Raw genomic sequence first — 288,358 nt, 5'->3', positions numbered from 1 at the left:
GGAGCCAGGTTCCTCTGAATGCTAACAGAATGGATAAGGAAACTGTGGTACATTTACACAATGGACTACTGAGCTATTTAAAAAATTACATCGTGAAATTTGCAAATAGATAGAACTAGAAAAAAATCATCTAGAATGAGGTAACAGAGACCCAGAAAGACAGACATGGTATGTATTCACTTATAAATGGATATTAGTCATTAAGCAAATGATAACTATGATACAATCCACAGACCCAGAGAGGTTAGGTAAGAGGGCTGGGGTGTCTAGGAAGGAGGCAGGGATCTCCTTGGGAAAGGGAAATAGGTTAGATCTTATGGGTAGACTGGTTGGGCAGGGGTGGAGGGAAAGAGCATCGTGGTGGGGGGGGGCATGATCTCCAGAGTTCACTGACCCAGTTCAGTGAGAGACACTGTCTCAAAAATAAGGTGGAGAGAGACAGATGAATCTCTTTGAGTTTGACACCAGTCTGGTCTACAGAACAAGTTACAGAGCAAGCTCTAAAGTTCCAGAGAAACCCTGTCCCAAAAAAGAAGAAAAAAAAAAGGTGGAGAGTAATAGAAGAAGATACCCAGTATTGATATGTGGCTTACACATACGGAACACAGGTACATCACACACACACACACACACACACACACACACACACAAAAGCATGATATATGCATATATATATTGCAAATTGCTACTATGGTTTCTCATAAGATACACCTGCTGTTTCATTACTTGTTGCATATTCTATCAGTTACTGATAGACACAAAAACGGAGAAAACAGAGTTAATTACTATGTGTTGTAGGAGGCCACTTGTTCATTTCCTGGATGCCCAGACTCCCAAAATAACCACACAGAACCTATTAATTAAATCACTGCTTGGCCTATTAGCTCTGACTTCTTATTGGCTAGCTTTTGCATCTTAATTTAACCCATTTCCATTATTTTATATTTTACCACGAGTCTCGTGACCTACCGGCAATGTTCCAGCGTGTCTGTCTCCAGCAGCAGCCCCATGACTCCCCTCCACACACTCTGCCCTTTTTCTCCCAGCATTGAGTTTAGTTTTCCCTGGCTAGCTTTGTTCTACCCTATCAGATCAACCTTGATGTTAACCAACGGGATTCACAGCATATAGAGGGAATCCCATATCAACTATGTACTGAATCCTTCTAAATGACACACATTCAACTTTTTCAACACCGTTTCACTTCAGTTTGATTGTGCAAATATATAGATGCTATTCCTTCCTTTTCCACTAAGGAAAGAGTTGGCCACCACAGTGAATGACTCAAAAAATTAATAGTGGGTCAATCAAAATTTCAAAATAAAGAAAAGTAACTATGGTTTTTCAGTGAAGAGGGGAAAACTATCATTGCTCAACTCTTAGTACTTGACACTTGATCTAGCTTTCCTTTTACCTGTTCACATCAACAGTATGCTAAGTACGCAGTTGAAGCATTTCATATATGTAATAGACTCTTTCCAACAACCCATTAGTTAGATACTATGGTTATTTCCACCCCTATTGAATAAGTGGAGTATTGATTCTTGTTGGTCTCTGATAGAAAGCTCAACAAAGGCTCAAGTAACAATTCTCAAATACAAAAATATACCAATTACCTGCAACATTTAGAAATGTTACAAATTAATAAGAAACAGTTGTACTCTGGGTACACTGTTCAAGAAGAGTGGTAGCACTCTTCTTGAATCCCAGCACTCAGAGGCAGGCAGACCTTTGTGACTTCAAAACCAGCCTGTTCTACATAGTGAAAGTGCTTCAAAAAAAAAGATTTAAATATGTCAGTCAACACTGAATAAAGTAGGTGAAGTGGCACTAGTTTTTACTCCTAAAAATAAAAATTTTAAAGTATTTAATGTTGTCCAGGGATCAGTGCAAGTTAAAATTACAACATTTTAAATTTAAATTTGGAAAACTAATTTTTTTACAGGTTCATCTTTGGAAGTCTGGGGAATGAACAGTTTGAGTAGCTGTAATGACAATTCATGACAGAATCACAATATTTCTTGATAGCATTTGGTAGTATCCACGTAAAGCTTAAATTTTTATGTTCTTTGATCAGGAGGTTTCATTTCTAGGAATTCAGCCTAATAAAACATTTTAAGGTAGGCACAGTAGCATGTTACAATAATCCCAATATTCCAGAAGCTAAAGCAAAATTCTGAGTTTCAGGCCAGCCTGAGCTAAACAGCAAAACCCTGTTCAAAAACCAAATTACACAAAACAAGTATGAAGATGTTCTCTCTAACAGCAAAATCTTCAAGAAATTTCAAAGGTCTAACCATAGGCAATTGAATTACATAGATCACAGAATAGTCTTCATGTCATGGAATTCTAATCACATAAAATTCTCACAAACAACATTTTCTGACATGGAAAGATGTTTGTGTGACTAGCTACAATCAGCTCATCAAATGCTCATGTATTGCAGAAGAAATTGCTTTATTTACACACAAAAATACTGTTATCGACATACAAAATTTAAGAATGGCATGATTAAGTATATCACAATGATTTTATGTTATGATGTTATATTTTTTTTCTTTTTGTGTGTTTGTTTTTGTGTTTGAGATAGGATCTCACTATGCAGAGCTGGCTGTCCTGACATTCACTGTGTACATCAGACTGACTGACCTTGAACTCACACAGGTCTGTCTGCCTCTGTCTGCCAAGTGCTGGGATTAAAGGTGTGTGCCACTATGCCTGGGCTATTCATCTATTTTTCTTCTAAAATCTACTTAACAAATGTGTCTTACGCAAATAACAACAATGCCTTAGAGTTTCTATTGCTATGAAGAGACATCAAGACCATGGCAACTCTTCTAAAGAAAAACATTCAATTACACAATGAATGTTTACAGTTTGAAGGTTCAGTCCATTATCATCATGGTGGGACATGGCAGCATACAGCCAGAGTTAGCTGAGAGTTCTACATCTTGTGCAGGCAACAGGAAGTGAACTGAGACACTGAGAAAGGCTTGAGGATATATGAAACCTCAAGCCCACCCCACAGTGACACACTTCCTCCAGCAAGGCCATACCTACTCCAACAAAGCGCCACTCCCTTTGAGCTTATGGGGCGGGGATTACATTCTAACTATCACAAAAAAAACCATAATTTGAATGTAGAAACTGTCCCATGAGTTAAAGACACCTTTCCCTTAACTCATTTCCCATGATCATAACATTATCAACTCTCTGGTACTCATTATCCAAGTCCATTTTGACACTAGCTCCATAGTTGCCATCAAAATCTTTCAATATCAATTTCCATACTTAATACCTGCAGAAAAATATACTTCACTTTATTTGTATTTAAATTTCCTTGTCTAAACTGCAAAAGAAGCTTGCACAGCAGAGATTAACATTTGTTGAGCACCTACTATGTGCCAGGAGCTATTTAAAGCCAATTCACATATGTTCCTCGATTTGCATTTAAGTCTGCTTCCAATTACACACAACTTTCCTAACTTGACAGGCATCAATCATTCTGCATTTTGGCCTGCATATTGGCAGACAGATGAGAGGACATATTTTTAGACTGTCCTCAGATGGCAGCACTTGCATTCTCTCCATTCAGACCAGGTGCCCTTCCCTGGACAATCTCGAGCTGTTCCTGATTCCAAAATCCCACACATTGTTCTCTTGACTCCGCTACTCCATGATAATGCCAAGAAATGGCTGGCATTTTGTGAAGCAGGTTGCTTCCCTGTGGTAGAATCTACTTTTGGAAATCTCTCAAGTAACTTCTCGGTTTATGGAAATGAAACGATTAATACTACATTTGCTCAGTACGTTTCAAGTGTTAATTAAACCTCTTGCTACACATCCTAATGACATAATAACAAATGCTTCCAGAGCAACGCATCTCTCAGTTTCTTTTCTCAATGAAGTCTCTACCTTCTGAGAGATTCACTCCTTGTGCCATTCCTGAGCAACACAATAAAGGCAGTTTTATCCCTAAAAGATCTGGGAGCCCCAAACAATTTTGCTTAATGAAGCCAGGAGAACTCCCACAGATTGAAAATTGGCCATTGTTGGTTCCTTTAACGTAGCAAAGTAGTAAATCAGGATTAAAAGGTTCTGGCTAAAAACCCTTTGGACTGGAAATGTTGTTCTCAGTTGGCAGGCTGCTTGCCTACCACGCAGAAAGCCCTGAATCCAGTCTCCACCAGCACAAAGACCAGGCATAGTTGCACGTGACTAACACCCCAGTACTTGGGAGATGGAGACAGTAAGGTCATGCTCAGCTACATATCAAGTTAAAAGCCAACCTGAGCTCCAGGAGGTCCTGCCTCAAAAGTGATCTGAGATGTCACCGCATCCAAATCTCTCGCTCTCACTGTTTCTCCACCCAGTGTAATATATAGCAATTACCATAAATGCCTTTAAAAGTCCTTGAATATATGATTTTAACAAACTGGAAAGAATTCAGAGAGTGACCTTCGTTTAGTAACCTTACCAAAAAGACCCCTCCAAAAGACTATCCTAAAGTACTCCATTTTCTAATCTTTAGGAGCTAACGGGCTAGGGAAATTTGATAACTACTATATGGTTTTATACTCCAGCTTCAAAGCTTTATTGCTGCAATGAAAGCGAGTACTGGTCCATAGGGCCAAGCCAAAAAAGAACTCCAAATGAAGCTAATGAAAATTACAAGGCAGACGAAGAAGAAATCAAGGAGTCCTAAAAATAAATCAAATACTCTAAAAACCATTCATGAAGGCCAATGTCTGTGAACAGAATCGCTATAAGCCTTATAGACCAATTGTGTTATATGAGGCTTTTATTATAAGATTCAGAAGCAAATAGTTCTCGAGGCTTTAAAAGAATTAGAGTTGATCTAGCCAAAACGCCGTCACATTAATAAGATGAAAACCGTCAAGGCAACCCCAAGCTTCTAAGTGAATTTGTCAAGCGATAGGGAGCCTGCTAACTAATCAAGCGACCTAAGTCAGAGGGCCAGGCATGATGATGCATGCCTTTTTAATTCCATCATGCAGAAGACAAAGGCAAGTGGATCTCTGGGAGTTAAAGTCCAACCTAGAAAGCGCTAAGTGAGCCAAGGTTACATAGTGAGACTCTCTCAGAAAAGAAGAAGGAGGAGGGGAGGAGAAGAAGAAGGAGACAGAGATGGAAAAGAAGAAGACAAATGAGAAGACAAGAAGGAGAAAGGGGAAGAAGAAGGATGAGGAGGAAGACAAGGAGCAGGAGGAGGAAAAACCCCAGTCAGCCCCAGAAAGTGTAAGTCATTAGCAAGTTCTTTAAAACTGATTAAACTATGATCTGCTACCCTGGCGTTTCTATAAGCAACCTCCAGGAAGATGACAAAAGTCAAGTTTTCTAAAAATGGTTGCTTATTAACCCTGAAAGTTCCTAAATATGTGTGTGTGTATCTAGTGGGTCGAAAGCATTCATCAAATTCACAACTGTAAATTTGTAGGGTTTATAAATATCAACAATGTCTGCTGATATTTAAATAAATAAATTTTGTTCTGTCTGAGAGATGCTTGAGGGCAAAAACCATGCAGCTGAATCCTGTTCTTTCAGGATAACCAAATAAACTTCTTCACCTGTTTCTTCCTCTCCCTCTTGCCCACCCTCTCCTCTCCCAGGGAATTGAACCTAGATCCTTCATGCGTGCAATTACGACTGACTGAGCTAAGCCCTCGGGCCTCTTTTATTTGTACTTACTTTGAGAATTTCATACATGTATGCAATGTTTTCTAACTACATGTACCCCCCACTATCCTCCTAGACCTCTCACACGTGTTCCCCATCCCATCTCCATGGGGTCTTTCCATTGTTTTAATAACCAACTGAGTCCTATTAGTGCTTACTATATGTGTCTGAGTGTAGGCCAGTAAGCTACTGGAGCACAAGCAACCTACTCTCGGCCACACCCCAAGAATGACTCTCTCTTCCCCCAGAAGCCCTAAACTACCAATTCTCGGTTAGGGTTAGGGCCTCAGGGGTTCCCCCCCGACTCACGCTGGAATAGTAGTTGAGTTGATCCTGTGTGAGCATCTACAGCTGCAGTGAGTTCCTGAGAACAAGAACCATGTGGTGTCCAGAAGCCAATTCCACAGCGGTTCCCCTGGACCTTTAGTACTTATAATTTTCCCATTCCATCTTTTTTCTTTCCATTTCTTATTCTTATTATTATTATTATTATTGCATTTATTTATTCCTTTATTGTGTATATGTGGACATACACATTCCATGGTGTTTGTGTGGAGGTCAGAGGATCACTTGTGAGAATCGGTTCTCTCCTCCTGCCCTGTAGGTTCCAGAGGTTAAATTTAGGTTCTCAAGCTAGGCAACAAGGGCATTTTCCTTCGGATCCATCTTGCTGGCGGAACCCTAGGTTTCTACAACACAAATCAGCAAGCTTGTCTTTTACCCACATCTGTGTATTTTCTGCTTCTGCCAATTAGGCTTAGGAATTCAAATGTTTCTGTTAGTTGGGCTTTCTGGTTCTATGACCATGTATTACTCTTCCAGGGACACTAAGTACCAAAGAAAGGGGACAAATGTTCAACCAACAGAACTCTTTATCTTCCTGTCCGGGTGTACAACCAGCATCAAGAGTGATGAGAACAGAGAATTAAACCTTGGGGTGGCCCTGACTGAACTGAAGCAGGTTTTATCAACACCACAGTCCTTGAGACACAGCACTCTTGATCCTGTAGAGTATATATATATGTGTGTGTATGTATGTATGTGTATACACACACACACATATAAACTGTTGCCACAATACTTTGTTTAGGGAATAGTGGAGAGAAAAGTTTGTACACATTCATAGCAGGCCGTAATAACAGCTAAGGCAGTTCTTCTTTTTAACTAAGTAGAGTTTAAACCACAGCCTTTTACATGCGAGACACATCCTCTGCCACTGAACTACATCCCAGCTCTTTTTAAAAATGAAAATTACTGTTTTGGACAGAGTCTCACTAAGTTGCCTAGGCTGGCCTTGAACTTATAAGTCTCTTCCTGCAGTCTCCTGAGTAGCTGCGGTTATAATCAAGCACAGTCACTGACCTGCGGTTAGTAGAGACAGAACCTGTGTGTTCTGAGAGCTGCACTGGAAAATGCAGAAGTTGGACACACTACAAAGACATTACTCCTGGGGAAAGAAAGCAGTCCTCAAAGACTGTGTACGATTCTGTGTATATGACATTCCAGAAAGCAGAAACCAAGTGTTACAACACCAAATTCTAGTTACTAGGAGTTAGAGAGCACAGATAGAGAGTGCCCTTAGACAGGGAGCCTTTGCTGCACCCTGAATATGGTGTGTCTTACAGTTACCTATTTAATCTTACTGAGGTAAGAGGAGGACCTGTTTGTTAAATGTGTAGTTTAGTGTTCATACACATACATATGTGAGTATGTTCATGCCACTAAAACCATGTGTAGCCAAAGGACAATTTTCATGAGGAAGTCCTCTCCTTTTTAAAGTATGGGTCTCTGGTGACAAATCCAGGTCATTATGTTTGGTGGCAAATGTCTTTATCCACTGAGTCAGTTCAACAGCCTCCTCTTTTTAACTTCATGTTGATTCAGTTTTCCTCAGAGTATAAAACAAATGACAATACACCTTACCCTGAATATCTAAAATCAAAAAGGACTTGACAAAACTGTTACTCTTAAATCCTGTACAACTGGAATTCTTCCTTGGTTTTTATGATCCTTTCCCTTAATGAGCATGGAGATTTTGTTTTAGGTTTTTGGGAAATTTCTTTTTATATTTTTTTTTTGTTTGGGGGTTTTGTTTGTTTACATAAGGTGTCAGCTATATAGCCCTGGATGGCCTGGAGCTCATTACATAAACCAGGCTAACCTTGGACTCAGAGAGACACCTGCCTCTGCCTCTTCCTGTGCAACCTGAATGCTGGGATAAAAAGCATGGATCACCATGACCCACCAACTCGGGAATTTTTGTGGGGCTACTTTTAATCAGTGTAGAAGTATGTCTACTGTTTATATAGATGCTAAACTCAAATGTTAATACAACACTAATTTAAGACTAGGAAGTAATTTCATAACACAGGTCTTTCTCTAAAATCGGCTTATAATGACATAGCTTCTAATGACCAGAGATTGACTACTAGGGTGTGACAGTGCGGTCTCACAGACACTGCACTCATGTGCTCAGATTACAGTCACAGTATCTGGCCTCAGTACAGAGCCATCCACCAAAGAGTCTGGGCTCTTGCCCCAAAGCTGGCCCTGGCATTCACAGACTTTATTTTCTGCATGATATCACACGAGCCTGCAAAAACGCGAGCTGATGCATAAGTCCAGGGCAGGAAAATGCAAAGCCAGTGAGTCAAGAGAGAGCACAAGTCCTGGGCAAAAGGTAGCATTTTTATTAGTCGGTAAGCATGAAATTCGGCGGAGCAAACGTTACACTTAACAGGAAAGAAAAGAAGAGAGCGGAGTCAACATGGATGTTTGTGCAAGCAACTGTTCAGTCCAGGGAGACTCCGCCAGCTGTCTGGCTCCATGAGAAATCCAGAGCCGTAGCTGCTGATTGCGAGCTGGGAAACGAGTCAGAACCCAAGCTCATTGCCATAGGAACACGAACTTCTGCATTTTCCTTTTCCTCATAAAACTGTACATGAGAACTGCTAATAACTTTCACGTTTCTTGGCTTTTACAAGAGAAAAATCTTAAGATGTGCATAGCTTGGCAAGATTCCCTAAGCTTGGAGCTTGATAGAATTTTCAGAATATTTGGGCAGGATAGATCATTCTATTCATTAAAAAGAAGAAAAAAAAGGCTGATATCAGAAAAAAAATAGCAACTTAGATTTTTCACCTTCAGTGAAAAAAATCCTAAATGAATGATAAGAAAAAGAAAAGGAACTGGGGCTCCGCAGCCACATCAAGTACTCATCCTTCATATGTCTAATGTCGTCATCACGAGTGGTCCACCTTTCTTTATTGCATCTAGGTAGTCCAACAGTCTATTTTATGAAGTTGGTTGAGTACATTGATTTTATGCAAGAAATATGTGTTAACATATGCCAGTATCATGCCAGAACTTACACTAGGCCTTGAGGATAAAAGGAGAGTTCTCATCAAATTATTGTGTCTGGCAGAGGGGATAGTCTGCTCAGGGAAACATCCAATCTAGCACACCACAAGAGGAACACAGCTAGGAAAATACCAGTCACAGACAGACAAAGGGATCAGTTATCCTCACAGGGATGCAGGGGCTGAAGGGGAGGAAGAAAAGCATCACTGGTAATATAATTATTACTTACTGAACGTGTAGGTATATTCACCGCTCTCTGCTGCTGGTATTGTTATTGCTGAGACAGTATCTCTCTATGTAGACCTAGCTATCCTGGAATTCACTATGTAGACTCATAGAGACCTACATGAGAGCTGGGATTAAAGGCATGCTCCCTCATATCTGGCCTTATTTTCAGTTCTTTGACATTTGTATGTTTCTCATTTCTCCATTGAATATGATTGTCTTTTAAAAAGTGATAGCTAGGATCACTAATTATAAGCTCAATGTCCTTGGTTTATGGCTAGAAACCAAATATGAGTGAGTACATCCCATGTTCCTCTTTTTGGGTCTGGCTTACCTCACTCAGGATAGTGTTTTCTATTTCCATCCATATGTATGCAAAATTCAAGAAGTCCTTGTTTTTTATTGCTGAGTAGTACTCTAATATGTATAAATTCCATACTTTCTTCATCCATTCTTCCATTGAAGGGCATCTAGGTTGTTTCCAGGTTCTGGCTATCACAAACAATGCTGCTATGAACATTGTAGAGCATATACTTTTGTTGTATGATAAGGCCTCTCTTGGGTATATTCCCAAGAGTGGTATTGCTGGGTCCAGGGGTAAGTTGATCCCGAATTTCCTGAGAAACCGCCATACTGCCTTCCAAAGTGGTTGCACAAGTTTGCATTCCCACCAGCAATGGATGAGTGTACCCCTTTCTCCACAACCTCTCCAACAAAGCCATAAACCAAGGACATTGAGGTTATAATTAGTGATCCTAGAGAAGCTAAATAAGGAGAACCCAAAGAAAAACATATAGGCATCCTCCTGAATATTAACCTTCAGCAAGCGATGAAAGGAGACAGAGACAGAGACCCAAATTGGAGCACAGGACTGAAATCTCAAGGTCCAAATCAGGAGCAGAAGGAGAGAAAGCACGAGCATGGAACTCAGGACCGCGAGGGGTGCACCCACACACTGAGACAATGGGGATGTTCTATTGGGAACTCACCAAGGCCAGCTGGCCTGGGTCTGGAAAAGCCTGGGATAAAACCGGACTCTCTGAACATAGCGGACAGTGAGGACTACTGAGAACTCAAGAACAATGGCAATGGGTTTCTGATCCTACTGCACGCACTGGCTTTGTGGGAGCCTAGGCAGTTTGGATGCTCAACTTACTAGACCTGGATGGAGGTGGGGGTTCCTTGGACTTCCCACAGGACAGGGAACCCTGATTGCTTTTCGGGCTGGGGGGAGACTTAATTGGGGGAGGGGGGGAAATGGGAGGCGGTGGCGGGGAAGAGACAGAAATCTTTAATAAATAAATAAATTAATTTAAAAAAAGTGATAGCTACATTGCTTATTAAGATGCATTCTGTGTTATTTTTCAAAGTTCAAGGTTTTTTTTTAGCTAGAACTTTGTTTAGCCTGTCACTTTAAATGAATCATGTAGCCAATAAATAACAAAAGTACAAGAGACTTCGGATAAACCCACCTACAAATCATGACTATGGATTTGTCCAAGCTTCAGGGATGGTTAGATGATTGTCATTTGAGGACAATTGATAAAATAAATACCTTGGAAATAATAATTGTCACATAGAATAAAAATAGTAAAAACCAATGCCTGAACCATTTGTCTAAATTACAAGTTAATAAATGAAAATAGATTTGTCTCATATTACTAAGCATCATATAGGAAGTAGAGAAAACCGCTATGACAATTCTCACTAACTAATGACAGCAAGCTTATAATAAAGGCTTAACTGTGGTCAGGCTCCTTCCTAAGAAATGCCTCACCCTGGAGCTTCAGGGAAGCTTTGACTATCTGATGCCAAAGAGATGGGGAACGCTGTGGGTTGCGATTCAATTACCTAATTATTATTAAACTTGCTAGGAAGAATTAGTACCTCTCTCCCTTATAATGATGAAGCTAAAATGGCAGGTGCTGGAAGTAATTCCAAGATTTTCATTACGCCCTGTGTTCAACCATTGCTGGCACGCCTCTGCTCACAAATTAAAATATTGCTTACAAGAGACCCTCTCCTGCAGGGATGAAGGTTACTTAAGTGAATGCTGCATTGAAGTGATGGGAATTTGCAAAGTTAGAGTTCAAAGAATGTTTCTTATCTTACTCTTATTAAGTATCCTTGGTGTGCAATTACTTTTAATATTAAAAGTGTTTTGATACAATTGCACACACCTATGCACTTTATGTAGAAAAGTTTTATTTTTATAATGTTTTGTTCCTTGGTTCCAAAATAACTCCAGAGTGGTAGCTAATGTATTCACATCAGGGCTTCTTTGATGATTTGTCTAAGGCAATGTTGAAAATGAAGGATGTTTTTCTATTTGGCAACCATTTAATTGCTTCTCCTTTTGCACAGGGCTCACACAGGGGATGCAGCTGTTCACCCAGCACTTCAGCCCACCAAAAAGGATTAACAGAGTACCTTGATCATCCTTCCCTCTTTATGCTCAGATGGGAAAGATGTTCAGACTTCAGCTTTGCCACAGTGTTATGACCACACAATGGTACGCTTATGGGACTGACTTGTTTTCTTAAGAACTGCCAATTTCACCATTAGAAACATAAACCACTTTGGAAGAAAATAACCGTGATAACACTAATAAATAGGCTTTTTAAAGTTCTTATCATTTTGTTCAATTTGGGTGAAAGGAATCAGTAAAATATTAACTATTTGCTGCTAGTGAAACAAGTGGGACCTTGTCAAACAGTGTGAACAATACTTCTGTCTTTGAGTTGGCCACGTGGTGCAGCTCCCATGGTGCAGGACATATATGTTTATGCTGGTTGAAATCCATGAGTAGTAAATGTAATATCAATGGCAAATCTGTTTTCCATGTTTTAAAATAGCTTTCGGAGATGAAGGCTAAAAAGCTATGACCAAGTAACTGTTTCCCTCATTTAAATTCTTCCATTTTATCTAGACCAACTGGACAAATAAGAGTGTTCTGTTTGGTTTGGATTGGGTTTAGTTTCAGCTTTCTTGTAGGAAATTCAGTACAGGTTTTCATGTGACTTAGATGCATTCTCCTTGGGTTCTTGTACCGCTTTCTGCATGACTCTATCAGACCCCCTCCCTAGTCTGGTTTACTCTCTTCTATTTTCCCCCACACTCTGGACCTTCCTTGAGGACAGGAACAAGCAACTCTTTCTTGACTTTGCATCCCCAGGGTCTAGGACTGTGCCTGGAACATAGTATTTGCTCAATAAATATTTGGTAAGTGAATAAAATAACCCACTCAATGGCAGATAAAGTTCAAAGTAATGTGAATTAATATTAACAACTTGTCCTTTGCTTTTGTCTTAAGTCTTTTTCTCTACCTCTCTCATTGCCCTCTTTCCTTGCTCTTCTCTCTTCTTCTCCCTCCCAAATGCTATGTGTGATTAACTGTTACGTAGAGTTAGTAAAGAAAATCATAACTAGGGTCTAGTACACAGCCTGCAATAAACAATTTTTAATTTTTATTATATTCTATTTATTTATTTTGTGTGCATACACAAGTATATGTATGTAGAGGTCAAAGGACAAGTTGCAGGAGTTGGTTCTCCCCTTATATGTGGGTCCTGGAGATGAAACTTGGGTCATCAAGCTTGGCAGCAGATACCTTTGCCTGGCAATATGACTCATTGGCCCAATAGTGGCTTTTGAGCTAAGACAATGAAGAAGTCACAGGAAGAGAAAGGAAATGAAACAGTTAAAGGGAGCACTTTGGAGATGCTGTGCTGCCAGGCTTCTCTTTCACCCTTTGTCCTTGGTTCTCTATGGTCACAAAGCTATGGTGGCTATTCATTTAAGAGAGTGATGTACCATGCGAGTATTCAAGTATTCCTAGTAGCATAAAAAAAGATATGATTGAGAGCCAGGCATGGTACAGCAACAGCAGAAATCCAATACTCTGAAGGCAGAGGTTGGAAGGTCACAACAAACCTAAGGCCAGCTTGGTCTACACATCCAAACTCTATCTAAGAAAGAATATTATGTATATATCACGCTTTTCTCTGATGCACCAGTGTTTATAAGTTTTCTAAAAGTGATCAATAATTTAAATGATAAATTCATAAATTCACATTAGAAGACATAACCTTGGTGTTTCAGAGTGAAGCCCATTTCTCTGATGAGCTAAATAAATCTTTGACTCTCAGTCTGTAAGGGAATCATCTGTACCCAGTGATTCTCTCAGCCCTAGAGTATAGGAAGAGTCAAGCCCTCCCCTTCCCACCCACTTACTGAACAGCGTGTAGAATCCACATTATGGGTTCAGCTTAATTCAATCAATGTCTGAATAGTTCTTTAATTCAATCGATGTCTGGATGTTTGTTTCCTACATGTTTGTTAAATATTTGCACAGAAGAATCAAGTTAATTAATGCATAAAACTAGTCTGACTTCAGAGGGAATTTCAGTATAATTAGGAAATTGAAAAGGCTAGAATGTTGGTTTTTTATGGATGTCAATTTCACTCTTGTGCAAATCAAATAATCAGAAAAAGGCAGAAATTTTGCTGCAGAAAACATATGCAATTTGCTGTTTCTTATTATGATTCTCTAGGCTAAACTGGGTATTTAGCAACTTTGGTTGCTTTACACCCAACATATTGTTTGATTTTTTGAGGAAGTGTTTCTCTGTAGCTTTGGAGCCTGTCCTGTAACTAGCTCTTGTAGACTAGGCTGGCCTCAAACTCATAGAGATCCTCCTGCCTCTGTCTCCCGAGTGCTGGGATTAAAGGTATGCACCACCGTTTTCCAACTTACACTAAGTTTTTAAATCAGGTTTTGCTACTGTGTTATCATTGTTTTATTAAAGGAATTATTCTAAAAATACGTATGTAATTGTAATGAAATTTGAGTTATGATATTAAAGAATATGTTTTATATGTTATTTTAAGAAAATTTGGGCTATATATGGAAAAATATTTCTTTAGATAATTTTTGAATAATAATTTAACTTATTACTGCTAAAATTCACCAAATTCAGTAAGACATTTTAATTGGAAAATCCTATTAATCACTGTTTTGTCACCAAGAAGTAGTTTTGACTTTGTTGACACACCAGATAGCATGCTTGACTTTAAGAAAAAGTGCCTGTTCTTGGGAAGACCTTGAACAAGATATCTTAGAAGTTTGTGGATAATTTCATTTTTAAAAGAAGATAAAGAGCAAACTAGCATATCACAAAACCTTACTTTGTTTTCTCTTCAGTCATTAAAGCAAACCTTAGGTTTATTTTTCCCCCTTGTTTAAAATAAGGAACTACAACTGCAAAGATGAAAATCCTGGTTAGGTTAGACACCTAAGAAATACAAAGAGTTCAGAAGGTGGGGCTGGAGTAATGGCTCAGTGGTTAAGAGCACTGGCTGGCCTTCCAGTGGACTGTGGTTCAATTCCCAGCACACACCACAGCAGCTCACAACTGTCTGTTCCAGGAAATTTGACACCCGCACACAGACATGCATGCAGGCAAAAATGCAATGAACATAAAATGAAAATAAATAAATTATTTTAAAAAATAATTCAGAAAGTTTTCCAGATCCATATTGCCCACAGAGTGAGTGGGGTTCTGTAGAACCCAACCAAGGCCAAGGAAGTCATACATGTTCCGTTCACAGAAAAACTGTTCTGTCTTTAGGTCAGTACCCCTCATGATCTAGTCATTCCATGTGGATTAGGTAGAATGAAATATTAAGTGACAACTGTTGATCATGACTCACAAGAGTGAACACTGTCCTTGAAACCATCTATTCCCATCTCTGTTCTACACTCTCGGTCCAGCTTTGTCTGGGGTTCACGTGCTGAAAGTTGAGCATGGAAGGCAGAACTTATGACAGACAGTCAGTGGAGTTATCCATCCCATTTGGGCAATGCTGTCACTTGTCAATGGGGTACCAAAGACATTGATTTTGAACATAAACAGAATTACTTCTATCTTTTGATGGTATTACTTGGTAGACAAGATTTTTATTTTCACAGATCCTTTAATATTAGACGTGGAAAAAAATCAAATTAGCCTTTAGTGGTTGTTTTAAAGAAAAAAATAAGCAAATGTTTAATGGTAGTTAATTAATTCTTTCTATTTCTAATTCTTTCTAAATCTATTTCTATTCTAAATCTTTCTAATTATTTTCTTAGTAATAGGACCCTCAACTATGTAAAAATCTGAATATCAGCTGCTATTTCTAAAAGCAAGCCAAGCTGACCAGCAACCATATCAATGGCAACTCACAAAAAGACTTTCAAGGATTTTAAAACATAACAGTATTCTACCACCTTCAGTTTGCAAGAGAGGTAAATCACAACAAACTACAGGCATCTAGTCCCCATGAGAACTAAGTCTTGCATTTTGTTCATAATGGCCTAACCAGTGCCTAGAACACTGCCCATCACATCCCACAGGAAGGCAAGAATGATGAATGAAAATCATTTGATTATTCCAAAGGATGACGGGAGAACTTTACAGAAAAAGAAAATTGTAGAGTATCAGCCAATGTGTTTATTGTCATGCAAAAACTGTAAAAACTTGTATTAAGAAAGGAAGGAAAGAGGACCCAAAGAGAGAGCTCAGAGAATCAGGGCACATGCTGTCAAGCCTGGGTTCTAGAGGGCTCAGAGAATAAGAACTCATGCAGTCAAGCCTGGGTTTGATAACCAAAGCTACATAGTGGAAAGAGAGAACTGACCTCCACAGTTTGTCCTCTGACTTGCATTATATGCCCCATGGCACAAATAAATAAACATAAATAGCTTTTTTTTTAATTTAAAGAAAATTCAGCAGTCAATATTTGTTAGGTACCTACTGCTATCAAGTGCTTCACTGACCTTCTCTTTATTCCCACAACCCCGGGGATGGTTGTTTGACCTCCATCCTAAGCAAGATCACTGGGCCACACAGAGAAGAGTGGATTCCCTAAGAGAATCAAACCCCTGCTGTAACTAAAATTTAAACTGAGACTTAACTCACAATTCTGAAACTGTTTACTCCACCGTATCCTCTCAAACTTCCAAAATAGAAAAAAGTCTGGCGGGCCCAAACACAGAGGTAGAGTGTGAGAATGGAGTAGTCACCCAAAAAGAACAGGGAAGTCTTATAAACCAACGAATCTAGAAAAACCTTTCTAATGCAGTGGTGAGCCAGGCCTGGGCTGCATAGCAAGCTTCAGGCCTGCCTTGGCTCCACAATGAGACCCCTCTGAAAAGGCAAGAAAGAGGGGGAGGGAATGTAACAGTGACCATTCATGCAATGTTGAAATTTCACTGGTCTTTTCTTTTGTACCTTATTTTAATTACAATGCATCTAATAGCATTTTGCCACCGAGCCAAAACTTTTTCACGGTGGAATTTTCAGATGACCTGAAGTATGCATTTCCATGGTCCTAGTTCATGTCAGTAGGTTCTGCATAACCCAACGTCTGCAATTTCTGGAGCACCCCTGCTGGTTCAGTAAGTGGATGATCGCCTAAGATAAGAAGCTCCGCTAGAGGCTGCACACCCTGGCAGACTCCCGTGAACCTCGCGGCTGGGAGAGAAATGCTGAGTAAGTTCATGTCAGTAGCACTGAGTGGGAGATCAAAGTTTCACCTGAACAAGTTGGAGAAAGTCACATTGTGCCCCGGGGAGGGAAACGCTAAACGGAACTAAATTAAAGTTTATTAGATTGATCAGACAGTATGCTAATCAGGGATCTGCTTCTCAAGTCACACTAACTACTCCGATTGAAATGGGCTTGGCTGGCACCTGCAAATGAGTTGTAGACACTCGACGTACACACAGAGAACATGTTTGGGCAGATCCCAATCACGTCAAACTATGTTAAGCTGACGTTTAAGTCATATTAGTGTAAAGTAACCGAGATTTGAATGTGGCAACTGCAAGTCAATTGAAAACATCAAGTCTGGCGGAAAAGAAATCATTTCTTACATACAAAGGAGTCATCAAATAGTTGGTTTAATGATTATCAGCAGGTCAAGACTTAAGGGAGAGCAGGACCAGGAAAAGTTAAGCAGAATCAAAGAACATAGTAAATTGGAAATTAAGGGAAATTAAGACAGCACATTTAATTGGACACATCTAATCAAAGCCTGACATTCGTTTCTAATTTAAAAGGTAGTTCTTGTGGCTGGGGAGATAACTCGGTCAATAAAATACTTGTTGTGCAAGCATGAGGACCTGGGTTCAATTCCCTGGACCCACTTGAAAGTGAGGCAAAGCAGTGCATGCTTGTATTCCCAGCATGAAGGAGGCAGACACACGTTGATCTCTGATGCCTATTGGCCAGTCAATCTCGCAGACTCACTGGGCTCCAATGGGAGAGACTCCATCTCAAAAAATAATGCAGGCAGCTGATATGAGTTCACTACGCCAGGAACATAGATGAATATGTTTGCATCTTTCCACAGTGACAGAAGTCATTAAGTAGGAATAAATTCACATGGTTCAGCAGTTTCAATGACAGCAATTTTCCAAATAATACCTTCTATTATAATCTGGCCAAGTTGAGTGCAGATTTTTTTATTTCAATCTTAATTATTAATATAAAATATCAGATTGCACATAGCACAATACACAGTCAATGGGCCTAAGTATCTATATGTGTGTATGTGGTTTACAGAAATCGTATGCATTAAAGGGCTGTGGCAGAGCTCAGAAGGTTTCAGAAGTGGGCTGAGAAAGTCTGTATTGATTAAACAAACCAGATGAGTACCAGGAGGGAGCTGTTGCTCAGCTGCTGGGCTCGGGGTTTAAGAGCAAAGCTGGTCCAGCTGTGAGGTGAAAAACTGAACCAAGCCAAAGCAGAAAATAGCAGGTCAGGTCCAGATGGGGAAACAGCTGGATGGGCAAAAAGTCAAGGAGGCCACATCGACAGCAGAAGACTTAGCAGAACTCAAGTCCCAAGGAAATATGGTGTGTATGTGTGTGGGGGGGGGGGCTGTTGATCTTTGATGAACGCACCCAGCACAGGAGGACAGGTTGACATAGGCCTTTTACCATTGCACCGTTAGACTTGATAGATGTTCATGACTTTATGGTACCCAGGCAAGGAGGTTACAGTCTTTCCTCAGTCTGGTGCACCTAAGCTTTTGGGTTTGGTTTTCCCTGATATGATTTTAACTCACGCGTACCTCCCAGCATCCTTAGTTTACCCTGATAAATTTAAAGGGTGGCTCCTTTCTACTCACAGGAATAAGTTATTTATCAGTCTGTACTGAATGGTCGTGTTTGACAAGTAGTTCGGAAGACCTAGCGGAGCTGAAGTTCCAAGGAAAGTCAAGGAGTCCTCTTTGATGAAAACACCTAGGATGGGAGGACAGGTTGATGCAGTCTCAGGGAGAGAGTACTTGCCTACTGTGTAAGGCCACAGCTTCCATCCCCAGAACAGCAAAAATAAATCAAAGGGAAAAAATAAAACAACAAAGATTCCACTAGGGATTGTCAAATTGAGAAGAAACTACCTTCAGGTCCAAATAAGTAAGCTCGGAAGGGTTGTCACTCGAACCCATGTAGACCACAGAGCTTGTGCGTGTGAGTGGCTTTGATGGTTAAGCTGTATTCATTATATTAAGATGCCCTGCTAACTGTAGTCACTGTCAAATGTTGGTCAAGCAAAAAAGAAACCAGGGAAACGAGTAATCAACTGTCTTTGTTGCCAGAGGCCTCACATAGTCAAACCCAACCTAGAGTCAGGGGTAAGGGACATTTAATGACACTGTTAATGAGCTGGCCTTCTAGGTCATAGAACAGGACCAAGAATTAAAGAACATAATGAAAAATATAATTACAAACTAGACAGAGAAATGTCCATGAGACTGAAACCCTACACAAAGAACTACATGCAGATGCGGAAAGCTGGGAATGAGAGAAGTTTTCCCCAGGGAAGTACACACAATTGTTTGTACAGCCCCAAAAGGTCAGCCCTGAGAATATACGTGCAAACAGTATACAAACTGATCAGGTTTTATTTAGAAATATGTATATATATATATATATATGTATCTCTATATATTCATATATATACTTAGGAATATATGTATGCATGCAATAACAATTAGTAGAAAAGAAAAAGGAGATAAATTTGAAGGAGCATAGAGAGGGGTCTATAGGAAGATTTGGAGGGAGAAAACAGAAGGGCTAAATGCTGTGATTAATTTATAATCTCAAAAATATGAAAATCATATAATTTCTATTAGTTGGTCTGAATGACTATTATTCTTTAGAATTTTCATCCTTATGCCATTTATTTTGGGGCTGCTGTGCTTGTGTTCACAAAGGAGAAAATCTGAAAAAAAATACAGTATTATTAGTACTTGGTCATAAAGTACTTGGGGCCTTGCTTGTTTCTCTGAGCTCAGTCCAGTTCGGTCTCAGAGGCAACCATCCATAATTACCTCTGCCTATGACTATTACCCCTCCTCCAATGCTTATTGGCCACCGTGTGCAGCTCATAAGGTCCATCTGGTCCTGAAACTCACTGCGTGTGTCTGGCCCTTTGCGACTAAGGTGTTACTCACTTGTTCAGTGGTGGGGCGACCTCCACATTGGCTATGCGCGTTATATTTATGATTCCTCTAAACACAATTGGGTGCACAATAAAACCTTATCAGAGGCTCATGATAATGTTTCCCAAAATAAACAGAGACTTCCTGTTTAGGAGGAAGAGGAGGAGGAGAACAAAGAGATGGAGGAGGAAGAGGGAGTGGCGGCCGCAGGTCTAGCTAAAGTACTCCGTGTGAGTACCGCACAGTCTTGGTTCAGCAAAGCATATTTATCCTCTAATACCTTCACATATCATAATCATTTTGAAAGCTTCAACACATGTCTTCTAATGGTGTCACTCTATATAATGAGATATGCAAATTAGAGTGTTATAGAGTCTTAATTGCATTATATCATTCAGAGTTGTAAATGTTCAGCTAGTTACAGCTCAGATAGGGCAATCAGTAGAAGAAAAAGGGAAGAAGAAATATCCTTTTGGCTGTTTAGCCGAAAATGAAATAGACTCACATTGCTAATGGGAAAATTAATATGTTCCTCAGCTGTGTATTATAGCAGTGGGTTAACATGGATGGCCTCCAGTTATATCATCACTTCCTAATAAATGCTTTATGAACACCGGCTTCAGCATTTTGGGGTCTCAAGGCACTATTTCATACATTGTGTTAAAGCTTACAATAAACTTCCAAAGAACTAAAAAAAAAAAAAAACATAAAAGTTGAAACTAATATGGCTTACCAGGTAAAGAATGTAACAGAGCATAGCCTCAGTTAAAGAGAAAATATCTTTCATCTCATACACATCCTATGTCACTAAATAATTTCCATAATGTTACTTGCCAAGCTCCACATCCTGAATTGATTTGGCAAGAGGTGAGATTGGAATCCTGGAACCTTTCAAAAATAGGTAGCTTCATTCATATATTTTCAACTTCCCTACGAGCGGATACTCTGTAACAAGTGGCTGTATGCAGAGCCAGGAAAATACAAATCCATTCTCATCTTCTGTGGCTCCTGCGCTTCATTCTATGCCAGCAAGATCAGAGTCTCAAGAATGGCAAACTATTGAAATAAATAACATCCCTTCCTCCATTAAAAACCACAAAGAGAGGCTTGCTCTCCCAACAGTCACCCCTACTGCCTACTTCAACTCACGCACCCTTTCTTACCTCATTTAAAAATCAGTGCTTCTCCCACTCAGCCCAGTCACTTCTGGTATCATAACTCCATCATGACCTCCACTCACTTCTGCGATTACCCCCATGTCCAAGAGAACAGAGTTCTAGGACCACACTCTTTCAAGTTGTCCTTATGTGGTTCACTTACTGTAGTTTGTTGGATTCTCTAACAGGATCACACAGACATTTAATACTATCAGAAAAAAAAGAAATTTAAGGAGAGAAATTACGACAACCTCAAAGACAATCTAGTTCTATCATTTGATCCTAGAAAGCTGTGTTTTACTCACACACCTAAGAAGCAACAGCGCCAGGACTTCTCCATGCGGCTACACTGAATGGGTTCATAATGATCTCAGCATCTTTCCAAGACAAGGCGCTAGAATGACATCCCTACTTCTGGAGTCTCATTTTTTCCATGTGTATCGTCTCTTAATTTGCCGCTTTTTCTTTCATTCGTTGTCTATAAGGAAGTATCTCAGAAGTTACACTGATTTTTTTCACCCTGTTTCTCTCACATTCTAATCCTTTCCCTCATTCCTTACCCCCACCAATACTCTGACCACTTCATGCTTTCCATGATCAAGAGCTAGATTATTATCTTGGAGGATGTAGAGCATCCTCCAAGTGCTCCACCACCAAGCTACAGCTATAGTCAACCATCTCTGCTTATATGTCTGCTTTGTTAACTTTGGCACCTCTACAAGTGACTTCTCAGCCATAGTTCTACAGTATTACCATGCTGTCATTTAGGGGTTTTTCTCTGCCTTCCCATTTCTGAAGTACCATAATCACCAAATATATGTTTTATTGGCCCTTACAAATTTTAACCATTAAATTTCTAAGGTGAAAAGACTCTGGTGGTCATTAAATGTCACCCTTTCATTTGAGTTCACTGCCAAAAATGAGATATTGGGTAGATAATAAATGAGGCTCAATACTGCCTTCCTGGTTTCACCTTCTCAAGTAAGAGCTTTTCACTGGGGTTAAGTGATGTCTAACCTGGTAGCAATTGGTGTACATAGTGGAGGAGGGAGATGTTTTAGCCAAAGGGCCAGTGAAACAGATAACACTCAGATACTCCCTTCTTAAAATGCCAATTTCATCATCACTTCATATACTGTTATAAGTTTCTCTAAGTCCTAGGAGGGGGCACAGAATTATATTGAATGAAAAGAGATCATCTCAAAAGGTTGCAGGCTGCATTGTTATTGTTCCATTCACATAACTTTTTAGATGATAAAATTATAGATACAAAAAGATTCAACCCCCAACAGAAAGGAAAGAAGTGGATGGGAGGTGCTAATAAAAAATGCATAAATATATATATATTTATAAGTGGCTTTTAGACATAAAGCAAAGAAAAACCAGCCTACAATTCACAAGCCCAGAGAACCTAGACAACAAAGATCTACATGGAAAATAGAAAAAGACAAGATCTCCTGAGTAAATCGGGTGCATGGGGATTATGAGAGAGAACAGAAGGGGAGGAGAGAGGAAGGGAGAGGAGCAGAGAAAAATATATAGCTCAATAAAAACAATTAAAAGTAGTGGAATGTAAAAAAATTGCATAAACAATGTCAAAGTGATGGGACAGCCTACATTTGACCACAGTGGTGTTTCTGAACATCCATACTGTTGTGAGCCAGCATAGACAAACAAAATCATAAAAATAAGAACAGCTAAAATTGGTACAACCTGCATAAGCTCAGTGGATTCTACCGACATAGTTTCCCAGTTATCCTTGAGGAAGACTGGATGGGATGTCTTGGTACTGTTTCTAATAATAAATAGATCCTGAATATGATATCCCACTAAGAGAACAAAATCAAAATGAGAGTGAGACCATGAGAGAGCTAGAAGGAGCAACAGTAGAAATAAGGAGAGACAGAAATAGTCGGGGAAAAGAGAACAGAACAAAAAGAGAGAGGTGAGAGAATGGGAGGGAAGAGAGAGGGAGAACTATCAAAGCAATACGACAGAAAGTATTAAATTAGAGCCAGACTCAGGATACACCTGGAAAATGTGTTTTTTTTTCCTGTCCTATAGGATCTTGGTCCAAAAATGCCAACAAAGATGTTTGTTATTAAAGCTTAAATAACCATGAATGGTTTGCACTTTCAAAAGAAGCTCCTGAAGACAAATTATAAACAAAAACTTAAGCTTACTTGACACAGCAGTTTAGGTTGCTCTGGGTCATATGGAGGCTCACATTCAACCTATGCCTTCAACCTAATCTTGGTTATAGCAACGATATAAAGAGTGTGTGCTGGCAAGCTATTGCTCAGTAAGAAATGACTGAAGAACCACCTTACTGCGCTTATGAGTTTGTATGTCCGAAGGACTAGGCAGAGCAGAGCAGAGATGCTTGCTGTCTGTTCTGATCTGTGTGGTTGCAGGCTTTCATCTCCCTCTGTAAACTTTACTCATCATCAGCTGGATGTGTGGTCAGTATCTAGAATGCCCACACTCAGGGGGCTGAAGCAGTAGCTAGCTGGAAGCCAGCCTGGGTTGCATGTAGAGGTCAGTTCTTGAGGGGAGAAGAAGGGAGGAAGAAAGAAAAGAAAAGAAATCACTTGTCTTATAAGCCATGGCTTTAAACCTCCAAAGCTTTTTATTGAGAATGGGTCTCACTATGTACACCCTCAGCTGACCTATGTAGACAAGGCTGAATTCAAACTTATAGCTATCCATCTGCCTCTGCCTCTTGAGGACTAGAATTAAAGGTATGTGCCAAATCTCCAAACCTTTTAAAGAGACAACGAGATTATCTCACAAGGTCAGGCATGCTGAGGTGCCTAGTACCTGCCACAAGCTTACTGCTACCTTAGAAAGATAATCATATGCCTCCAAGGGACCCTCTGGAATACGGGTCTTACCTCCATGGCATCAACATGCCAGGCACCTCACTAGATCTGCTGGGATGATGTGAAATTGTGCCATGCTAGAGTTGGTACAGTACAATGGATGAAAGAAATGTCTCTGAGGTCCGGCTGTCAGGGCTTAACTTTGGGATCTAATATGTATTAGTTCCACAACTTTGGGCATGTTACCTAACCGCTCTGTGCTGTCTGTTTGCTTGTAGAGTGGAGAATAGAAAAGCAGCCTCCGCACCAGGTTGTTTTGCTGGTTAAATGGGTTAATCCTTATTAAGAATACACAGTAAGCACTCCATCGATGATAGTTGTAAATAATTATTCATTTACAGCTGGCTTCTTCCCAAAAGGTTTAAACAAGCCAACTGAATAAATAAGGCATTAAGTATGTAAATCAAATCCATATTTATGATGTTTTTAGAACTACTATACAAAGCATGTAGCTCCTAAACAAAAACCATTGTTTAATGACTCTTGTCCATAGTGCCTGTCAATTCACATCAGAACTGAAGGACTCAGCTCTGTGCAGTGACAGTCACCAGGCAGGAAGGAATAAGGGAAGAAGTTGCAAACATAAGAAACACAACAGTACTGCTTCCCTATTAGTCACCTGTATTTACCACATCTTACCTTTTTTGCTTAAATGTTCATCTCTAGGATGCTGACTGACATACGGGTTGCTCGATACAATTTTATCTTTTCATTATTTTTGATAATGTGTGTGTTTCCATATCCATGAAAGTATGAGTTCCCACAGTTGCTAGAAGCATCAGATCCTCTAGATCTAGATCTCTCTAAAACTAGAGTTGAGGGGATCTGGGAGTAAAGCTCTTGTCCTCTGAAAGAGTGGGAGGCACCTATTCCTGCTCAGCCACCTCTCCATCCCTCAATACAGTCTCCAAGGTTTGAGTTTCAGAGAGTTAAGTTCATAAAACTAAAATGTACATGTGCCTCCATAATTTCATTTATGGGCTGCTTTACAGTATGCTTGTTCTCTGCATCAAATTATATTGAGCTCTAAAATAAGTTTTAGGCCAACTCTCATCAGCAGTGATGATAAACCCAGCCAGCTCCATGTTTGCCATTCTGTTTACAACAATGAAAAGTGTTCGGGGCCTTGTAAAGATGTTATATAAGTACCAGAAGTCTTCTTTAATAACTTCAGTCACATTGACTTTCCCAGATGTGTGTTTTTTCATATCCTAACAGTGTTAAATGGAATGCCTCTCCTGAGGTTCTGACAACATGTTGAACATATGCTTTTCCTAGAACTCTACATGATGTAGCTTATCTGATGCTTTTGCTGAATGTTCCATTAGCCTAAGTGGCTGTCTGGGTGGGATCGTTTGTTAGTTTGGTGTGTGTGTGTGTGTGTGTGTGTGTGTGTGTGTGTGTGTAAGTGTGTAAGTGCACGTATATGTGTGTATGTGTGTATATGTGGTGTATATATATATATATACATATATATGTATATATATATATTATACAGGGTCACTTCATATAGCCCTTAAACTTGTGATCCTCCTGCATTCATTCTTCTAAAGGCTGGATCACAGTAGTACACCACCATGCCTTGTCTCTCTGTCTTGGTTGTTTTTTTTTAAATGAAAGGTTCTATACAATCCCAAATTTCTGACTTCCAACATATCCTCTTGCCTTAGACTCCTGAGTAGCCAAAAATATCAATACTCATCACTGCTTGTGGTCTGTAGTTTTTGTTTTTTCCATTTGTGATATTTGGTACATAGATGCTTCATAAATATTATTCAATTCATTCATTAATATCATTTTCTATATGAATTCCCTCTTTAGGCATATTTAGACAGGAATAAATTCATCTTTATCTAAATCTTTATCCTCCAATAAGAATTCAGTAGTCTTTGGGAGGCTGCATAGTTGGCTTCTTTTTGCCCTTGAAGTAAAGTTAACAATCTCCAGGGACCTGTGAGAGCCTGTTCCTACTTCTGCCTTTATATGTATTTCTTTCTGTTCTTTGGTTCTCAGTGTCTCTGAAACTAAGAATAAACTTTATTTTATGAACTGTTGTGCTGGTTAATTTTCTGTCAGCTTGGCACAAGCTCTAATTATCCACAAACAGGAAACTTCAACTAAGAAAACGCCTCTACCAGATTGGCCTACAGGCACACCGGGAGAGCATTTTTCCTTGATTGATGATTTATGTGGGAGGACCAAGCCTGTTGTGAGTGATGTGACCCCTCTACAGGGAGCCCTAGACAGTGTAAGAAAGCAGACTGAGCAAGCCATGGAGAGCAAGTCCATGAGTAGTGTTCCTCTCTGGCCTCTGCTTCAGTTCCTGCCTCTGGGTTCCTGCCTTGATTTCCTTCATGCTGAATTGTAAGTTATAAGATGAAAAAAAAAATCTCTTTTCCCCCAAGTTGCTTTCGGCCATAGTGACTTTATCACAGCAATCAAAAGCAAACTAGAATAACTACTTAGCATGAAAATCTTTGGAAGGGTCTGAAACTTCACATTTCTACCTAACCTGTTATTCAAACAAACAATGCCAGGTGATAAATAATTATCTGGTGGAAATTAGTGAAAATAAAAGCAGGTTATTCTATTAAGGCTTCAGTGGTGGTGCCTTTCTCTGATTTTTTTTTCTTTCTCTGATTTTTTGATTGTCGAGCTTTAAGCATGATATTATCTTGTCCTTGAATTGTAATTTATTTTGATTAAAGACTGATTCTTTCTTTAGTAAATATTTATAACCTTGAATTAGATAACTGGACTGATACAAACGCATGAATTTTTGACAATGGGCACTATGCTTATTTTTACCATAAACTTTCAAGAACACATAAATTGAATGATTTTCATAGAAATATTTGCATATTTACACAGCTCCATTTACACGCAAGTGATGTATGCAACACCATTGTCTTAAAGGGCAGGTCCTTGATTCTGCTGAATCCACTGTGTGGTCTAATTCTCTGGAAAAGACATGCTTATTATTTACTGTGAACTATGTTTTCATGTGTATCAACATTTGCATTCTTTTCTTCCTACATAAGAGATCATGGTTTTAATAGATGAATGTTTCTTTTCTTAGAACATGTATGGATTACTTTTTCTTTTAAAATGACTGGGCGTTTTTTAGATTTATTCATTTTCTGTGTGAGTGCCTTGCCTGCATGTGTGTACATGCACCATGGGTGTGTCCAGTGCTCATGAAGATCACAAGAGGGGACTGGATCCCTTGGGACAGAAGTTGTGATATGGTTCTCAATCATCCCATATGAGTGCTGGGTATCTCACCCAGTCCTCTACAAGAGCAACAAATGCTCTTAATTACTGAGCCATCTCACAAGCCCAACTGGGTATTTATATTACTCTATGTGGAAAATGATGGTATTGCACACATTTCTTAATGTAAAAATATATTGGCTAGAGAGTAACAGTGATATTTCTGCTCCAAAAGCTACCAGGATTAATATGTTTGCCTTTATAGAAATTTCAAGGAAAGAATCACAACATGTGAAATTTCAAAAGAAGTCACACGCCATTAAGACCTGTCCATAGAAAAATGTATAGCCTTCAACTGGACCATGCAATCGGCTTTGAAATGTCACCTAAGTGTGCAAAAGCTGTCTTAATAAATACAAGATGTCCTCATTTTACAGTTCTGAATTATCTTTTGCATAAGATTTATCACCAGCAAGATACATGACAAACTTGACTCTCAACTTAGAAGAAGTTGATGCAGAGAGGCAATACAAAGAACTGTGAGCGCAGATATATTGGGGAGGGAGCGAAGGAGAACAAGGGAAAGGGAAGAGACAACAGGACCACATTTTCAAAAACGAAATGTAATCAACAAGGAGCATGATGAAATCAGTACAGAGGTTTTCACTCCTGGGAATAAAACTGAAGGACCCTAAGTCAACTTAGTATAGAATCACTTGTACATCCATGTTCACTGCCACCCTGTTCACAGTGCAGCAAAGGAAATTAGACTAGATGTCCATGAGCAGATGAATGAATAATAAAAGGTTATCTGCAATAGCTAGAAAATAGAAACAACCTGTGAATGGATTCTTAAACTTATAAATTGATAATGAAAATTTGGTGTATATATACATCATGAAACACTATTCGACTGTAAAGAAAAAATGAAATCATGAATTTGCGGGGAAATCAAGGAAACTAGAAAAACATCAAATTAAGATCCAGATCCTGAAAGACAAATAACATATGTTCTTTCTCATCTGAGGCTCCTGGCTTCAAATCTTCAAATCTTCAGTTATGGGTTTACATCCTGGAGTACCTCCAGAAACCAAAATAGTAAAATAAGACTGATGTAGGGGTAGAGGGTTTAGTAAAAATGAGATTAGTAGGGTACATGCGATCCAAAGGGGGAAATGCAAACAAAATGAGAAAGAGGGCATAGTAGTTACTGTTTGCAAATCTACTGCCACTCCACCTAATGCTCACTCCTACGACTCAAAGCTCAAATTGCAACCTCTGTCCTTCACAGAGAGACAACATTTGAGGCATCTTTGTGCTTTCTCAATACCTCTTGAGAACCAAAAAGCTAACACGCTCTTGTAATATCAGCACATAGGGCTGAGGCAGGAAAATTACTATGAGTTTGAGAAGAACCTATGCTATGCAGTGAGTTGTAGGCCAGCCTGAGATTGTAGCAAAACCCTGTCTCAAAAACTAACTCTTGAGTCTGTCTTTCTTTCTTGTATATTATCATCCTTTAGCCATACTCAGGGTGAAACTATAATGACCTTGATAACTGTAGAATTAAATATTTTCATTCCTAAGTTATATTAACCACTTGCCACTGATCAAAACACAACAAATGTTTATGTATGGCTGGGAGAATTCAATCAGATAGCAGTCCAACCTCCTCTAACAGTAACCCTCCTTTGGGCCTTATGTACCAGTGTTTTCTAGAAACCCCAGGCAATCTCACATTTCCACGATTTGCCTATTATTTTACATCCTGGCTGAAGTCTCCCCTCTCCTCTCCTCCAAGGCCCTCCCCTCAAACCCTCCTCCTATACACACACCCTCCCCTACACACTCCTCCTCCATTTCTTTTTTTTCTTAGGTCAAATTATATTTAATTTCATTGGCAAAAGACAATTGTAAACCTACTACAAAAGGTAGAAGGTAATATATTCACAGTCAGAATATTAAATGCTATGAATCTTTTAATAGGATTTAATATCAGGATACATCTTGCATCATTTTTTCCCAAATTTGAGAGTATTTTAAAATTCCAATGTGACCATACTGATTTGACTAGAATTACTACACAAATATTTCTTTAAAAATGTTTATAAAATTAATGTAATGTCTTTATTTTCTTTTGGTTTAACATTTTAAGTTTCCATTCTAAAGCATACAAATATGTATAATGTCTGTTCAATCTTTTTATTTGTTTTTCTAAAAACTATCTTTTCTCATTTTTCAAACCAATCCCAGTTTCCACTCCCTCCCCTCCTCCTGTTCCCTCCATGCCTCCCCACCATACCCCTCCATCCACTCCACAGAGAGGGTAAGGCTACCCATGGAGAGTTAGCAAAGTCTAGCACATTGCTTTGAGGCAGGATCAAGGCCCTCCCCCACAATATCTAGACTGAACAAGGTATCCCTGCAAAGAGAATGTGTTCCAAAAAGCCAGTACATGCAGTAGCAATAAATCCTGGTCTCACTGCCAGTGGCCCCACAGTGTGCCCCAGCCATACAACATTCACCCACATTCAGAGGGGCAAGTTTGGTCCTATGCTGGTTCCTTCATTGTCATGCCCGAGTTGGTGGGCTCCCATTAGCTCAGATAAGCTGTTTCAGTGGGTATACCCATCATGGTCTTGACCTCTTTGCTCATATTATCATTCCTCCTACTATTTGACTAAACTTTGGGAGCTCAGCCCACTGCTCGATGCAGGTCTCTGCCTCTACTTCCACCAGTTGCTGGATGAAGGTTCTTGGATGACTTTTAAGATAGTCATCAATCTGATTACAGGAGAAGGCCAGTTAGGGCCACCCTCTCCTCTATTGCTTAGGGTCTTAGCTGGGGTCACCCTTGTGAATTCCTGGGAATTTCTCTAGTACCTGGTTTCTTGCTAGCCCCATCCTTGTTCTCTGTCTCTGTCCTTCCCCATCTCGACCATTCTGTTCCCTCAAGTTCTCTTCCCCCCTCACCTTCTCTCCCCCTCTTTCCCTTCTGTCCTCCCTTCTCCCTCCACCCCCATGCTCCCAATTTTCTTAGGAGATCTTGTCTATTTTTCCTTCCCAGGGAAATCTATATATGTTTCTCTTAGGGCTCTCCCTGTTTGCTTTACAGCTAGTATCCACTTATGAATAAGTACATAGCATGCTCATCTTTTGGGCTCTGGGTTACCTCACTCAGGATGGTTTTGTCTAGTTCCATCAATTTGCATGCAAATTTCAGGATAACGTTGTTTTTTTAACACTGAGTGGTACTTCTTATGTAAATGTAACACATTTTCTTTGTCCGTTTTTCAGTTGAGGGGCATCTAGGTTGTTTCCAGGTTCTGGCTAGTACAAATAATGCTGCTATAAACAAAGTTGAACAAATTTCCTTGTAATATGATTGAGCATCTTTGGGTATGTCTCTGTCCTTTGGGTATGTCTTCTACCAAGAGTGGTATTGCTGGGTCTTGAGGTGGGTTAATTCTTAATTTTCTGAGAAATCGCCATACTGATTTCCAAAGTGGTTGTACAAGTTTGCATTTCCACCAGCAGAAAGGGTAGGTCTCCCAAGAGTGTCAACAAAACATGACATATCAAGTTGCAGTAGGACTGCATGTATTAAGGCTGGGCAAGTTGACCCAGGATGAGAAAACCAGTAAAATCCATGACTTTGATTTTATGTTTCTTTCTTGTTTTAGGAGCAAACAACTTTCTCTACAAATAAAGAACTTCTCTAAACATTCATAAGTACTTTATCTCACAACATGGGTTGTTGGTCTCATTCGACCTCTTAGTATATAATGCTCAAAGTGTTTGCTTTTCAAAAATGAGTCTCCCCTTTACCTTACAAGCGATTTGAGAGAAAGACTTTTTGCTTAGCACATAGATAATTGACTTCTATTGGTCAAATATAAGAGAAGGAAGGCAAAGAGGGCCTTCACATTCAGTGCCATTATGAACTACCAAGTTGAAACATAAAATTAATAAAAGGAGAAAGTCTAATTAAAGCAAAAAGTAATTTTCAGAACCCAGCAAGAGATTAATGATAGTCAAAGCAGACAGTGAATTAGTTACGGAGTAGACACTTTATAAGCACTTAGGCTCATGACTAAGACTAGTAGAAGACACTGCTTTATCTCAGTTCCGGAAGAGAAACTGACATATAGATGGGGTAGTTAAGTTGTCTGTGGTGCCCCAGATAGCAGACGATACTGATAAGTAAATGCAGATTCACAGTCAGCTACAGGGTTTTTTTTTTCATGCCCAGGTGAAGGAACAAGCAGCCAAGTCTTCTGTATGCATTCCGTGAGGCATTGAATGTCTACATCATAGAACAGCTACTCCGTCGCCCTCACTCGACTCCTCATCAAAATCTTCAGAATTGTTTCCTACTGAGAGCTTAAATTATTCCTAAATCTGTCATTCCACTAGAGTCTGGTTCTTCCTCAGGTTTTTCTAAAACGTAGTTTCTGGGGCTGAGAGAATCACTCAGGGACAAATCACATATTTAACATGTGTGAAGCCCTGACGTCAGTCAAAGGTACCCTAGACAGTGTTTGCTTAGTGTGCACATAGTCCAAGGAGAGTCAGCACCACATAAGTCTTGGCATGGAGGTGTACAACTGTAGTCGTAGCACTTAGGAGGAGACAAGGCAACCCTTAGCTACTTAGTGAGTTTGAGGTTAGCCTGGGCTACATGAGACCTGTCACACACTGAAAAACAAAACAGAATAAAAGTAAAATAAAACAAGAATAATAATAGGCTATAATATCTATAGTTTGGTGGGGGTTTTGGTTTTTTTGTCTGTTGTTTGTTTGGTTGGTTTTTCGAGACAGGGTTTCTCTGTAGCTTTGGAGCCTGTCCTGGAATTAGCTCTTGTAGACCAGGCTGGCCTTGAACTCCCAAAGATCCCTGCCTCGGCATTCCAAGTGCTGGGATTAAAGGCATGTGCCACCACTGCCTGGCTAATATCTATAGTTTTCCAAAAAAAGTGATTAATTTAATCCTGACTTGCTACTGGACTGACAAAATTGGGTATGTCTTTCCCTTAAAAATTCTGTTGCAGTGTGGCCCCTTTGTTTCATTTGTTTTGATTGGTTTGCTTTTTGGTTTTTCTCATAAATTCTGTTTTGATTTGGGATGGAGGATGTCACAAGGGCAAAGGGTGGGTGTGAGGGGACAGGCAGATCAGTGGGAACTGATTGCACGATGAGAAAAGCCACAAGGAATCAATACAAATTTTTTAAAAAAAAAATCTGTCTTGACCAAAGGAGACAAGAAATAGAATTATTATCAGTCCAACACCTACAAGAAAAAAATGGAACTCTTCCATTCCATTCAGGTAATTCCTCCCATATGCTTCCAGCCACAAGACTCTCAAAAAAAGTTCAGGGAAATCTAATTGTCACAAAAGCAGACACTACACCATTGTATCTTCCTCTGTAGTCTGCCAGAGCGAGCAGGTTTCAAATAAATGAACTCTGAACCCACAAAGAGATAAGTTCCACTTTAATTACTGAACAAGTATGTTTGCTTGTCGTTGCCTAAGCGCCAATATTTTACCCTAATTAGTGTAGGGAAAATTTAATGTCTGTATAGGTAACAGTGTGTACAGGTTGCCTCCAGCATTTTTTCTATGTTGCATAAATCTAATTTTTCTTTATTTATAAACTGCCTTTATTCTTCGTCAGATTTATTTACTTCTTTTATAAGTATGTGTGTTCATCTGTATAAATTTATGTCCACCATATGCGTGCAGGAGTCTAAGTCAGAGGAGGAAATGGGATGCTCTGAGCCAGGGGCTGGAAGCTAAACTCTGATCTGCAAAATCAGTGAGTGCTTTTAACACGGAGCCAGTTTTCCAGCCCCTATTTGAAATGTTAGCTGGCATAGTAGTTGTACATATTTAAGGCGTAGCAGTGTGGCAATTTGAACTTTGTACATGAAAACTGATCAATAAGGACCCCTAGCACACCCCTCTTCCGTGAAATGGGTATACTTTCTTGTGAGTTTTCTTTCTGGTGTTTTGTTTTGTTGTTTTTTATTGTTTCTTTTTTAAATATATGGGTTCTCGAGGTTACAGTCATCCTTTTGTGTTGTAAAGCACTGACAATGGGTTTGTCGTATATATTTCAGTGTTAAATGTGACGTCCCCATATCTCCCTTCTTCTGTACCTTCCCTGGCCTCTAGTGTACACTTTGCTTTCCACCTTTATGAAACCAACCTTTTAAACATGTTTTTAAACATAAGTCATTATTTATAAATCCACAAAAAAAAGGTGTTAAGCAACAAAGCTCATCATTGTCAAAAATTCCCATGTTCATACCAACTTAAGGACTTATTTTTTTGGAAAAAATAAATGGAAGTTATTCACATATGTTAAAGATTCATCTTTAAAAAACACTACTTTTTCTATAAATAAATACATCTTGTATAATAAGCCAAATGTACATAATGTAATTTAGCTATGCTTGGCATCCTAAAAACACTGGGAGAGTAGTCACTAAATCATTCACTAAATGCTATAATATTCTGTCACTGTATCATAATATTTTATATGCAAAATATGCCCTTCCAAAAGTGGGCCTAAAAACAGTCATTTCTGCGACGTTTATCTGGAATATAAATGTGTTAATGCACTACAGGGTAAAAGCACTTGAATGCCTAAGGATTGCACTCAGCTGCAGAAATTTATCAAAAGACAAATCTCTTATTCATTGTAGGGGGCGATTCAAGGTCGTTAGCATATAAATATTAAAGAGTTCTGCCAAAATTCTGCAGATCCCCATGCCATGATGCCTTACCCTTCCTTTAACTGAGATGTTGTCTTGACTTGTAAGGTAAGCAAATCCTGGTTGGCCAAGAGAAACAGAGGGGGTTTTAGTCAACCTTCTGAGACCACTTTAATAATTATCATGTCACAATTTAACAAATATGCAATGTTTATCTCTCTAGAAAGACAGCAAATATTAACTGATTCTAGTTGATCATGAAATAGACATGATGAACATAAGCAAGTTATACTATAGCTACTGTTCTTGCTATACTAAAAAAAAGCAGCATTACACAATAATAGAGTGCATTTGAGAGGATCTAGACAGCTCCCTCGTGCAACCCAACCACAAGACCGGTAGCTTAGTTAATATGGTTCCTCAGCCCCCACAGAACTTGCCTTGTGCCTTCAAAGGGCAGGTGGATAGAAACACAAACAGCAAAGGAAGAAAAAACATTGTTTAATTATTCCAAGAAATGTTGTTCTCTAAAGCCTGAGCTCAGGGTAACATAGAGAATAAACCAAATAAAGTATCCAACCCCAAGACCCCACATAAAAGAGGAACCGACTCCACAAAGTTGTCTTCTGACCTCCACATGTGCATCCTGGCACATGGGATCATGTACACTCACACACGTGTGCACACACAATCATCAAAAAGAACTTTTAATGTTAACTGTTTGTACATCTAACACAAGCAGCAGCGCCTCCCCTGTCCACACTGATCCCTTGGAACTCTCACAAGCGAGTTCAAAACTACCACAGGAATGTTTTTGTAAGGATAGTTTCAGTCTTGCAATGAAGTCAATGAGAGCAGCTTTGCCCACTGTAGCTGATTCAAAAAAGAAAAATCATTAACACAGTAACAAAAACAAAACAGCTTAACAATGTCAAAGACTGAGCCGGGCGGTGGTGGCGCACACCTTTAATCCCAGCACTTAGGAGGCAGAAGCAGGCTGATCTCTGTAGGTTCCAGGCCAGCCTGGTCTATAAGAGCTAGTTCCAGGACAGGCTCCAAAACCACAGAGAAACCCTGTCTCGAAAAACAAACAAACAAACAAAAAAAAAGTCAAAGACTGGCTTACAGCAACAGTCTACCTGAAGCGTCTCTCCTCTACCACTTGTTACGGAGAGAATGACTGAATTAAGGCCCCAGGCTGAGAGGTTTGCCAAATTCCAAACAAATTATAACCATTTACAAAAGGAAACAAACTAACAAAACAATGAAAACCTACAAAATTTCGCTTGCTTAGTAAACTATCTAGTAAATTAAAATTGAGTTAGAAAATGAATTTTTGTCATTTTTAATAAACAATAATAATAAAGACCCTTAATATCTCCTGCAGCATATGAAGAAGCAACTGTGTGAACACTGTGTCACGGTGGGACTAAAATTATGTGGGAAGTTTTACTATGAAGCTTATCTGTCAGAGGTCTAAAGATGGAACCGATAGTACCAGTTGGTTATAATTGAAACAAGCTATGTCTACAGTTAAAAAAAAAACTGACAAAACCGTCAGGATGGTAAAGACAAATGATTAGGGATGTGTTTCCTTCCTTGCTTCTTCCGGTTGGAACAGTAAATTTACTGGATTTCAGACAAAACTTAAGAGAAACTATCTGTGTGTATCCCCACTATGATATCTCACTGCTAGTAGCCCAGCTGACACACACACAGGAAATATCAGAAAGCGTGATCATGGAATCATACGTAGGAAGTTATCCAGAAATGATTACACACAGCCTTCTGCAGCACAGCCCTGGAAGCCTGCATATGTTGGCTTCTCGGCAGCCTGACAGTAAGCAGGTTCCAATTGCATAGAGAAGGGCGAGTTGATGTTAATGCAATTCTCCTTCTCCGTTTCTCTACCTTACTGCATCTTCCAGGGCAGGGCAATCACTCGCGCGCGTGCTCTCTCTCTCTCTAAAGCAGAGGAAGCGGGAGGGAAAGTGGTCCTTTGGTTCACTCGTGTTTTTCCCTATCCTCCACCAATGTCTGAAAATCAATGTATATTCCTCATTGACACTTTGCTTTGCTCTACAACAGTGTGCGTTGCAACATCTCTTCCCTCACTTCCTTGCTTCTGTGCCTCTCCCTCGGTTTTTTAAGAGCAAGTCTTACTATGGGGCACAGACTAGCCTCATGATCTTCCTGGTTTACTGTCCCGAGAGTTTGAGGCATCGGCTGCTTCCAAGCTTACTGTACTTTAGCATGAATGCTTCATTTTGCTCATTCTTTTTCCCTCCAAGATAAGCCACAGTGTTTCAGAGGTGCATGAAAGAAAGTCAGACAGAAAAAAAAAATGAGAACACATCTTATTTTTCTTATTACTTTGATAATGAATGTTGTCCTATCAATATCGTTTTGTGAACAGTTCATCCTACACGAGGGGATGTTTTTCTAAATGAGAATACGATAATCCTCTTGCTGAGATTACTCTACAGGGTAGGCTGAGGGTATTCTGCTGCTAGGACCTGTGAAAGTGAGGTGGTCCTTCATTTAAGATCTACTCTGATGGTCACTGATGGCACAAACCTTTAATCCCAGCACTTGGGAGGCAGAGGCATGTGGATCTCTGTGTTTGAGATGATCCTGGTCTACAGAGTGAGCCCCAGGACAGTCAGGGATACACAGAGAAACCCTGTCTTAAAAAGAAAAAGAAGACTTTATCCCAGTGTGTCTTAGTTAATCTCAGCTGCATATAAAACTGATCACATTCTAAACTGAACTACTGAGCCTTTCCTCCTCCTTTTCTACCTTCTCCTCCACTTCCTCCTCATTTAAAAGTTTCCTAACAGTGGTGAATATGTAGTTCTTTTCTGTGTTTTCCAAAACAAAATTAAATTTTACTCAACCTTAAAAACTGCTTCCACTATTTTATACATAACAATACACAATAATTTTTTTCGAGACAGGGTTTCTCTGTAGCTTTGGAGCCTGTCCTGGAATTAGCTCTTGTATATCAGGCTGGCCTCAAACACACATAGATCTACTTGCCTCTGCCTCCCGAGTGCTGGGATTAAAGGCATGCACCACCACTGCCCAGCCCACAAATTATTTTTTAGACTCTATCAAACTTTGCCCATTGTTTTCACTCTTACCTTAGAGTTATTGCCATGTTGGGCCAACCTGATAATCCATCTCTCTCCTCTTTGTATGCGTACTCTCCAAGTATTCATACATAGCTGCTTGTCTCTTTCCCTGCTAGTCTTATTTGGGTAAGCAAGCTTTTTAAAATCTTTCTTCATAAATCAGTTGCTCGAGCCCTTAACCACTTTTCTTGCTTCTCTAAAGTCCATCCAGTTCATCAGCATCCCTCATATGCAAGGAAGTTCGGGATGACTTGCTGGATCCTGCAACACTTTCTTCAGAAAACGATTATCATCCTACTTCTTTTGATGGTGAGAAATCCTTAGGCACGATGCTTCAAAAATGTAAGGATTTTGGAATGGCTTGACAGAGACTATTTCCACCTAACTTTTCTTTCCTAACCTTCACTTCAAGCATGAGCACTTTGCAAATATTTCTTTCGCAGTTGTGCTCTGTATTTCAAATTTGTTATGCTAAGGCATGTATTAGATGAATTTGCTTTCATCTTCCTCCACTAAGGAAAGCTTTCTCTCCTCCGTGTGTGCCTGACCTTTCTTTGTGCTGTTGTGTGTCTCCAGCCTGGCCAATTTCTCCATCCAGTGCCATGTGTGGTGTAATGGATATGATCTTTACACATTAGAAGGGTTATTAATGATAAGGTTAAATTAAAACCCTCATAACAGGACCCCCCACTGAATCACCCTATATGGTCAGCCTATTGTTAGAAAACAGCTGCCTTTATTTAAGGTCTTCCCGCCCACATGTGACTGTGCTGTGTTAAGCTGAAAAAGACTCAAATAGGATTCTGTGAAACTGTAGCATGGGTATCAGGTTCCTTTTAGTCACCAGTTTTGTGATTGGATCAGAAGGTTGCTAAGTTTGACTGTTAGGGTTCAGTCTTCAATTTTGGAAGTTACTGCTATTAGCCAGAGGAAAAGAAATGATTAAGCTGTTCATAGCACCTGCAAGATCGATTTCTCTGAGGGAAAGCTATAGCATGCAGACTTTTAAAAATAATAAGCACTCGTTGTAAAATCATATAGCTTCAGTAATATGCCTAGTTTCCATATTTATAGTCTTCTTTCACTGTTATCATCAAAATTTATGAATATGTCTACATAATGCAAGTATTTGTATTCAAGTTACAGAACTGGAAAAGGTGCTCATTCACTGCTTCTTGTTTGTAGCGTCTGCCTTTTCCATCATCCTCTGCTACCTGTGATCTAGTGAATGGTACCGTCTCACCCACATGAACTTTCCTATGATCATGAAATTCCTTAACTGTTTTACATCATGCTATATTGGAGTGCTTATTTTGAATACATGTTAAGGGAAATTAACTCAGAAAAGATGAGCACTGGGTTTTCTTTTTGTTGCTTTTTTTTTCAGCTAAGTACAGACAAGAAACATAATGAATGAATCAACAGTACATATTTTGATGAAAGCAATGTTAAACATACAAAACACTGCACATTCAAGAGGAGCCTTGCATCTTTCCCAGCTCGGAACACTGAAAATGAGATTCACAATCTTGTTAGTGTCAAACTATGATCGTTCATGTTGCTCTACAATCAAAATAGTATTTTTGAAAGAACCGCACTGCACCTTTGATATTAAAGATCTTTGCTGTCTGTGTGTTATGAAGGAAATGTTGTTCAAGAAGAGCCTTAAGGAAAGCAGGAGACGTGATCAAGAGAGAAGAGAACCCAGGAGGATACTCTGCAGAGTGTACGGAAGCTGGTCTCTTGCTATCATTTGAATTGCAAGAAGCGGCATTAAATATGTGTGCACATTGAAAGTAAACTTACATTATTCTTGTCAAACCTGAACTGTAGCTGCTCTGCATGTCGTGGGGGTGATGAGTTCATCTCCAGGGACAGGGTGAAAGGAAAAAGCCCGGGAGACTTCCACTCCAGAGGAAAAGCTATGCTGGCACCCCAGACAGAGAAAGCTGCCCTCTGCCCTCCACCTGGGGGCCCTGTGCTGTTCTGGCATGGGCCAACAAGTGGAGATTAAAAACAAGAGAAATATCTGGGACAGAAAAAATGTCAAAACCTTAGAGTCAGTTACAGCCTTAAAGAAAATAGTGTCTGTTTGGAAGATACGTTATTAACAGTATGGACTTTAAAAGGGGGAAAGACAAAAATATTAACATAATACTCACAAACTACATAGCTTCCAGCCATATCAATCTTAAGATAGTCTGAATAGGACAAACTGAATGTGCAACAGAAACACTTATATGCTGCACAGGATCAAATTTGGTAGCAATACTTTTCAAACTCTTGTCTTTTTAATAGTCAAGGAAAGAAATACGACAAATGCTACTTCCCTTAGTAGCATGTTACACATAAATTTGAAAAATACTTTACCGCAGATGAGTTTGGAACTTATGGACTAAGTGAGTTCATCCTGAAGAAGAACTTGGAAATGAAGCAAAGCAAGGCGACCACAGCAGCAAGCCTACCTTGTGTTCAGTGGAGCTGTTGAAATCTCTGATTCTACACGGGCATAAGTGTGTATTTTCTTACAGCATGCTTATCTCAGGGACACCTGGGTATCTCAGTTCAAGAGGAAAGCCCTCCCACTAAGGAGCTTCGTGCCCTTTCCAAAAATAAATAAATAAATAATAAATGGATAAAGGACAATCTCAAATACTGCTCAGACTGATTTCAAAACCTCTATTCATTACATCAGCTTTGGGTGCACAGATTCCTTGGCTCCCATGCATATAATCATTCCACACAGTTTCTTTTTTGCCTTCTTCATGAATCCAGCGTGGCAGCAAGCTTTCCGATACAGAAGCATGCACACAGTCTTCTCCCCCACCGCTTCTCTAAGAACTCAGAATCTAGCTCCTCTTTATAAAGCCCTCTTTTCTCACTCGCATCATGAAAAGCTGTAATAACCTAATTCCTTAAAGCACCATTTGCATAAATAACAAACAGATCAGTCATCCGGTAGGCAGCCTTGTAGCCACCAAATCCAAACACCGAAAGCTGCATTTTAGTATGAAAAAAAAGCACTATTGGGGGGGAAAGATGTAAGACAGACAGAGCAGTACACCATATATAAAATGTCAAACATGTCAAAACACTCATGAATACCAACATCTCCCACCACACCACGGCCAATTTTAAAGGTTATTTAGGGCTAACACATCTGCAAGTGCAGATTTTACAGCAGCAGACTTTATTTTTCTCGGATATATTAAAAATAAGTCACTGGTGTGTCAAATGTTTGTGAGATTGTTTCCACACATGTAGCCCACACTGCAACTTCTGCCCAGCACTGCTCAGAGCAGGGCCCATTGCGCAAACCCCTGGTACTGGATGTGTTCATTATGAATCTCTGGAAGCATGTATTTATCTGAATCAATTCGGCATGCAGGAAGGAAAACTGAGCAGAAGGAACCAAATGTAGCCATCTTTATTTCTCAAAAATAAAAATGTCTCTTAGGGCCTCCGTTATTCAACGTTTCAGAATTATTTCAGAACATGTCACCAGGCTTCCTTGTCGCTAAGCCTCTGATCATGAATTATTTCTGAATAACAGCAGACAAGTGAGTTTTATAAAACAAAAAACCTAACACATGCAGAACATGCTTATCCTATCCCCAGCCCTCAGATAACTGAAGCTTAAATTAAATGTCAAAGCTGAACAAAATCTATTGTATAAGCAAACAGCTGACCTAAATCCACCATATTTTGTTTGCCAGTGTATATATTCTAATAAATTTTGAAATATAATAAGGCTATTTCGCTACCCTTTGACCACACCAAGCTAGATGCAGAGAGCCTCCTGAAGAAATATTACTTTCTGTTCAGCTCTCTCAACAACATCTATTTATACCATCTGGCAGACTGTGAGAGCGGCTTTGAAAAAAAAAAAAAGGACCACTTGAGCACCATAGATACAAGACACAGAAGTAGAGGGAAGAGTACAGGATGCATGCAGAGCCAGGTTTGGGGTTTTGCTAGAAACCAAACCAAACCAAATCTGCTCAGAACTGGACTGCCATGAACCAACGTTCTGCCATTCACTGCAGTCTTCCTGACCAAAAACAAACAAACAAATTTCGGAGGTTGGGTGGACATCGAATGATAGATACAGCAGAATTCAAACATGTTAAGGAAAGAAAACACTCTTTAGCTTTCCTACATGCAATGCCTTTCTTGGTGGCATAAAGGTGTGCAGCCATTACTCCACTATTTTCTTGGGTACCAAAGCAGACAACTATAAACTCCTTCACCGTGAAAAATCATGCCCCGTTTAAAATGTCTCAAGAAGCTGGGCGTGATGGCACATGATGTGATCCCAAGCACACTAAAGTGGGAAGACCATGAGCTCGAGGTCAGCCTGAGCTACGTAGTAAGCTCTAACCCCAACATGGAAGAACAAAAGCCTTGTGCATCGGCGGCTATCCCACTTGGACAGTAGTCTTTCAGGCCCGCAGATGAGAAATTCTTACGTGTTGTCTATAAAAACAGTGGGATGGGTCCAATCCTCCTGAGGCAGTGCTAAATCAAAGAGCTTAAAATGCATGCTTGACTCTGTTTATTACAAGTCTGATAATTCCAGGTATTTACACAATGAGTTATTTTGCAATATTCTAATCTTCCGTAAAATTAAAATAATGCTACCCTCACAGTTTAGAGTTCAGGGGATTATATCAAATAGGATCTAACTTTCACATGTGGTAGAAGTTACTGTAATGGACGAACTTCAAACCGTGGATTAAGACCCCTACCTGCTATCTCATTCTGCAGTGCCAATGGCCCCAGTCTTTAAAGGAGTCCACATCACCCCTGCTGAAGATCTCAGTCCTCAAGCTACCGTGTAACGTCATAGGATGTAACTTTCCATGCCAATGGACTTGTTCTTTTTTAATTCTCTTCTTACATAACTTGAAGCCCCTGAGTGGTTCCCATTAACTTCCTATCCTCAAAGTCACACGGTCTTCAGATACTGCTATTAAATCCCTCGCAACCACCCACCCCTACGTTGTCCTAATCCCTGTCTTACATGGCTTGCTCACCCACTCTCCTTTCTCCCTCTTTTTCTTAGCACTCATTCACATTGCTGCTGGTACCCAGCCACCCCCTGCATCTAAGACATTTTAGACTTCTCGCCTCTGCTTGCCTTCAACCCTACACTCTGATTAAATTGATCTTGTAACTTTCCTCTTCTGACTCCTCAGTTCTCCTTCAGTGTGGTTTGTCATCACGCATCTCTGTTGCTACTCATTTCCCACGAAGGTTTCTGCTTCCTTCCTTCTGATTGACCCTAGCTTGACTGGGCTGAGTAGACAGTGGACTGACCACTGTGTCTCCTTCTTTCTGGCTACCTCAATGGCTTCTCTGCTGGCCATTCTCTTCCTAGGGAGAAACTGCTGAAGAACACCTAGAGGGCCATTGTCTGCATGTGTTCCCCCTGTTTGATAACTAATCAAAGGGCTTCGAGCCAACAGTGGGTCAGAGGATGAGAAGATGCTGAGGTCTGTTGAGTGAGGAGTTGGTTGCTTCACACACAGCACCACCACACCACCCAGTCTCCTTCATAAACAGCAGCTGAAAAACTTTTGAACAGAGACCTGCTCTTAGAAATTATTTCATATTGTGTCCCGAGAAAAGTTTCAGCAATCAATACTTAGACTTCTCATAGTTCCTATCTTGTAAAAGCACTCTTAATTTCTATGCTTTCTTTTTCATTTCTCCCAGGAGAAAAATCCTAATAGCAAATTATAATAACTTTGCAAACCCCGGTCATTCAAGGGTCTTGTTTCAAAAACTCTATCTTACTTGCTGCTTCCTGACGAAGAGTCCTTTCACTCCTAATCTCATACTCTAATCAAAATTCCAATTTAATTTGAGGTTGTCGATACAATCCTCTCCTTTAAGCTTCCAGAGCCAGGAAGTCTCAACAGGCTCAAGTCCCTCTGGAAGTTCCTCGCTTTGTTGCAAAGTTCTCACCCACCACCCACCCTCTGCTTCCGGAAGTCTCAGACAGAAGCCTGTATTTGCATTATTTCTGCTAAAAACAAGTTGAACGTGGCTTGGAAATCCTACTCTCCCCAAACACAAGTCGAGATGGAAATATGGAAGAACAATGAAGGACCAGCGGAGGGAAGGTACGAGGACCTCCCGTGGATGCCAGCACTTGCAAAACACTGCCCGGTTTCAGCAAAGGCGGGTTCTAGCCACGCTAAGACAAGAGCAGAGTTGGGTCGCACCGCTACCGACCTCCTTTCCTCGAGGATGACCTTCCCAGCGGCCCCGAGGCCGCTCCAGGCACTGCCCGGATCCTGCCACCAGAATAGTCCTTCACTCTGGCACAATGGCCTTAGACTCCTTCCGCAAGTTGTAAGGGAACCCGAAAGGGGGTCGCGGACGCGCGCGCGTTGTTGCCTCGGGTTGTGGGCACCAGTATACAGCATGCGCTCCCGCGTGGGGATGCGGACAACTTTTCCAACTACGCCCCTATGTGAGTCTGGACCACTGGCAAAATGTCCTCTCCAGAGAGTTTTGAGGGGACCCTCTGAACTTGTGGGACACCGGAGACTGACCTCGGATGGGGGTACAAGGAGAAAGCGCCTAGTGTGTAAGGCCGCTCTTGCTCTAACGCACCCAACCTAGCCACGAGGTGATTCCAGAACCTATGGCGACCTCGACTTTGTGTGGTAGTAGCACAGTTGAGAAAGACCTGGGAACATCTGGGAAAGCAGAGAAGGACCGGGAGGAAACAGAAAATGTCCCGTATTGTCCAAGATTCTTGGCAGTATCTCCCGATGCAACCTTCAGAAAAACATACCAGTCACCAAAATGCACCAGGCAAAGCAAGAGTGTTTGCGAATTCACCTTCTCCCGGAGGGCTTGGGGGAGGGGAGCTGAGACACAGGTCCTGTCCAGTGGTACTAAAGCCTGGACGTCACTAGGTAAGAAGGAGGACCTACTAAACAGCGCGGCGTACTAAAAGGGTTTGAGTGGCCAGAGCACGGCTTCGCCTAGTTGGCTTGCGCGCATCTTAAGGGCCCAGAGCGCACGTTCCAGGTGGGCACCCAGGCGCTCCTATCCTCCTAGCGCAGGCGAGGGGTGCCGCGCCGCCCATCGCTTTCTGGAGGCCCCCCAAAAGAAGTTGAACTTTTCCTAAGGAAAGATTTGGTCTCTCACGAAAAACCTTGTGGCCCCCATTCTCGGGGAGCATTTCAAGGGGAAATTATTTTTACATCACCACCACTCACTCAACTTTGAATTCTAATTTAAAAGTTAAAAACGGATTTGCGTGTGTTGCTTTAGTATTAAAAAACGAATTAATTTTTTAAACGATGAATTATTTTGGAGTTCTTATACTGTTTTATCAATAAAGTCAATTTGTGTCGACTCAATTCACCACTGTGAAACGTGATTGCTCCTGCGACGGATCTGTCAAACGCAGACTCATTCCCCGTGTCTAGCAGCCAAATGCTTTTATTTGAGTCGTGGCTGAGACCGGAGACGGGGCGGGGGCTGATCAGCCGACTGCTGGAAGCCCCCACCGGAGAAGCTTCAAAATGAGATTACAAAACTGAGTCAACTGCTGGCCTGCGGGTGCCGGCAAAGTTTGGGTTGCTGAGAAACTCCCAGGCGCGCCAAGAAAGCAAGAGTTCACAGTCTCTCCCATACCAGGGACACGAGCCGGGAAGAAGGGGGATCAGTCCTTGAAGCCCCCTTCGCAAGAAACTATATTAGAAGACACTTGTCCCCAGACCTCTCTTCAACCGTTAAAAGGGCACTGGCCCAAAGTCTTGAACCTACGGACTAGGTGCCCTCCCATCCCCTTTCGCCTGGGGGAAACCCGTCTCCTTTCTTGCGGTGGACTAGGAATCAAGCAAGCAAACGCCTATCCCGCCAAAGAAGACGAGGCCGGCCGGAGAGACCCTCTGCCCTTGCCCTCCGCAGTCACCTCGGCTCCGCCGCACAGCGGATAAAAAAGGAAACGGGTGCGTGTGCTCAGCTGAGAGACACCCGGAGCTGGTGGCTGAATGATGCTGGCACGCTTCCTTGGGAGTGCTCTGGTATTACTACCCACGATAAGGTTCAGGGAGATGAAAATATGTCCATAACAAGAAAACTTTGTGGTCAAAATATTACAAAGAATTTGGAGGGCATTGGCCAATTCACAACTGTTTGTATCTCAAAGTATTTCATCACTGGGCATGTTCTAGCTTAAAAGATAATTAGATAACTGAATAGGAGGAATGCCACTCGCCAAACCAATAGATTGTTAACAGAACGTGAAATTAAATCTTCAAGTGGCTTTCTTAAATTGTCAGGAAAATCTGTGTCTTTGTTGGACCCACTGTACACAAATCAGCTGCGTAGACTTACAGCCGGTACTTTTAGGAGATAGGATCCCCAAGCCCCCTAGGGATGAAGTCCAGCCTGGTACTAGAAAGAAGTGCTCAAGACAAGGTCTGTGCCGTGGGTGTGGCTTGATGCTATTCCTTTGGCCCGTGCGTAATTCTGTATCAGATTCAGGACCAGTGATTCAATACACACATACACACACACACACACACACACACACACACACACACACACACGCCTCCTAAGCGCCCGCCCTCTGACCAGTTTCAGGAAGCCAAAAGTCCGTGCGAGGGAGGGTTCGGTACCTAGAGCCAGAGAACACCAGGCAGTAGAACCGCTGGTCTGTTCCTGTTTTAAATTAAGGCCATTTCTCCAACAAAAAAAAAAAAAGCCAGAGTGCTCTGGGCAGTCTCTCAACATGGGACGAGACTGCGAAGATTTTAAAACAGACCCTTTTCTCAGACCTGAGAAGTGTATGGATGGCCATGACATTGGAACAAAGACCATGTATTTTTTGCATTGCTAAAGTGGCATTCCACAAATGAAACTCAAGGACCACTGAGGAGCGGAGATGACTAGGAAGTCCTCTTCATAAAGCTCGACCTCTTCCTGAAGAAGTTCGTACACTTCTCTTTGATAATGAAGGGAGGCTGTGGGTCTTCCTGAGCTTTAGTCCTAGAAAGAAAAACTAAGATGGAAAGAGTTTTAGGCGGCGAGAACCTTTGAAGCCGCTGGAGAAGTAGGCTAGTGTTAGCCCGGAGCTGTAATAATACTACGAAAGCAGAAAGGATACTGGAGGCGAACTGGGACTCATAACCCAGCGCGGTAGAGTGCGAGAACACGGTCCCCCTTTCGCTCTAAATTCTCCAGAGGCTCGCTATCCCGACGCCCCCATTGGCCTCCGGTGATGCCCAGCGGCTTTCTTACGGGAGAAGCAGCCTTGGGGGTCTTTCTGGGATTACCTCTCAGGGATTCTTCGACGGAATGTAATTGTCTAGGGGCCCCAAAGACACCTGGGAGAAGAGCGCTAATGGAAAGCCCATTCTGTCCACTTAGGAGTTTGGGGCTTTGACTCAAAATGATGTGAATATATATAAAGGTCAGATCCATTTTTCTGATGTATTCTTTATATATATTATGAAATTGGATATTTCCTTATTGTTTCATAACCTATGTAACCGTCCTCCTTTACCCTTCCGTTGCTCAAAGAGAAACTCACCAAGTAAAAACAACTTTAATCTACCACAAGGGACTAATGTCCTTGTCTCTTTTTGCCAAACCACAAAACATTGTTTTGGGTTTTTTTTTGGGGGGGGGGGTGCTGACAGCTCTGTTGTCAGTATACTGTTATGACAATCCATTCCTAAAACAATAACTTTATTGTAAATTTTAGTGACCTAGAGGTCACCTGTAATTAGCCAGGGTCAGCGAACGTGATCATCCCTCCTAGGGCACAACTAGACTATCATCTGCCCAAGCATAGGTGGCTGAGACCCAACTCAGGATGGAAGGTTAGAGCCCCATCTTAAAACTTGACTTAAACCAAATCGGAGCCATGACAAAGGTTTGTTTGTTGGTTGGTTGGTTTGTTTAAAATCCATAATACTTAAAAGGTGGGAACCTTGTTCTAAAAGTGCAGATCACACCTCGTACTACCCACCAAAGCAGGGAAATAGTGTAAGAAATGTCTGCAGAGCCTGCCTGAGAAGGCTGACTCAGGACTCCGAGGGCAGGGACCCTGAGCTCTCCCTCCCATGTTCACACTACTGTGCACAGGAATTGCAAAAGCAAAGATAAAGTACACGTCTTTTCAAATCTGCGAGGCCTTTCTGAGTTTCAAGCACACACTTCCTTAAGACTGTCCACAGAACTCTGAAAGATTCTCAACCTTGGAAAAGTTTAGAAGCCTTTTGGCTTCTAAAGCCGGCCTTTTGAAAGCTCTGCTTTCTCAAAACATATGTATGTTTGAGTATGATGTTCTACATTCATTCTGATAAATGTAGGTCACCAGACTGGAAAAGTCGGGCTAAAGAAAAATATTACATTGAGTTCTCTAGGTAATTAGTTCAATTACACCCTTCCTTTAGTCACAATGGATCCAGGCTCTCACCCTGAAATTCAGATGTCATGTAAGTGACCTACCCCGAATCAATCTCCACTTTTCCTCTTTCTTATATGTGATGTTCAGTCACTGTGTTTTTCCTGAACCAGAAATAAGACAAAGTTCTGTTCATTTACGTGGTTTATTGTTGTAAACATTAAAATTGCCTTTCTCAAAGAAAGAATTTATCAGAAAAAAAAATCAGCGTCTCTAACTGTCATACACCATAGAAAAAAAGGCAGTGACTCATCTCATGTGCCGTACTAGAAATATACAAAGAAAAATACTACAGAATATGGCAATATTAAAATTCTTACTCAAACATAAAATAATATATTAACTGACAATTTTAGACGTAAAAAAACAAAAGAATTCAAAGTGCTCAGTAATTTCCAGGGAGTTATGTATATTATAAGCACTCTGGAAACAGTCAAAAGCTGCTGCATGCAAGTTCTGTTTAGCTTTAGACAACAAAATAATCAAGATATAAACTTTCTTTTATCAACATCAACGGTACATACAACACTTACAAACAAGGAATGTCGGACGGTGTTACAAACACTATGTGTCCCTTTTGTCAGGATTTGCCAATGTATTGATACTTGTGCCCACCTATTATACAATTGAGAAAATGTTTAAGCTCAGATAACTACCAATCTTTATAAAATCTAACAGACTACATAGTGTCTGAAATACTATTTATATAATATAGACATTACTGAAGTAGCAAGTGCCTATAACATCTTCAACCTAGAATCACATGCTTGTCCCTTTTTTATGTAGTTATTTTCTTTTTTTTGCAAACACACTTACTTTTTAGAATTTCCGATATTTATTCATAAATAGGCACAAAATAATTTAAAAAGCCAAACTGCATTGGATAAATTTACAAGCCTCTGCCTTCTTCAACTCATGCCACCCACGCAACATTTAGTTTTACTATATATTACAGCTTTCTTTACAGCAGAAAACTTTGAAGTCTTGGTAAAGGGCAAAATATGTGGGTACCCTTAAGGGCTGTGTGTGTGTGTGTGTGTGTGTGTGTAAAACATGTGTCTTAACTGCAACAAGCAAGCATGGCCAAACATGTCTCATACATTAGCAATCTTTCTTCTGAACAATAAACTGATTTTGAACTGATAATAAAAAGTTTATACCACTGTATTGTGTGGCGTCCGTTTTCTAAATCCAGGATGCCCCGGAGCCAAAATGCCCTTTCAGGTTCTGCCTGCAAGTTAGGAAATAGCGACAGTGTTTGTTTGTTTATTTGTTTGTTTGTTGTTCTTTACTGTAGGGATGGGGGCTAGGGGTCTACAGGAGGGAGATGACATACACTGGACTTTTTAGCCAGCTCTCTGCCCATGTGACCAGCCCCCTCTGGATGGTTTTTCTTTCCAGGTCTTTTGAAGTGCATGGGAGTAGATCTTAGAAAGGTAAGGTGTCCAGGAAAAGTTTGTCAATTATTGCTGGTGGTGGTACCAAGTCTTCCAGTTTTAGGTAGAAAATGCGCTGGAGGCCCTGTGTGCAAAGGGTGCGGAGTTCTGGGAGCTTCCCCAACAGTTTGGACAGATAGTTGGGTCGGTTCAAGCCCCCATTATTGAAAGTCACGTGGTCTTTAAGACAATTTACAATTTTGTTCTGCAGTTCTTCCACTCTCTTAGGTTCCTTGAGCCCGTGTCTCTCTGCAGAAAATGCAATCAGAAACAAAAGAAGAAGGCATAGGGAGTTAGTCAGCTAGCAGAATCAGAGAAAATCTGTGATTAGGAGGGAATGCCATGACCGGTCCCACCAGAGAAAATTCTGAAGGGGAAGTGCCCTGCAGCAGCAGTACTGACCTGTGACCATAGCCAGGGCAGCAATGCAGGAGAAGGCAGAAATGTCGATGTTCATATTCTGCAAGTTGGAGGAGAATTCAACAATGGAATCAATCCATTCCCCAAAGCCACGCACGCATTGCAACCTGTGCAAGACCACCCCATTGCAAAAGATGAGTTTACCCTCCACTGGGTTGGACCTGCAATTAATACCAAAGAGAGAGGGGAGAAAAAAGAGAGAGAGAGAAGCTAAACAACTAATTACTTGAAGAGCAATAAATGAGGGATTTAAGAGGCACCTAATTACTGAAGAGTTAATAAAATGTAGACCAGTGGACCTTGAAAGGGTTTAATTTCATAACAATCAAGAACTCCTCTAGCCCACCTCCACTCCATTCACCCAAGGCTTCTGGGCTCACACTTTCCCTTCCCCACCTTTTTTTTTTTAAATCTCCCTCCCCCTCCCCCCAGCCCTTTTTTCTCCCTTTCCTGTACTTCCTCATTCCTCTCCAGGCCTCCCTCATTACCTGTAAGCTAATCGCAGAACAAATAATTCTAAGAAAGCTGATTCAAAAAGCAGGTCTTGATCAGCTTTGGGCAGGTCAGCAAAGCCAGGGATCTTCTCGGCCCAACCTCTGATGATCTCCATAGAGCCAGTCAAGAGATCGTAGAATTGCTGGATATGTTGGGTGTCATCTCCACTCATCTGATAGTCAGGGTTTGCCTGAAACTGGAATTTCATTTTAAAAAGCACTTAATGAGGTTCTCTAAAATATATAACCCGTGAAATTGCTAACCCCGTTTCTAGTAGGGGAGCCAGGTTTTTATAACAATTAAACCTCTCTCTGACCAGTAAGGAAATTAGATGTTCCAGGGCAATTAATTCAATTAGGGACGGTGCTCTGAGGTCGCCGCTTTAAATATGTAAATTACCATTTCCATACAGACTAAATACAGTGCCATCCAGCCCTGGGAAACGTTCAGTCTTATCTCCACAAAACAATTGACACGGTAGTATTCATGCTAATCCCAGAGTGGGTCTTGAGCGGAGGCGCCCTTTGCAACGCTTAATAATACTGCAGTCGCTACTAGGTTTGCCCACGCTCCCTCCAACCAAAGCCTGCACATTTTCACAACTGGAGTAAAAAGAGGAATAGTCCCACTTGATTCCTGACCCCGAGACCGCCCCCCTTTCCCGTGTCATTCCTTCCACCCTCTCTTCATTCCTGGTCTCAAGCAAATCCCAGTCTTCACTGGGGGCGGGGGAGGGGGCATCCCTGTAACTTCGCGTAAAGTAGATCTGGGAAGGAAGGTTAGAGTCTCCTCTGGGCCTTTCAGAGCTTAGGATTGTGGGGCAATGAAGGTTCGAAAGATTCAAGCCCTCTGGCCTGTTCTCAGATCTACACTTGAGCTTCTGCACCTCAGTGTCTCGCTCCCGGAACCCTGCCAAGAGCTGTGAAGCAGATACTCTGGTCTGCCTCCTTTACCCTTGAGTCTGGGGCTTTAAGTTGAGTATAGGGAGAGGGTCCTGCCCATCTGTTGGTTTGTACACATGATAACCCCCATTAGCTTCTTACCCTGGAATAGTCCAGGCTGGTCATAGCCGGATTGGAGTCGACATGGGCTCTGACGAGGGCACTGATCAAGCTCACCGGAGGTGAGGGGGGAGAGGGATCCTGGGGGCTCTTCGGCTTCGAGGGTAAACGACCTCTCCGGCCTTTTAAACTGTCCGTACGAACCACTGTAAAGGAATAGCCCGGTTAACGCCGGTTCTTCGAGCCCAGACTCAGCCGTCTCACAGGGCTCTCCTCGGAGGCCGCAGTGGGGGCCAGACCTGGTGGTCCAGGGCTCCTCTCGCTTGTAAAGACTTTGGTGATGAGAAGCATTAAATTTATATATTTTAAAAAGGAGGGGAAGTATTTTCTACCTTCTTCTAACTGGGACGAAGACCAGGAGGGCCCTGTGGCTTTCTTTAGAGAAGGCTAGGCCATTAGGCAGTGGGACCCTGGGGTGTGTGTGGGCGGGGAGACCGCAGGGACTAGGGTCCACAAGCAGCTGGTGGTCTTTCAAGGGCACCGAACATAGGAGAGATCAGCAGCTTGCCTCGACCTACCTTCTTTAACCATCCCAACAGCCAGGCACTTCTGAAATCGACAGTACTGACAACGATTTCGGCGGCGCTTGTCCACTGGGCAGTTCTTATTTGCTAAACACACGTATTTTGCGTTTTTTTGCACCGTGCGCTGCAGAGGGAGAGAATGTAGGCCACAAATTATTATTTTTTAATTAAAAGTCCACTAAACTGGAGACATTTTTTAATGGCTTGGATCTGCATTCCTTCCCGACAAACACAAACACTACTCCTTTAAAAAAATTTTTTTCTTGTTCTTTTCTTCCTATTTCCTTTCCTTTTCCTCCCCCAGGGCATTTACCAGAAGAAAATTGATAGCGTTAACATTTGAGCTAACCTTGCCGCTCCTTGCTGTGTTTTATATGCCAGGAGAAGGAGCAGGAGACGCTCAGTAAATACAAATCCGTGCGCATTCATATTATTTACATCCCTTGGAGACCTTCTCTATTTAAAATGATAAGATTATTCAATCAGGATGGCGAAATAAAGAGATCACTTAATTTGACCATAGGGAATTCTGTTCCACTTGGTTAGCTCAGACACGGTTCTCTGTCCTAACCAATTTCAATCTGAACGAGGAAGACAGAGCCTAACACATGCAAATAGCCTTGTTCCAACTCTGGCTCCAGCAATTTCGGGCGGGAGCCCGCCGGGGCGGCAGGTTGCTGAGGGGCGAGGGGGGCGGGGTGAAACCTTGACTCTTCCAGTCTTGCTTATTTCTTTCCTTAGACCACCCGAAGCCCCTTCCGCAGCCCGTGGGGTAGCTTCAAGGAACTAGGGCTGGGCTGCCTACCGGAAGGGGAGAGCACACTCCTGGGTCTCAGCTACTAGGTCAGTGCTACCTGCCACCTCCGCCCAGTCTTGCTCACCTTAAAGAAACCTTTGCAGCCCTCACAAGTGCGAACACCGTAGTGCTGACAGGCTGCGTTGTCGCCGCAGACGGCGCACAGACCCTCGTTGGAGGGAGAGCCCCGGGACGGCGGCGAGGGCACCTGCGAGTCAAGCAACTGCGACGCGTGGCCGATCTGCAGGCCCGGGAAGCCCATGGATGCCGGCTTGCGAATGGGGTTGGGCACGGCGAAGGTCTGCCCATCCACTACGTGGTGGCTGCCCGCGGGCTCCGGGTTCATGGGGACATGCAGAGGCCCGTCGAAGCGCATCTGGCAGCTAGACACAGGAGTGCCCGGGGGCGACTGCTTAAAGGAGAAGAGTGAAAGGCGGGAGACAGGTGTCTTCCTCTGCTCGATCATGTGCGTGGTGGCCACGTAGTTCTGATGGAAGTTGTGAAGAGACCCCGGGTCGTCCCACATCGTGCTATGCTGCACCTGGAAGCCCGGGGTGCTGGGTGTCGGGGGCGAGGAGGGCTTGTAGTAAACCGACCCGGAGTGTGGCATCATCTCCTCGGACTGAGGGGGCAGGTGGCTGTGCTGCTGGTAGTTGTGCATCTGAATGTCTTCCACCTTAATGGAGGACTGCTGTCCGGACAGGGGCATTTGGTACAAGCAAGGTGGCTTGACGTCGTAGCCTGTGCTGTAGTTGTCCATAAAGGTACTGAAGCTGGGGAGAGAAGTGGTGGCAGTGATTTCAGTGTTGGTGAGGTCCATGCTAAACTTGACAAACTCTGGAGTTAAGAAATCGGAGCTGTATTCTCCCGAAGAGTGGTAACTGTAGCTCTGAGAAGCGGGGCTGGCTCCTTGAGGCGAGGACCCATACTGCGCCTGAACACAAGGCATGGCTGGAAATGAAACAGGGTGATACACACTCAGCCTGGTCAACGGAACACTTTCTTCCGGGCTCAGGTACACCTGGAGCTACACCGGCAGCCCGCGGTGTCAGAGGGAGGGTAGGGGTGCGAGGGGAAGGGCAGGAAAGGTCAGAGCGGCAATGAAGAAAGGAAAGCATTGATCCCCAAACGACCCAGAGCTGGAAAGCTGTCGAGGGTCTACACTCCCGGCTAGTTCCAAATGCCCCCCCCACTCCAACCCCTTCCCCCAGCCAATCTGAGGAGCCTCTGAGTAGACAGGATTTCTAGAACCCACAGTCTAGAAATGAAGTTGAATTGCACAATGAGAAGGCTGTTCTTCTCTGTGACCAGAAGGCATAGAGCTGGCCTGAGAAGATCCCGTTGTCCTGTCTAGATATGGGGGAACTCAGGAAAGGTGATGAAAGAAAAAACTCACTAACCTTCAGCCGAGTTATTGGAGTTTTCGAGGAAATTAAAGGTGGACAGTGTCGTAATTCAACGAAGGACAAAGTTTCCAAGATTTTTAAAAAAGCAATTGGGAATCCAGCCCGTCAGATCTCCCTGAAATACAGACACAGGAAGTTTGAGGATGTTTCCCCACTGAGATTTGGCTGGGCAGAGGCGACTCACAGGCAGGCCCTTCAGTGCCTCCTTAGGAATGAGTGTGAAGACCTTTACCAAACAGCAGCTTAAAGGAACATGCAAAGATGTGGCTAAACAACAGATAATGCCACTCATCTCCCAGTGAAAATCCCTGCAGAGAAAGCATCCTAGAGACAAGTCATCCCATGAGCCTACTTGATACTTAACAATATAATGAATTGGTCCCTTTACCATAGACGAGAGCATCATTTTCATCCTACTTGACTAGAAGACTAAGCTACAGAGGAAGCACAGCATCAAAGCCTTATCTTAAATAATTTTTCTTGTAGTCCAACGGACTTTTCTCTTAGAAGGGAAAAGAAAGTTAGTAGAATTCAAGAAAATACAATTTAAAAAAACAATAGAAACCCTCCCCTTAGACAATGTTAACAAGGCCTGGACAACCGAGAAGCCAATCTGAGAGCAAGTGTATGCTTTTGTAATTGCTTTTGACCCAGCACTGGGGTTTGGGGGTACAAGTGAATTGGTGTTCCTCCAGAGAACTGGATTTCCAACACCTTTAATAGCCCAGAGGTGATGAGAGAGACCTCTACTTTAACCAGAAGTATCTTGGGTCAACTGCAGAGGGAAGGGGATATTGCGTATATAATACTGGCACCAAAGTTAGAAGCACAGCAAGCTAAACATCTTCTCCACAATGTTTTCCATGGGCTGCCTACTTGCTGGGACAAGGCATTCTTGTGTCCTAGCAATTTTCAGACGTTCCCACTTGGCAAGGCACTCTAGAGCATAGACAGACTTGTTAATAACGATAAAGAAACCCAACAGCAGCTCCTTCTGCTCCCTCTCTCCCTTCTTCCATAATCTTGCTTCAAGGAGTGGAGAAGGTTAGCCAGAAAAAAATAGAAAGAAGACTCTTGCTCCCCCCCCCCCCATCATCCGCCGCCGCCGCCCTTGGAAATATGTCTGTGTTGGATATTAACCCTAGACGCGTCACGGTTTCATGGCTGCACTCTTTACCTCACGCACACACTCTGCCACATTACCCAAGGACAGCATTTATCAAAACCAGAAATTTCAGGCAACTTAGCAACAGGACACTCTACAGACACCACCCTTACACGACGGTACCGGGAAAACATCCGCACGCGGGCGAGCTGAGCGACACTGTTCCCAAGCAACGCAGAAACTTTCTATCCCGGACTGTTTCCCACATGTTCACGAGATCTGTAATCTCCAGCAAGCCACACTCAATTTCACAGCCAGAGCAAACTTTGCGCACATCTCCGCAGGCAAGTACGCATCTCCTAAAACTATGGGAGTCCCCCCCACTTCCACATCCACCAATGAGAAGCCTGGAAGGCTCTGCTGGCAGCCAACTCCCCCCATAACGCTACACAGACCAAGTTCCAGCAAAGGCTCGGCGGAGCCGCGCGCGCCCACTCGCCATTCCCCAGCCCTTTGGCACTTCAAGGCTCTGGCGCCCACTTGCAGAGAACCTGTCCCCGGTCCGCGGAGACCCGGAGAACGCGAGACCACCGGCGGCATCGCCGCACCTACTCACTTCTCTGCTCTCTTCATTCATTCAACTCCGCCGAAGTGCAGTTCCCTCCGGAAGCCGGGGCTCCGGGGTCCGCGGGAGCGGTGCGGGAGCCGGGCGCGGGGAGTCACACGCCGCCAGCCCGGCGGGAGAAGAGGCAGGCAGCCGGCGGGGCAGGCGAGAGGGACGCGGAGCTGTGCAGAGCCGCGGGGCGGACTGGCCCTGGCCGCCAATGTGCCTTTGTTTATGTGGCTCGGTCTGCCGCTGCCAACATGCACCTAAAGTCTGCGCGCGTCAGCGCGCGTCAGCGGCCCACGGTCCAATCGCCGAGCCGCCGCGCTCCCCGGACTCCTGGCCCGCGCTCGCTTTGGTATATTTCCGACCTGACGTCACGACTGGGGCTGATTTTAAGGTGGGAACGGTTCTGCGTTCACCTTGGTAGCCCACTTGGGTGGTTTCTTAATTTTTTTTTTTCCGAAAGAAGTGTGACTTCTGCAACCCAGGTCCGTGAAACCCGCGGTGATGCTATGCTTCACCTGCCCCCAGGCCCTGAGTCCTCACACGTGGGGAGGGTGCAACAAAAGCTTGAATGGAAAAGAACGCTGGCGTGGGCCAGGTAGCTGGCACCTGGGCCGCACGGGCAGACGTGTGCTTTGCTGCTTCCCAACATCACCCCCACACAGTCCTTAGCGGAAGTGCAAATGTCCCGTGACTCGTAGCTCTCCAGGGGCTTGGGCGATAGATGGGACTCTCACTAGTCCGTGCATTCGCTTCTCCCTTTTCCTATCTCAGTCTTCCATCCTCCTTCTAGTAGATCTAAGGGGGATAGCGCCCACTTTTCTTTCCCCCCTCTTTCCTGAAACTAAAAGGCTTGAATACTTAAAGGAGTGTGGAAGAGGAGAGAGTAGACATTGAGCCAGGCCTTCGAGGACCCCACAAGTAGGAGCGAACTGCTGCCTGCTTTTCTTTTGCAGACAATGCACCAGAGTCGGGCAACAGGTGCGCCTCCAGCAGAAAGGTGATCTTGATCTATCCCTTCGGTCAGCTCTGAACAGCATTGACTTTGCGCTGTGCCCACCAAGCCTGTCCTGTCCCGCTCACGGGTTTCTAAAACACAAGGGCTGTGGTACCCGAAATCAAGAAGAAAGCATGGTGGGAAAAGCTGGGTAAAGGGAGTGGAGCCCGAGGAGATGGTGGGCCGTGCGGCGTCTCGGGAAAACGGAAAGTGTGTGCCCATTGCCTCAGCCCAGGGTCCGTGGGCTGTGGGAGCGTGTCCTACCACCGCGGTCCTCGGAGTCGCCTCCCGTTGTGCTCTGCAAGACCATCCACCCGCCAAGCGAGTGGATCTTTCTAGCAAAGGAATCGCCGCTCCTCCCGAGGGCGAGCCTTACTCGGCAGACTTCCTAGGGTTTTTCCCAAGACCAAGAAGGGACTGGGGCCAAGGGAGGGCGACTTTGGAGGGTCCCCTTCTCCGCCCAGGACAGCGCTCCTCCTCCCTTCCTCCTGAGCGTTGGCTCGCTCCCAAGCTATCGGGGGAGGGGGTCTGTGCGAAGAGCAACTCGGCCCCCTCTCCGTGATCCTGGCACTGGCGGAGAGCACCGCGGAACTCTCAGGGTTATGGGGTTGCTCATTCCTAGCCTGCACCTCCGCCTCTGCCGGCTCCGTGCGGAGCGAGCCTGCGGCTGCAGAGGCGTTGCCATCGGGTGCCCTGCGGCTGCCCAGACAAGCCGCGGGCTCCGCTGTGCAGCAGCCTCGGGGAAACCTACGTGACCACCTTAAGTTTCCCCCAGATGTTGTGGCTGCCTCTCCCTCCAGCTGCTGCCGCTACGGCTCAGCGGTGCCCTAGTGGGCGCGAGAAAAAGAAATAGAATAAAATAAAACCAGGAAGTGGGGGGGGGCGAAAGAGGGGGCAGGGTGAAGAACAGCTTATTAGTGTGAGCTCGGCAGCGTCAGCGCCCCGTGGGCAGAAGCGATTCCACGCGAACGAAAGGGAAAAAGTGAGAGTTTGGAGAGCAATGGAGAAGGAAGGGGGTGGGGGTGGCGGTGACGCAGGGGCGCAGGCATTGACGCACCGGCCAGGCTGGGCCCAAAATAGCAGCAACTCCAGCTCACAGGCGCCCTCCCGGGTTCCCTTCCCCTTCCGCGAGGGAGCAGGGTGCGGTCAGGGGGAGCTTTCCTTGATCCACGCGGTGGGCCAGGTTCCCGGCAGCTATTTTCAGACAGTCGGAAACCCAAGCTTAGCTACACTGGGGTGGAAGTTATTATTTTTTAATACAGTTCCAGGAGAGCGAGTACCAAGAGAAGTTTAAGATCGCAACCACAGCCCTCCCTACACAAATGTGGCTAAGTAAACGTGTTGCTATCCACACGCTCCTCTCTCTCAGTCATTAAAAACATTCAGTTTGGGTTGAGTTGAGTCTGGGGATATTTTGAAAAATGCCCTCCCAGAGAGAAAAGGGGGGGCTGGAGTTTTTTGTGTTGAGCACTTACGGAACAAGCACAGCAACATGCGACTCGTGGTTCTCTGATAAGAGCCTTTTCTCAAGTCTTGAGATACCCAAGATGGAAAGGCAGCGGTCACAGCAATTTCATAAAGTAATACGTGAGAATAGAGTAGTGATAACACGTAAATGAGAAAAAGTGAAGACTTCTTTTCCATCCGTGTGAGTTGTCCCTCTCTTCAAATTCATGTTCGGCTTCCTGATTTCTTACCCCTACTTAGGAAAGACTCATAAACTCGCTTATACTAATTTTTGACTGAGACTAGACTATTCTAGGCTTGGAGTCTGGGGCCGGACTCGCACATGCTCCAGGTAGTAAGGATCCAGCGCACAGATCAGAAAGTATAAAAGGGCCGTGCTCAAAACCTCAGACCGCTGTTTTTTTTCCCCCACTTGATTCTGAAGGGGCAAAACTGCAGGAGCCAGGACGAGGTCTGCAATTGACTGATCTTGTCAGTAGGGGGCCTGACTCCACAATGTTCGAGAGACTCTCTCACAGAAGCACACGCACGCGCGCTCACACACACACACACACACACACACACACACACACACACACACACACAGAGCTATTTACTACTTAGGCTAACTAAGCCCCAGGAGAAAATTCTGCAGGCCCAAATGTTCATATCGTTTGGAATTCATAAACAACAACTCTTTTATTTATTTTTTTTCTATTTTGTCCAAAACGGAAACAGTTCAACACATGGAATTTGGTTCACAATGGATTTTCTTTATTTCCTCCTGCCCATGTTTAACTCACTGTTAGGTCACAGAGGAAAAAAACCAAAATGGCAATAAAAATCTCTCATTTTATCTCAAAGCAGTTCAAATTGGCATATAGTTTGGAAAAATGAAAGCATGTTTTAAAATCCTATGATTACATGTTTAAATAAATTACAGTTTAGAAGAGAATTCCTGTGGGTATATTTGCTAGTACATAAGAGAATGCTTTTGTGCACAGAGGTTTAATTACACATATAATGGAATCAAAATGTAGAATTGAACAACCTTTCAGAAAATGTTAAAACGATGCTTTAGGCTAAAAGGAACTGAAATTCTGCATTTATATGGCTGCAACCCTTCTGCATTCTCACGCATAAATATTTCAAATAAAGTATTTTATAACTCAATTAAAATGACAATAAGGTTTCTTCTAGATCCAGAGTCTGAAGTAACTTTAAATTATTGCCATGTCTAAATGTGTAAAGTTTCCCCACAATAAAGGTCTATTTTATTAATAATTTAAAATAATGGAACCAAGAAATTGGTGCTATCCATAGTAGCTCCACCTTATATAAACTATAAGCTGTTATTAATAAATATAATGATGTGACCTCAGAAAGCATTGATGAAAGTGTTATTATATTACCTTTTATGATATTAACACATACCAAGCAGAATATATTTGCCTGTGTGTAGAAAAAAATATTTTCATTGAAAATCAGTATAAATGCATATAAATTCACATCTAAACCTAAGTATTTTATTTTATGCATGGCTAAGCAGATTATACTTAATAAAACTGAGCTTTTGGTATAATTTAGAGAGCAAACATAAATGTAATCCCATAGGATTTTCTATTTTAATGCATGGGAAGAGGCCTCTGGGGATTGATTTCTGTATTCTCCCCAAATGAATTCAAAGACCTCACAAGGCAGATACAATGAAACAGACATATCTGCTATGCTGTCAGAGTGGAGGCAACTTTAAGGTATTTCTTTAAAATATTGTAGGCATTGAAACTTATAAGCATTAAAATGAGATGTATTTTACATTATGTTTGACCAAACTTTCATTCCCAGCCTTTATTATTATTTGGTAGGCAGTCTTACAGCAGGGACAGAAGAAAGAAAATTTCACCTTAAACCGTCTGTTTCTCAGAAAAAAAATTAGTATTGAAGGTATTTTATTGTTTTGCTTTTGCCATTTCATTTGCATTCACGGGCTATTAATCAGCCACACTGCGCCTTTCCTGTGGAATACTTAGAGGAGTCCATCGCTTCTTTGATATTCACATTCTGGATAGAGGCAGCTTTTATTCAGTTTTACTCAGTCTGTTTTTCAGCAAAGACCATTGATTTTTAAAATGTCTTACTTTAATTCAGAACTCAATTCTAGAAAATGTGTAAAGATGCGCAGAAGTAAACAGCATTTTTTCTAGAAGCTTCTACTTATAAATTAAAATCATAAAACTGAACATATGGTAAAACCTCATGCCACTCAAGAACTATTTTACATAATAAAAATCTTTGGGTTTTTTTCCTTAATACTTGGCTTGCAGTGGTCTTCTAATACTTGCTTTCATAGTAACGACTTAACATTTCTTTATGAAAAAATTATCTTCTACTAGAAAAAAAAATGATTGTTTTGTTTTAGAATTTATTTGCTTATTTCAGTATGCATGAAAGACATAAAAAAATGTACAATGCCCTAAAACACACTTAAAGATCCTAAGAATAAAGGTATATGCTAATATAAAAGACACCTGAAATTCTAACAAGAGCCAATGACATTAGTTATTCTAACAGAACTAGACAACATTTCTTTAAACAGGTAATATATATACACACACACACACACACACACTTTGCAAAAGTTATAAGTTAAGTCACAGGTGACACTTTTTAGTTTTGTTCTACACTTAGTGATAAAATAACCATATTTTACTTTTTACTTCAAGCTAATTGGTAGAGAACTTCTTAATTTAATAAAAAGGAAAATAAAGTATTGATATATTCAGACAAAGACATATATGCCCTTTTCCTCATCATAATTCTCAATTATAAAGCTTACAATTTGAATACTACAAAAGTAACTTATCGCAAGGACCCTTATAGCGATAAGTAATAAATCTAATTACCATATCCTTTGAATAGATGTAATATAAATTTCATTGCTCACTTAAAAGTTCCAAAGTTAACAGCATAAACTTGAAGTTGAGTAATTAAGTAATCCTTATATAGACACTTATTAAAGTATTTATACATATTATCTTAAATCTACATCTATCATTTTGCCAATTAAAATTAGGACTTTAATTGCAATTAAGTAATTTAATTGCCAATTGAACAGCAAAATTGCTAAGTGACTAATTTTAATGCCTATTTTAATTACCAATCATGACTGGGGAGGGAGCTAATCAAGTTACATCAAGCAGTACCAGAGTAATGATGTGGAAAAAAAAATGGAGAACAAACATTCAAGGCTACATGCTTTAAAAAAAGAAACATAAATTAAATAAATGCAAACACAATCTTATAAATGTATAAAAATACTGTGTTTCAATATCTGAATACAGAACATGAAAGAGAACAAGATTAATGAAAGAGCTCCTGTCAATCTTCAGTCAAAGTAAGGGCAACCCCAAGTCAGCTTTTTATGTGGTCTTTGCATGGCCCTCTTGCCAACCCATACAAAAACAAAGCTGCATGTCGGTCAGAATAAGAGACTGCCCTGCTTGGCTGGGGGAATAGTCCAGACTGACACTTTAGTATTTTTTTAATGAAATGCTCATAAAAGAGAGAAACAAGTTGCTGATGCAACACCATGAGTTTTGAATTTGAAAAGGGAATTCAGGTGCAATGGGTTCACACTCCTTCCTGGTGACTCACACCCCCACTTAGCTGAATAAAGAGCTTCTACACTAGAGAAGTCTAATGCCTATTCATAGCTGGTTCCATGCCACCCTGAGGAAACCATAAACATTGGGTACTTAAAGATCACAAATTTATTTGTGAGCAAAAAGGGGAAGGGAAGCAGGTAGAACCATGTCATAATTAAAAATCAGTTGGTATGGGGAAATACACCTAGTTGTAAGTCCTTTTCTGTTGTTGTTGTTCAACTAGAATAACATATCAGCTTCAGATAAAGGCCCTATGCCTACGGACAACAGAAACACAGAAATATCTTCTTGGCCAACACAAGCATGTTTTCAAAAGTTTTCCTGTCTAAACAAATTCTCATATTAACAACATGGAAGGGCAACACTGAAAAAGAAAAAGCAATTTAAGATTGAGGACAAAAAATAGACAGTGATTTCTTGGTACAATAGCAATTCTGGTACTTTCTAGTTCTGGTGTTCTCCTTGGCAGCCAGCCACATTAGTTAGAGTAACAGGGCACACCTATCAGCTGTTCACTCAAAACGAAATGATGCTGTTAGGTTTGCTGCCATGTCAACCTACAAAAAAGATGCATGGTTTGTACCTGCAAAGGTGCCTGAAAGGATTCATGATGTGCACACAGGAAGATACAACTGGAAGGAGAGGGAGCAAAGAGCGCTGCTTGAGATTTTGCTTGAACTCTGAAAGGAAGCGCAGCAGGCCTTCTGGCCTGGATTTGAAGGAGGAACACTTTAATAATCACAGGGCTTGACAAATGATCGCCGTATCTGCCCATGACAATAACAGCTTTATAAGGCAGGTTCTGTGAGACTGATTAAAGGACAGTCACTGTCAATTCACAGGTCATGAAGACAGAGTCGTTATTGACAAGCGTGCTACTGATCTGGGTTTAAAGCTGGTGCCACAGAGCACACGAAAATCTCAGCTATTAAATGGTTACAAAAACAGCACAGGCAAAGAAACTTGCCATAAGCTGGCCATATCCTATTTTGTTCTGCGTAACATATTCTGCTCTATAGCTATGCAAGACGTTGGGTATAATAATTAGAATGTCTGAATTAACTCAAGCACTAGTTAACAAACCATCAGCCTTTACAAGGGGTGGGAGAGAGAGGGGGGGGGTGTCATCTTGTCCTTTCAAAAATGATCCTAAAAGGACATGATGTATAAACTTTTAAAATGTGACACTTTCTGAAAAAGCACAAAATTAACAGTAAGCACATATTTAGACCATTCATGACCATTTGTGTGTTTTGCTGGTCTATAAGCTCACATGAACTGCCTTTTACATCTTGTGGAATGAAAAAAGAAACCTAGACATATTATGGAGCTAGCTTTGAGATAGACTTTCATACATAAAAGTAAACCTGAAATTAAATTATGAATGATACTTTCATTTGTACCCTTAGGTCTTTGCTTATCTGTCACCATGATCTGTATTTGTGAATCAACGATACGGACTGTGGTAAAAAAAAAAAAAAAAAAAACACAGCCCTGCTTATAAACCAAGCATAAAGGCAGTTACCATATTTTGTTAGCCACCTGGAGATTTAAAAATCTAATATGAAATATAACCAAGCCATTCCAGTAGGATCTAAGGGATGACTTCAGTATGTAGATACTAACAGCTTGGAAGAAGAAAAAAAAAAGTCCTTATCCCCAAGGATTAAGACACAGAGAAAGGGAACCGGGTGCAGGAACTGGTTTGCAGAAAAAGTTCTACTTAGGATTCTGATAGTTCATTATTTCTCAGAACTTTTTTTCTTAAGAGTTGAAGTAGGACTGTTTTAGGTGGAGAATTTCAAATAAGTACTTAGATTTAGGAGTTATACTGAAACCGTATTTCTCGGAGTCGTTTGATTTTCTTCTGACTTTAGAGTGTGATGCTCTTGAAGAATGCTAACTGTAACTAACTCCGGAAGTTGTATTTTCCACCCCTCCACATCTCACCTATTAGGTAGAGTGTCAATTTCCAATAACAGTTTGGTTAAACCATATCAGTTTTGCATGTCTAGAGGTGGGAAGAGAAAAAGGAAAAGCAGAAACAGATTTTACAGAATGATGTGACGGGGCTCCTCAAACTACCAATAGTTGATATAGAATTTGAAATGTAGCTCTGTAACTCAATTTATACTACAGCAGTTGGGCGATGCTATCTTCCTGTTGTTATCATCAGGTCAAGGGATATAAATTGTACCAGGTAATTCATTTTGCTGTTCAGAGAGTCATTAGGTTCCTCCCAGAATATATATGATTGATATCCCTGGAGGTGAAAGGCTAAAGGAACCATATGGCAACATGTTGCATTCCGTATGCTATCTGCCCATCCGTGCTTAAGCCGCCATTAGCAACATCTGTACCTTACAGAAATCCAGCTGCGCCGAGGAAGGCTGGCAGAATTGTACTTGGGGGTTGGAAATCTAGTTTAGCGCCATTAACTTGAGACTTAAGAGTCTATCTACTAGGACGAATGGAAGCTTTCACAATTAGACGAGACGACACAAATGCTTTATTAAAGTTTAATCTTGAACTCCCAATTAGCCAAAGTGCATTACAAATAGATTGCAATTTCCTAGAAGGCACAGCAAGTTCTCAGCCAGCCTGCCTGCCTGCCACGTGCGAGGGGGGCTGCAGAGCAGCCGGAAGAGCAGGGCTCACGATTGGCCTCCGCGGCCCACGAGTCCCTAAAAGTCCCTGGCAGCGCGACAGTGAGGGCTTGAGCGGGCCAGGATGGGATCCCGCGGGTGGGGGTCCGGGGAGTAGGTAAAGGGGAGATGGGGGGAAGGAGTGGCTGGGGAGGGGCTAGAGAGGCGGGCGACGTGGTGGCCGTGTGGCGCCTGTTGTGGCCGTGAGGAGCCTGTTGTGACTGGTCACACCGAAGTTTCTCACCCGCTCCGGCGCTCCACACCCACCTCGGATTCCTGCACCGGCGCGGGACAGGCGGGGACAGGAGTCCGGGCAGGGCTGCCCCCGGCCCTCCCCGAGCCCCCAGCCCGGTCCAGGAAACGTTACCTGCCCGGCGCTCCCGGCCCCAGGTCGCCGCGTCCCCGGGAGCAGAGAGTGATCGCGCAGGCGGCTCCAGCTCCTCGTGCAGTCCGGGCGCGCAGCGAGGAGCGCCGACCGCCGAGCGGAGGGAGTCCCGGGGCCGAGGTCCGCCACCCCCGCGGGGACGCGGAGCCGGGAGGGCGGGGGCCGGAGAGCGGCCAGGAAGGCGCGCGCTCCGGTCCATTGTCGCCGCCCGCCCGCCCGCCCGCGCGCACCCCGCGCCCTCGGTGCCGCGGCCAAGCGCGTCAGCGGCCCCCGTCAGCCGGGCCGGGCTCCGTGACGCGCGCAGCCAGCGCTATAAATAACCCGCAGCCCGCCCCGGGCGCCCCGCCAGTGACGCCGGACCCGCGGGGAGGAGCGGCCGGGGAAACAATGACCCACTGCACCCGGCGGCCAAGCTGCTAGCCCGGCCCTCCGCGCTCCCCCGCCTGGCCGAGGGGCTGTCCCAGCCTCCGGCGACCGCGCGCCATCCTGGATGCCCTGTGCTCAAAACTCCTCACCAAGTTCCTCTCAAGTTGCTTTAAAATCGTCTGGACGCTTCTCTACCCCAACTTCCCCCCTCCACTACAGGTCCCTGGTGGTTTGGGGGTAGTAAATTGTCAATGAAAACCCAAAATAAAGAATTTGACTTCTTAATTGTCTGTGAGCCAGGTAGGGGGCATGGTACAATTAAGCGATTGTACCCAGGGCTCAGAAGAAGCAGCGAGGCCTGCCTCCCAGGACTCACCATCTCAGCCACGGTGTCCTTTGCATCTTTGTGGCCTTCCTGGTGGCACAGGCTGTTGTGATCTTCCAAGTCTGTAGTCTTATGGCAGTTGGGAGTTCAGTCAAGACTGATATTTAAAGGGGCTTTCTCTGTAGGTAAAAATCTCTGCAGAGACTTCCATTACCATCTTCTTCAGGCGTTTCTGTCACAACACTGCCTGACGCATGTCTTGTTCATTAAGGTTCTCATACACAAATGAAGATCAGCTTCTCTGCTGGAATCATCAATTATCAGTCAATGGAGACTGTACTCTTTATTATTACACTAATATCGATTGTGTGTATGTGTGTGTGTGTGTGTGTGCAAATACACGCCTTGGCACCGGTGTGAAGGTCAGAAGGTAACTTCCTGGTGTCATTCTCTTCTACCTTGTTGATCCCGTGTATCCAATCTTTGTGGCCAACCTTTGCTGGCTGAGTCATCTGTTGGCCTCAAAGACATTATTTCTTCTGAACCAAATGCCTCAGACATTTGAACTCTGTTTTCCGGGGTGCTGCTATATAGAAGATTGGCAGATCTAAGCAGGGTTGTGAAGTGACGAGGCATGCACAATGCCTTACAAGGGCTGAAGACATGATTCTTAGTCCAAAACCAAGGCGCTGGGCTGGAAGTTGGAAGATCAGAAAATTTGAGTATTGTGTCTTCACTGTACCTTTCTGCACCATTTTTTTCTTTGTATGTTTTTCCAAAAAGAATATATTAGCACTACTTGAACAAAGGAATGGAGTGTATACCATTGCTACTATTTAAGAGGACAAAGTGGTGGCCACTGTTGCTTCGTTTGCCTTCTAGCAGACCTGTTTACTTTCTAACACCGCTTTCCCATAAGAGAAATAATCTGATTTTGCATTACAAAGTACACTAGGACCGTTTTCTCCTAGTGTACTTTGTCCCCCATCTCTGACTTTTTTTCACCTGAAAGATAAAACATTCTCTAGCAAACAGCTAACACCCCAGCAGCGTTCTCACTGACCTTCATAGACAGTCAGAAAGAATGTGCCTTATCCTCCTGTTTTCAGGTTGGTGGGGGAAAAAAAAAACTAAGAAAACATAAAAGGGGAAGAAACAAGTTTGGAGCCAAAACATTTGCTTCACATAGACACCACCAAAGTGTGATCACAGCTAAAAGTTAACCACTATTTCTTCCAGTTAAGCACATCTGCCTCTCTTTCCTATCAAACGGCTTCCTCTTCCTTAACTCTGCTGTAAGGTTCTGCTGCTGCTCCTGAGAGGTGTTTTTTCTTTGGCCACCATTTTCCAGAAACATCCAGCTACCCCTGTAGTTTTTAGCAAACCACTAGTACTTCTTTCCACTTTTAGTGTGATCTTTTCTGATCGTTATCATTGTCCTTGTACTTTTTTTTTAATGTTTACAGGTTTTGATTTCATTGGCTTGTGTGTTCAGGTGTGAGGGGAGGGACACACAAGACGATTAAAAGGCTGAGTTTCCTTTTCAGAAAGCGTGGAGGTTAAAGGGAATCAGTTCTCTCCTCCCACCAGCCGGATGTGGGGGATCCAAGTCTAGTCTGCAGGCTTGACAATAAGGGCCTTCACCCTCTGAGCCATCTCACTGACCCTGCCCTTCAACTTCTAATAAAATGAAAATTAGCACAACCTGACTAAATATTAAATGTGCCCAAACTTATTAGTGGTTGGGGATGTGTTATGATTTGTACCTGAAATGTCCCACGGTGGTTCATTTGTTGAAGACTTGATCTCTGACACATGTATGTTCAGAGATGGTGTCTTTGGGATCTGATTGGATCATGATTGCACTGACTTATGGGTTTACAATTTGATGGGCTACTGAAAGGTGGTGGAAACAGAAAGTAGGACCTTGAGGAAGAAAGTAGGTCCTTGGGTGTGTGCCCTGGGGACCATATCGTACATGAAGACTGTTATTAGAGAAGTTACTGTGCACATTTGCCTTATCAGTTGGTTAATCCTGACCCCTCTCCTACTCTGTCTTTGCTCTCTAGGTACCACAGGACAAGCATCTTCTACCACACACTTTCCATGCCAGGAGATTCTGTCTCCTCTCAAGCCTAAAGAAATGGCAGTATTTCACCTTGGACTGAGCTCTTTAAAATCTTGAGCTAAGATAAAAGTTTTCTCTTCCACCATGTTTAGGAAGTTTGTTACACCAATGGACTAACACAAATCACTTGATTCTTGAACCAGTAGGAACACCCTATTATTTCCTGAAAATAAAATCAGTGATACCAAAATCTTTGAAACAGAAGCATAGAAAATATTTTATAAATATTTGGATCTCTTTGATAGCTTAAAGCTTGTCACAGTCTCCATAACACTGTGGTTTAGAATGTGGACATTTCTCTGTATTTTCAAAGTTTCTGTCTACCGGAGATTAAATCCTTCAATGAGTTCTTCTACAATAGCAACGTTGAAGGATTCATAAAAGGAGCCACTGTGCACTCTTGCCTCATAGCTCAGTTAATCCTGGTCTGTATTTAGAGAGTGGTGCCTGTCAGCTTGAGCTTTCAAAGCAGTGAGCACAAATATTTGCCATATCCTATGCAGCACAGTTCTTGTGTTTGACGTGAAAAGTCACTGACATTACAGTATAAGCAAATCTCGGCAACCATCAAACGAATAAACAGAAAGTTAGCTACATAAATCACAAAGACTTTGAGTATTCCAAAGAAAGAAAGAAAAAGACAACCCAAGTAACAAAGCTACAGACTTCCTTCATTGAGAAAAGGACAAGTCAACCAGGGGTGGTTGCATATGCCTGCAATCCCAGCATCTGGGAGGTGGAGACAGCAGAGTCAACTTCCTGTTCAAAATCCTTGATTACGGGGGCTGGAGAGATGGCTCAGTGGTTAAGAGCATTGCCTGCTCTTCCAAAGGTCCTGAGTTCAATTCCCAGCAACCACATGATGGCTCACAACCATCTGGAATGAGGTCTGGTGCCCTCTTCTGGCCTGCAAACATACACACAGACAGAATATTGTATACATAATAAATAAATATAAAAAAAATCCTTGATTACATTTTGAATTTGAAGTCAGCCTAAGTTACCTGTCTCAAAAAGTCCAATCAGTTGATTGATCAATCAACAAATGGACAAGCAATATTTGTAAAAATAAATAAGTAAGTAGGTAAATAAGTAAAAATAACTTAATTCAGAAAAATTACAGAACTCCTAACATCAGTGCAAGATACGGGCAGAGATGCATAGTTAACTCTTCTCATAAGAGTGACTATATTTTAACAGTTGATCCACCAAGTTTCCCTTTGACAGAAGGTACTGCAAGCGACTGTGTTAATGGTATAAATAAATAATCAACATCAGACCATGCAAACAATATTTTGAAATCCTTTATGAGGCTGAACCAGAAACACTGGCTATGCTAGAAGGAGGCTTTGGGGGTGTCTACAAGCTGTTCTGTGGTCAGTAACCCCCTCATCTCCTCACTTCCTTATCAAAAGCAATCTTTAGTGGAGAAAATGAACATGTACAAAACAAGGGAGAGCGTGGTTAAGTAAAATCAATAATCATGCCGCTGTGTTGACATAACCACCGTTACTCTTTTGATAAACATCGTTTGTCCTTTCACTTCGCTAAATACATTACCGACATTTTTATCCAAATGGACCCACAGGGTGCACAACGCCTTTCATTAACAATAGATTGTAGACATCTGCCTCCTGCCTCCCCCCAAAACAATCATTCGTGAGGATTCAGTGTCCTAGGCCATACACACCTCCTTGGTCTTCCCTCTGGTTTGGAGAGCCAAAGCCACGTTTCCATAGCTTCCTTATGCACGGGTTTCCAGTTGCTTCGGACCAAGCATAATCCTGAACTAAAAGTTAGAGAACTGGAATAGGAGAAAGGCCTTCATATTCTCCACCCTTTCCAGGGCCACAGCCTCCTCCCTTAGGCCTTTAGGGACTTCACCTTGATTCTCACTACAAAAGGATCCTTGCTGGCTTCCCTCTTCTGCTCCTTGTTTTACAGAGGACTGGAGTTTGGGAGTTCAGTTCCTGCACTGAATACAACAGCAGTTTGTGTTTTCCTGGTGGGAGCCGAAATCCTCACTTATGGAAGCATTGTAAATGGCATGAAGCACAAAGCCAATTGTTCAGTGAATTTCTTCTGCTGGAAATTTCTTCTTAAAAATGTGCTATTTCAATTAAGTGGCTCAGTCTTAAGAGAGGCAGAAAGAAAACTCACACCCTTTTAAAGATCAATTTTTCCAGTAGTGTAATTAAAAATTAGAAACACAAAATATTGTGTAACTTTGCTGAACATTAGTCAGAACCTGGCAATCTCTTAGCTGAGACGCAGACATAAATTTTATGCTAATGAGAAGGGTGGCATATAATACCTGTCAGGGCTTAATTTACATTACACATCTTCCACGAGGCCCACTCCATCAGCCGCTTATTTGTCAGTGGTCTCTGCCTCCTTGGATCCTAAAACACAGGGGAAAAGACAAGAATTCTGGAGTGTTAATTTGAAATATCACATATCTGTAGGGAAGTATTTTAAATCTATAGAGTACCTGTGGTCTTTTCTTCTCCCTGTAATTTCTGCTATTGTTTCTTTGCTCTCTCCCAGCTCCTGAAAGAAAATCGGAGAGCATTGTCTCCTGACAAGATCAAGGTAAACAGGAAGGGGCTGTGCTGATTTCTAACTCTGCTTTATAAAACTGTAAATTGTAAGAGGAAAGGGCTCCTTTTTTTTTTCAGCTTTCTACTTTTGAGACAGGGTCTCACTAAGTCCCTTGCTAATTTTGAACTCACGCTGTAGCTTAGCAGGTTCTCTCTGTGGACTCCTGCCTCAGCCAACCTCCTGAGTAGCTATGGCATCGCTACTGAGATCTGTACCCCACACCTTTTTAGGGCTAATGAAAATAAAACACAAGTTATATACATCCATACATAGGCATCCCTTCCTGATACCATACATACATATGCACAACGCACCCCCTAATACCACCCCACACCACACACACATTACACACGCCATAAACTCACGCATCATACACACACATCACATACACTACCTACACATCACACAAATACCACACACATCATAGGCACACACGCACATCACACAAAAACCCATTCATCCCCTCTGACATCATATGTTACACACAAAGAGACATACAAATCACACACTTATGTCACATATACACACCCACACATTACACACATGCACACACATATGACACACATCATGGGCACACACGTACATCACACACACACACACACACATTCATCCCCTCTGACATTATATATCACACACGGAGAGGCATATATATCACCAACTCATATCACATATCCACATATATCATCACACAAATACCTTCACACATACCACCATCCAGAAGATGCTTCCAGGGGAAAAGGATTCCTCTGCACCTAAAAAAGGACCCTGGCGAACAGAAACAGACAATGAAATGGGCAAGGATCCAGGTTACCTAAAGAACAAGCCATTCACTCAGAGCTGATACTCAAAGGAGTAATTCAAGGAAGAGGAGTCCCAGAGTAGACTTGGCAAAGATGTCCCATGATCTCACGGTGTTAGCATCCAGGTGCGTCACGAGAGACATCCTCAGAAGAGTTCTACACAGACAACATTCATTTATGTCAAAGGCAATACTTACCTGTTTCCTCACTGCCAAGACCACAGCCTGGTGGCCAAAATGACAAGCCAGAACTTGCAGGAGTTACCATCAGAAAGCGATTGCTTTCTGTCCTCTACACTTCAACACAGAAAAGGAAAACTGACATCATATCCCAAACACAGGGACAGCTGACCTGAGTAAGAGAGAGGGAAGAAAGGACAGAGAGAGTACTAAAGACATTTAAAGTTAGATCAAACTGTTCCTGGAGCTACAGATTCAATGGTCAAGTTATGAGTTCATTTGTTATCTTTTCTAACCTATTTTTGTTTATTGTTTTGTGTTTGATGGTTTGTTTTGGTTTGGCTTTTGGTTTTTTGAGTCAAGGTTTCTCAATGTAGTCCTGGCTATCCTGGAACTTGCTCTGTAGACCAGGCTGGCCTTGAACTCACAGAGATTCACCTGCCTCTGTCTCCTCTTAGAGGAATGCACTACTACCATCTGGTTCAATTTGTTGTCTTTTAACTGAAGTAAGTTTGAACTGAACTTTCTGTCATTTAATATAAAGAATCCTACCTCTACTTACTGCAGAGATAGTAAGTATAGAACTTATCTGTTGACCAATATTAATCAATGTATCATTTACTTATGTTGACCAACATCAGCACATACATTTAATGTTTCCTTATGTTAGTTACTTCTGGGTGGGGAAAGGGAAATTTAAGATGATCACATGTGCTAGCTCTAAATCCAATGCAAGCTCCTATTTTGGGTTAAGATTTTAGTGTGGACAGCAATGTTCTTGCCACACAGATATTAAACCCTTTTAGTAACAACACACAAATGAACAGCCAAAGCTGGACGCATGGCATACCACAACTTGGTTCCTGATCACCGACATCTCTGTTGCTTCAGTGCCGTCACCTGCTTCCTTCTTTCACCAATCAACAGTAGTCGAACCTGCCCGTGGTGTGGGCACTGACTTCCCATGCTCTCTCCTCCTCAGGCTACAGTGAACGTCCCTGCTTTCACCACTTACCTGCCAAGGCCTAGCTCAAGCACACAACCTTTGTTAACTTAGCTGCCGCTAGGACCACACTGCTCCCTGGGGTTCCCACCCATACAATCAGAAGTGGGGTACTCCTATTGCTTTCGTTGTTTGTTTCCTTGTACAGCTCTCCTACCGTCCTCAGTTCTGTGAGGAAGGGGGTTCTTTCCGTCATCTTGCAGTTTTAAGCATCTCTTCACTGAGCCATCATCAATGGATTTTTTAAAAGGAGGAATACTTGATTCATTAATTAATGGATATAGAAGCAGGGAGGTGCACATTTAGCCCGGTGTGGTGGTACATACCTTTAATCCCAGGGCTTGGAGGCAGAAGCAGCAGATGTCTGTGAATTTGAGAACAGTCTGGTTTATATACTGAGGTCCAGGTCAGCCAGGGATACATAGTAAGACCCTGTCTCAAAAAAAAAAAAAAAGGAAGGAATCAAGTAAGAATGAAAGAAAGATGCACATTTGTTTATAACTGGGAAATTGGAATTTAGCCAATCATTATGAATTAAAAAATATAGTAGAAGGAATAGAAAAATTATAAATTCTAAGAGAAAATATATTTATTATAACGCATCATACTGCAGCATTCTATAGTTTGCAAGCACAATAGTGTATCATAAAGCATAAAAATTTCTTATTTAAACTGGCTTATCTTGCTTCACTACCTCAAACAGATCACCTCCTTTCTATTCCTTGTATTTTATTTTCTATGCAACGCTGATTATTCCCCAGATAGGTACAGTACCTGTGACTGCATAATATTTTGTAATAACCTGAAACAAAAAATTGGGTCAAGCATTCAATAAATTCAGATCCTTAAAGAACCAGGCTAAGTCCATATGGGGAAATGAAGTAAACAGGAAAATAAAAATGAAGCTCTACGCACTCTGTAAAGCACATACATGTACACACACACATTCACACGCCTTAATAGTCCTGTGGTTTCCGTATCATGTGTAGGAAGAAAGTGCTGTCACTTGAAAAGGTTAGCGTAATGGATGCTGTTCCTTACAGACCTGTATGGATCTGGGAAGGCTCAGAAACAGAAGGATGAGCAGAGTGGGAGGCAGCAAACGTCTGCACAAAAATCTATCCAGTTATCCCCATTTAGTATAGGCTCGTGCAGATTGTGTTATATGTGGAGAAATCTCTCTTCCTTCTCTCTTTCTCTCCCTCTTCTCTCTCTCTCTCTCTCTCTCTCTCTCTCTCTCTCTCTCTCTCTCTCTCTCTCACCCTCTCCCCCACCCCATATAACCCTAGATAGCCTTGAATTTAACTATGTAGAACAGGCTGGTCTCAAACTCAGAGATCCTTTGGGCTCTGCCTCCCTAGATCTGGGATTAAATGGAATTAAAGACCTGCATCACCAAGTCCAGCTTCTCTTCATTAATGCAAATTATTTATGAAAATGCAGCCATTTGCCCTTGAAGCTGAGTGTAATTGTGTGCGCCTCTAACCCTAGCACTGGGACAGCTGAGACAGGAGAATTGTTCTGAGTTCAAGGCTAAATTACAGTACATAGAAAATTCAGGACCGGGCTAGATTATACAGTGAGTTTGAGGGCAGCCTGGGCTACAGAGCAAGAACTTGTTTTTTTAAACTGTTATTTACCTCTATTGTGCATGTAGTGTGTCTGTGTATATGTGTATGTCTGTCTGCCTCTCCTTCTCTGTCTCTCTCTTTCTCTGTATATACATATACATCATATGTGTGTGTGCATGTGATTAAATGGATGCTAAAGAAAAATGAGGTAAAAGCAGATGTTGATACACAACTGGAATGTAAGCACTAGTGAGGCTGAAGTCCAAGGCTAGTGTGAGCTACGTATGCAAGACTCAAAAAAAAAAAAGAAAGAAAAAGAAAGAAACAATACAAAACCAAACCAAGCAAATTATGGATAAATATCTCTATGGCTTCTGCTCTTGAGGAGCTGCAGAAGCTGTCCCTGTATCTAGAGTTTTCGGTGTGCCGAGCTATTGGCTTGGGCTTCTTGTAGATCCATTTAAAATGCCATTTTTCCTCAGTGAAGAAAGGTCACTGAAGTCATTTGTCACGCTAAGAAGATTCCATTTAAAGACTTACCCATTTAACTATTACCCAAATTTTCCAAACAAAGACAGAAGGCCCCACAGTAGGAGCTGTGATGTCCCTGAAAAGCTGTGGGTTTTTGTTAGGAAATGTAACTCTTCATATAATGATCATTTAGGTTTGTGAGCTACACATCTTGGATAATTTTATAATTCCATCCCAACTTTCTGGTTCTCGATTAATCTAGATCAAGGGAAATGATAACAGGACGGCATGACAGAACAGGACAGCCTTCAGACAGACATGGACGGCTTGCCACACAGGACCTGGTTTCTCCCACGCCCACTCAACTGTCTGAAAGTTATCTTTTCTACGTGGATATTCATGTGTGTATGCAAGTATGGGGGTGGGGAGGCGAAGGTCAACCTCAGCTCACAATCCTCAGGACCAGCCCACCCTGTTTTTGAGGCAGTGTTAAGAACACACCCCCACCATCAATCCTGGCTGTTGTTTTTAATGTGGGGATTGAACTCAGATCCTTATGCTCGCACAGCAAGCAAGCATTTTCCAAACAAGCAATTTCCCCAGTCCTGAAAGTTACTTTGAAATTTTTCATAACTTTTTAAAGTCCATGCCCAGATGTTCTCTCTACACAATGAAAGTGGTTTCTAAGTACATAGACGAGAAATAGCCCATGATACATGCCCACTCTCTCCTTCCCATCCAGGCACACTTTGAATAGCCATACGATGGGCTCTTTCCTCTGTCTGTGCAGATCCTTGGTCTGTTGTTGGATGGCGCAAACTGGATTACAGAATCTTGTCCCCAAATCAGGATGGCAGAGTGGTCTAAGAGACTGTGTCCAGACCTTGCCCCCATTTCTATCATATGTTTTTATAATTGTGATTGACATAAAATGTCTCCTGTATCAACCATTACTTTATAATACAGTCGACTCCAGTATTCGGTTTACATTCCTTATATTTCAAAAGCCCTTCACCGTTGCTGCCCACACACGCTGACAACTGTTCCTGTCCCAGCGGGAATAACAGATTTCATTTCTTAAGCATTACGGAATTAAACCAGAATTCTAGCAATACAGAGAAGATCTCATACTGGTTTTACAATAGAGAGAAAAGTAAGACTTGAGATGAAAATAATGAAGGCTATTTTAAACTGCCCCACGTTTTCAAAATGGTAATTTAATTTTGTTTTTACAGGTGACATATTCAAACCCTCAAAATTCAAACAGTCCAAAGCCATAGACCGAGAGTAATTTTGCTGCATCTATGGTCCCCTGCTTGCTGAAGGGATTCAATGAAATCATTTAAGATGTGAATATACCTCAAGTGATAAAATCCAGGACTGGAGAACTGGCTCAGTATGGAGGAGCTCTTTCATACTGAAAACTCATACTGAGTTGAGTTCCTAGCACCTACATCAGGTAGCTTACAACTGTCTGTAACTCTGGCTCCAGGGACATTGTTTATAGCCTCCCTAAGCACTGCATTCATATGTACACACATACACACATGTATACACACATAATTAATAACTTTTAAAACAATGAAATCCTACAATATATATACTTTTGCAACTTTAATTCAGTTAGTATAATGGTTTCAGTTTTTATCCATATTATAGAACTTATCAGACTTTGCTTCCCTTTTAGAATGAACATTTCACTGTGTGTACACCAGGTTTTTTCACTCATCTGTTGGTGAACACAGGTTACTACTACATTTTGGTAGCTGTAATTAATGTTTCTAGAAATATTAGTGTTTCATATCGTTTTTTCACTTACATTGTTGTATATATTTTCAAAAATTCCTCTCATTCATTGTTATACTTTATGATATTTTTCTTTTTACAGGGCTATAATATCGTTTCATATATATTATTCATATATATTTCACATATGATTGTGTGTTTAATAAATATATTTGTATTTCTTTCTGTTTATCTAATATCTTTTTCTCCAAATTGTGTTTAGTGTTTTAAGTATATCCTGTTTCCATGATAGAACTGCCTTTCAAATTTCTTACAATGCTTGTTTTTTTAATTTTTTATTTATTTATTTTAGTGATTTTTTTATGGATAGAACTAAAGGCTATTTATTTATTCATTATTTATTTATTTATTTTAGTTTTTTGAGACAGGGTCTCTCTGCGTAGTCCTAGTGTTGAGGAGCTTGCTATGTTGACCAGGCTGGCCCCGAAATAGATCAGCCTGCCTCGCCTCCTAAGTGCTAGGATTAAAGGTGTGCACCACTATGCCTGTCTAATCTAGGGTCTCTCATATGGGAAGCGTATATTCTACCACAGAGATTACCACCCGAACTAACTTGTTGTTCTTGATGAAGAAAAGGAAAAAAAAAAGCTGATTAGGGACTAGGTATGTGGCCCAGATGCAGAGTACTTTCCTAATATATGTGAGGCCCTTAGGTTCAATCCACAGACTACCAATAATAAATAAATTAATAAGTAAATAAATAGTAAACCTTTCACCCATCTATTTTCTAGTTTTTAAAAGTATGCTAGGCCAGGCATAGTGGGACCCTCCTGAACCTCAACACTCAGGATGCAGAAGGAAAAGAATCTCTGTGAGTTCCAGGCCAACTGAGAGGACAAGCAGTGAGTCTCTGTCCAAAACAAAACAACAACAAAAAAATGTTCCTCTCCTTCCCTTCTCTATTTGTCTCTTTAAAACCTTGAGGAGGGTGGTTGTAGGAAGAGGCTCAGCTAGTGAAGTGTTTACTCTGCAAATATGAAGACCTGAGGTTCAGATATATCCTCAGCTATCACATACACAGCTGGGTGGAGTGGCATGGTCTGTAATGCCAGTGTTGGGGATGGTTAGGGACCGGAGGACCCTCCGGACTCTCTGGCCAGACAGGTGGTCAAATTAGAATAGCAAGCTCCAGGTTTAGGGAGACACCTTATCTCAAAAACTAGTGTGCACTCAACATTTCCCTGTGATTCCACACAGGCAAGTGTGGGCCAGTTCATCCCAGACATACGTGAATACAAGACACACACACACACACACACGGACACACACACACACAAGTGCATACACACATGAAGAAAAAAATTAGTCTTTATGATCACCTTAAAAAGATCCAGAGTGCTGGCAGTTACTGCATATATCCAACCCTCTCCTTAACCCTGAACTAGGCACAGTGTATTTAAGGCTTGCGAGAAGAAAAGAAAATTGATGTTTCTGGTTCACTATTAGATGTAAAAATTTAAAATGTAGCCACATGTCATTAAGTTGATGTTGCAGTATGTCAGTCTCTTGTTTCTTCATTTTAGGGGAATATTTGGAAGTAGGCGTATTTCTGTAAAGCGAAGGCTTTAAGCTTAGGTGCAAATCACATCAAGTGTTCATTCTGCAAAAGCAGTTTACATGTCAGCAAAAGAAGCTATTTTTAAAAACGTGAAATGTGACACCCCGTCAGAAGGAGTAGTCACTGAGGACATGGTATGGATTTATCCATGATGGAGGCTGAGTTACAAGTCAAGTAGTTTGTTCTCCACTTATCTATCGGAAACGGTGCCCTCCGGCTTGTCTGTGGCAGGACCTTCACCCATATTCTTTGAGGTCATTCGTTCCAACTGGTCATGCTAAAGTAGTGTCTCGGCTAATCAAGTGACGCTACAAGAAAAATGAATACATTTAAAAATAAAAATGGCACCTGGTTATTACCCAGATATATCTCTTCCCTCTGCTTCATTTTAGTCATAGCTATTTAATTTCCTGAAACAAAAAACAAACAGATTTTTCACGAATGTCAGTACTGCAGAGCTAGCATAGGAGAGAAGAGCCAGCTGTACCGGGTTTCGTCTTATGCATCATCAACAAAATTGGCAGCTAAGTTTCTGATTTCAGAGCCTCTGTGGTTTCTGACGATGAACAAGCTGCGCTTGATTTTCAGATAGAAGACTGATGCTTTGCTGACAGAGGAATCTATTTTTGATTTGAAAATTGGGCAAATTCGTTGCAAAAATTATTGATGTAGGATAAACGCAGATCTCATTTTTAGACTCCCATCTCTAACCCTTAGAACACTTGAGCTAATTATTATTACAGTCATCATCCTTCTAATTATTAGCATTACGAGGGTGGAAACTGAGTATTTAACTAACATCACAGTTAAATTCTGTAAGTGAGTCATATATCGACAAGTATTATGCTAGCATGGGGCATAATTGTGATGAAAAGGAGCAACAGAACTAATTAGCAATCGGTTGTATTAGCATCCCCGGTCTGGTTATAACACTCATTTAGAGCCGTGTTGCTGATGATCATGGGTAAAGCATAAACATTATGGAAAGACTGGTGTTGCAAACGGATGTAAAAGAAGAGGGAAGCGCTTCTTTGTTTTGGAACTTCTAGACAATGGAAATGGCACCTCAGCCATTGCTTAGAGCAAAGAGTGTATTTTATTTTTGTTATTTTTACTTGTTAATTTATACTTGATAATTTGCTCAGTTGCTAATGATATATGACTGAATTGTGTGAGGACAGTAATACTGGCCTTATACAAAATGACGTGGTTGTAAATTGTGCCTTGGATATTTTTCTTTTCCTGTGCCCATGTGGAAGTGCCCCCTGTGGGGGTCCCATTCTTTGGTGATGCCTGTTTCCTCAAAGTAAATTTTCTCCCTCTCTTCTACTCCGGGTTGCCTCTCTCTTCTCCCACACCTGCTCTTCCTTACCCATCACAACGCTTACCTGTCGCTCAACCCATTCCTTTAAGGTTTTACAAGGACATGTAAGTTAAGAGCCTGGAATGTTTATTTTTTAAAAAAATATGTTATCCTCCTGGGAGTACAGATTTGCATTTTGAAGAAGAACTCTTGAAGACCTATTGCCAGCAGTTGAAATGTCACATCTTCTGTCTGTCAAGAGTGGCAAAAATCCATATCCTACAATAACCGGCTTTTACTTATCGATTCTACCCAGTTAAAAATGTGTGCTTCTGAAGCATAATGAGATCGAGATTAAGACCAAGGGCTTTGCACTCAGACAGACCTAGTTTTAAAACTCAACTCTGCCACTTACAAGGTGTTGGGGAATTTATTTATCGAGGATAGCACAGTGTTAGCCACCTCGCCAGGCTGTTGTTGAGAGGTAATTTGGTCAGTACCTATTACTTTATCGTTATAAGGCTGAATGATGAAAAGTCTTCAGCCATCATGAAGTGGCATTATTTATACAATTTGTAATTACTTAATTAGAGCATTCTTTGGAAATTGTTGGTTTTTACTGATCTGAATGCAAGCCTTACATATTTACACATACGTGAATATTCGCATTCTATGCAAGGAAAACACAAACGTAAGAAAACCACAGCACAGCACAAAGACTTGTTTAGTTATCTTCTCCAGCAGTGGAATGCACAAATTCTGTTCACAGTAGTTGCTCAATGAATGTCGAGTTTTAGCCAGTCCACTGCAAAATGGCTCTCAGGACAATAGGCTTTTCCTGTAAGGCAAGAATAGGTTGCAGGAAGGAAAAGCCTTGGTTTGGACACTGGACTGTAAAGTTTTGTCACCTTGACAAAATCTAGAATCACTTGAGAAGAGGGGCTCCGCTGGACTGTCTAGATAAGCTTGGTCTGTGAGTAGAGCCGTAGGGATTTTCCTGATTACATTAATTGATATGGGAAGTCCCCGCCCACTTTGGGCAGTACTTTTCCCTGAGCTTGGGAGCTGGGCTGTGTAAGAGTGAAGAAAATGAGCTGAGAACAAACAGCAATACAGTTCTTTCTCCCTGCTCTTCATCTTTGAACTGTGTGAACGTGATTCGCCCAGCTGTGTTAAGTTACGACATCCTCCCTTCCCTGCTTTGCTGGACTGTAACCAGGAATAGTGAGTTCAAAATAAATCTCTTCTCTCCTAAGTTGCTTTTCGTCAGTCTTGCAATTGTTTCCTTTGTCTGTTTGTTTGACAGCATGTCACTATGCAGCTTGGGCTGGACTGACACTGGCTATGCAGACCAAGCTAGCCTTCAACTCACAAAGATCCACCTACTTCTGCCTCCCGAGTATGGGAATTAAAGGCAAGCACCACCCTCCCTGGTGTGTCAGAGTATTTTATCAGAGCAAAAGAAATGAACCAAACCGCATATTAATATGCTTCGATTAGATTAAATTACTCTTTTGTGTTTCTTTTAGTGGAGAGCAAAGGAAAGAATCTCTTTAGAGACACGCCTACCCTTTTGTCACCAGTGCAACAGGGATCTCATAAGTTATGAGCAATAAATTAGTATCCCAGGGCCCAATTTACCATCAAGCAACCTAGTAGTATCTTCCGATTGCTCAGAAAACATACCAAATTATACTCCAGAGGTCTGAAAGAGTTCATATCACTCTGTAAAGTACAGCCTGTTTTATTATCAGTAAAGAATTGAAGCACTTGGAGAATTTTTACGATAACATAAGTAAAAAAAGTAATAATAACAGTGCAGATGCTGTTTGTTCCAGTTTGGTGGGGGTACAATCAGTGGTGAGGAATAGGAAACAACATGAGAGGGGCATAATGATTTGTGCCTGTAATCCCAGCACTCAGGAGGCCGAGACAGGATTGCTGTGACTTAAAGGCTGGCTGCAACTATAGAGCAAAACCCTGCCTCAAAAAGAAGGCAGGGGGTGACGGGGATGAAAAGTTCAGTTGAGTTCTTACCTGAGTACCATGAATCTATATACAGACAGTATTTAGTCAACATTTACCATGGCTGCAGTGGCTTCAGCTCAGAGATCTTTTAAAGCTGATTCTGCGCACTGAGTTCCCTGTGCTTGTCTCAATGAATGACTTAACAGTGGCTCCAACTGTGTCGGACACAAAACACCTGTTGCTCAAATAGATAATTTTGTGGGGAGCACATGACCTTCTGTATGAATGAGCACTCATGGCATGGGGAGAGTCTTGTTAATGACCCAGTGCCTCAGACCCATAGAAAGAACAAGACTTTGCCTGATCAAGTGTGGATCTTGATGGGTGTTGACAATGTGTGCAGAGAGTACCAACCACAGCCTCCTCCTCCAGGATGACTGCAGTCAGAGACTGCTTCCCTACTGAGACCCTTACAGAGTTAACCAACCTGCCTCCTAATTCAGCTGTATCTAAAGGACAACCTGAGTCTACGGATTATCAGTGCGCCTCTACCAGAGCTCACCAGCCGCTTGATCCCAGCTTTTCTGTACACACTGTCCTTTTTTCATTCCCCGCCTCCCCAGTCAGGTCAATCCCCATACTACGCAGGTAGTGGCACAATTTGATTTGTAGCAGCCTGATTGGCTGGAAGCTATAGAGTCATTATTTTATTATACACTGGGAAACCTCAATGAGCCCATGATAGTGTTTTGGGATCGAGTCAGCAGCTGAGTGAGAAAGCCTTGCCTATTCCCATATTTAATGATGCTTGCATCTTCTTTCTCAAAAACCTAAAATATAGCCGGGCGGTGGTGGTGCACGCCTTTAATCCCAGCACTCGGGAGGCAGAGGCAGGCGGATCTCTGTGAGTTCGAGACCAGCCTGGTCTATAAGAGCTAGTTCCAAGACAAGCTCCAAAGCTACAGAGAAACCCTGTCTTGAAAATAAACAAAAAAACAAAAAAAAAAACTAAAATGTTGCTACATGGCCCTTCTCCACCAAGTGAATCCTGCCAATCACAATGCGGAGCAGCCTGGCATCAGGTGTTCCCAAGCGTGTATATCTGAACCTCCTATCTGATACTTGAGATACCATCACCCAAACTGCTCTCTTCCCCTTTCTGCAGGTTCATGCCAGGGCTCTTCTCATTCTGGGAGACTGCACCTAGGCAACACACTTGGCAGCTTCTCCCTTTCCATCGTGGGGAGTGGGCAGGGGGCATGTGTGTGTACACATGTGCACGTGTGTGCACAAGCCAGAGACTCACTTCTGGTACCTTCCTCTGTTGTTCCCCAACTTATTATTACTATCATCATCATCATCATCATCATCATCATCATCATCATCATCATTATTATTATTATTATTTTACTTTGGGTCTCTTCCTGAACTTAGAGCCTCGCTGATTGACTAGCCTGGCTGGCCAGTGAGGCCACTGTTCTGGAGTTACCAAGACAACGTGCCTGGCTCTTACAGCTTTTCTATGCTACTCAATAAATAGTCAGATCCTTGTACATCAGACAATACTTTGCCAACTAAGCCTTCTCTCTTGGCCCCAAACACTCATGTTGTTGGTGGTGGTGTGTGTGAGGGTGTCAGATCTTGGAGTTACAGACAGTTGTGAGCTGCCATGTGAGTGATAGGATTTGAACCCAGGTCCTCTGGAAGACAGTCACTGTTCCTAACCTCTGAGCCATCTCTCCAGCACAACACTCACATTTTAACCCAAAATTTCACTCCTTATCTCACCCATCACCAGAAGCACAAACTCTATAACAGGTTCAGTTTATTGCCCATATTCAGTATGTCCAGTACTTGCCTTTGTAAGTAAAACTTCATTGGAGTATAACCGTATCCATTCTTTTATATATTGCTTTCACACTAAACAGTAGGGTTGAATCTTTCAAAAAGAGAGCCCCAGGGCTGTCAAGCTTAACATCCCTATCTCTGGGTTATTATACAAATTTTCTGTCCTTTCACCTGGTCACTGGTTAGTCATCCTCCCTATTCTGTACCTCCCTGCTTCTGACCTGTACTTTTGCTTCTGCCATCTATGAGGAAAGTAGTCAACAGCAAACCTGTCTGCATCCTCGCCGCCATCTCAGAATGGCTCCATTGCTTTCTTACTCTAGGCTAAATCTAGCTGTGTCTGTTGAAACCATCCAGAATGCAGTCAGAGGCAAAGGAGGGTAGTGTGTGTCTGCGCCTGTATACCTGCAGGCCCAGCACGTTCTCTGGTTCCTGGACAAAACCTGCTCTTTGCATCCTTGCAAACCAGCTCCGTGGAGGTTTTTGAGAACAGAGTTTGCTGCTTCCTTGGTGTCTAGTGAACTCTGTTTCACATTCTCTGATGATTTCAGCACAGGCACACACCCTCCCGCTGTCCCCCTCCCCCATCATTTTCCCTTTGTTACTCTTCACTGGCTTCCTTGCTGACTTCAGTGCCCACAGGGATAACACACTGGATGCTATTCACTCTTATTTTCACATTAGAACAAAGCGGCCAGACTCCTATCATCATACTCTTGACCTACTGATCATCTCTAAAATCTCTAACTCAAGCATGTAGTTCTCTGCCTAGTGTCTCCTAACCCAATACACAAGTAGCGTCTTGACTTCATTAAAAACTTTTCAGAATGGAACCTGGGAGAGGGTTTTGTGGGCAAAAGCATTTGCTACACAATTCTGACAACCAGAGTTTGATGTCAGAAGCCACCTAAAAAGCTAAATGGACCAAATGGATCCAGTAGGTTGAAACAAGAAACAAATAACGAAAACAGTTTTAAATGAAGAACATGAGTTTGGAAGGGTGACTGATGGCAGTCCTGAGGAAAGCTGAAAGAGTAGAGTGAACAATAAGGAAACATTGTAGGCATGCATGAAAATTTCAAAGGATAAATAAAAATTAAAAGCCAGATGTGGTGGTATGCTTCTATAAACCCAGTACTACTACAAGGAGATGGGAGATAGAGACAGCACAATCTCCTGGAAGACCTCTAGTCAGCTACCAACAGAAGTAAGAGAGACCCTGCCTCAAAAGAAGGGTGAAGAGCCGGGTGGCAGGGAGCACACACCTTTAATTTCAACACTCAGAGGCAGAGGCAGGCAGCTCTCTGTGAGTTCAAGACCAGAGTGATTCCCAGGACAGGCAAGGCGACAAAGGGAAACCCCTTTCTCCAAAACCAAAAACAAAATGAACAAACAAACAGATAAAAATCCCAAATAAACAACAACAACAAAAAGACAAGGACAGAAAGAAACTACTCATAAAAGTTGTCCTATGACCTTCCACACTCGCAGTGTGGTATGCATGGATGCTCAGACACTTACCAGATCAGAGACACAGTGCAAAATAACAATAGTAGTAAACTTCAATGAAAAATTTCTGACTTTCTGAACTGTTGAGCTTATGGTTGCATTCTTATTATCTTGCCTGCCATGGGTCCTCCCTTCCTTCTCCTCTAAGCAGAGAGTCTTTGATATTTAAGCCTACCTATAACAACATCCTTTGCTCTGACATCTGGCACCTTCCTTCCCCTGATTAAACTGGTAGGTCCCAGGACAACCTCACAGTGAGGAGGATGTAAGGAGGCACTTCCTATTGCCATTTTCAATCCAGTCTGTGACTCTCAAAGGAGTCATCAAGAGCAGTGGCTCTTCCCCTAGCACTTTGGTGCCACACATCTCCAAAGCCATCACTTCCTATCCTGCCATTACTCCTTAAATCTCTGCAGCTCCTCTCCATGCTCTGTGTATCACCTTATTTCAAACTCTCTGTGTATCACCTTATTTCAGAAACATTGAGAAAATGGGTTTAACAAGAACTCCATCGCCTCCCAACTTAAAACCACCCACCCGCCTTACTCTGCGTCATCCCCTGCCTGCCTTATATTACAGAACAAGCGCTTCCACTGCTACCAACAGTTGAAAACTGACTTCCATTCACGGCGTCCTTTTCAACGGTTTGGCTTCTCACTTGTCTCTCTCTCTCTCAGTACTGAAGCACCATTTCTCTTCTCAATCATCCTCCACATTATAAACCACTTTTAATTCCTTCCTGAGTGCATTCACACGTACATAGAGCCATGCATGCGTTCATTATTAAAATAGTAATCTGTCCTCGATTTTATTTTCTATTTGGGGGCAGGGCTTTTTATATATAGCTTAGGCTGGCCTTGAACTCAAATCTTCCTTCCTTCTGTTTCCTGAGTTCTGGACATTAGGAATGCACCACCACGCCACCCATAAGCATAATTGTTAGTGATAGTAACAATTGTTGCAAAACGACACTTGAGCTGGGCAGTGGTGGCACACGCCTTTAATCTCAACCCAACACTTGGGAAGCAGAGGCAGGTGGATCTCTGTATGTTTAAGACCAGCTGGATCTACAAGTGATAGTTCCAGGACAGCTAAGGCTATTATACAGAAAAACTTTGTCTCGAAAAACCAGAAGGAGAGAGAGAGAGAGAGAGAGAGAGAGAGAGAGAGAGAGAGAGAGAGAGGAAAGAAAGATGTTTGATTCCACCTGATAATACTCTTCCTATAGTCTCTTTGGGCTCAGCTTAAATGTCTTCACAGAAGAATCTTCTCTGTCCACATAAATGTAGCCACCAGTGACGATCTTTGAATGATTACATAAATGGCAGATTCCATTCCCTGTATACTGCAGATCATAGGGCTCTTCAGGGCAAAGGTCTTGTGAATTGTGCGGCTTTTTAGCTGGTGTTTGATAAACACTTGTTGCATGAATGAATGAATCATTGCTAACTAAAAATGAGCAATAACCTAAAGATAAAAGCTATTAGCATGATAGTCTACTTTTAACTTTTACGCTGGCATTTTTACTTTTAAAGAATCAAAATGATAGTTTTTAGGTTTCTACTAATCCCTTCTAAAGCAGTGCTAATCTGTGGGGCTTATCCATATGCAAAATTAATTTTTCTAACTTTAACTTAGGCTTATAAATAAATAAGTATACATATATGTATGTAGATGGATGGCTATATATACACCTACCCACACATATATAAAACATATGTTAGTCCTGTTCTTAGGATCTGCCAAACTTTCTTGGTAAGACTTGCCAAATGCAGTCATGTGACAGGATGACAGCTCTCTTCTCTGGGATAAGTCCAGGCTTCCAGTGTCTGGGACAGAAATAATATAGACCAAGAAACATATATAGCTGATGATGGATGATTTTTGGCTCTCATAATGTGCGGTTTGGTTGTCTTATTGGGAGACTATGAAGATCATTAGACCAGAACTTATTTTTATTTCTACTGAGCTGAAAGAAGTTTTTCTTTTCTGTTTTCCAGGGAGACAGTATACTGCAAAGACAATTTGCCTGGTCAGTATGGGCTTCTTCTAATCTCTATCACTCAATGACAGCATCAGATCTTTGTGCCAGGGTAGCGGCCTTATTTTTATTGGCATAGCAAGCGTGTGTCCAAATATACTCAATTATAGATGCTTTCCTGCTACCAATAATGTGGCAGTGCTTAAAAGTGAAGATGTTTTTGCTCACTGGCAGCCCTGATCCCAAGCAGATGACAGGAGCTCTGTCATGGCTGAATTTGTTCACAGAAAAGAGGTAATGGTTAGGAATGGTTTCCACTGCAGTCAAGGGAAAAAAGCGGCCAATAGTGGCTTCCATGAACTGAGATTCAGGCAGAGATTCAATGACAGTGCTGACATGTGCAACCCAACCGGCTTCCGTATCAGACAAATGATAGTAGCAACATTGCAGTGATCTGCATCCCTTGTTCTTACAGAAAGGTAGTATCCAAGCACAGGAACCAGGGCTTGCCCTGCACTAAGGAATTTGTTTTTGTGTGATGTCGTCTGGTTAAGAAAAGAACCCTCCAACAGACAGACTTCTCTTTGTGTCCCACAGGCTACAATCTGCCAATGAGAGTTCCTAGACCAACTGCTATAAGTGGCTTCCCCAAGAGTCAGAGAGAATTTTCTAGTCCAAGTTCTAAGCAAATTGAGGGTCCATTTGGAAGGCTACAAAGGGAGATAATGTTGAACCAGGTACGGAGGGGCAGGCCCATAATCCCACTACTCACGGTGGGAAAGTGAAGAGGATCATCTAGTTTGCACTACATAGTTCAATCCCAGCCTGAGCTACAGAGCGAGACTCAGGCTAATATGTATGTGACGGACAGTAAAACCCTATCTTAAAAAGAGGAAGTACAAGAGGGAGAGAGAGAACTATTGAACAAGTCAAAAATAGAATACACTATAGTAGGTTAGTGTACTAGCTGGCATTGTGTGTCAACTTGACACAGCTAGTGTCATCAGAGAGGAAGGAGCCTCAGTTGAGGAAATGCCTCCATGAGATCCAGCTGTAAGGCATTTTCTCAACTAATGATCAATGGTGGAGGGCCCAAACCGTGGTGGGTGGTGCCATCCCCTGGACTGGTGATCCTGGGTTTTGTAAGAAAGCCAATTGAGCAAGTCAGTAAGCAGCACTCCTCCATGGTTTCTGCATCAGCTCCTGCCTCCAGGATACTGCCCTGCTTGAGTTCCTGTTCTGACTTCCTTTGGTGATGAACAGTAATGTGGAAGTGTTAGCCAAATAAACCCTTTCCATCCCAGCTTACTTTTTGGTCATGGTGTTTCATCACAGCAACAGAAATCCTAAGACAGTTATCGAACACATTCAAGAGCTTTTATGAAGGAAGGTTTCACGTTGAGTCTTAATTCAACTTGAAGATGGCTAATTAATATACCTTGGAAAGTGAACAGGCGGAGAGATGTTTCTGCAAGTGTAGGGAGCAACCAGAGAATGGTAAACAGTTAGAGCTCGGCATCATACACAGCCAGAGCAGTGAGAAGAAACTGTGGGGCTAACAACAATCATGCCATAAAAGCCGTGTGGAAATGGGGCGTCAAGTCCTGGTGGTCCTGTTTTTTTTTCTTTTTCTAATGTTTTTATTAAAGAAGCAATGGAATATCTTTCTGAGCTTTCATTGTAGAAGTAAGTGGGGAGAAAGGAAGAAAGAATAGAGGAAGAGAAGGAAGGAGGGAAGGAGAGAGAGAAGAAGGTAAAAAGGAAATCTAGGTATTTTAAGCCATCAACTGTATCAGAAAATGGAAAAAGTTGCTGCTTGTGAGACCTCCCCCCATCTCTTGTTCAGAGATTTTTGTCTTTAGCTCTTCACTAAACTTTATCTAACTCAATGACTTATGGAGTCTCCGAAGATTTAGGAGCTGTGCTTCTCCTGAGCTGAGTGCTTGCAGCCAAACCAGTCCATCCACATTGATGGTTGGTGACTAAGCCAAGGGACCAACATCCAAGCCAAGGCACTGGCACCTGAGCCAACACCTACCCAACATGAACGAGCCTTGTTTGGTAATGACAAACAACACAATCAGATCTGCTCTCCTTGAGAAGTTGAAGAACAGGTGCCAAGACAAAAATGTCAGTGGCAGACTGCCAAAGTACAAAGGAGGGGGAGAGGAGGCGAAAGAGAAAGAACCGGAGAGAAGAGCAAAAGCGACAGTGGGCAGCAGCCGAGCTCTAGAAATTAACACCAGAAGTGTTCATCTTGGAAGATGGGAGAAGTCACAGAAAACATCAGTTCTCAAAAGAATTTTTAGTGGCCCATCCCGGCCACATTGTCATCACTGTAAGAGTCCCATAGAAATGAGTGCATCTGTTTTTAGAATGTAGCCTATTTCTAGGCCCCAAATACGATGGGTTTGGAGATGAAGATCTACACCCCTCCCTTCTGGTCCTTGGTTGAAGTGACCAGCGGGTTCCCAGGGAATGCCTGCTGGGGTTGGGCACTGTGATAACTCATAAACAAATAAAAATAAAAGTCATATTTTATCCCAGTAATACATAAAAGCTCTGCAACTATTGTTTTTCAAAAGCACCCCAGGTAATTCTGATAAGCAATCACACTGGAGATGGTCTGTCCCGGGAGACACAGGGTTGGCTTCTGTGGCTGTAGGTCTTCTTTGCATTCTTTCACCAGAACGTTTTTATAGTCGTCTAATATTCTTCTCTGTGCACCACAGGCTCCACACCCACATGGATCAGTACGATGTGTCTTCTGGTTCTCTGTTCTGACAACTATCTAGTGATATTCATCCCTTCCCTTCTTTCCTTTTTAAAAATTGTTTTATATGTTGAGATTATAAAAATAATTTCATCTCTCTCTTCCCTTTCCTCTCTCTATGACCTTCCATATGTTCCTCCTTGCTTTTTTTGAATTCCTGATCTCTTTCTTCACTAATGATTGTCACTTACACACACACACACAGGATGGTCTTAGGGAGCAGTGGTAGGTCTTTTCTCTGCTGCCCACAGTTGTCCAGTTTTGCTGTGGTCTTGTTTTCAGAATGGCCCAGGGAACCTCGTACTTCAGAGGCTCTGAAAGCTAGGGTGAAAATCACTTATAATTCAAGTTACAAGAGTAAATTTGTGAGAATCTACCATCATATTTGGGGCCTAGAAATAGGCTACATTCTAAAAACAGATCCACTGATTTCTATGGGACTGCTCACAGTGATTACAATGCGGCCAGGTGGAGCACTGAAAATGCTTTTAAGAATTGACACTTTCTGTGACTTCTCCCTCCTTCCAAGATAAACACTTCTAGTGTGAATTTCTGGAGCTCAGCTGTTGCTGGGCACCAGCGGAGCTCTGGGAGCACAATTGAAGAGAGGGGGGAGGGATTATATGAGCAAGGAGGTCAAGATCATGAAGTGGAAACCCACAGAGACAGTTGATCTGAGCTCATGGGAGCTCAAGGACTCTGGACTCTAGACCAATAACTAGGGAGCCTGCATGAGACCGATCTAGGCCATTTGCATGTGGGTGACAATTGGGTAGCATGGTGCATGAACTGGCCTTTTAGAGTCCTTCCCTATGAAGGGATACCTTGCTCAGCCTTGCTGCAGGGAGGAGGAGCTTGGTCCTGACCCAACTTAATAAACCAGGCTTGGTTGAATCCCCATGGGAGCCCTACCCTTTCTGGGGGCAGGGAATAGGAAGTGGGTATAAAGAAGGTGCAGGGAGGGGAGGGAGGGAACGGGAGGAGAGAAGGGAGGGGAAACTGTGATTGGTATGTAAAATAAATTTAAACTTAAAAAGAAGAAACAAAAACCACTGTTTTGTGAAAAAAACTGTTCTCTCTTCCTTAGCAACAAACCTTAACTCCTCTTACCTAATCAGCAATAGCAACCCCCTATTTCAGCCAGGGAAACATCTACATCTTGTGATAGGTAACAGCACTGTTTGAGCTCAACTGTGGCTCTGTTTTCCTATGCTCAGGTTTTGTTTCAAGATGGCTTTCTGGACAGTTTTCAGGTCAAGCCTCTGTACAGTAAGCGCTGGGTTGGGCCATGGGTCTGTCTCTCAAAGGTTCACATTGGAAGAACAATCCTCAGTCTGAATTTGGAGGAATGATGTGAACACTGTACAAGGTAGGCCAAGTGGGGTGTCAGTAGGTCCCCGAGGGCATCGCCCTTTGGAAGAAACAGCAATAGTTTTCCTGGGACTGTAGTTAGTTGTGCAAGAGGATTGTTATCATAAAGACCAGATTCAGTCTTCTCTTCCTCTACCCTTAGTCTTGCCATGTGATCTTTCTCCAACTTACCACCCCATAACCCTGCCATCAACAACACTGTCTTTCACAAGGCTCTCCGTGCCAGAATCTAGTTTATGTGGGAGCTATGCTCTTGAACCTCCATGGTTGTGTGCTAAATCAGCATGTTTCACAGTTAATACTTCTACCCGCAAATGTTTCATTAAAGCAACAACAAATACCGTAAGAAAATACGATATTTTTTCAACCATGGAAGGAGTGAAATTTCAGCCCTAAGGAGACTGGCCAGCTTCTGAGCCAGTGAACACAGCCAGGAATGTATTGGGTGGTTTCCTGAAACAATACGGATGCCAAAGGATGATATGGCCTCATTGGACATATCAGAGCCCATCCCTGCCTGAAGCTGGAGATGCTAGACCACCAAATCCAAAAAACTACCATGAAATGGGAAGGAGGAAAGTTACCGTTCTGGAAATTATCTCAAGTCCTTCCATAGACTAAATTTTATATTCTTATTTTTTGTCTCCCCACATACCAGCCTTTTCATCGGCCTTGCTGCCTGTCATAAAGCAGCTTGTATTAAATTTAAATAAGCCAACGATGTTGCTTTTAATGGAAATGATGTTTGCTTAATATTTAGAAGTATAAAAATATGTCTATTGAAGCTTGAAGTATATAGAAAGCTAGAAGGGAATTAAAAGCTTCTTATTTTGCTACAGAGAATAACCAATGTTGAAAGTTAATGTATTTATTGAATCTATTGTATACATATTAATGTTATCCATAAAATTATATATGTTTATAATCTATTTTAAGATGAAGATCTCACCACTAAATGTTTTTGAGCATTATGGGAGAAATATTTGTTTAGGTTTTCTTTCTACTATTACAACAGTTTGTATAGATTGCTGTGTAGCTCAGGCTATGGGGGGGAATCACTTATTCCTGCTTTAGTCTTTGGGATCACGGGCATGTGCCACTTTGCCCAGACTTAGTCAAGTTTTAAGAATAGAAAAGTATAGAGCTAAATAAAGAAAAGGGAAGTGGGGAGGAGAAAGGAAAGGAATCAGGGGGAAGAGAACAAAGGAGAAAAAGTGAAATCATACCAAGACATCACCTCCGATTTTCAGCATGCTGTAGATACTTGCTTTACATACTTGTGGCAAAGTTATTTATACTTGTATCTTAAGCATAATTAGCACATAAACATTCATTTGTCTTAGCTGACAGATAATATCTACCACTAGATGCTTTATTAGTCTTTCCCAATTAAAAAAATGACTCAGGTAATCAATATGAGCTTTAAAGATGTGGAAACTCATAACTCACATTTCTTAGCAATAAAAATGACCATGTTGTTGCTGCATGCAACTTCTTGAAAGAGGAAAGAACAGGAGCTATAACGACTCTTCCAGGCAACTCACAACTTTGTAAATAGTTTAGCTAATGTTTGTATTTTTAGCATGGTTTTGCATCATTTATGAATATACTGGGTCCTGAATATTTGTGCTAATATCCTATGATATCCAATTCATATGCTGATATCCTACCTCTCAGTATGATGGCATAAGAAGGCAGTTGTTCTCAAACTGAGGGCCAAGACCCTTTTGGGGGGTCATATATCAGATATTTACATTACAATTCATAACGGTAGTAATATTACAGTTATGAAGTATCAACAAAATAATTTATGGTTGGGGTCATCACAACATGAGGAGCTGTATATTAAAAGGTCACAGCATTGGGAAGGATGAGAACCATGGGGACTGATTAAATCATAAAGACAGCACCCTCATGAACTGGATTAGTCACATGTAAAAAGTAAGACCTGGAAATAATTTCCTCTTCCATCTGAGGACACAGCAAGAAGCTGCCTTCTACATACCGTGAAAGAAAACTTCCTCAGATGATAAATTTGCTGGAGCTTTGGTATTGGACTTCTCAGCTCCAAACATATAAGAAACACATTTCTGCTATTTAAAAGCTGCAACCTAGCCAGGCAGTAGTGGCATATGCTTTTAATCCCGGCACTCAGGAGGCAGAGGCAGGCAGATCTACAAGAGCTAGTTCCAGGACAGGCTCCAAAGTTACAGAGAAACCCTGTCTCAGAAAAAAAAAATAGCTACAACCTATCTTATTTTGCTTGAACAGACTAAGAGAAAATACAATTTTCAAAGACACGTGTGGTACCAAAAAGCCTCGACTCTCTTCCCTTTTGAATCCTCTTAGTCTGTTTCATCCAGTATGTGAGTTTGCATGTGTGTGCATGTGTGCGTGCAAGTGTGTGTGTTAAGCCGAGTGTGGCAAACTGAGTTATATTGGTATCACATTTCAGAAAGGAATTACAATAACTGCATGTGTGTGTGCATGTGTCTCTGTGTGTGTGTGTGTTTTAAGCTGAGTGTGACGAACCAAGTTATACTGGGACCACATTTCAGAAAGGAGTTACAATAGCCTAACTCCTAGAATTGCATACTCTTGGGCCTCCCAGAGCAGAGAGCTGACCTTTGGCGAGGATTATAATTGAACACACACAGGATACCATCCTTAGGGAGATCTATTGCCATGCCATGCATGCAGATTAACGGCGAAATGGGCTTGTCGACAGTGTGTGCAATAACATGCTATGAGTTGGGAGTAAGCACGGAGATCCCTTTGTGAAGCGGTAGTAGGGTTCAATCCACAGCCCCTGCTGTGAAAACGCTAATGGAGACAAAAAAGCATGCCAGTCCCGATGCCTGCTTAGGACAGTGAGATTTACCTAGACAGAAGAGCTGGACAACAAAGTGACACAGCAAACCATCATTATATTTGGCTTAGAACATAAGGAATCCAGGGTTATATACAGCCCAAGGAAGTCTTGGTACTAAATAAGACAACGAAATTTTTAGATCATCATATTTTTCATATTATCTGGCTCATGTCTAGCAAAACTGAATTTTTTAGGTTTTGATACAGGATCTATGGATCTCAGATTAACGTTCTCCTTCATTAGCTACCAATCTGCTGGGATTATACGTGCGTGCCACCAGGCCCAGCCTGAATTGAGCTCAGGAACCTACCCACAGTGAAGTAGAGTTCTTGGGTATTTGTTTAAGCTTCAAGCCTTGCCAAAAGTCTGTAAAAGATCTGGCGGGAGTTTATGAAGGGCCCTCCGAGGAGACGGCACTGCACTCCTGCCCTCTCCAACACTTCATCCTAGAGGTGGCTCAGGAGTTTCTAGAACACTTCTTACAGCAGCATCCCAGCATCTCAAAGGCCCAGATTCATCAAAACCAATCAAAAAGATCTCATTTGATTCCTACACCTATCGCGAAATGGATGCCAAATCCATATAAAATCACAAGTAACAGCCACGGAAGGACCTTAACTACTTCCTACTGTAACCTCGTTTCTTTATGAGGCAATTGAAATTCAGGGCAAGAAATAAAAATTCTTACAATTCATAACAATTCTAATAAAATAAATAGTGAGATAAAACTTCAAGGCACTGAATAAAAATGTATGGGAACTTATCTCGAATTCCCCCCAAATAGCCTGTGTCCTGGAAAACCCTTGTTTGCAGTGTCCTATGGTAGCGTTATCCTTGGTATTTGCAGTTATATAGAAACTGCTTATACTTATTACTTCTGTGCACTAGGCATGTCCAAATAGATTTGCATATACTTGATATTTATCTTCACTTCTGTTTTGCCATTCCTCTTTAGAAACTGAGGCATGGAGAGACTAATGACCTTCTCAAGGTTGCCGAAGAAGGAAGGAAGTGGCAAAGCTCAGCTCCAAGCCAAAGCATTGTGGTTCCGGCATCAAAGTGCTTAATCACACACACATAACACCTCTCGAAAATCCTTAATTTGCTACACATATTTATCAAATCCTGTGATTTTAGAGTTTCCTGAGTGGGAGGGGGATGTAAAGGAGAACTGCTTTTAAAAAAAAATGTTAGAATCAAGTGATATATTGCTGTGTTCATTTCTTAAACATCTTTTTCTGTCCTCATGGGCACAATGTATAGTGTCCTTACCAAGAGAGACAGCAAACTGAGTGTTTCCGAAACGGATTTTACTCAGAATCTTTGATGACTCCTAGACAAGAGACATGGGAGAACCCAACCGAATCAAGATGGTCGGAACTGAACACAAAGCTCAAAGCAATTGTACAGCCTAGAAATGCTATCTGAAAGGCTAAATCTTTGGATTTTTATACTATTTGGAAGAGGATTTAGTTCTGTTAATAGGACAGACTTCGTGCAACATATGTTAAGAAAAAAATTTGGAAGCACTTTAAAAATACAAGCTTGGAAGCTTAATCTTGCAAAAAAAGGGGGGGGGATCCTTAAAATGTTTTGGAGCTTTTAGGAGAAAGTCAATATTAAAATTAGTACAGCGCATAGAGAAAAGGCTCTATGAGTTGAGTGACTGTTGTTTTTCTAAATGTCAGTATGGAAACCCAAACAGAAAGAGGTGAATCGGGTCCCTGGAAAGACTGACTGGGAAAACTGAGTGCTATTTGTGACGTGGCTGGTGGGCAACCAAAAATTGCCAAGAGTGTGATGACAAGGTATTTCCTGGCACTCAGGACGCCTCAGGTCATACCTAACGGTACGACTGAGGGGTCATGCATGAGCTTCAAAACAAGAGGCTACGAATAGGAGAAATGCTACCAATTCCTTGAGTGATGTCCCCAGATAGAGCTCTTTGGAGTCTGGAAAGCATCCATAGACAGTCTGAACTGAGCTTTAGACTAAAATGACAGTCGTGTGCACAGCAGAGGAAAACAACCAATCTTAAACATTACCTGTGGTCTGCTTTGATTTTAACAGCATGGAAAATAACCAATTTTTAAGACATAGCCCGCCCTCTGCTTTCACTTAACCTCATGATTTTTTAAAATATAATGTTTGGGCTATTAACAGAGGCTAAGGATTTCTTCACCATGCCTTTAGATTCTTACCCTGAACACAGTATTTAATTTAGCAGGAAATTTTATTAGAGACAACTTCCTTTATAGGTGTAACCACCTATACCGAGGAGGGGGAAAAAAAAGATCTAGTTAAATTCTACTAGCTTTGGCCTCTATTTTTTTTTCTTATCTGTAAAAAGAAAGGATTGATCTGATCCTCTTGAAGGGTTTAGAGGAAGTGGTGTGAGTATGCTAACACACAGCTACAATTCCAGCACTCAGAAAGCAGAAGCAATAGAATAGAACAGTCAAAGTTAACTTGGGTTCCATAAATATTAAAATTTAAAAATAAAAAATTTTTCTTTGAAGAAGAGAAGGAGGAATAGGAGAAGAAGAAGAAAGTGAAACACGATTGTCTGTCTATAGCAAACCATTACTCTACCCAGTCCTTGTCTTCTTCCATGTCTAATATATTGGTGCCATTATATTGGGTGATTGAAGACTCCTTTCTAATCTGTCTGTTGATTCATCCACATCCTGGTACAATGTGCCACATGAACTCACACAGTCAGCTTTCTTTTGACGTATGAGCACAGATATTAGCCCCTGACTCAAAGTTCACTTCTTGACCAACTAGTTCAAGATGAACAGGAAGAGGGTTGGACCCTTAACCCTAACAATGCCCCGATTTCAACAGACAGCATCCAGAATTGAAGTCAATGTTCACAAATTTCTTTAGCCCCTTCTCCCTCTAACTCTGGTTCCATAGTGTTGTAGGGTATGGATGTAAGTCAAGGGCTGTGTATTAGTTAATTTTCTGTTTCCAAGATAAATACCAAGGCAACTTAGAGAAAGAAGAGTGTATTTGGGGGTAAGGCCATAATGAGGAAGCTACCACTATTGTTTTGCTGGTTTGATATTTAAAAATAAAAAAGAAATATTTACTATACCGCAAAATCAGAAACCCACACAGTGAAAAGTGGAAAAGAGCATTGCCTAGATCCCCCAGTAAAGCTCTCTTTAGAACATTTCTCTCTCCCCACAGAGTAAGAAATGGATTTTTCAAAGCATCTAAGCTACCAGCCTAAACAGTTGTGATTCTCCAAAGCTTCCATTGTCCTGCCACACTTCCCTTTATGAGCACAATGAACTGTTTCTGTTTAACAGTCTTTCCCCTCTAGTTAAACAGAGATAGAACTGAGTCAACAGCGGAGTTCTGGAAGCTGACAATCTGAAATGTCAATCAGCTCTGTCCAAAGATATTAGGAAGCGGCATTGATCCTGCATTCTTAAAACAGAGGAAGACCTTTGAATTAGAAACAGTCTCATGGAGGAGCTGAGGACTCTCCCAACTAGCCAAATCATGATTCATTTCCCCTCCCGGACATCTTCTGATTCATAGAGTAGACAGTCAAGGCCAAGGCTTGTCCAGCTCGCAGGAAGCGAAAAATTCCATGCTGTGCCATCGGTGTTTTCTCTGTAGCATCCTAGCCTTGTCCTAAAGCAGAGGACATCGATGGAGCAGAAGGCTACCAGTGTTATGAAAGCAGAGGAGGTGGTGGATGCAATGATTTGTCGCTTCTAACTTCATTCTTGGGGAAGATGTAGGGGATTCCTTCCATTCCAGTCACAGAGCATCCTCAGCTCAGCAGGCTCAGGTATAAAGCCGATGGCTTCATGACTTTCTAAATACAGCTAAAACTATCACTGTGTATACTTTGAGGGGGTGGATTGTATGGCATGTAGATTTCTTTCAAATTAATATCTATTTATTTTAGTGTTTCTGGCTACCAAGCACCAGCTGAGGGTTCAATCATCTACACTGAAAAATAAATCTTGAAAAATCTTACAGAAACCCTACAAAATTCAAAAGTAACCAATAAGCAAATGCCCACGTATCAAAAGTCATAATACTAGAGGCTTGGGAGATGTCTCAGTGGTTAAGAGCACTGGTTGCTATTCCACTGGTGTGATTCCCAGCACCCACACGTTGGCTCACAACCATCTGTAATTCCAGTTCCAGGGGATTCACGACCTTCTTCTGGCTTCTGCATTCACCGGGCATGCACAGGTATGTATGCACACAAAACACCCATACATACATAAATAATAAAAATTTTAAAATCATGGTTCTATAATTTCATTCTTAATCCTAAAAGTGAATTTTATCAATACAATAGCAGTCATGATTTTTTTTTTAAAAAAGTGAAGTGTTTACTTAGCCAGGTGTGGTGATTTACAGTTTTAATCCCAGGACTCTGAAGGGTGAGGCAGGAGGATTGCAGCTAGTTCAAAGACAACCTGGGCCACAATGTAAAACCTTATGTCAAAACAAAAGTAAAACATCCTCACTGGAGGGAAGGCAAGAGCCCAGTCATATAGCAAACTCCGCGTGCATAGCACAGGCTCCAGATGACTTTCTGACAGGTTTTTCTACTGAATCTTCACAAAGACCTGTTTCATTTTATGAACTGTAAAAACCACCACCATTGTCTAACAACAGGAAGGTGGAAATTCAGCAAAGGGAAGCATCTTGTCTCCCAAACCACAAATGAAAACTATGCAATCTGATTGGAAACCAGGTCTTCCGACTCCTAACTCAGCAGTCTTCAGCATCAAAATCCACTACTAGCAATGCTGCTTCGGCTTGGGAATGGCTGCCTTTAACCTTTAGAGCTATTATTTTAGCACGCTTCTGAAGTTCCTTTGTTAATGGAATGCAAGACCATCTTTTCTCGATCTGCAACAAGGAAAGAAAACATAAAACTTGATAAAATTCTCCTAAATCATCAGAAATGTTTTTGTCTTAAAACCTGGACTCATGTTTGTTTGTAGGGAGATGTGTGTTTGTGTGTGTGTTGAGAGAAAGACAGACCCATTGCTATGTGTTTGTGGGGAGAAGAGTAGAATATGATTCTAATATGAAATCACTTATTGATTTCTATGTAAGCTGTTTAAAGAAACTAATATTTATTGAATGGCTAAAAATTTATAAATCAGCTTCCCTCATGATTAACACCTCTCCCATTCTGTCTCTCTGTATCTTTCTCTCTCTCTCCATCCCTTTCTCTCTCCTCCCTCCCTCTTTTGTTAAATAAAATCATTTTCATACAATTGTATTCCATTGTCTCTAACAATCTTTGCCCAGCACCTATCCTCCTCTTTTCTTATAAGGTATCTACTACATCTTCCTTCTCTGTGAAGAACATTTAGCACAGTCTGAGTTCCTCTGTCTGATACCTTTTACTTCCATTAAATATACTGACTCTTCTCTCATCTTACAAGCAGAACAAAGCCTTTCTTACCCCAAGGTTTCTGTAGTGTTCTCTACATTCATTGAGACACTCAAGTGAGAACTAAGAAAGTCTTTTTATTCCTTCTCTTGCTTCTCCCCATGGACCCAGTTGGTATGTGTGGTGGTTTGAATGTAATTGGCCCCCATAATCTCATAGGGAGTGGCACTCTTAGGAGTGTGGCTTTGTTGGAGTGGGTATGGCCTGGTTGAAGGAAGTGTGTCACTGTGGGTGTGGGCTCTGAGGTTTCCCATGCTCACGATACTGCTCAGTGTCAAGTCAACTTCCTGTTGCCTGCAAGATGCAGGACCCTTAGCTACTTCTCCAGCACCATATCTGCCTGCACATTGCTATGCTCTGTGCCACAACGATAATAGACTGAACCTCTGAAACTGTAAGCAAACCAACCTAATTAAATGCTTTCTTTACAAGAGTTGCCATGGTCGTGGTGTCTCTTCACAGCAATAGAAGCCCTCAGTAAAAGAGTGTGTGAGGTCTACAAACCCCCCTTCTGTCTCAGTATTCCTAGGCTTTTTTCCATTTCCACTGTGAAGTTTAGAACCTGTGCATCCAGCAAAAATAAAATGCGAACCACACATGCAGATTTATTTTAATTTTCTGAAAGCCACAATAGATATATTTAATAGCAGTACTATATTGTGCCACAAATATAGCAGACCTGTACATGGAGGTTTCTCTCGCACCCATCAGTTCCCCAATAATCACTCTGAGGCTTAAAATTAATTACAAATATTAATTACAAACTGTTAGACTTTTTACCTCAGGCTGGTTATTAACTAGCTCTTACAACTTAAATTAACCCATTTCTATTATTCTATATTTTACCATGAGGTTTGTGGCTTGTTATCTCACATCTTGCTTCTCCAGCAATTGCTGGCATCTTCTCCCTGACTCTGACTTCTTTCTCCCTCTATCTCTGCTTGGATTTACCACCTAGCTACGTTCTGCCCTGCAAAATGCTAAAGTAGTTTCTTTATTAAACAATGGTAATAAAACATATTCACAGCATATAGAGGAGCATCCCACATCACAGATTATTAGATAATAAATTTAATAAAATATTTCATTTAATGCAAATATTAACACATTGTCTTTTCCATAAATATTCACTATGAAGTTTTATGCATATCTTGCTAGCTGTCACCATAATGGACTGCGTAAGCTCTCTAGATTAATATTTTTCTGAAAATGGACTCTTTACTGGGCACTGAAAAGCTTCCAGTTGGGACTGGAGAGATGGCGCAGTGGTTTCATAGCACTGGTTGCTCTTCCTGAGAACACGGCAGCTCACAATCAGCTGTAACTCTGACTCCAGGGGATCTAAAGCCCTCTTCTGACCTCCATTGGCACACATGTGCTGAACTTACATACATGTAGGTAAAAAACCTCATATATATATTAAATTTAAAAGCAAATCCTTTTGTTATAAGCCTCCAGTAGTCTCCTTTCTATATTTTCAACACATTATATTGGGAGTCAGTTCTCTTCTCTGCCATGTGGGCTCCAGGAATCAACACAGGTAGTCAGGCTTGGTAGCAGGCACATAATGACATTACCAGCCCCCATTTTTGTAAAATAAACTTTAGGTTATTGCCTCTACAGAACTGTACATAGGGCTCTCTGGGTCCTGCGATATTTCCCAGGCCTTTCATGAGCTGGAACCTGCCTGTTTCTCAGTTCCAGCTCTTGCTTTTCATAGCCCACAATACAGTGCACACTTGTGTTCTCTCTCTCTCTCTCTCTCTCTCTCTCTCTCTCTCTCTCTCTCTCTCTCTCTCTCTCCCTTTCTCTCTCTCTCTCCCTTTCTCTCTCTCTCTCTCTCTCTCTCTCTCTCTCTCTCTCTCTCTCTCTCTCTCTCTCTTTCTCTCTCCCTCCCTCCTTCCTTAAACCCATCTTCATGGTTTTGCCTTCTTAGTCATTGTCTATTCTGATCCTTCTGTTTAGAATGCTCTTTTGTTCCCCCTGTGCGTCTTCTGCTCACATTTTGTCTCATCAGACTGTTCCAGGCGCCTTAAATATGGACCAAGTTTCCCACCCCATGTGCTCATGTACAACCCTCAGCAATTTCAACCATATCCTTTTGCACTGTTGATGATTTCTTTGTTATTTATATTTATTTTGGAGACAGGTCTCTCTATGTAGATCCAGATGGTCTCAGACTCATGGCCAACCTCCCGTTTCAGCCTTCTAAGTGCTTGGATTATATGTATGTATGGGCAAAGACTACCCGCGTTTGTCTGGCAAATAATTCTCTTGCATTTGGATGTTAATCCTTTGGCCTTAACTGAGGTCAGGATAGGAATGGCATTAGCTGTGTTGCTGTGAGATGTCCCATTCTACAATGGGGCTTAGTATGTGGTAGGTGCTCAATAGAGATCTGGTTACTGAGCAATGAATAAATTTGGGGGTAGGAACAAAAGTAAAATAGAAAGAAACTTTACTATTTGTGAAGGTCCTGGTGACCTAAAGATATCTGTGCCTCTTGTTCTTTCTTATATCCAGATGCACTTACTTCGAAGGAAATTTCTTGGAGGTAGGTACTAAAAGGTAAAGTACATGAAACATCTGCTTTAGTAAAAGAAAGGCAGGGACTTGTTCCAGAAAATAAAAAAACCACTGTAAATTGCAGAGCACTTCTTAAAAGAATTAGCACTCAGTCTTTTGATGAAATAGCTGTCACTGGAGATAACCAGATGTTGCTCATGGAAACATTAAGTCTGGAGTTTTCTACCTGACTCCTCAGGTCTTTTAAAGCTTATCCTTTCTTCCCTTTCTAGTTCACGAGTTTAAATTCAGGGCCTCTCATATGGTAGACCAACACTCTATCACTGATACCAATTCCCAGACCTTAACCACCCTTTCAAAGCCTTCTCTTCCTACAGGAATCTCTGAAATGATCCAGATTTCCTGTCTTTGAAGCCCCTCTTTTTCATTCTTTCTTGGTCTCTAGGTTCCCTATTCCTTCCTGTTCATTCTTGATGTTCCTCTTCAATGTTCTCTTTCATTTTAAGACCCTATTTTCTCAATAGCAGAGCCTCTCGGCTGCACTGTCCCTCCCTGCCTTGTCTGTCCTGGAATTCAGCATCCTCCTGTTTTAGCCTCTTTAGGCATTTATTACCCAGCCTGACAGATTCAAGAACATACACATATTTCAAAATCTCTTTTATTATGATGATGATGTTTTGTTTTTGTTTTTCAAGACAGGGTTTCTCTTTGGAACAGCACTAGATGTCCCGAAACTCTCTTTGTAGATCAGGCTGGCCCCAGACTCAGAGATCTGTATGTCTCTGCCTCCTGAGTGCTGGGATGAAAGGCATGTGCCACCATGCCCAGCTCAAATGTTACTTCTTGTCTCCAAAGACATGTTAGTATCTACCTAAGCTCTCCTAAGGGAGAAATGGATGAATTCCAAGCTGCACAGAGGAGAAATGGAGTTAATGACTACCACTAACACTCACCTGGATACAGCAGCACACACCTGTACCTAAACACTTGGCAACTGAGGCAGGGAGATCACCAGTTCAAGACCAGCCTGAACTACATAGTCAGGTCCTGCTTCAAAAATAAAACATATTTCTTTGAATGCTTTCTTTTTCATGAGCATTTTGTATATAATTTCTCAAGCCAGAAAACTAGATACCACTTCCTTCTTTCACAATTCCCATCCATTATATAGTCTTAATCAATTAATATTTAGTGGGCTGGTATTAGAAATGTCTTACATCAGCAAATTTGTATAGTCGTCTTAAAGCATATATATAGCTATGTAATCGTTGCATAATTATATTTTGTTATGTGGTTTAATTATACATGTATTGGGCTTATTTGCTATGGAACTTTTTCCTCGGGATTCTATACGACATTTGCAGTTTTATTTTTTGTTTTTGAGATGGAGTCTCATCTTTTAGTCCAGGCTGGCCTGGAATTCATGATGTAGATTAGGCTGGCCTCTCAACCTCAAACTTATGTTGTTCCTCCTCTTGCCTCAACTTCCCAAGCACTGTATTTACAGAGGTAAACCAATGTACTCACTACAACATTCATTTTTCTTTAGAGATCTTATTTCCATTTTGTTTATGTTGGTCTATATGCAGGTTCCCACAGAGGCCAGAGGCACTGGATCCCTTGGATCTCAGTTTCACAGAATAAGTAAATAAATATATGTTTTAAAAAATTCAAGAACTTAGTGTCTGGGAATATAGCATGTTGGTAGAGTGCTTATCTAGAATGCTCAAAGTCCCAAGTTCAATCTCCACCATGGAACAAAAAGAGAAGGGGAGGGGGGACTATAATACGGGGCAAGGAAGATGTATTTGATCCCAGCACCCATATGTGGGGTAGCTCACGACTACCTTAACTCCAGCTTCAGTGGATACACTTACACACACACAGAGATAAATAAACACACACACACACACATATATTATACAAGCGGAAGAGAATTGGGACATGGTGGCACATGCCTTTAATCCAAACACTCAAAAGACAGAGACAAGTAGATCTTTGTGAGTTTGAGGCCAGCATATTCCACATAGTAAGTTTCAGGACATCCAGGGCTACATAGAGTGACCCTGTCTCCAAAAACCAAAAAAAAATAAAAAATAAAAAGAAAGAAAAGAAGTAGAAGAAAGCAACCGGAAGCCTGTCTTTGGGAAGTTAAACTTCTGAACTCAGAGGACAGGCTGTGGTAACTTTCCCCTCTTGATTTGGCTATCGCCAGTGACAAATAAGTAGAAAGCAAGAGGAAGTGTCGAGGAAGATTATTTCTTTCCTGTGCACATTGCAAGCAAAAAAGTAGTATAGATGCTCTTTACCTAGAGTTAACAGAAAGAAAGGGGTAGGGGAGAGAGAGAGAGGAGAGGAGAGGTGAGGAGAGGAGAGGAGAGGAGAGGAGAGGAGAGGAGAGGAGAGGAGAGGAGAGGAGAGGAGAGGAGAGGAGAGGAGAGGAGAAGAGAAGAGAGGAGAGGAGAAGAGAGGAATAAATAAATTGCTGGCTGCTGGTAGGCTTCTCTGCACCAGCCTTGTTAGTAGTGACAAGAATCGCACCTCCCCCTTTGACCTATAAAGTTTGACTAACACTGCTTCAAGCACATATATCTGATGTCTGCTGGGTCACGTGGGCCACATTTTTCTGTGTGTTTACTTTGGCCCAGAGAGAATCATGACAAGCTTCCTTTTTATGAATTACAATTTAGGGGAGAGAGGGAAGAAATGAGGGAGGGGGAAAGAGAAGGAATGAGGGAGGGAGGAAAAGAATGAAGGGAGGAAGGGAAAAAAAGAGAGAGTTGCTTAACCTTCAATGAGTATTTATCAGCCACTGAAGTCCCAAAGCAGCCAACTCAGGGCTAGTGTGTTGAGCCCTCCTCTCCTTCCTCTTTCTCTTTCTGCACTTGTGTGAAGCTTGAATTAGATCAGGGTCTGGCTTGTAGAATATGAGGGGAGAGAGGATCACGTTTCTGAGTGTGTCTTTAGGAGAAGATACACCTTGGGATAATAAAGACCTTAACTGCTTTCTGTGGCCATGAGGCCAGCTATGGGTGAGAAGATCTCCTGCCGTAGAATGAGGAGCAGATATTAAGGGCAAGCAGTATTCTTGGAAGGTACAACTTTGGGGTACAGGCATGAGGTTGAGGTAAGTTGGGTTGATTTTTGTTTCCAGCTGCTCTCCTTCTGTAAACACAGGGGATTTCTAACGCTCGTGAATGTTTGTTTCTCTTGTACTGCAATGTACCCCTGGGCTCAATTCAGTAGCCAACACAGGTATCACTCACTATTGCAGTTCATGGGTAAGATGTCACCTGAATGGCAGTTTCCTATCTCTGCCGAAGATGCGTTCCTCTCCTTCTGCATCCATGGGAAATGGTTGCTGTGGTCATCCGCTCTCCATCTTCTGTGCTTCGGAGATTTATTTTCTGTTATCAACATAAAAACACAGTGTGTATGAGGAACCTCCCATAGGATTCCATCGCTTACATACTTCCCTCTTCTTACAATTTGCATGTTGCCGTCGATCCATTCCTCTTGCGATCATGTGACTTTTAGGACGTCTACTGCGTTGTGCAGCCATCGCATAACCCAGCTTCATAACACCTTTATCCTCCGGTAGAATCCCGTGTGCGCGTTTACCCTTAGGAGTTCTTTGTACCACTGTCCTCACTGAACTGTAAGGCAACACATGTCACAGACATGCAGATACCCAGTGGTGACAGGTCTCAATCAGAGACAACCATGAGAAACTACGCATTCCATTTCTAATGATGGGAGATAGGGACTACAGAAACTCCTAGGGTTGAAAAGATCGTTTAACTTCAGAAAAATGTTTCATTGTATACTAAGACAGTTATTATTTTACTCCTTCTAATCTTAAAATAATCCTCTGTAAAGCTGTGTTCATTGCCACTTTCCTGATGTATGAGACTTTTGTGAACGCCCTCTTAAATACATTACTCCTTCTGTTCTAAGTTACTTGTGATTAGAATCTAAATCTGCAGCTTTCCATGTAAGATCTAACTTCGTGTTTGATGAACACTTCTGACTCTACATGTAGACCATGATCACTATAATTTTTCACTTTGGGATACATATTGGAAAGAGTAATGTTTATTAACTTTCTCTGTAATAAATGTAATCAGCAGCTTTCTTGGCCCTCAGATTGGTATTATTGATAATTAACTGTGGTGGTGAAGAATTACCAATGGTTATGGCCCCAAGGAACAAAAAAAATGTATTGGAAAAGCTGCTTGAGTAAAGCAATCGGGATTTTAACTCAGGAAGTTACACGCACCAAGCATACCGCGTGCCAAGTGCAAATCGCACCCCTCCCACTCATTGCCCAGCCCCTTCTTGAGCCTCAGAGTTGGCAGCAAATCAGCAGGGTCGCCCCGCTTAAGGAATCCATTCATAAGAATGTGGGGTAGAGAACACAGAACCCGAGGATAAGAAATGCTCATTTTTAGCACTAAAACACCTGCCTCCACCAGTTTGATTTTACATTAAGGAAAATAAGGAAGAGAACTTGGAATGAGTCAGCTCCATCCTCCAGCAGCACTAATTCCTGTGTGTGGGGGAGCTCTGGGCAATGAGCCTTCCACTTGCAGAATTATGGCAGCCTTGGATGTTCACACACAAGTGGAGAACTTGAGAAAGTACGCGCTCGAATGCAATGATACTCTACTTTGGCTCCTATGAGACTTACCTGGAAGCCTTTCCAACATCCCATGCCCAGGCCACCCTAAACCGGTTAAATTAGAATATTTGGAGATGAGATGCAAGTACCAGTTTGGTTTCACAGCCTTCCTCGTGATCCTAATACGTGCTAAAGGTTGAGAACCACGGACTTAGTGATAGGGTTCTCCTGTTTACACGGAAGGCGTGCGGCTTTAAGTCCTTTGCTGCACATTGGAATCATCTGAAGAATTTTCAAAAGATACGGCTGTGAGGAAAATGGAGAAAGTCGAACACTGGGGACCAATTTTCAGTTATAAAATGAACAAGTCCTGGGATCTAAAGCATGATGTAAACTTTGAAGGATATGTTAATTAAAATGCAGTCTTCACATGATGTGCATATATTCCAAATCATCACATTATACATGGACTCTTTATCAAGTAGAGGCATGTGTTTATGAACACATTGCTGCTGGACTCACCCTCAGAGACACTAACTCAGTTGGTCCAGGTTTGGGCTCAAATAAACAACTGCATCTTTTTTCAAAAGCTGTGCCAGTGATTTCAAGGCACGGTCAGGAATAAGGAATAAGTCCACTTCCTGGACCGAGAACGGACACCTTAACTTGTGGCTGGCTCTAACGGAGGGCTGAGCAATACCTGCCAGATCATGTGTGCTCAGAGCTGAGACAAGATAAGCGAAGGTAGTACCAGAGACAAACACCACTTGCTTTAGAAAGAGATTTGAGTTGCGTCTAGTGGTGTAGGCTCGAGGTGAAAGGCTGAGGCAGGGGGATTGAAAATGTAAGGTCTGTTTGAGCTACAGTCCATGGCCCATCCTGGGCAAGTGAGACCCTGTCCCAGAAGAAGAAAGTGAAAAGGGGACTGGGAATGCATCTCAGCTCAGGAGCTGAATAGCTGCCCTATTATCTCTAAGTTCAGTATACATTATTGGGAGTGGGGGGAGCGCTCAGAGTAGCGTTGCACATGCGTGAACATGTGTACACATGTGTGTATACATCTCGGTATCAGGTTTTTGGTAGGAAAAAAAATCTGGGAATATAAGAAAATACTCTCCAACCGAATGTAATGTAAGGAATGTAAGGAGCATAGGAGACAGACTGGTCTGTTTGAGTGTGGTTGTTTGGATAGCTTGGTTGTTTTTAAATTCTATAGTTAGGGATATCTGATCAGCCTTTTCAAACCTTGAGCTTGCTGAGGCTCAAGGTTTATTTGCATACTAAATGGATGTGGTTCAAAGAGTTTTCTGAAACACGCCTCCTTTTTCATCTCTCCATTAACACAGTCGTGAAATGGTCCGGTAAGTTAAAGCTATCTTCCTGAGCTAAGCCAGACCTGTGATACCACGTCACAGTCCCTGTTGGTTTCAGAGCATCTGCCTTCTCAGGTGAATCTCCAGGCAGTGGTTCTCAACCTTCCTAACACTGCGACCCTTTAATACAGTTCCTCATGTTGTGGCCCCAACCATAAAATTATTTTTGTTGCTACTTCATAACTGTAATTTTGCTACTGTGTGGTGTCTCATTTCCTAAGACCAAACACGTATTTCGAGATCCATAGGTTGAGAACTGATGCTTTAGGGACTCGGGGTCTGTGGAATTGGAGGAGTAGCATTCAAGATGAGGTTTCCCTATACTTAGATCTGAAATCTTCAGAATTACCGAGAGCCCAGCCTAGCAGCATGTGCCTATTATCCAAACACCTAGGAGGTAGACAGAAGGATTGTCCAAAGTTCAAGACCAGCCTGGGCTACATTTAAGATTCTGCCTTAGAAACCACAAAAGCGGAATTACCTGAGAAAGAACTATGAGAAAGGAAAGGTTTCAGGTAGTGGGTAAAACAGACAGAAGATGAGGAAAGGCACCCCAAGGAATTCCAGAGCAAGTACCCAGCAATAGCAAGCACCCCCAGTTTCCCTGGTGAAAACCTTGGGATAGAGACCTGGATCTGCCTCCGATTTCTGATTCAGGATCAGCTTAAGAAATGTGTGTCTGATGCCTTGGGAAGGAACACCTGGGCATTCTTAGGTATATATTAGACCTCCTTGATAGCTGTCTAACTTGTTCCCCTGAACTCCGTTTTTCTACAGCTGAATTAGATCCAAGTGAGACTTGTTCTCATTAAAAAACCCGAATCGGAATTATCATTTGTTTAAATTGTTGTGAGCAAACATGGTCATTTACTTATTCTTAACGCAGGGTGTGATTATGAAGCTTGTGGTTTACCCAGTCACTTTGACATTTCTGCTTTCCGCTCTGCCTTTTGCAGAGCTGACCTCTGCACGAGCCAAGGGCGAGGCAACTCCAGGCCCAGGCTCTGCTGCAGCCTTTTGGCCTCAGCCTTACAGGTTGATGGAAATAAACTGACGCAGCCCCATCTACACCAGGTACTTACCCTGCGGCCATTAGCATCAGAAGCGGCTACCACAACGCCTCTCCTCCTGGAGTGGAATCTGTTTTAAATGCACCTGGAAGGAACACACACCTTACTTCACTCAAAGATAGCCGGCTCATCGGATCATCTAGCTTGCTCCCAGCCGACTGAAATTTTAGGGCGGAGGCACGATTAGGTCAGGGAATGTGGAGGGCATTAAAAGAGTTATATGCATATCAACTAGTTAAACGTGCATCAGCCAATCCAACTGGCCCAAGGTGTAAAAATCAAAGTACTGGAAAGACTATCTAGAGAAGGTTCTCTACCCTACCCCACTTATCCTTTATACACGCCTAAGCCACCAAGAGGGGGACAGCATGGTTTTGTTTCAGCCTGAGCCTCATGCAAAAGAAGAACAAATAGCAAAATCATTCTTCAGCTGTAAAAAGTGGCCATAACCTCCATCTAAAGAATCTCTGTGGATCTGGTCCTCCAAAAGGCAGAGCAGGAAGGTTAAAGTCACTGGGTAAAACGGAGTTTTGATGTGGTTTTCCTGAGACGTAGGGGGTTTCCAAAGGTGCAGGATGCCTAGATAAATCTATAAAACTCTTAAATGCAGAGACAGGCCTATGCAGCAATAGGTCTTTTGAGTCATTTGAATGGTGCCCGCAATTCCTCCTCCTCCACCACCACCACTACCACCACCACCGACCCTCCCCTAGCGGACTTGACCTCCTGGTAGAAGTCCGGGTCTGTAACCTAGCTCCGGGGAAAAAAAAAACTCAGCACCACTCAACAGGCCGCAGGGATCTCCGGCGCCTGCGCAGTAGGCTCACGGAGTTGGGTTCGGTAAGGAATTGGGCGGCGGGGCGGTCCAGGCCCTCTGGTTGTTCAAGGCTCCCGGCTCCCGCGGACCCCGGCGAAGCCGGCTCGCAGCCTTCGCTGCGACTCGCCTGGTGGCTAAATTTCAGCTGCTGGTTCGCTGCAAGAGGCCGGCTCAGGGGCAACAGGAGCGCAGCCTAAAACGAGAGCACAAAGAAAGAAATGCGCCGTAGAAACTTGTACTAGGATGAAGTCAGACCAAATCCTTGTTCTACGCGTTAGAGCGGCGCTCAGTTGCATGAATGAGTATGCTTGTTAAGACTGATCCTGCGGGCTGGGGGATGTAGCTCAGTGGTAGAGCGCGCGCTTCGCATGTGTGAGGTCCCGGGTTCAATCCCCGGCATCTCCAAGCAGCCGCAAGGGATTTAATTTTTTTTCTATCTTTACCAACGTTTTGCTCACAACTAGCACACCGAAAAATAAAAAACAAAACAAAAAGGCCAAGAAAAATCTACAAAATATGGAAAACAGATACGTGTTTGCTTGCTCGAAGAGAAAGTGAAACGAAAGATTCAGAAAGAAAACTCGTACTTCCGTTCCTCATTAATGCTGATAATTTCACAAAAACAAGATTTGTGCGCCAAGAAAAATCTCAAAATATCTCACATTGCATTGGCCGGGAATCGAACCCGGGCCTCCCGCGTGGCAGGCGAGAATTCTACCACTGAACCACCAATGCAAGCACACAAGAGCCACTTCTCTCATACTATACTAGGAGCCATTCAATTTGTTAATTGTGTGTTCATTCAAAACTCAGAAAAAAAATAGAATTTTCTTCTTACTCTTGTTCAATTTTTATCTCTTACATACATTGTATTTGGATTATTTTTTGTCAACCACAGGATTTAGAACATGGCACAGTAATTTTAATTCAATGATCTCTAAATACTGGCAAAACATTAACATTTTAAAATTCTCACTGTTCTAACTTTTGTTAAACTTTAAGTTTTCTTGTTCTTGACAAAGGACACAAGTGAAGATTTTGTATTCTGTAAAGGATTACATGATCACCGGCCTGTGTATCCCACCCCTTTTGGTTTTCATCAATTGTTTTAAATACTCAGACAAAATTACACAGTGGAAAATTTTCAGAATTGGGCATAGGAATCACGGATCAGAAACTTGGAGTTATGAGGAGAACGCCGAACTGTCACACCAACCCCCACAGAACTGGGAATCATTACTTACTCTAACCAAGTGACCTGGATTCTCTAAATTGTCCCTGTTTCGTTTGTGGAATGACAGTCCCAGGATCCCTTTCAACTCAGAATGAGTCTGAATCTGCGCTTGTTTTCTTGGAAAGGGGAATTGCAGAGGAACAACCAGTATAGATAAGAATCAGGTAACAGGAAAAAAAATGAGTTCAATGTAAATATGTGTTTGTAATTCATAGAAGACTGTGGGATTTGTGCATCCCTGGCTTGTTTGGTTTTTGAATGAAAATTTCAAAAATTGTGATGGGCTTTTGACTAGTTGAGGAAGATTCCAGGAGAAAATAAAATACGAGCTATACTAGCAGTGACTATATCTGAGGCTTGATGCCTATGTTGCAGGTAGACTTCATCCTAGAGAAGTAAATTGCTGCAACTTAAATGATGAGGCCGGGGCATTTAGGGGCATGATTGGCACCGATCATGTCTGATGTCTGAGGACTTGGCGACTGCCCAATCTGTTCCCCTGAAATATTGCGATGTAACTCGGGTTGCTATACATTCAGAATAGTTGAATGCTGATCACGAACGATCCTAAGCAGCCCCTGAAAGAATGTAAGGGTTTATACAATGAGATTGTTCCTAAGGAGCTTTGAGTGTGGGGGTAAACAGCAGAATTTGAAGGTAATGAATTACAGAATCACAACGAGTGAAAACTATAAGGTATTAGAGCGCTGGAAAAAAAATCTAAACTCCAATCCCAAGCACCTGTGAGAGAACAAGGTCAAAACCATTTTACTTTGAACACAGTTTGTTCTTTGAAATGAGAGAAATGGGGGCAGAAATGGGGTTTAAAATATCACTGTGGAAAGGACCTGACCTTCCAGTGTTGTTCCAGGCCAGTGAGGAAAGCCATTGTTTCCTTGTCCTGCACCTCAATTTATCAGATCATCTTAAGCCCCTCATTCACTAGCATCTGCTTATTAGTTTGTAAGCCAGAAACTTGAGAAAGAAAGAGAGGGAGAGAGAACTTTGAGACTACAGCTGAGAATCATAACATTAAGCAAAGTAAGCCATATGCAGAAAGACAAATATATATTTTAATACGTATAATCCAGATATACTGTGTGTGTGAAAAGTGTGTTATTCATATGTGAAAATGTCAAAATTGAAGCCCTTTTTTTTAATGAAAAAATGAGAAGCTGGGGGTGACGCCGCACACTTATAATCCCAGAGCTTGGACCGCTGAAGCAGAAGGATTGCCTCAAAGTCAAGGCCAACATAGTCTCCAGAGCAAAAGGGAAAAAGAAAGGAGTGACGACTGGAAGGGGTTTATGACCACAGGAGTGGCTGAGGAGGAAAGTGATGATTCAAGAGCCGATGGTTAGAAAATTGAGAACATAACCCTGAGACTGTGAGCAGCGGGCCCCAGAGAAGCAGCAGAAATGTTTCAGTGGGCAGTGACTTTGCCATCTGTGTGATCAAAATGCATGCAAAGTTCTCGAGGCTGGCCCACTGCGCCTGAGCATGGGCACACAGTCCCATTGTCTCTAGTCTGGTCTCCTCTCTGATTCACAGAGACTGTCCCCACTGAGAAAGAGAGGATGAGAAAGCACAGGAGTGGCATGGAATTGTAAAATGTCACATAATGTTTTGGGGCTTATATTAAGAGCGAAATATCTTTGGGTGATTGCTCAAGGTACCAAATCCAAGGATGGAGTTGGCTTGGCTTTGAGGGGCAGTTAGGATTAGGCCATCTGAAGGAGGCAAGAAGTAGTTGGTATAATACACTCAGCAAAAGAGTGCCCTTTTTTTTTCTTCCTTCCTTTTTTTTTTTAAAGCTGTGAGTGATTGTATTGATTTAATACACGTGGCTTATTTCTGTCCCAGGTTAAAAACTAGCCCTGGGGAAATGGAGGAGCCTGTCATTTGGACTGCCCTTTACTGGCTGGGAATTAAATCATTACTTATTCCATTTTAGAATCACAAGTAGTACCCTAAGGCCTACTTTCCTAAGGATGAAAATCAGGGCATGGAAATGAAGAACCCAGGTATAATTCTCACGTGCAGGCTTTGAGGATGCCCCGCTGTTTCCTGGAAGGCGTCATTGAGAGTCACCTGTTTGCATTTCCCAGATCCCAGGCATTCCCAGTCAGTCAGCAAGTCTGAGGTTTCTGTCCTAAAGGGAACTGAATTCTGCTCCTCCTCCTCCTCCTGCTCGTAGCAGTCTCTTCTATTTGGGGTAGAAAATTACCACCTTACTCCCTAGACTGAGAACATCTCTTTTGCCATGGTCCATGCAGCTACTAATTGAATTGTCTCTCTTCCCTCACCAATTCCTCTCTCTTCTCCCATTTCTTTCTCCCTTACTTTTTGAAAATTTCATTGTTCCTTTATTATTGATTCTAAAACCGAGTTTTCCAAGCCCTACAGAGTGTGGAACGGAGATGCGAGTATGAATTCATCACCCTTCTGATTCCTATTTTTTGGGGGGCAGCATTTATTCAAAGAGTCTCGGTGCCATGCGACCACGACCATCTTTTGGCAGAAGTCACTATTGCCTTCCTTACCGATGGCTCTCTTCTTCCCAAGTCATGTTGTGTCTAAAGTGTCTACACACACACACAAACACACACACACACACACACACATCTATGCATTAGGTACCTTATGCTTATGACTCAAAATTTAACTGAAAGCCTAGTCACTGAAAGTGGTCTTTGTCCCCCCTCATCTCAGGAGATACAAATATTTCATCTACTGGAAAGCGGAGAGGGTGCATGGTGTATGCACATGACATAATACATATGGTTGTAGCCACAAGCTTTGCTTTTTTTTTCCCCCAGAAAAAAAAATCATCTTAGAAAAAGTTACCTTAACATAGGCAGCTACATTTTACAGAGGCAGGAAAGGGAGCTCTGTACATCCTTTAACTGTATTTATAGGTTTGGAATTAAGATATTAACTTTTCCATTTCTCATTTGTAAGTAGTATCCTCAGGCCAGGATTCCTAAAGATTAGACTCAAGGCATGGGAGTAAAGACCAGGGCTGCAGTCCTAAGATGTGGAAGGACCGTAGGATAGTGCATGTCATAGAGGCTGAGTCTTCAGGTGGGTCTTCAGCAGAGGATGCTCACCCTGCTTTTATTGCTGTGTGGTAGGACCAATGCTACAGTCAGTGCTTTGAATTAGTAGCATTTTGCATGATTATAATAGCTTCAGAATAAATTCCTGCAAACAAGATTGCTGGGGGAGAGTTGAGTGTTCATTTCTTTTTAAGACAGAGTACCACTGTATAGCCCCGTCTGGCCTTGAACTCAGAGATCTGCTCGTCTCTGCCTCCTAGGTGCTGGGATTAAGGACGTGCCCCACCATGCTAGGAGTAATCTGGACACACATTGTAGAATTACATCTCAGAGAATTGGTTTTCCTCATTTGTAACATGTCATTGTATTAGCTGTCCTGGCTTGTGTTCTAATACTGTAGTGAACACCATGCCAAAAGCAGCTTGTGGAGGAAAGGGTTTATTTCAGCTTACAGTTTGTAGTCCATCATGAAGAGAAGGCAGAGTGGAACTCCAGACACAAACCTATAAGCAGGAACTGAGACAGGCCATGGAAGAAGGTTGCTCACTGGCTTGCATTAGCCTCATGTTTAGGTATTTTTCCTATACCTCACAGGACCACTAACCAAAGGGTGACATCATTCTCAGGGGGCTGTGTCCTCCGACATCAACCAACAATCAAGAAAATGCTATACCAACATATCTATAGGCTACCACGAAGAAGGCATCACCTCTATTGAGGTTCCTTCCTCCCAGGTGATTCTAGTTTGAGTCAAGCTGACCTAAACCAGCTTTTCATTCTCAAACTTCAGTGGTATTTAATTTCTACTATTTGTGTAAATTTTGCTAGATTCAAAGGGGGGGAATTTCATGAGTATATAACATATGAGGTCAAGCAAGGCTTCAAAATTATTTTCTTCTGTTGCCATGTTGAAGTTTCTTAATACTTAAACAGATCTCTCTGTTTTCATCTTGCTAAGAACCATGCAAATTAGATGAGCCCATCCTGGGTACATTCTTCACACTGATGTATCCCAGAGTAACATGAGAACTTTCAAAAATACTTCCCAGTGAACAATATGTGCTATGAAATGAGATATAACTCTATATTTGGCAGAAGTTTAAAGTTATTTACAAAAAAAAAACCAATAGTACATGCTTTTCTATATCTCATATAAACAATAAGATGTGTGTTGTTACCCACAAGGATGGCTTCTGGGAAGGCAAAGGAAATGTAATAAAGATATGAGAAAAATTAATAATTTTCAAGATTGGACCTGGTGGCGCTTTCCTTTAATCCCAGCACTCAGGAAGCAGAGTCAGATAGATCTCTGTGAGTGTGAGGTTTTACTATCTACAGAGTGAGTTCTAAGCCAGTTAGGGCTCCATAGTGAGATCTTAAGTAAATAGTATGCACAGCTTCCACACAATATAAGAGAGGCTTCGGCCTTAAGATAATAACCTATCATGAACAGGAGAGCCATTAAGTTACCTTCTGTGTGCAACAAATGAGAAAAAGGATGAAGATAAAAATAAAGTAAATGCATTGTGCTAACTAATCTTCAGTGTCAACCTGACTGGATATAGAATCTCCCAGAAGCCATACCTCTAGGAGTGTCTATGAGGTGTCTGTGAGGAGGTTTAGCTGAGCACGAGAGACAAACCCTGAATGTGTGTGGCACCACGAGGGGCTGGCACACCAGGCAGAGTAAACGGAGCAAAGGGAGAAAGCTGGCTGAGGGGCAGTTCCTCCTTTTCTGTGCTTCCTCACCGCACAGGATCTAGGAGACCCTGCCAGCATTCCTGCCGCAGTGCCTGCCCCATCACAGCTACCCACAAACTGTGAGATTAGAAACATTGCTTAGATTTCTGTCAACAGGCATTTTGTCACCGTTTATGAATAAAATCATGAATGCACAATAATATAGCACAATCCTCTATTGGTGGACCATGTGTTCTAGAATGGTTCTGGCTTTTTTCACTGATTTTTCTGGGGTTTTTGTTTATTCACTGATTTGTGTTGCTATTCCCTTTTCCTAAGCTTCAGTAATAGTTCGGGTTCCTTTCAAAATTTAGTTCCTAACTATTTACTGCTTGTATTTTTTTGCTGTTGCCTTAACCTTCCTAACACATTGTCCCTGTGGTCAAAGGTCCTTTGATTTGTCTTTTAAGACAAGGTCTAGGGGGCTGGAGAGATGGCTCAGCGGTTAAGAGCATTGCCTGCTCTTCCAAAGGTCCTGAGTTCAATTCCTAGCAACTACATGGTGGCTGACAACCATCTGTAATGAGGTCTGGTGCCCTCTTCAGACCTGCACACAGAATATTGTATACATAATAAATAAATATTAAAAAAAGACAAGGTCTTCCTATACAGCCACTCCCTGCTGACTTCACAATCAAGATTCTCCTGACTTCACAGCCCCCGGCTACCTGTGCACACAAACAGGCACAGCTGGAAAGCTTATCTGCATGTCCACTTGCTTGCCTCCCTCTCTATAATTGTTAATGCAATATTGATGTAATGTCTATCCGGGCAACACTGCCAACTGAATATATAAAGTCACCTATCGATATCCAATAGCAATCCATCTTTTGATAGAAAATCACAAAAGTAAAAGAAAAATACAAAACCAGATCCCCCTCAGAGCTTACAGGAGGAAGCACATATTCCGACACCACATTCTGGAATCTGGCCTCCAGAATTGGGGTGACGGATTCTGCACTTTAAGCGACACAATTACCAAGTATAAAGTGCCAGGTTGTAAGAGAAAGGAGACCAGACCACATAGGAGGACTCTGTAGGCTTGAACTTTTGACTAGGCAGAGACAGTAGTATTTTTTTATTAATAATATTACCTTTATTCTTACAATTATTGATTTAATCAGTTTTTCAAATTAAGCAGTATTCTGAAACCAAAAGTGGCAAAATATTTAACAGCAAAAGCCAAGACATAGGACTGAAGTGTGTGTGTGTGTGTGTGTGTGCCTGGATGTGTTTATGTGCCCGATGTGAGTGCAGGAGCCTGCAGAGGTCTGAAGAGAGCTTCTTTTGATCCTCTGGAAAGAGACTTACGCTAGTTCCTAGTTGTCATATGAGTACTGAGACCTGAACCCTCTACAAGTGCAATAAATACTCTCATCCGCTGTACTGTCTCTCCCAAGACCAAATGACTGGATTTATTTCCAATAATATCCTAGCTACTTCTTGTTCTGGGGAACACAGGCAATCACAGCTCTTGGGAATCTGAGACAGAGGAATTGAAATTTTGAGGCCAGGCTAGGCTGCATGAGACTGCATTTAAAAGAAAAAAAAATTAAATACAGAAGTTAGAGCATCTTTTATTGGAGAAAAATGACCCAGTCCAAACCATTCTGTCTCATTCAAAACTTTGTGCATTGAGACAGGTAAGAAACAAACAGTTCCAGTGTTCACGGTAGACTACTGACTTGTGTGCTTAGCACTTGACTTTATTTGTTCTACGCTACAATTCCTTCATTTATAGTTGCTTCTAGAATTTGTCAATTGTCGACTACTTCAGTTCTTTAAGATGAAAATACAATGAGTGGGTGGGAGAAGGAGACTGCCATGCCTACCCGGAGAAGCCTGCCCTGGGTGGTGAGGGGGAGAGAGAGAGAGAGAGAGAGAGAGAGAGAGAGAGAGAGAGAGAGAGAGAGAGAGAGAGAGGAAGGAGGTGAGGAGCAGGCTAAGATGGATGGCTTGCTTGACCCTCGGAGTCATGGTGATGTTTGGGCCTAGGCTGCTGCAGCTGTGGTGTTCATTTTTGTGGCTTCTGTTACCACAGAAGGCCAAGAGGATAGGTCTGCACAGAGTTGGGCCGTATGTCACCAGCTGCAACACTAGGGAAAACTGGCCCTGCCTCTCACCAGTTGCCATTCTAGGAAGAGTGGGCCCAACACCTTGCCTAGGCAACACTACAGAGCTGATTCTTTCGTGGGGGTGTCGGTAGGAGAGGGGGAGGTCCGGCCCCGCCTCTTATTTGTGGGTGAGGGAAAGATATATCACTTCCTCTACCCCTCACCAACTCTGGCAAGTGAAAGAGCTGGCCCTGATGTTACGGGAGCAGGAGAGCTGGCCCTGCCCCTCACCAGCTGCAGCAATCAGGTGAGTGACTCCTGCATCTCGCCTGGGCAGGGAAGCAGAACTGACCCTAGTGGTGTAGATGTGGGTGAGCCGACTGGGAGGCTGCCGAAGCAGTAGAACCTCCTTGCTCCTTGCTGCATAGGGAGAACTAGCCAGGGCAGCCATGGAGAGCTGGTTGTGAGGATGGGGGAGAGCTGGCAGGCTGACCAACCCACTAGGCCCAGAACCAGGGCTATGAGTTGGCCCAACCCAACATTTGTTCCCTCTAGGATCTGTTGGAGCATGGGAAGGGCCGGTCCCGCAGATCCAAAGCTACACGATCTCTGCGACACAAGGCAACAACAGGATAACCAAAGGAGTCCCAGTAAGGGCCCAGTATTGATAACAGAAGCCAGAGACCTGGAGCCAGCCCAATGACTCTGCAATGAACACTTATAAGTGAAGTTATATGGACTAGAGGGTCTACTGTGTGACTCACTGGGTCACACTGCAGCTTCCATGATGAGGTCTTCCTTCCTTCCTTCCTTCCTTTCTTTCTTTCTTTCTTTCTTTCTTTCTTTCTTTCTTTCTTTCTTTTCTCTTCATTTTATCTTATTTTGGGAGAGAGGTTGCAAGGGCAAAAGACAGATACAAAGGGACAGGGAAGTGAATGGGACCAAGAAGACACAAAGAATAAATAAAAAGTTTTAAAAAGAGAGAATAATAGAAAAAAATGAAAATGGAATTGAAAGATAATTGCTTTTCTGTGTAAATGTATAATTTATGAATTATTTTGTTTACTTGAATAAATGGAAATAAACTTATTTGTCTGACAGATTCATTTTCAGGCCTCCAAGGCACCTCAATTATAACTACAATATTGCACTGGTCAGTGTGTGGAAACACCCGCCCCCACCAGTCACAATTATTTGATAGCGAAAATAACACGGATGAAGAATTAATGGAAAAGACACTACTGCTTTTAATGTTGTCGATACACACAACACCAATCTGTAAAAACACTACCATGTCTAATAATAAAGATGAGAATAACATTTTGATTTTGGAGGGGAAAAAAAGGAAAAGAAAGAAAGGGGTGGATAATATCCCAGTTACTAGAGATGTAATTTAAGAAATCTTAGAAAATATTTTGAATTATTTCACAATGCTTTAGTACTCTAAACAGGTTAATAGTACAGCTGTTGCAGGAAGGCTCTCAAATAAAATAATTTTGACAAAAACTTTTAAAGAACAGTCTTTCTAATCCCTAGTACCACGAACTAAATGAACACAAAAATGGAAAAGTAAAACAGAAACCGCTTGCCCTGAATAGGCTTATCTAATAATTTCTAGTGTAAATTTCTAGCGTAAATGCTACAACTCTAGTTTCATGTCTAGCGAGAAGCAAGTGTGCTCAGTACTTCCAAAGGGTTTTTATCAGAGATCAACTACAAAGTGCAGACTGCATGGAGCTTTAGGAGGGCATGAAATAGTTTTCTTATTTGCACCATCAATCTTGTAGCTATTGTGCAAACTCTGTGTATGCTTTGTTTATTAATCATCTTTATTTTTAAATTCCCTGATTTGAATGTGCATGCACACACACACACACACACACACACACACACACACACACACGTATTAACTCTGACACACACCCCTGAAAAAAAAGAAATCATGGAGGAGAAATCCATAAGCGTTCTGTAGGACTGAAGTAGAGGAGAGGTAGACTTCCTTTAGTGCTCACTTTTATACAGCTTCTAATGTTGGACCATTTAAAAATAATACAATGCTAAAATTTAATAAAAATTGATGTAGAAAGCAAACTCTAAATTGTGAGTACAAACAGAAACCGGAGTGTGGTGGTATATTAAAATATTACTGTAAATACACAAAGGAATAAAGTCAAATAGCATGACAGTACTTTAAGTACCTAGAGGGCTTGCTGGAAGAAAAAGAAAGTTGCAAAGCAGGTGATGGCCTGTGCTAGGCAGTGGAGCTAGGAGAGTTTCCAGTCTGAGGCCAGCCTGGAGGACTCTGTCTTCAAAAGAACGAAGGGAGGTAGAAATTCAAAGAGGTCCCAGGCTTTCTGCGGTGCTTTGAATGAGATGCCCTTCACATTTGGGGGTCATTTGAATATTTGGTCCCCAGTTGGTGGCCAAAGGAAGGAGAGAAAGGAAGGAAAGAAGGAAGGAAGAAGAGAGAAAGATAGAGGGAGGGAGAGCAGGATGGAGAGAAGGAGGGAGGAAAAGAGGAAAACAGCCAGAAAGTAAAGCCTTACCTGTAATTCTGAAGAGGAAGAGACACAGGAGCACTAGCCTGCAGACCAGTCAATGAAGATTAATTGGTGAGCTCCAGGTTCAGTAAGAGACTCTGTTTCAAAAAATGATTGGGGCTGTAGAGAAAGCTCGGTGATTAAGACAGCTTGCTGTTCTTACATCAGTTCCCAGTGCCCACAGCAGGCAGCTTCAGGAGATCCAAAACCTGCGCACACATATGTGCGCAAACAGACACACACACACAGATGTTTTAGAGATGAGAATTTAGCTCAGTAGCTTTTGTGTAGCAAGCACAGAACCCTGTGTTCAAAGCCAACACTGCAAAAGGAAGTGGGGTGGGGAAATGCACCAATACCCTATAGGGCCAGCGAACTGTGCCAGCGTCTTCATCCTTTCAAAGATTAGTTGGTAATGGCAGCATATACCTTTAGTCCCAGCACTTGGGAAGTGATGTGGGAGTGTCATATAGTAATCTGTTGATTTCATTGGCTAAGTAATAAACAAACTGCTTGGGCTCATAGCTTAGAACATAGGTGGGTGGAGTAAACAGAACAGAATGCTGGGAGGAAGAGGAAGTGAGGTAAGATGCCTTAGGCAGAGACACCATCCTCTCCTCTCCTGGGCAGACACACACGATGAAGCTCCGACCCAGGATGGACGTAGGCTAGAATCTTCCCGGTAAGACCAGTGCTACAGTTTATTAGAAATGGGTTGATCGGGATATCAGAATTAGCCAGTAAGGGCTAGAGCTAATGGGCCAAGCAGTGTTTAAAAGAATACAGTTTCCGTGTAATTATTTCAGGTAAAGCTAGCCGTGCGGGCAGCCGGGTGCCGGAATGTAGCCCGCCGCTCCAATTACTACAGGGAAGGAAAGATAGGAGGATCCCTATGAATTTGAAGTCAGTCTGATCTATACAGTAAGTACCCAGATTGTAAAGACTACATGGTGAGATTCTGTCTCAAGCACACACAAACATACACACAGAAACACACACACACACACACACACAAATCTTCATGATATATTTGGGGGAGGGGCATGAGGAGAACAAAGGCTCATTATGAAATGGTACTTTATATTAACCTTTTTGCAAAGAAAATAATGTGTCTAATGATAAAAGGGAGACCGATGGGAAAGGCTGGCATTGGTGGAGTGGTAGATGGAGAAGTATACATGCCGCTGACCAGCTGTGGGGTTAGCAGGTCGTTCAGCCTTAGTTCTCCTCCTATCAAACAGAGGCGGCAGCTCCCCTTTACTAGGTTCCTCTTAATAACATTTTAGATTGGGGGATTCCTATTATTTATATGTTTCAAGTTCTACTGCATATCACCTGTTTGTTAAATATAGACAAATCAGTTATCTGTAGCACTTGGGCCTAAAAGAAGGAGCTCATGAGTCTGAGGCCAGGTTGGGCTGCATAATAAGACTGAAAAACAAGAACAAACCAGCAAAAACAGGGGCTAATGATATAGTTCAGTGGTTGTCTGCTTGCCTCACATGCCAAAGGCCTTTGGTTTGATCCCTATCACTAAAAACAAAATCCATCTGAATATGAAAATTCAGAGGGCCATTATTAGCTGTAAGCTTGGCATTTTATGAGGTACACCTCAATGTCAAAGTCAAGCTAGATGGTTTTTAAAAATATTTGCCTTCCAGCATTTACCTTGGTGACTCACACAGCTCATGGTCTAGTCCTCAATTTTTGGTGGGTTTTTGTGTGTGTGTGTGTGTGTGTGTGTGTGTGTGTGTGTGTGTGCTGGAGGGTGAAGTTTCATTTTGCTCACCATCTAAGGATACAGGCCTTCCTGACAAGGAAGGGGTGAACAGGCCTGTGAAGTGGTTGCTCATGCTGCCTCAATGCTTGGGGGAAAAAAGGATGACTGTTCTGTTCCTCGATTTTCCAAGTTCAGAAACTTCATCTGGTGAGTTATCAGAAGAAAGTCCCTTCCGACTGGAGAGGTGGCTCAGTAGTACAGCCTTTGCTTATCCCACAGGAAGCGTAGCAACAATAACAACAAGAAGCCGGGAATAAAAAACTGTATCTCTGAGTCCACATACATGGACCCAAACCCACAACCAGTTGCTTTACACATTGCTTTACACTATCCCCCAGGAATACTGTTTTTTGTCTCTATATGATGCTTTCCTTCTTATGCTCAAAGTATAGGGAAATCAGGCTAGACTCAGACAAGGAAACTGGGTTTTGAGCATGGTACATCATTGAAAATTAAATAGCATATGTTCATAACATATTTAATATTTCCACATTTGTGATAGATATACATTTTCACTATGGAAACTGGGAAGTCTAAGATGATAGTTGCCCTTGGATGGCTGCCCCTCTAACCCATAGTAAATATCTAACCCCTTCACATAGATTTTTTTTCATATCACACAATCACTGGTAAAAATAGAGTTAACTTTCTGCTACTTGCTTAGTATATTTTTTATCTATAATGCAATTAGTGATATTTTACATTAGTTGGAATTTGCCAGGTTAAATTTAGAATATATAATATATGAGGAAAATAGGAAACAAGTTCAGACCCCCTCTCTGAAGAAGAAGTCTCAGCCAAACATTTCATTCCTTCATCCGACACTGGAGAAAAGTCATGATAAGAATATTGAATTAATGCCAGCACTGCTACCACAACCTGCCAAGGGTTGCATGACTAATGAACTTGAATTTACTTCTCACAGTTCTGGAATGAGGAAGTCCAAGCCTGGAGCCACCATGGTCAGGTATTTGCACCAGGCCTCTTCTCAGCTCCAGACTGATGATTTCCTGTGTCACGGCAGAAAGAGTGGAGGAGGCACACAGGTTGCTCCTTTGGTAAGGGCACCTCTCCCATTCTTCAGGGTTTCATCCCATGACCTTATTGTTAGTTACTTTTTCTCATCGCTACGACAACGTATTTGACCAGAAGCAAATTAAGAGAGGAAGTATTCCTTCTGAGTCATGGTTCAAAAGACACAGGGAAGTAATGAAGGCTGGAGCAGCTATCACTATGGCAGCACAAGCATGAACTGGTCAGGCAAATCATATCATGTTAGCAGCCAAGAAACAGCTAGAACTTGAGCTGGAAACAGAGGGTATCTACAACCCTCAAGACTTACTACAGTGTATCTATATCTGCCAGCTAGACTCCATATCAAAAAGGCCCTAAACTTTCCCAGACAGAACCTACCATCAGCTGGTAACCAAGTATTCAATACAAGCCCTGCCTTCTAATACGATGACACTAAGAATTAGAATTTCAATGTGGGACTTAGGGGAGGTGTGCTATAAATAATCCGTACCTTGTTATTGTTAATATAATGAATCAGAAGGACCTGCTTGCACTACAGCAGAGCCCGCACAAAAGGAGCCTGCCTACAGATTCTGACACCTCCGAGGTCTCTGCTCCTAGTCTGGAGTCCTTTTGATGTATATTCTTTTGTCTCTTCTTTCCCACGGACCTTAGACTTGGACTTGACCTTCATTCTTGTGATTCTCAACTTCTTCGCATTCTACTTTCTCTTCATCTGGTCTGTTTATCTCTTTAACCCAATACTTCCTAGGCACACTTCAGCTGTGCTCCTAAGGCCCCAGACTAACCGCTGTTGGTCTACTATATGAGGTCAAGGTAATATTTCAAGCAATTTGATGTTCCTTCAGCAATTTTCCATTGAGCTTTCTCTGAGTGTATGATAACACGGATGGTGAATTCACCTTTGTGTATAAAAACCTTGATTCTTTTCTACCCAGAATGTGAATCATCTTTAGAAGTGTAGGTGTGAACTGTGAATAAGATACTGGGGTTGAAACTTCCAGGCTTACCTTTGCTTGAGTCATCGACACATTTATACATGCTTATGGTCACTCGTTCACTGTAAATGTGGCACTGCAGTCCTGTGCCATTTGACTGTGCCTTTCTTCTTAACACTCCTGACCACCGTATCTTGATTTCATGCTTACAAGGCCAACACTGTTATGACTTAGAGACCTCTTACTCTTTTCTATCTTTTCAAATATACAGTATCCACACAAAAAGGATTGGACTGGTGAAAAGAACAATCCATTTTGTCAATTGCTTCAATGATTAGTAGACAAGCTATTTCCAATTTAATGTGGTTTCTTTTCTTAACTTCTAAAGCTAATTAGCAGTAAAAGACTGGTTATATGAAATAAAACAGTGTTTATAAGAAACTAGACTTTGTTCAATGAAAACTAACAGAAAATATCATTACAATTAACCTTCGATTAATACCCAAGAAAATGTGTGTTCTTTAAACTTTATATACAGTCAGCAGAGGATTGAAATTATGACCCAATGCTAATACTTCTGACAACTATTCTGTGTTCCATAAAGTGCTTACTATTTGTACAGTTCCCTAGTCAGGTAAGTTTTTGGTAAAAAATGATGTACCAATAAAATTAGCTAGCATTTTTTCTTTTAAGACCAAGTACCTGAAAGACACCAACCTAATCAGATATCATCTACTGTGACATTATGGGTCATTAAATATCAAATTCTAGCTGAATACATTGACACAGACCTGTAATTCCAGCTATCAGGAGCTAGAATAAAGAGGGCCACTCCAAGTTTGAGACTAACAGGGTCTACTTAGCAAGCTCCAGGCTAGCCAAGGCTACATAGTAAGATGATGTCTCAAAGAGCAAATAAACAAGCACAAAGGAAAAGTCCTTAAGTTTTTCAGGGGCCGTGTGGAATTAGAAAATATTACTGTCATATCCCCACCTAAGAGCCTATATTATAGAACTAACAGACATAAAAATAAAAACCAGGTGATGGGGGAGTGTCATATATCAATCTGTTGATTTCCTTGGGGGGAGTGTCATATATCAATCTGTTGATTTCCTTGGTTAAGCAATAAAGAAACTGCTAGGCCCATTGGATAGGCCCACCCTTAGGTGGGTGGAGTAAACAGAACAGAATGCCGGGAGGAAGAGGAAGTGAGGTCAGACTCCGCAGCTCTCCTCTCCGGAGCAGACGCCTCAGGAGAGACGCCATGCTACCTGCTCCAGGGAAGACGCACACCATGCCCCAGCTCCGACCCAGGATGGACTTAGACTAGAATCTTCCCGGTAAGCGCACCTAGGGGCGCTACACAGATGATTAGAAATGGGCTAGTCCAGGTGTGAGAATTAGCCTAGAAGAGAATGGGCCAAGCAGTGTTTAAAAGAATACAGTATCCGTGTAATTATTTCGGGGCATAAGCTAGCCGGGCAGGGCAAGCGGCTGGGGTGTTTGGGGACGCAGCCCTGCCGCCGCCCCCTATTACTACAAATGACGCCCAGACGTGTGGCTAACTAAACCCACTTAAAAAACCTGAGAAGGCTTAAAAATAATGGAGAGAGAGTTTAACACAGATTTTTGCTGTTTGTTGGTGGCGTGCTGTAGAGAGATTTCCTGATTCGGCAACAGCAGCAGAAAAAACGCTGTGTCATTTCAAAGCGTGGCTTCCTGGGGCTGTGCCGCCAGTGCAAACTCTGGCTTTATGTTTGTGTTCCCGCTTGGGATCGGAAGGAGAGTGCTCTGAGACCGTGCGATGACTCAAAGCTCCCCGCCTGCTCCTGGGCAGAAGGCAGAATCAGGCTTAGGCAGGCGGAAGAGCATGGCGGATTCCTGCCGCCATACAGAGACGTGTTTTCAGACTGCACAGTGCTCTGCCTGTCAGATTTGGATGTTACTTGGATGAAAAGAATTTCTGTGCTGCACGCTCAGTCTCAGAATTAAAGTGCTGAGTGCCGCTCCTACCTGGTAGCCCCAAGAGGCTTCCTGACTCAGCTTCAGCTGCAAAACCCTGCAGCTCATTAAGAGGTCCTGCCACGAAACACTTAAACGGTGTTGACGAAAAGCTGAATGCATGCTTTTTGGTTTTCAGCCGTAGCAGGAAAAAAGCTGTGCCGTTTTAAAATGCCGGCTTTCTGGGCCATCCTGCCAGGGCAAACTCTGACTGTTTGAGGCAGGAGGGCCGACTACAGAGAGAGGACTTGAGTGTTGTCTGTTGTAGCTCACTGGCTGGCAGGGACCTTGAAATGCTATAAACATGGCTGCAGCCTGTATTTCCGCCATGAGGCTGGAAAGCTAAGGAATGGACTGGATCTAGCTGGCAAAGCCACGCCTTTAGTCCTACTGATATTGCTTGGTAAATTAAAGGCTCTTGTGGTCAGAAAAACAGAGAGAGATACAGTAAAGAGAGCGTCAAAGACAGAGAAAATTTCTGAATGGTTTAAAGTGTGTTAAAATATATGCAAGCTGAAAGTTGAAATTCTTAAAGCAAAAAACAAAAAAGGAAGAGAGTTGTTTTGTGTCCTAGTACACACCTTTAATCCCAACACTTGGGAGGCAGAGGGAGATAGACCTCTGTGACTTGAAGGTGTGGTAGCACACGCCTTTAATCCCAGTGCCTAGAAGGCAGAGAGGAACAGATCTCTGTGAGTTCAAGGTGTGGTAGCACACGCCTTTAATCCCAATGCCTGGGAGGCAGAGACAGGCGGATCTCTGAGAGTTCAAAGACAGCCTGGTCTACAGATATATGCTCAAAAAGCAAAAAGTTAACTTAGGAATGTCTCAGCTTAGATTCTTAAGCGCCTAATGATTTAAAGGCGCAAATCAAAAGTGCTCCTGGATAGTAAAAAATTGCAGATTCACAATAGAACAGATTCAGACCATTAACGAGTCACACTGTTGGATGAATGTATGTAGGCTTGGGAGAGAGAAGAAAAAGAATATAGAGAATAAAGTTAATGGTTTAAAAAGAAAAAAGTAAAAGTAAAGTCTTTAAAGACAGAGTACAGATAGTTATAGATATAAATAAAAATAAGCCGCGTAAAGATGGAAAATTCACAGAGAGTCTGGATTATGTACATTGTGTTTTCTTTAAAATTTTTGACTGTGAAGGAGCTAAGTACAGAGAGACATTTCATTACATGGGCTGCCAAGCTAAACCAGAATGGATATAAGGGTATTACGATTTCAGAATTTGGGTCTAAGGATATGATGCTTTGGAGAGAGTCTTCTTTTGTTTTCACAGAGGATGAGACTCTATGGATTTCTTCTATTCCGATTTGGTATGATGGACCACGTCCTCCTGAAGGGTTGCTGTGAACATCTTCAGAAAATTGCTTTGCTCAACTGCCAACTGAGATGAAACTAGCACACAGGTTATACCATGAAAGACCTAATTAACGACGCCCCCATTCAGCAGGAAGCAGTTTGGAGAGAAAAAACTGCGCCCATGTTCCCAAATATGGTTTATAAAACGTTCTTTTACATTTAAAGGGGGATATGATATAGGTATGAATAATTTGCATTTGTATAGATTTTGCTTTATTGATAGAGATTTACGGTCAATTTTGTTATATGTATAAATGTTTCTGATGTAACTTTTACTTGATAACTGTTTTGTTATATGTAATTTTGCTATGTTAAAGTTAAAGCCTTTCTTTTTTGTTTAAACAGAAAAAGGGGAAGTGATGGGGGAGTGTCATATATCAATCTGTTGATTTCCTTGGTTAAGCAATAAAGAAACTGCTAGGCCCATTGGATAGGCCCACCCTTAGGTGGGTGGAGTAAACAGAACAGAATGCCGGGAGGAAGAGGAAGTGAGGTCAGACTCCGCAGCTCTCCTCTCCGGAGCAGACGCCTCAGGAGAGACGCCATGCTACCTGCTCCAGGGAAGACGCACACCATGCCCCAGCTCCGACCCAGGATGGACTTAGACTAGAATCTTCCCGGTAAGCGCACCTAGGGGCGCTACACAGATGATTAGAAATGGGCTAGTCCAGGTGTGAGAATTAGCCTAGAAGAGAATGGGCCAAGCAGTGTTTAAAAGAATACAGTATCCGTGTAATTATTTCGGGGCATAAGCTAGCCGGGCAGGGCAAGCGGCTGGGGTGTTTGGGGACGCAGCCCTGCCGCCGCTCCGTATTACTACAACCAGGCATAATAGCGCACACCTGTAATCCCAGTACTTAGAAGGCTGGCAAGGGAATCACCACAAGTTCAAGTCTCCTTGAGTTTCACGTTAGCATGGGCCATATTTAAAAGCAAAATAAGCGGCCATCAAGATAGCTTAGGGACTGTTGTCTTGCTCACATCAGACATAACTTGAGTTCTAATTTTGGAACCTGTGTGGTAGAGAGAACTAACTGTGTTGGTCTCTGATAAGTTGGCCACGCACAAAATAAATAAATATTAAAAAGGTTAAGAAATACATATGTTCTATAAAATGTCGGAATGCTTTCTCCTTAGAACTCTTTATGGGTTTTAGGAATATCACAGATGTCCTGAATCATCTAGTTCAAGGTTTTTCTGACTCAGTTTACCTTCCTGAATGAAGGGCTTACTTAAATCAGTCAAGAAATAAAGTAACCTCATGAGGCCTAAACTAGCTGCTGAGTAACAAATGTAGACACTATCCATCAGACATAGAAAGTAGCAGAAAATGCCATGAGATCCCTGTATAATGACATAGTGATCAAGACTAATCTAGCTGGGTGTAGTGGCTTTTATCTATAATCCCAATACCAGAAGGATTAAGGCAGAAGGATTGCCATGGGTTAAAGGCCAGCATGTGTTGAAAGGTGAGTTCTGGGCCAGTAAGAGAGACCCTATATCAACAACAACAAAACAAACACACGACAGTACTGTTGGGCTGCCCAAGTTTAAATAATCCTGTCGCCATCTCTGACCGGTTCTGTAACCTTGGTCAAGGTAGTTAGCATCTCTGTCTCAGTTTCCTACTTAGTATAATGGCGTATAATTGTATTGCCTTCACAGACTGTGAGAAGTAAGTGAGCTAATGCATAGAAAACTCTCCCTCACGTTCTGGTATCTAATAAGCTCAGAGCAGTAAATGCTAATTGTTAAAACAGCAATTGAGAGGCAGTACAAGGACATTTGTTTATAACAAGTATAAGGTCAACTTAGTAGCCACAACAAAACTGATGCTTCTCTACCCATAGCTTCCTTGTGTTCTTTTGGGTGTGTCATTGTTAGGGTTTTGACTGCTGTGGTAAAACACCATAACCAAAAGCAACTCAACAAAGAAAGGGGTTATCTCACTTACACTTCCATATCACAATCTCTCATGGAAGGAAGTCTTTCAGAAACGCAAGGCAAGGGTCTGGAGGCAGGAATGGAAGAAGAGGCCATGGGGAGTGCTACTTACGGAGTTGGTCTTCATGGTTTGCTCAGCCTGCTTTCTTACAGCACCCGAGACCACCAAGTTCAAGGATGGCACCAGTCAAGGAGCTCTGTCCTCTTATGTCAATTATCAGTGAAGAACATGCAGCACAGGTTTGCCCACGGGCCATCATGTGGGGGCATTGTTGCAATGAAGGCTCTCTCTTTTCCGTCCATATAATGGTGGTGCACGCCTTTAATCCCAACACTCAGAAGGCAGAGGCAGGTGATCTCTGTATATTTGAGCCAGCCTGGCCTACAGATCAAGTTCCAGGACAGTCATGGCTGTTACACAGAGAAACACTGTCCCAAAAATCCCCAAGAAAGGTCCCTCTTTTAAACGACTGTAGCATGTGTCAAGTTCATACCCAGGGGTTATTTGAGAAGGGTGATAGCAGAAGTAATATTCGTGTTGGGCCTTCAGGATATTTGAATGATAATAGAATACTTTTATAAGCATTTTGCTTTGTAAAAACTTGATATGAGGGCTGGGAAGGTGGTTCCATAGTTGTGGTAACTAGTTGATTTTGTAAAAGACAGGGGTTCAGTTTCCAGAACCCACATGGGGCAGTCATGTGGCCTGAAACTCAGTTCTAGGGATCCACTGTTCTTTTTTGGGACTCTGTGGGTACCCACACACATGTGGTACACGGATACACATACAGACACTTTGATAAATAATAAATAAATGTTGGTGGGATAAGCAGCATTTTACTCATAAAGGATCTGAGACTGAATGGCGGAGGTGATGTTTTAAAAGAGGCCCGAGACAAAGGCCTTATAAATTCCAAATTTCTTAATCTTCTATAGAACAATATGTAATATGGGGAAAAGGACAAAGTAGCAATATAATTATTGAATCAGCAGATTATAAAACTTGACTTAGTTTGTTTCAAAATTCAGTCACTCTTACATATATTAGTTTAATACTAGATTTTAAAGAGGTACTGTAAATGTACTTAGGGACAAAGCTTGATTTTTCTTAATTAATTGATTAATTAATAAATATTCTGATTTTGCTTTTGTTTCTTTGTTTGTAGGCAGAGCTATCCTTGAATTGGTGACAATCTTTGCACCTTAGATACACACACACACACACACACACACACACACACACACACACACACCCAGGGCTGGAATCAAAGGCGTGTTCTATCACAATTTGAAAATTTTTCCTTAATAGTAAAGAATAGGTCTTAAAGTCATTTCTAATTTATACTACAAACACAGTGAGCATGTCACATTTGACTATTCCAAAGGAAATTGCTTTCGGATTTGGTATTTTAAAGTCGACTATCATTGTTAAGCATAAATAACATGCACGTGACTACCAACCTGTCTTCCTTATTCTTCAGATTTGTTATGAACTGCAAGTTAGGCCTAACCATTCTGTGATAATTGATGCTGAAGCCCATGGAGAAAGAATGGATGTGAGGTCAAACATTCACATTAAAATGTAAAGGATAGTCTATTATCTGAAAGTATTCATAATGATTCTCACAGATACATCTAAATGTATTTCTATCCTAAGAAATATATGGAGCCTGAATAGCTTTTCTATTCACATGTTTTATGGAAAAGGCATGAACCAAATGATCCCCAGTCACTTTCCAGCTCTCCAGGCCTGAGCTGTTCCAGTAGCTTTACCAGAGTCTTATCAGTACAGAACGCCATTAAAAAAAAAAGGAAGAGGAAGGCAACCTCTTACATTCAAATGAGTTCTAAGAATCATCAACGGTTATTCAGTACTGACCTTGCTTTGCGAGTAGTTGTATTTTAAAGGATTATATTCACTCCATTTTCACTTCAAAATGAGGGACATCATCAGTTGTTCCTTGTGTGTTCTAAGCAACGACAGACCAGAAGAGGCAAACAAGCCTTCAACACACGTTGTTAAGTAAGTGTATGAAGATGTTGCATACCATCCAACCAGATCCAGGAGTTGTGTTAGTGTTCTGCTGCTTCTTCTATCATCTAGATAATAAAATGTACTATCATCCAGCTGTGGACAAGTAGAACATGGAGGGCGTCTAAAACAAACTCTACTTTTCACTGACTACTACTGTCATCCATTAAATACTTTGTTAGGGGATTCCACATTTCTTTCTTTCATCACCAATGATACATCAAAGAACACAAACAATGCCCTCACAGCAGCACTAACATTCTAACATTGGAGATGGACAGTAACCATAATATAACCACATTTACAAAACGATAAACAGTGAAGGCATTTATTTAAAATAAACCAGATGAGCTTGGGAGATGACTCAGTGGTTAAGAGTACTTGTTGCTCTTGTAGAGTACCCAGGTTCAAGTCTCAGAACCCATATGGTGGCTCAAAACCATCCATAATCCAAGCTTCAGGGAACCCAACAGGCAAACATGTGGTACATATAAATGCATGCATGCAGGCAAAACATTCATACACATGCAGTAAAAGTAAATAAATCTAATAAACTAATTGATTAGTCTCAGATGGGCATTAGACAATGAGGAAAGAGACTTCAGATTGTGAATTAGGCCATGAAGAAAGCCCTCTCTGAGGAAGTAATATTTTAATGAAAACTGCCAAATAGACACAAATATGCATTCTAAGTAGAGACAATAAAAAGCAAAGTTATAAGCCCTGAGGGGTCCAAGTTGTGATGAAATGGAGAAGAAAGTGATGAGCCATGAATGTAGGGAAATGGCGAGGTCGGCCAGGGCAAGCACTTCTGCTTTTGCTCTAAATGGTGTGGGACACTATTGGAAGTTTGTGTGCAAAGAATTAAGCTGGTTCTTGCCTTACACATATAGTCTGGCTATGAGTTGGATATGGAATAAAAAGGGCACCAAAGGAACAATGATTCAAGGGCAAGAAACACACACGTCATGGTGGCTTCTGTCTTTAATTACAGCACTCTGGAGACCAAAACAGGATTTCTGCACATATGAGGTCAGCTTTGGTTACATAGAGAGTTCCAAGCCAGCCTGGGCTACAGAATGAGACCCTATCTCCAAACAAAACAAAGCAAAACAAAATACAGGAACCAACAGAAAAACTTGGGGGTACAAATGCTTACTATCCTGCATTTGGTTCCCAAAATCCACAGTAGGAGAGAACTGACCCCTGAAAGCCCTGACCTGAACAAATGCTTTGTGGTGAACGCACACATACAAACAATAAATGGATTTAAGAGTTTTTGTTTGTTTGCCTTGTTTTATTTTGTGGTTGGGCAGAGTTGTAGTAGTTGTGATGATTAGGAAGTAGTGAGTAGCTAAAGTCTGCACACATTCTGCAATGAAGCCTGGTGATGCACTGTCCCTAGCTGAGAACAATGCAGGCACAGAGAAGTTGTAGCTTGAACAAGGCAGCCTGTTATAGGCAGGGCTGGCATGGATCTCAGGTTTGTTTGTGGTTTTTTTTTCCCTGCTAAATCCTAGATTGTCCCCCATTGACCTCATCCTTATGTGAGCTAAAATAATAAATCCTTCGTATTAACCCTGGAAAATGAGGAATTTTACTTATGTGAATGTCAGGACATTCATTTCTGGTTTAGAATTAAATGGGAAGCAGAGGCAAGGTGATCCATGAATCCTAGCATTCAAGAAGTAGGGACAGACATTCAAGGCTTGTAGGCAGAGGCTTCTTGTTTGTTCCCGGCTGCCCAGACCACGAAATAATTACTCAGAAACTATATTATTTGTAATACTGTTTGACCAATAGCTTAAGCATATTTCTGGCTTACTCTTATATCTTAAATTAACCGATTTATATTAATCCTTGTATTGCCACGTGGTTGTGGCTTATTGGGTAAAGTTCCATCAGGCATCCATCTGTGGCAGGGCTACATAGCTTCTCTCTGACTCTACCTACTCTCTCCTCCTCTCTCTGCTTGGAACTCCCACCTTGCCCTATTCTGCTAAGCCACTGACTGGAACAGATTTATTCATTAATAAAAGCAACACATAGACAGAAGGACTTCCCATACCATTTCCTTTTTTATGTTTAAATAAAAAGAAAGGTTTTAACTTTAACATAGTAAAATTACATATAGCAAGACAAGTATCAAGCAAGAATTACAGCTACAATATTTATATTTTATCTTTTATCTTAAGTAAGTAAGAGAATAATTATAACTATCCTTCAACTCCATCAAAGACTCCAGAATGATATAATATTACCTAAGTAAACAGGAAGTGCATTGTAAGCAACTTCCAAAACTCTAGAATTGACAAAGACATCTTGCTGCATGGACAGTCACCCAGACTTTTTCTGTATCTCTGGGGCACCCATATTCAGCCTACAGGCCTATAGTATCTAGCAGACTTTTAAATGAAGCAGGAAATTTTCTAAGATACTTCTACCTATATTGGAAATCAGTCACTTTCTTCTGTGTTCTGCAGAATGTCTGGCAGACTCTTTCATGAAGCAGAAACCCCAAAGGACCATCTCACCTTTAGGCAAGTTCAGTAATCATTTCTCGGTGGGTCCTGAATACTCAGTTCACACAGCATAATATCAAACAGTACAGGCAACAGAAATTTCTTGCCCAAATGGCTAACAAACTCCATGAGAAGCCTTTTCAATGCCCATAATCCTCTTGAAGTAGATTGGTGCTGTGAGGAGCAGATGTGTCTCATTGTCTTAAACTCTTAAAACATTTTAATTGCCATATTCTGTAGTCTTTGAAAGATTTAAAGAATTCCTATCCATCTGAAATACATATCTGTACATCTAGAAAACCTGACTAACATGACTACAACTTCGACTATAATAGATAACTATTAACCTGTATTTCTTAATTATATATTACATTTTTAAATGAGCTGCACAAACACAATACCTTAATCAAGAGCAGAAATTCATATACACAGTATAAAAAAATTGAGCTTAAATTTGTATCAATAGACCAAGATTCATGCCAAAGCAAAATATTCATATCTATAGCATATCCCCATTTAAATGTAAACAAACATTTCTACACAATGTTTAGGAAATTTATCATAGTTCTCTCTAAACTCCTTTTTGCTTTTTGTGGGTAAAGTAATTTTGGGGGTATTCATGGCAAACTTTGGGGGGTCTTGATCCATCAAATCACTCTATTCTGGGAGAAATCTACAGGTTCTCGTCTTCTGTGGAAACAAAAGAACCTCTTTTCCAAAGTAACAAATCCTTAGACCCAAATTTTGAAGTCAAGATACCTTTAAAATATATATGTTTGAATCTTTAATAAATAAATAAATTTAAAAAAATTAAAAATATATATATATATATGTTTGTTTAGCTTATCAGCCCATACTATAAAATGTCTCTTTGTCCTTACCTCCTTCACAGTGAAATAATTGAAAGAAAACACAATAATATACATAATCTAGACTGTCTGTGTATATTCCATCTTTACATGACTTATTTTTATTTATTCCCTTAATCTAGACTGGCTGTACTCTGTCTCTTTAAAGACTTTACCATTTAAAAAAAAAACCATTTACTTCTTTTTAATAACTGTCTATATTCTTTATCATTTCTCTCCCAAGCCTACATACATTTATCCAACACTGTGACCCAGTTAGAGGTCTTTTTTTATCTGAATCTGCCTTTATTCTGTATCTGTAATTATTTTTCTGACCTGAAGTGCCTTTAAAAACATGTTAAGTGGAATGGCTAAAACCAATTCCATTGCACTGCTTGTTGGCTCCACCCCATTCAACATGACGTTTGCTGCTTTTGAGAGCCATTCTCTCTGTCCCAGACCCTGGGTTGGGTCACAGAAGGTCTGTGTTGTTATTAAGTAAGTTGTGGCACTCTGCTTACAAACCCCATTTAAATGCTCCATAGCAGGACCTCCTGAAAGAGTCAGAGCCATTTGTGTTGGTGAACCAGGAAGCTGCCATTTTTAAAGAAGTCATACAGTTTTTATTGTACCTCCCTTGCAAACAGAGCCTATCTGAAAAAAATGCTGTTACTAAGAAACTGTGCTTGGCTCCCATTTTTGTGGGTTTAGAATCCTTTTTTAAAGCATTCTTAGACTTTACATGAAAATTCTTGGCCCATGCTGGCAAGTCATTTTATTGTCGGAGGCTGCTCGTTCGTTCCCTGACCACCCTGACTCAAAATAACCACACAGAAACTGTATTAATTAAATCACTGCTTGACATATTAGCTCTAGCTTCTTACTGGCTAGCTCTTACATTCTAAACTAACCCATCTCCATTAATCTGTGCATCATCACGAGGTTGTGGCCTACCATCAAGGATTCAGTGGGCCCCAGTGAAGGTATCTTTCTCTGGCAGGGTACAGGGTTTCTGTCTGACTCTGCCTACTCTCTCCTCCCCTATCTGCTTGGAACCCTTGCCTTACTCTATTCTGCTAAGCCACTGGCTGAAACAGATTTATTCATTAACCAATAAAAGCAACACATAGACAGAAAGATTTCCCATACCAAAGGCTAGCCTGGACTTCCTAGTGATAATCAGTCTCAAAAATACAGCAACAATAAGAGGCAGAATAGGGGGAAATAACAATTAAATGGAACTGGGCCTGGGAACACAGGCCTAGAATAACAGCTGTGTAGGTGTCCTAAAGGTCATTCCCTGAACACGAAATGAGTTCAAGGGCAGCCTGAGCATGTTAGTGATACTCTGTCTTAAAAAAATAAAACAAATCAAAAGATATGAGAACATAGCACAGTGGTAGAGAACTTGATGCTATGTGTGAGGCCTGGGTTTCAGTATTTAGTAGCATATAGATAAAGAAAGGTGGGAAAGAGAGATGGGAAAAAGGGAGGGAAAAAGAGAAAGAAAAAAAGTAAGTGAGAATAGTTTAGTATTCACATAGTTTGTGTCATTTTATCCTAAAGTATATGTTGGCATTTTCGACACAGTGGTCAGAGCAAACATTGGTTGACTTTTCCCCTACTTATACAAGCCATTAATATCTTCTATTCTTTCACTTAGTCATCTGATTTAGAAAAGATTTTGAGGCTATGCATGGTGTACATGTGTATTCTCTGCACTTTTGAAATGGAGGCAGGAGAATCAGGATCTCAAGGTCAGGCTCATTCAGTTATTCAGTATAAGGCCAAGTTGGGCTACATGAGCCTGGTCTTAAAATAGAGAGAGGAAAAATACACTTTTTTTAAAAAAAATTGTATATCATGATTCAAGATGCTAGATCTTAACTGCTATGTAACTGAACTGAAATATGACCTTGGGTGTCCTGGGGCAGCATGGGTCTTGTCATTGGGGAATCAGTACTCTTTTTTGTGTTTTCTTCATCTTACTGATGGCAAGCTGTAAATTCTGACGTGGGGGCAGGGTGGGGAGATGATGGAGAAGAAAAGGACTTGCTCTTTGAGTCAGAATCTAAGCAAACAGGCGGATATTACAAAGTAGCTACACAGCTGCTAGTGGATGTGGGGGCTCCTTAGAGATGGTAACAGTGCAGGAATATCAGAGCAGAAATGCTTAGAGTTTTGGCTGATATCCAAAGAGAAGATAGAGAGGGAAGGAAAAGCTACACTTCGTGAGAACTCAGAACAGTGGTCAGATCTGAAAGTGAAGAGCTGTGAGCAATTGCATTGAGGCTTCTGGGAGTATAAATAGATTATCTCATTAAGGGAATGATTAGCATGTTTTTAATTGTATCAGTTTCCCAAGGGTGGCCTCCTGGACAGAAGATTGACAGGTCCAGTTGGATTAGAATTGCCAGTAGTCTTGTTTAAGAAAGAAACACATTCTGCATCAAAGAGCTCTAACCCTTGGCACACTAAGGACAGAAGGAAATGATCTGTACACAGACATTTCCACCTCAAGGAAGCTGGAATGTGCTATTTCTGGAAATGTAAAATTTATGTTCCTATATATTTTTCTATCCATACTTCCTACTCTTTATTCTCCATGGTGATCTAATAAACAAAATGTTCTATTTCTTGTAAACATAGAAAAATGACTGTTTAATATTTCTGCATGTAATTGCTCAAAAAATTTAAAAACATACCTCAGTTCAAGAGGCACTTTGGTTCCTTAGAGCTTCTCCTATGTCCTTTAGGTCTCCAGTCTCCCTGGCTAAAACTCACCCTGGCTGAAAACTCACATTCCAATCTTGGGAGTCATGTTTCATGAACTAAGCTCTGATATCCATATCAGAGTAACACTGTGAGTTTTTAGATGGCTTCGAATATCATGTTTCACAGTGCGTGGTGGCACATTCCTTTAATCTCAGCACTCAGGAGACAAAGGTAAGAGACTCTCCATGAGTTCAAGGCCAGCCAGACTGGCTTCCCTCACGTGACTATCTGCCTGACTCTGCTTCCTTATGTGCAGGCTTAAAAGACTGAACCACCATGCCTAGCTAAATTTATTATTTAATGTGTGTGTGTGTGTGTGTGTGTGTGTGTGTGTGTGTGTGTGTGTGCGTGCGTGTACCTGTGTGGGTGCCTGTGAAGGCCAGAAAAGGGCGTTGGATCCTTTGGACCTGGAGTTACAGCCATCTCTCTGGCCTGCTTCCCTTTCTTAAAACTGGTGTTGCCAAGGAAACAGAAGTTAGGGTCTAGGGCTGAATATGATGGGGGAGGGGGACAGTACATCTTCCATGACTTTCAGACCTGCTAACACCTGCCTGTCTCTTAACAGTGATCCACTCCTTTGCAGTCTGAGGCACTGACATGTATCTCTCATAACATTATCACCATAAATTGGTATTTGTTTCACCAAAACGCTTGGCTTCCTTCCTCAAGCAACTTCTAATCTATCTGAGATCATATTAAGGTCTACTTATCTTTGTACTTCTTAAACAAACACAAAGCTTCTCTCACCATTGATGTTCTTTGGAGGGAGCATTGATCAACTGCTCAGAAAAATCTGTTTCTGGACAGCTCAGTATTTTTCTTTTTAACTTATTATTGATGAAGTGAATGTCAATAAAAAAGGATCTCAAAAAAGTTACAAAATATTGTTTGATTAATACCAGTTGTTTAAGTAAACTTGGAGACTTTGATTGGGTAAAATGAAACCTTGAATAAGAGATTAAAATTGAAAAGACTGATGTTAGTGGAAAGATAACAGCCTCTGTCAGCAGATTTTACCCAACTTGAACGACATGTTCTGCCATGAAAAAGGCTACGTGACTTTCAAAGAGAGAGAACAAGAGCATCATTTGCCAAATGCATTGGTGGAGAAATTAAGTGGAGATCTCTTTTGTACAAATTTTAGATGCTGTATATAACATTCTTGGTTTTCAGGTAGAGGTGTTGGGGTATATTCTGAGAATTTTTTTTAATAGTCATAGGAATTAAGTTGAATGCAAAATTTGGAAGAAATGGCTACTAAATGGACTAAGCTAACAGAAGATAATTTTGGCTTTCAACCTGCAATCTTCATTCCTCCAATATTTGTGATTTACAAGGTCAAGCATTCTACAGCATGTTTTATTTCCTCAACACTCATGGTGCCCACAGTCGAGCATTCTGCAGAGTCTTCTTATCTTGAAGTAGGTTTGCACTTTGAAGCTTAGGTTTGCCGCAAACTACTCTACTCCCATATCAGCCACCCAAGCACTAAAATTAGAGGCATGTTCCACCATGCATGACCTTCAGGATCTTTTATGGAGATACGTCTTTTTCTTTAATTGCTTGTGGGCTAGGGATATAGCTCAGAGGAAGAGCGTATACTTGATATAAACAAGGCCAGCATCAGAAATATTTCCCCCATTCTGTAGGTTGTCTTTTCTGGTTTTCTGGCAGAACTATGAAAAGAAAAAGGTCTCATGCTTGCTAGACAAGTGTACCACTGAACCAACAGCCCAATGATTTTTTTAAAATGGAAAAAAATGTACATATCATAGGAAGCATTTAGAAATGTTTATAGCAAACTCTTAACACTGATAAATTGTGATGCAGTAGGGTTATAGATGATTTTTAAACTGAGTTGTTTGGGTTTTTTGTTTGTGTGCTTCTTTGTTTGCAATCTATATAATTTCATGTTTCCAAAATGAACACAAATTATTTCTATAATAAAATACATTACTAAGGTGCCACTGGAGCATGACGTAGCTTAGTGCTAAGAATTTGCCTAGGCCAAGTCTACCCAAACAGTCTTTTTGGTTGACGTTTTATCCATCACAGCCTCTACCAATTAAAGGCCATTTATGGCTCTTGCCTTTTAGAAGAAAAGATGAAAAGGTCTCTTTGGTCATCTCACAACCCTGCACCACAACTGCTCTCTCTTCTTTCTTAGCAGCTGTTGATTCTGTGCTTATCTTCCAAACTCACTAGCGGGAGGTGGGGATTCTGTTTTATTTCTCCCCTCATCTGGAAGTAGCACACGACCTAGAACATGAGACAATGCCCAAAGAGATCAATGAAACCCAAGAATCTTTGCAGTCTCCTACACCTTTCTTCTCAAGCAGTGAGTTTGCTCTCGGGCTCTGCCATGGCTGAGCCAGCCTCCGTTGCCCTTTATACCCTACCGCTAAGAGCAGTAGCCACTCAGTGTGAAAAATCAAAACAAAACACTTTACCATCTCCCCAATGGAGGGAAGGCAGTGAAGCCCAAACAATGCTTAGTTACCAAAAGCCACGCCAGGTGGCTAATCGAAAGGGTATTGATTTTAGCTAGTAAATAGCCCTTAATATAGTTGGAGCCTGGGTTGAATATGCAGTCTGGTAATTAGCTAATAAAGCGTACAGGGGCTGGAGAAGCCTGGCCCGGCAGGAAGAGCTGCAGCCTGTTACCCGGGAAGCTTGCCTTGGTCAGATACCTCCTCACACCTGACTACTCGGTTATCTTCAGGAAAAGCTGTAAACTTCTCGCAGGACATGAGATAGAACTAAAAGCAGTTGTAAATGTTCTGCAAATACGGTGGGTGCTAGGAATGCTTCCTGAAGACAGATGTTGCAGTTTAATAATCTTAAGTGGTGGGGTTTAATAACTATTTTAGATCGTTAGGATAACGTTTAGTGCTCTAGGGTAATTATTAAACAATTCTTAGTTTGCTAAATCACCCTATATTCAGGTAAATCCATAGCCTGATTAGTTCTAACATTATCCCCCAATAGCCCAACAACTGACAGGTGGGGGAATATATGAATTAGCTGGAAATCACTTAAGAGAAGGAAATGGGTTAAAGTTCGGAGGTTCTAAACCAAAACTACCAAATTGTAAGTCCGGGGAATAGCTCTTGGTGTGCTGGCAAAGACCTTAATCCTAGCTCTTGGGAGGAAAAGGCAGGCAAATTACTCAGAGTTCAAGTCTGAGACATTCTACACAGCCAATTTCAGGACATCCAGGACTACATAAAAAGATCCTGGACCCTGATTCATAAGAACTAACAAAAAGAACAGCTTTAGCACTTAAATGCATATATTGGGCCAACACAGAGGTATTACTGTTGACTTTCTTCCCTTTCATATTTGCTTGGTCATTTTTTTTTTTTTTGAGATAGGGCTTCTCTGTGTAGCCCTGGCTGCCCTAGATCTAGCTCTGTAGACCAGGCTGACCTCAAACTCACAGAGATAAGCCTGTCTCTGCCTGCTAGGATTTGCCACCATTTCTGGCTGGTAATATTTTCTTAAAGTGAAAAGGAGAAAAAAAAAAAGAAAGAGGAAACTAAATACCATTTGCTATATATTAGCAATATTGTTATTACACTGAACAATTCTAAATTTTAGGGTCAGGAGAGACTGCTTAGCAGTTTAGAGCATTTGCTGCTCTTCCAGAGAACTTGATTTCCTGTACCTACAGATGTCAGCTTCGAATCTCTTGCAACCCCAGCTCCAGGGGATGTGCTGTGTTCCTCTGGCCACCTTATACTTGCCCTCACATGCACAGCTCCCATACACACATATACTTAATAAGAAAAGATTAATTATAGTCCTCCAAATATTGTTTTATTCAGCCAATAGTCAAATTTCCTATATTAGTTCATTTTCCCATTATTATAACAAAACAACGGTGGCAGGCTACCTTTATAAAGGAAAGAGGTTTGTTAGGGTGTTTCAGACTCAAACTCATGGCACAGACTTTGGGGAGGGCCTTTCCTTTAACTATGTCACCTCTTGCAGATCTAGAGATGGGGCTGAAAGTAAAGGCAAGGGCCCCATATGGAAACAGAAAGTCAGAGAGACTAGGAGGCATGGGGTTAGTCTTTCATACAATCTCTTTCTGTAGATCTAACTAGAGCCCCACAGGAAGCACTGTAAGGCCAGAAGGTGTGTACCCAACTTGTTGGGACTAATGAGTCCTGGCCTTCAGCTGCTCTTCCCTGCTAGAACCTTCTAATTGAAGTTACTAGAAGCTGTGCCTAGCTTAGAGGATAAAAGGATGGGATTTTCACCTGTTGGCCATTGACTGCAGTTTATTTAAGCCTCCATGGTGCTATTAAAGGGAGGCTTTTGGTACCAGTGTTGGAAGGTCTGCATGTCAGTCTGTCTCTTCATGTGTATTCTCAACCTCCAGCCCCTTGCCCGAAGCTAACAAACTGGGTTCTAGTGCATAAGGCGCAGAAAGGGCAGCAGTGCCCAGCACCAACTGACCTAAGTAAGACACTCGCATGAGGTCCCCACATTATATGATTCTACTTCTTCCCAGTCCTACAACCCTGATGACCAAATCCCCATAGACCTTTAGAGCAAAACAGCACCCAAAAAAGTATCTCCTAAATACTTTTTGTAATAATCTGTCCTGTCCTTTTAAGAGACAAGCCACACCCACTCCCTCCCCCATCCACCGAGGCAAGCTGATCTTCAGCTTCCAGCCTGAGTCCTTTCCCTTTCTGTCTCTCTCTCTCTCTTGAAGAGGCAGCATCTGTCTCTCCCTTCTCCCCACTTCTCCCCTTCACCCCCTCTGTTTCTCTCTCTCTCTCTATTTCTCTGCATCTCTCTCTGCTCTTCCCCCTTCTCCCTTTCCCCTCCATAACCTACTAAATAAATATCCAACCTCACTCTGCATGGCATGCCTATCCATGTCTCTGTCTCCCACCTTCTCCCTGCCCAAGACCAGCTACCTTTGGAGATCTGAGTTGAGGTCTCATGGCCCGCTGCCACCACTTGAGGATCCGCAGCATTTTATTTAAACCATTACATCTTTTCCATCCATGGGGCTGGAATAAAGCCATTTTATCATGTCATGTAAATGTCTCTTATTTAGGCCAGCTCTCCACTACCCTTTGCTTTATCCCCTTTTGTACTGCTGTCTTGTCAAAGGGAAGGTGTCAGTTGTCTCAATGATTCAAATCTAAAGCCTTAATTAATTCATGTCAAATCTTAGAGGAAAAACAATTCCACTGTTTGCTCTTATGAAACAGAAACTCATACAGCTCAGCCTGGCTTCAAACTTTCTGTGTAGCCTTGAGTTCCTGATGCTCCTGACTCTGCTTCACCAGTGCTAAGGTGAGATCCTTGAGAAATCACACCTAGCTAAGGCAAAAACAATTTAGAGGTGATTTAGGGGACTTCAGATCTATTTAGGGAGGAGCGTAATATCTGGTTGCCTTAGCTGGTCACACCAAGTTTGATTGTAGGCAAAGGTAGTTTGAAACAGCTTTTTCCTGCTCTCCCCAATCTCTATCCCTTTTCATTTTCTTTATACTTGTCTGATATACTCCAATTACCTTGACTGGGAGACATATTTGGACCTTGACTTAAATGTTTCACGTGTTAAAGTGGCTGTGGAACAAAAGTATATATATACCCTGTGTGCCTGGGACATAGTGTGCCCAGTGATGGCCCACTGAATGATTAAAGTTAGAAATGCCTAAAAGGAAGTAGTGTGTGGAGTATTTCAGATGCTCCAGTTCCTGAACCACAGTGGCTTGGGGAAGCTTGTATCCTTATCAGAGTAGAGCAGACAACGTGGCTCTTGCAGTGGGGATCTTATTTGAAGTGAAGAGAAATGTATAGTTCAAGTGGGGAAATCAGAACAAGAGGGAAGAAGGTGTTTAAAATTCTGCAGAAGTCAGGGCTTTTGTTAGCTGACTTTTTATTATTTGAAGAACCCTGAAGCAGACTGGGATTTTCAGAAGCGGGTTTTGAAACAGGGCATGACTTTAATGTATGTGCGAGGAAGTGGAAGAAGAGGCAAGGAAGCAAATTAGAGGTGGAACCCCAGCAGAGCCTCAGCTAACCTCTGAGGGAAGTGGAGGCGGCAAACTCACTCAGGAGGAGTTATCTTTCTCAGATTTAACTTCCCCTCTATCCTGCTGTGTCACCCAGTCACAAGACCCAACCCAGCAAAGGAATGTGTTAGCTTTCTGACGTGGGCAGATTCGGAAGGGGTTGGCTGCCCAAGGCCATTAGGCGAAGAAGCAACTTTGGGTGGTGCAGTGTGATGGTTAGTCTTGATTGTCAGCTGAATCTGCATGGAGAAATACCTGGAGGAGAAAACACGCTGTTGGTTGGGCTTCTGAGGCTGCTTCCTCAGTGAGTTGACACACGGGAGAGCGATGAAGGTGGGAAAGAGCCTTTCTGAATATGGGCTGGTGGACTGCTTGGACTAAACATGGAGAAAAGAGAAGCAGTTGGTTCGCGCTGTTATAATTCTGCTGGCCTGGCCTGTCACCTGGGTACCGCGTCTAAGAGGTAAAGTAGGCCCACCTCCAATTGCCTCCTTCCTGTCAAAGCAATCTGATCTTGTGCCTTTTCTTTTCCTCTTTCTCTTTCTTGTTAAGAGGCAGCCTCTGCTTTTCCCTTTCCCCTCTTTCTCTTTCCTCTGTACCTCTCTTCCCTCCAACCGCTTACCCTTATACCCTTCCCAGTACCCACTAAATAAACTTTATACCCAAGCTCTCGCGACATGGTGTATCTGTCTCCCACCTGCTATGGACTTCTATCCTCAGTGGGACCTGCCAGGGTCACCACGCCATAAATCATAACACATGCAACCTCTGTTCTTGAGTCCGAGCATCCACGGTTGCTGTTACTGTCAGTGTTATGGTTTTGGTCCCTTTAAGAGACAAGCCACACCCATTCCCCTCCCCATCTGCTGAGGCAGGCTGATCTTCAGCTTCAGGCCTGAGCTCATTCTCTTTTCCATCTTCCTCTCGGAGAGGCAGCTTTGCTTCTGCCTCTCTCCCCACTTCTCTGCTTCCCCCTTCTCTCTCTCTCTCTCTCTCTCTCTCTCCCTCCCTCTCTCTCTCTCTCTCTCTCTCTCTCTCTCTCTCTCTTTCTCTCTCCCTCCCTCCCTCCCTCCCTCCCTCCCTCTCTCTCTCCCCCCCTCTGTCTCCCCCCTCTCTCTCTGTCCCCCCCCTTCACCCTTCCTCCTCCATAACCCCCTGAATAAACATTCAACCTCACCCTGCATGTCCTCTCTATCCATGTTTCTGTCTTCTGCCTGCCCGCCATGTGTCTCCCTGCCTGGAACCAGCCATTGCTCGGGGACCAGCAGCCGTCTCTGCCTGGGGCCCACTGCCTGCTGCCACATGGCCCGCCACCACTGCTCTGGGACCAGCAGCCGTCTCTGCCTGGGACTGGCTGCTCCCAGAGCCCGCTGCCTGCCACCACATGGCCCGCCGCCACCATTTGGGACCTACAGCATTTCTGCTGCCTACCGCCACAGGGATCTTGCAGCATTTTTTAAAAAAAGAATAACAGTCAGTATACATCAGACTGTAGCTTTATCAACTTTACAACATGATCCCCCAGCCCAAGTTATTCTAGCGACTCTCTAGTGTACCAGGCCTTTTCTTTTAGGTCACCAACCAGCTAAGTCTTTGCTTTCGCTTTTCGTTAATCTGAAGACGACATTTTTCACATGACAGAGTAGATACAGCCAGGCATTGGTGGCATAACCTGTAGTTTCATCATCCAAAAGACTGAAGAAGGAAGATGACTGTAAATTTAAGCATAGCCTAGGCTACAGAGGGAGCTTATATAAAATATTATGCCTATAGGGAACATAGTGATGGACAAAGACTGTCATGTGATGAATACATACATTACACACATAGATGGTTGTTATTCGGCCTCAAATACACATGACATTTGTGCTTTGCAGGACATTTGATGGAATGGAAGATCGTCATATGAAGCAAAATAAGCCAGACTCAAAAGACAAAAAAAATTCCATGTTTCCTCTCTCATGTAGTATCTAAATAAAACAAAAACACACAACAACAACAACAACAACAAAAAAGTAGAAAAGACTGGAATTCAGTCCCCAGTACAATATCTAAACAACCAAACCAAACAACCATCCATTAAACTGCAGCTTCTCCTTAAGGGTGTTACAGGGTGCTCTTCTGTCTTATGCTTCCTACAAAGTTCTATGAAACATTAGTGTCTGGAGGTGGGGGGGGACTCAGGAGGCACAGGCAGGTGGATCTCTAAGTTTGAGGTCAGCCTAGTCTAAAGAGAGTTCCCTGACAGCGAGGGCTGCACAGAGAAATCCTATCTCAAAACGCTATGGAAGAGTCAGAGAGAGAGAGACAGAGAGAATCTTATTACAAAGCATAGCCCCAGCCATTTTGAAATTCACTATGTAAATCATGCTGGCCTTGAACTAACAGAGAGCTCCCTACCTCTGCCTCTGTAACAGTCTAATCTTTAAGTTATTCATGTAAAGACATCATTCTTGCTTGTTTGTAATCTATTTTTGCTCTTCAGATCAGTTAATTAATCAAGTTGTTTTTGTGTGCAGTTCTAGGGACGAAGCCCAGGTCCTTACTCCTGCTATGCAAACAATCCACCATTGAGTGAATAATACTCCCAGTCCTCTTCATCTTCACAGTCTGTGATCAAGTTTATGTTAAGCTTTGATCTGCTGCGTTTTAAATGACGTTGGGTGACATAAAGTCTTCCTACACAGAACTGAGGGAATCTCCAATTCCCAGGGCAACTTGTCCTAGGCTCAGTTACCCACTTCATGGAGATGACAACGGACTGCCCTGAGCCCAGTTCTCCACTTCAGAAAATGCTTTCACCCTGCTCTCTGCATGAATTTCCTGAGATATTTCTGCTTACTCGCCAGCTTCCTGGAGCTACTGAAGTAGAAGGCTGTGTTCCAGAGAAAACAGGATTTGGGTTAGCTCATCAGCATTTGCAAAGGCTTGTTGTCAATGCTGTCCTGAGACCTAGAAACATGGCTTGAGCCTGCTCACGGAGGGAGAACACATTTCCCTTCCCTCCCAAGGCCTCCAAATCGAGGCAAGTTTTTTGCTGCCACGTTATATTGATGCTTTAAACTTTTATTTTAAGAACACTTTCCCAGATTCCTATAAAATGGGCATAAAACCACAAGTGCCCATCTTAAAATATATTTAGTATTTTATTTCATCTTTTCAAGGATCGTATATTTTCATTTGATTCCTGATCTTACCTCCTTATGAATTGACAGGGGGAGATTTGCTGTTGGATATTTTAGACATCTAAAACTCCGCTGTTAAGAATCCATGTGACAAGTAGGTGGGGACTTACTAGCTGAGTTCTTTGAATCTTAAGGTCTCAAAGAGATTGGCCCCATCCGCGGAAGGATGAAGCATTTCCCTGTATAGGGCTGTTAATCTTTCAGTGATGCTGTGTCTTTTTTTGTATTTGGATGCAGTAAGCCTGCCTTTGTTTAGTTTTTAGTTAGCTTCTTGGTGTTGTCAACTCCTACACATAATAGGTGAGATTATAAGGGCACATGGATTAAAATCCACTAAACAATGTGTGGAAGTGAGATGTGAATATACAGAGCCCTAGGATAGAGGGTCTCAACAGGATGCTCAACCTAGAGTCCGAATGAGGGTTAGGGAGATAGATCAGGCCAGATAGGTCCTTGCTACATAGCTGGACACTTGAGTTGGTCCCCCAGAACCCACAGAAAGGTGAAAGGACAAGGTGCTAATAAAGTTGTCCTCTGACATCAGATACATGATATGGTATACACACCCCATCACACACACACACACACACTACCACCACCACCACCACTACGAACAACAACAACAATAAAAAAAAGTATTAGAATGACTGTAGTTTAGTACTCTTCCCAAGTCCTCAAAGCACACATCCAATGGCTTTTCTGGTGTTTTACATACATTATCACATTCAGTCCTGTTTTTGGCTGTTTGGTCCTTGGGTTGGGGTGGCATGTTTACCTATAGTTTACTCATTTGTCACAAATGAACCAAACAAAACCAAAAAGAACCACAAAGTTAACCTAAGATTTAAAGAGTATTTGCTGGGCGTGGTGGTGCCCATTTTCATCCCAGGATTGAGGAGTCCGAAGTAGGCATATCTTTGTGAGTTCAAAAACCAGCTTGGCCTTCAGAGTAAACTCTAGACCAACCTGTCTCAGAAAACAAAACAAAAGAAAGGAAAAAATTACCTGCAAGGCTAGGGCTAGAGCTTACTGACAAAGCACTTGCTTCATAAGCATAATGGTCCAGGTTTTATCCTCAACACTCTCAATGATAATAATAATAACTATTATTATTATAATTATAGCAATGATAACAAATAAACAAAAATAAAGATTATGTATGTTTTACTAAAGAGTAGTGTCTGGTATAGAGTAAACAGCACATGACTGGTTCCTATTAACATCTGTCACTGATGAGGATACCATGTACAGAAGCAGACCATGGGTGAAGATGTACCGGAGGCTCACACGGTGTTCTAATACTACCCAGTTTCTCCCTTTCACTCTTATTTCTGTTCAGCTAATAATACGGTTTCAAGGAAGTTATTTAAGTTTACTGCTGCACCTTAGTAAAACAGAAGTTGGGAGGCCGATGCCATCTGTGGTTCTTTCTACTTCTAATATTTAATAAATTTTATTGTGGGCGTTGATGAACAGTGAACATGCTTGGTAAGGGGGAAAAAAACTGTTTCTCTGAAAATGAACAAGATCTAATGTAGCCATATACAGCCATGCTGTGGGTGTCCTAAATGCAGGTCCCCAAACTGTAACAAAGCAGCAAACAAACTTACAAGTGCATGAAAGAAACATCTGGAAAGCTGAGGGAAAACCCGAGTAAGTCCCAATGGGTTTGTTTACTTTTTAGTTAAATTAAAAAAAAATAATAACTGTTTCTGGAGGCCCACATGCTGGGCTCTGAAGGAAACCGTTGTCTGGGGTACGGAGCAGGAACTGCAAATAGGCTTTTGTGACATTCACTAGCTTTTCACTTGCCTGTGACAGGATCCGGTGGATGACTGGAAGTGTTAGTCACTGTTCTCCTTACTGTGGCGAAATATTTGACAACAGTAACTTTAGGAAGGAAGGGTGTTTTTGTGGCCCACAGGTTGAGGCGAGCCCATCATGGAGGGTAGTGGGGAGGCGTGGATGGGGGAGCAGCTCTAGCTGTGACTCCAGGAGCAGGGGCCACTGTCCAGGCAGGAAGCTCAGGGAGCGATGGCGGTGCTCAGCATGCTAAGCCCATAGGCAGATGCTGCTGCTGGACGATAGCCCTGGCTCTCTCTTATTTTGACTTTTTAAAATTGAGACAGAGTCTGGCTCAGCTTTTCAGATGAGCCTTTTATTCTCTTTGGAGTTCAGGCAGGTCTTGAACTAGTGTTCTTCCTGCTGCAGCCTTCCAAGTAGCTGGAACTACAGGCTTATGCCTGTTTTCTTAGGAGTACAAGCAAAGTTAGGTGGCACCAAAGTTGTTTGACACCGGCAATCTGTAAGTCAGAAAATGCAGCTGCTTTCCAAATGCTTAGTCATGCTTATGATGGCAAGTAGTCCTTCAGACTTTTATAGCCCCAAGATAATGTTCTTCAGGACTGCCTTTGCTCCAATAACAGCTTCACATTTTTCAATTTGGTAAGGATCCAGACCTCTTTCCCAACACCCACTTTGTTCCCCATCCCTAAACTCACTTTTTTGGTTTGAATTCCATGATCAAAAAGTAGCAGCAGCAAGCATCTGATGTTAAAAGAAAAGTACTCTTATTATTATTATTATTGCTTTTAGTTATGTATAATTGTGTGTGTCTGTATGTGGGTATATACACATGGATGTAGATCCTCAGAGGCCAGAGATGTTGAATTTCTTGGAGCTGGAGTCACAGAGGGTTGTGAGCTGCTATCTGGGTGCTGGAAATTGAGCGATGGTCCTCTGGAAAAAGTAAATTAATAGATTTTCTATACCTTGATGGTAGGTTTCTCTTGTGACACAGAAAGCCATTTCAGGCTGAATTGAAAAAAGTAAAAGAACAGGTTTAGTTTGAGCCAAACAACTCCCGAGTGAATTCTCCAGCCCCAGGGACTGAGGCATGAGAAGTCACTGCCTGAACTAAAGCAAGGAGCCTCAATACCCTGTAGGTGAGGGGTGATGACGTCATGTCCTCCACAAGCTGGGTTTGTGCCCAAGTATGACATGCTTTAGGCAAGGACTGGGCCATGGGCAACTTCAGGGGAGGAGCCACTGCAGCCTCTAAGAATACAGAACTGGGCTTTTTGGAAGCTTTGCTGGTACCCTCAGAGAGGGCGGGGCTTGAAGGGAGAAATGGGGCTTTCTGGGTCAAGAAGGAGTGAGTTGGAGATTTCCAGCCAAACACAAATATTCTTAACTACGGAGCCATCTCTTGAGCCACTTTTTAATTTTTTTAAAAAAACTTAAAATAAAAATGTTATTTGTAAGTTTATTGTAAAAATTAATTTCAAAGGGCAATTCCTAAACCAACGAGTGTCCTCTCATTCCCTATGCAATTTCTTTCTTTATGACAAGAACTTGCTGAGGCCTTTGGAAAGCTGTGCTCCTCTTAGATATTCCGATCCCCAAGCCAATTCTTCCCGTGGAGTTTTTTTTTTTTTTTTTTATCACAATAAAAGCAAGACATCTGGGCAGAGACAGGAATGTTGAACAAATGCCCAATCTGTCATTTACAAACAGCAGCCTTAAAATGGCTTTAAAGCATTACATGTTAGACGGAGAAGGGAAAGATGCCTTTATATTATATAAGGTATTCCTCCCAGAAATATTTGATGGAGCCGGGTGTGGTGGCATATGCCTTGAACCTCACACTCAGAGGCAGAGGCAGTAAGCTCTCTGTGAGTTGGAGGTCTACCTGGACCATGCAGTGAGTTCTAGGACAGCCAGAACTGTAGAGAGACCCAGTCTCAAAAATAAATAAACAAGAATACTCTTTGATTTTATGAGTTTCTGTGAGATTTTAAAGTTATCTTAAACCTGTACATTTAAAAATTATCTGGCATGGCATTTGCTTTAAAAATTATAGTGCCCCTCTCCCCTCCTCCGCACTCCTCCCCCCCCCAGCTATTCCTCACTGTAGCTCTGGCTGTCCAGGAACTTGCTATGCTGGTCTTGAACTCATAGCTTTCCTCTGTCTCTATCTGCAGACAGAACAAAGCTGTTCAGTTTTGTTTTTGATCATGCTCTAAGTTAGTTGGGGCCTGAACAATCATTTTCGTTCATGGAAATATCTGCCGCAGAACATTTTGCTCTTGGATTTTACTGGTTGAGACGAGATGTGATACACACACACAGACACACACACACACAGACACACACACACACAGACACACAGACAGACACACACACACACACACACACACACACACACACACGAAGAATGCTGAAATGCTTTGGTTTTGACAACAGAATGTGGGCTGTTCAGGATTGCTTCCTGGCTCGCGGCTCTCACCTACACACCTTTTCCCTTTGGGTTCTTGGAATCCTACTGGATACTTACTATGCTGATCTTTATCATTTTGAGGCCAGTGTTTGTCAAGTGCAATGCTACCCAGTGCTTCTGACTTTTTTCTACAGCCTCTCTCATCTGAGTCAGGCCCAGGGTCTGAAGGGAGCTCAGTTTGAGGTTTCCTGAGAGCAGAAGGCCGGGTTGGGGGGGGAAGGGGGGAGGGGGGCGTGGTAGTTAACAAGGAGACAAGGACTTAGTAGGGCCTGAAACAAACTGTTCACGCAAGCATTCATTTAAAATCAACAAACATTTAAATAGCTATTATAGGCCTCAGAGTACAAAAGTGAATGATGGGGCGTTTCCCATATCCAGGAACTGAACTCTTCTAGGTGAATTGGTGGGAAGAAAAGCCAGTATGGGAGGGACCTGATTTCAACCTAGTTCTTTGTGAGAAACCCATTGAACTTCTAAGTAACTGTTTGGGATCTGAAAAACAAAACAAACCCCCACCCCAAGCCAAAGTCATTGGTTTACTTAGAGGATTCTCAAACCAGAATAATCTAGGACTGAGCTACTGAACGCAGGCTCTCAACCACTAGGGTGAAGCTGGATCTGGGGGAGGGCTGGTTAGTGCTGGTGTTCAACCTCAGGTAAGTCTCCCGCGCAGACAATTTGCATTTCTGCCAAGTTCTCAGATGATGCTGTACCGAGGCACGAGAGCTGTACTGTGAAAAACATATTTTTAAATGCTAAAGATTTCCAGGCTCCAACTCCAAACTCATTCAGTGGCACAGGGATAGAAGCTTCACAATGAGAGTTGTTACCCTTAACATTTTATCATGTCCAAATTTTATCATGTCCAAGGTGGGGAATCATTGGATTGTCTCCAGAGACTGTGGTGGGCTCCCGGAAGTTACTAGGAATCTGTGGCCCCACACATTTCTACGAGGAATTCTTTAGTGTTTAAGAATACTAAATAAAGGTTGGCGTTGTTGGCCCAGGGCTTTAATCCCAGCACTTGGGAGGCAGAGGCAGGCGGATTTCTGTGAGTTCGAGATCAGCCTGGTCTACAAGAGCTAGTTCCAGGACAGGCTCCAAAACCACAGAGAAACCCTGTCTCGAAAAACAAAAACAACAACAACAACAAAAAAAAAAAACAAAAAAAAAAAAAGAAAGGATGGGCGTTGGTGGCCCAGGGCTTTAATCCTAGCACTTGGGAGGCAGAGGCAGGAAGGAGTTCCAGGCCCAACACGGTCTACAGACTGAGCTCCAAGAGAAACCCTGTCTCGAAAAACCATATATATACACATATATACAATTGATTACTAAACACTGTTACACTTTCCCTCAAACTAATTTGGCTGCTTTATTTGAGGAGCTTTTCAGATCAGTCCCTCTATATTTTTCTAACACCACGGTGGGTGGAAACACTTAAATCTCATGATTTAAAGCCTCAACAAAGTGGGGTCTTTCGGAACCCAACCTAACCCCTCTTTGGGTACCATTGGGTTTGCCTAACCCTTGTAGTAGCAACAAGTGAGCTGGGCATGCTCAGTGGGCAGGGTCGGGTTGGGAGGGGGTGCAAGTGGGAAGCCTGTGGCTCCGCAGCCAGGGCTCTCCGCCTCCCCCAACCTGTACGAGGGCTGGGCCCTGTTGGGCCAGTGCTCAGCATCCCACCCCTGCTGACCGGGCTTGGTCTTCTCCCAGGGTCACTGTGCTATAACATTCAGGCCTGGGGTCAAGAGGCCTGGAGCGGCCGCAGAACGCGCTGGGGTAGCCGGGCCGAGAGCTGCAGGCCCTGTCCCCAGGGTCCCCCGACTCCTAGACGCCTTTCTAGGCCCAGGGAAGCCTGGCGACTGAGAGGTGCGGTGGGGGAGGGGGGAGCGCCGGATCTGGGGACGCGCGACGCGTGATCAGGTAAGGCAACCCCGGCGGGCAGCAGGCGGGCGAACATCCTCCTCCCCGGGCAGATGGCGGGGGTGGGGGTGGGGGGGTGGCCAGCGTGGGGAGGGACAGGAACCCGACACCCCGCCGGCTTCCCGGGCCTAGCTCAGCCATCTCGTCTTCCCTCCAGCTGGCGTGGAGTGGCGGGGTGTGGAGTCCCTCTCCGCCCCGGCGCAGAGCAGGATCGATCACCCCGGGGCGGGGAGGGCAGGGCCAGCTCACGTCCCCGCGAGGCCCAGAGCGCGAGTCTGCAGCCGCCCTTCCCCGCCCGCGGCTCGCACACCCGCTTGCACTTCCGCGTTTCCCCGCCGGGCCGAGGAGCCCAGGCCCGCGGTGTCGCGGCGCACGCGGTGGCGGAGTCGCAGGGTCATCCCCCGGGGAGGCGGAGGCGCACGAGGTGGGAGGAGGAAGTGTCCGGGAGGGGCGTCGGCGGGCGGGTCGGGTTACCGTGGCCCCGCCTGACCCGGTGACATCCCGGCGCGCTCGCCGCGAGCCCAGGGCCACTCTGGTTCTCAGCGAGGCCGACTCCGCCCTGGCTGGAGGATCCTGGCGCCCCTGCCCACCCGCTGTCCCCTCGCGCGTGAGGACTGATCTCAGGTGTGTGCGTCCTGGCCACCCGCTTCTCCTCCGCCCTGGCTTCTAGGAGAAAGTGGTCCCTTTTTCTGAGCACCCTGACTCGGACTCTGTGGGGCTGAGGTGTGGCGGAGGTGGAGGTGGTGGTGGCGGGAAACTGGGGGAGGCTTGAGACTTTCTTCTCGGTCAGGGCTAGACGAGGCTGGAATACCTTTGTGATCCACTTTCCCTACGAAGAGGTAGGGAGTCTGCACATCAGTGAAACTTTATGCAAACTTTTCACTTGCGAACGCGGCTCCTCCGGTGAGGAGGATTGCTGTTTCCTTCTGTGGTGAGGGTCGGAGACCCTTCTGGAGGAGGGAGGAGGCTTTCTTTGAGAAACTCAATTGCCAGGGTGTGACTGGACTAGGAGGAAACGCACCGTGTACACCAGCAACAGCTTCCACTCTCCACAAGGCAACTGCTTCTAGTTAAAGAAAGTTTGCGGAGTGCGGTGGCTCAAAGGGTCTTAGCAGATAGTGGTCCCGAGACCTTCCTTCTCCCCTTGCGGAGATACAGGTACCCCTGAAACAGCTTTTCTCCACCGACACAAGTTCTTCCAAAATCTCATTGACAGGCTCATCCAAGTGACACAACCCGTAAATATCCCAGGAGGTTGCTACAGAAACAGCCAATAGTTAAATTTGTCAATTTGTACAAATGGGTGCGAGAAGGAAGTTGGTAAATTAATGTCCTCGTTGCTTAAAACAAAACTTTGTAATTTGCATATATTCCAAAGTTTAGCGCCTCAGAGTTTCCCTTTTGAAGGTGGAAAGTACTGGCGATGGCCACCCTGGGACCAGGGACGACTCAGTCACTATTGATCAGATCACGAAGCCTGGATGCCATTGCCCAATGGCATTGTGCTGTCTCGGGGGCCTTAATGATTAGTGTGTTGAAACCTCCCCATGTTTCTCATAGGGACATTAGTCAAATGACCATACTTCCCTTATTTTAGCAGTTTAACCCTTCACCCCAGTGAGTAATGGGTGAGAAGAGAGACAAAATCGTTAGAACTCTGTGTTCAGAGAGGTCACATAGTCAGTTTATAAAGTCATTCTAGACACCAGGGGAAGGCAATTGCGTGGTTCTGTTAATGAGCAAAACAGAGCTAGCAGTTCTCAATGGGTGTTGTGCCTTCTTGCTTAGGTCTTGTAATTAATATTTATAGGGCAATCACGATTTGATGACCACTCTGGATAAATCACGATGCCAAACTGATATAATTCTTACATAATCCTATGTGGTTATTTTATTTACGTCCGGTGCAGCTCCAGGATGTAAGCTTTGACTTGGGTATGGTGTGTCTTAGACATTTTGAGATCTCTAGGACCTGGAACGGCCACTGACTTCTACTAAGCTCTCACAAATGCTTTCTCAAGCACTGACTAACCTGGAACAATGTATCAGAATCTAAGAAACAGATTTTTTTTGGCCTGAGGGAACATATTGAAACTCATTAAGTGTCACAAGCAACCATGGGTAATAATGTAGAGCAGAACTACAATCCCTGGGAATATGCTCCAGAGGCAATCTGTTTCTGAAATGTTAGTTTCCTTCCTCCTTTTTTTTTTTTGTATTGAAAAAGCAGATTTTGGGGAAAGAATACAGCTAGGCAGGTAATTTAGTTCTCTCATGGTAAGCATGAATTATCCAGAATTTCCCCCTTTAGTTGGGGCAGTAGGAGGAGCGCTAGTGGCAGCTGTGGTTATTAACAATTCCCAGACCATCATCTAATTGCTTTTCTTTAGATTTGGAACATGTTGATGTTTTCTGAAGCTTGATTCTTTGTGTTCCCCAGCGCAAAAACAATTCTTCAGAAGGCACCAGAAATTGCATAGGTAGTACATTCGGCTTTTTTTCTTTTCGTTTTGGTTTTTTTTTGAGACAGGGTTTCTCTGTAGCTTTGGAGCCTGTTCTTGTAGATCAGGCTGTTCTCAAACTCACAGAGATCCGCCTACCTCTGCCTCCCAAGTGCTGGGATTAAAGGCCTGTGCCACCACCGCCTGGCTACATTTGGTTTCTTAAAGGAAGTTTTATGCAGTTTGTGTGTAGGATTATGTAGCAATAAATAGTAGATAAAGCAAAATTACTGTTAGCTGTTTTTTTTATTAATGTATGGAGTTTGTTTAGTGGGAGAAAACATGCATTCAGGTGCCCCCTGACATTTTAACCAGCTACCTATGTAACTATGGTCCCACGAAAGTCTTGCCGAGTGAGATGGAAACCACCTAAGTTTATGCAAATCCTGTGATGTTTCTCAGAATGATAGACCACCTAATGAGAAATTTCTCAGGAGTTATTCCTGATCCTACAGATGACTGTAGATGGCTCAACTCTTTAGAGACAAGTTGATATTGCAGAGAGTACCATTGATAACAGGCTTAAAACCGCCTAAAGACAAACAAGATGATCATTTTAGGAGGTAGGATTGGTCCAGACTTAAGTCTGGAAGTCATGGAAATCCTCCCTGCCTCAACCTCTGGAATACTAAGATTATAAGAAGGTGTTATCACTCATGGCTTTGAAACAGGTTTTAAATGCTCATGAAAACACTTGGCTAATTCGACTACATTGAGAAAAGAAGAACATATACAGGTAGTATTATAGGAAGAGGAAATGTTACTTCTGTGAATTGCAAAGGACATACTTTATTGTGTTTATGCGCCTTGTTTTTGAATTGTTGACAAGATGAATAAAACATATATAACGATTGGCTGGTGATCACATTGATCTTTTATGGAGAAAGAAAAGAGCCAAGATGGTTGCAAGCCAGGAAATGCCTGAAAGCTTTAGGATAGACCTCTTCCTTTATTACAGTGGTTCTCAGTGATGTTCCTTATATTGTGGTAACCCCCAACTATAAATTATTTTGTTGCTGTTTCATAGCTGTAATTTTGTTACTGTTATGTATAATAATGTAAATATTTGATATGCTACCCTGTGAAGGTTTTGATCCACACACAGCTTGAGAAACGCTGCTTTGTTATACAGCCAGAGAGATGTCTCAGAGTCACCGGAGAGAGAAAGCAAGAGATGCTGGTGGAGTGGAGTGGAGTGTTATATGCATGTAATTCCAGGACGTGGGAGGCAGAGGCAGGCAGACTTCTGTGAGTTTGAGGCCAGCCTGGGGAGGTTCAGGACAGCTAAAGCTGCATAGTAGTGAGACCCTTTCTTGAAAAAAACAAAGGAAAACAAAATACCCAGAGATGCTGACGGAAGGAAGCTAATGGTTTGAGGGAATACCTGAGGAGTGTAGCTAGTGATTGTGACCAGTTTGTTTTGAATTCTAACTGGAGTCTCTCAGTGAATGTGACTGTTATTATTTATTATCATTTGCTTGTTTTCTAGCCCTTTTGTCTTTTGTTAGTGACTTCTACTTTTCTGTTTCACTCATTGTATGTGATATCATGTATCATCTGTGTTATTTATTTATAGAGACAAGATCTCAGTTTATAACCCTGGATGGCCTGAAACTAGCTATGTAGACCAGGCTAGCCCAGTGCTCACAGCGATCCACCCCACTCTGCCTTATCTGTACGCTTACTTCCCATTTTTCAGTTAAGAGTTTTGTTCTGATTCTTGCAATATCAGATTTGCTATTTGTGCAGGAAAGCATGGTTTGTGATATTGATAGGTGAAGCCTTGGTTAGCTCATTAAAATTGATGTGAAGAAATAGCTAATAAGCAATTTTAATTCTTCTTAATTCTTATTTATTCTCAGATATTTTGAAATAATGAAAACAGGAGGTGGGTGTGGTGGTATACACATTTAATGCCACCACTCAAGAGACTGGCGTTCAAGGCCACCCGTCTTAACAAACAGAGCAGGAAAAGAAGAGGCACAGAGTCTCCCTGTTTCTGACCCAGGAAGTTCCAAGTTTGTTTTAAGTTCTAAGATTCTTGGAATCTCTGGGCTGAGTACACTTTTGTGAATTCATGAGATTGCTAATGAGTCCGTAGACAGCGCCAGGGATAGGAGCTGAGTGTCTCGTAGTTAATAGCTTCAGGGATGGGAGCGGAGTGCAGGAGGCTTTGAGGTCAGAGTTGAAACTTCCGTCTCACCTTGCCTGTGGAGGACCAAGAGGCTAGAGATAATCAGGAACAGCCTGTGGTCTGACCATCTTGCCTACATATAAAGCCTTCATAAAACGCTAAGTTACTTGATTTGGAAAAATCGGAGTTTCCGAATATTTGAAGGGTGAGAAGACCTGAGAGGGAGGGAAACTCCTTGGCCCTGTTCCCAAACTGCACTGTGCACTTTATTCCCTGTTCATATATCCGGAATGAATCTCACTATTGTAGCCTTGGCTGCCCTGGAACTTGCTCTGTAGGTCAGGCTGGTCTGGAATTTAAAGAGATCTCCCTGACTCTGCTGGGATCAAAGGCATGCAACACCACGCCCAGTTCATTTTCATTCTTTATGCTGTCTTTACAGTAGACTTATAAACGCCTTTCTCTGAATCTGAGTTATCATAGCCTGTTACTAAACCTGAGACGGGGTGGGGATCCTAGACTTGAAGGTAAATTGGCAGAAGTGTTGGTAACCTGGGAAACCGATTGTGTGACCACTGTCTAAAGTGCTTTTGTGTGTGTTTCGGGGAGGCGGTAGTTTGTGGATCTGAACCCCTAACTGATGAAGGCTGTGCTATCGGAATTGGAGTTAAATTATAGGACTTGTTGGTTGGTGTTCTTGCGGAACTGGAAGAACAATTCATGTAAACAAACAAACAAACAAAAACCCTATACACTTGGTGTCAGAAGTGCTTTGAGTAGAGGGGCAGTGTTCTTGTTCATCTGGAGTAACAATCTGACATTACTTGGAGAATCTCTTAGCTGTTCAGGAAGATGTAAACACTAATTTATTTCTGAACAGTGAGCTACTGTAATAGTGTGGGTACCTTTTGAGCAATGACTTTAGACTTCTCAAACTTTCTGTTCTTCAGATAGTGATGTCTTGTGGATACTCTTATCTTTGACTGACCACATATGCAATTTTATGACTGATTTTACTTGGCAGGGAAAGGAGACCTCAAACCTGTAACAGAGAGGCCAGTTTCTGAAAGATGAGATTTAAGGAAGCTGGTGGTGTTGGGCAAGATTGTCTCTGCCTAAGATTTGGTGAGAGTACTCACAGACTTAGAGAAACTTGAGTGTTACAACTGGAATTATTCCCTTGTTTTTGCTGGTGGTCACCAGGGCCTAGTGGAAATTATATACATGTGAAGAGGGAACATTATGTTCAATGAAAAGAGATTCGGAAACATCTGGCTAAGATTTTATGCTATTATATGCCAATATAACCCAATAATCTTCTAAATATATTTCAAAGTGACAAAAACAATAGTTTAGAGTACCAGGTTCTCAAGGTCCTTTTCCTTTGATTTAAACTGAATAAATAAAGGATGTTATGTTTCATTGTAGTACAGTCAGAAGTGCTTTTGATGTTCTCCTCTCTGTTCCACCCTTCCTGGCCTTCTCCTGTGCTGTGGGATCAGGTCTAAGCATTTGTCTTGGAGGTCAGGAAACATCCAGCTTTGCTCCTGGGTTCTGCCTCTCTCCTTGGGTCCTGTCAAAGTGGGTGTTAGCTAGAATTCTTTAAGCCTACGTATTTCTACAGCTGTGTCTTGCTGTGCTCTTCCATCTTCACCCGTTTTTGGTTTTTGTTTTTTCGAGACTAGGTTTCTCTTTGTAGCTCTGGCTGTCATGGAAATCACTTCGTAGACCAGGCTGGTCTTGAACTCAGAGATCCTCCTGCCTCTGCCGCCAAAGTGCTGGGATTAAAGATGTGTGCCACCAGTATGACAGATAACAGATTTATAGACCTCAGGTGTCTTACCCAAGTGCCTTGCAGGACACAGACCAAATACTGTTGGATATATGATCCTCTCATAGCTTACTTACTTGCAGGACACAGACCAAATACTGTTGGATATATGATCCTCTCATAGCTTACTCATTTAAGAGTAAACTTTACTTATTTAAGAAGTAAGCAGTTGGTTTGAGCTGGGTGTGATTGGGCAGCGGATGACACGTACTAGCTACATTTCAGATAATTAGCTCAATTGGATATTATAAGCGTTATCGTTAAACGCCTTCTCTTTTCCCCTACACATTTGGCAGTTTCTAGGATATTTGCAAAGAGGCAATTGCATCAGTCAAACTGATATTCTAAAAGCAATCCCTCAAAAAAATTACTGAAAGATTCTATAAACCAGGAGGACACATGATTCCTATCTCTGTCAGCGCTACTGAGGCTTGGAGGCTCCTTTACTTCACTGGTTTCCCTGTTCCTCACCTCCCTACCTAATCAAGTTTCTTAGGAAAACAAAATCCTAACTGAGTGGGTTGTGTCCATGTATAAGCACTTGGGACTTTGGGAAAGGGGTGTGGGAGATTTACATAGGTCAAAGCCTGAGCTACTTAGACCCTGTTTGAAAAAATAAAAACAAGGAGGACATGATAGCCCATCTTTTTTGTCTCAGCACTTTAGGTAAAGTGAGAACTCTTTGAGTTCTAGGCTAGCCTGGGCTACATAGTTACATAGTGAGTTTCAGGACAGCCAGGTGTGGAGAGACCTGGTCTCAAAACAAAAAACCAAGGCCAACAAAATGAAAACAGAAAAAAAGCCACAACAAAAACTAAAAGCCACTGAAGAATCTGGCAAATTCTAAGGAGGTAGTTGTTAAAAGCTTGTCACCATTATCAAATAAAGTTTCTGGTCCTTTCATTTTAAAAGCTAGTTATTTTTGTTTTTATTCATGTGTGTGAGGGTATGTCCTGCATGTTTGGGTGTCCATGGGAGCCAGAAAAGGGCATTGGATCCTCTGGAGCTGGAGTTACAACCATCCAACATGGGTGCTGGGAAACCCAAGTTGGGGTCTCTGCAAGAGCAAGGAAGGGCTCTTAATTACTGAGCCTTCTTTCCAGCCTCCAAGTTCTCTGGATTCTAAGGAACCAAAAACTCAAGGACCATTTATGTAGGAGGTCAAAGGTGACCCCGAGGGGAGGCTTTTGCTTCTGAGCACCACTGACATGGTTTTGCCCAGTCTCTGAACCTTGTGGTTTCCCTCTATTCAGGGAGGTAGCTTAGACTTCAGGAATTTGAAGCCCGCAGAAAACATAAAGTGGTATTACTCCTATCCTGTTTACTAGGAAGCCAGTCTTGCCAATGGTGCTGTTTACTGTTGACCCTCGCCTGACTTTCTTTATTGTGTGCACTTAAGAGATCCTGTCTCTAGCCTTTGGGGATGTGGCTTCCCTTCCACATGAAGCTATATGCCCTGCTGCTTCCTCTAGGCCTATGCTCACAGGGGTCATCTGTTTTTTTTTTTAATTAAAATTTTTCTTTTATGTGCATTGGTGTTTTGCCTGCATGTATATCTGTGTGAGGATGTTGGATCCCTGGAACTGGAGTTACAGTTGTGAGCTGCAATGTGGGTGCTGGGAATTGAATCCAGGTCCTCTGGAAGAACCACTGAGCCATTTCTCCAGCCCCCATATGGATAATCTTAAATATATTTCTATCTATTTTTTCACTTTTTAAAAGCATTCTTGTTAACATTAACCTGTACTTCCATTCCAACTCACCATTAAGTATCTGAGATACATGTGTACCACTCACGCTGCCAGATTCACAGCATATTAAAATAAAAGGGATGCAGAGATTTCACCCAATTGTAGCTTTTACTATTAATAAAAGTAATACAGCCTTTGGGAGGTTGAGATGCGAGGATCACAGTGAGTTCCAGGCAACCACTAACCACGGTACTCCTCCTTAGCCCTTGGCCCTGGTGAGACATTTTTATTGTTCACTCTGTATCTATTGTTTCTTCCAGCAGCAGGGAATCCTGTTGTACTGATGATTAAGGGAGATCAGAGAAATCCAGTTACTCATTCAAAGTCACACAGCTTCTTTCTGGTTCAGCAGAGACTCTGGAAATCTTCGTGAAGGAAGTTATGAAGAGATAATCCTATGCCCATTTATTTCCTTGCCCTTTTCCTGCCTTTTCTCTTGGAGATAGGAATGTGGTTTAGGTTGGCCCTTATCACTAGGTGGCCTAAGCTAGACTTGAACTCTTGGCTCTCCTGTTTCAGCTTTCGGAGTGCTGAGATTACAGGCATGCATATACCTAGCTCTCCTCTTCTTCTTCTTCTTCTTCTTCTTCTTCTTCTTCTTCTTCTTCTTCTTCTTCTTCTTCTTCTTCTTCTTCTTCTTCTTCTTCTTCCTCCTCCTCCTCCTCCTCCTCCTCCTCCTCCTCCTCCTCCTCCTTCTTCTTCTTCTTTTTTGGTAAGGTGTTTCCTGATTTTTGCTCCTTTGATTTCTGCTGCTCCTTCCATTGAACTTCACCTTTCAGCACTTAACGCTTGTTAACACTTCACCTGGTGACTCAGTAGCTGCCTCTGGACTTGACTTCAGGAACCTATGACTTGTGACAAAGTCCTTGAATCTGATGACTGTCTGAACAGCCTGCACCCTAGCATCCATCTGTTTTGTACTCTCACATCTGGGCTGCTGACTGCCTTGGGGACAGGGAACATAATCATGCAAGTCAGGGGCACATGCCAATTTGTTTCCCTACCTTACTTAGGAGCCACGTCTTTCACTTGACTGTTAGCCTCTTTCTCCATTTCTTCCCTGTATTTTCTGAAGACAAGGTCTCGACCTATAAATCGTGCTGGCCTTGAATTTACCCTTCTCTTGCCTCCAGATTCCTTTCTTGCTACAGCTCTCCCAAACTTTGAGCATCATCGAGCCTTTCATCCCACTCATGCATTTCTTTTGCAAAAGATGCTCGTTAGTGGTTAGAGCAAGACTAAACTGCAGTTACAGAGAGATCTGAAAATAGACCCAAGCTCACAGACACATTCATTTCTTTTTCACGTGTTGTTTTGGGCATGGCTTTCTGCCCTTTGTCCAGACACTTGGTCCTTCTGTTTATGATGTGGAACTTCCTTCTAGCTTCGTTTTTAACGCCATCTAGCTAGTGGAAACTGAAAGGGAAGAGACACTTCCACCCTCCCAGCGTGGTGTACTCAAGTGAATGTGTGAGCTCCGCTCAGGATGGCTTGGTTGGAAATCCGATACAGAATCTTATTTCCTCCAGCAGGGCAGTGGCGGCACGTGCCTTCAAGCACAGCCCTTGGGAGGCAGAGGCAGCCAGATCTCAGTGAGTTCAAGGCCAGCCTGATCTATAGAGCAAGTTCCAGGACAGTCAGGGCTACCCAGAAAAAAACCCATCTTGAAAAACCATAAAAAAAGAGATTGCCAGTATCTTCTATATAGGAGCCCAAGAAGATGGGAATAGAGGTCTTTAAATGATACCTTTTTCATACGATCTGCCATCTTATACCAGTAATACAGAGATAGCGTGAAAACTGTCAATATTTTCCTCTCCATCTCTTCTTGCACCTGAACCTAGGTTCTCTATCAGCATCCAGCTTTGAGCCACCCAAGGTCATACTTTTCCTGTTATTATCTGTATTATTTTTACTGTGGTATGGTCTGTCCTATGTAGACCAGGCTGGACTTGAGCTCAGAGATCCACTTGCCACTGCCTCTTGAATGCTTCGGTTAAAAACATGCATTCCCTTCAGTTACTTTGTGAAAATTCTCCCTGCTCACATTTAATTTTTATTACGAAGTGAAAGACTATTGGGAGTGGTGGCGCATGACCTCAGAAGGCAGAGGCAGGCGGGTCTCTGTGAGTTTGAGGCCAGCCTTGGTCTACATAATGAGTTTAAGGTCAGGCAGGCTACATAGTGAGACCCTGTCTCTAAAAAAACAACAGAAAATTACTTTTATTATTATCTTTCTGCAAGACAGGGATTTGCCGAGTAGCTCAGATCCACTCTAACACAATGGTCTTGCTTTAGCCTCTGGTGGCCGGGGTTATGGACAGATACAACCATACAGGCCAGCTCATGTGTATCATAAATATTTACAAGAAGGCCCAGCACAGACAAGACCAAACTATAACCATGCAGTCACCCACACAGCCAGCTACACGCTCACTTCCTGCCTTTAAGCTGAGCTTTGTAAAAGTATGCTTTGACCGTTTTGCTAACTTTCTTGCCTTCCACTCTATGCTTTTTGGAGACCTGGGTCCAATCACAGGTAAATCTATTTCCGTCAGGTTTATTGGGGTCCTGACTGGCAAGCCAGTGAGTTTTTATCTCTTACTTTTGAAACTTCTGTATTCTGCTCAGTCTCTCCCGGATGAAACTGAACTCACCAGGTTGCTGTGACAACTTGCTTCCCTTTGGAGTCTTCCTCTGGCTGTGTGCAGGTTGTCTCCCGGACTTATTCTTAGTTCCCTGGCTTTTCTCTGCGGTTACTCGTTTCACCTGATTTGTCGCTGTTCTCCATTTGGGTGATTTTCAGAGTAGCATCTCGGGCCACACCTCTGGGGAACCGGGAGCTGACATCAGTGGCTACTCCCACATTGATGTGTGTCCTGCAATCCGATGAAGACTACCCCTTCCTGCTTTGGGCTGTTTCACTGCTCACCACCTATGTGATCTATTCATTAAATTTATCAGTCTAATGCATGCTGGCCATTTCCCCACAAATTGGGACTATAGTGGTCTACAGATCACTATCTACTCCTGTAGAATTTAGATTTTAGTGGACGGGGAAGGGCTGATTGTTACTAAATGAAGAATGGGCATTTGAGATGGCAAGTGCTCTGTGATTATTGCAGGTTTGTCTGACTCCGGAGAGCATGTCTCAAAAGCTGACATTTTCCTTGAGTCCTGAAAGACCAGATCTCTGTGTGCAAAGATGAGTATCAAAGTCTTCCAGGCAGAGGGGACAGGTGGCATCAAAATTCTAAGTGTAACCAGATATGGTGGCCTCACGCCTTTAATCCCAGCACTAGGAAGGCAGAGGCAGTTCAATGTCATCCTGGCTAAAAAGCAAGTTCCAGGCCAGCCAGAGCTACATAATGAGATCCTGCCTCAAACAAACAAACAACAAACAAGTAAGTAAAAAAGCCAAAGTGTGTGCACCAACACGCCCTTCTCATAGAATTGGGCCAATGTTCCCTTCTCATAGATTTGGGGCTGAAGTGATATCTCAGGGTTAAGAGCTCTGATTGCTCTTGCAGAGGACTTGAGTACATGGTGGCCCACAGCCGTCTACAACTAGATTAGGATGTGAGCATCTATAGTGTGTCTGTATGAAAATTTTCATAACATTCAAGAGAAACTTCTTAAAGTCTTCGAGGCCAGATTAAGGCTTAATTCAAGTTACAATGCTTCAGTTGCATCTGAGAATGATTGCATGCAGACCATTAAAGTGACGCAGCGCAGAATAGTGTCTCTCAGATGAGCATGGTTGTTCGTGCTGGCAATCCCAGAACCTGGGAGCCGAGGCAGGATGACTGCCCTAAGTTTGAAGCCAGCTTGGGGGACATAGTGAGCTCCAGGCCAGGCTTGGGTACAGAAGGAAACCTTGTTTCACAACAACATGAACAAAAAGACAAAAGTCTTTTTTGTTTCTTAAAAGAGATAGTTCCAGGACAGGAACCAAAAGCTACGGAGAAACCCTGTCTCGAAAATAAAAAAAAAAAGACTAAATTAAAATTATTTAAAAGCTTAATCTTCTTTGACATGAGGTTATCTTCTACCCACGAAGTAGTTAACTATTGTCAGTTAGAGCTGGGCTGCTTGGAAAGGTCATGACCTTTATGATATAGACTGTCAGCTTGCCAAGAACCAATGGTGGGTGGTAGTGATTCCATTGAGACTGAGTACTATCAGAGTCTGCTCTGACTGTTCAAAGTAGACAGACTTTTGGAATAAGGGGAAGACACTGAGAGAGGATCTCAGTTAAAATTCTATTTTAGTTGTTCAACTGAGAAATTACCATGTGGACAAGCATTGTGTTAAAGGCGGGAAGAAATAGACAGATTTAGGAGATGTTTCTGAAATAGATTGGTGACTAAATACGATAGTAGATTGAAAAGAAGAATCAAAATAAAGGGTTCATTTTTTACTTGAACATCTACGCTAATTACTGAGAAAATGAGAATTTGGAGGGAAACAGGTTTGCTGGTAGGCAAAAAGCATTGATTGGTGTGTGAGGTGTGTATTAGACATTTCATACAGCTGGGCAAATAGAATTTGGAGAGATTGAAAGGCATTTGGTCTGAACAGACAAGTTTTTTTCCCCCTACAGAGGTTATACTTGATACTACATGGGGTTTCCTATAGACAATGTTCAGATAGAGAAGGGGTCAGTGATCAGTTGTTACATAGGAGACTTGCCATTGGCTAGGAGGGAAACCAGGAGAATGTGATCATGCTGAAGACAAGAGCAAAAAGATGGTTTTGCGTCAATTGTAGAGATTGCACTTGGTGAAATAGTTTGTTTTTGATTTTGACTGATGTGTGGAGAAGCTGGGTCAAAGCTTACTGGGTTGAGTTGTGGATGTGTAGACGGTGCTTTCAGGAAACTCAAGAAATGTGAGGAAAAACAAAGAGAATCAAATAGTTCTTGAAAGGAGATATTGTAGAGGGAAGTTCGTTAAAGCAGCGGACAGTGGGATGAGTGTCCGGTGATGACAGTTGGAGAGAGTGCTGGACAATAGTAGGAATAAAATTGCTAAAGAGTAAGAAAAGGAGGAGACTTGAGGTAAAATGGAGGGCTTGGTCCTTGTCAGAAACAGGATGCTTGGATACTTGGAAACAGGGTACTCTCACGGCAAGGGAGGACCATAGAGAGGATGGGTAAGGGATGATGGGGCAGATCTTGGGTGGGGTGGATGGAGTTGTCCTTCTTTACAGCCTACCCTTTCCCTGAGATGATGTTCCTGGAGTCTGGAGGGCTGAGCAGGGATTTGACATGGAGCTCTTTGGCCAATGAGCATTTCCCGTTCGATATTTAGGGTTCATGGTTTTAAGTTGAGAGCATCTGTGGTTGTGGTTTTGTCCAGGTTGTTTGTTCAGTTATTTGGGTGAAGGCCTTGAGAAGACAGATTGATGAGATTCATCAGTTGGAGGAGTTTAGGTAAAGAGGAAGAAGGGCGCGTGCATGAAAGAAGTTAAAACAATAAACTTTTGTCTTAAGCTAAACATTGTGAGAATTGACTGCGAATAAAACAAAAAGTGAATGGTTTTGGGAACCAGTCACAACTGCCATGTGGAAATTAAAACACTAAACCAAGGAGATGAGCTGAGAAGGGGGCGGTGATGCTCACACCCGCTGCTGTGAAGGAGAAGGCTCGGGAGCTGGCGCAAAGAACCCTCATGCTTAAAGCAGGGCTATGAGAATGAGACCGAATCAGAGAAAAGGTCATCAGAGGTCAGGGGCTCGAGGGTTGGAGCCTCCAGATAAATATACACAAAGCAAAGTCTAGAAAAGAAATAGGTGCTGATGAGGGGTAGACGGGTAGATGATGTCATCAGTGATGAGGGGTAGACGGGTAGATGATGTCATCAGTGATGAGGGGTAGACGGGTAGATGGCTGCAAGGAGAAATAGTAAGAGGGAAAGAGGAAGCAATGCTTTGTTTTTTATTTTTTTAATTGTGCAGCATGTCTGTTTTAAAGAATACTAGAACTTAAAAAATATAAGAGCAACCAAGTTTCATGTTTTGTATGATTGGCAAATGGTCGTTTTGTTTTTGAGACTGTGATATAATTACAACATTTCTTCCTCCCCTGTCATTCTTCCAAACCATCTCTTGCTCTCCTTAAAATTCATGGTCTTTCTTTCTTTTTTTCTTAATTGTTATTGCATGAATATATGCATACACATATATTCCTAAATATAAAGGAGGTAAAGTTTAATACTATAAACTTCATTTTTTTTTTTGAGACAGGGTTTCTCTGTAGCTTTGGAGTCTGTCCTGAAACTCGCTCTGTAGGTCATGCTGTCCATGAACTCAGAGATCTGTCTGTCTCTGCCTCCTGAGTGCTGAGATTAAAGGCAGTCGCCACCACCGCCTGACCTTTTTATGTGACCCAGTCTGGCCTGGAATATACAATCTCCTACTTCAGCCTTTGAGCACTGAGATTATAGGTATGTGCTAGGTAAGCATATCAAGGGCCAACTGCCACAACCTACACCTGCCAGTACCAAGGCCAGCCTGAGCTACATGCATAGTAAATAGCAGGCCAGCTAGGGTTCCAGGAAATGCTGTCTCAAAAACAACAACAAAGAAAAAAAGAGAAAAAAAAATATAGAGAAAACATTGGAAGGTGAGGTTGGGAGATTTGGGGGATATGAGCAGGGCTGTTAACTAAAAGTATTTAAAAACTCAAGTGCAATGGAAACAGACCAGCCTCTTGGGAAGTGAGATACTAACTCTATCACTTCATTACAGGAAAGACCAGGAAAGGGACTCACCAAAATTGGCTCAGACATTTTAGTACAGTCATTCCTGTTTTATTGGCTGAAATATTAGACCCCAGTGTGAGAATAAAGCAACACACCCTTATTTGGATGCTGCGAAGGGAGGGCATTGATTGATGCATCAACTTTCAAAATTAAGGATAAATCTCACTTCCTTAGTAATCTTAGCGTTTATGCTGGAAAAGGAGCATTGAGAGATGAGAACATGATAGAGTTTCGAGGGGTAGATTCTGAGGTCCAGAGGACAGAGTGAGCTTGGGAAAATGAGGCAGTAGGTAGGTGTCACCACACCCAGCTGTGCCCTTCTAGTTCATCTTCTGGTGATGCTTCAGAGAATGGGGCAGTTAGTAAAAGGGGCTGCCTTTTGCCTTGAGCCTTCCCAATCCTCCCGGGTGTGTGGTGAGACTTTGTATTGTGGAAACCGACTAGAATGACCTTCATAACACAGTATGGAGCTATATACTCCACTGCCTATAATTTGTCTTCTGTGCAAAGTTCAAATTCCATTGACTTCACCTGTATCCTATGAGATAAGTAATAGCTACCCCACCTGGCTTATTTCTTCTCATCTCCTTCTCAGCTGTGATTGCTCTATTACTCACGAGTCCTGCCTAGGTAACCATGCTGGACTTCTACCTCATTCTAATCTTGTTTACCTTTGAGGACAGGGTGCTTCCCAGCCAGAAGTCCTTCTTCAGGTAGGTTGGCCAGACTTGGCTAGAGCTAAGATGTCTGCCAGAGGCCACAACCTCTAGCTTTATTATAGTCCCACCTGCATGGTAAATGATGCATCCTTCAGTGCCTGACCTTGCCAGGTGTCATGTTGGCCACTGGATGTAACATAAAAAGAATAAAAATAGATGTCAGTGTTAGGACAGTTCTACCCATTCCTAAAGGAAAGAAATTAGGCCTTCTCTTTCCTAGCTGGCTCCCTCTCTCATGTCCTTTACATCATAGCTGTGAGCACTATCTTTACTTTTATAATTTCTCACACAGTATCTCATAGTCCAGGCTAGCTTTGAATTCACTCTGTAGTCAAGGTTGTCCTGGACTGCTGAGTTTATTGTCTCTCTTTCCTAAGTGCATACACTCTCCAGATTTTGCTTAGACTCCTGTTTTTTAGCTCTTTTTTTCTTCTCATGGGCTAAGGAGGATCTGTTGAAAGCAATGATGAGCGCAGGAAATACTTGGTACCTGAGTGTGACCAAGGTGGTTAAGATGGAAAGCTAACGATCCATGTTCTGCCTCACTCGCTGGTGTCTTTGCTTTGGGCTGAGTTGTAATCATTAACTTCTTCAGTTATATAGCCTAATGAACACAAATGTGACTTTCTGATGTGTGTAAGTATAATTGATTGGGCTGTTTCCACTGTCCACTTGATCTTGCTGATAGTGTGTAGAACTTTCTGGAGACTTGCTTCAACGTCCAGTTCCTTTAAGGTCTCTTTAAATGTCAGTTTCCTTGTCCCACACGAACAAATAATTACGTCTGTATTCCCAAGGTTTGAGATAATGTAAGGCAGATACCAGCAATGCGAATGCCCTGAGTCACCGTGAAGCACAAGAGCAGCCGTGAGTCACTGCTCAGCACAGGTGGACCAGGAGTGACAGTAAAGGGGAGGCGCACGGCTTGGGGCTGGCCCAGGGGTGCAGGCTGAATGGTAGGGAGGGGATGACAGGAAACTGGCCAGTGGGACTGCTGGCCCGAAGTTGGCATGCTCTGAATGAGTGAGCGAGAAAGACCCATTTTGACACTCGGGAACAGATTGTTCCCAGGTAATCCCTGTAAGAGTAATCAGTTGTGGTGCGTGTCTTCATATTCTGAGTGGTGTATGTCTTCAGCGTCTGAGGTCAGCGTATCACTTTTAAGGCAATGCGTTCCTAAGAAATACCCTGGTTTCTTTAAAAAGATGAACTTACAAAGCTAAGTGTTTTGGTGTAGCTTTTTGGTCTTATATTAGTGTTTCCCCCCCCGCCCCCCCGCAATAGAGATGGGGTCCAGAGCTATGACAAAGCCAAAAGCAACTCCACAGTTTCTCTGAACTGAATGAAAAATAAGTACCCAAAAAAACTGTTCTGAAGAAAGGACGAAAAAGCCACACTTGGGTACATTGTCCTGGTGGATTAACCCTGTTGGGTTAATTCAGGACACAAACCTTTGATCAGGGTTCTTACAGGAGAATGCTTTCAGTCCGTGCCTACTGACAGTGTTGGAGGTACGGCCACTGGACTTCACGTGATTGGAGCCTGACCTGAGGGAGAGTCAGCTCCCTCTCTGTGACTTCTGCAACCAGCAACCTGTGGCCCAGATCTGCGGTGGGTCCTGGGCTTTGTAGGGAGTTATGACAGGACACTCCACAAATAACAGCGTCTCTGCTCTATTTGAGTTTGCTTTGGACAGTGATGTTAGAGACAAGTGAGAGGAGGCCTACTGGCTGTTTTACCAGTGAAGCGGCAGGATTTATCTGAGAGTGTTAAGTGTACCTGGGCCAGGGCAGGTGCTGAGTAGGCCAACGCTAGGTTGTAGCTCAGAGAAGGCAGATTGCTGCTGTTGCTCCCATCTCTCCCTATAGACTTGCATAGTGGCCCCTGCACTGGGAAGGTACGGGAATGTGAGGGAGAGCTTCTTGTAAGTCTTCTATATCACGGGGCGAGTTTGGCAGGTATGCTTCACCCTGCTTACATAATCTCAAACTCTGTATCTTTGGATGCAGATGAGATTTTATAGACGAGGTAACTAAGCTCACTGTCACACAGCCTGTGTCTGAGTTGGGCTGAAGGACTGCTGGCGTCTCGTGTGTGGTAAATGTTTTCCTACAATGGATGTTACACCGAACTGGACAGTGGTGTCGGGTGAATATGCCGTACCGCCCTGAATGTGCCCAATCAGTGTGACTAGCAGGAACCTGGATGCACCCAGAGAAAAGACTATGTCTCGCAAACAAGTAGTAGATTGCTACTGGCAGGGTAGAAAGCAAGGCTGAGTTCATTCCAGGAGAGACTCTGACTTCTGCGAGCTTCCTTTGTGACTTAGTACAGTGGGGCCCCTGTGTGAGCAGTCCACCTATGAGATTCTAGACTCTGGTAGCCTGCAGTCTACACCACAGCGGCAGAAATGAGAGATCCTGCCTTAACAAGATAGAAGGTGAGAACCAACTCCTGAAAATTGTCCACTGACCCCTGAATACATCCTGTTGATATGTATATGTGTATATTCGCATACACACATCACACACATACACACATCACATACACACATACATAAGTTAAACGCAGGGGTGGTTTTAAATAAGTAGCTTTAAGTAACTAGTTTAAATAGTTTCTGTGCCCAATGCTTAAGGCCAATTCATCTTAGCTGGGGTGGATACTCTAGGATCCTGAGAAAAAGGCAGATACTTCTGTAATGTTCTCTAGTCCCTGTCCCCAGATTCCGAATAAATTGCAAAGGGGAAACATCTTTCTCCTTTCTCTGTGTGGTTCTTGACTCGTTTTTCTTAAAGACAAGAACCATTGTGTAATAGGAAAATTCCCCAAGTCAGATGACTTGGGACTGGGTCAGTTGTCAGCTGTCCATCTCAGGCTTCTCTTGGAGCACTTGGTTGCCATGTACACCAGTTTTCTTATTGCAAGAATAACACAATCATTATGAAGATATTAAAAATTACGTATACAAGGAAGAAAATTAAAAAAATGACTAAACGTTACTAGTCAAAGATGAGAATTTAAAATCTGGGGGATTTCCTTTTCGGGTAAGCATATGTACATCAGCTTCAACAGAAATTTGTAAGCACACACCCTTTTTAATTTTTTTTTTTTGAATCAAGGTCATGGTAAGTAATTGTGACTGTCCTGGAACTTGTTATATAGACTAGGCTCACCTAGAATTGGCAGTGATCCTCATGCCTCTGCCTTCTGAGTGCTGGGATTATAGGCATATATGTCATAACCATGTTGAGTCTGGTCACTGTTTTATGTACTGTTGTGCTTTTCATAACTAGTTTTCTACATTCTCATCACTGAATCTTCATCCTGAGAATCTCAACACTGAGCCTGGCGGTGGTCGTGCACGTCTTTGATCCCAGCACTTGGATGAGAGAGGCAGGCAGATAGATCTCTGTGAGTTCGAGGCCAGCCCTGTCTATAGAGTGAGTTCCAGGACAAGCTCTAAATCTATACAGAGAAATGCTGTCTTGAAAAATCAGAAAAAAAAAAATCTAAACACTTTCTCTAGATTACCTGGCTTGGCTAGGCAGGAAATCCACTTGTCTTCATCACCCACCAGCAACTAGAGTTACAGACACATCTTACTATGCCTAGTTTTATGTGCTAGGGATCCAAACTCCATTTGTGTGTGTGTGTGTGTGTGTGTGTGTGTGTGTGTGTGTGTCTGTGTGTCTGTGTATCTGTGTGTCTGAGGTGGGTTTCTCTATGTTGGAGCCCTAGTTGTCCTGGAACTCACTTTATAGTCCTGATTGGCCTTGATCTCAGGGACCTCCCTGCCTCTGCCTCCTAATCGCTGGGGCAAAAGACACTTGCCACCACACCTGGCCAAATGTTGGTTCTTCTGCTTGGGATGCAGGTACATCTCTCCATTCCCAGTCTTGTTTTTTTTCTTTTGTTTTTTGTTTTTTTGTTTTTTTGGTTTTTCGAGACAGTGTTTCTCTGTGGATTTGGAGCCTGTCCTGGAATTAGCTCTTGTAGACCAGGCTGGTCTCGAACTCACAGAGATCCGCCTGCCTCAACCTCCCAAGTGCTGGGATTAAAGGCGTGCGCCACCACCGCCCCCAGTCTTGATCTTCTATTCGAAGAAACTGAAGCCCAGAGAAATCAGGTGTCTTTGCTGAGGCTGAGCTTTAGGGTGGGGTGAACAACTCAGGCCACAGGCTCCGTGGAAGCACTCAGCTGCCTCAGAACATACTCTCATAACAAAGCATACTGTTGGCAACTGCCAAGGTAATGGCCCAGGGAGTAGGCAGAAGTGCACTGGGTGAGGTCAGGCCTGAAGGTCACCGCACTGATATTGGAACCTGGAGCTTTGACAAGAGTCCTATTAGAAATGCCATTTTACAAGTCACTTGCCTCCTGCCTGCCTCTTGGTTAAGAGCATGGGCTCAAGCTACGGGCTAAGTCTTTTGGATTAGTTTTGCGGTTCCTTCAGCGGTATCTCAGAGTTTCTGGCTGAGGAGAGGCTGTTGAGTCTAAATTGCTAATGTGCTCTGCTGATTTCCGTCCGCTGTGTGACTTGACTGACAACAGTGCTCGCCTCGCCCACTGGGGTCTGGCGAATTGAGCTGCTCAGTCAGAGTGTTTTCTGAGCTGGAATTGAAATGCTGGGCCCTTCAGTTGCCAGTGTGACGACAGCGCTCAGGCAATTGACTTCCGCTCTTCAGTCTCCAACTGGGGGGAAATTATGAAATGAAATGGGGGAGAGGCCGGGCATTTTCCTCGTCAAGATTCAAACCTATAGAAATAAGTAACTGTAATTAATCCTATGCCGGCTCTCCTTCCTATTAAATCTGCACTTAACTGGGTCCCTCTGTTTCACACGGCAGTGGCACTTCCTAGGCTGCAGGTGCTGTCCTGGGTCCCTTCCTCTGTTGTCATGTGACCTGAAACTCTTCTCCAATACATGTCCCAAATCAGTTCAAGTTATGAGTAGTGTGTGTGTCTATGGGAAACCTGCAAACAACCCAGGCCTAGGGGGACTAGATATGAAGACGGCTTCCTCTGTGGGTATTGGAGAGGCTCTCTCAGCCTACCTGTTCTCTGCACCAGCCTGCCACACGAGTGAGAGGGACAGCTTTTCACATATGTGAGTTCAGTAGGTGTTTGTACTCAAGACAATCCTGGAAGTGTGGGTTTTCCGTTTGTAGATACTGTTTTTGATTTTGGTTTGTGTGTTTTAATTTATTTCTCGGGGAGGCTCTTCATTTTTTGTTTCCCTTTCCTCTTGTGCCTCCTTTTCCATACATTTTCCGTGTTGATAAACATGGCTGTTTCCTACTGAAAACAACAAGAACGACAACTGCTTTTACATACACTCTTTCAGCTCTCTGCTCCCCCGGGTTCCTGGTACGCAAATGCTCTGCCACTGAGCCTTACCAGCCGATTCCTTCTTGAAACACACATTTCATCAGAGCACTGTGTGCTTAAAACCCTCCATTGACTTTCTGTCTCTGTATTGTCAGAAGGAAAACCTTGCCAGGAGGAGGTCATGTGTGGCTTGGCATCTGTCTGTCTTTCTGACCTTGGCTGGAACCCACTGCAGGCACCGCTTGTCACAGTCACGGTGGCCCTTTGGCATACCAGAGAGGTGGAGCCCGTACCGGCTGGGTATCTTTGCTTGCCTGTTGGCCTCTTGCAAAAGCCCTTCCCTCAGGATCTGTGGGCTGACCTCCCCTCAACTGTGTTTTCCCAGATCATGCTCGCAAGCACTTTATCCAGCAGTGATTCCTTCACCCTGCCACTTACTCTCCAAACCGTCACTCGTTTTACTTTTCAGAGCACTTGCCATGTAAAACATATCCAATTTCAAACGCTGCTCCTATGTTTATAAAACACTCCCAATCCGTGACAACACAGGGGCCCTCTGCCCCCAGAGCTGTTCTGGGGGTCTAGCAAGCGTTCCGATCTCCCAGCGGCCCTCCACCTGCTTTCCTCATTTGGCCAGATGGCTCAGGGATACTTTTCTGAATATTTGGTGGAATTCTTGCTTTGTTTATATTCTAAGAACTTAAGATTTTTGTTTCCCTTTGTGTGTGTGTGTGTGTGTGTGTGTGTGTGGTGTGTTTAAGTTCTAGAGTATAGCAAGAGCAAAAATTGCTCATATTATGAAAATTGGACTCACTTTATCCTGGAGGCACTTGAATATATTGAAAAAGACTTCAAGGGAAAATATATTGTTCTGACAGTAATTCAGTCATCAGTTATGTTGAACATGTACTCGTTACATATGTATGTATGGCACTTTTCTATAAAGAAGTGTTGGTTATACATAATCCTGTTTTGAATCTGTTTTGTATTTTAAAGATACAGAGTATAAATGTAGGTATAGTTGTGCCATTTGGCAAAAACGTTGCCTAGAATTAGGATGACCTCTTTACTTTGCCATACAAATGAATATGTTGATTCTGATGAGCTGATCTGATCTGTATATGTGTGGTTAGAAGACAGCTTTGCATTATCTACTCTAACAAGTGAAAAAAATAGACTTCTTTAAATTCGTGTGAGGATAGAAAAATGTTCTGATTGTTTCTGGAGCAGAAGCAGAGGTTTGCTGTCTTATTTTCAGGATAGTGTGGGTCTATGTAGCTGAGGATAAAAACTGAGTTGTGTGTATGTATATGCTTTGAGATAATCTTTTGTTGTGCCTCTCTCTCTCTCTCTCTCTCTCTCTCTCTCTCTCTCTCTCTCTCTCTCTCTGTGTGTGTGTGTGTGTGGTGTTCTAGTTAGGGATAGTGTTGCTGTGATGAAACACCATGACCAAAAGCAACTTGGGGAGGAAAGGATCTGTTTGGCTTACTCTTCTTTGTCATAGTCCATCGTTGAGGAAGTCAGGGCAAGAAGCTAGAGGCAGGAACTGATGCAGACAGAGGCCATGGAGAGGTGCTGCTTATGGACTTGCTCCTCCTGGCTTCCTCAACCTGCTTTCTTACAGAACCCAAGGCCTTGAGCCTAGAGTGGCACCACCCGCAATGGGATGATCTTCAGGATTTCGCCTACTTGCATTTTCCACTAAGCCTAACTTGGAATTCTTCATCTTTATAAGAGCTGTGGTTAGTTTGCTGTATATGTATTGTGTACAGCAAAATCCACACGTTATTTAACCTAGAGCAGGAGAAGGGACAGCGAGAAATGTTAAAGCCAGAGGTTGAATGGCTTGGTGGTGCAGGCCTTGAATCCCAGCACCCAGAGGCAGAGATAGGTGGATGTCTATGAGTTTGAGACCAGCCCGATTTACAAAGTGAGTTCCAGGACAGCCAGGGCTACACAGAGAAAAATCAAACCAAACTGGGAGAAAAAAAAAAAAGAAGAAGAACAAAAAGAAAAAAGGGCAGAAAGTGAAAGTCTAAAATGCTAAGATGCTGCTACGTAGCGTCTTTCATTGCTTGGAACTATTTGTTTATTTTTGGAACACAGTTTTAGCTAATTTGGCTCTTGGGTTTCTAACTATAGTGATGTTGGAAGTACTTAGAGGGCTTAAAATTTAAATTATCATCAGTCTGATAGTTTGGGTTTTTTTTTTTTTTTTCCGAGACAGGATTTCTCTGTGGTTTTTTTTTTTTTTTTGGAGCCTGTCCAGGAACTAGCTCTTGTAGACCAGGCTGGTCTCGAACTCACAGAGATCCACCTGCCTCTGCCTCCCGAGTGGGATGAAAGGAGTGCGCCACCTTCGCCCGGCCAGTCTGATAGTTTGGAAGAAACAGAAAAATCTTTACAATGCAGATAAAGGAAAAATTGAGATCGGACACTGGGCTGTCTAATGAAGATACTGATAGTGTTGTGTTTTCTACTGTTGCTGAGGCACCCCTGTATCATAGCTTGTGTATAGTGATCAAAGGGAGAGGGGGCGGGATTTATTGGGCCTGGGGAGATGGCATTCACATGGTAGTTCATAACTCCCTGTAACTCCAGTTACAAGCAGTTGTGATCTGCCTGATGTGAGATCCAGAAATCGAACTCAGGTCGGTCCTCTGCAAGAAGAGTATGTGCTCTTGAGCACTGAATCGTCTCTCCAGCTTCTTAAATGTTTTTTTTTATTAGATTAATTTGCGTGTGTGTGCACTTCTGTGTAGATCAGAGAACAGTTTGCAGAAGTTAGTTCTCTCCTTACACCTGAGGGTCCTGGGATTAAATTCACGTTCTCAGTCTTGGCGCCAAGTACTTTCACTCACCGAGCTATCTTATCAGGCTCCGCTTCCCCCTTTTAAATCAAAGACGGCCTTAGACTCTTGAAGAGAAGCCTTTATCCTCTGTGCTCTAGGATGTTAGTTTCTACTGCCCCTGTTGTTAGCTGTGTAATGTTCATACCATACCCATGCGTATCTCATCCTGGTGACCAGACTGCCTTATGTCTATTTTTATGCTCTCTTTTTAGGGTGTGTGCCAGACCTCATAAGGGAGAAAAGGAAAAAAATCTGAAAAGAGGATTAGGGGCGAAGCCACATGGGGATGGGGTGGGATGAATAAGATCTTATGACCTATTTTATTTTAGCCAACTTTTTTTAAAAATTTATTTATTTATTAAGGATTTCTGCTTCCTCTTGCTGTGCAGCTTAGGCTAGTCTTGAACGTATGGCATTCCTTTTGTTCAGCATGCTTAGTCCTAGGAGTACAGCCTTCTGTAGCTAAGATGACTGAGATGGAACGAACAACATTGTTCATAATTTTTGCTCAGGTGAAAGGAAACTGAGTGTTTTCTCGGGCAAGGGTGAAGGGGCTTGAACATTCAGACAATGTTGTACTGCTGCACATACTCTTGAATAGGCTTATTGTGAGCAACCATTTTTTGTCAGTCTCTCGTTTTCTGATAACTGTTTCCTTGAGGATCAGACATTTTTAGGAAGTCTGATCACTTTACCAAAAACGATACAGAACAAGATTCCTGTGACTAGTGCATTTTCTAAACACATCTATTGTGTGTGCAGCCTAAACATCCATATTTATACTTGTAGACCGTTGATGTGCAGAGCGAATCTGAATGTCGATTTTAGCAGGCTATAGGGTGCAAATAGGTACAATGTGGTAAGCTCTGTTCTCCGGGATCATCTCTATTGAAAGCAGCAGAGTGCCTGGATCCTCACTCCTGCAGATTTCCTGGCTGCAGAATTATTCTTTAATTCAGCTTTCATCCAGGGCTTAGGCTGAAGTATTTGTAATAGTGGTGTAGTAAATCGCTATTTAAACAGTTTAGCTTTTTACAGTGTAAAAAGTTGGCTGAAAATACTAATTATGATACGAACCCAAGTGTGGCCTTTTGGTTTGTTGTTTTGGTTTTGGAGACAGGTCCTCACATAGTCTAGGGTGACCTGAACCAAATACATAGCTACGGGTTGCCTTGACCTCCTGATTCTCCTGCCTGTACTTTTGTCAAGGGCTGGGATTACAGGTGTGTACCTCTTTTGAGACAGGGTCTCACCATGTAACTCTCTTGCCTAGAACTCACTGTGTAGTTCAGATTGGCCTCAACCTGTGGCAATCCTTCTTTCCCTGTGTCTTGAATGTTGACCCTGTACCATCACAGTGACCTAGTTTTATAATGTGTTTTAAAATTATGATTATTATTAAAGATAGGGTCTCCTATCGCTCAAATTGGTCTTAAGCTTTCTATAGCTGTAGATGACTTTGAACAGATTTTCCTGCTTCCTCCTCCAGAGTTCTGGGCTAACAAGGCATGTAACCACTAGGCTTGCCTTTCCATCACTGATGTTCAGTGAGCTCAAGATTTTAGAAACGAACTCCTAAGGTATAGTTGTGATTTAAATATGTAATCATAATTGGAATACTTTTTAAAAACTGATTCAGTGGTAAAAATAATAAAAGAAAAAAATCAGTTGGCAAGGATATTAGCCAGCCTAGGCTACAGAGTGAGAGACCATGTCTCATAAAAAGCAAAACATAACAGAAACCAAAATACAAGAACCTCAAAATTAATCACTTAAGTATGTAAAAAAAAAATCTTCATTTGACTTGCTCTGTACTTTTTTTTTTTTTTTACAACATCTAAGACTTTTAGGAACACATTTAGGTATATAAGGAAGTAGACTGTTTTCTCAGGAAGCTGCTGTTCAGTAGCTGCGACTGTCAGTCATTACAGTGCTAATGAATTTGGATTAGAGGCTTGATAATATTGCAGAGTGAAGACAAACATTTGTACTCCATCGTCAGCACACAGTACTTTATTCTGTAACAAAATAAATGGCTTTTCTCAGCTATGAAAGCAGATCCTGTACTGCCTAAATAAACTCCAAAAAGTGGCCTGTGCTGTCAAATGGTGCCTACTGTTCCCCAACCACACAAATATGCTTAAAAGAGACAGGGAATCACGATTAAGCAAATTTATGTGATTTCTAATCCCTTTATTTTAAAGGCGGAATTGAAGTTTCTTTTGTAGTGGTTGAATACTCTTTTTTTTTTTAAATCACACTTCTTAACATTAAGTGAGGAGTTTCTTGTCAGGTGATGTGCAAAAATGAAAGTTTATTTACTTTTATATCAGCCTCCTATTTACAGAAGTTCTTACCTTCATTAGCTTTTGGGATGGCCGTTTTTTTTTTTTTAAGAGCTGTATTCTAGAGTTTTACATGTTAGGGTCATTTTATGTTAGCCTTCTCAAGACTGCCTTAAGTTACAGTTCTAGGACTATAGACAGTAAATATTAATTGTGTTTTTCTTTTTAGTTTTATTATTATTATTTTTGAATATGAATGCTTTGTCTGTGTTTGTGTGTGTGTGTGTGTGTGTGTGTGTGTGTGTGTGCATGCTAAATGTATATATGCATGGTGTGTCAGTCAGGTCCCCTGAAACTGCAGTTACAGCCAGTTGTGAGATCATATGTTAGTATTGAGAGCAGAACTGAGGTCCTCTGCATGAGCAATAAGTGCTCTTAACTGCTGAGCCATTTCTCTAGCCCCTGAACTTTGCTTTTAAAATGAACTTAAAGTGCTCAACAGATTGACTTCGTGAACTGTAGTTCTTTATGATTTTTATAACAATTCCATGGAAAGCAGGTAGACCATTTTGTTATAAATTAAACTATGGTCATTTGTACTTAATATAAATCTGTTTTGTTGAGATGATGTAACATACTTTATGTTGGTAATTATCATATGCTCTTTAAACTTTTTGAAAGTGGAATCTAGGAACAGGAAAGATTTCCTTCAAACCTCTGGGCCAGGCTGACTCTAACTCAGTGACCAGGAGAAAGGGGACCAGCCACCGGCTAAGGATATTAAAACACTGTGCACTTGAGAATGCACCAAGGGTGAAGCATTTCCGACGGAGGTTGCTATTGTTTATTCCATGGAATAAAAATGCACACGGTGAGAGTGAGAAGCCAGAAGCTCTGTCTCCTGAAGAGAATTGTCCTTTGCTCAGAATCTCCCAGCATGCCTACTTCAGCCGGCTTTGCCAGTCACTTCTGCAGATACTGTAGGCCCGACTGGGTGCTGTTTTGCTAGCTCCATGCTGCCTCTACCTAGCTGCTACTTGCTATTGGTTTTCTCACGTTTACTTGCCACATACCTAACAGACTTTCTCATTTGAAGCAAAAGCACGACTGCCTTAGGTCACTCTCCACACTGAAGAGATTTCTCGTGCTTCTACAGTGGACTTCTTGAAAATAAGGAAATAAAATAAGGGGTCAATTCATGTCTTAGTTCTGTGTGCATTTTCACAGGACACAGTGCGGCAATTACTTTGGAAATACCATGTATTTCCTACCAAGTTAGATGTTAAATAACAAATGTCCATTGAGCAGAATCTACCTGTTCCCCTAAGACCTCTCCTTTTTCAAAATATTTTTATTTTAGAGGAATTTGAAATAAATATTTGTTTAATTGTTATCATACTGTGTATTAACCTATAAAAATTGCATATTCAAGTTTTTGGTATTTTCTTTTTAAATAGGCTTTCCGTTGGCTCCCTTAGCTGTTTTTCTTCTCTCTCTCTGAGACAAGGTTTCTGTGTGTAGTCCTAGCTGTCCTGAAACTTGCTCTGTAGACCAAGTCTTGATGAAGAGATCTGCTTGTCTCCGCCTCATGAGTGCTGGAATTAAAGGCATGCACCGCCACTGCCTGACCCCCTATCTTTTATTGACTTTTCTTTACACCATTTGAACTCTGACAAGCTCTGGATGCGGCTGGAGCCTTCACCTTGCCAGTCTTTCCCCCGGCCAGGCTCTGGGGCCCCTGCTTTTCTCTGAGACTGGAGAGAGGTTTGGGGCTAGCCTCATTCCCACTCATCTGGAGTCACTGTGGTTTAGCTCCTAAAATGATATAGCTGACCCAGTTTTGTCTGGAGAGATTTGCAGAAAGTTATTTCAAAGTCCTCCCTGGCTGAAGCATTTTTTTTTTTTAATTTCAAAAACTTTAGAAACCTTTTGAAATTTATTTCCAAATGTCATAAACTTTTAAAAAGTAACACATTTATCCTAAATATATGTGCATGGGCAAAAGTAACAAAGAAGGACGGGGCTGCAAAAATGAACACATTAAGATTTCAATGCAGGATTCTGCACGTACGTAGTATAGCATAGGTAGGAACTGCAGTGACTTCGGCAGTCTGTGTATAGGTTAAGATCAAGCAAGGTCTAGCGTAGCCGCCTCATTTCCATCCATGCTGAGTAGAAACCCAAGCAATGGATGTCAGACTAGCTTTTCAGTGAAGTGGTAGGGCCAACTTTCAGTGTCAATCAGTCATTTTAATATGTGTAAGGGGATCTGTTCCCATTTCATGGCAGCTAAGGTAAATCAGACATAGAAATCCCTTGTTTTTGTTCCTCCTCTTTCTTTATTAATATCTCTGTCAATACTTTTCCTCTCTCTCTCTCTTCTTTTTGTGTTGGGTGGGTGTGAGCCTTCTTGGCCTAGATTTTTCAAAGTAGATTGGATGTAAAAAGTTCTGCTTTTTCCTGAAGTAGTCCTGTTGTCAGTGAGGGTGTGGAGGTATGGGACACAGTCCCGTGAGGCAATGGTGCAAACCCCCCTCTTCTGCCACAGCCTAGCATCTCATCAGCCGGAACCTGAGGATACAGGATGGTCTCAGTTTCCGCAGCTTTCATGTATCTTGTGCTACCAGGAGAATGCTTTGCTCACTGACTTCTGGAAAGCTTTATCTTTGTTCTCTGCTATCATGCACAGTGGTGTGTTCTTTAGAATTTGCAGCTCCTTGTCACACACACACACACACACACACACACACACACACACACACACACACACACACTTTCGAGGGTGACCCAAGGATAGGCATCTACTGTTTTCTCAGAACTTGATGCATTCACATCTTTTTTTCTTTCCTTTAGAGTCGTGTCTTAGGAAGTACTCTGGCATTCATTTTCCAACCAGTCTTCTGCGCTTGGGTTGCTGCTTGACTGTGTCAGCACTTCACCTGTGTGTTCTGTGTCTGAACCAAAGGGAACTTCTCTCTGGGAAGTTAGGATAATCAAGAGTTCACTTCCTTGCAACCTGCCAAAGCTGGCTTTGCTTTTGCTTCCCTATAGTCTCATCACTTGGGAGGCAGAGGCAGGAGATGAGAAGTTTAAGGCTAGCCTGTGCTACAGTAGACTCTGTCTCAGAAAACAACAAACAACAACAAACCCTAAATAAAACCTCTCTAGTTCCATGTACCCAGAAACCCTGCCATTGTTTTAGCATGGGTAACTGGAAGGGAAGATGCTTCTATTTCGCTGTGGGTTGTTGTCAGTCTCTAGGGTTCTAGACATACTGGGCAGGATTTCCTCTGAGGAAGTGCAGCAGTTTAATTTTGTAAAATTCACATACCTTTTTTTTTTAAGTCACTGGATTAATATGTGGTTGGACATGTGGGTTGGGCCCCTGACTTGTGCCTCTCATGGGTGTGACAGTGTGACATGACTCAGTGGGATGAGGGGGTGGCTTTCCGGGCTCAGATGCAAACTGAGAGTGAAGTGTGGGGGGCTTTGTGCTACCTTTGGGCCTCCTTGTGTGTTTAGTTTGTGAGTGGTAGTAAGATAGTTTGTGCTACCTCTGAGTTATGTCCTGGGGATCTTATTTATAACTGAAACGCCTTGTGTGGCTGGGTTTTTCAAGATAGGCAGTCAGAAGGGCCTGGAACGTTTTGCTATCTTGCTGGAGAACCCTGCCCCCAAAAACTGCAAGGCTGGTGGTTGGACTACTCTCCTTGCTAGACAAGAGCTCCACCACCAAGCTCCATCCTCAGCCCTTTGCCTTTCAAGGCAGGGCTTGCTGTTCATCTGGAGCTGGCCTCCTTCCTGGTCCTGGGATGACAGGCACACACTGCCACACCCAGCCGAAAGTGTCCTTTGAACTGTACTGTTCCCACGCACTGATAACACTTGGTTGGGATGCTTATTCCTGCACTGGCTACCAAATCAACCGCTTGAGAAGTTCTCATTTTTCTGCAGTTAGTGGAGAACAGGGAGATTAGACACTCATTGCTGGTCAATGGGATTGCTTTCTAAGAGTCCAGAAAGAGGACAGTTTGTCAACAGGTCCGGGGCTTCTCTCAGGGAAAGAGATAAATAGAGTTTCATGAAATCTTTCTTATGTTACCGTTCCATCTTGGTGAGTGCTGAGAGAGAAGATTAGAGGAAGATCTGGAGGAGAGAGTAACATGAATGCTAAAGATAGAGAATTCTGGTGGTTTTATATTTTTCTTTCTTAAGTTTTTTGTTTCATGTATTATTATTATTATGTGTGTATGTCTACAGCGTGTCGGTGTGCTTGTGGTCATGCATGCATACAGGCGAGCACAGACCACAGCCGATGTGTGTGGGAGTCTGTTCTCTCCATCTTAGGATCTGGGGGACTGAACTCAGGTGGTAGGTCCTGTGCAAGCTCTTTCACTACTGAGTGTCCTTGCTGGTTCTTTTGCATTTCTCAGTTGGTGGCTATTGCTTGCTTTTGAAGGTAGATGTTTGATTAAGTTGTTTAAAACATATGATTTAGCTGGGATGGTGATCTTGCCTTTGAGTAGGAGGACACAGGCCACGGACACCCAGTGACTGTTTTGAGATGTGCTTCTCATGTTGGTCAGAGTGACTGCCGTAGTGGGAGTTCTCAAGGGATGACTAAGCACTCAGTTGAGCCGGACAGACGGTAAACTCAAACAGTAGCCTGGAGGCTTTGAGAAGTGGCCGCTGTGGTTTATGTCTGTGAGCGCTCAAGTGGCAGTTGTGATGTTGAGTTCTAGGCGGATGTTTCCCAAGCCAGTACCCTTAGCTGATTACTTTGGTGACCCTTTTATAAGTTTAGGATGAATATAACGAATGCTTTTGCTTTCTCCAAATAAGTGGGGCTGAGAGATGGCTCGGCGGTTAAGAGCACTGGCTGTTTTTCCAGAGGTATTGAGTTCAATTCTCAGCAACCACATTGTGGCTCACAACCAACTCTAATGAGATCTGATTCTGGCCTGCAGACATACATGCAGACAGAACACTGCAAATAAAATAGTTAATAAAAGCTTTTTTAAAAAAAGGAAAAAAAATTAGTGTTGTGATAATATTTCAAATTTCCTCAGTTCCAAACTGGTCTCCTTCCCTGCTTTGGTCTGTTTGTCTTTCTAGATCAGTACCACTGGGGCCAACCCCCAGCTTCCGGGACTGTTCACCTTACATACTTGTTCTTGGCCACTTCCTCCTGTCATCATTGGTGAGATCTTGTTGAGAAATTTGGGATTTCTCTGTGGCCACATTTCCCAAGGTTGCCTTAAGCCAGGCTCATTCACCTCCCACAGGGACGGTTTCACTGTCAGCTTATCTTCTTCTTCCTCATAACCTTCTGCCCAGAATTCTACTGTAAAGAGAGGCATGCATCTTGAGGCAGATGCATGTGTGAGCGAGGACCATTTTGTTGAGGCTTGGCCAGCTGAGCTAGTCTTCTTGGAAGAATTAGAGTTGGGACATGCCAGCACGGGAGCCAGTCCTGAGTCACTGTGCATGTGATTTAGTTCACAGTCCAGAAAACATGGACGTTGAGCTGTGTGATAAGCTAGTTAGTTTTATGTTTCTACCATTTTCTCTTGGTGGTTTTCTTGTACTTTTAATGCCCAAAGTGAAGATTTATCAGTATTTTCACCTCTGTCTTCGGTGGCAGGGAGACAGAGCTCTGTACTTGATGTCAGTTGCTAGAAGAGTTCTCATGGGCTCCCCTGCTCAGGGAAAGCAGAATCCAGGGTAGATCTTTGAGACAGGACCTTTGAGTAGGAAAGGATTTCAGAACAATTCAGAGTGAAACACGATTACCTTAGTCAAAGGACATAATGTCAAACCAAGTTTACTAACTCAGCAGAGTTTAGACGTTAAGTAATTTTTAAAATTTGGAAAAATATGAGTTGGTTTACCTTTAAAGAATTTTCTTCAAAATTAAAAAGATACATTTTTATTTTACGTGTATGAATGTTTTGCCTGGGTGCATAAATGTGCGTCACACACATGCCTGCTATCTACAGAGGCCAGACCACCTGAAAGAGGAGTTAGACAATTGGAATCGTTCCCGTAGGTGCTGGGGAACCAGGCCTTCTGCACGAGCAGCACATGCTCTTAACTGCTGAGTCATCTCTCCAGACCCTTGAAGGATTTTTATCTGGAGATAAAATGTTGAGGTTGTTTATGAGGTGCTTTGTTTAGATTTATGAAGAGAGAGGAGCAGTGATGCAGTTGAACTCAGGGCCATAAACATCCTGACCTTGGGTGAGTACAGTTCAGTGATACCATCTTAGTCTTGAGGATAAACCCTCTCTCTGATCTTTTTGAATTTTAGGTTGTGTTGAAGTTTCTGGTAAGGCAGGTTATGAAGTGGGAGGCTGCTGTCTTTCCTTCCTTCTTTATTCCTTTTTCTTTCTTTTCTTTTCTTTTCTTTTTTTTCAAGATGGTTTCTCTGTGTAGCTTTGGATCCTGTCCTGGAACTCACTCCTACAGACCAGGCTGGCCTTGAACTCACAGAGATCCCCCTGCCTCTGCTGGAATTAAGGCGTGTGCCACCACTGCTCTGCGGGAGGGTGCTTTCTATTCCCATGCCCCTTTCATTTCTCCCGATATTCTATTCTGTCTTTATTTGATAGCTTCCTAGTTGAAGCTTTTATTACTTAAAATATTATTTTGTGTATATGGATGTTTCCCCTGCATGTATGTCTGTGTACCACTTGAGGTTCTGGTGCCCAAAGATGGCATTTGGATTCTCTACCCTGCAACTGGAGTTCAAGAAGGTTATGAGCCACCATGTTGACCCCAGGAATCAAATCCTGGGAGAGCAGACAGTGCTCTTGATCACTGAGCCATTTATCCTGCCCCTTCTAATTACTTTAAAAATTGATACTTGGAAATCATCTTTTCTTTGTAACCACGGTGAGACCTTTTCCCTTATAAGGTACTATAATGGATACATGTCTGTGGTGTAGAGGTGGTTTTTTTTTTTTTGCTTTTAAATATATTTCTTTGAACATTAAAACAAGACACTTGCTTTATTTGGCCCTGGGCTATTGGTAGATACTGTGCCAGGGGCTCCATCTATGAGAGTATATGTATGCCGGTGTGCCTGTGTGTGTTGCGGTGGGTTACAGGATAACCACAGGTTTTAGCCTGTACCTTCCAATTTGAGTTGTGGCCTTTTGCTTTTCCTCCTGCATACACTTGGCTAGCTGGCCAGTGAGCTTCTGGAATAATCGTCTCTCTCCATGTACCATCTCTCTGCAGGAAAGCTGGGATTATAGACACATGCTACCAGCTTCTGCCTTTTATGTGGGTTCTGAGATTTGAACTCAGGTCTTTATGCTTCTGAGGCAAGCTCTTTGCCCATTGAGCCATCTCCGCAACTGAAGCTAGATGTTTTAAGGTAAAAAGTAGTAAAGCACTCTCTGAATGACAGCTGTTTGCCATTGTGACTTTTTTCCCCTTTTTCTGAAAGGGTCTCACTAAGGAGACTTAGCTAGCCTGGAACTAATAGAGATCCTCCTGCCTTTGCCTCCCAACTCTGGGATTAAAGGCGTGTATGACCACATTCAGCCCCATGTCAACATTCTTAATAAAAACCAAACCTATCAATGCTGATTTTAGGAAAACAGGGTGAGATAGTGTATGTTTTAGACTTTGGACTGCCTGTGTGTTTTTTACTCATTACAGGTGACTGGGTGACCTTATAGAAGGATTTGATGATAGTAGAAATAATCTTCATTATTGTTTTTTAAGTCAGAGTCTTAGTAGAAACAATCTTTTAATTATTTCATAAAATTATAAAAAGATAATTACAGTAAAAGTTATTGTTAACTCCAATGTAATGTGAATATAGGTTTTTGTTAGTACTAGTAGGTTATTGAAAATAATCTTTTGCAAATTTTAGTATAGGAACGTTAAATTGAAAGATTAAAATTAGTTACGTAGGAGAGCCACACTTTCGGAAGAACCAACCCCACGCTTAATTGGCTGAATGAATGAACACCTAATGCTGAGACATTCTCATTGACTTACATGTCCCACCCCACAGTTGACTTGATGATGTGTGGTTTCCTTTGTGAGGTCATGAATGACATTATCAGCAAGACAAATAGTGATACTACCCCAAGTCAACCAGCCACCACACTCATGTCCGATGGACCATCAGGCTTCTGTCTACATGGGGTAGGCATGTGCATTGTTTAGGATCTGTCCCAAGTTGATCAAACTAACCGTCTGATAGTGGGCTGTCCCAGGACCTCCATCCATGATTTCTCTTGTTGAGACAGGCATCCAGGTGAACAGTTGTCTCAGCACCTTAAATAGTGTAAGGCTGTGGCAAATGGGTGTCTGCTCTTGTGTGCTTTCGACATTTAAAGACGATAAGGTTTAGCCTAAGGGTAACTGAATGTTTGACTTCCGTAGTGAGCACGCACAGGATCTTCCACAGTTTGAGCAAAAGTGGATGGTTATGTAGGGGAAGTGTTGGTGGTGGCAGAGGTGGAGATGCAGCTCCACATTGCTCAAAACAGCCTGCAGAGTTCCCGCAGACTTTTAGGGATCCTGACTCAAGTCAACACAAGATTCCTGGCTTTGGCCAGAAAAGAATTTTAGTCCTAGTCTGTGTGAAATAGAGTTGGAGTTGATTAAAACTAGAAAAGTGCTCAGGGAAAGAACACCCAAGAGCCTGGATGTGAGCTTCTCAAAGAAGAATTAGTTTATTACAAGACATTTTTATAGATTTTTAAGCACAGAGGTCAAGGGAGAGAAGCTCAGGGAACGGATAAAAAACACCCAGGTGTGGATATGAGGCCCTTAAGGAGTCTCTTGTCATTAACCCTATTTTGGTGACTCTCAACTTATATCTCAAAAGACTGCTAAGAAACCTGATTGTCTCCTCCCTCTCCCCCTTCTCTCTCTCTCCCTCTCCTGAGAAGTGAGATTGTAGAGGGCTCTAGAGGTTTCTTGGACAGGATTACAGTCCACAGGTGAAACCAAAGGAACAATGCTAGGAAGTTAGGGCATGTAACTGTAAGTGGTTTTGGTGAGATTGCTGGAAAGTTGCACATTTACAGCTAGGGAAGGATGCTTTAAGCAAATGCTGATTGAGCTGGAATCTTGATTCTCTGCTGCTGAGGGGCTTCAGCTATTTCCAGGGGAGGGCTCCTTTTCTTTCCTGTGTCCCCTGGGTCTTTCCTGTCTTTCTAACTTGCAGCAACAAAGATAGTAAAGAAGAGACCTTCAATGTCAGGGCATTTATAGTTAATATATTAATGTATTTACTATTTATATTAATATTTCTTAGATAAGAATGTTAATAATAGCAATAAAAAAGCCATGTTGGAATCTTGTCATTTGTAAAGGAGAAAGGAATGAAAAAATTTAAGAAATGCCAACTTCTATTTTAGTGTATAATTTATAGTATTCCCAAATGAGTTCTCTGTAGAATCTAGTTACCAACTCTACTGAAATTCTTTAATTTAGGAGAGTAGAACAGATATTTTACATCCAATATGGGACCCAACATATTTACATTGAACTTTTTTTTCTATTCTAAGTTAAAACTACCTTTAATCTTAGCAAGCTCTTGAGTTGCTTCATATCAGTAGAGCGTAAGTGAGTTGTTCAGACAGGTCTGGCCACTACCCATCCTGGAAGATAGGGTAATGGCTTCCTTGTAAGAGGTGGGTGTGCCAGTTGCCTTAGTGGAGGGAACGGTTTAGGCGGGTCAAATTATTTTCTCCTAAGTTAAAAAATAAATAAAGGTGCTCATGGAGTGTTATTCTTCTATGTTTAACAGAGAAAAAGTAGATCAGAAGACTTTGGTGGGATTTTTATTTCTTGTAATGTTTTTGGCATCCAACGGAGTCTGAAAAAATTTTAAATCTTAAAGAACAGAACTTTTTTCTTTCTTTCTTTCTTTCTTTTTTTTTTTTTAAATCCCAATCAATCCAGTCATTGAAAACCAGGAAAAAGAAAGCTCGCACACAATACAGCACTTTATTTGGCAATACACTGTGAACACAAAGGAGTCTTCTCTTTGACATTGCCACCACGTTGCTGGATAGAAAAACTTTTCTCTATCCCCCACCCCCTTTCCTTGTCTTTTTTTAAAGCTCCTCCAACAAAAGGGGTTACAGGAGGTTAAGTTAGCATTTTGTTAGAAGAACAGGGCCTGGTGTCTGCTGACCACCTATCTGTAAAGTATCCACCGGTCCAGTGACGGAGGTCTCAGCACATTGGCTTTTGGCTTCCAGAAGGATTTCATTAAGAAGGGAAAACTCCAGAAAGTCGTCTCAGAGTTTAAATTGAACCCTGAAGCAGGCCTGAGGTCTTTTGTCCCGTAGAGTGACCCAGGACTTCCACCAGTTTCCCGTGTGGAGTGGATTAGCAGTGGAACAAATCTGCAAGTACAGCTTATAGTTTTGTCAACTCCACAATGACATTTCTTTTCACAGTCCTCTTGACTTTATACTGTTTAAATACCCTGAGTTGTCTCTTAATTTGCATTTCTTTCTTTAATGCCCGTCAGCTCTGAATGTAACGTTTACATAATCAATTTCCTCGTCCTGGTTTCTTGGATTATTGCTTTTGAATCGTGGTATACCCATTGGCATGTTAGGAGTCTTCTAATGTCTTTGTGTCTACCTTAATATAGCTTCATGAGCTGTACAGTGTCTTATTAAGATTATTTTACAATGAAATTAACTTATTTTCTTTCTATTTTTCTTTGTAGGCTGAGCAATGGCATTTCAAAAGGCAGTGAAAGGGACTGTTCTTGTGGGCGGAGGAGCTCTGGCCACTGTTTTGGGACTCTCTCAGTTTGCTCATTACAGAAGGAAGCAAGTGAGTAAGCGCATGAACTGGTGGGGAAGCGTTGATGCTGTGTGTGCTCACGGCTGTCTGTAGGAATTACTCTTAAAGTTCCTCAGTTTAGGGGGCTGGAGAGTTAGCTCAGTGGTTAAGAGCACTGCCTGCTGTTCCAAAGGTCCTGAGTTCAATTCCCAGCAACCACATGGTGGCTCACAACCATCTGTAGTAAGATCTGGTGCTCCCTTCTGGCCTGAAGAACAATGTATATCTAATGAATAAATAAATCTTAAAAAAAAAAAAGTTCCTCAGTTTAAAGCGACCCTCAGAATACTGCCTTGTGATGCCCATGAACTTTGAATGCCCCGTGTTTTCTCAAAAGCCTCTGTCTTGGCTCTTTGATTTTTAAAAACTGCTTCATTGATTCATGCGAGGGTTTGTTCATTTAGACTTTACTTTGTTCAGTTCATTGAGATGCTTGGGTGCTTATTTGCTCCTGCCAAGTTTGTCCTATTAGAAGGCAGGAGACTGGGAAAGGAAGTAGAAAAGCATTATATTCCTCCCTCTCCTCTCTCTCTCTCTCTCTCTCTCTCTCTCTCTGACATGCTTTCACTGTGAAGCTCTGGCTGTCCTGGAACTGTATTTGTCAGGCTGATCTCAAACTCACAGAGATCCACCTGCCTCTGCTTCCAGAGTGCTGGGATTAAAGGCATCTGTCACAGTGCCTTTATATTTCTTAAAGGTTCAGTTACTTACATAACAAGGACATCATCTCATGTAAGGAGTGGAGTTCAGTGTGGGACACTCCAACTGTGGGATTAATGTGAACATTCTGAAGACTGTTCAGTTCCCTTTTATTTTTTTCTTTGTACCACAGCCATACCTTCGTACGGTTAAGGTTGAGAGCTGGAAATGATCTCATTGCAGGGTTTGTTTTCTTCGTTTTGATCTCCTGTTTCTCTTCTCCTGTGTCATTTGGGCCAACAATCCTGTTTCAGGAGGAGAGCAGGAGGGAGAGCTTATTGGCAAGGCCAGCTTGCTGTAAACGCCTCGCCATGTCCGTGGCTACTTTTAAGCCACACGCTTCTCTACATATTCTTGTTCTTTGTTTCTTTATGTTAGAAGGTGATAAAACCAGGCGTACTGCTTGGAGGTTTCTATCCTGAATCAGAAATACCACCTCAAAAACACATATTAAGAAGAATTAACGTATTCCCTCACAGTTGCCTTATCCTTACCGTGAATAAGCACCTCAGATTTTTTTTTTTTTTCCCGGACAGACAATGTCTTACTCTTTAGGCTGGCAGGTCTGGAACTCAGACAGCTCTTGCTTTGTGCTTCACAATCCTCAGCACTCAGGAAGCAGAGGTAGATGGGTCTGTGAAAGTTCAAGATCAGCCTGCTCCAGTAGTGAGTTCCTGGACAGCGAGGGCTATGTAGTGAGACTCTGTCTTGAAAGAAAAAAAGGAAGGAAGGAAGGAAGGAAGGAAGGAAGGAAGGAAGGAAGGAAGGAAGGAAGGAAGGAAGAAAGAAAGGGAAATGTAATTAGGCAGGGATTACAGGCCTGAACCACTGTGCCTGCCCAGGGCCCCAAACTCATTCATTCATTCATTCATTCATTTATTTATTGCATTTCTTCTTAAAGCAGAGAGGTATTGGAGAGACTGTGTCACCCTCTCTTTTCTTTCTGAGTCATGGGCACTGGACGCCAGGGCTTCCTAGGGTGTGTGTTTCTCAAGAGCAAGTGTGAAAGATGCTGCTTCTGCAGAGGCTATTTCAGAAGCCTGGGACTTGGGCATCAGGGATTAGATTACTCCTCTCGTCTTCCCCCTACTCCCAGGTTATCTGAACCGAAACTGGGAAATGCCAGTGCCAAAGGTCATGATATCTAATAGGTGTTGCTAAATTCATATGTGGCTTATGTCTTTTTAACCATAGTAAACCTGTTTTACTCTGAAGTTTAAAGTTTAATGTTATCCCGAAATATTAGCTGTTCCATCTTTTGTAAATTTGTTTTTTTTTCTTAACTGATCTCACGGAATAAATTTGTAGTAGTGCTCCTGAACAGCTGAGTCAGGGCTGTACTTTAGAGAAGGAGAGCATAGCAAGGGCCTGCTGTTCTCTAGAGTGTTTGCCACTGTAGCCCCTCACGTTAGGCAGCCTGACTGTCCTAAGAGCCCAGGGAAATGGGGACCAGCAGCTTGAAGTCATTTATCATTTTAAACTGACTGCTTCTGTTGGAAAAACAAACAAACATAGCAAAACCCCCCGCCACAGGCCTACTGCAGTCAGTGAACTGCGTAGGAAACTTGGATTTCATATACTGCATTTTCAGGGATTCCTGGCCCTTTAAAGACACTACCTTGACCCTAAATTGGAGATGGTTGGGGAAAGGTAGACAAACAAACTCCTGAGAGAGGGAACAGTTTATTTTAGTGGCTGACTTGAAATGGCCACAGGCCACCTGTAATAGAGTTCTCTTCTCCCTCAAAGTGTGTGTCAGTCAGAGCCATTGGATGTGTGTGTGTTTGCGGGAGATGATGACTGACTTCAAGAGTAAAGAAAGAAACAGAATCATCTGCCCCTTGAGCCTTGTGTGTTGGCTACATCTTTGTAAGGCTTTTAGATGTGCTCGTTTTCCTGCGGTCTGTTGTAGGAAGTACTGCCTCATTGGACAGGTGTGTTCACCTGCTGTCTCCATTCCCCGCCTTTGCCTAGGCCTAATTTTCTAAGATGGTTCAGACTGGAAAGTAGCTGCCTTTTAAGTATAAACCAGAAGGCTTGGGTGTGGTGAAGCTCACCTTTAATCCCAGCACTTGGGAGGCTGAAGCAGGTGGATCTCTGTGAGTTCGAGTCCAGCTTGGTCTCCATAGTGAATTCCAGGACAGCTAGAGCTGAGTGGTGAGACCCTGTCTGGGCGGTGGGGGAGGGGGGTGTTAGTTGGTGTTGGAAAAACACGACATAGTGATATCCTAGGGTACCATCCATTATACTTTAGGTCAACCCATTTGGCCTCATCACTGAATTCTGTCTCCCTGGTCCTGGCTTGTGTATGCACCTCGGCCATTCCCAGCATAGAGCTTTTGTCTCAAAATACAGGCAAAGTATTGAGTGAAATACAAAGGGGTAGACTCTGAAAAGTTGGTAAATCGTTAAAATGTGCTTGGTGTTATCTGTGTGGGTTTAGGTTCTGGCCATCTCACAAAGCCTTTTTTAATTAGTTAAATTAGCTTGTATTCGCATGGACAAATAAGAGGAAAGTGGCTGTTTAGATTTTAGAAAGCTTCTTAAAGGGGAAACAGTGAGACTGAACAAGATTCGGTTTTATTTGTCTTTAAGTCAATTACTTGTCTCAGGAAGTGGCTGGACAGTCATTTCTAGAAGACAGGTAAAGCATGAGGTGGTGGTAGTGACTGACTTCACAGAAGGCCCGCCTTTTTTACATGTATTTGTTTTTGTGTGTATTTATGCACATAAGTGTACAAGCATGCACCATTACACAAATGTGGATATTGTAGGACTCCCGTGGGTGTCAGTTTTCTCCTTCCTGAGACTGCTAGCTGAGCCATCTCATCGGCGCCACGGTGCTTCTTATTGCAGGTGTGCTAGTATTTAGCTTACCTTTGCCAGTGATAGTATTCACTCAAGTGAAAGTTAGGAAATAGCTCACCCACTTTTTGAGGCAAACAGGTCAGCTTTAGGAATGACGGTGGAATGCGAGGCTCTTCACATTTAGGAACAAGACTGTAACTCTCAGTAGAAGTGTTGGGTCTTTTGGAGCTGGCAGAGCCTGTATCTTTAGTTGCTTTTAGAAAAAGGAGATGAATGTTGGCTGATTTCTTTTGATCTGCTGGCCTAAAGGGAAGGGGCTTTTGGCAAAAGAATCCACATTCTCAGCCCCCTTCCCTCTTCTCTATTCTGCTTGTAGAAGTCTTTGAGGGGCCTTTTCATTTTCCTTTCTTTCTGTGTCTTCATCTTGCTATCCCCTTATTTTTCATTGTTGGGGATCAGACATGCTAGGCTCATGCTCCACCAAGGAAGCTACATCTCCAGCTGCCTACCACTATCTTAAATCATACTGACTATGTAGTGAGACACAAGACAGCTCCCTTAGGCAGTAAGGGTGGGTCTGTGTGAATCAGGACCTAATCATCATGACCCTTCCTTTGACAGAATTATCTCTCCAAGTAAGCATAAAAAAAGCCTGCATAAAGTATGTGGACTGCTCCCTGGTTCAGCCAGCTGTGTGCTCAAAAATGACAATTCTCAATAAAGATGGCCTCAGTCTCCTTCTAGTTCTCCCTATAAGTCCCTCAAAAGACCACAGGCAGTGACTGGAGAGATGGCTGAGAAGTTAAGAGCACTTGCTGTTCTTCTACAAGACCTGGCTTCGATTCCTGGCATCGTTGTCAGCGTCGCAGGATCTAATGCCTCTGGCCTTTGTAGGCACCTACTCTCTAGTGCATATACTCACATGTAAGATACACACATTCACATAACTAATAATAGTCATAGAAGACCACGGGGCCGGGGAGTGCATCCTCCCTTCTCTGCTTTCTTTTTCAATGCAGAAGATCTGTCTAGGGCCTCACACAAGCTAGGCAGGCACTCTCCCACTGAACTGTCCCCTCGGCCTCTATTTTACTTTCCATTTTGAAATAGCTTCTCATTAAATTGCTTTAAAATATCTTCTCATTAAATTGCTTAGGCCAACCTTGATCTTGCTCTATCCTCTTAGGCTGATGGTAGTGTCCATCCGGCTAAGCTCTATTTAAATTTGCCCCCTCTCTCTTTTTTAAACTTATTCTTCATTGTTGTTGGTGTGCTCGGGATTAATCCCAGAGCCTCCCACGTAGCCAGGTAAGCAACTGTACCTCTACATTCTGTTGGTGTGTGATTTGTCGGGAACAACTCGATGCTGATTCATTATTTAGTCCAAGTGGGTTTAATGATAAACTTTTAGTTGAAAGGGCCTTAGATGACTTTCTTATGTGGTCCAACAGTGGAGTCAAAAGAAGTTGCCTTGTCTGGGAGAGCCTCTACTTTCTAGCCCTAAGCAGCTTACAGAGTGGAGTAGGTTTAAGGGGAAACTGAGTGTAGGAAAGAGGGGGCCATGGAGCATTGTCAGGGTAGGTTTATGAGGAACAGAAGTGGGCAGTATTACAGTAGGACTGTGGGAACATTCCTCAGGTAGCTAGGAAGAATGGAGTGGGCCGTGGAGAATGGAGCGGAATAGGCTGAGATAGGAGAATTTAACTCAGGGCTACTCCAGCCTCTTTTCATGTTAGGACACAGGCATCTTTTTTTTTTTTTTAAAATAATTAGCTTATCATTGATTCCACACCTGTTAAGGTATGGAGTGGAAAAACTGATGAGACGCTGTGGTCTCCTCGCTAACCGACTGTGGTTGCTGTGACAGGTCAGTTTAGTTGTGAGGGGCCCTTCTTGGGTGACGTGGTACATGTGTTCTTTCCATTTCCCACCCTGAAGTTGAAGTGGACTTTGTGAGCTCACGCCGAGGTGAAATTGATTGACTGACTTCTCCCCCACCCCCACTCAAACACAAAGCAGGGGGCGGACTTTGGGAATGAATGTCTGTGTTGCTTGGAGTGGTCTTATAAGGATCAGGGAAAGAAATTCTGCTGAGAAGTCTTCCTTTGAAGCACGTGATCTGTCTAGTAGTTCCTGCAGCCCACTTTCAACACCTCCGCCCCCACGATGTCTGTTTCGGCAGTTTAGGATTGTAGACGGTTTTCCTGAATGTTGACCTCGTTTTTCTCTCTGTAACAATGAGTGCAGCAGTAGCTTATTCCTTACGGGACTGAAGAGTGAAGGGATGCCTGGGTAATTAAAGCCCACAAGGATGGTGAGAGCCCTGTTTTAACTTATATTTCAGTCTTTCCCTTTCACTGTGCTATTTGTAAAGTTGTAAGAAAGTCGTGCTTTCTTATTGTTAGAATGGACACAAGGGTTTTTTTTTTTTTTTTCAGTAGCAAGAGACAAGATTAGAGAAGCAAAAAACAGAATGATCAACTCTAGTCAAAATAAGTGCTTCATTTTTTTTTTCTTTTTGAAACTGGGTCTCGCTGTGAGCCCAGTCTGGTCTGGAATATGTAATCCTGGTGCCCCAGTCTCCCCAGCACTGGATTCACAGGGCAGAGCGATACCAATAGCTTCATGTGTTAGTTTATCGTTCAAGTGCAGCAGGGTTTGGGTGAGCTTGTTGGAGTGCACCAGGTATGGAAGTTTAAGACTTTGGCTTTTCATAAAATAAGGGTAAGGATTCCTCTCAGGCTTTCCCCTCTATGCTCTCAGGGCATCTGTCTGTGGTCTGGCACACGGTAGGTCTTTAGATTCACATGCAGCTTTTTCTCCTTCTCTTAATGTTGGTAGCTTCTATTTGGACCACACTGGCATACCAATCTGGCAGCGGTGGTACATAGTTTTAATTCCAGAATTTGGGAAGTACAGGCAGGTGGACATTTACAAGTTTGAGGCCGGCCAGGACTGCAGAGTGAGTTAAAGGACAACTGTGCTACAAAGAGAAACCCTGTCTCGAAATAAACAAAAGACCAAGAAGAAAAAGAAGAAAAAGAATGGAATACCAAACTTCAAGATAATTGGTTTGGCTTACGCAGTTTTGCCTATGGAAATAATGGAAAAGTGAGTGAAGACAGAAATACTGGATGGATATATGGAAAAACAAAAAACCCAGGATAGCCAAAACAATCTTATACAATAAAGGATCGTCTGGAGGCATTACCATCCCTGACTTCAAACTCTATTACAGAGCTACAGTATTGAAAACAGCTTGGTATTGGCATAAAAACAGAGAAGTCGACCAATGGAATCGAATAGAAGACCCTGACTTTAACCCACAAACCTATGAACACCTGATTTTGGATAAAGGAGCTAAAAGTGTACAATGGAAAAAAGAGAGCATCTTCAACAAATTGTGCTGGCAAAACTGGATGTCAATTTGTGGAAGAATGAAAATAGATCCATATCTATCACCATGCACAAAACTCAAGTCCAAATGGATTAAAGACCTCAATATCAGTCCGAACACACTGAACCTGATAGAAGAGAAAGTGGGAAGTACTCTACAACATGTGGGCACAGGAGACCACTTCCTACGTACAACCCCAGCAGCAAAGACATTAAGGGCCTCATTGAATAAATGGGACCTCCTGAGACTGAGAAGCTTCTGTAAAGCAAAGGACACTGTCACTAAGACAGAAAGGCAACCCACTGACTGGGAGAAGATCTTCACCAACCCCGCAACTGACAAAGGTCTGATCTCCAAAATATATAAAGAACTCAAGAAACTAGACCGTAAAAGGCTAATCAACCCAACTATAAAATGGGGCACTGAGCTGAACAGAGAACTCTAAACAGAAGAAGTTCAAATGGCCAAAAGACACTTAAGGTCATGCTCAACTTCCTTAGCGATCAGGGAAATGCAAATCAAGACAACTTTAAGATACCATCTTACACCTGTCAGAATGGCTAAAATAAAAAACACCAATGATAACCTTTACTGGAGAGGTTGTGGAGAAGGGGGTACACTCATCCATTGCTGGTGGGAATGCAAACTTGTGCAACCACTTTGGAAATCAGTGTTTCGGTTTCTCAGGAAATTCGGGATCAACTTATCCCTGGACCCAGCAATACCACTCTTGGGAATATTCCCAAGAGAGGCCTTATCATATAACAAAAGTATATGCTCTACTATGTTCATAGCAGCATTGTTTGTAATAGCCAGAACCTGGAAACAACCTAGATGCCCTTCAATGGAAGAATGGATGAAGAAAGTATGGAATATATACATATTAGAGTGCTACTCAGCAGTAAAAAACAAGGACTTCTTGAATTTTGCATGCAAATGGACGGAAATAGAAAACACTATCCTGAGTGAGGTAAACCAGACCCCAAAAGAGGAACATGGGATGTACTCACTCATATTTGGTTTCTAGCCATAAATAAAGGACATTGAGCCTATAATTTGTGACCCTAGAGAAGCTAAAAAAGAAGGAGAACCCAAAGAAAAACATACAGGCATCCTCCTGAATATTAACCTTCATCAGGAGATGAAAGGAGACAGAGACAGAGACCCACATTGGAGCACTGGACAGAAATCTCAAAGTCCAAATCAGGAGCAGAAGGAGAGAGAGCACGAGCAAGGAACTCAGGACCGCGAGGGGTGCACCCACACACTGAGACAATGGGGATGTTCTACTGGGAACTCACCAAGGCCAGCTGGCCTGGGTCTGAAAAAGCATGGGATAAAACCGGACTCTCTGAACATAGCGGACAATGAGGACTACTGAGAACTCAAGAACAATGACAATGGGATTTTGATCCTACTGCACGTACTGGCTTTGTGGGAGCCTAGGCAGTTTGGATGCTCACCTTACTACACCTGGATGGAGGTGGGTGGTCCTTGGACTTCCCACAGGGCAGGGAACCCTGATTGCTCTTTGGGCTGACGAGGGAGGGGGACTTGATTGGGGGGGGGAGGGAAATGGGAGGTGGCGGCGGGGAAGAGACAGAATTCTTTAATAATTATCTTTAATAAACAACAAAAAAAGAAATACTGGATGGATTTCTGATGACATTTAAATAAAAAAAGTTGCTCCTAGTTGCTATTCTGTAGTAAACATCTTTGAATATCATTCTGCTTTTTAAGCACTCTCAACATCATTAAGATTTAAATTCAGGTGATGGTGAACGCCTTTAATCCCAACGTTTGGGAGGCAGAGACAGGTGGATCTCTGTGAGTTCAAAGCCAACCTGGTCTACAGAGTGAGTTCCAGGACAGTCAAGGCTACACAAAGAAACCTTGTCTCAAACAATATAAACAAACAAAAATTTTAACTTCAGGGGCGGAAGAGGTTGCTCAGTTGTTAGAACACTGACTGCTGCCGGGCGATGGTGGCGCAAGCCTTTAATCCCAGCACTCGGGAGGCAGAGGCAGGCGGATCTCTGTGAGTTCAAGACCAGCCTGGTCTACAAGAGCTAGTTCCAGGATAGGCTCCAAAGCCACAGAGAAACCCTGTCTCGAAAAACAAACAAACAAAAAAAAAAAGAACACTGACTGCTCTTCCCGAGGATCCAGCACCCGCATGGTGACTCACAACCACCTATAACTCCATCTCCTGGGGGATCCGATGCCCTCGTACAGATCTAAGTGCAGGCAAAACACTGATGCACATTAACAAAATAGAATTTAGCTTCATTGGGGGAAGCTTCCTGAGCTGAGGGTATTTGGAGTCAGAATCAACCAGAGAGATTGTTCAGAAGCCACAATTGCTTATTTGTTAAATGGCCTTGAACTTGTGACATCACTTGTCTGTTCTCCCCAGGTAAACAGTCTTCCATATATAGATACATTTTCCATAGGTTTGAAAGCAGCCTTTTTTTTTAAAAGTCTTACCTTGAAAGGGTAAAAGCAAATTTTCTAAACTGGGGAAAATAGGTAGATGCCAGAAGATCAGATAGATGTTCAAGGCCAGCCTTGCCTATACTGTAGGAGGCTAGCCTAGGTTACGTGAGCTCTCACCTACAAACAACAAAAACTATACCAAAACAACAACAAACCCAGACAACAGCAAAACCTAAAAACGCCACAAATAATAATTCAGCTCTTCCTAGTCAATTCCACTCTGTTTCTTTCTTGGCGCTTAACCGAGATGTTGTATCCCTGAGCAGTATCTAACCACATCCTGGTATTACAGTGCATGGTCCTGTTGGCCACTGCTCTCTGCTTCTGTGCGTTTCACTATTTTAGAGTCAACATATGAGATCAAGTAGGCTTATGTTATCACCTTGTCATAATACCCATCAGGCAAATCAAGGTTGTCACATACAGGGATTTTCTTTCTTTTTAACTACTTAAATGATATTCTATGTTGTGTGTGTCTTACATTTGTCTACAAAGGATGAGGTGTCATACACTAGAGAAAGAGTCAAGATTATGAACTGTATACAAAGTAGGTAAGTGGAATCTTGGCTTGCCATTCCGACCTTACAGTTGTAGTTTTTAAATATTTATTTTATGTGAATGAGTGATTTGCCTGTGCTACACATATGCTCGGTGCTCACGGAGGTCAGAAGAGGGAGCTGGATCCCCCAGAACTGGAGTTTAAGATGATTGTCAGTGGCCATGTGGGTGCTGAGAATGGAATCCAGGTCCCCTGCAAGAGCAACAAGTGTCCTTAATTGCTGAATCATTCTCCTGTCCCTTTATAGTTACGTATTAATCCTGGAACTGAATTGTCAGAATAACGCAAGCCAATTACTTTAGCAAGCAAGCTTCAAAAGCCATGCTTATAGCAAAGGTTTCTTACTGTAGTCTTTCCCCATTCAGTATGGGAAGGTAGGGGACCCATTTGTTCCCGTGGTTCAGGAACTTGTTATCTGTAGGGCTTTGCTGCCTACAATCCCATTTCTCTGGAGGAAGAGAATCATGTTGTTGAGCCTCCAGGCACTACATGTATCCTGAATGTCGCTTTTGAATCTAGCTGACTAATGAGCTGCTTCTTATGATGAGAGTTTTATTGTTAGGGTTTATTCCAAAGACATTCATCATTCATTTGCTTTTCTTATTTAGAACCCTGTGCATAGATTCCTGGAAAGGCTGCTTTTTCTCCTAGAAATACAACTAAGTGTGGTGGGAATGTGCCTGGCATCTAAAGCTTGATGAGGCTTCGGAATACTCTGTATTTTAGATAAGGCCAGTTGAAACTATTCTTAACCGCTCTGTATGGTGAACTGTTTCTTATGAGACATGCTTCATCAAAGCACTGAAATTATGCAGACAGAGCTGGGAATGTTCTCTGAAGAGCATCCTATCAGCTTCTCTCTAATTCTGGGTTTTATTTAACACTTAGCCCTCAAAGTGGGGCCGCGGCAGCAACTTGTGGTTCTAACTCACGTCGGGCCTTCGAGGAGTTTGGGATGCTATTTTGTGGCTGGCATACAGCATCGGCGAGGTTAACTGTACTTCTATAGGTCACCCGTGAGTCAACGGCTGAGCTAGGATTAGCGCTGACAGCTGGTGAGCTGCTAGGCTGTTGCTAACTGAGCAGCGTTGACATTCACTTTGATTTGACTTTGCATTTCATTTTCAACTATTTATTCATTTTAAGGCCTTTTAAAGAAACTTTTTAGGGATATTGTGGGACAGAGGAAACTTTCTATAAATGCCCCGGGAGAGCCCTCTTGCTTCTGTCTCCTTTTCCATCCTTCCAGCTTGATAGTTACATGTTTCTGTTTGGAAAGCTTTCTCTTGGTGGTTTTTTCCCCCCTAAATTTAGAATAAAAAATACTTTTAAGTTAGGTAGTCTCAATTTTACCTGAATTTGAAATCTGACACTTTTCAACAAAAACGTATGAGGTCTAATTGTGTCATAGCATGTATATATGAGAGGGCTTGTATACATCTTACTTGTACTTGATGAAGTAGCCACAGAGATGGAGAATGTGTATCTCAAGTTTGAACATGAACTATTTGGAACGTAAGGTTCAAGTATAGTAGACTCATCCCTTGGCTAATGGATCAGTATAGTACTCCTCTGAGAGAGAGAGGTGACCACTAACCCTGTTTCAGATCCAGTTCAATGCCTCATAGAGAGTTTTAAGGCCAAGTGCTGTTTGGTAGACATCTGGGTCTTTTCTGCGACTGCACAGGATGGCTGGCTGGTTGCAGGCTTTGCAGATGAGCTAGGATTTCTAGAATTCATTAATTTCATGGAAAGTTCTGCACTGTAGAAGGTGCGTTGTGGTTCACACCTTCAATCTCAGCACTTGAGAGGCATAGACAGGTGGATCTCAGAGTTTGAGGCCAGCCTGTTCTACTTAGTGAGTTTCAGGATAGCCAGAGCTATGCAATAGAGAGACCCTATCTCAAAACAAAAGCAAACAACAATTTTGCCTAGACCTCACAAGGATCCACCTGATTCTGCCTCTCCAGTGCTGGGGGATAAAGGCGTGTGCTACCATGCCCAGAAGAAAAAAAGAAAATAAAAGAAAAGAAATATGTAAAAAGATGCCTCCTCTATATTTATGAGATGCTGTGTGTGGGGTAGGGTGGACAAGCAGCTACTGGACAAGAGTTCTATATTTCTATATATCTTTTTCCTTCCCTTTCTCTTCAACCCCAGATTTGCTATCTACACCTTCCACTTTCTTTTTATATGCATGTATGTATGTGTACTCATGTGCATCCTTAGTGTAGAAGGAGGCCAGGAGAGAGAATCAGATCCTCTGGAACTGGACTTGTAGTCTCTGTTAAGTAGCCATATGGACCCTCTGCATGATCAGCAAATGCTGTTATAATTTAGCAAAACACAGAGCAAGAGAGAAAGATGCCATGCGACAAGAGTTCAGGTGGAGGGGTTTTTTTATTGGAGGAAAGTGAATGGAAAGAGGGGGGAGGGGAGGGGAGGGCAGAGTCTGGCTTTTGGGGGCAGGAGTAGCAGGAGTGGAGTGGCATGGAGGAGGGGGAAGGGGGAGAGAGGGGGGACAGACAGAGAAAGAGAGATGGGAGGTGGGCAGCGAATGTGCACAGAAGGTGCTCTTAGTAGCTGCAGCTGTGAGGACATATCCTGTCAGGACCCCAAGGGCAGGCCAGTACAGATGCCTGAATACTAACAGTCCTCCCTTTTATTTATTATAAAAAGGTGAGGAGTTAGAAAGAGGTAACAAGTGAGGTGGGGATGAGGATGCCGTGTTCTCAAGACTACTTCCTGCTGACTTGGTGGTGTCGCTCATCTTTGGGGTAGCTGAGAAAGCTGGGTGCTGACTGCTTTACGTCACTGTCCATGCTCTGTGGCACTGTCAAGCACTGCTAGGACCTGACAAAATGCTGTTGGGGGTGGATCTAAGTCAACTCCCTAGGGTTTAAAGCAACTGGTCCATTCCCATCACAGCATCACCCAGACATATTTGATGGTCTTGCACCTCAAGCTCTATGGGCAGCAGCTGGTAATTGTGCAACAGTAGTTGATTAGGAATGGTCAGTGTGTCCAAAAATCATTCCAGTGGGAGCAAAGAGGTATAAGCGGTGACACAGTTCCCATGAATGTGGCAGAGAAGTAAGACCCAAGGGTCTGAAATTCCTAGCATCCTAGGAATTCAGAGAGGGTTGACTTTGAGACAGGCACAGGCTGTCCAGTGGCTTGTCACACAAAGGGCAGGGGTCAAGGGCTCTGAGCCCGAGAGAGACACAGTCACCTGATACCAGGACTTCAAGAAAAGCCATAAGGCAAGAAGTCTGCGCTAGAGAAAGGAAGCCTCATGTCCAGGGGAATGGGGAGCCCTGCCAGAGACCCAGTTGCCAATATTGAATGGAAGGGAAAACCACCAGTGAAGGAGGAAGCAGATTTGTTGCAGGTGGAAAAGAGGAGCTGTTGAGGGCGGACCAGGTGAGTAGGGTCCCAGAGTGAAGTGATTACCTTTCGGTGAGCTCTGCCACTGAGCAAACATGCTGCCTGCAACAGAGTTAGTGTCAGAGTTTTATTGGGGGAGGGGAAGCGGAAGAGTGAAAGGGTAAAGGAGTAATACCTCCTTCCATCTATCAGGATCGCTGGCAGAATGTTGCAAAAGTCCCATAAAATATCCGGAAGCGGAGTATTGGTAGGCTTATTCCCCATGAGTGAGGCAGAACAGGATCCAATGGCTTTTTATCAAGCAAGGATCATGGGAAGTGCACAGGCTGCTGGGTTATCCATCAATCAAGGGGCAGGGGCCGAAGGACTAGACTGGCACAGGCTCCCAGTGGTAGTCACGTAAAGGGTGGGGACCAAGGGCTCTGAGCCAGAAAGAGCCATGGGAAGGATTTCTGGTGGTAGGAGTCAACAGGAACGGCATCTGGTTACTGAGCCACTTCCATCAGCCAAGACCCACAGAACCAAACCAGGACCACTAGCTGGTACCCACATTTTCAAACACGTTAGCCTGTGGGGACATCGTACATTTAAAGTACAGCAAGGGACTTGCCTGGTTTTCTGTGAAAATGAGTTTCCTTGCGTTAATTGGCTACAGAGTAAGCACGAAGCCCTCATGAATCTGTTTATAGTGAAACATGTGGCTTACTGTCATGTAAATACAAGAAAACCCATCGATTGGGTCACAAGAGGATCTATGAGGTGAGGATCATTCAGACATATGAAGATAAACCATATGAAGATGGTTGTCACCTTTGGCCTCTAGGAACACACAGATGCGGTTAGTCTTTTTCCATGACAACAAAACGGGAAGCATTTTCTCTCCAGTCTAACTGATTGAATGGCATAATATGGGCGAGTGAGTGATTGTTGCAGTCTAAAGTGATTTGCATGAAACCTACTTTATACTCCAATTATTACTATACATGATTACAGGACAACCTGGCTGTTAATTGCCTGTGGTCTTTAAATATGCACTTCTTTCAGAAATAGACACTAATTATTAGATCTTGTTTTCGGTCTCACCCGAAGTTGCAAATGTCTAGGATTTTTTTTTTTAATTTGCAAGTCTAATTTTGCTCAGACATAGTAAAACTGATCTCATTCGAAATCCTATTCAAGGGAAATGCTCTTGGTAACTTCAGATTATGAACTTTACTTCCAATTCTATGTAGATTCAAGTTTCTCTCCATTTTAAAAGGAGATATTTTGTTTGTACTTATGGGTCTGAATACGTCTGTGTGCACAGAAATGCAGGTTCCCTCAGAAGCCAGAGTCAGATGGGTTTCCCTGGAGCTGGAATTACATGGAGGTTTGAGCCACCTAATGTTTGTGTTAGGAACCATACTTGGGTCCTCTGCAAGATCAATATGTGCTCTTAACCACTTAGCAATCTCTGCAAGTTCCATGCAAATCTTTGTCACAGTGCTGGAGGAATTTATTTTATTTTTCCTTGTAGTATTGGGTATTGAATCTAGGGTGTTACATGTGCTAGCCAAGTCTTTCCCACTGAATTGCAGCCCCAACTCACTTTTCTTTTTTCCTCCCTCCCTCCCTCCCTCCCTCCCTCCCTTCCTTCCTTTCTTCCTTTTTCCAAGACAGGTTTTCGCAGTAGCTATGGAGCCAGTCTTGAAACTCACTCTGTAGACCAAGCTGACCTTGAATTCACAGACATCTGCCTGCCTCTGCCTCCTGAGTGCTGGAATTAAAGGCGTGCACTCCCACCATCCGGCTCCCCAACTCACTTTTTAAGACAGGGTCTCACTAAGCTTGAACTATCTAATTTCTGACTTCCCAGGGGATGGTGCCACAGGGATAGTTTCATTGGTGAGGTTAGGTAGCTAGCTGATCCTGTGAAGAAGGACACTTAAAAGAAATCCCACACTAGCTCAGAATTGAATATAATGGAGGGTTACTTATTTAGGGGTAGACTCACAGATCACAATCCTCTGCTGGAACGGGGAACAGCAAACGAATCCCACAGTAGGCATAAATAGTATGAGACCACGCCCAAGTGGGTGGGTAAGTTAAAGGCTACTGGCAGTAGGAATTCCTACAGCAATTCTGAATCTGCAATCCTGAAGCTCATAGTGCTGGGTTTGTACTGGGTTTAGGCCTAGGGCAGCAAACTCACATGCCTCCAGTGGACAGTCTGGTAAAATGAAACCATGACGCTAGTCAGAGAGTATCCTGGGGCTTACAAGTTCTGCCTTATCTACGGGCCATAACTGCTGGCACTCTTTTGTCATTAATCTCAGTTAGGAATCTTGAGATTTATGTGACACTGAGCAGTTTTTAAAGTTGGATATGCAAGCCAGATTTTAAGGGAGTATGTGACAGCAAAGAGCAGACATGTATAGTATATTCTAGACTTAACACATGCTCTTCCCGCTTCCTTTCCTGGTTTCACCCAGCTGATGCTCACCACTCTTGGCTTGATTTAGCTGGCCTTTCTAGGGAAGCTTGGCCAGGATATATGAGATGCCTTCTGTGACTGGCCCTTCCTTCCTTCCTTCCTTCCTTCCTTCCTTCCTTCCTTCCTTCCTTCCTTCCTTTTCCTTCCTTCCTTCCTTCCTTCCTTCCTTCCTTCCTTCCTTCCTTCCTTCCTTCCTTCCTTCCTTCCTTCCTTTTCCTTCCTTCCTTCCTTCCTTCCTTCCTTCCTTCCTTCCTTCCTTCCTTCCTTCCTTCCTTCCTTCCTTTCTTCCTTCCTTTATAGCTAAACTGGCCCTGAACTCTCTGTGTAGCTGAGTATGACCTTAAACTTCTGATTCTTTTGTGGATGAGTGTTAGGATGACTTGTTTGATGTAGTATTGGGGATTGAACCCAACACCCAAGGGTTTTATAAATGCCAGGTGAGTACTCTGCTGATTTAGCTTCACACCACACCACACACACACACACACACACACACACACACCCTTTTAGCTTCTTCTCAGCCTTAAACACCGGTGATAGTCATATTAGAACTGTCTCTGTGTCCTCTTGCCGCCTAGTCTATAGAATGCTTGAGGGACTTCCCCAAATAGTCAGTTGTTGAGTGAGTGGTGCAGAGTCCATCATCTCAGGAGTCTTTCAGTCGACTTAGGACATTCTGGATCCATCCATCAGCAGAGCTCATCCCCCAGATCCCTGTCTAACCACCCTGTCAGGCTTGGCAGAGGGAGACCCAGAAAAGGCAGGAGGAGAGCGCAAAGATCCTTTTCTTAAAGGGTGTCATAACTTACCATCCCTGCTTTGTTATCTCTGCCCCCTTCTTTAGTTCCCTGAAATTAGCATGTTCTCGAGAAGGTAGAGTGCAGATGTGTTTTTGTTACTCAAAGCCATCTGAAGCCAAAATGAGTCTTTCTCCTGTCATAATTCTAAGTAGGGCCTTAGGCTGTGTTTACTGCCTCTAAAATAAGCGTGGTGCTTAGCTTCTCAGTTGCAACAGTTTCCAGCTTTTTTCGAAAGAAATAAACAAAAATAAAATGTTATTTTAAAGTACTGTCAGAAATTAAATAAATCACCCTCAATAGGACTGTGTGTATATAAATATATATTTTTAAATTGGAGCAACTCCTCAGTGCAACTTCTGCAACAGTCAGCAGCCCCCCCGATATTAATGGACCTGACGAAGGTTTACTGTGCAAATTCAGTGAGCAGAAAAAAGCTACATGCCTTATAAAACTGCCCAGTACACAAGTGCTGTGCCCACAGCTAGTTACTACTGTTAAGTCAATTTTACTGAGGTATGATTTGGGGAACAGCTTAAAATGTGGTGAATCACGGATCACTGACCTGTTTTCTGATCCCATACTTGGTTTTTTGCTGAACATTGTTTATATAGAATGGTCACAATCATGTAGTACAGGATTCTAAGTCTAGCTTTCTTTCTTTTCCTTCTTTCCTTCCTTCCTTCCTTCCTTTCTTCCTTCCTTTCTTCCTTCCTTCCTTCCTTCCTTCCTTCCTTCCTTCCTTCCTTCCTTCCTTCCTTCCTTCCTTCCTTCCTTTTTTTTTAGGGGAGAGGTTTCAAGACAAAGTTTCTCTGTGTGAGTCCTGGCTGTCTTGGAACTCACTCTGTAGATCAGGCTGGCTTTGAATTGAACTCAGAGATCTGTCTGCATCTGCCTCTGGTGTACTGGGTCTAAGGTATGGACACATATACACACAGAAACTGGAAAAGTATCTAAGACACCAGGCGAAGGACTACCCTAAACTCTTGCTTTGGCAGCATTACAAATAAAGTCATTTCTTGTGGGTAATTATCAAGAACACTGATTGCTGGCAGGTTAAAAAAATAGCTTGGAGAGATAAAGCCATGATACCAATATTGAGACACACATGTGACATCCAACTATAAGTGATAATTAATTAGCCATTTGATATCTGGAGTTCCCCAAATTAGAAATTATTGTGGCGTGAAGAGTATAGGATGATATGGACCATCTGAGATTCTCTAGAGAGTTCCTAGCCATCTGAAAAGAATGAGCAGGACACACCTAAGAGGCAGGTTACTCACTCATTACTGTCGGGCAGTTGAGTGGTATCCAAAGGAAGCTAAGAAAGAGAGGTACAAAAAGTGGGAGAAAAATAGTTGTCTTGGATACCGAATTGAGTGACAGTCAGTTGTGTTGTGGGCATGGGGTGTCTTGCGATGAAGAAGATAATGGTGTGCATGTAAAAATCTAGTTAATAGTGAGTTTAGTGAGTAAATACTAAAGCCGGATGATTCAGGGGCTTCTGAATCTCTTGTGAATTTTTCGGGTAAATGTTGGGAACATGAGATGTTGGAGACATACATTCCATATAAGGAAAGGTTGTTTGTTTGTAGTCATCCATGCTATCCTCAAGTATGTAATCCTCCTGTCTCCCTGCCTCTTGGGCATTGAGATGACAGGCATGTAGCCACCATCAAGATGAAAGGGGTGTTTTTCATATTCAGATAAGGCAGGCTAAGACTATTCCCACAAAAGGTCAGGAAGCTTGCAGGACCACGTAACCAATGGGGAGCGACGGATGCTCCTCACATCTCCCCCACCTGCTGAGGAGAAGCCCTGGTTGGATCTTCATGGTTAGAACAGGCTAGGGCATTTTTGGAATTAACAAGTTCTAATGAACTATACCGTGATATGGTCTTTAAACTTATTTCTCGACTATTTCTAGAAAACTTACCAGGCAGAAAATGTCAGCGATTCTGTTGACGTGTGAAAACGCTCGGGCGGTTTAGTCACTTGTCAGTCCCATGTCCAAGTCTTCCCCATCTGTCCTGGCACAGTTCCGCCTCCCTCCCCACAGTGGTCAGAGTCTACCCCACCCCCTGTTTTGGCATTTGCTTTTTCTACAAATGTGTTATGTCTGTATATACTATCTCTCTGTGTGTTCTATTTTTCTTCTCATTAGGTGAGGAAGACAGACCATAGCTCGAGGAGCCCAGTCCTTCGTAGAACTTAGCAGTTTCTTTTATTTGGCTTGTTACATGAGGGAACAGTTACTAATACATGAACAGGAAGAGTTACATGCAGAATGGGATGTTTTTGAGTTTTGGCATTTTAATTAATAATTTAAAAATGGGTGCACTCTGTTATAAGTGTGGAGGTCAAAGAACAGTTTGTTGGAGTCTGCTCTTGCCTGCTATGTGGGTCAGACTTTCAAGACAGGGGTGCAGAGACTCAAGCTGGGTCTCTGTGATCCAAGACAGGCTTTCCACAATGTTCTCTAGACTTCTGGCTTTATTTCCATAGAAATGCAATTGGCTTGATAATAATTATTCCAGTCCTAGGCAGTAGTGTGGTTTATCTGAATTTTTTTTTTTTAAATACCTTATCTTGAATGAACAGAATAGTCTCCATGCAGTAACCACAGCTGGATATCCGAGTGAACACGGTAAGCCCAGCCCTTAGGCCAGTTTTGGGCCAGTTTGGGACTGTTTGGGGCCAGTGTGGGGCCAGTTTGGGACCAGTCTGGGCTGCATAAAGAATTCCAAGCCATCTTGTAGATACATAAAAAGACCATGTCACAAAGACCAGAATGCTCCTCTTCTTGAGCGAGCTTGGTCCGCGTCACTCCGAGCTTCATAGGTGACTTAGGTCAGAGTGGAAGGAGAACCTTCACTGTGCTGATACTGCCACGGAATAGAGGGAAACCGAAGCTGTCATCTTTGGATAACTAAAAGAACAACATGCATCAATTACTCTGCATTGTGCTAAATGTATCCACACAGTAGTGTGAGAAGCAAATCCTAAATACCTATTTTTCTGTGTGTTTGACCTTAAGCTCTGGTTCTGAAACTCTCTCATTTTCATGTGGTCTCTCTCTCTCTCCTTATTATGTCGTGCTGGCGGTCCTGAAACTTAGTATATAGACCAGGCTGGCCTTGAACTCACAGAGATCTACCCACCTGCCTCTGCTTTCCAAGTGCTGGGAATAAAGGTGTGAGTCACCAAACCCAGCCTTGCTTATTTCAACAAGGTACTGTCAACAAATCACAAAATTAAGAGTATACGTTTGTCATTAGAATTGCATAAGAAACATATACTTTTAAGAAAATGCACAATGGTTATACAGTTCTGTTTCCCCCTCTCACATGATGTCCGTACTTTTAAATCTTGTCTGAATGGTTTGATACTACCAGGTAAAACCCTTCCTTCTGATTCCTCAAATTGGTTTAGGTAAAACATTTGGGAATTGCTACATAGTGCTAGAAATAATTAAACTTTGCTATATTTAAAACACAAGCAAATATTTGAGATATTGAATGTGAAACCACGTGTTCTGTGTGTAAATAACTGAGACCTATGTAAAGGACTAAAGCCGGCCCCATCACCGCTGCTCCTGTGACTGCAGGTGGACCATGGGCTAGGACTGGTAGCCCTCGTGTCCATTATGAATCTCTTTATAGTACACTGGATGCTTTGCTGAATTAGCATTCCAGATGTGTGACCAGAACCTTCCCGCTTTCCCTCAGGTGAGCCTGGCTTATGTGGAAGCAGCAGAGTGCCTCACAGAGCCTGTGAACAGGGAGCCTCCCTCCAGAGAAGCTCAGCTCATGACGTTGCAGAACACATCGGAATTTGACATCCTTGTTATTGGAGGAGGAGCCACAGGAAGTGGCTGTGCACTAGATGCTGTCACCAGAGGTGAGTCATCTTCTAGTATTGTACGTGAAGACAGTGTTGACTCTCGAGCTCACATTTCTCTTGGTGTTCCCCAGTTTTCCATCCTTCATGAAAACTCTCGCAATTTTAAAAAAATCTAGGCACTTATATAGTTTTAAAATTAAATATAACTAAAAATACTTCACTTCAGCAGATTTATTTAAAAATGAAACTCTATAGTCTTGAAAATTCATTCGTGTAAACCTCATAACCTAATATTTTTCTATTTATTTTGAATCATGATATATTTAAAATATAGACACTCTAGATCTACTCTGCTATCCCACTGACCTCAGTTGTCAAGTTTCACGTCTCCAATCATGGTATATAATTTGAGGGGGATTATGCTCAAACACGCCAAAGCAGGTGAAAAGAACAGCTTCCAGTCATCACAAGGCAGCTTGAGCTTAGCTTTCTGGCCACCCTGGGCAGGAGAATGGGAAGGGGCTATAATTCTATCTTTATGGGAGGTTGGGCTTGGGACTGCTCTACTCAGAAGAATTAATATCTTCTAGGTAGGTGACAATCTTCTGTGCCAAAGAGAATTCTTTCTCTAGTAGGAGTCAGCCAGGGAACTTATTTTTCCTCCTTAGTAGGAGTCAGCCAGGGAACTTATTTTTCCTCCTATTCCCAGTTGTTTTCTTCATTTACATAAAAACATATAATCATTCTTTTCGTTTCAATTTTGTAACTATTTGAGGTAGTTCCTGCATGCATAATCGTATATAAGGCACTGCAAGAGAATACAAAGATGATCTGTGGTCAGTGCCTTAGGGAGCTTTTGTGTATAGATCACATTATACAGAACGCGTACCTTTCAGCGCGTGGATTAGAGACATAGGTACATCCGTCTGTAGGTGTAAACTCTCTCATCGATAGAGTGCACAGGAGCTGAAAGGCTGCAAGCACATATAACAGTTTAATAGGCAACTATTACTTCCCGAGAAGGACCAGGACTGAAGAAATATGCTGGCGGAACTGCATAGAATCAGCTCATGTGGAGACAGCAGGTACTTTAACTGGGAGCACCGAGGCCAGATAGGAAGACGAAGAGGGAGGGGTTGAGAGGCAGGAAGTATATCAGGTGAAGACCTTGACTTTCCTGAGCAGGCCTCCTGAGATCCCGGAGATGAAGAAAGGGTAATTTGGAGGGTGCAGACACATCGACAGACTCTCCAGAGACACGGAGATAAATGCCATGGTGAAGTGGGGTTGAGAAGAAAGCCATCTGTGGAAGGATTTTTTCTTTCTTTTCTCTGTTTTTGTTTTGTGAAGGCAGGAGGAACAGTTCAGTGCAGGACTGAAGTTGACTATGCAATCGAAGAAGAGAGGGTGCAGCATAGTCCTGGGGAAAGATGAGGAAGGGGCTGTCCCAGGTGTGCCCTAGTTTGCACAGGGGTAAAGATTCTAAAACAGAAGAAAGGGACCCTGCTGAAAGGACCTGAGAACTGATATAGAACGTCTGTGTGCTATGCTCTACTTATGTGTGGAAGGAAGAAACTTAAGTGATGAATAAACATACCACTGTCTTATAGAGAAGATAATAGGGGAACACATACAGCCATTTTATAGAGAAGATAATAGGGAAATACATACCACCATCTTATAGAGAAAATAATAGGGGAATACGTAGAGCCACCGTATAGAGAAGATAATAGTGAAGGAAAGGTTTTTTTTTTTTTAACAAAGTTGGAAAATAGAGATTGTTATCCATGAGGGAGAAGCAGGAGGGAAGGAGAGAGAGAGAGGAGAAAGAGAGAAGAGAGAGGAAGGGAGGGGGAGAAGGAGAAGAGGGAGAGAATATGAATGTTTGTGTGCACATCTAGTATTGCCAAGAAGCAGAGAAATATAAACCAGAGAAAGTAGATTAGAACCCAGAACAATTCTCAAATTTACTAGTTATCAGTAATAAATGGAGAAATATAATAATAATGATAATAAATGAGGAAGGATTTATCGAAGCAGAGGGAACTGTTTAAAGACAGATCTAGAGGTGAAGAAGGCAAGGTGGCAGGTAGAGGAAGCTTGACATCCGGGGTGACTGGAGGACCCTGAGGGAATCCCAATGAAACCACCACACAGCCTTATTTCTTGTCTCCTATTGCAAAGTGTTACCTCTGTTCTCTTCATGTATTTCCTCTATTCTGTTTGAGAACGTAGACAAGATCAGTTGCAGTTACTCTCCTATAGTGGGCTTCTTTCAATAACTGTATTCAGTAGGGTTTCCTGTACGTTGTATTTATTCTTGTCAATGGAAAATGCTGTTTTGTGTGTTTTCACTAAGCGAATGAAGTTTTTTGTTTGCTTCTTTTTGTGAGTGTGTAGTATGCATGCACACTTGTGTATGGTGTTTGCAAGTATGCATGTCTACAGAGGACAGAAGTTGATGATGGATGTGTTTCTCAATCGCTCTCCACATACTTGTTTGTGAGACATGAGCTGACTAGGTCAGCCAGCCTGGCCTCAAAATTTAGATGCTCCTGACTTAGCCTCTCAGACACTTGGATTTCAGGCATGTGACAGCATATCCGGCTATTTTTGTGTTTTTGTGTGTGTGCTGGATGCTAAACCTGGCGCCTCAGGCCTGCTAAGTACATAACCACTGAACTGCACCTTCAGCCTCATGTTTTTTTCTTCCTTATTTAAAGCCCTACTGCTATGAGTTAAGTTCTGAACAAGCTCTGAGCATGCAAGAACTAGTAAGATGTTAACTAATACAGTTTTTTCCTTTGAGCAGTGAAGTAGGCATTCGGTAGTGATTAGAGAATTGTGGGTAGTGGTAGTGCATTGTAGGTAGTGGTAGTGATGATGACCGCAAAGATGATGATTGGAGTTTTCATGAGAGTCTTATATTTAATAATATCTAAGAAAATGATATGCACTTAATATTTTGTGACATATTGATCACCACCTTAGAATAATTGCCTGTCTTTTTCTAAGTTTATGATTTACAGACGGGATGGTCATAGTGTTTATAATTAAAACATATAAGGAGGTGCTGAAGGTAGTGTGTATTTATCCTCTTACTGTGGTTTCTGATTATATCAGTGGCCCTCTGAAGTGTGAAATAACCATGGGCCTTTGGTTAATGAATTGCGCATTGTTGCTGTTCATTCATGGAATTTGCTCTTTTATTATATTTGATGCTTCACTTAACAACAAATTTTGCTTTCTCTGTGTATGATATGTTTTTACCAAATTATTCCTGATTGTATCCATTAATCTTTAGTCACATTTGACAAAAATAAATTACTGTGATCTTTTAAAGTTACCAGTAATAATTAGATTTTTTTTTCAGGACATCAAAGTTTTGGGGGGAACCACTAGATATGAAAGGATTTGTATAGAAATGTTTACACAAGCTTTTTAGATAAAATCCTATGCGCAAATGTAATTTCAGCAGTGGAAAAACAAAGACAGTGGAGGCGAAGTTGTGGAGTCCTTATAACGGTCATTTATTTACATTCTCACCATCTACATCTTTTCAGGAATCAATTCTAATTTGTTTCATTTGGGAATATTATTTCATAAACATAACATGCCCCATTTGGCTGACGTTCTTCTGCAGGGCTATGATCAATAGCAATGGCCTCACTGTTCACCACGTCTGTGGCTAGTTTCTCGACTGAAGTATGGTTCCCCAGGCACCATCGTGGGGGCTTTGCTCCCAAGGTAACAGAAAGGAGGAGACTTTGATTATTGCAGTCTCTCCCAGCTGTTGAAGGGGTTTCCTTTGTCTCTTTTTATGTGACTTTAGCTGTGTGTGACAGGTGGCAGAAGGATCAGTTCAAGGTTCTGAGACATGTTTCAAAAGCCTGAATGCCAGGGGCTGGAGAGACGGGGAGGTTGGCTCAGCAGTTAAGAACAGTCACTGCTCTTTAAGTGGCCCCAGGTTCGGTTCCCAGTACACGAGCCAACGGTATCTCCAAAGGCCCTGATGCCCTCTGTTCTTCATGGGCTTCTGTACACATATGATGCATATGAACGCACAAAGGCAGATACATAAAAATAATAATTTTTTTTCATTTAAACACTGCTTGGCCCATTAGCTCTAGCCCTTACTGGCTAATTCTGATATCCCGATCAACCCATCTCTAATAAACTTGTGTAGCACGGGTCTTACCGGGAAGGATTCTAGCCTATGTGCATCCTGGGTCGGAGCTTCATCACGTGTGCCTCTGCCTCCTGAGTGCTGGGATTAAAGGCGTGCGCCACCATCAGAGGCAGGCGGATCTCTGTGAGTTGGAGGCCAACCTGGTCTACAAGAGCTAGTTCCAGGACAGGCTCCAGAGCTGCAGAGAGACCCTGTCTTGAAAAACCAAAAAAAAAAAAAAAAAAAGAAAGAAAGAAAGAAAGAAAATCAGATAGATCTGTAAGTAATTGCCAAGAAAATAGCCAAGATGTGTTATAAGTCGGGAAAGAATATTATGGAAGAATAACTTAATTACACGTATATTTTAAGCACAAATGAATACAGGCTATAGACTTAAGCTCAGTAAGATTATAGTGATACACACAAAACATTTTAAATAATTAACCTCAGTTTCCATTGGCTATTGTATTATTTTTATCATTTTGTCTTACACTTCCCCCACTTGATACAGGCCATTTTTATAATAACAAGGTGAAAAGAAGGAACTATAGTAGCACCTCTCATTTCCTGCAACTATATTATTATGTTATGAACACAATTTTGTGACTTTACAATTGAATGTATATTTAAGTAACATAAAATATGTTAATGATATAGTCAAAGTTAGCAGTTATATATTAGTTATGTGTTTATCCATTTCCTAATATGGGCATAGCCAGAGGAATTGAAATAATGAATATCTAATATTTTATACACCTGTACAAAACATTCACTGTCAGAATGCCAGACAAAATATTGGATCCAGACCTTGGCTTGCCAGGGTTCCTGTCAGCTCCTTGTAGGTGCCATCCTAGAGGAAGGAGTCCTTCGTATTAGGCCTTTGGGGTAGTCTTCTGTATTAGTAATGACAGTGGCTCAGAAACCCAAATAGGTGCCCAAAGTTTAAAGAAAGAGAATCTCATCTTTGTTTAAAACCTCATCTTTCCCCGTGCAGCACACAGATTTGGTGCCTATGTTTACATTACTTAGGCACGATCTTAACTTTTTGACTTGTGTTATTGCCTTGGGGCCTCTGATTATTTCATAGCGATGGTTCCTGCTTTCCATTTAGCAAACTCTAACAGTCACATTTCTGAAATTTAATCCTAATGAAATAATTACAGACACAGGGAGTTTAAAGGAAAATATAATCGCGCTACACAACCCGAAAGAGTGAAGACAGGTGTTCAAAAACAAGGAACTGAATAAATAAGCCATAATAAACGTTTAATGTAATACTTTAAAAGGCTCTAACAATGAAATTACATACAGTATTTATCGATTACAAAATGTTTATAATAAACAGTGTTAAATGAAAAAACTTTAAATATAATCCCGTTTTTGCAAAACTGTATGTATGTGATTATATACATGCACAGAAAATGTGAATGTTTAAACACCCAAATGTCAACTGTGGTTATCTCTGAGTGGTGTAATTACAGGAGTTTTATTTTGTTCTCTGCGCATCTCCGCATTTATTATATTGAGCATGTTTTCATGCATAATAAGATAATCAGTAAAAGGTATTAAAATATACTTCTGTTCTATTCCATGTTGTGAGAGTTAAATGTTGTATCGTTTCTCCCTTTAGGTTGTAATTATTCCACTGCATTCACCTGACTGTCTGGATCCATGAGTTGTTTTAGTTGGAAATAGCTCTACAGTGTCCCTTAGGCCGGACGAGTCAGAACAGAGATGTGTTTGGTGTTCATTCCGCACCCTCCCTGGAAGATAGGGTTTAGGTGTGCTGACATGTGGGGTGAAGATGAGCCAAAGCAGACTGTAGCACCAACTCTCATTGTCGTAATGAATAAAACCCGGAGTCAGATGTGAGGGGGTGAAAGCGGAAGGATCAGTGAAGTGATGTGACCGGCCACTAGAGAGACCTTTCACCTCTACCAATGCTCAGATCACAGGGGTGATCCTCTCCTCAGATTGCATCCTCAGACCGCACTGAGCTCCTGCCTCCTCCAGCCTTACATTTCTCACTCTGCCCAGCCAGATCATTCCTGTCTCCACCTCCCTAGTGCTGGGGTTAAAGGCATGGGATCCCAAGTGCTGGGGTCACCTTTGAGCTCTCTTCTTCCTTTAGACAGGTCCAGTCTGTATCTCAAGGGTGGCCTTGAACTCACAGAGATCCCTCTGCCTCAGTCTCCCAAGTGCTGGGATTAAAGGTGTGCACCACCACCACCTGGCTTCCTCAGCTCTCAGCAAGAGGTTGTTTGCATCCTGGGAACAAACCTTCCTTTTGATCTTTTCAACCCAGCCTTACCCAAGATTGCAAAGGCTAAGGATTGAGTGCCACCTCGAAAATAACCTGCAGTTACTCTAAGAGGATCAATGGACCGCCTTTTACTTCCTTACCTTATCTTTAGGAAAAAAAGCCTTTCACTCAAAACCAACCATCTTTGGGGCGGGGCATTAGACCAAGACAACAAAACAAAAAATAAACAGAACAATTAGAATCCATTGATGCAAATTTGTAATCCAGCCCTGGGGAGGCTGGTGCAGGAAGTGTTTCCAGCTACACAGTGGGCTACACAGTGTACACAGTGAGTTACTAGGGAGCCTGCGATGCACAGCAAGATCGTATGCCCCCCCCCCCCAACCATAAACATTTAAAGGCTCACACTTCTAGTTAAGTAATCAAAGAATGGAGTCATAGATTCGGCTGAGACATCTGGTCATGTTTTGACTGTGTTACTTTTTCTCTGTATTCCCATCAGCAAATTCAAGAGATTTGGAACACTTGATGCATGGCATAGTCGACCATGTCACGGTTCTGATGTTTTAAGCTTGCGTTTTTTCTTTTGTAATTTAAGCGACTTTTCGGTAACCTGGTGATTTCATACACCGATTTGGCAGTCATTTTGGAGACTACATTTGTTGTTGGCTTTGAGAAAAGCAGCCTCATTTCTCTGCAGAAATTCTGGTGGGTGGCTTGGTAATTGACAAGAGATAATAAGATGGCAGCAACAGAGCAGGGCCTGGTTTGATGGAAAGGCTTGCTTTAAATTTCGTTGCTGCTCACTGTGGTTTCTCACGGAAATACATATGAATAACTTCTAAAACACCTATTATAGGAAAAAGCAGGCACCTGGAACTTGACAGTAAGTGTCCTGGAATACCTGCCTGAAGTGGTTTGCTAGGTCCCTGGGTAGCTCCCAGAGTCAGTTTGGGAAAGAGAAACCCACCCTGACAGCAGGGTCCCTGAGACCTCTTGGCTAGAGCTGCCTCCTGAGATAGGACTCCTGATTGGCCAGGCTACACTGTGGACCTTGGGTCTGCTATCGCCAATTCTCCAGTTTCATCCCCACCCCCTCACCCAAAGAAATCTTTCTAGAACCCCAGTCCATCAGATTTCTTCAGCATTTCCCTTGATGACCAACATAATAGTACTTCAGCTAAGTCTGAGAACTTGTGGGAAAAAAAATTAAAATTTGCTTAAAAAAAAAAATCCAAGAAAACTCTGGTTCCTGGAACTGGCCACCCAGAACTGAATAGAGTGTAGTGCATCTAGGCACTAATGCATATTACTTAAATGAAGTGTGCCCGTAGACGTCTTCTCGGAGGCATTTTCCTTTTGAGGATATCCAGTAATTGCTGTTGAGGCCAATAATGGTCTTTTAGGACAGGATGCAAATGCCCCAGTGTGTTATCACATTCTCTCATGGGATTCCCATCCCCAGGGGCAAGCTGCCTGTGACAAGGCTAGGCACACACCCTCCCTCCTTTTTCCCTCCCCCTTCATCCTTCTCCTCATCTTTCCCTCTCCTCTTCCATGGTTTCATTATACATCTCAGGCTAGTGTGGAACTCATAATTCTCCAGCCTCAGTGACCCAGGGCTGGAATGACAGGTGGTGTTAGTAGGATCAGCTTGCTTTTAAGATGGCCTCTGCCTACGATAGGTCCTCTCTCTCACTCACCCATCTTGATCAAGGCCCTGTGAACTCAGACTTTGCTGAAGGCTGCCTACCCAGAAGTGATTAAAAACTAAGTTGGCGTACTAGAGAGATGGCTCAGCAGGTCAGAGTGCTTACTGCTCAGGTTTGATTCCTGGCACCCACATGGTAGCTCAAAACCATCCGTAACTCCAGGGGATCGGGTATCTCTTCTGACCTTTTGTGCTACTGCACAAATGTGGTGCACATACACACACCAAGGGAGAAACACACACACACACAGTAAAATAAGTAAAATATGAAGGGGGGAAAAATCAACCTTAACTGGACATCACCATTCCTTCTACAGGAATTTTATTACCAGTAAATCTCTTCACAGATTTGAGTGGCTTAAACAGGAATGCCTGTTTCATGTCTGTTGGGAAGGTCGGGAGTCACAGCGAGCTCTGTGTGTCTACAGGCGGTGCATTTTCTGTGACTCACTCACACGCTGCCAGTAGGGTTCAGTTTCCCTAGCTGCTGGACTGGGGCCTGGACTCCTCGTGACCTGTCATCTGGGGCCTCCTGGTTCCTTACATGTACTGCATGACCACTTGCTTCACCAGAGCAAGTGCTGGCGCCCCCGTGTAGTGAGGTGAGGAGAGGTGGACTTCTTGAGTATGGGGAGCAGCTTGCCTTCAAGGCTGCTACGTTCTGCTCAGGAGGGGAGCACTGCGCACAGACCACACTCAAGTGAGGACTATCTGGCGGGTCTAAGATCACAGCCTGGAGAACATTTTGGGCTGCCCAAATAGGCAGCAGGGGTTGGATACCCTCTTCTTGTCCTCTCAGGCTCACTTCCCTGGTACAGGCATCTTGATGCAATAATGGTGATGCCAGGGTTTAAAGAGAGGCACATTTTAAATAATGTGGCTCCTAAATACCATCTGAAAGTCAACTCCCTCGTCTGATCTTCAACTGAAGAAAAAAAAGGACCAATTTAGAATACCAAAAGGACTCTGTCGGACTTACTAAGGGAAGGTGGTAGAATATGTGCCGAAGGGGTTGGCGAATGTGATTTTTGAGCATGTGCAATTCTGGGTTCACGCCCTGAATTCAGGTTCTAATCTGCAGGAAGACGAGAGATTCTTGTCTCGGAAGGAGGTCCTGGCGGGCCTCTGCTGTTCTTCATTTGTTTGCCTGAGCAGAGCCTCTTGACAGCTGGCCCATGCCCCATTCATATCCAGTGTCTGTACTTGGACCCTCAATACTTTTTAAAATATGCACTGACAGCCAGAATAAATTAATCATGAGTAATGTTTTAATAATTTAGGGTATTGCAGAACTTCTTCTGACATATATGCTTAAAATGAGTGATGTGGGTCCATTTTACTTGTAATTTCTGTTGTTATTACTAGGCTGGACGTTGATATTGAATCAAAAATTACTTCTTTTTTCTTTTTCTTTTTTCTTTCTTTTTTTTTTGAGACAGGATTTCCTCATGTAGCCTTGGATACCCTTGAACTAACTCTGTAGAACAGGCTGGTGTCAAATTTACAGAGATCCTCCTGCCTCTGCTTCCTGAGTGCTGGGATTAAAGGTATGCACCACCACAGTTTGGCGAAAAAAAAATCTCTACTTTTCAATCTTCACTGCTTCCAAATATTTTGTGTTTTTAAGTCACGGGAATTGTTCTGGTTTTATGATGGCATTTCCATTGAATTTTTAAACTGTTAAAAGTCATAAAAGCAACCGTTTGACACTAAATGGTTCTGGACCAGATATATGCACTTCCTCTCATTCTAGCAGCAAGGTTCCAAATTACTTCTGCCTCATATTATGATTGCAGTTAAATTCCATGACATTGCCTATTGCCTAAGGGGGTAACCAGCCCTCAGGCCTTCCCAGTGGTGTCCATGGCTGTACACCACAGTATCTGTGAATTTTAATAACTCACTTGGTGTGTGATACTAACTTGGAGCATTGCTTGCCATCTGCAGTCTTAAAAATGCCGGGGTGTCTCTGCAAGACAAGAAAAAAAATCAGAAGTAGATTTTCACCTTATGAGATTTGTAGTACTCTTCAGTTAAAGGGGATAGGTTAGCTTCTAGAATGTGCCTATATCTGTTCTGCCTCATCCTAGCAAGAATATTATCTTTAAAATTTTTTCGTGTGTGTGTGTGTGTGTATGTGTGCATGTGTACATTTGCATGTGAGCGCAGGTTCCTGCAGAGGCCAGAAGAGGACATTATATTCCAAAGAGTTGGAGTTACAGGCAATTGTGAACCACCTGATTTGGGTGTTGGAAACTGAATTCAAGTCCTCTGTAAAAGTAGCAAGTACTTCTAACTACTGAGCCATCTTTCCAGCCCTGAGAGTGTTTCCTTTTTCCACGGATCTTTTGCACTGGTTCATTTGTCCTAATTTGTATTTCTTTTTAATCATGAAATTGTATCATCAGAAAATGCTTTAAATTGCACTGTAAATACAACAGTAGAAGTTCTTTGAATTTTGACTCTTTATGTTTATGTGTGTGAGTGTTCATGTGTGCAGAGTCAGGGGACAATCTTGTTTGAGGCAGGGTGGCTTCTGTTGCTTACCACTGCACACAGCAGCTATTTCATTCATGAGTCTCTAGGAATTCTCCTGTCTCTGTCAGAGTGCTGGGATTACAGATCTGTGCCACTTTGTTCATAGTTTTGTGCGTTCTGGTGACTGAACTCAGATCCCCATGCTTGCACCCTTGTGTGAGAAGTCCTTTACCCCGTGAAGCACTTCCCCATATTCCCATCATTTTTTATCACATGGAAGCCCCCACCTGCGGGTGTCCCTTGTTCCATACCCTATCTATGGCTGCCTCACTGTATCCACTGGATAACCCCCCAGCCTCACTTGCAAGTAGGAGCCAGCACACAGAAGGAGTCAGGTTAGTTTTGCTGGTGAATGCATTGCAATAGCAAAGAGTGCAGGGATGGAGCAGTTTGCATGCTGAGGGCTGTGTGACAACACCCATTTCCATGTAGGAAAAGATGGTGCCCTCCCCCCCCGTTTGACCCCCTAAATACTCCAGAGAACCTTGCTGCCATGAAACTGTACCGTAATGTTTTCTAGGTGTGATTCATTCACAGTTTAATATGCTGCTAGTTCTGGCTTGGCTTTTCCCTCAGGAAGAGCCTAAAATCTCTTCATTATAATATAGACAGTGTACTGCACTTTGAATACAAATTTATCCATGTTCAGACTAATTTTTCCAGTGATTGTCTCTACCCTGGAGAAGTGCCTTTAATGAATTACATACAAATTGTGTAATTTAAGAAGTTAATTTGGTTTTCTGGTTACACAGGACTAAAAACAGCCCTTGTAGAGAGAGATGACTTCTCATCGGGGACCAGCAGCAGAAGTACTAAATTGATCCATGGTGGCGTGCGATACCTCCAGAAGGCTATCATGAAGTTGGATGTTGAGCAGGTAATTGTGTATGCTGGCTGTTAAACAAAAATTGCCACTATGCCTTCTCTACCCAATTAAATCAGGCCTTTTTTTTTTTAATGGCTTTAAACATTTCTTCCTGTTCAGAATTCCTGTTTAGTGTATGCTGCCGGGGTATCTTTCATGAGAGGTGGGCCAGTTCGTTCTGTATCGTATCATGTTTATGGGTAATCAGAGGCTTTTTCTGTACGAGCATGTCAAAGTAGCAGATTTACAGAATCACTTTTGGAAGTGTTGCCTTTTAACAATCGTGATTGGGTTTTTGCCAGTGGCCACCAAATTGCTACTTCTGGGCAGTTTCAGGGGCGCTGTACTGTAATGCAGACCGAGTGGCCAATCGGTCTCTCAGCTGCAGCTGCGATCATGCACTCATATTGTCGCTGACATATTCTTCAGGAGAAAAAAAAAACGATCTGAGTCACACTTTCCGTGTGTCACACTTTATTGTGTCCAGTCTGCCATCATTTGAAAACTGCCAAGGCCGTGTGGAAAATGACATTTCCAAGAGCTGATAAAAAAATCAGCTTCCCTCCATATCTGCTTTTCTTATGAGGAAAAACACAGTAGCAAGGACTTGCCATTGTCAAGTTTTGAGCCTGGCCCCCTTTCTCGCCTTGACAAGTCAGCTGTGAATCTGTCCCCCTTTTCCTACGTCTCTCTTCAGCACCTGTGATGGATGCAAAGAAAGCAGCGTGGGCTTCGTGATCCACTGATTTCAGATGTGTTCTGGCTGATTTTGTAATATCTGCAGCCTTATTGTCATGTGTCAAATTCGTATTATAATAATAATGCCCGCTCTTTAGGCAAGTAGAATGGGGGCCCCAGGAGTCAAGACAAAGCCCTCTTTACCATCTGTAAAATAGCTGTTCAGGGCTACAGATCATCTTTGCGAGGTTTAGGGAAGGCAAGAGAACTTTCCATGAATTTGAGCAATCTGTTATCTCTTACCTGGAGAAAACATCCCGGGGAACTGAGAAAGGGGACAATCCAGAGAAAGCAAGATAAATGGTTACAATAATCTTGTAACTCAAGTCAGGAAACTGTCGTACGCCTGGGAACTCTGACAGCATGTTTTTCTCCTATGCAAATACAGTTAAGGTTTCTAAAAAATCTTTGAGGTTGACAGCATGATGTATTATTAGAGATTTGATTAGGAGGGAGCGCTCCTCGCTTGGAGGTGGAAGGTTTCTGTATATCAATCAGTTGGCAGGGTGTCTATTTGCCATTTGAAAATATTATGATCTGTTACTGCCAAACTCATTTTCTCTGTTTTGATTTTCAGTATAGGATGGTGAAAGAAGCCCTCCACGAGCGTGCCAACTTACTAGAAATCGCTCCCCACTTATCATCTCCGTTGCCTATAATGCTTCCAATTTACAAGTAAGCCTTTGCTATCACCTGTAGGCTATGCGCTTCTCTGAGGTCAGCAGAGCAATGTGGCTGTCGTGGAAACAATACTTCTGTGTGTATTTCTTAATGTGGTTTTAATGGCCCTAACCTTTAATGCATTTCAAATACTTTCTTTGGTGTATTTAAAAATATAGGTTTTTTTAAATCCTCTCTGTGGACGTATGTCTGAGGGCCAGATTTCGAAGGCAAAGAGGTTGAGTTCCCTGTTTATAATTAATGGAATCTTATTCCAGGTTTTTGGAGTACATAGGTGAACAGTTGTGTTTACTAAGGCATTTGAATGAGGTCGTATGTGCAGCGTAAAATGTGATTCCCTGGCCACGCCCCCAAATTATCCTGACGCAAAATCAGAAGCTACTGTGTAGCAACTCAAAACCCAGCTAGCTATACTGGGCATTTTTATTATCCAAGTTCACATAGATGAAATTCATCTGCAAGGTGTGACTACACGCAATCAAACTCATTCCCCTAATGGTAGAACTGTGTGTGATGTTGTCCTACGTGGGAGACAGGCCCAGTAACACATAAAGGTGGATTATGTAATTCTTTAAGCCACACGGGTGGTGTAGGGCTGGAAACAGACTTAGTCATCCAGCCCGTGTTTAGTTATAGATTGCTGAGGGCCTCTTCAACCTGGGTGTGGTTTACATTACCAAGGCCTCCAACCTACATTGGTTGGATCCATCTTTAGACCTGAGACCCAGGCATGGGTGTTTATCTTGAATGCACCTGAAGAATTCTAAGATGCAGCAGGCACCAGGCATGGAGTTGGTCATAAACTCTCATTGGTTCTCTCCTGCATGGCAGCTAAGCCAGTGTCGGAAGCAGCTGTACAGACTCAGGTTTTTTTTTTTCTTTTTTAATTTTATTTTTCCTTTTAGACCAGTACTTCTAGGTTTACCTTTGCTTTCCCTAAATGGCTTTCTTTGTAATTTAAGGTGACATTCTATAGTGCTGTACTGTGTTTCTAAAAGAACACCCCTTTCTCCCTGCTTATGCTGTAGGTGGTGGCAGCTGCCTTATTACTGGGTGGGAATCAAGCTGTATGATCTGGTTGCAGGAAGTAATTGCCTGAAGAGCAGTTACGTCCTCAGCAAATCCAGAGCCCTGGAGCACTTCCCCATGCTGCAGAAGGACAAGCTGGTAGGAGCCATCGTCTACTATGATGGTATGTGACATTCCTTTCCTTTGTTCGAGATAGTTTGCTGTCCAGTGGTGACCCCGAGAGTGCATTGACCCTTAGAGTCCACTGCAGTGGAATCGGTTTGCATTCTCGCTTTTAATGTTAACTTTATGCAACAAACAAATGTACCCACAGCTATTTTTTTTTTCAGTACTGGCTGAAAAACTACCCGTGGTACTTTGCTTCTTCTTTCTGTTTAATTAATTAAAACATTTTTTATTTTTAAAGATGTTCCAGATCAGATTGTCCTGGAACTCACTGTATAGACTAGTCTGGCTTCACAGTTGTGGCAATTCTCCTGCCTCAGCCTCCAAAGTGCTGGGGTTACAGGTGTGCACCGCGGTGCCTGGCTATTTGTGTTGTATATTGTTTTCCCTCTTTGACTTCTACTCGTGTCTCATGGTTGGTTTGGCCCATTTCTCATAGCGATGGATTTCACCCCACCCTCATGCCATTCAATTTCTTCTGTGTTCGGCAGTGAATACTTGCCTTATGAATATATTATGATGTTGAAAGCAGCTGAGGATCTGTTAGATTTTCTAGATGAAACCTCTATTTTCAAGGGGTTATAAACCTAGAGAAAAATGCCCCTTGGGCTGAAAATTGACATGTTTTTGTTTTGCATAGGACACACCATTCTTGAGCGTGTAATTTATGTGTTGAGGGTAGATGCATCTGTTAAACCAAACTTTTGTGTTTTTTTACGTGTTTGCCTGCTGGTGGACGTTTTCTGACCTGACATTACCTAATGTCCATTTGCTACGTGTTCAATGTGAATTCTGTTCTGTATGCGTGTGCACAATCTAATGTGTACATTTTTATTTGAGGAAACTGAACAATACATTTCCGGATAGACCACAACCAACAGCAACAATACAAACCAGTGCAATCAAAGCCATTTATTGATCTTCATTGGTCATTGTAAAGTGTGTACAGGACTAGAAATTAATGTAAGAATATTCATTTATGAGAAAACTGGACACAGGCGATGGCACATGTTGAAAGGTTTAGAAATTTTATTACACAGAGACATCTCAGACTCGGAATCTCAGTGATCCCCCCTTCACCCGTTATGTGGTCTTTATATCTGGTGTTAGATACAGAAATTCTTAGCACAAGGGAATGTTTTTTGGTTGTGTTGCTTTAGTATGTTTGATGCATATGTTTATATTATTTGATACTATATCTGCTTTTAAGTCCATCTTTCCTTTCTTCTTCTTTTATCCCCCCAACCTCTTTTCCTTCCAGCGTCACTCTTCTGAATCAATTCAGCTGTCTGGCAGGCTTTCATATATAAATGCAGAATGTATATGTGCAAAAGGGGCAACAGGGACCAAACTTAAGAAAATGTCCTAGGAGCAACAATATAAGAAAAATGTTAAGGGTCTTAGACAAACATTAAGAGCTAGAAAATTATCAGTTTGTCGGGCTTTTCAGCATCTGAGACACCACAGGGGAAGGCACTTAACTACTTTTTTGGTGCCCTTGATGGAACCTCCATGTTAAAGGACAACCTTCACTGTGAATCTGCTTTCTCTGCAACAGACCCTTAACATTAATCCATTGTAGTTTATTGGGTGATTACTGTAAAGAGGCTTCTGGCCCAGGCGGAGTAGGGATTCTGTAAATAGCATCCTGTCTATACTCGTGTGGAAATGCTTGCGGGCTTGTCCTTCTCTTACTTCTTCCTTCCACACAAACCCTTCCAAATTCATACCCGTTGAAGAATATTAATGTCATATCTAATGTTTGTCTTAGTTTGACTTTATTATGAGTAAATTTTTTGCTGTGGTGAATCCAGGGATAATCTGTGTTTTATAAAACAGAGGAAACATCCTATCAGAATTAAAGAGCAAAAGTTCCTCTAATTCAGAATAAATTTATCTTTATTCTTGGTTAGAAGCTACAGAAATAGAAGTTGAGCAAAAATTATTGAAAATTCCTTTAGAATAATTTCAAATAGATGTTTCTAAATTGTACAACCTTATGTCTTGAATGGAAGAAGTGAAATATAATTGCTTTGGCCACTTGAAATCAAATATTTTCCTTTTCACTTTGTTCTGAAATTATTCAAACTATAATATGTAATATTTAAGGTGAGACAAAACAAAAATATAAGAGGGCAGGATTATTCATTTGCACTCACAGTGTACTCACAGATCTTGACAATTCCTGTTTTAAAACACTCTGGTATGATGAGCAGGCTGTATCCCTGTGAAAATAAAGAGGAAAGAGACACCAAGGCAAAGGGATTCATGCACCAAACCACTTTCTCGGAAGTGGAAAAGAAAACCCTAGTTTTTGACTCAAAGCCTTTTGGAGAGAAAACAATACTTTACAAACATTTTATTACTGAATACTCTTTTGTTCACAAGTAACCATCATGTGGGCTCATGCACATGGCTCATTGGCTAAGAGCACTTACTTCAGAAGCATTAAAACCTAAGATCTCTAGCATTCAAGTAAATAGCTAGGCATGGCCTTGAGTACCTGTGATCCTGGGAGGTAGGAGAGGGCACGAGCAGAAACAGGCTTGCTAGGGCTTGCCTGACTAGCCAGCCTAGCCTTCCACCCTCTACCTCCCCTAGAAAAGAACAACAAATTAAGAAAAACCTACCAAGCTCCAGGCTCTATGAGAGCCCCTGTCTCAAGGGAATAAGGTGAAGGCAACTGAGGGAGATGCTGATGTCTTCTCTGGCCTCTGCACAGATGTACATGCCACACACATGCAAAGAGAAAAATGAGGAACCATTGTGTTACAAGACCATAAGACAATCCAGTCATTTCAAAATGAATTCAGGCTTGAAGTAACTTTAAAATCCATGCTTACATTCATATACAGTTACCTATTTCAACGTAAACAGAAACAAGTTGTGTAATTCCTACCTAGAGAGACTCTTGATCCTAATGAGAAGATCATGCATATTCATAAAATGAAGTTTTCAATGATGTCAGAGTTGTATTAACTATGAACTCTCATTAGTATTACATCAACAGAGTTACATCAGCCACTGTGACTATGATGCCTTGGAAACATAGTGACCTGGACCAGTCGACTTTGTTATGAAGTTGGCCTAGGGGTTGATATAACCTTTACGGTCTGTTCACTACTGAACATCTAGAGGTACAAATTTCAAAAGATTTTGTCCTTATTTTATCCTTTTAATTTTGAGACAGAGTCTCACTCTGTAATTTGGGTTAGTCTGGAACTCTTTCTGTAGACCAGGCTAGCCTTGATTTCACAGAGATCCACCTGTTCCTGCCCCCCTGAGGTCTTGTATTAAAGGTGTGCTCTACTATGCCTAGCTCAAAAGTTTTTAATTACTCAGAGCCATAGTTAGTCCTAAATAAATTATGATAGCTACTGCATATGATTAAATGAAAATAAATTTCTCCAAAAAAGTTCCTACAAGCAGTAGAATACATCTTTCTTGCATTTTACTTGCTTGTTTTTGTTTTCAGAGGCATGCTCTTCCTATGTGGTCCAGCACGGCCTTGACATCTTCTCCCTACTCCCCGCCTCCTCACTGCTGGCTTTGCAGGTGTGCTCCAACACACATAGCTTCTCACACTTCCTGATGTTCTCTCATGGGCATTTTTGGGTATGGCATAAGTATGACCCACTGTGATATTTCACTGTTAACTGTTAAAAGACAAACTGATACATATGGAGGAATAACTGCTATCTTTTTAAATGTAGGCAGAGTAAATGTCAAGTTCCTCAGTTAAATCCATATGAAATGAAGGATACAAGTCACATACCAGATTTTTCCTCCAGTTACAATTTCTTATATTCTTTATTGAAACTATGTAATTCATGCCCTAGCTTTCTCTCTGAACCATAGCCCCATGTCTCCTGAAGCTCCTAATCCTTAGCTGCTAGAGACCTACTAGTTAGATCATCCTGGCTACAGTGTGTGCTTTAAGGATCCCAGAGTGGTGTCCAAGCCATTCTCTAAGAAAGCGGAAAAGGATTGAAAGTGTCTCTGCTTAGGGGCTTGGCAGTTTGTTAGATTACTTGACTGCTGCTGGGGCGTAGTCTGGTCCTGAGGAGCTTCTTTCCTCTGCTGTCAGCTTTAGTCCAGTCTTGTAGTTCCTCACAGTGTTGGCACATCCTGGTGATCTCCCAACACGGGAGACAGAGACAGCAGGATCAGGAATTCAAGATCATATTCTGCTACCTACTCAGTTCTAGGCCAGCCTGAGTTACGTAAGACCTTGCCTTCTGTGTGTGTGTGTGTTTTGAGACCAGTTCTCACTATGTAGCTCTGGCTGGCTTAGAACTCACAGAGATCTGCCTGTCTTTGACTCTGCAGTGCTGGGATTAAATGCACGTGCCACCACACCCAAGGCCAAGCCTTCAAAATAAAAATACTAGTTCCCAGAGTGGATTCCTGTTGCCTTGCCACTCGAGTTGGACTTTAGTCATCCAATCCTCTGCACAGAAAATGAGATATAATTAAAAATCATTAAATATTTAAAGTCATTAAATAACTCCATTAAACCTCTGTGAAATGGAATTGGGGAACAAAGTTATAGTTTTAAATTTTTCCTTTCTGCCAGTCGAGACACTGACCGAGAAAGATGTCCGTTCCTGTATACCTAACAATACTCATAAGTGCACCTTATGCACATATGAAAATAGCAACCCGAGGAAACTGTGTTGGCTTTCCCAGTGTAAATAAAAGGTGGTTACAGCCATGTTTCGAAGGGGGAATTAAAGCCTATCGCTGACTAGAATATTCATTTCTATTCCAGTTTCAAACTCCCAGCATACAAAGATGCATTCAGCTGGTGAGGGAGCAAAGCCAATTTAATCTCTGGCTCCCCTGAGGTAACTGTAGTTCACGGTCCTGCCCCCACTCCAACCTCAGCTATAATCCCTGGCTCCTGGAGGTAAAAATTCACTGAAGTGAGGAAAATTCTGCAGCAGGATATAATGATCCAAAATGACAGGGACAATAATGACAATGAATTTCATGTCTCCCAGTCATGAGCTGAAGATGCTTGACTAGGCTGACGTATACAATTAAATTGTTACAGGTACAGCAGGAGATTGCAGTTAGGGGTGTGCTTTGGGGAAAGTGTGCCTCTGGCAAAAGGCAGATTGTGGCATCTAGCCTCTTTGTTAGGAACAGCCTATTACTCCTGTAGGCATACACCGAGACTGTGTGCGTTAATAAAAGAGAGCCCAAGTTAAAGACAAGTCTTTTAAGGTGTTTATCTCCTTTGAAAGCTTAAAGGAAAATCAATTACTCAATACCTCAAAGGTGATTTTCTTTCCTTCTTTTTTTTTAAATGTTTCTTTTTCTTTTATTATGCTCCCCCCACCTCCTAATTGAGTTTTGAAATCAAAATGTACGATACCTGTAAGCAAAGAGGCTGAGCTTCTTGGAGTTACCCGCTTTAACACAGAGACACACTGATTTCTCCAGAGTAATGGAAATAGGCTGGTTAGATAACTGAACGTCGTTGATTTATGAAAAAGGCCTATGTTTTGAAGTATGGACTGCCTTTGCTGCTTAACACAGCTCTCTCAACTGGGATGTTGTCTCCCAGGTGGAGAGGTTGAGCTTCATTTACTGTGATTTAGGAAGAACACGCTATAACTCCTTTGTTTTTTACAATCAAATTCTTTAAAATTTCTACTTTTTGAGATTTAAATGTGTATAGCTTATGAATACAGTGGTCTATGTATGTGATTTAGAAATAACCATAACAGTTCAGGCTATATACTGATATTCACTTTACTTTTGAGGTACTCAGTTTTTCATTTTTTTAAAAATGTTTTCAAGATAAATATATCAATAGAAAAAATATTGAAATCTGAAAGGTGAACATTACCAGTTCTATAAGTATTGATTATTGGGATAACTGGAAAGAAACCAAGGTATTGATAAGAGAGATATTTTCTACGGCCACACTTCCCTGAATGCACCCTCATCTGGAGTAGAGGGATATGTCATCTTGGGGACTCAGATGGTCAAAATTTGGGACAATACAATAAAAACTTGTGAATATTATTTGTATGGTAGTGTCTTAAGTGAAAAAAAAACCCACCAAGTTCTATTTGCAAATAATCCCCATGGTTCTTACCATTTTCAGACTCTTCTTATAGAAAGTTTAAAATTACACGAATAGTTACACATAGACTAGAATAGGGCATGCATATGCTATATGTAAGTAATAGGGCATAACAGGACAGACTCTGGAATTTCCAGCCAGGCCTAGAGTCCAGCTTATTACCAGCCCTGAAGCTGTCTGCGATCGTCCCACATGCCATCATTCTTCCTGTTCCCTAGATATGAATCCGTCTTTTGTTTAGTATCTTAGCACACAGACAGTTTTCAGGAAAATACTATTTAGTTTTGTTTTTAAATTTTGTGAAGTAATTATTCAGTGTGCTGTGAAAGTTGCCGCAAAGCCTTTGCAGAGCAGATGGATGCACAGTGTGAACTAGATCCGGGCACTGTCGTTGTCTATGACCCAGACCGTCCTTACATATGCCCACCAGGAGAAACATACAGAGAGCTTCACCACGTCACCACATCTGAGTGAAGAACTGGGAGTAAGGGAATTAGCCATCGAAACAAACACAAATGAATGATTTATTTCAGTTTACGAGGTGGAATTAAAGCAGGATTGAAAGTGAATGGACTGTGAACTGAACCCCGTGGAGTCTTAGAAACAGGATGGTGCAGTTTGGTTGATGTTACCCTGGACAGCTGCTCAACAAATTTACTGTAGTTTGAATCACACACTGTGATCACTGTGTATCAGTGAATTAAGCTATTGACACTGGACTGGGTAGTGGTGGCACAAGGCTTTCATCCCAGCACTCGGATGGCAGAGGAGGTAGTTCTTTGTGAGTTCAAGGTCAGCCTGGTCTGTAGAGTGAGTTCTAGGGACTACACAGAGAAACCATGTCTCAGGGAAAAGCCAAAACAAAACAAAAACAAAACTAGTCTATGGTATCTAACTTATAGACTATTTTGAAGTTTAAATAAGCAAATAAATGGAAAAAGAACTCTAGAGACAAGTCATTTTCAGGCATTGCTGTTGGTTCTCTGGTTACCCTACCACATTTCTCTTTTTTATTGAGGATGTTCTGAAGTGAGTGTTAGTCCTACAAGCATCCACTTGTGTATTTAAATTTTCAAGATTTTTCCAAAAAAAAAAAAAAAACATTTGCCAAACCTCTTTGGGGAAAAGCACTGTGCCTATAAGCATGTTCCAAATAAGAGAAAATGTTTATAATTTCAGGATTTAAAACAAGATGTTTTCAAAAAGCTTTCATTAGAATTATTTACCTTTTTTTGATGTCAATTTAGAGCATATTTGTTTTTTAATATTTTGTCCATATACAATTTACACTTCTCCATTAACTGCATAGTTGTTCATCTTGATTCCCTACTGTCCCCTCCCTGTTGCATTGCTCTTCCTGTGTTCTGTGGGTTACATAAACGAAGCTGACACCACTGCTCATATAGCAGGCATTTTTTTTTTCCTTTTGCCCTCAAATGCTGCCTTTTTGCCATTCAGTGTATCTGGATACCAACTAATGCTAAATGAAATTTGACATATCCCCCTAAGAAACAAAACTTATAAACTGTGGCTTCAAAGGAAACCTTGAATAAATAGGACACACTCTGTCCACCCAGGCTAACATCCAGCATATGCTTCAGCTTCCTGATGACGCGGCAGAGGAGCAGAGCCCCCAGGAAACTTGGCAATTGTTTATTGCTCACTTGGCAAGCATGTATTCAACACCAGGCTTTCATTCTCTTATAGTCATTTAAACACACACACACACACACACACACACACACACACACACACCCGATCAGGTGTAACATCCTGAGATAGCAGTTAACCATATTGCACCTTGTATATAAAAGCCCAAAAGCTCAGTATGTATAAAGTTGCCTGAGTGGATAGATCTGGTGGCTTCAGGAGCAAGCTGTCTTCCTCTCCCACGCTTGCTCAAATGGCTCTTGGAGAGGGGAGTCGGGGAGAGGATCAAAGGCAAAAGCTATTATGTTATAAACCTGTGTATTTGCCCTCTCGGTTTGCTTACTTTTCCTAAAGTAAATATGGAACCTATTAACTAGTCATTGTATCTGCCAGTAACATAAAATTATGAACCTATGGGTTTTGAAATAATTCACTATATATGTGGCAGATATTTTGTCCAACTCTTCACCCTTATGACCAACAGTGTTTTGCTTTTGTATAACAGTACGTTTTCTAAGTAATTTTCCTAAGTCATTTTAGTCAACCGACCCCTATATATGTAAGCTGAGATAGGATATTATGATCCATGTATTTCAGGAAGGAAGGAAGGGAGAATGCAGCTGTATTTATATAAATCTTTGGGACAATGTTTCGGATACATGAAGTTGTGAAGGTATTGGTTGGTTGAAATAATAACATTACAGATGAATATTTTTCTATAATGACTTCTATCCGCCATTGATATCTTCTTTCCTTTCTCGTTGCTATGATAAAGCACATCACCAAGGAACTGTAGGGGGAAAAGGGCTCGTTTTGGCTTACATTCTACAGGTATCTGTCGTAGCCAGAAAGACATCATAGGTAAGGAAAGTATTGGTGGCAGGGACAGGAAATTGGCTAATCACAGAGAGTAAATGGGGAGTGGGGGGTGGGCTATGAAAACTGGAGGCTTTCTCCCAGTGGCCCACTTTCTGCAGCGAGGCTCTCCTAAAGGGTCTACAACTTGTCCAGGCAACACCAGCTGGGAACCAATGTTCAAATACTTGAGCCCATGGGGATCATTTCACATGCAAACCACAATTAGTTCTTTAATTCATCGCACACTTATAAACATAATGAGGCGCTGAAGCAATGGCCGCTTTTCAGAGGAACTGAATTCCATCGCAAGCACCCATATGGCAGCTCACAACTCTGACTCCAGTCCCGGGGTATTTGAGCCCTCATCTGGTATCCAGGGGCACTGTGTGCATGTAGTGCACAGACATACATGCAAGCAAAACACGCATATACACAAAATAATAACCTTTCATTTTTCTTTCTTTCCCTCCCTCATCTATCTATCTATCTATCTATCTATCTATCTATCTATCTATCTATCTATCTATCAATTTATTTTCTTTGAGACAGTTTCTCTGTGTAGCCCTAGTTGTCCTGTAACTCACTCCAGACCTGGCTGGCCTTAAACTCAGAGATCCGCCTGCCTCTGCCTCCTGAGTGCTGGGAGTGTGCCACCACATCCCCCACATTTCTTTAAAAATTAAAAAAAAAGACATTTCAATAAGACATGTTTTTATTATCTATAGAAAAGAAATGAGAATCATACAACACAACAACTGCTCCTTTCCAAACTTACTAGGCTAACTTATGGCCAGTCTTCACCTGTATTCTGTCTTCTCTCCAGAACTCCACAAAAGCTAAATCCTAGAACAATATGTATTGATAGTTTCTTGCTTCCGTCTTGGGACCCGAACCCAGGGCCTTCATTGTGTATGCTGTGCCAGAACAGTATTGTTGAGTTATAGCTCAGTCCTTAGTCTATGCCCTTAAGGGTAAAGATTCTACTTTAAATATAACCACAATTCAGTGTTTAATAATATATCTTAATAGCTAGCATTTCTGGTTGCATTCATATATCCTTTGTGGCTGCATAATAGTAATAAACTTTTGAATGAGAATTTATTTTATGAATTTAATTTATAAATCAGACAAGATTTCCCAGAGATAATGGGGGCATGCCAATAATGTCAGCGCTCAAGGGGTGAAGGCTGATGGTTGAAATAAGAAGCCATTGTGGGCAACACTGTTTGCTTCTTCATATACAAAACAAAGCAAGGTGTGAATGTAGTTTAGAGACAGGTCAATGATTAAGAGCACTTGTTCTTGCAGAGGACCTGGGTTTGGTTCCCTGCCTCCCTATGGTGAGGCACAGCCATCTGTTACCTCAGTTCCAGGGTATCTTATGCCCTCCCTTACCTCCATGGGCAACAGGCACACAGGTGGTGCATACACACCTACACATACACACATACATATGCACATACCTACCTGCACACAGGCAAAACACTGATATATGTAAAATAAAATTAAGTTTAAAATATATTGAATTAAGGTAGCCAGGCTTGGCATCAGGTACCTTTAGCATTGAACCATCTAACTTCCCCCACCCCCACTCTTCTCTCTCTCTCTCTCTCTCTCTCTCTCTCTCTCTCTCTCTCTCTCTCTCTGTCTGTCTCTGTCTCTTTCTTTCTCTTCCTTGTCATCCTCATGTTTCTCATCACATGGCAGGCATGGATTTCTCACAGGATACTCAGACTTCTTCATTGGCAGCTGGCTTATGTCACAGAACACATAAGGGCCCAAAGCATTCTTCTCTTGGAATCATAGTGTCACTTTTACACCTTGCTAACTGAATTGAGTCCCAGAGGCCACCAGATTTAAGGGTCAGGATGATACAAGAGGAAGAAAAACAGGAGGTAGAGTTTATTGGGTAGAGAAGGAGTGGCTTTGCTGGCACCTTTTAAGGAGGCACAATCAAACTGTTTTGCCAGAAATCCTCTAGGAGGGCATGTGGGTATCTTCTGCACATGCTTGGACCTCACACCCTTCTTCAACCATTGTTGCTTAACTAATTGAAATATTCCATTAGAGCTTGGGGATTTAAAAATAGTTCTTTTCTGATTCTGTTTTTATTTATTAATTCAGCTAATTATAATTTCTTTGTTTCAACCTTTTGCTTCATTTAGAAACCTTGCATATAGATATGCCCTGTTTTGCTTCTTTCCTTTTATTTATGAGTGTTCAAAAGTACTCGGCAGGCAGAGGCAGGCGGATCTCTGTGAGTTCGAGACCAGCCTGGTCTACAGAGCTAGTTCCAGAACAGGCTCCAAAGCCACAGAGAAACCCTGTCTCGAAAAAACAAAAAAAAAAAGAAAAAAAAGAAAAAAAAAGAAAGAAAGCAAAAGTAATGGCAAAGTAGTTTTCCATGGTTTTTGTAAAAGTATTGAAATTGTTTCAGGGAGTAGCAATATGTTCTCAATTAGATGTTGTATATTTGCTGAGTCTATCCATTAGCGATACCGATGTTCACATTGTCAGTTCCGAAAGGTGGCTCCTGAGCACTTCTGATTTCTGTAAGCGACCTGACATGGTAGATGTGCTCTTCCCTAGGTCAAGGTATTTGGAACTTCCCATGAAACTTTCCCATGCTCCTCTTTTTATAAAAACAAACCAAGCCATTTTGTTTAATTAATTAATTAATTAATTGATTAATTTATTGTGTATGGACACATGCTGTGGTGGCATACAGAGGCTAGAGGACAACTTGCAGGAATGAGTTTTCTACTTTTACCACAAGGATTCTGGGACCTTCACTCAGGTCACAAAGCCTCTTGCCAGGTACCTTTATGAGATTAGCCATCATTGGAAGTAGCCATTTCTCTAAGGAAGACATGTTGGGGAATGATCACTAGCAACTGGATATTCATTGATGGTTGGTTCTTTTTTTAAGTCTTTCAATAGAGTTAGGTTTTGTTTTGCTTTTAAAGATATTCTCTTGCTGTACAGTCTGTGCTGGCTCCTGCTTCTGTCTTCTGAGTGCTGGGACTATTATAGGCATGTGCCACCATGCCTGACTTGTAGATTTCTTTTTTAAATTATTTTATTTTTTAAGGGTACAATATAATCACATCATTTACCCCTTCCCTTTCCTCTCTCCAAATCTTCCTACATACTGCTGCTGTGGAAACCCTTCAGTCAATAGTCTTTCAGCAGCCCACGTCGGGCATGGTCTCAGGTACTATAAATGCAGACAAAAAGTGTATGCAAATTTCTCGGCTGCTGGTTTTGGTTCCAGTTCCCAATGCACGCAGAGGACTGAGGATCACTACTCTTTCTGTAAGTTTATCCCCAGATAAATAAACCTTTGTTATAATCCAGGCTATTGTGGAACTCTCTTGTACGCCTACAAAACACAATTTAATTTTATTTTCAGTTTTATTACTGTCATTAGGGTATGTATCAATGAATACATAGAAATCATTCTCTTTTGAAGATACATCACATAGTTCCTGTTACTGTGGTTATGCCACCAAGTGAATTAGCAAAATTCATTTTATTTTTGCCTTAGACCATTATAGATATGTCTTCTTAAAGTTATATTTTAAAATTACATAAAATGCAAGGCTTAAGAGTTCATGTCAATAATTATTCAAGCAGGGAGAGATTTTTCTTTCTTATTTTCCCTTTCTTCTCAAAGTTAATAATTATTTTACATGTGTGTATGTGTGCTCGTGTGTGTGTGTGTATGGACACGTGTGGTCCATGTTTGTGCAGGTATGCATGTCCACACGCACATGTGCAGGCCAGAGGAGGACTAAAGTGTCCTGCTTTATTGCTGTCTGCCTAATTCCTCTGAGACAGGGTCTCTCACTGAACGGGTTGTAGGATGGTGGCCGGCAAGTCCCAGTGATTCTCCTGTCTGTTTGCTACTATGTTGGAGTAACAAACACCCATGGTCATGCCTGGCTTTTTAATGTGAGGGCTGTGGATTCAAACTCAGGTTTTCATGCTTACATAGAAAAACCTCTTACTTAGCCACCTTCCCATGCTCCTAATAATTAGTCTTAGAATTTTAATATATTCTTTAATTGTGAATCATAGTGGAAGATACTCATTGCCAGCCTCTGGCCTCCATCCTCAAGTTCATACATGACTGTACTTGTACAGGCACATGTATACGTGCACCGCACACAATACCCATGTGTACACAGTGTTAGATATGGATCAGTAAACCATACGGCTGAATTATTTTTCATTTGATAAATGAAAATGAATCTTGCTTTCTTTCTTCAGATGCCATAAAAATGGCACACCTACCAGGTTCATCTCTATAGAAAACTTAAAATTAGTCTTTGAGTCTGAAATGCTATTATTATCATTATACAAAATATGCTCTGATTTGTTTAAATTTGCTAAAACCTAGTTCTTATTATCTGCTTGTGCTGAATGCCAATCTCCTTAGTCAGATTCAGTGCTCATGTTAATTATAGTCTTTTGAATAGATGGGCCGGCCTTACACTAATACATAAAATTATATACTTGTTGGAAAAAAATCTCATTTTGATATGGATCATATAATAGTACATTTAAAAATTTTAGAGATGATGCTAATTAATTCTAGTTTGAGGTTAAGATTTGAAGATTCAGGAGGCTTCCTTCTTTTGTTTTAGAGACCTTGGGGAAAATACACGGTCAGGTACAGACCGTGCTCCGAGTGCTGCGTTTTGAAACTTAATGTAAATTTCCAGTTGTGTTCATCTCAAAGTACTGCTTCAGAAATACAGTATGGGACACATTTAGGAAGAAGGGAAGTAAGAAAGATTTGACAAAGTTAAAGACACAAATAGAAGATAAAATACTGTAATAACTGATCATCAGGAAACTGTAAGGATTGGTGTTTAAGGAACTGATTTTTTTTTTTTTTACTTTGTTATACAGTTTAATGCCTAGCTAACTGTTGGTGGGATTGGTAGGTGTTCAAGTTCTAACCACTGTTAATGTTAGTGCTAGCAGCCTTTCTGGGTAATCCATTGTATTTGTCTAGGAAAATGCTTAGCAAAGGCAGAAAGGGGGTGGGGTTCAAACAATTTATTTTGGAGTTCTTGCCGATGGTGGGGAGCAGCTGTCTTGGTGGAACAGAAAGTCAGACTAGTAATACGCACTTGGCCACCTATGGAACAGCAATAATAGCAAGAGTATTAGTTCAATTCCAAAACCCTAAACTGCAGTTTCAATTACCCTTCTACAAGCAAGCGCTAGACATGTAATAGGAAGCTGTGAAAGATGGGGCCAGTGTCACTCTTCCTTGGTTAAAGGCTCTTGCCACCCAGTGATGACATAACTGGGTTTGATCTCTGGAACCCACATGATGGCAGAAGGGAGAACTGACTCCGCAGAGTTGTGCTCTGACTTCCATACTCGAAATGTGGCATGAACCCTCTTTACCTAATAATAATAATAATAATAATAATAATAATAATAATAAAAACTAAGTCTAAAATAAGGTAAGTTGTGCAAAAGTCACTGAGAGAGACCTAGCCCTTGTGAATATAAGTAACACCTTGACAGATTATACTCTACCGATTATACAAGATTTATTATTTCCAGATAACAATTTTCAAAGCAGTTTGATTACTTACTCAGATCGTACTTTCCATTAATAAAATACTTGTTAGATTAGTCACAGAAAGTATGGGCTACATACCACCTACTTTTAAAAGCTCACCTTTGTTTACAAACATGACTGTACAAGCAAACATGCTAATTATATGAGAATATATGTCATTGTGTAAGGCAAGATCATATTCAACTATACACATATAAACATGCTAGCTATATGAAATATGTATGTCTCATGTAAAGCAAGATCATAAACATGACTGTACACATATAAACATGCTAGCTATATGAAATAGGTATGTCTGTTACATAAATCAAGATAATAAACATGACTGTACACATATAAATATGCTGATTATATGAAATATGTGTGTCTGTTATCTAAAGCTAGATCATACTCATGACTGTACACATACAAGTATGCTAGTTAAATGAAATATGTATGTCTAGTATGTAAAGTAAGATTAATATTTTAAGAAATATTTTCTAGTGTATTTTTTCTCATTATATCTATGGGTAAAATTTATATCATCATGCTCTTTAAATATAAACAGAACAATTTTTTTCACTCACTTAGGTCAAATTTTAGAGTAATAGAAGACATCATTAAAAAAGCTAAGCATAAACATTATTAGCGCAAGCATAATGAAATACGTATACAATTTAGAGTAATATTTAAAGTAATATAAATACCTAGATGCAATTAAACACCTTACTCACTAAAGTCTAATTATTTTAATTTGCTGTTTAATTTAATCTTGGCCCTGTCTGCTTCCTACCCTACCCAAATGTGAACAGAATGAATTTACCCCATAAATTTTAATTTCGGCTTCTCCTTTCTCCATTTTGTTTCTATGGCTCTCAGTCCCTCCAGCTCTTAACTACACCCAGGTTGTAGCTGAAGGTCCCCTGTGCCAGGGCTTCTCTATGAGCCAGCTGCCCTGGCTCTGCCCACTCTGGAGAAGGTCTTTCAGTGATGTATGCACTTTCTCCTGTAGAGTTCAGACTATGTGCCCTTGTTAACGGTCTTTGAGCTCTGGCATGTTCACCATCATTTTTATAAATATTAAACCTAAATTTTCAAGGAAATCAGGTTGGTTTATGACCCCAGAAAGTCTTGAGATTATTCATAGTTTAGGATTTGCCCTGAACATTGCTCTCCACAAAGTACACAAAATCATGTTGGAAGTTCTGGGTGTAACCAACATCAACAAACAACATCATTGAGTAGTAAGGGAAAGAAAGGTTTGGGAAAGAAGTGATTTGTATTGGCGTGTGTGACCTGTGTTTGATGAGGGATTCATGCCCTGTCTAGGAACCCACAGAACCAGGCATTTGAACTAACTCACGATCCATAAAGCTACAGCGCTTTGCATCAGGTGGAGAATCTGTTCCCTGGAAAAAAGAAAAGGCCTCTAGACACTGTTGCCTCAGGTTTTCTCATTGAGCCTCACCTTCTGCCAAAGGGAAATTTTTAAGGACTCGGGGATTAAAGGAAGGAATGCCGAGTGAGCAGGAAGCCAGGAGGGAGCCTCCCCTGCACAGGAAAAGGATGGGACAAGGAGGTGTAAGTCCCGGTCCAGTGTGCACCACTTTGCTTCCTTTTCCTTCAGAACTCCCAGTATCCACTACCTAGGTTTTCTTATTTTGTTCGTCATTGTCTTTGTGGTTTGACTCTATATTTGTAAGTCTACGCTTTCTGGTTTCTTGTAAAATATATAGCACGAGAATGAATGAATGAAGTAACCTCAAGTGTTTCTAAGTTCTGTTTTAAGAATAATCTAGATCTTTAAAACTTCAATAAGGAAAAAAGTCTGTGATTGCCCAACTGGTTTATGTCAGCGTTTTGGAAAGCATAGTAGTCTTTAGAGCAGTATTAGTGATGTAAACCCCCTGGAGTCTTAAGAATGCCTGGTGCATGCTAATTTTGTACTTATCCAGGTGGAAGAAGGAGAGGAATAGCCAAAGCTATAGATAGAACAAAGGCATGTCAATTGCAACCTGGTCGCAGTTTGGGCCCAACTCTCCTCACCAATCCCATACCGTGACATTGGTAGTTTATTTATTTATTTTTAACCTGTATCATATTAAGATCTAACTTTGACAAATTGCATTTTGATTTATAGTCTGTGCTTTTGGCTTGTGCTTTAATGGCATTAGCCAACTCTAGACACAGAATGAATTCATTATGTACCTTATGTATGTAAGTAGTAATACTTCCTTTTAATGAACATACGGTCACATCAAAGTGCTGTCGAGAGTGTTTCACAAAAGCATCTTTGTGCAGTGCTCCTCCGAAGTTTGTCGAAGACTAATATGCTGTATTTTAAGTTGCATTTTAATGGTGTAATTTATTATAATTTTGCTCTCTCTTTAAGGTGAATAGTCTAGTATCGTCTGTTTGAGTCTTGATTCTTAAGAGGCTTACATTTTTAATTAGAATTCAACATTTTGACATTATAAATTTTATTTGTGACCAGATGAGTTAAGAGTCCACAAAGTAAATTGACTTTGAATCTGTAAACTGAGCTTTTGTTGCTGACAATGAATAGATAGGTCACTTTTCATATTGCCTGTTGATGAGAAATTCACAGAACCTACTTATTGCAGCCCTTTGGGGCAGCTCTAAGCCTTGGCAATGTCAGCTAACAAGGCTCTTCTTTTAAACATTTGTTTCATTTTCTCTTTATTTATATGTATGTGTGTGTCTGAGTGAGTGTGTGTGTGTGTGTTTGCAGAAGACAGAAGACATCATCAGATCTACTAGAGTCCCTTTGGCTTACAGTGATTGTAAGCCACAGGATGTCAGTGCTGGGAACGAAGCTTGTGTCCTCTGCAAGAGTAGCCAGCACTATTGACCATGAAATCGTCTCTCTAGTCCCATGAACAAAGTTCTCATTCTTAAAGTGTGGGAACATTTTGACATTTGAAGACAGGGCTCTTATGGCCAGATGGTAGCGAAGTGAATCAATCACTAGATGGGTTTAATGTCCATCCGGGCTCTGAGAAGCCTTCCATGGTGAGGAGCCTTGAGTGACAGCCACACTGAGTGTCCACCCTGTTCCCATCAGTGTACGGCTCTGGTCAGGACAGTGGTCTTTTCAGTGGAATCAAAGGCATGATGGTAATCAACTTTCTGCTGCAGGAAGGGGTCTGCGTAAGGCAAACCAGGTAATCCTTTGTGGTGGTGAGAAGCCAGTCCTTGGGAGAAAGACTAGGCAGAATGTTCAGGCTCTATGGGAACAGGGAGGGCATGGAGGCAGGAAGACTTGTGTTTGGTATTTATTTATTGTGAACTGGACTGTCGCTGCAGGAACCACTAGACCCCTGTGGTCTGAAGGTAAACAACAGTTTGGGGCAGGTGATCACTTTGGACAGGTGGGGGCTCCGAGTAAACGGTCAGGTGTGGTGAAGGCTGACTGTGGAGCCTGCCCGTTGAAGGTCGGCAAGAATGACACAGGACAAGGTGACCTGGACTGTCTTAGGGACTAATAGGATTGTTCTGTCACAATAACCAGCATTTCGAGAGAGACCTTGGGAATTGCCAGGGGCCTGGACAAGAAGCTCTACACACAGAAACACAGTATTCAATTCTTTTTACTTTTTGTTGTAAAATGAAAGCGTAAACATTGGTGAGAGTGGTATATCCCAGATTTATGCTTAAAACTTGAGAGTGAACTAACATTTTTATTTTGATGAGGAGTCATATAATATCTTATATTTGTAACTTATTTTTTTAAATTGTAGTGTTTAGAAGCCTAAGGTGCTAGTTTTGGGGTACTATATACACATATATATTTTAACTTGAGTCTCATTACATATTAGTACTTCATAGATAAAGAGAACATCATTTCATCATTTTTAACATTAACTGAAACCTTTTTTTCTTTGAAAGAGCTATTTGGATTTTTTTTTTCTTTTTGAGACAGGGTTTTGCTAGGTAACCTCTACCGGTCTGAAATTTCTAATCCTGCTGTCTCAGCTTCCAGGAACAAGGGTTTATAGACTTGTGCCACTATTTTAAGCAAGAACTGTTCATGGTATTGTTTTATTGTAATTTATGTAATAGTTTATCTAAACAACAGCTTATTTATTGAATCATTTCATTTGTAACCTCAGATAATTATTGAGTGTAAATTCCAAGCTGTAGATTATTGGAAACGTTTTTCTCCAGTCCAGGGAAATATTGATTACATATGTAGCGATTTCCCCCCTCCTGCTATCCCAAAGGGGGACGTTCTATATTACATGTTTATTTTATTTTCATCAACATATTTGTTTTCATATATGGCTATGGCGTTTGGCACATTATTTGCTGTATAGTTACAGTATTGATAGCCTTTCCTTGTTAACTGTGTTGTACATAAACACCATGTCTTTTTGTCTGGAAGACAATTCAGATATTCTGTTATTAGCAGGGAGTGAAATTAGACTGCAATTTTATAGTATTTTCATCTCTGCACCGTGTTTGCCTGAGCATAAATATTGGTAAAGGCCCAGGACACCTGATTGTTCATTTCCCTCCGGTGATCAGGCTATGCTAAGTTGATTGGCATTAGAACAACTCAGTCTGTAAATTGATTACTTTGAACAAACCAAACAAGCAGGAAACAAAGCCTCACTACCTCCCTGCTTGCCAGGCATTGTCCTAGCCAGAGACCAAGTCTTGCGTGGTGCTGGGGCATAGAGTTCTTCCCCTTCTTCATTCTGCCAAGAAGCTAAACATCCCATGAAATCAGTGACTCGGGCTGCTGTTCAAACAGGAGGTTCCGAAATAAAATGTATGATAGTAATCAAATTAAGATAAAGATTTTGTCAGTAAAGGTTCAGACAGTGCTAGGATGTAGTTGAGTTGATAGTTTTTGTTTATTTGGACTCCCCCACCCCCAACATACACAAAGCCCTGGTTTCATCCCAGAACCCTGTAAGCTGGTTGGTAGCACACCTCTATAATCCTAGCACTTGGGAGGTGGAGGTAGAATATTTTTCATTTGAACATTATGTAAAAGGAGAGATAAGATCAATTTACTAAAAGGCAATCTTTGCTGAAAAAAATTAAGAAACTACCACAGTCATGTGTTCTCAATTTGATCATTTCAGAGGCTTAGTCGGGGGGCAGAGAAGTTGCTCTCAGCTGCAGTTTCAGACGAGAAAGCCGACCGTGGGAGGCTCTGAGCCTAGTGGTGGTGGGCAGGGTCCCGACCAGGTGTGGCCAGTTTTCAGGCCCACTCTCCCTGGAGAATGCCAACTCTTTTTAAACAGGCTTTTCAGATAATCTGCACCCATGGCCCTGGTCAGAATGATTTGATAACAACTTGATAAAGGGTGGAATCTTCTGTGATTAGAGAGAGATATCTGATAAGAAACTGACTCAGGGACAGAACAGATAAAGGTTCTCAGAAGGCTGCTTGTTGTTAGAATCCCCTGGCTGGTCCTTAGAGCAGGGTTTATTATGTAGGTCACACTCTGAGTCACCCCTGGGGTTGGCTGTTCTGCATCTTGTAAAGTATTCAGATAAATAAAGAGGATGGGTATGCGTTACATTAGTGAAGGAGTTCATTTATGTGGGCCGGTCCTGTGAGGAAAGGTGGTTTAGTTATGTAAAAGGAACGCTTTTGCCTTGTTATGTAATGAAGTTGTTAGTTTTTTAGTTGGTTTATGTTAAATTTGGGAATAGAAACGGCTGTAATTTAAAAAGCAGCGCGAGAGAAAGACACCTTGTGACAGAACTAACGTAGAGGTTCTTTTGTTTTATTAAGAGAAAGGGAACATAAAAGGAGGAAAGCGGAGGGGGAGACCAGCCTCTGGGGACAGGAGCAGCAGAAGAGAAGAGAGAGGCAGAGAGAGAAGGGGAGAGACAGAGACGGGCAGAAAGACAGAGAGAAAGTAACAGGAGAGAGGGGGGGAGGGAGTGAGGGAGAGAGGGAGGGAGGAAGGGAGGGAGGGAGGGAGGGAGAGTGGGAGAGAGAAAGAGGAGAGTGAGAGAGGAGAGAGGTGGGAGGTGGGCAGGGCCCTTTTAAAATTGGACATAGTGAATGTGCACAGGAGGTGCTCTTAGTGGCTACAGCTGAGAACATATCCTGTCAGAACCCAAGGGCAGGCAGATTCCTGAATACTAACAGAACCTTAAAAAATAAGTAGAGCTGGGCAATGTCTAAAAAATCTTTTGGGTCTATCTGTGGCAGGGCATGATAAGAAAGTTGAGGCACAGAGCATGGGGCTTGCCCACTTTAGTGACATGCAGAAGATACTAAGAGAAAAGGAATTTTCTCATTCCTCTCACTCCCCCTTCTGTTCATCCCCTTCCTCCTTTTTAGTCCTCCTTTTCTGGGGGTTCTTTCAGACAGGTTCTGTCTATGTAGCCCTTGATGTGGATTCCCCTCTGTATGCTGTGAATATATTTTATTACCATTGGTTAATAAAGATGCTGCTTTGGCCTATGGCAGGGCAGAATATAGAAAGGTGGTAAATCCAAGCAGAAATAGAGGAGGAAGAAGGTGGAATCAGACACAATGTAGTTGCCAAAGGGGAAAGACACGGGAAACTTACCAGTAGGCCACAGCCTCATGGTGATAACACAGATTAATAAAAATGCGTTAATTTAAGATGTGAGAGCTAGCTAGGAATACGCCTGGGTCATTGGGCAAACAGTGTTGTAATTAATATAGTTTCAGGTCTGGGAAGCCAGGGAACAAAAAAAGCCATCTCCATTTACAAGTGCTGGATTTCTTGGAACTCTGCATGGGTCAGGTGGTCTCAAGTGTGCAGAGATCTACCTCCCTGCCCTATCTCCTGAGTGCTGGGATTAAAGGCATGCACCACCATGCCTAGCCTTTCTTCTAACATTTTCTTGACTTTTCTCACTATCTAGCCCAGACTGGCTTTGAATCTGCTATTCCCTTGTGTTGTTATCCACAGTGATGGTATTACAGTTTTGACCCATGGTGCCAGGCAAGGGAAAGAGATTTTCTTTGGAAGATTCCTGTGACAACAGAAATTCTGGGAAGTCGAAAAAGCCTAGCTTGAAAAATAAGGAACCAAAAATGATTTGTAGTACCCTGTCCGAGGACGTGTGTTCTCTTCTCTGAGGCAAGTGACCAGGGGCGCTGCCTCCACTGCTGGCCCATCAGTCACTGTTGCAGTTAGAAAGTGGGCAGCGCTGCCACCAAACCTCACTGCTATTTTACTTTTTTCTTTAATCTTCAGCCCTGAATGGAGGAAGGCCTGTGATTAGGGAGCCTGACTGGAGGCTGACCTTTCTTCTGTGGGAAGGGAGCCTCTTGGCAAGGCTAATAGATGAGACAGAGAACCAGGTAGACATTAGGAAGCCAGACAAGATGCCACACCAAGTACTAGGCAGATGCCTGCTGCTGATGACTATTTAAGGGACTGGAACTCAGCACTACCATTTGCCTGTGATACCATGTTTTATAGCTAATGCTGATTTCCTCTGTAAAAACCTGACAGAATTCCTTGCTTGTTTTTATTTGTTTGTTTGTTTGTTTGTTTTTAAGAGGGAGTGAAGAGTCCTGGATAAAGATTTGATAAGTTTAGTATTTTGAAACGATCTATTGTTCTACCAGTTCATCAGTATCAGTTTCTTCTGGGTTCAAATCCATCCTTGTCTCTTCTGATTTATTTAAAAAAAAATTCCACTTGTCTTTTTTTATTTTTATTTATTTATTTATTTTTTTAGACACGGTTTCTCTGTAGCTTTGGAGCCTGTCCTGGAACTAGCTCTTGTAGACCAGGCTGGCCTCACACTCACAGAGATCCACTTGCCTCTGCCTTTCGAGTGCTAGGATTAAAGGTATGCGCCACTACCGCCCGTCACTTGTCAATCATATTGAAAGAAGAGTAAAAAAGGAAAAGCAACTTTCTTTGGAGTGAAGTTCAGAGATTTAGAGATGGGTTGTTGTACGTTTGAAGGAGGAAATATTTGTCAGACTGATGACCAGTAAAAAACAATTTTTTTTGTATGTGTGGACTCCCACATGTCATGGAACGCATGGGCAGGTCAGAGGACAACTGGAGGAGTCAGTCCTGGCTTTCCATCAGGTGGGCCCTGGGACTGAACTCAGTCATCAGGATTGGCACCAAGCACCTTTACCTGCTGAACCATTTAGAATTGAAAAATACTCAGTTTTCTTTAAAGCATTTTGACAATAACCATAACTGTTTTCAAGAGAGCATCTCTCTGTGTAGCACTGACTGTTGAGGTACATCTCAAAGGACTACTAAGAAACTCCTCTTTCCTTCTCTCTCTCTTTCATGCATGTGTTATGTGTGCATGGGTGGTCACTTGTGTAGGCACACATGACAGCTGGTGCGAATAACTTGTTTGGAATCAGAGTCTCACTTGAACAAAGATTTCTTTGGTTGAGTTCGTTAATCAGCTATGTTGCTCCATGGGCCCCCTGTCGCTACCTCCCGGGCACTGGCGTTAGTCTGTCAAGCCCACCCAGTATATACATGAGTTCTGGGAATCTGGACTTCATGGTTATATAGCAAGGACTCTACCCACTGAGTCATCTCTCCTGCCCTTTTTTCTCTCTTCTGATAAATTCGATGGTAGTGGTGGTTATAAAGGGGCCTTGGATGGGATTGTTGTCAGATGAGGTAAGATCTGGAATCCGTAGGTATTGCATGAGGGTTTTAGGACATGCCTTTTACTGTCAATAAGTTTTCTGGTCAGATTCCTAGAAAATGATGTTTACCCGTGGGAAGGAAGAATGTCCTTAATTGTGCTGGTGCCCTGGAATCTCCTTTGTCAAGGGGCTTCAGCCTGACTCTGGTACAGCAAAGTCAGGTGGTGCTTTGTAGAAACCAACCTTGACACTGAATGCACATTCCCTGTGGGGAAAAAAAAAACTTGGCAAATCTGCCCCACATTTAGGAAAGAAGCGTTGATATGTCTGGAGCATTGGGTTTGGTCGCATTTTAAGGAAACTTCAGGGTAAAGAGGAAGAAAGTTTGCTATGACACCAGGAGAATGGAAACGCGTGCTGTCAAGAAGCTGTGATTTTACTCCCATAGCTCACATCCACAGCAATTGGATCAATCTGAACTTTTTGGTTTCTGTTTCCACAAATGGTACTTTGGTACCCAGTACAGAGGGAGTGACTGTTGAATAAACACCCACAGAAGGAATGAACCTCAAAAATCTTCAGCTCAGTTTTCTTGGACGACGATTCTATGTTGTCTACAGCCTTGATGTCTGGACGGCGGCTCAGTGAAGGCAGCTCTTCTCCATCAGAACTGCACCCCTCAGGATGGAATGAGTTCAGAGCATTTTGTGAACCGGAAGAGTAAACCCGGGCTGTGAGGCTTCACAATTACAGCGTTCACTGTAACTCTCCAACTTCATTTCAACTGATTTTTGTGACTTTAATCTTTTCACTTTTACTCTCCTCAAAAGTACTGAGAGGAAAAGAAGGAAGGGAGGGAAAAATGAAAAAGAGCCACTCTTGGCTTGTGCTGGAGAGAATGGATTGTCCTCAAGTAGGCAGGCACTGGGAGTGTTCATTGTAAACTAACGTATAGAACATTTCGGTACGGAAATAGCTAATGAATACCCAAAGCATTCTGTTGTTTGCATTTGGAATGAAGTTTCATTTTTGTTACTCTAGTTAGATTCCTAAGTGTCTGAGAAGTAGAAAACTCACTCCTCATTAGATTTATTTAAAACTTTTTTCAAGAAAGGAAAAAGTCCTGGGGGTATAGAAACTTTACTTACTTCAGTATGTCATGTTAAGGCATTTGACAGTGTTTCCTTTACATGGGGCCAAAGACCACAGATCCACCCTGATTGCTAATTATTCAGACTGTAAATAGCTTATTCGAGAACTTAGGGTGAGACAAAAGAAACACGAAGGAACAAAAGGCCCTGGATAATGAAAAAGATATTGTGAAGAGAAAGGCCAGGCAGAATTATGATGCGGGTCACATCCTGTGCCTGCATTTAATTGTACCTTTGTATTAAATAATAAAAATGATTGCATGTTCAGTGCTAACAGGTGTCCCTTCTTGAGAACTATAGTATGGATAAGTGACAGCAAATTACTTCAATTCATCAATTTGGAATATTATGCCTTTGGTTTTCTCTATTTTATATTTAAAGACTATAGTCTTATATTAGAAGACATTTTCTGGAAAAATGTACAGCAATGCGGGATGATTTAAAAAAAAACTTAATTTCTGGTAAACATGTATAAAATGTAGGTGAATACTTTACAATCTCAGTAAGAGAAAAGTCAATTTGTCGGTACTACCTAACATATTTGAGTTATACGGACACCAGACCTGTATTCCTGTACTTGGTACTTTCGTATAGGCTTTGGGTGTCAGTGTGAAATAGCCATGATAGAAGGTCATAACTGGTCTTCCTTAATTCCTTTTCTTAAAAACATGTATATGTTTGAAAGATTGTCTACCCGTATTTGTATGTATCACATGGGGGCAGTGTCCCTGGAAGCCAGAAGAGGGTGTCAGGTTCCAGGGAACTGGAGTTACAGATGGTGGTGAGGTTTCATATGGATTCTGGGAATTGAACCCAGGTTCTCAAACCATCTCTTAACCACTGAGCCGTCTCTCCCGACCGTTCTTTGATTGCTTAAATCTTATTGCTCATACATTGGCGTTTATCTGTGCGGCTCTTCTGTTCTTGTCTAGGGTAGACTGGGTGATCTTTTGCTCTCTGCTAAACCTGAATCTATTTGTGAGGTAGGTGTTGACTGAATGACAGAGCTGATGTGGCCTGGGCTGGGATGACTGGTACAAATCACACTTCACGTCTTCCCCTGTGTCCTGCTCACCTGAGAATGTCCCTCCTTTTCACAGCTTTGGCAGGAAGTAGGAGCTCAATCCTTTGAAACTCTGCTTTTGCCATGGCTACTAGTATTCCACTGACTAAGCAATGACCCGTGTGGAATCTAGAATAAGAAAGAAAGGGGACAAGGAAGACTTATGACAAAAGTCGTGGCTACAAGAAAGTGGTAAGAGATAGAATTTGTAATATATCACACAGTTATACAAATGAAACATCATTAAAATTTCTAGACCAGTGAAAAAGGATAATTTCTATTTTTTTCCTGTTCTTCTGATTTCCTCGGTGAGGCACTTTTATTTTTTGACTTTTCTTCCTTTTCTTTTTTCTTTTCTTGACACTCTCTCATTATGTGGCCTTGACTGGCCCGGAACTCTCTATGTAGACCCAGCTGGCTTCACAGAGATTTACCTGCCTCTGCCTCTCGCATACTGGGATTAAAGGAATGTGCTGCCATACTTGGCTTGACTGGTTTTTACTGGACATTTATACAAAGTTTGAGAAGCAATACCTTGAGAAGAACAGACTCTCGCAGGAGCTGTGTAATTTCAGAAGCACCCAGCCTCTCTGCAAAGGACACGAGACATACAAATGTTTTGCTTTATCCACAACCCTCCAGCCCGGTGCATTTCAACCTCAGCATCACCCTGTAACATGTTATCTCTGCTTCATTCCCTCCACATATCCTGACCCCACCAGTTCTAACACAGAAAGCACTTTCAATCAATGATTTTGGAAATTATGTGGTCAGAATTCTTCATGAATGAATGAAACGAATTCTCATTTCAGCTTTTCCTTCTTAACCGTGCTCCTCACATGCACGTAAAGCAGAAGTTAAATCTCCACACTCTGATGCACACACACCTATTTCGCTCAGTTTCCTGCCTTCTTCCTTTGGAAAGGGAAGTTTTAAATGTAATGGCTGCATTAGATCAGCTTGACTTTTGTACATTATAGCGCAACTGGAAAGGGGAAGCTGCTGGAGAGGTCACGGTGACACAGGCAGCCTGAGACAACGAAGCAGGCTGTGAGGATTTTGTTGGAAATGGGGCCAAGGCTGTAGGAGAAGATTCTCTCTGGCAGGCATCTGGCTCCCGTTGCTCATCAAAATGATTGTTTCAGACTCAGGTCAGGGCATAGGCTGATGGGAGGAAATTCTCTTAATTGCAAACTGGCAGTTGGGTGAGGAAATCAGGACAGGTGTAATTTTAATAAATTGATAAACGTTAGACTTTCTGTGCTAGTAGGTAGGTGGGAGTTAGGCACGTCTATTTATGCATAGGTCTTTACACAGCCAGGGATTATTTAAAAGTATCTTGTACTAAAGGGATTGTAGGGGATCATGAGAGCACCACAGAATTGTACCAGCTAGTTTACTACCTTTTTATCTTTTCAAATGTAGTTATCCTTCATATTCTTGGTACATTCAGTCATTTCCTTCCTTCTTCCCTCCCTCCCCCCTCTTTTTCCCTCCCTTCTTGTCTTTTCCTCCCCTCCCCCCTCCTTTTCGTCCTCCCCTCCTTCCTTTCCCCCTTCTCTCTTCCTCCCCTGTTTGTCCTTTAACTTAGCTGCCAGGCTTTCGCTATGAACTGAGTATTTGTGAGGAGGTTTTGCACAGAGCCTGTCTTTTCGGTGGCTCACCTTAACATACACACACTCAAACGTGTGTCTCTGACACAGTCTCTCACTCTTCCGTGGAGGCCATTGGGAGTGAAGACAAAAGCTCCCCCAACAACCTGTATTCTTTTTGGTGGGTGCATCTCATGCCCTGTTTGGGGGCAGTTCCCCCTTTCTGTGGTTCTGTCCTTCAGATTGTATGCTTACCGTGTGCACATATGTAAGATTTCAAGTGCAGACGCGAATGGAGCAGGAGACAGATTTGCACAGTTGCCGTCTGGGCCCTTGTGTGGGTGCCAAGGTAGTGCTGCTGAACGAAACAGGAGATGTTGCCTGGTGCTGAGGAAATGGGCTGGAAAAATCTAAACTTCATGAGTGGATCAATTGTGTGGGCGTTTTAGGCTATCCCATCTTGGTCTCATGATTGGCAGTGTTGTCAAAACCTTCTTTATCTAGAAATAAAGTTACAGGACACACAGAGACACTTTTCAAAATGTCAGGAAACAGAGTGGGGTAATTTAGTTGAAAATGATGAAAATGTATCACACCTCCAGAAGTGCTCGCTGCAGGGTTTGATGTGTCCACGGTGAAGGGCAAGTTGACGGGCTTAGAGGAGCTAAGGGGAAAGCGATGAAGAGATGCCTGGACACAGTATTTCTGGGTGGAGACAGGAGCCCCTGGTCAGGCAGAAGCCCATTCCTTGCTCTTTAGCTTGTGGGAGTTAATCACGGTTATGTGTGTGTCTCCACAGTGCAAGGGCAGCATGTGAGCTAGTCCTCTCAGAAACACTGTCCCTTCATTCCCTGTTTGTTCATCTTACCTAGAGGGGCTAGTTAGTTTGGGATTAAATTCAGATTTTATATATTGCTAGCTTTTCTACTGCCCTCAAATATCTAGCTACCACTTACTCGCTTCTAAAAAATTAGCAACATTTATTGGATATTGGTTTTGTTCTGGGACAGGGAAAGGGGAAGAATCAACATAGGACTCTTGCTATGTTCTGCAGCAGGGAGACAACCCAGTTATTGTAATGGAGGATCAGTTTTAGCTGGGTAGGCTACCTTCTGTCTTTACCTCATTCCTTTTATTTGTCTCAGTGCTCAGCTCATAGGAAAGGAATTCTATTTTTCTAAGTAAGAGTTGTCAGGGCTGTGGTAGTGCACACCTTTAATCCTAATACTTAGGAGGCAGAGGCAGATGGATCTCTGTGAATTTGGGGCCAGCGTGTTCTATAGAGTGAGTTCCACGGCAGCCAGAACTATATAGTGACACCCTGTATCAGAACCCATCCTCCTTCCACAAAAGATAAAAGCAGATGAAATATGGATGAATACACTCTCAGAAAGTCTGTAGAAAAGGTACATTTAAGACACAATGCTGAGCTGAGAGAAAGAGCACACAATTTGCTTGGAAGGGACAAGATGCAGATAAGGGGAGGCTTGATGGGGAGATACAGGAATTGGATCCTAGAATTGTTTCCTGGAACTTCCAGAATGGTACCCAACCAGAAGAGTAATAAGCAGGGGTAAAGACGAGAAGGCCTAGATACAAGGTAGTTGCAGCTAATTCTAGCAATTTGAGATTATAAGGCTAGTAGGGGTAAGAATGTGGTGGACCAGCATTGAATCTTAACAGTCCTGAATCAAGGCAGGGTCTGGCTAGGGAATGGGGGCAAGGAAAGATTAGGAGCAAGAAGGCAGATTTCATTCTTTCATCTGCTCTAAGTTGCAGAATATCTATACCTTAAACTGTACTGGAATGTAGGAGCTAGCTAAGGGGCATTTCTTCTTGTGGAAGGAGCAGCCCTTGATGCTTCCATGGAACCCCAATGTAAGCAATGCTTGTGTAACATACGCTTTGTACTCTTAAAACAAGGTGAAGAAAAACGGGTGCTATCAGAATCAGCTTGGAGTTGGTGATGACTGTGTTGTTGATATGCCACATAAACTCAGGAATGCATTGTTTTGATGCTGTCATTAAGATCAGGGACAATTCTCTTAGAGTTTGGAAGCAAACAACAGGCAAGCAGAGTATAAATCTCAGCAGCTTCTGGGTGGAGGGACAGGGTAGGGAAGCGGTGGTGCCTTTAATTTGGATGTGGAGGTCCGAGCTGAAGGAGAATGAGAAGATGTGATCCGCTGGGTAGTAACTGGAGGTTCTGCTTGCCATGGTGCCTTCATCTAGGGTTTAAAGTAGTTCACCCACTCGGCACTTTCCATGCTAAGGCAAAAGTGACTTGTGACATGTCTATCATGCCAGCAAATGGTGTGGCTTTCTTGTGCTACCAAATGCATGCTTGTGCCAGGGGGGCAGCAAGGCAGTGCCCTGCTAAACACTTAAATCACTGGAAAGGTCCGTGGGATGTATCCTATTTTCTATTTACTTACTTTATTTTGAGACAGTCTTTCTGTAGCCCTGGCTGTCCAGGAACTAAATATGTAGACCAGGCTGTCCTCAAACTTACAGAGATCTACTCGCTTCTGCCTGCCGAGTGCTGGGATTGAAGGTGTACAACCAAACCCAGCATTCTTGTCATCTCTACCCCAGAGAGAAAGCAACTGTATAGAGAGAGGCCATTTCATTCCTTGGGTTGTGTGTGTCCATCTAGCCTCGCGCAACTTCTTCTGGATTTAAAGAACTTACGTTAATGAAGGTCAGCTTCTTAAACGTGGCTGTCTTGAACCACTTTAGGATCAGACTGATTGGAAGCTGATGGAACCTGCATGTTTTCCAGAATCCCAGGCCTTACTGCTGCCATTGTCACGTTTTCTTTAGTCTGTAGATTTTTGATACAGGAAATCCAATATAATATTTTAAGGGTAATAAATGAAGCATTTTTCGATAAAGCCATCCCAGAACAATAAACATTCTGCACGTCAGGCATTAATACCGACTCTCCCCTTATAGTGCTTGTACTTAGGTGGAGAGTTTCTTCCAGGCTGGCATCTTCAGGCGGTTTTCGAATAAGATGTTTGAGGGGAGGGGCCGCAGGATCTTCAGTCATCGATTCTCTCTTTATAACTTTGCCCTTTTCCCAGGAACAGATGACTCGTGCAGGGCTCCCAGACTGAATCACAAGGAAGAAACTTTACATAAACCATTTATACTACATGTTTGGTATGCTGGCGGCATAAATCAACAACAATATCCATTACAGATTCCTCCCTGTATCAGTATTATCTTGATAGAACCGGGCCCGATGTGTGGGAATTTGAACTCTGATTCAATACATCTAGCCCTGGATAATTAATTATTCAGGGCACAGAGAACCTGGCCCTGCGATGTAGAGTAATTCTTCCTGGTCAGCGTTAACTCCACTGGCAATAATAAATAGGAAAAGTCTCCAGTGATGCCAGTATTTTAAAGTGATTAATCATCTCGTCCCCCTTCTCCTCCCTCTTAGTTTTCTTTAACTAGGATTTTTCAGCAATAAATCTCTAACAACACAGGTAGGAATTGTTCTGTAATTAAATTTTGCCCTGCTTAATTTCTTACCTTTTATGTGCTATTAAAAAATGCTACATTTTAAGGAGCCCTGATCAAAATTCAAAGCAAGAGAAATCCTTTTATGGAATACTGAGACTCTCTACGGAAGAGGAAAGTCTTGATTTTGAATATTAGATAGTCATGCACTCATAAAAATTGTTCGTCAACACCAGTTGGGGTGTCAGATATTCCAAGGATTTGAATTGCTTAGCTTCCATGTTTATGGCTTCTCTGTATTAGAAAAAGTCTGACACATACATATGTTCCCACATGGAGAGAATAATTACTTATTTGAGAAATAAGTTTAAAACTTCCTGATAATTGGTGTCAGCTCGGTAGGAAAGGACGAGTCCCATCACTTTAATCTCACACAACATGCACTTGCTCAGGAAGCAGGTAAATGTTGCCCAGGGATTGAGCGCAGATCTGCAGATGGTGCCCTGTAGAGCTGCCCAGCCATCATGTAGATTCCAGGTGACAGGGACCTTCGTGACATATCTGTTGTGACACACTTCTCTACCACAAGTCCGTGGCTCGAGGTGACTCCTGTCCCTCCCCTTGTGCTTCTCTCTGCTGCAGGACAACACAACGATGCACGGATGAACCTCGCCATTGCCCTCACCGCTGCCAGGTATGGGGCTGCCACAGCCAATTACATGGAGGTGGTGAGCTTGCTCAAGAAGAAAGACCCCGAAACTGGGAAAGAGCGTGTGAGCGGCGCACGGTGCAAGGATGTCCTCACAGGTATGCCAGGGTCCACAAGGGAGGCATTTCTTAGCATTTGGCTGTGCTTGTATAATGACTGAGCTAAGGATTTTTCTGTCACTTTTCTTTCAGTGAAGGCAGACTTCAGTCATATTAATTATATTCTTTATTGTCAACAATGCCTGGTTTAACATGAAAATTTTCCCTTGTGGGACTTGCCAATTTTTCCCTTTTGTGTTAAATAGTAACACTAATGATAAGGATAATAATAAATGCCCGCAGAACTCTCACAGCTGTGAATGCTTTTCATTTCCCTTGCAGAAACATGTGATTAATAAAATTAAATCAATGTGCCAAGTCTTTGAGCATCACTTAGGTGGCACAGGCATTTACACGTCCTTTGAGTCAATCACTTATAACTCAATGAGATTTCCATTCTTGCCACAGCCCTAGCCCTGGGTAGGCAGCTGCAAAACCGCATCATTTCCTCTCTCTCTCTCTCTCTCTCTCTCTCTCTCTCTCTCTCTCTCTCTCTCTCTCTCTCTGTCTGTCTGTCTCTGTCTCTCTCTCTCTCTCTCTCATCTCTCATCTGTGTGTGTGTGTGTGTGTGTACGTGTGTGCGTGTGTGCGCGCTTGCTTGCATGTGTGCCCATATGGACAATGGCATAGCGTGAACGTGGAAGTTAGAGGACAAGCTTGGAGTCTTTTTTCTCCTTCCACCATGTAGGTTCTCTGGATTGAACTCAGGTTGCCAGGCTTGGTGTCCGGTGTCTTAATCCCCTGCGGTAGTCAGCTGTTTCTTTCATTTCCTTTCCCCTTTCTCCCTTCCTTCCTTTCCTTCTCTTTCTCTTTGCTTTTGCATTTTAAGGACACACCATTTACTCCTCCCACTTTCTTTGTGTTTAGTACTTTGGTCATAGGCACTTTATGTGGCTCTTATTTCCCAGTGCTGGGGATTGATCCCCACTTTTCAAATACCAGGCAAGAGCTCTACCACTGAGCCGTATCCCCACCCTCCAGATCATAGGCTCTTTACGAATAGACTAAGAACCACAATGAAAAGGTGGTTGGCTTTCTTCCTTTTTAATTCAGACTTGTTTGGGGTAAGTTTACTCAGAAGTGAGCCTTTTGTTTGGCTCCTTCAGTAACTGTGGATGTGCATGTCACGTAGTGTGGAATGTGCTCTTCCTCGCCATCAGTTAAGTTAATAGATGGACTAATAATCCAGCGCTGGTGAGCAGAGAACAAACGGAGTATGTAATCGATGCCACTTTTCTTCACAGGGCAGGAGTTTGACGTGAGAGCCAAATGTGTTATCAATGCCACCGGACCTTTCACAGACTCCGTGCGCAAAATGGATGATAGCAATGCCCCTGTCATCTGCCAGGCCAGCGCAGGTGTCCACATTGTGATGCCCGGGTACTACAGGTAACACCATTCAGTGTTGACACCCATCGTCCAAGAAAAAGGCTCACAACACACTAAATGTCTTCTTTTACACTCTTAGAATTTTTTTGAAGTGTTTGCTGTGGTTTATTTACATTCTTTTCATTGTGTATATTGGTCTATGGTTCTGATACATGAGGGACACTTTCTGACATTCATTGTACATTGAGTATATTCCTCCTGTGTCCTCAGGCTTTCTCTCCCCTCACCCCCATCCCACGAGTCTCCCTTGGTTTATTCTCTCATGTTGTATATACATACACAATTTTAAGGATCTTTATAAAAATCTAGGAAACACACGAGAGAAGACACGATATTTGTGCTCCTGAGACTGGTGGAATTGGTGTGATACGATTCTGTCCAATCACATCCTTCTTCCTGTAAGCAACATGACTTCATCCTTCTTCAGGATGAAAGAAACTGCACAGCGTGTATTCATCCCCTTCCCTCTGTTGCTGGACACCTAGCTTGGCTTCTTAACTATTGAGAACAGTGTGACAGTGATATGGATATACAAGCGTCTGTCACATGTTGCCTTGGAGTCTTGATAAATATCCAAGAATTATCATTATGGAAATGGAATTATCATATGATAGACATTTTTCTGTTTTTAGCTTTTTTTTGTTGTTTTCAGAACCTCTATGCTCATTTCCATAGTGACTAGACTAGTTTATACTCCTACTAGGAGTGAATAGGGCTCCCCATTCGTATTCCTGCCGGCATTTGTGATTATTTGCTTTCTTAATAACTGCAATTCTCACTGATGATTGATGACAGTGAATGTTTTTTTTCATGAATTTATTGGCCGTTTGTTTTTCGTCTTTTGAGAACTTTCTCCATCATTGGCCCAGTCAACTTATTGACTGGCTTCCTTGATTGATTTCAAAACATTTTTTATCACATTTACATATTTGTGTGTACGCATGTTGTGTGCATATGTGTAGAAGTGTTCATGTACAGACACACACATGCCTACAGGTGATCATGTGCAAGTGTGAATGCATGCATGCCGTGGCATGTGTGTGGAGGTCAGAGGACAATCTGTGTGAGCTATTCTCTCCTGTGTAGGTCCATGTGTTTGAACTCAGGTCATCAGGCTTGGCAGTAGACACCTTTGTCTGCCTCTGGTTTGTTTATTTATTTATTTATTTTTAGTTTTTGTATATTCTAAAAATGAGCACTATGTCAGATGTATAACTAACAAGCACTTTCTTCTATTCTGCAGACATTTTTCATTTGATTAACTGTCTTCTTTGCTGTGCAATTTTCAGTTCCATGAAATCCCATTTGCCAGCTGTTGGCATTATTTTCTGAGCAACTGGAGTCCTCTTCAGAATGTCCTTGCCTGTGTCTGTATCTAGCTTCATGCTTTCCATTGACGTCTTTGACCTATCTGAAGTTGTTTTGTGGATGTTGATGTCCAGTTTTCCCATCTGTGGTAGAGGCCATCTTGTCTCTGGTGTGTGTGTATTTTTGGCATTTTTGTCAAAGATCACCTGGCTGTATCTGAGTAGGTTTTAATCTGTGTTCTCTATTTTCCATCTCAATTATTGTTATTAACACCATTAATATGTAATATATCTGTGAAAAAGTCTGTAAGACTATGCTAAGAGTACAGATCATCTAGTAACTAGTAATTCTTCATGAAATGTTTTATATACAAAGTTGTTCATTTTGACATTATTAAGAAAGATTAGAAACTACTTCCATTTTATTTTGGAGAAATGAATAGATTATGGCTTACTTTCACATTAAAACTATAACTTCAAATAACTTTAGTAGACTAGAAAAGCTCTAATGATACAATGGTCCTTCAAAATACGTACCTAGACATTGTGTAGTAGGATCTAAGACATACATGTGTCTACAGATTTTTTTGCAGAAAGATCAGAAATATGTTGGAGATTAATGTCTATATCATATGATTTTGTATGAAAGTGTTCTTTAAATATTTGAAGTATCTGATGAAGTAGATCTGTGGGAGGCACCTTGCATTGTTTAACCACCCACGTTTTTCTGGTCTACTAGCTTGTTTAAAAGATGAGAACACAGACGCAGCTTTTATCTTCACTACTGAGATTTTTCTACATCTTTCTCCTCCTTCTTTTCCCCTTGCCTCTCTGTTTCTTTTTAAACAGAGTTTCATCTGTAGCCCAGGCTGGCTTCCAACTCTGGATCCTGCTGCCCCAGCTTCGGAGTGCTGGGATTGCAAGCTTTCTGTTCAGCAGCAGCCTTGTGGGCTTAGGTTTCCTTCTCTGTTGTATCACTCACCCACAGAGGTCTTAGGCTATCCTGACACTTCAGCCATGTCTTTGGCAGGCAAATCTTATTTCCTGAACCCTAGTTTACCCATTACTGGGAAAGGAATTGCCATGTTCTTGTAGAGTGGTTAGCTAAGGAGCGGCAGTTGTTGCTTGCTGTTGAACTTCCTGATTGGTTACTACCTTCCTTTCAGCATGGGCCCCTCATGAAACTACTGTGGACTTCTGGTCCTGCCTCATCTTAGCACATAACTTTTACAAGGTTTGGCAAGGATCCATTTTGAGACCGCATCTAATCTGTTGTCCTGAATGGCTTCGAATTCCTACAGTCCTCTTGACTCAACCTGCTAAGACCTGGGTACAGGCATCTGTTGCCGCACTCAGCTTTATCTTGTTTTCTTAGCTGCTATATTCTTAATGCCTGGTTAGTGTAGAAGCTTGCTAACTTTGGTAGCCATAGACGTTTTGAGTATAGGCTAGTAGATAAAGAGTTAAGCCGTGTGCACTCTTGTTGGGTTATTTGCAGAAGTACCTTTATGGAATAGTAAAATTTGATATAACCCTAACTAATATTCCACATGTGGAATGACCATAAATTCCAAAAGCTGTTACCATGAACAGCTTTTAGGCGTGTGTTTGGGGGAAGTAGGGATGGTTAGTATTTTTTTTTTAAGAGATGTATTTTCTTTTATCTGTGTTGGTGTTTGCCTGCATGTCTGTCTTTGCATCACATGCACGCTTAGAACTTGTGCATGGAAGTCAAAAAGAAGGTGTTGGATTACCTAGTCTTGGAGTTACTGATGCACTAGGGACACCATGTGGGTACTAGGGATCAAACCTGGGTTCCTTGAAAAGCAACCAGTGCTGTTAACCACTGAGCCATCCCTCCAGCCCCAGTATTTTAAGTTTATTAGTTCAGTTGTGTGTGTGTCAGTGTAAAGTGTGTATGTACACATGAATGCAGGTGCCTGCAGTGCCTAAAAGAATTGGAACCCCTGGAGGTGGAGCTCCAAGCTGTGAGCCACCCAATAAAACTGCTTGGAATAGAGAGCGCCGGTGCTCCTAACCACTGAGCCATCTCTCCAGCCCCAGAAGAATTATTTCAGCTTGAGAAAACCCAATATACAGAAATCATTTTTGTAAATTTAATTTTAAAAACCAGCCTAGGGTTTTTCTCAGAATTGTGCTTTCTTCCTACAGCAACACTAGCACTCCAGTTGACTGTGGTGCGCTAATGCAATCACCTCTTCCTTCTAGCCTGCTTTTTACTCCTGACAAGAGGTCATTTTTTTTTCCTGTAATGTGTGTACATACTGTTAGCTCTAACACTGATTGCTAAGTGGTTAACAATAAATTGATTTCAGTTTAACTAAGGGTTCTTCAGGAAAGCAATGGTCTGCATGAGAAAAATGTTCATTACCTTTAATCCTAGACACACACATAAATTAGTGAGCTTCCCCTGCCGATGCCACATGAATCATACAGATTGAAAAGAGCCGTGCGCCTCTCACTTTATACTGATTGTCACCAGAGCTGACTCTTTAGGGTGACCTTGCAGAACTAATCCTTCATAAGAAAACAAACTTTCCCTCCAGGGAGACTATGAATTGGGTAATTTAGAACTGATGAAAGGTACTTCCAAGTGGATTCTTAAAATTTTATACCGTTTGTTAATAGTTCTGTCTTCCCTCCGTGCTTGTTAACTTTATGCTTGACACATATGTCTTCACTTAAGCAGCTGATTCTCTACAGGTTCCAGGTACATGTCGCCTGGTAACTGTCACCTTCACCCTTTAAATGGCTTTTATTGCAGCGGAAGTTTCTGAGGGTCTCAGTAGTTGTGCTTTTCTGACGTGGCTTCCTGTCTAGCTCTGAATCTTGTGCTCACGTTCGTCATTCGCATTATTTGAAACCTGTCAGGAGTTGTCTACTCTGTGAGATGGTTGTATATAAATTATGCCAACATGAAATGTCTCTGAAATCTCTCAAATGCTTTGTTTCAACAAAAAGCCATATATCAAACCGAATCTTGGAATTTGAAGTTAGTCTCCAACCTGAAGTGACTGGTGGTTTAATCTAAGGGGGTATCAATTTGGAGCTGACGTGAGATTGATCAGGAATTGTGGTTTCAAAGACAAATAAGATTTAATCCCTTTTATAGCTGATAAAATATCGGACACTGTTTTTCAGGATGTTAGAGTGAAATTCACTTCCCCTCTGGGACCTCGGATGGTGGTGGGAGCCTTAGGGAAAGGCTAGACTTAGAATGACTGGTGCTCTTGCTTTGGCTCTTTGAATGTAGCAGGCAGAGCTAGGCAGGGCTGGCAGCCTTGCAGAGAAAGACTGGTCTTTGTAGTTTACATAGAGAAGAAGCACTAATGAAGTTGATCAATGATTGCTGTTTTATATAAAATATTTTTGGTTTGCTATTATAAAGATATTAGCCTCTCATCTCCTTACCCATTTGAACAAATCTTTGGAATGTTTTAAGGGCATAATAAACATAAGAAGCCTACTACATTCTCTTTAAATCTACTTGTGTAGGAGAGATTTCTTGAAAATCACTTAAAACAAATGTGGTTGTTTCCTCCCTATGGAATTTCATTGTAGAACATACCTTTAACACTAACTGGGAGAATTCAGTCAAATGTAACAGCTGTGTAAAGATTTCTATTACTCAATTTGAATATGCCACTTTTTCAGCTCCTTCCCACTTCTTCAACGACTTCACTTTTTCTTGAAAATGTTTAATTCAAGCAATAACTTTTAGTTAACAATCCAAGGATTTTATTTTTTCCATTTAATTTATTTATTTTATGGGGCTGGATATTTTGCCTGCATGAATGTCTGTGCACCTTGAGCATGCTGGTGCCAAAGGAAGTCAGAAGAGGACATTCTTTCTCCTGGAACTAGAGTTTTATATGGCTATGAGCTGCCACATAGGTGCTGGGAATTGAATCATATCATTTACAAGAGGGGCTAGTGCTCTTAACTGCTGAGCCATCTCTCCAGCCCCATCTACAAGTTTTATTAATGCTTGTTTACAGTCACCCATTCTTTCAAGTGTGTTTGTGATTTTGCTTTTTATGTGTTAGTAAAAATTCTTGGTTAGGTTTTAGAAAGATTCTTGCATCTGTGTGAGGGTCTTGTGTTTTACTTTAATTATTGACATAATACATTAGTGTTCTCTGCTTGAAAGACTCCCCTTGCTAACCTATTCTCTCCATTTGGCCCATTCAATAACACTGTTGTTTAGCAAATTGCAAAACTCAAACAAACAAACAAAAAAACCCAACCTCTTTTCTTCTCCATGCATTTGTTGACACTCCTGTCACCTTGAAATAAGGTGAGAAGTCTCACATTTGACAAAGTGACATGAGTTCATGGAAGCATCAAGGAACAGAGGAGTTACTTTGTGATTCTTTTTCAGATTCTCCAAAGTTTGGCTCTGCTTTCTCACATACTCCTCAGGTTTTCTACTGTGGGTTGTACAAAATGTCAAATGTCCCAGGAAAATACTTTTCATAGACTCCAAGAAAGGTTGAAGAGTCATCGTTAATTGGCCATAATAAAAGAAATTATAGGCGTTTATTCCACTGACATTATCTAATGTGAATGGTCCCAAGTATAAAAACCAAAACAACTGAAAGATAATTAATTAGCCTTGCACTGTTAGATGGGGAGGGTTGCAAGATACTATTACCACATTTGTTCAGGTCCTTATTTTTTCCCATTTTGTAAAAATTTTAGGAATGTCTATCAATTAGAATGAAATAATAAATAATAGTTTACTTCTTTCTTATTTTACTTATTTGAACATTAATGTCAAACAGAAAAGAAATACGTTTCTTTTTACTCCAGCCCCGAGAACATGGGACTTCTTGATCCTGCAACCAGTGATGGGAGAGTTATCTTTTTCCTGCCTTGGGAGAAGATGACTATTGCTGGCACTACCGATTCCCCAACAGACATCACTAGCCATCCTATTCCTTCGGAAGAAGACATCAACTTTATCTTGAATGAAGTGCGGAACTACTTAAGTTGTGATGTTGAAGGTAACATAAATGTTCTTGCAATGTTTCTTCCATCTTTGGTATCTCTCAGACTTTTCCAGACCTTTCTTGCCTTCAACTTGAAACATCACCATAATGCTTAACTTTCTCTCTTCCCCTCCCTTCCCTCCCCTTCCCTCCTCTCTCCTCTTTTCCCCTCCCTTCCCTCCCCTTCCCTCCTCTCTCCTCTTTTCCCCTCCCCTTCCCTTTCCTTCCCTTCCCTTCCCTAGCCTTCCTTAGCCTTCCCTTTCATTCAATCCCCTTCCTTTCTGTGCCTTCCCCTCCCCTACTCCCCTCCCCTCCTTCCCTCCTCCCTCCCCCCTCCTCCATCAATTGCTAATTAAGAAAATGCTCTACAGGCTTGCCTATAGCCCAGCCTTATGGAGGCGTCTTCTCATTTGTGGTTCCCTCCTCTCAGATGACTCTAGCTTGTGTCAAGTTGACATAAAACTAGCTAGGATACCTAGAACACCATGTATCCCCCTTCCCATTTTATCTCTGGCTATTGCCCAGTTTTATACCTGTGCCTCTCCCTACTCCCAGAGTATTATTGGTAGCCCAGGCATGCTTTGAACTCATAACCATCCTCCTGTCTCAGTTTCTCTAGTGGAATTATAGGAGTATGCTATCATGTCTGGTTCAACTGTGCCATTTCATACTTAGACAGTTGGAAGTGGCCCTTAAATGGCCTCTTGGTTTGCATCTAAACCCTCCCTTTCCATGTATTCTGTGGTCTAATTGTTTCTATTATTTATCCTTGCCAATTGAGGCCATATACTTTTGAGCCCTTGTCCCTTTGTTTTAGTAATGACTTCTTCTGAACTGTCCTTCGTACCATCACCACATCTCATCTTGGCATAAATATTTATACTTCAGAAGTTAGGGGTCTCTCAGGGGCAGTGGTCATCCTGCTAGCATAGATGACTGTATGTGCTAGTCTTAGATGTGTTCTTGGAGCTCCCCATGGGAAGGGAGTCTTCATCTACAAAGCTTGTTAGCTAATTTTTGTCTGGACGCAGCTCACTAGCATTTATGAAGCCTTCTTCCCCTGTAGGACTGTTCCATTGTGTTATCATGTGTTTTCGAACACATCAAAGAGCTTTAAAGGAGGGTTCAGATTACTGTTTTAGTTTAATTGATTTCTCTGTATTGTATATTATTAGTTCCTCCTAATTTAAAGTAATATACACTATGATTCTACTCTGAATAGAATCTCTTTGGATAGTTGCAGCATTAGTAGACACTTTTATTTATTAAATAAATAATTAATTTTCTCAACCAGTATCTATGTTCAACACATATTACCTGGAGGCAGCCTTGCTTTCTTTAACATCTCTATTTATGTATCTTAAACCTTTTTGTAATTTAAACTTGATACTTTGCTTGTCCATTGTAGATCTGGATGGAGCTTAGATGTCTGGCCATGATTGCGTTTCAATATAATAATGATATTCTTTGTTGTTTTGTATTTGTTGTATATAAAGTTTGTCACAAACAGAATTACAGATGTGCTGTAAGATGGTGAGAACAAAGTATAGAATGAATTCAAGAGTAGAGACAAGAGTATGGACACTCTTGAGCCTTCCCGTGTACATGCAGTAAGGACAAGAAGCCCTCTGCTCACTGTGCTGCCAGACGGGATGTGCTGGAGGCAGCAGTGGATCCAGGATGAATGTGAAAATAGGTTCCAGACAGGAGCCTCGGCATTTTTACTCTGCCTATAAGTAGAGAGAAGATTTGGCCATTCCTGCTTGGTCTCTAGAGTCCTCTTCAAATCCCTTATCCTGTGGTGATCAGGGAAGTGGAGAAACAAAGACGACTTTCTTAGTTCTAATGTTTACAAAGGTGGCAGAATACAACTGAGCAGGCTTTTCTCTTGGTGGCATGGCCACCATCTTGAAGAGACTTGGTGTCTATTAGGTTTAGTTTCCAGGAGGTGACAGCTTGTCAGCTGTATGCATCTTTCCTCTTAAATTTATACTTTAAAAGTTTAATTAGGAGCAGCTCTTTATGGTTTCTTTGCTTTCTCATTTTTAGTTGACTGGACTCCCCTATTTGAGACGTCACACTTAGACTGGTAAAAGGGATTAGCGGAAGCTCACTATAGCTTACGGTGAAGACTTTCATAGTTGTGGACTTTCTTTACGTATTTTGGTGGAGTCCCATATCCTCTTATGTACTAATAAAATGTGAAAGACGCAAGCATTGCCAATCTCCAGTCACTTTTTGAAATGTTCACCCCTTTGCCCCTTTGTGCTGTCTTTCCCAGCTCTTCTGTCATTGAGGACCGTACCGTGTGTGTTAGACCACTTGCTAGGCAAGCATGTTGTCAGTCTTTCCCTCTGCTTCTAAGAGAGATGTAATTCCTGCATTTGTTGAAGCTGAGCGATAGCGACTTTTTTTCCCCTCATAACTTGGTGCTTTTGGGGCATGATGAATCTTAAGTAAATCTTGCTCTGATATGACCATCTAACTACCGTACAGTACTTTGGTTAGTGGTTCTGGATTATACGGTATGATATGGGGTCCAGTACAGAGTGGATTAAGCTTCTTTGTTCATTTCAAGGAAGCTGTCAGATACGTTTATGATGATGTGTGCCTGTATATGGTGTGTGTGTGTGTGTGTGTGTGTGTGTGTGTGTGTGTGTGTGTAGGACAAGTATGGAGGGTAGAGGACCACTTGGTTATGTTTTTTCTCTCTCTCTCCCTTTATATGGGTTGTAGGGACCGAACTCAGATTCCCCAGCTTGCACAGCAATTTGCCTTTGCCCTCTGACCCATCTTGCTAGCTCAGAGCTGCAGTTTTAAGATGTTTTACATTCATTGAGGTTGATATAATCATATGAAAAGGTTTCATTAAATGAATAAGTAAGTTCTGAGGCTCCTCAAATGGCTCTAACCTTAAGGGAGAGAGGGAGAAGAAAAGTGTCAAATTCTATCACTCCATGGTGATCACAGCCACTGCTGCGCTTCTGCAGGATGCCTGGGAACGTTTCTGCAGAGCGTTTCACCTGTTGGGAATAAGTCTATGTCTTTCTTTACAGTTTAGAAAGCTTTCCATTCACAGGCTGAAATTTCTAGATTGCTTGTTTGTTCTTTGTTGAAATGGGTAATTGATAGTTCTGCCGCGCGTGTTGGGTTGGGAAGGAAAATGATCTTTTGAGAAATGTATCATTAAGTTACTGTGCGGAGGTTAATCAGAGGGATGCCGCGGTGGGTGTCAAGCTACAACCACGGCGGACTGAGAGACAGAAGACGTGCTGGGCGCTTCCTCCAGGCGCACAGCGTTTGGGGTGCTTCTCGAGGCAGCCTCTGCACTTGCACACGGGCTTGCACATGTGCAATTAGTTGTGTTTATAGATGGCCTGTTATTCAATTAACAGCCGAGCTGGCCATATCAACTCACTGCAGACCTGCCTTTTCCCTGCCAGAGATTGTACTAGGGTTATCAACTTACACAGGCTTGGCTGTCTTCCAGCTGTTTAATTAGAGTGTCACGCGCCTTGCTTTTTCTAGTTTCATTAGTTTATAAATGTAATATGGTATCTTATTTCTGTGATTAACACTTCATTCCAGCAGGTTAAACACGCTGGTGGAGAAGTATTGATTTCTGACACTGTTTCCCTGTATTCACTTAGATGTTTTCATATCGTTCTCTCAGATTTCTTTTTTTTTCTTCTCTTCAAAGTGGCAAGCATGAGAAAGAACACCCCGAAATACACACCTAAATAACTAATGCTAAGCAGAATCACACATTTAGTCTTTATTGTCACTTCCTCTGGCCTTCATTTTCTATTAATTTTAAAACAAACACTTGTCTTGCCCAGGATATGAAAGGAAAAGTATTAATTATAATCTGAAACAATCATATTGATCTTATTTTTTTTAGGAGCTGTGATAAGTTCTGTCCACCTTTCCTAGTTCTACTTTATTCTTTAGATCATAACGAAAACTGAACCAAGTGGTTTATTGAAGACATAATAGAAAGGAATTTGACAGAGTCTCACTCTGTAGCACTGGCTGGAAATTTCTATATAGACCAAGCTGATTTCCAACTAAGAGACCTGCCTACTTCTGTCTCCTAAGTGCTGGATTTAAAAGTGTACAGCCCTGCTCCCAGATGATGATGATGATGATGATGATGATGATGATGATTATAGCCAGGATCTCATTTTGTAGCCTAAGCTAGTCTTGAACTCAAGGTAGTTCTGTCTCAACCTCCCAAGTACAGAGATACCATGCTTTAGACACCACTCTGGGCTGCCCAGAGAACCATTCAGTATTCCAGCAACTGTCCATGGCACAACATTTAAGATACTGAGAGATCTTAGAATCTCTAGTGCTAAAGACAAGTAACATTACAAGAGATGAGAGAGTCATGAACTTCTGCTTAGCCGTGTGAGTAGGACGAGGCTGAGTTCCAAGACCCAAAAGCCCCAATTTGCTGTGTTTTCTACAGATTTTCCTGTGGACACTTAGTAGTTTCAGAATTATAATTTGAGAGGAAGTGTCTTAGTTAAGGTTTCTATTGCTGTGAAGAGGCACCATGATCACACAAACTCTTGGTTTTTTGAAACAAGTGTGTCTTCGTGTAGCCCTGGCTGTCCTGGAACTCTCTCTGTAGACCAGGCTGGCATGGAACTCAAGAGATTTGTCTGCCTCTGTCTCCCGAGTGCTGGAATTAAAGGCTTGTGCCACCACTGCTCGGCTCAAAAGAACACATTTAGTTGGAGTTTGCTTACAGTTTCAGAGGTTTAGCCCACTTTTGTCATGGTTGATGGCATGCATGCAGGCAGACACGATACTGGAGAATGAGCGGAGAGTTCTACGTCTTGATCCCCTGGGAGCAGAAGCAACTGGGTGTCACACGGATGGTAGCTTTAGCAAAGTCACACCTCCTAATAGTGCACTCCCACTGGGGACCATTTTTCTTTCAAACCACAACATAGTTGATTATAAATATTTTTTATTTCTTTGATCTCATGAGATTAGTAAGAAAAAGGATTGTTTGGAATGGAAAAGAAGGACCATGAAGGCTAGTAGCATTAGGTATTAAAAGCACACTTTTCTGAGTAAAGCTACTCAAATGTCAGTGGGTGGCTATGTCTTAGAGATGAGGACAAGGTGGTCTTGATGTGACCAGCCATCTTGGTGGTCTATTGGGATCAGCCTGCCTATGTTCTAGGGAGCTTTTAGAGACATGTATGTTAGCTATTTAAATTAAATGCAGTTTTACTTCCCTACTGGCCTAAATCATATTCCCATGGATTAGTTGCTGCTTGCTGCTGTAATTGGCTAGGGAACTGGACAGTGCCAATAGCGGACTTCCCCATACTTCAAAGCCAGTGTGTAGAACTGTCCTGCTCATCAGAGTCTAGAACATTTGAATATTGTAGAGAAAGAGATGCTCAGTTTAATGGAGTCACTGAACTGAGGGAGGCAGTTACAACTCACTAGCTTATAAAGCAGAAATTCAGACATGAGAAGGCAGAAGAAGTGCGGTTAATTTAGTGCTTGAGCGATGACTTAGGTGGATGTTAACTCTCCCACCTCTAAGTATTCCTCGCCCTTCCACAGCACTGCTTCCCTCCTGGTTACAGCATGCCTGCACAGCGTAGGGAAGACGAGAAGACCTAATGGGAACCTGTTATCCCCACTGCCCATTTCCCTTAGACTCTCCTTTCGTGAGGGAACTTTGTTTGGGTTTGTTTCACACGTGTGCCAGGTTTACATGTTGGTTAAATGGATCATCAATTGGGATGTCTGCCAGCTTAGTTAGCTGCCGTTCTTTTCTGTGAAGGTTAGAGTTAATGTTTCTATGCCGAGCTGTTCTGTACTCCCTGGACAGAGCGTCCAGCTGCAGTGAGCTTAGCCAGTACTGCTGAGTTTGAGTGATAGTGGCCACAGACTACAAACTTCTTGAGCAAGTAACATTTTGAGTAAAATCCAGAAAAATTTTTATGTCAAGCATTGGAGCGGATGGGCAGATAGTGGGTGGGTAGATAGATGGATGGATGGATAGATAGATAGATAGATAGATAGATAGATAGATAGATAGATAGATTTATGTTAGCTAGGTAGATGACGTGAGTGTAAGCTCTGGCTTAGTAACGTGAAAATCCTGTAGGTCATACAAAATATTTCATGTTTTAAGTAGAATTTTATTATCATTAAAATGTATCTTTCTGAGTAATTTAATTCCAGTGTCCATCTGATAAATTTTCTTTTTTTTTATTTTGTTTTTAATCTATTTACCTACTTTTTAAAACTTAGATTGTATTTTTGAGAATTTTATACATGAGTATAATAGATGCCTTCTTCTACCCCATTTCCCCTTGAATTGCTTTCTACCTCACCTACTCCCTTTGTAATAAAAGTTTCAAGCTAAAAAATTGAATGCTAAGATACTAAGCGTGAAGAACTTTCCTGGTCATCAACTTTTTCTCCTCCTCTTCCTCCTCCTCTTCATTTCTCTGTAGCTTTAGAACATCTCCTGGAACTAGCTCTTGTAGACCAGGCTAGCCTTGAACTCACAGAGATCCACCTGCTCTGTCTCCTTGATGATGAGTTAGGACTAGTCCCAGGAGTAAGGATGGAGGTGAGATTAATCTGCTCACTGTTTTACTCCACCCAACTTCATGAGTGAATTCCGTGTTCCTCTGTTCCAGACAGTATAGCCTTGGATGTGTGGGTTTTTTGGTCCATTAGAATGGAAGACTGAAAGCCTTGACCAGAGAGCCGTTCTGCATATGCTTTACATTTTCTCAGGAAATTCTTAATTTTCCTGAAAATGCTTCAGAATTTAGTCACGGAGCTTCAAGATTTTAAAGCAGATTCCCGTTCGTTGTGGCTACCAGGGAAATTTTACAGACATGGGTGGGACTGTGCACTGGCCCCAGTGACATTGGAGGTGGGTTGGTTGTTTTATTTCTGCGTCTGAGGACTGTGTAAACTCTAATGGAAATCATAGTAATTTCCTAATTAGGTATTTTATAAGGATTAAAGCACTTTACACTGTTTATGTTGAAAATTTTTAAGACCTGTAGAACTCTGTGAAGCTGGGTTACCCCCAGGCCACAGGAATCTCAGGATCACACCTATTTGAGAAAAATGCATGGCTCACAGATACTGGAGTGATAATCAGGGAGTCTGCATAAAACTGACCTAGGCTGTCTACATAGGGTTGTATAGCTTGGTGTTCTTGTGGGACTCCTGCCAGTGGGGCTGAGGATAGTCTCTGTCTTTTTTGCTAGCTTTGGGGACCTTTTCCCTCCTACCAGGTTGCCTTGTTCTGCTTAAATATGAGGGTTTTGCTTAGTCTTATTGTAACTTGTTATGCTATGGTTGGTTGATATCCCTGGGAGGCCTGCCATTTTCTGAAGGGAAAAGGAGGAATGGATCTAGGGGAGAGGAGAGGTGGAGGGGAGGGACTTAGAGGAGAGGAGGGAGGGGAAACTGCAGTCAGGATGTAATACATGAGAGAAGAATAAATAAATGAAGTAAAAATAAAAAGATACAAGCACCATAGGACTAGATCTGGGGCCAGAGTCCTAGCATAAGGTCCTATGTGGCTTCTGGTTGAGCAGACTGAAGCTGTAGGCTTCCTCAGCAGCTCAATATGTCCTTGCTTCCCTTGTTGGGGCAGAACTGTTGGACATGCATTCCCTCTTTCCGAGAATAGTCATTTTAAGACTGGGCCTTAATCAACTACATTAAAATATGGCGGCCTTACTTTATTTGAATTAATCGTTACCAGAAAGCTGGCTTGCATTTGAAACAGGATCTACATAGTTGCTGCTGGTCTGAAACTTAAGATATGTAGGCTGGCCTCTCTATAGCTTGTATTAATCCTCTTGCTTCAACTTCCTGAGTAAGGGTTACAGGTTCCTGCCTTGATGGTAGGTACCACTGACCTGTGTCCCTCCCCTCAATAACAAATGCTTTTCGGCAGTTAAATGATTTTTTGGTATCAGTGGTAGTAGTATTTTGCCAGAGATAAGAAAGAATAATTTTTATAGCTTCTTGAATATTGCTTTTATTCCTTACAATACAAGGATTACATAGCTCCTGGGCAGAGCCAGTATGCCATCTCTGGGTCAATTACAGAGGTTAAGATTGAGAAAAGACCAGAGAATAGAAGTTGTCAGCAGTCGAGGAACACATTATATTGAGGAATAAAGCCAGAAAGAACCAAGTTTGATGTGGGTACACCATAAAAGGATGTTTGCCCAGGATGTGTTTGTTACTCATGATAGTTGGTTAAGGAGAATAATCCCCAGTGCGTAGGGATCAGTGGGTGAAGAGGCTAAGACTAACAACTGTCTTTCACAGAGTTGGGCTTGCTGCAGCTGCTCATAGGTGGCTGGATTGGAGGGCTACAGGGCTTCCTAATGAAGACCTTTGCAATTCTTGAGGAAAGAGCTAGGTTGTAGAAGGGAATGCAACAATTTATAAACGTCTTATTTTCTCTTGATGGTAATCTTTTTTTCCCTATTGGGGTTGGTGACACTGACTTCTGTGGCTTACTCTTTGACACCTTTGCTTGTGATTTTCAGGTCCTTTGTTCCCTTAAGCAAATTATCTTTGGCTCACAGAATTCCTACACTCATAGTTAGTTGTTACATCTCTGGTTTCTTTCTCTGATCTTACCTGATTCCTACTTAATGCTTTCCTCTGCATTTATACTATTATTTCCGTGTTTTTGGTTCCTGCCAGTGAGAAGAGGGGATGTCCTGGCAGCGTGGAGTGGCATTCGTCCCCTTGTCATTGATCCCAAGTCTGCAGACACTCAGTCCATCTCCCGAAATCATGTTGTCGATGTCAGTGAGAGTGGCCTCATCACAATAGCAGGTATGGGGGGAGGGGCCGACTTACTCTTTCACTCTGATGAACAAGTATTTTGTTTTTATGATTCCTGGTAGAACCTTTTTGCCCATTTTCTTGCCAAGAGGTGGCCACTGTTATTATTAGCAAATGGTTAATTAAAAGAAAAATTCAGAAAGCCAACCTAACAGCTTACCAATTTCTTGGTAGGTGGGAAGTGGACGACGTATCGCTCTATGGCAGAAGACACTGTGAACGCAGCTATCAAGGTCCACAACTTGAAAGCAGGCCCGAGTAGGACGGTTGGGCTGTTCCTTCAAGGAGGCAAAGATTGGAGCCCCACACTCTACATCAGGCTTGTCCAGGACTACGGGCTTGAGAGTGAGGTTCGTGGGTACCGCCACACTACCTTGCTTTCATGTTGCCGAGATCATATTCAGTGGCCAGGGTGTGACCTCTCTAATTTAGAGGGACCCTTTGCTGTGCTTATTATTACTCTTGGCTCTGCAAAAGAAAAAGATCCAGCTTTATGATAGTTGCCTAAAAAGCAATGCACATTTGGTTTCTCTTTGAAATCTGCAATTTATTTGCGTTGTTTCAAGTGTACAAATTTCCCCCAACTTCTTCATGTCATGAGTGTGAGAAGGGCTGCTGCTCTTCAGGACCAAAGTGAAGCTGAAGCTCCATCCGTCACTGCTCTGGTGCCGCATGGATGCTGAGTCAGTGCTGGCCTAAGCATTCCAAACCCAAGTGGTTTCCTCCCACAGAGTCCGAACCTAATTCTCCCTAAGGACCATTATTTACAGGCCATGAGAAAACTGGCAGCCTAAGGACGCAGCGTTTTGTCCTGTGCCTTAAAGGAGCCACACCCAGAGTGCCTGTCTAATGCGGTCTTATTTCTGTAGGTGGCACAGCATCTTGCCACCACCTACGGTGACAAAGCTTTCGAGGTGGCCAAAATGGCAAGTGTGACTGGAAAACGGTGGCCTGTTGTGGGAGTGCGTCTCGTGTCAGAGTTTCCGTACATCGAAGCAGAGGTATGTGATGGTCACGGGGGCGTCCTGTGTGCTTGTGATCTGCCCTTCATCTCTGTTCATCCTACCTCTACCAGTTAGGTACTGCTAACACGTCAGCCAAAACCTGCAGTCAAGTGTCTGCCTTTCCCAGACATTTAATAGTGAGAATAGTTTGAGTGTGAATTCCAGAGTTTGTTCAGAGAACCACAACTCTGCAAATCTGGTTGTGTGTCCCAGAAACTGTAGCTCTTTAAGTTCATGTCCCTTCCATCTTGACTGGTTCCTTGTCCTCCTGTTTTGATAATTTCTCGGAGATTTGTCTCAGCTTTTTTTCTGATACTATGAAACCAGACACCAAGCTTTGTGTATTCGTAATTCATTGTGCTTGAAATCATCTCCTCTTGTTAAACTCAGCTCCTCTTGTTGGTCTCTAAGACAGAAACCTTTACAGCCTGATGAGTTGAAACTGACTTTTCTGTCCTCATCCTTTGCATATTTAGCTAGGTGAATGAATGTTTTCATTACGCACTAGCAAAGGGAAGTGATGCAGTTTGCGTGTCTGTGCCTCCTTTTTATTTAGGAAGAAGGCATCCACTCTTACTCAACTCACCCCATTTTCCAGCCTACTGTGGTAGGCAGAGGGAGGGCCCATGCGCACCACAAGAGTGTCTGTGTCTGATAGAGAACCAGAACAGCTAGGGAAAAAGATCAGCTTTTCTCAAAGCATATTTTAAAAGAAAGAGTCAAGCCAGCAATTTTTCTTTTATTTAGGTGAAATACGGGATCAAGGAATATGCCTGCACCGCAGTTGACATGATTTCACGTCGCACCCGCCTGGCCTTCCTCAATGTCCAGGCTGCAGAGGAAGCCCTGCCCAGGATTGTTGAATTAATGGGCAGAGAATTGAACTGGAGTGAGTCTAAGAAACAGGTATTGTAGAAAAGCTTTGCAACCACTGTCCCGCTTATAAACGTGTAAGAGCTTGATCTGTTTGTAAAAGGCTTGCATAACTGTTGATGGTTTTAGGTTTCCTGCTCACTTCTATATTATACATACCTAATATTTTCTTAAGAAAATGAGGAGATATTTTATTAGTTTCACTGTTACAGAAATCCAGAGAATGTTTTTTAATCCCTGATCGTAACTCCTGGGAAAGAAAGATAACAAACAATAGTAGGGTGCAGCCCTTTCTAGGTCTCATTGAAAACACTCTTAGGACATAATCAGTGGAGTTTCTGTTCTGGATAATCCATTGATAAAAATAGTGCTTTCACTGCATGACCACCACGGGCTTATTATTTGTATTGTAATATTTTAAAAGATGAGAGACCTTTACAATCTGAAGAGCAATCAAAGTAGCATTTGATGTCTTATATTTATTACCAAATTAAAAAATAATTCCAGTAATGCATAAAAACATACACATATACATATATACATAACTCCCCCACTCTCCCACAAACAACAACAACAACACACACACACACACACACACACACACGCACACACCTGGGCTTATGGTAATACACAGAAAATCTTCTCCCTTCTCTGTGTCCTCCTCCTAATTAGCCCACACTATTTTCATATTCAAAGGAATACACTTTAGTTACAAACACTAAAAAAATATTTTCTTCATTTCCTGGGTCCTATTCTTCCTTTAGCTGAATCTATGCAGCTTTTTGCAATATGTCCTTGATTAACCCTGGACAAATTCATTGAAGATGTCCATACTGCATGACATGATACACATGTCAGCTTTCCATGCTTACTGTATTTGGCGAGGTACTTGCCTTTCGCAAGTTGATTCAACTCTTCCTTTTGAATTGTTTGTAGGGAGAGAGAGAGTTTGCAATGTAGTCCAGACTGGCTTAGAGGTCTCCATCCTGCTTTTACCTCTGAGGTGCTAGGAGAGTAGGGGTGTCCACAATGCCTGGCTTGAACTACTTTTTTATGCTCAGAAATATTTCTTTTGAGTCACTTTATAGCTCCTTCAAGTATTGTCCCTAGAGACTTCTCTACATTATAACAGCTCATTGCCTCTCAGCTGCTCAGGTCTCAACTTTAGCATCATACTTTGTAGGTTCACTCAGATCCCATCTAAAGCCACTCAGACAATCTTACCATAATCATCTTCAGATCATGGTTGAGTCTCCTCTTTCTTATCGCATTCATTATTGTCACCTTGATGTAGGCTACTGGTGTTTCTCATGATCATTGTCCTGGCTTCTCTCCAAGGAAGCCAGTCTTCCCATCTTAACAACTTTGAGGATTTTGAGAGAATATAACCCAGACTTATCAATTGGATATTTTCAGAGTTCTTAGCTGAATGTACGTTTTAAATTGACTTTTGACCTATTAGATATATTTTGATATATTAGGTAGGATCATGAAAGGACTTAACGCTGGTAGGTGAGGAAGGTGTCTCTGAGTTTTGTCTAGGAACACTTCAAAGTGTAGAAACTGGAGCAATTAGGAGGGATAGAGGAGAAATAGAACGTAGTGGTTGCTGATGTTGGGGGAGGTGTAAGAGGATTTAGGGAGTTGTGTATCAGAGGGTAACAGTACATTAGGACTGCTGTAACAGAAATGCTACCCATGGGTGCTTTGAATAGCAAAAATTTATTTCTCAAGTTCACTTCTTCACTTTCTAACATGAAATCCAAAGTCAAGACCCCAGCAGGTCTAACCACCTTTTATCGTTCGTGGATGGGAGGCTCCTTGGCATATTCACGCATGTAGTGAGTGAACGTTATTGAGCATCTGTCACGTGTTGATCATGCAGACAGGATTGGGCTTTTAGCCTAACCTTCAAGTGTTCGTATTAGGATGTAGATTCTTAAAGGTGGAATAACTGGGAGATTGGGTGCAAGGGTAGTTTTAATGGCTTGACTTTTTACGTTCTTCAAAGGCACAGTGGCCCTATGTCTTTAAAATTCTACTGTAGTGGTTCTTCTGAAGTGAACTGATGGTAGAAATCTCTGGTAAGTGCTTCGATGACCTCATTGTGTCTGTGTGAAGAGCAGGCCTGCCCTTGGACTGCTAATGCAGTCTCCACTGGGTAGCTCAGGCTGACCTGGAACTCATTGTTGTACTGCCTCTTAAGATTGTAGTTGAGGAAGCAGACCCAGTTTCTCCAAGTAGTAAACTATAGAGCTGGGTTTGAAACCTGTTCCCCAATCCCCTCCTGTTGCCTCAGAACTGGCGTATAACTCCTCCAGTTTCTGAAACTTAGCTCTTCATAGAGACAACACAAGAATGCCTCTGTCTTATCATTTTTCTGTGTAGAAAAATGTGAGGTATGTTCTTATAAAAATTATAGTTGCAACAATTAGATAGGAACATATTTTGTGTTAGGAGGTAGGAAAGAGAAAATTCTAAAAACCTGTTATGCTTAACATTTCCAGGTAAACTGAGATTTGACTTTATTCCAAACTTTATGAGTAGACAGACATTTTTAGGGACACTCCTAATTTCCTTAAAGTAGCAAAAACTAAAGAGCTAAAGACACTCAGCGTGTGAGGTACAGGAGCTTAATGAGAAGAGTGGACAGTCTGGAGAGCACAGAGGAGAGGGGAAGCGCGAGTGAAAAGGTTAGAAAGTTGTCCTTCTGAGAAAAGGTTAAAAGCTTTGGGATTATTTAACCTGCAAAAGCGAAAGAGGAACAGGGTGATAAATAACTCTGCGCAGATGAATTGTGTTGTTTCTACAGTCAATACCTAATGAGTGACCCGTATACTGAATGTGGTGCCGAATAGTTTAGGGGGATAATGAATAGCTCATAGTTTCAAGGACCTTGAACTCTAAATGGGTGGATAAAACTCGTGCATCTGTCAGAAATGCATGTATGTTTTCAAAGCTTACAGATATGCTTAGAGATGTCGTTCTTGGGGACTGCAAGTCAACTGACGGGAAGGATAGAGTAGGTAGGACAGCACTCTCTGGTGAGTTAGGGAGTGACTGAACAGGAACGGACGTGAAGTCAAGTGCCCTTGCCAAACTGTGTATGCCAGGGGATGAATTAATGTGTATGAGACGATGACTACATGGTCAAGCAAGGGAGATTTCGCATTAAGTAAACAAAAGAAACTTAGTTCAGATGATTTGGAACTTTTGAGATGCTCTGTGTTTTGTCAGTTCCAACAGAAATTTCCTTGGAGACCTCAGAGCAACTTGCTTTCAGGGAGGGCTGAGCAGGAAAGGGAACGGGCCTTACTTAGAACATATTTAACGCTGTCCACAGAGACAGGTAGATATTGTAATTTTCATATGAGGTACGTTTTTATTTTCATCGTGAGACTCTAAATTTCAAATTTAAAACAGAATGCATAGTCAGATAGGAAGCAACTCTCCATAAGTTTCATTCCAGTCAGGGAATGCAATACCAGTTTCAAAAAGCAGAAAGCAAAATATATCTTCATGATCTAGGAATGGTCTTCATATTGACCCAGACTGATTTTCCAAATTATGCTCATTAAGTTTGTTGTCAAGAATTGTGTGCTATGGGAGGTTAATAAGGGGTCACCAAGGAAAAAATGTTTCATATATGTCATTTTCATATTAGAGTAAGGATTATTAGATCCGGAAAATTCTATAGAGGCGATACATAGGGACTCCATAGGATATTTCATACAGCCCCATACGTGTTTGCCACACTAGTAGTTTTATGACTAAATCGCTAGTTTTGACCTCTGAAGAGGTCTGTGATAGCAGGTTGTAAGTACTCTGTCCCTTTGACCTGGTCTTTGTTTCAGCATGTCCATCCTGGTCTTTGGTTCAGCATTTCCATCTTAGTCTTTGGTTCAGCAATGTTCATCCTGGTCTTTGGTTCAGCATGTCCATCCTGGTCTTTGGTTCAGCAATGTTCATCCTGGTCTTTGGTTCAGCATGTCCATCCTGGTCTTTGGTTCCAGCATGTCTATCCTGTCTTTGGTTCCAGCATTTCCATACAGTGCTGATGCGGTGCTGCTTTGGTATGCCAGCAAGCAGAGGAGTGATTATTTGATGACAAAATGAAATAGCCAAAAGTGTACTAGGAATGTTTCTGTAGAAACAAATGGTAAACCTTGTGCTAGGTTAGGCTAACTTCATTTATTTAAGCTAGGTTTGCCAGGGCTTATCAATATAGCACACATGAAAAAAGCAAAAGAAGGGGGCTTTAGTTGACTGTGACTGCCAGTCAGTTGACAGTGGAACACCATTGTCCCTACTCTAATGTATTCTTTAGTTGTGTTAACATAGGTCATGTAACTAGAGAGGTGGAAATGCTTGCTGCTCCCATCTAGGTACTTGTCACATCCCTGTAGGAACATGTTTTGTTCTAACTCTTGGATTAACAGAATTTGTGGTCTGCAAGAAAACACCCAACATGGCATAGAGCTTTGAAGACATGCTTCTGCTGAAGCTTTTGGCTAGAAAATCTCTAAAGAGAAAAGTCATTGATGCTGCTTTCAGTATGTAACCTGTGATACAGAAACATGTTAGGTTGGCTCTACCTAGCAAAGGCTTGGCCATCCCAAGCAAGTTGGAAGAGTTGGAAAGAGGTATATTGCATCTCAACATCAAATGTCTTAATAGGCACACCATCCTTTCATAAGCCACTTTGAGTAGAGTTAAGTCCTACTGTAGTGTGATTTAGACAGGCTCCTCAGTTCTGCTTGTGCAGAGAGCTACATTGTGACCTGGATGGCAAGATTTCTTCTTTCTTAGAACTATCATGATGATTATTTGATGGAGTGTGGATAAACTTTACAAGCAATGAGGCAATATGAATTGAGTAAGAAATTACATTTGAGCAAGGCTCAGAGGCAGCATGTCCAAGGACATGAATGATAGAATAGTTTTTAGTAGATGGCTGGAAACAATTGATTAAAAAAAACATTTTTAAACCACAACTGGTGCATTTTCTTGTGTGAAGAGAGAAGTCTGTCATTGGAGATAGAGACTTCATGTTTAATTTAACCATACAGATGTTGATGTGGATACATTATACTTTTTTTCAAATTCAGTGTTATGCAGCATTCATGATGTTTTTGATGTTATTTCTTTTGCTGCATCTGTTTCTGAAGAGAAAGGCAGTAGGAAAAGAATAATCTTAAAACCAGTTTGTCTTCCTAAGAAAACAGAGTACCGAGCCTGGTTACTACCATTGTCTACACAGTGGCTTAGCTTCCTATGCCTTACTTCATGGGCATTTGAGTTCACATTCAGTATTTGGGGCCTGCTGAGTTTGTAGCATGATTTGATGTAAAGTTGGGAATTTAAGGTATCCATTTGCTTTTGCATGAGAACATGTCAGTGGCTTAGGCTGTAGAGATAACTCGGCTATTTAGGGGACTTGGAGCTCTTGCAGAACACATCCACACCCGCTTTGGGCAGGCAGCTCACAACTGTGTAGCTCCAGCCCCAGGGAATCTGATGCCCTCTTGTGGACACCATGGGTACCCCACACATGCGCCTACCCACACACACACACACATATAGATATAGATATAATTAAAATATAATGAAAATAAATCTTGAAATCTATCTCAATTGCTTAACACAGCCATCAGTTTTGTTTGTGTGTTTGTTTTTGTGACATGTTCTCTCTATGTAGCCCTTGCTATCCTGGAACTCCATATGTAGGCCACAATGTCCTCAAACTCAGAGATTTGCCTGCCTCTGCCCACCCCAACACTGGGATCAAAGGTGTGTCCCTCCACATCCAGCTCAGCCAGCATTTGATGTCTCTCCTTCAGATCTAGATTGCCTTGTGTCTGTCTAAGCCACGCTCATTCTCAGGAAACAGGAACAAGAGAGAGAAAACTAGGATGTCTCTTTTAAAGCTGCCACTCAAAAGGGGGAATATCTTGTATCTGTTCCTATTCTATTGGCCAAAGTAAGTCACATGACCAAAGCTCATAAAAGTGGGATTAAGAAATATGTGCAAGGGGGAGGAGTGTGCATGTGTGTGCATTTATACGTGTGAGAAAAGAGATTTGCATACAGTATACACTATACTATAGTTGCCTGAGGTAGTTAGATGTAACAGTAATGAAATGGAAGCTAATGGCAGCGCATGTGCAGCAGCAACTTGGGATACTGGAAGCAGTGTGAATGACTGTGGAGACTGTGGCTGTTCGAAGCTTCTAAGAGAACTTCCACATAGCTGACCACAGACACAGTAAGTCGAGTGCGGCGCACTGGGGGTTCAAGCCCTATCTGTTTCCCTCTTCTTCTCTTTCATTGTCATCACGCTGTAGGAGTTTGATCTTGTAGAATTTGGTAGTCAATAGCATAGGAGAGTACACTACCGTAAAAGGAACAACAGAGCTATATCACATGTAGAACAGGCATCCTTATATTGTGGGGAAGCAAACACAGGTGACACATGCTCTAAGACATGGACGAAAAGATGAACCAAGCCCAGGGCCCCCCAGCGGGTCTCTGGAACCAGAGGGCAGGAAGAATCAGGCACATGCAGTTGGGCATACTGGATGTGTAAGGTTACAGCAGTGTTTTGGATCTGTGTTAGACTGCGTCTTAAGTTGCTTAAGAAGGAATGGTAGCGCTACACTGAAACTGGATGCTGGTTCAGTGAGAATCAGTTTCTGGCAGTAAAAGAGAAAGAGAGAAATATCAATAGCTCCTATAAATCTGTGAACTCTGTGTACGTGTCTTTTCTTTTTCAGGAAGAACTTGAAATAGCTACAAAGTTTCTGTATTATGAAATGGGCTCTAAATCTCGATCAGAACAGCTCACAGATCGTTCTGAAATCAGCCTGCTGCCTTCAGACATTGATAGGTACTTCTAATAGCTCTTCCTCCTCCTTCTGCTCCTCTTCCATTTCCTTGTCCTCTTTCTTTCCCTCTTTTATGTAAATCTGTTTCCATTATTCAATGTTGTGTTGCAGGTACACCAAGAGATTTCTTAAGTTTGATGAAGACGAGAAGGGCTTTATTACCATTGTTGATGTTCAGCGTGTACTAGAGGTAATACACATTTATTTTCATTATCAGCTTCAGGTATAGATGGATAAAGATAATATTTATTAGCATTTTTCACAAGCCATCTTTAAACTCTTGGACAGTCTAGTCACATTAGAAGAAGGCTACGCATTACTTTTAGCTAAACCTCATTCCTCTGTGATTTTCTGTCTAGAATATCAATGTGCAAATGGATGAAAACACGCTACACGAAATTCTCAATGAAGTAGATTTGAACAAGAATGGGCAAGTTGAACTCAATGAATTTCTGCAGGTGAGTTGTGATGGGACAGATAGATGCTTTTGTGTTTGCTCCTGCTTGTCACTGTCGTAAGACGCAATTCTTCCACCTCCCAATTAGTCACTTCATCTTGAAAATGTAGCCAGCAACAGTGGACTTGTCTGCCCTCAAGGATGAGGCTCTGTTCATGCCTGCTCATTTTCCTCCTGTTTATAGGAGGTATCAGTTTTATTGGCTAATTTAGATTAAATCTAAGTTCATTGTGGCTTACAGAATTGTACAAGAACTATGCTTTTTACAGACTGATTCCATGGAATATGATTGCTGGACCATTGCCACACTGAGGCGACATATATCCAGTGTGGAAAGTCATTGTCATTTTTTTTTTAATGGGAGAGATTACAACCTCTGGTTTTAGTCATTGAAGAATCATATTCACTTAAGAATAGAATTATTCACTTGTTATATTTTGAAGAGCCAGAAAAGCAAATGAGAAGAAACATCAAGATGGCAAATTTAAACATTTCTATTTCTGTCGTTTAAGTAACCAAAGTTTCAAATGTTCAGTCATTATATCCATGAAGGAAATATGTTTTGTTACTGTAACTTCACCCTCGATGCTCTACATTATCCCCTTATAGTTCTGTAAAAGAAAGATATTAAACACTATCCCTAGCTGCCCATAGGTCTCCGGTCATTTGAAGAATGTATTGGTTTCCAAACAGCCAGGTTGTTTTCTGTAGCGTTTCTTGGGCAGCTCTTTCAAATGAATGCCAGGTCTTGCTTGCGCCATGGCAATGATGAATGCTGAACATGAAATAAATTAATGCTGGGATTTTGGTCAATGTCATCCCTTTCTTCACTGTGTCAAGTTAAACAAACAAGATCAAGGCAAAGGAAATGGTAATTGTCTCTCCAGAGATGAGCCACAGATAAGAGCATTGTGGAATCTAAATGCAGAACATTTTTACAGGTTGTGTCCAGCATCACAAAAAGAATGTTTAGTTCTTTAACTTACAGTTTCACTGCATGCAAATTTTAAATTGAATTTGAGATTTATGGTTAGGAATTAGAACACATCTAATGCCTCTTTTGTATAATTTTTCTGGGGTATATTTTATTGTCTCAGAATTTTAGAAAACTCTTCTTCAAAGGAATAGCTATCCTTCGTTTCCTGTGTTTTGTAAACAATCAACAGCATTTAAACTTTAAAAAAACCAAGGGTTTTAGAGATAATAAGAATCTAATTTAATGGATAAGTTGTGTGGCTTGGGTTTTAAGTAGATTTCTTGATGGTAGTAGAGTTAAACACATAGAAAATAATTTAAACCACCTGCAGGTTTTCGTGTAGAGTTCTTAAATAATTGAGTATTTCCTGTCCAGTTCTAAATGAAAGCAACCATTCATGCCTTCAATAAGTACACAAGCATAACTTCCAGCTTATAAAACACTGGCGCCTTTTCTCATGCAATCTATTCAGACCTAGATAATTTTTCTTGTAGCATGGTTTTCAGATATACGTAATACTTGACGGAAAACTTTTAGTTGGTTGAGGTTGGTACAAGAAACCCAATTGGTGGCTGAGAGAGATGCCTATCTCTGACCATTGTTACCTCTGCTAAATTCCAAAGATCTTCCAGAATCAGAAAGCAGTAAACAGAAAATTGTAAATGTTTCTCAGATGTAAAGTATGTTTTCACATTTGATAGTTGATGAAATATTGTCCTTTTCTGAATAGATAGAGTCCGCATTTACCCTGTTAAGGGTTTGCTTTCGAATATGAGTATGCAGTTTCAATCATTGTGATGGGCGGTTCACTATGGAGAGTGCCTGGTTGTAGGACTTTGTTTCTTCTGGTCTGGGCTTGATGACACTTGTGCATGTAGAAGTCAGTCTCTCGTAAGCAGTTGCTAGTGAAGCAGCTTTTAATAAGGTTAGGAGATTCAGATCCAACCCCTAGGCAGCTGCCCCGGATTCCCACGTGGAGGATGTTTTTTAAAATGCATCTCCCTAGGCTAAAACCCTAACTCTGAAATGATTTAAATATTTTTATATGTATCATTTTAAATATAACTGACTCTACTGAGTGCATTTTTTTTAATAGGAGAAACAAATCAAGAAAAGCCAATATTTAGTTCCACATGGTTGTGAAGGAGGGGCTGCACCTTATACTGAGAATTAGAAGGTGCTTTCCAGATTAAAGTCGCTTGCGTGCTCTCTGCATGCATTTTCAGAGCTAATACTGATTTTATCCATTGGATAAAAGTGAATTAGCTACAATCTAGGTGGTGGAGTACTTTCATTCTTAGGGAAGGTCTATTAGTTCATTTTTAATGACTCATAAATAATTTCTTTAAAAAGACTAAGAAAATTGGGTTTTAAAAGACTTGAAGTTGGCCAGGTGGTGGTGGTACACACCTTTAATCCCAGCACTCGGGAGGCAGAGGCAGGCAGATCTCTGCGAGTTTGAGGCCAGCCTGGTCTACAAGAGCTAGTTCCAGGACAGGCCCCAAAGCTAGAAAGATAACCCTGTCTCAGGGGTTGAGAGAGAGAGAAAAAGAGAGAGAGAGAGAGAGAGAGAGAGAGAGAGAGAGAGAGAGAGAGAGAGAGGAGAGAGAGAGACTGAGACTTGAAGTTGTCAACTATAATAACACTGAAAAAAATCATAATTAAATGTAGGAGGTCGTGGTTTATCTTTGCTCTATCCCTGAGATTCCTTTTTATGATTTAAAAATAGAATTCAAGATCCAAGTGACCCAAATAGGCACATTATGGCCTAAGGTACTCGTTAAGGGTAGCCTGATCTACTTAGCTGGTGCCGTCTTTGTCAGCAGTGTGAAACATTGTCTCCCTTCACCTCTTTTTGAACTGTTGGAAAGGTTGGGTGTGTGCTCGGGATGTGATGGAGCCTTCATTGCGCCTCTGCCTGGCATGGTGGTAATGTGTAGGTGCTGAGAAGAGGGGCCTGATGTGAGCTGGCCTGCTTGCTGAGTGTGTTCTCTGTTTTGTTTCAAAGCTGATGAGCGCAATTCAGAAAGGAAGGGTGTCTGGAAGCCGACTTGCCATCCTGATGAAAACCGCTGAAGAGAACTTGGACCGAAGGGTTCCAATTCCTGTGGATCGTAGTTGTGGAGGATTGTGAGTCTGACCAGTCAATCTACAGCCAACAAGCATAGGACAGCCAGCACCATGCACCAAGCGGAGACGACTCACACCACTCTAAAATAGTGGCTGGTAGCGTGTTTAAAACAACAACAACAACAAACACTGGAAAACATTCCAAAACTTTGAAGATGTTGGTGTATTTGCCAACTTAATTTGCCAATCCTTTGTTTTTGTTATTCAGTCTAGCTTCTAAAAAGTGCTTTTCTCATTTTTAGAGCACACTGATTTAATGTGTTGTATCCATTGTGTAACCTGTTAGACTTGACACTCTGCCTTTTCACTCATTCGTTCATTCATTCATTCATTCACATCAGTTTTGGAGGCAGACTCCACAAGCTTGAAAAGAAGCTAGACAATGAGCACACAGAGCTCTAGAGCTTGAACTTGTAGATAGCATTATGGTTTTCTTCTTAGACATAATCATGTTTGGGGAGACATCTCAACCCTTTCCTGCTACCTCCCCTTCCAAATAATCCTGCACACTTTCCTGTTTAGGGTAACACTGGCTAATCTGGAGAGGGAAGACAAAGTTTAGATCTGGTTAAGATTTGGTTACATTTCTAAAAGAAAAAGTCTGAAAGCTTCCAGAATCACAGGAGTAAGATAAAGACAGCACTGACATTTGCCGGGAGGTACAGTGATAGTTGCTTCTCAACAGTTCATTTTTTCCCCAGGCACTGCTGGCTTTCTTTGACTATTATAGTTGCCAGAAAAAAATCCTTGCTTTTTTTACTTTAAAACCAGCATTTGAGCGGCAAGTTGGATATAATGGGATGAGACCAAATCTTTCCATTTCTTATGGGAGTAATGATAAAACACAGTTTTCAATCCCACAAGTCCTGAATCTTGCAGTGGGTGGTAGCGTCAGACCTGTTCTTCTTGGGGTGGGCAGTATTGGTAGTATTTGCAAAGAGATAATACAAAAGAATTGGGCAGACTTTAGTTAACTTGAATTATAACATTAAAATAAGACATACCACTTTAATATCCATGGACAATCTGCTTGCCAAAGCCTTTCTCTTTGTGTACTCAATGGGAAAAAATTCTCATTCTACCAAAAATAAAAAAAAATAAAATAAATCAAAGAAAGACACCTCCCCTCACACACAAATAAAAAACAAAACTGAATGTGCATTGAATTCAACAAATAAAGCATTGAATAGAGATGCCAGTTGGAAGATACTTCTGCTATATTCTGTTGGCATTATAACTAGTAATCTTAATATTTATTAATTGTGCTCCCTTTTCTGAAGCTGCCAATGATGGTTTTGTGTGCATAAGAGGAGATGCAGCCCTTGGTTCGTACTTCTCTCCCGGCAGGCTGGGGCAGGCTATGTGCACTGGTACATAAAGCACCTTCGTGCTACCCTTTCTGCTTATGCAGACATGTTTTTCTGCCTCGTCCAGTATGGGTTATGAGTCTGTATATCGTAATATAAACTGGGAAGTTCACTTACCTAAGCCCCTCCCCCCAAATATGCAGAAACTGCAGGGAGAGGCAGCTCAACTCATTTTATTATTAAATGAAGTTTAGATACTTCCATTTCTGCAGGATAACCTGACACAGAGCAAGTGACATCATAGCAGGTGTCGCTGAAGTTTTTCTTTCAAAGTGTTAATATTTTACACTGTTTTTAAATTATTTTTTAATAAATGGAAGCACGTGGCTTTGCGATTGTTTTTCTATCATGACAGTTAAGTTCACTTTATACCTCGTGACAGTTAAGATGGCAGAAAAGCTGTCCTTTAAGACATCCCTCCCCCCCAAAAAAGGTACACCAAATGATATATCACAATACTCTACATCTCTCTCTTTTCTTTTTCTCTCTTTCTAGTTAGATCAAGATAACGATGGCTTGTGTCACCCCTGATTCTCTTACAGTAGGGACTGGGCTTAGAATGTGACTTGCTCAGGCCGATCTGTGTTTGGAAAGCCGGTCTTGTTTGTACATGCTTTGCTATGGATGAAGTTCCTTTAAGGACAAAGAGAAGTGCACTTTTCTTCATTTGCGCTTATCTGCCTTGGCTTAAAAATCTGCTCGTTCTAAGACATGCTCCTTCACCAATCCCAGAGACTCACTCCTTGTGGAAATGGCATCGCTGTGAGGAAAGCACCCCAGCGTTTCCCTAGGAGTGTCTCATTAAGCCTGGACAGCTAAGCAAAGGAGAAAGGAAATAGGGGAACAAGCCCCTTTAAAACTCATTCAGAAAATGAAACATACTTTTTCCTTTTCATATAGCCCTGGTATTTGTTGACTCTGTTCCGGTGTGGGAGTGGGTGAGCGGGGATTACCTTTTATTATCAAGTGATTTATTTCAAGAGCCTCTGAGGGGATTCAGGTGAAGGAACCGCATCTGTGCTGGAGGGCTGCATACTCCTTTAACTAGCCTCCGCCTCGGTGGTAATAATGGTGATAAGGCTGGATTACTTGTTTAGCTAAGGTTGTCTGCCTCACACCCATCCTGCTGCGTATTCCTGATTTCAGTCTGTTCCCACCGAGGGTAACTTCCGATTTCTGCCATCGAGCGCATGCTTTGTATTCTGCCTTCGTTTACGGCTTGATTTTGGTCTATTTCAAAATATATACGACAAAAATGTTCCTTCTGATTTTTAACTCAGTACAGCTTAGGGATTGTCACTGATTTTTTTCCTTTCCCTCTTTTTTATTCGTTTGTTAAAAGGTCTTTTGCATATGAATGTAATAATGTATTGACGTCGCTGATGCTGTAAACTCTCACTGCATTTGACTCTAGGGAGTGAAAAAGCCCTACTGTGTTTTCAAAGGCTATCAAGTCTTAGTCCAGCCCCGGAGAGGACATCCTCCCTCACTGCATGCTTTTATACTGTCACACTTTTATGTATTGTGTTTGGGTTATCGTTCTGGACTGGACTGTTAAATGCTGTGTTTGAGGCTGGGTTGTCATTTTTATAACTGTCTTGGTATTTTATCACCATTATTTATTACTTTTGATATACAGAATGAGCCGCATGCATTTATAGAGCAATAAGAAGATGTATTTAATGTGCCTTGTTTTTAACTGAGTAAGAGCCGAAAGCATGAATCAATAAAAAGCTGATTAAAATGGTCCATTTGCTGGCATTTCTGTGTTGCTTGTGGTCAAACAAATAACTTTAATTATTGTTGAAGTTCTTAAAAGTTTGAAAATATTTTCAGAAACTGTATTTTAAATGACACCCATTAATTATTTTACATTAGAATTTTGTAACTTTATCTTAAGTGAAGTGTCTGTAGACAGATATTATTTTATGTGACTACCAAATTATTTATTAATTTGTTGCTTCGGTTTTACGTGGCCCTAGTCTGCATTTATCCCATTACAGCTCAATAGAATTCCTTCCCACCCACCCCCATAGGCCAGAACCTCTCAGCTTTTACGTTTCCAGGCTTGCTGATGAATTTTATCATAACTAAAATCAATAGAAATGAATGGAAAAGATTACATAATCCATTTTGATCATCTTACATGTCAAGTTAGTGCAGGGTTGCCAAGCGTTGATAAATGCTCTGACAGAAAAAAAATGCTATATATTTTCATTGTCAGTAAGTCAGTAGAGCTGTTATCAGTTTAATACTGGCCCAATTTTATAATGCCCATGTTATTTTACAGGTTTTAATTTGCACACGTACAGGGAGTGCTTTCTCCATTTGCGACTTAGAAGTGCTACTTCCAGGCTGAGCATGCATTTGTGAGTCCCTTACAATCCTTCAAAACTATATCCCGAGAGAAGGTTCCCTCCCAGACAGACATGCAACAATACATCTGGGGAAAAAAAAATACATAGCAGTTCAAAATGTTTTCCATTGATCCAGCTTATGCAAGTTGATGAGACTTAACTAAAATTTGTCAAAATATTGCGCATAGTTTTCAAAACTATGTAAAATGGATGGTTACTTTCAAAAGAAGGAAGCACGAGAGTGGCCTCAGTATTCTGCAGTGTTTGTCAACAGGATATTGTCTCTGGTGTCAGACCGCATCTGACAACACGTGATTTAGGAAGGAGAGGAGGAGCAACAGGAGCTTTCTGTTGGTCTGGCCCCTCATAATGAGCCAGTTCTGTAAGAAGGCAGAAATGATGAGCGTTTTATGCCTGTACTTTGTGGTTTAGGTCTCTAATTAGCTACCCAACGTGTGCAATGCAGCCATAGAATATGACGTGTGTGAGCCCTGATGATGCCACAGACAGCCCTGTGCTGAGAGGTGCGGTCCTTCCATCTCCTTAAATACCTGCCCAGGAACGGATGTGATCTGAGAACAATGCTGCTGGTAGAGTCACCCCTGTGCTCCGCATGTGGCCTCGACCCTTTTGCTTAGCGTATGTTACCACTGGAAGTATTCACGTTGTAGCTACTTGAACCGAGGGGAAGGCTGTGTGGTACCTTCGTTAGGAAGGTACTGTATTGCAGTTTGTATTTCAGTGGAATCGGGGGAGGACTGAAGTGCACAGAATGTGCCGTGGATGTTGGAGGAAGGTACATGGTACAGTTGGTTTGTTCTAAAGACGTCTGAGCCTTACAGATTCGTGGGCATGTGTCTGAAGCAAGCCATCCCTGCACTCATCTATCAGGTAAATGGCTCCGATAGGGCAATGTGCATCTTGCTTCTTTATCAGCTGCTGCTAGCTTTCTTTCATTGTATCAAAGAGCGAGGAAGTGGGAAGTCACACAGACACACACACACACACGCACGCACACACACACACACGCACGCACACACACACGCACACACACACACACCCTTCATACTTCATGCTCAGCGGTCTTTGTTAGCTTTTAGCATATCCTAAACACCTGGGTCTAATTTTTATTAGCTTTTTCTTTAACTCCAACTTAGACTTGATTTTATTTGTCTCAATAATCTAAATGTAATAAACTCAATTAACATCACACTATTCTTTTGCCTGACCTCAGTGCCCTCTTTTAATCGAGGTCTTCTGCCCTTGCCGGTCCCTTCCTCGAAGAGGCAGAGTAAACAGCCACTCCCTTTTGTATGTTGCTTGTTAGGTTTTTCTCA

At 42.1% G+C, this 288,358-nt stretch overlaps 2 protein-coding genes and 2 non-coding genes across 10 annotated transcripts; 2 read left to right on the top strand and 2 right to left on the bottom strand.

The window, feature by feature from the left end:
- Window positions 1-47,444: 47,444 nt before the first annotated feature.
- Window positions 47,445-64,415, bottom strand: Nr4a2 (nuclear receptor subfamily 4 group A member 2). Of its 4 annotated transcripts, none has more exons than XM_075985183.1 (8): window positions 64,292-64,415; window positions 53,451-53,571; window positions 52,136-53,001; window positions 51,249-51,378; window positions 50,713-50,876; window positions 49,663-49,865; window positions 49,157-49,335; window positions 47,445-49,003 (listed from the first exon to the last, which is right to left on the bottom strand). In XM_075985183.1, exons 3-8 carry the CDS (start codon window positions 52,997-52,999, stop codon window positions 48,747-48,749), a joined length of 1,797 nt encoding a protein of 598 aa, XP_075841298.1. In that variant the 5' UTR covers window positions 53,000-53,001; window positions 53,451-53,571; window positions 64,292-64,415; the 3' UTR covers window positions 47,445-48,746. The 4 variants fall into 4 exon arrangements, 3 of the variants coding, with proteins under 3 accessions (XP_075841298.1, XP_075841297.1, XP_075841299.1); XM_075985182.1 differs by lacking the exon at window positions 64,292-64,415 and adding an exon at window positions 55,178-55,798; XM_075985184.1 differs by lacking the exon at window positions 64,292-64,415 and adding an exon at window positions 55,178-55,798 and having other exon boundaries at window positions 52,136-52,823.
- Window positions 64,416-108,925: 44,510 nt separating this feature from the next.
- On the top strand, window positions 108,926-108,997 carry Trnaa-cgc (transfer RNA alanine (anticodon CGC)). The gene has a single exon. It is a non-coding gene; the product is annotated as a tRNA-Ala (tRNA).
- A 259-nt stretch (window positions 108,998-109,256) lies between these two features.
- On the bottom strand, window positions 109,257-109,327 carry Trnag-gcc (transfer RNA glycine (anticodon GCC)). Its single transcript has one exon. It is a non-coding gene; the product is annotated as a tRNA-Gly (tRNA).
- Window positions 109,328-151,556: 42,229 nt separating this feature from the next.
- Gpd2 (glycerol-3-phosphate dehydrogenase 2) lies at window positions 151,557-286,413 on the top strand. Of its 4 annotated transcripts, none has more exons than XM_075985181.1 (18): window positions 151,595-151,900; window positions 188,781-188,890; window positions 209,247-209,418; window positions 220,794-220,918; window positions 222,222-222,319; window positions 223,354-223,517; window positions 254,230-254,394; window positions 255,639-255,783; window positions 261,924-262,117; window positions 270,830-270,964; window positions 271,148-271,323; window positions 271,843-271,974; window positions 272,725-272,883; window positions 279,624-279,736; window positions 279,846-279,924; window positions 280,094-280,192; window positions 283,176-283,297; window positions 285,160-286,413. In XM_075985181.1, exons 2-18 carry the CDS (start codon window positions 188,789-188,791, stop codon window positions 285,161-285,163), a joined length of 2,184 nt encoding a protein of 727 aa, XP_075841296.1. In that variant the 5' UTR covers window positions 151,595-151,900; window positions 188,781-188,788; the 3' UTR covers window positions 285,164-286,413. The 4 variants fall into 4 exon arrangements, with proteins under 4 accessions (XP_075841295.1, XP_075841296.1, XP_075841293.1 ...); XM_075985179.1 differs by lacking the exon at window positions 151,595-151,900 and adding an exon at window positions 152,368-152,524; XM_075985180.1 differs by lacking the exon at window positions 285,160-286,413 and having other exon boundaries at window positions 151,557-151,900; window positions 283,176-284,424.
- Window positions 286,414-288,358: the final 1,945 nt, after the last annotated feature.

Source organism: Microtus pennsylvanicus, chromosome 9 (assembly GCF_037038515.1).
Source record: "Microtus pennsylvanicus isolate mMicPen1 chromosome 9, mMicPen1.hap1, whole genome shotgun sequence".
Lineage (NCBI taxonomy): Eukaryota > Metazoa > Chordata > Mammalia > Rodentia > Cricetidae > Microtus > Microtus pennsylvanicus.
Note: the sequence above shows the minus strand (reverse complement) of the source record. Positions and strands in the feature narration are given on the sequence as shown.

Excerpts from the sequence above, each read along its gene's own strand:
- Nr4a2 (XM_075985183.1), bottom strand. The coding sequence starts at position 52,999 with ATGCCTTGTGTTCAGGCGCAGTATGGGTCCTCGCCTCAAGGAGCCAGC. Across the intron at positions 50,877-51,248 it reads TGTTGGGATGGTTAAAGAAG|TGGTTCGTACGGACAGTTTA; the intron begins GTAGGTCGAGGC and ends ATTCCTTTACAG. Across the intron at positions 49,004-49,156 it reads TGCCCTGGCTATGGTCACAG|AGAGACACGGGCTCAAGGAA; the intron begins GTCAGTACTGCT and ends CATTTTCTGCAG.
- Gpd2 (XM_075985181.1), top strand. The coding sequence starts at position 188,789 with ATGGCATTTCAAAAGGCAGTGAAAGGGACTGTTCTTGTGGGCGGAGGA. Across the intron at positions 220,919-222,221 it reads TGAAGTTGGATGTTGAGCAG|TATAGGATGGTGAAAGAAGC; the intron begins GTAATTGTGTAT and ends TTTGATTTTCAG. Across the intron at positions 279,737-279,845 it reads CTGCCTTCAGACATTGATAG|GTACACCAAGAGATTTCTTA; the intron begins GTACTTCTAATA and ends GTTGTGTTGCAG.